The sequence below is a fragment of the Rattus rattus genome, chromosome 12 (genome assembly GCF_011064425.1).
Source record: "Rattus rattus isolate New Zealand chromosome 12, Rrattus_CSIRO_v1, whole genome shotgun sequence".
NCBI classification, from domain to species: Eukaryota; Metazoa; Chordata; class Mammalia; order Rodentia; family Muridae; genus Rattus; species Rattus rattus.
Window position 1 is genome coordinate 42,453,222 of NC_046165.1, and position 288,358 is coordinate 42,741,579.

Here is a 288,358-nt window from a genome sequence, read left to right on the forward strand (position 1 = left end):
GTAATCATACAAGTCTGTGGAAAGATTACAGAACACAGTGAAGAACTTCTTATAGAAATTTGAAAATAGGTCCACAGTAGTGAATAGTTATTAAGGGGTTCCTCGATGAAAATCCAACTTTTGGAAAGAGAGCAGTTTCTCCTTTGCATTGATCCAAACAGAAGATCCAAACAGAGGAGGATGAACTAAGGATATCTAATGTTTTCTCATTGTACACAAGATTAATGCCAATAGAGCATTGTGCTTCAGGCAGAAGTAGGGTATGGTGCAAAAATACTAGAATATAGAAGGAATTATTTATCAATTGAATTATATTGTGAAAGTGATTTAAATCGTAAGAGAAACAAAGAATAAATATCCAATGGTGTGTGGGGAATGGAGAAGTTAACCACTGTAGTAGAAATTTAATTATATTTAATTAATTTAATTAATTTAAACTCTATATTCTCAGAATCCAGAGCATTCTAAATATACACTTAAGGAAAAAAATATGTAATCCCAGTAGCAAGTTGCCACTAGAGATATTCCATGTACATTTTAATTTAAGCATACATAAGTGAGAGGCTATGTAGACAACTTAAGTGTCCAGCAATTTGTGCATACATGAAGAAGGATTAGAAGTCCTTGGGTTTACATCTTCATATTGCACAGGATCTACCTTCCTTGTTCTTTTGCTCATTAGTCATTCACTCAAAAAGTAGCAGAGGTCCAGGTATACTGATGGGAATTTGTGTAGAAGTTTCTAGACACTTATCTGCTGTAAGAACTACTAGTGTTGTCATCTTTTCTAGATATATACCTAAAGGAATCAAATAAACATTAATAGAGATTCCTGAAAACTGAGGCTTATTCCAGAACAAATCCCAGTAGGCAAATTTTGAGAGCACCCGAATACCCATCAGTATACCATATGTGTGTGTGTGTGTGTGTGTATGCGTATATTTACAAATGCCTATTATGATAGTTATTAGCAAATGGAAAGAGTTAGAAATGATTGTATTAAGTTCAGTATATCAGTTAATGGTTGATAGTTTAATGATTGAGAAGATTGGCTCTTGATTCTCACTCAGCACCTTCTGGTGACTCCAAGCCATTTGTAGCTCTAGTTTCATTGGTTCTGGTTCCTTCATGGACACTTGATACATGTGTTGAACTGAAACAATATAGGTTAAAACACACAAACACAAAATACAAAACAAATATAAAATTAAAGTAATAAAGAAGTAAAAAGAATACGCGGGTATCATATTACTTCACATACATAAGATCCACAGAGGAGGGCAAAAAAGGCATACAGGAAAGCAGATGGTTGATCATAAGACAAAAGGAAAGGATCCTGACAAGTGATTAGGTACATAAGAAAGCATGGTAACAGTCAGTATGATTAACAGCCATCATGTGCAATTCTGTATAACAGACTTATGTGGATTATTTCAAGCAATTTAGAGAAAGTTTAGGAAAATAAAGATACACCAGTGAGATACAGAAAATCTGACAGGCACCTCTGACCCAATTAATTTGCAGGGAGATTTACACAATATACATCTTTGACCTTATGACTCTGTAAATAAAAAGACAGTCTTATTAGAAGGGTCAGCTCAAAACCACATTGATGTCAGGAACTTTGTGTGCTTATGAATCTGTTAAGAAATGTATAGAGTTTTGTGTACATGTGCTGTGTCATCCATACTCACAATTGGAGATTAAAATTGAAATACACCCACATGCATTTGTTCACTAATTAAAAATAATAATTTACTTATTATGGCATAAATGCATACTTCAAAAAAACTGTTTGCAAACAAAAGTAATCAGAATAGCTGTCTTAAAATGTTGGTAATATTTTACTTCATTATTATATCTGCTTTTGCATGCAGTCTGTTGACAAGTGCCATTTGGAAATTGGTAACTGTAAGAAGCGATGTTGGAGCTCATATCAGAGGGAGGGAGATGTCTGCCAGGGGATTTGCATGGACACTTCACACATTCACATTTCATACATTTACTATAAAATGTGTTGCATTTGAAAGATATTGAGGATAATAAGGGGTGTTTGTGGGGAATGTTAAAACTTAAACATAGTGTTGCAGTGTTAATAAATTCCTTGATTTATCTAGCTAAAACTAGTTCAACAAAATGCAAAAAAGTATTTTGTCGATTTTTTTTCCCTGTCTTCCAACATTATTATTTTTCTTTTCATTAGTTGCTGATTAAGAAGTCTAACAAGTACTAAGATATTGGTAGTAGTAAATAAATATTTCACATTAAACAAATATTTTTCACTAAAGCTACCTTACATTGTTGTGGAGGGTAAGCACCTACACATTAACTACATAGTATATGTAAATGATATACTGACATCCAAAGAGAAAGGTATATTGATCAATAATATACTATGCTTCACCATTTTCTTGTCTAATGAGATGTTAGTAATTAATATTGGCATTTGATTTTATTATTGCCCTTGTTACTTTTTGTGAATTTGTAACCAGAGGCATCCAGGAATAAGCACCCTCAACTGACAAAGTACCTCAAGGAGATTGAGCTGTAGTCTTATGTCTTGAGAAGTTTCCTTTGTTAATAAGGATATGTGAAAATCCAGACCATTATAGGTGATGCTGACCAGTTTCTTGAGAGCAAGCAAGTAAGCTTTCTTCCATAGCCCCTACTTCAGTTTTTTGGCTCCAGGTTCTTTCTTGGGTTTCTGCTTTTATGTCTGTGATGATGGAATGCAACCTGTAAGATGAAATAAACTATTTTCATTGCAACTTATTTTCTGTTAGACTGTTTATCACAGAAATGGCAAACAAACTAGGACAGTTATAAAAACTGATTTTTCTTTGCATTATCTGATATTAATTTGTATGCATGTCATTATGTAAATCCTTTTATTTACTTCCATTTTAACAAATAATTTATGCATAATATTGCTGTGCATAAGAAATGTTTAAAGACAACTCTATCATAAATGCTATCATTCTTTTTAAAAGCAATATATATGGAAAAGATAATGATACTTTCAGCCTGTATTGTCCAACAGAATTGAATCGTAACATGAGCTATATATAAAAATCAAAATATATTCCAAGAGGCCCAAGAAGCAACTAATTGATACAGATGCATATACTTACCCCCAACCAATGGACTGAAGTCAGGGACCCCTGTGGTTGAATTGGGGAAAGGCTAGAAGAAGCTGAGGAGGAGGGTGACAAGCAATCTTAACTAACCTGAACCCCTGAGATCTCTGAAACACTGAGTCACCAACCAGACAGCATACAAGAGCTGGTCCGAGGCCCCAGATACATATACAGCAGAGAACTGCCTGGTCTGGCCTCAGTGGAAGATGTGCCTAACCCTCAAGATACTTGAGTCCACTGGGAGGCATAAAAGACTGGGACATGGGGACATGGGGATATCGTATTGATTGATACCTGGAAGGAGAAATAGGAAGAAAAATTAAAACTGTGGGAGGGCGGCCCTGGAGGAAGGTAAACAGCAACACTAAAAAACAAAAAACAAAAAACAAAACAAAACAAAAACAAAACCAAAAAAACAAAAAACTAAAAGTAATTTAAAAAAATTGAAATATCCTAGAAGCCACAGTGAACAAGGAAAAGGAAACTGAGTATCAGTTATGTTTCTATTGCTGAGATTAAGACCATGAGCAAAAGCAACTTTTGAAGAGAGAGTTTATTTAGCTCACTTATCACCATCGTCTATCACTGAGTGATGTCAGCACAGGAACTCAGAAACCTGGAGAAAGGAACTGAAGCAATTACCTTAGAGCAATGCTGCTTATTGGCTTGTTACACAGGTTTTTGCGCAATGGGTCATCGACATCGTCATTGTAGTCATCATCCTCGTCGTCTTGTTCCCTTCTTCTTCTTCTTCTTCTTCTTCTTCTTCTTCTTCTTCTTCTTCTTCTTCTTCTTCTTCTTCTTCTTCTTCTTCTTCTTCTTCTTCTTCTTCTTCTTCTTCTTCTTCTTCTCCCTCTTCCTCCTCCTCCCCCTCCCCCCTCCCTCTCCTCCTCCCCCTCCTCCTCTCCTCCTCCTCCCCCTTCTCCTCCTCTTCCTCCTCCTCCTCTTCCCCCTCCTCCTCTTCCTCCTCCTCTTCCTCCTCCTCCTCTTCCTCCTCTTCCTCCTCCTCCTCCTCCTCCTCCTCCTCCTCCTCCTCCTCCTCTTCCTCCTCCTCCTCCTCCTCCTCCTCCTCCTCCTCCTCCTCCTCCTCCTCCTCTTCTTCTTCTTCTTCTTCTTCTTCTTCTTTTCTTCCTCTTCTCCATCACCATCATCATCCTCATTCACCCCTCTCCAAGTCACTTCCTCCCCAAATCTTTCCCCTACCTCTCCCTTCTCCTCTGAGAGGGAGGAAACCTTTCGTGGGTATCTCCCTATGCTGGTACATCAAATCTCTGCAGGGCGAAGTGCATCCTCTCCCACTGAGGCACGACAAGGAACAACAGCTAGAGGAACATATCCTACATACAGGCAACAGCTTTCAGAATAGTCCCCACTCTAGTTGTTCTGGACTCACATGTAGATCAACCTGTTACATATGTGGGAAGGTAGTGGCTAGGTCCATCCAATTTATGCTCTTTCACTGATGGTTCAGTTTTTGAAATCCCCATGGGTCCAGGGTTAGTTAACTCTGTTTATCTTCCTTAAAATCTTATCACCTTTAGGGTCCTCAAAACTTTCTTCCTCATAAAATCCTATCACCTTTAGGGTCCTCAAAACTTTCCCATTTCTTCCATGAGAATCCCCAAGCTCCATCAAGTGTTTGGCTGTTCATCTCTGCATCTATCTGAGTTAGCTGCTAGGTGGAGCATCTCAGAGCACTCACATGCTAGACCACTGTCAATAAGAAACACAGAGTACCAGTAATAGTGTTATTAATAGTGCAGGGATTGGTTCTAGCCCATGGGATGGTTCTCTAGTTGGGTCTCTTCTTGCTTGAATGTTCTCTTAGTCTCTGCTCCATCCCTTATCTCTGCATTTCTTGTAGATAGGATACATTTTGGGTAGAAAGTTTTGTGGGGGGTTGGTATCTCTATTGTTCCACTGGGGTTCCTGCCTGGCTACAGGAGGTGGTTTCTTAATGTTCCATATCCATGCTATAAATCACAACTAAGATTGTCCCCATTGATTCTTGGGAACCTTCACCATCCCAGTTCTTTGGTACATGCCCCAAATGCCCTCCATATCCAGACACTCCCTCCACCCAATCTCCAATTCACTGCCAGATGCTGGCTTTCATTCATTCTCATGTATTCTGACCATACCTCCTGTCCCTTTTCACCCCTGATCCTAGAACCTCTTTCTATTTCCCTCCTCATCCCTTCTCCAAACCTCTTCCCTACATACATCTGCCTCCTATGAGTATTTTATTCTTACTTCTGAGTGAAATTGAAGCGGCCTTGCTTGGGCCTTCCTTCTTGAGCTTCGTTGAGTCTGTGGAGTTTAGTATGGGTTTCCTGTATTGTATGGCTAATATCCACTTATAAGTGGGTACATACAATGCATGTACTTTTGGGCTTGGGTTTATCACTCAGGATGATATTCTCAAGACCCATCCACTTGCCTAAAAACTTCATATTTGATAGCTAAATAGTATTCCATTGAATAGATTTACCCAATTTTCTCCATTCATTCTCAAGTTCAAAGACAATAGGTTGGTTCCAGTTTTACGATATTCCAAATAAAGCTGCTATGGACATAGTTGAGCAGGTGTCCTTGTAGAGTAGTAGAACATATTTTGAGTCTATTCCCAGTAGTGATATAGCAGGGTCTAGAGGTAGAACCTATATCCAGTTTTCTGAGAAACTGCCAAATTTATTTCCTGAGTGGGTGCCCAAGTTTGTACTCCCACCAGCATTACAGAATAAGTTATCATTTTTGTCCTTAGCCATTCTGATTCCTATAAGGTGGAAGCTCAGAGCTGTTTTGGTTTGCATTTTCCCTGTAACTAATTTTGAACATTTTTGTAAGTGCTTCTTGGCCACTTGAGATTCCTCTTTTGAGAATGCTCTGTTTAGTACTTTACCCCATTTTTCATTGGTTTATTTAGGATTGTAGTGTTTAACTTCTTCATAAATGTTGGATATTATCCCTCTGTAAAATGCAGGTTTGGTGACGGTCCTTTGCCAATCTGTAGGCTAGAGTTTTATGTTGAAATCTTTGGTCTACCTAGACTTGAGTTTTGTGTAGGGTGATAAAAATCGATTTATTTATTTGCATTCTACATGCAGACATCTAGTTAGACCATCACCATTTTTTAAGATGCTTTCTTTTTTCCATTATACTGTTTTTGATTCTTTATCAAAATCAAAAGTCCATAGTTGTGTCTGTCTATTTCAGGGTTTTCAATTCAATTCAATTGATCAACATGTTTCTGTACCAACACCATGCAGTTGTTATTACTATTTCTCTGTAGTGCAGCTTGAGATCAGGGATGGTAATTTAACAAGTTGTTCATTTATTATTCAGGATTTTTCTCTTTTCTAGCTTTTGTTTGTTTGTTTTTTTATATGAAGTTTAGAGTTGCTCTTTCTTTTTAACAAAGAGCACAGGTAAATTTTATTATTTTAAGTAATAGACATAAGATTTTACTTCCTACTTTTTTTTCAGTAAGCTTAGAAAACAGAATTGCTCTTTCATGGTCTGTAAAGAATGATGTTGGGATTTTGATTGGAATTACATTGAATTGGTTAATTATTTCTGGTAAAATATCTATTTTAATTTTGTTAATCCTACTGATATCTGAACATGAGAAATCTTTCCCTTTTCTGATATCTTCCTCAAATTCTTTCTTCAGTGACTTAAAGTTCTTCATGTAAGTCTTTCACTTGCTTGGTTAGAGTTACACCAAGACATTTTATATTATATTCAACTATTGTAAAGGGTGTTGTCTCCCTAATTTCTTTCTTGACCCATTTATTACTTGTATAAAGGAGAACTGCTGATTTTTTTTAGTTTATTTTGTATCCAGCCACTTTGTTGAAAGTGTTTTGCAGGTATAAATATTCTAAGAATTATGAGGTCTTACTTCAAAAGCACATACTTCACAAAATTTTAAAATTTTAATAAAATGAATGTCTTTCTGGACATATTCCACTTACCAAAGTAAAATCAAGATCAGCTTAACTACTTAAACAGTCTTTCACTAAGGATATAGAAGCAGTCATCAAAAATCTTCCAAACAAAGAAGCATGAGGTCAGGTGGTTTTAATGCAGAATTTTACCAGATGTTCAAAGAAGAATGATTTGTTTTGTTACACAATTCATAACAATCTAATATGGCACCAAACAGTAGAGAGGACCATACTATATTAAATATTAAACAAGAAAATGTCCAATATACTTTCCAGCAACCCAGTATATTGGAGGCATTTCTTAATTAGGTTTCAGTTTTTCAATATTAGTGTTGCTGGTGTCAAGATGACCAAAAAGCTAATCAGTATAAAGAAGTCATTTAATAAAATATTTTAATTGCCTTTATTTATAATACATTTTATTAAATGGGTATAAACATAAAAATGAGCTATTTAAAATTTTCATGGTGATATGTGAGTCATCCTTTTATAACAAATTTTAACTTAATCATGACTGATTTCTCTGGAAATCTTTGCATTGTGCATGGATTTTATATTAGCAAGTCAAATGGATTTGTATGCTGAAGATATTCCACAAATATTTAAACCTTCTCTAGCATCTGAACTGAAAGATTAATTTTATACTCTAAATTTATATTAATTAAATGAAACATCAACTCATAGATTAATTTGTCACCCATGTTAAATATTAACTACATTGGACAGCACAGATCAATGCCACAAGTTTAGTATTATTTATTTATTTAGGAGAATGATTATTTTAATAATTAGTAAATATATTCCAACTTCTCTTAGAAATTAATTCTATTATATCACTTTTGATGATGGTATCTAAAATAATCATTATTAAAAACAATGTTTAATGTTATTTATAACCATTCCTTTAAAAAAGCATAGTTTCTTATGTGAGTTTTAGTGTTTTCTCCATGTTTCAAATAGGAATTTATTAATAGACAGTGGATAAATGATAGTTAGACAGATAGTTGAGACAGGTAGGAAGTAGGTATGTGTTAACATGTAGATACATATACAAGTATATGAGAATGTGATTAAACTAGTACCTAATATGGAATCCATCAACATCATATTGCTATGAAATATTTGAAATGGTCTGACATGTGGCTTGTCACATTTGAACTGACAAGTACTTTACAGCCAAATGCACCTTAAAGCAAGACTTCTTCATTGCATGTTGGATTTATAGTACATTAAAACATGTTTTAATAAAAAGATAATTATTTTTACCTGTTTATATTTGATTTTTTTGCATTTTTATTGGATATATTATGTATTTACACGTAACAACTGAAAATGTTATTGACTGATAACAGTAGATTTATGAGGATGGTATTGCTCAGGACAGAAATTACATTTGTAAGGTCATTGTTCATGATCTCTTTCTCAAATATTCAATTGTCCTTATAGATGAGACATGATTTTATCCTGTAAAGAGAAACAGTGTGTGAATGCTAATGTTAATTATTTATTCTGCCAAATGTAATGCATTTAACATGAATCAAGAGGACACAGAAACATTTTCTTCCCCATGAGTTATTTGGTATGGTTTTACTTTGTATGCTTTTGTATCCACTATGACACAACGTGTTTTCAGTTCATAACACCTGGAATGATGACATATATGAGATCTGTATTTGTAGATTGAGTTTCAATATAATATTATAGAAGTAAGATAGTCTGTTTCTTGTAATAGGGTCCACAAAATAATTTTAAAGATTTCTGGAAATTCTGCCAATGTCACTCAGTCGTATAGTACTTGCTTCCAGGTGTTTGAGCTTGAGTGCTTCATGGTCTCTTTATTTTTGTATGTTTTGCTACTGAATTAGCTACTGTTTTACTGCTGTGAAGAGACAACATGACTAAGACCAACTTTAAAAAAGGAAATGTTTAATTTGGAGAGTGTTTACAGCTTCAGAGGGTTAGTCTGTGTCATCTTGACAGGGAGCATAGCAGCTTATAGGCAATCATGGTGCTGGAGATATAGCATAGAGCTGCGTTATGATCCACATGCATTACTCAGAGGAAGAGAGAGAAAGACTGAACCTTACTGGACTCTTGAAACCTCATACTACCCATTTGGTGACACACCTCCTCCAATAAATCCAAGAGTCTTAATACTTCTTAAAAAGTTCTAGCAAAGGGAAGCATGCATTGATATATAGGGGCATTGTTAAACAGATCATAAAAACTATTATGAGGTGTGTGTGTGTGTGTGTGTGTGTGTGTGTGTGTGTGTGTGTGTGAGAGAGAGAGAGATAAGGCAGAGGATATTGTCTGTGGTTGCAGATTTCAAAAGTAAAACCTAAAATATATTGACAATAATTCAAGAAATTTAATGACTGTGAAAAGAATCCCATTAGACTACTAAAATTGTAGAATATTTGTACACAGTACTAAGTAAGCCTGGTTTAACTCAAGAGAGAGCCAGGTGCTGTCTTTCCCTCCTCCCCAATACTAACCACTAACCACATGATAAGAATCACCTAATAGTGGCATAATTATATTCTTGTCTTTGAAGAGAGTATAGATTTTTTTTTAGTAAAGCAAGGTGGAAGTTGAAATATTACGGTTGCTATTAGTACAGTTTCATAATAAATCATAAAGGAGCAAGGAAGCAAGGAAGGAAAGGGCTACTTAGCTGCCTTCAGGAGAGGAGATCTGGAGAAGTAGAATTAATGCACTGAGTGTTTAAGGAGTCCATGTGTTTTAAGCTTGGTGGGAGAGGCTAGTGAAGAAATTATATCTGAAACTTTCTCATCTTACAGGAGCTAGAGGGTCCTAAGTTTTAATTTCTATAATTATATTTGTTTATCCAAGTCTTCATTTTAGTGATTGCTCCAGGGCTCATTCTATGTTTCCTATGAAAATACTCACAATGCAGTGTACTGATTTAAACAATGTTCCTGCTGTTTTGTAAAGTTTTCTTTCTTTATTTTTTTAATTGGATATGTTTTATTTACATTTCAAATTTATTCCCTTTCCCAGTTTCTCATCCATAAACACCCTATCCCATCCCCTACCCCTTCTTCTATAAGGATGTGCCCCCTTGTCAACTAGCTGCCACTTTCCTGCCTCCCCACCCTGACATTCCCCTACACTGGCAAATGGATGGTACTAGGAAATATCATCCTGAGTAAGGTAATTCAATCACAAAAAATCACACATGGTATGCACTCACTGATAAGTGGATATTAGCCCAAAAGCTCAAATTATGCAAGATAAAATCCACACTCCACATGAAGCTCAAGAAGAAGGATGACCAAAGTGCGGATGCTTCAGTCCTTCTTAAAAGGGGAAACCAAAATATTCATAAGAGGGGATGGAGTCAAAATTTGGAGTAGAGACTGAAGGAATGGTCACTCAGAGCCTGCCCCACTTGAAGATCCAGTCCACATATACATACAGCCACCAAAACTAGACAATATTGATGAAGCCAAGAAGTGCATGCTGACAGGAGCCTGACATAGCTGTCCCTTGAGAGGCTCAGACAGACCGTGACAAATACAGAGGTGAATGTTAGCAGCAAACCATTAAACTGAGAACAGGGTCCCTGTTGGAGGAATTAGAGAAAGGATTAAAGGAGCTAAAGAGACTTGAACCCCAATAGGAAAAACAATGACAACCAACCAGAGCTCCCAGGCTCTAAACCACTACCCAAAGACTACACATGATCTGACCCATGGCTCCAGCTGCTTATGCAAGCAGAGGATGGCCTTGTTGGTCAACAATGGGAGGAGAAGCTCTTGGTCCTACCAAGCTGGATCCTTACCAATCCTACATCTGATAGAGGGCTAATATACAATATATACAAAGAACTCAAGAAGTTAGATTCCAGAGAGCCAAATAACCCTATTAAAAAATGGGCTACACACTAAACAAAGAATTCTAAGCTGAGGAATATCAAATGTCTGAAATTACCTAAAGAAAAGTTTTCTTTCTTTCTACAATAGTTTGTTTTTACTATTCTTGAGTATTAAGATTCAAGTTATAAATATGATTTATGCATATGAACCAATAAAGAATCTAAGCTAATTATAACATACTAAAAAAATTCTATCTGAAACATAAATTATGTGTGAGGATTGCAACCAAGAAAGAACAGTTATCACCTTTAGCCACTATAGAGAATGCTTCATAGTCTATTATTTTAAGTTTCACAACCATCTAAGGGCATAGGTGATAAGATTATGAGATGAAGTCACTATAAAATATGAAACGTGAATGAATGGCTTAATTATCTCATGTTTACATGATAAAATAACAGTATCAAACTCTGAATTGCAAACTCTTATTAATACCTTTCTATTTAATTGCATATTTCTGATATATATGTGTGTGCGTGTGTATGTGTGAGTGTATTTGTGCTTGTGGGTGTTCCTATGTGTCTGCATGTGTACTTGAGAAATGCAACAGAATAATTTAAGTATGGTTATGACTTCAGTGCTTAAAATTTTCTCTCTAACTTCAGTTGATCATTTAACATCTTCTACTATGGTTGATATATACTGGGACTTCAAAACTATTTATATAATTTTAATATGTATTACCACAACATTTTCCATGTCCTTATTCAATATAAGGTATAACTTGAAAGAGGGTAGGGCTGTATAATGCAATATTTCTGTACCCATTTGTAGGTTGTTAAGGGAAAAAATGTGCAAGTGTTGTTGCATCGATCAAATAAAGTATTATTCCATAGGCTAGGAAAGGAATCAAGGACATTGGCATTCTTACTGTTGAGGTATACAATAAGCACAGATGACTTCTACTTGAATGTAGCAGTTAGCTCTTACTGCTCATAGTGTACTGGCTAATAGCAACAATTTAGTCATGCAGAAATCATTTGGAAACAAATAAAAATCAATGTTGAGGGGTTGGGGATTTAGCTCAGTGGTAGAGCGCTTGCCTAGGAAGCGCAAGGCCCTGGGTTCAATCCCCAGCTCCGGAAAAAAAAAAAAAAGAAAAAAGAAGTTATTTATAAAAATCAATGTTGACTGTTCCCACAAACAGCATAAGAAAACACTGTTATTCATGTGAATTTTTGTCACAGCTGATACACATATATAAGATGGCACCATTTCCATTTTAAATCTCTAGCCATTATGATGCAAACTGTGCTCAATTACAGTGTTAGCTCTGTCTAGTAATTTTCAATGCTCCTTGCATAAAAAGACTCTGTGTGACTTCTGACCTCTTGGAGTCATGCTCGCTTATTTTTCAACTTCTTCGTCTTATAAGGTCACAATATATTTCACTTGTATCTTTCTATCTGAGTATTTTAATTAGAAGGCTTGCATTATCTCATTATATATACAGTCAAGCCAAGAGTATCAAAATACATTCCTGGATTTGCCATCACATTCCAGCTGTGTGTACAAGATTTGGCTGCTTGTACTGAATTAACTACTTATGCTTTCCAATGTGGACACAAAAGCAGAAACTAAATATGGCTGTAAATTCACAGTGCCAAAGAAAAAATGTGGTTTTAGGTTGTCCGTGAGCATTAGTTCTAATCTAGTGCAGCACAGTAAGTCAACTTCATTTGAAGGAAGCAATGCCAGGAAGCATTAATTAATTTTAAACTTATACTGTAAAGTAATGACAAATAAACTTCTGGGATCTGGTTCTGGCCTTTACCACACAAAGTTTCCCCATTAACTGAACGTTGCTAAATAGACCACAGCTGTTAGCCAATGCCTTTCCATTTGGCATTTGTTACTCTAGACTCAGAGTATAAAATTGCTAACTTGCCTTCTTAGGTTTTAGCTAGCTCATGCATTCAGATCGACATGATGTGCCCTAAATTTGCTATAGTTTTATATGCTATTTTTCAGTCATACCTGCAAGAAAAACCAGTACTTCCTACAAATGCTAAAATAATAAAAGAGTTTAGAAATATATTGTGCTCAATGCTTCAGATTCAAATGGAAGGATGGAGGAGATATGATAACATTGCTTTTTTTAAATCTCTCTTTAGCCTCTGAAAAATATGTAAGTCAATAAATAAATATACAAAGAATTCGAGAATGTCCTCAAGTAGTACATGAGGATCTGTCTACTTCCTAAACTTTTTTCAACATAGTACTTGAAACATTAGCCAGAGTTACTGGATACTAGATGGAAATTAAGGGATGCAGTTTGGAAAAGCATCCAAATCATTCCTGTTTGCAAGTGATATGATATTATACATTAAGTCCCAAAACTTTAACCAAGTAACTTCTTAAAATAGGAACAATTTCAGCAAAGTATCAGGATATAAAGCATACTAACAAAATTTTCAACTACTTTGAAAAGATGAGTTTGAATACACTTTCATCCATATGAACCTCAAATAAAATGAGAGAGAGAGAGAGAGACAGAGAGAGAGAGACAGAGAGAGAGAGAGAGAGAGAGAGAGACAGAGAGACAGAGAGAGAGACAGAGAGAGAGAGACAGAGAGAGAGAGAGAGAGATCTAGGAGTTAACCTAAAAAGGAAGTGAAGGAGTTCTACAACAGAAACATTAAATCTTGAAGAAGAGACATTGACGAAGACATGATAACAAGGAAAATGCTTGCATGCTCACAGTTTAATACATTTAATAAAATTGAAATTGTGAATTACAACTCTACTGCAAGCAATTCAGATAGTCAGTGTAATCCCATTTAAAATCCAAGCCTAGAAACACAAAAACATCTTAAAATTCATGTTACCCCAAAAAACAAATAAATAAGCAAAAGCAAAGTTGAACAACAGCAACAAACAAAACACATATCTGATCCAACTATGACCAAAAAGGATAGTTCTACAGGCATTAATGTTACAGATTTTGAGAGTTATTACAGACTGATAGTAGTAAAAATACCAATTTTACTGGCATGGCACAAAATGTCAATCAATAAAAATGTAGAAGACTCAAATGTGAGAACACACAATTATCGCTGTTTCACATTTCACAAAAATGCCAAACACACACATGGGAGATGAGACAGCAACTTCAATTCACACATAAAATTAGTTATCTTAACTCAGTAGGACACATAGGATATCAAGATAAACCTTGAGTAATCAGATACATTTTGTGACTTACTATTTTATTTTCCATTATGGGCCTAGGATGTCTCTTGGAAAATTCAAAGAATTATTTATTCTCAACTTTCTTCCCTTTATCCTATGTGCTGAATTTTTAATCTTAGTTCATATTCATCTTTTGATTAAAAGTAATATACTTATGTACAGCTCATTTCTATACATGAAATATTTTTGTTTGGAAATAAAAGATATTACAGTCTTCACATGCATAGACATATGATTATGTTTGTTGAAGAAAATAAATTCAGTCTAGCTATGTGAATACTAACTATTATAGCCATAGGCAAAAATTCTCAGATTAGTGGGAGCTTCAACTTGTAGAATTCCAGTTCATGTAATATATGTATGTGTGAGTATAAATACATATACATATAACAATATACCACATACATGAGCATATATAACATATAAACATATGCCTATACATATACATATGCATATACACACATATATGTGGATACATGTAACAAACACACATTTGTATATATATATACATACATATACATATACACATATAAATATAGTAGAGAGATTATATATACATAAGTATATATGCTGATTGAGACATACTCTCTGTACATATCTCCGACTCTCCTGGGAGGATGCTAAATAGACAATGCACAGATCCATCTTCCGTTACTGAGTGCTGGTTTTAAAGCACTGTCCCACCTACACTTGGGACAGTTTTGTGATATTTTTGATAATCAATTGTCTAGACAACATTGGAATTTTAAGTAAGTTCTTAGAGACAACTCAGTGCAGCAGTTAGTTGAAACATTTTGGAGAGAATCACTTTCTGCACTGCTAAAAATACTTCCTGCTGTTCAAATTATTACATCCATGCAGAATTAAAGCTTACATACATGCCCCTCACTAGAAATTAGTTTTATAATAAAATTTAAACCACGGATGGAATTAAAATAGGCATAGGTTTAACTAATATTTGAACACTCGAAAAGATTAAAGATACAGAAACAGATTTAATGTCAAAACATTTTGCTGACTGACATGGACAGTAAGCAAAGAAAAGAGGCACAATATGAAGATTATACGTGTTAGGGGTGAAGTAAAAGGAAGGGGGCAACAAGAACAAAACCAAAGAGAGAGGCAAAGATAGAGGCAAAGAAATATAGAAAACAGAGACAAAGACAGAAACAGAGAAAGACAGAGAAACAGAGAAATTGACTGTTCTTGGAGGCAAATTAACCTTATAGAGAAGCCACATTTTTATAACAGTCATATGTAAGATTTTGGTGAGTTTGAGCAATAATGAAACATCTTTTTGTCTTAACCCTAATGTGTAAATGTACATTAACATAATTTTGTTAAACTCCAATTGTACTTCAAGAAAAAAAGCAAGTAAGGAAAAAAAAGCCATATCTACCACAGTAAAAGATGCCTATATTTTTCTGTCATGGTATAGGTTTGCTTTAATTTATATAAAGGAATACTGACTAAAATCAAACTACTTGTTATCACAAATTGAGATTAATTTCATAATACATAATGTTTAATTTTCATGAATTATCTTTTTTAATCTTTTATCGTTCAACTTCTATTGTATCCTGTAAATACAGTCCTAACACTGAACTATCGCAGTTTTTTTCATCTTTATTAACATGGGTATTTCTTATTTACATTTCAATTGTTATTCTCTTTCCCGGTTTCCAGGCCAACATCCCCCTAGCCTCTCCCCTTCCCCTTCTCTATGGGTGTTCCCCTCCCCATTCTCCTCTCATTACTGCCCTCCCCCCAACAATCATGTTCACTGGGGGCTCAGTCTTGGCAGGACCAAGGGCTTCCCCTTCCACTGGTGCTCTTACTAGGCTATTCATTGTTACCTATGAGGTTGGAGCCCAGGGTCAGTCCATGTATAGTCTTTGGGTAGTGGCTTAGTCCCTGGAAGCTCTGGTTGCTTGGCATTGTTGTTCATATGGGGTCTCAAGCCCCTTCAAGCTCTTTCAGTCCTTTCTCTGATTCCTTCAACGATGGTCCTGTTCTCAGTTCAGTGGTTTAATGATGGTATTTGCCTATGTATTTGTTATATTCTGGCTGTGTCTCTCAGGAGAGATCTACATCTGGTTCCTGTGGGCCTGAACTTCTTTGCTTCATCCATCTTACCTAGTTTGGTGGCTGTATGTGTATGGGCCACATGTGGGGCAGGCTCTGAATAGGTGTTCCTACTGCCTCTATTCTAAACTTTGCCTCCCTATTCCCTCAATGGAATATTACTCAGCTATCAAAAACAATGACTTTATGAAATTCATCGACAAATGGATAGAACTGGAAAATATCATCCTGAGTGAGGTAACCCAATCACAGAAAAACACACATGGTATGCACTCATTGATAAGTGGATATTAGTTCAAATGCTCGAATTACCCTAGATGCACAGAACACATGAAACTCAAGAAGGATGACCAAAATGCGAATGCTTCACTCCTTCTTTATAAGGGGAACATTTTTACAGATATATAGAACACTGCATAAAAATATTTGGTGTAAATATATCACATTCTCTGTATCCATTCCTCTGTTGAAGGACATCTGGGTTTTTTCCAGCTTCTGACTATAATAAATAAGGTTCTATGAACATAGTAGAGCATGGGTCCATGTTATATGTTGGAGCATCTTTTGGGTAGTACTATATCCAGGAGTTAGCTGAGTCCTCAGGCAATAATATGTCTAATTTTCTGAGGAAATCCCAGACTGATTTCCAGAATGGTTATACCAGTCTGCAATCCCACCAAAAATGGAGGAGTGTTCCTCTTTCCCCACATCATGGCTAACATCTGTTGTCACCTGAGTTTTTGATCTTAGCCATTCTGACTGGTATGAAGTAGAATCTTAGGGTTGTTTTGATTTGCATTTTGCTGATGACTAACTAAGTTGAACATTTCTTTAGGTGCTTCTTGGTCATTCGATATTCCTCAGTTGAGGATTCTTTTGTTTATCTCTGTACCTCATTTTTGTACTACTCAGCTATTAAAAACAATGACTTCATGAAATTCTTAGGCAAATGTGTGGAACTAGAAAATATCCAGTGGGAAAACCTGATCACAAAAGAACATACATTATATGTACTCACTGAAAAGTAGATATTAGCCTAAAAGCTCAGAATACCCAAGGAACAATTTATGGACCATGCGAAGCTTAAGAAGAAGAAAGACAAAAGTGTGGATGCTTCAGTTGTTCTTAGAAAGGGGAACAAAATACGTACAGGAGGAAATACAGAGACAAAAAGCAAAGGCCATCCAGAGACTGCCACATATGGTGATCCATCCCCACATGCAGTCAGCAACACAGTCATTATTGAGAATGCCAAGAGGTGAATTCTCACAGGAGCCTGATATAGCTGCCTGCTGAGAAGCTCTGACAAAGCCTGACAAATGCAGAGGGGGTCGCTTGCTGCCAACTATTGCACTGAGAGCTGCATCACTAATTGAGGAGTTAGATTTTGGGCATCAATGTGAGGAGAGGTCCTTGGTCCTGTGAAGGCTTGATTCCACAGTGTAGGGGATGCCAGGGTGGGGAGGCAGAAAGGAGTCTATAAGCAGGGGGAGAGCACCCTCTTGGAAGCAGGAGGTGGGGGATGGAATGGGAGGGGTTGCCAAAGGGAAACCAGGAAAGGGGGTAATATTTAAGGGTAAATAAAGAAAATATCCAATAAAAGAAAAGAAAAAAAAAGAAAAATATTTGATGGCAGAGAAGTGGACAAGAAGGTGTGCATAAAAGGCACAGTAGTATATTGGTTTAAAATGGAAACTAAGACAAAATTCTTGATTTTTCTCAGAAAATAAATTCTAATAAATCTGCAATATGAAACATGCCACTACTGTATAAGAGTGACATGAATTTGTTTTATTCAACACCTATCTACAACAAAGCTCTATCAGATTTTGTTAGAGTGATTTTCAAAACAACGTTGTAATCTCACAAACAGGGTTATAAATCCATTGCAGATAGAAGTAAGTCTTGCATTCCAATATACTTAAGGTTCTATAAATATTCTTCTTCCATATTTAATACAAAAGTAAAGTTAATAATTTGTAATTACAGAACAAGGAAAGGCATATAATAATTAATGATCTTATATAATATATCTTATTGCTCTAAAATTTAATAAAAACAGAAATATAGTCCAAAATTGTTTTTCTTTTTGTGAAAATTTCATTGCAGAGTTCTCCCTTCTTTAGTATTGATTATAGCAGTTATACTGTGACTTTCAAATTTACCTTTACATTCACCTAGCAGCTAATGCATTTCTTTGATTTCTATGTATTATTTAATAAAATATTTAATGTGAAGTAGTATAATAAATTACATCACTGCAGTTACATAAATGTTAAGATAGAATTAATAAGCCATATGATTAAAGTATGTATAACTTTACAAAATTATGCAAAATTTCTCATTCCTACAACTCATAAATATATGGAAACAAGGAAATATTGCTCTGTTATAAATGAGAAACTATTGTTTTTGTAATGTGCAGGTAAGTAAGTTTATTTTAAGCATTTATCAAGGGAAGATTTTATTTGAAAACTAAAGCTCTCTAATTCGTTATTTTCTATTACAACATCTCTCGCCACTTTATTACAGCCAACTCCTTTCCCCATCACAAATGAGAGAAATTGTTTTGAGACATTGTTTTAATGTTAATTTAACAAATTTTATTAGGTTCATATAATAAGCCAGAGACTGTTGTACATTGGCTATGCAAAGTAGTAAGACACCACTTAGTTGAATTTTAAGAAACACTAAATACTTATAAAATTGCCCTGTGGACAATAATAAAGTGATAATTAAAGTGCTGTGTGAGCAGGAGCAAGCCAGGATTACGCTTGGAACCATCTAGAGAATCTAATCAGAGAAGAGAGGAACAGTTTGGAAATTAAGTTGGAATTGATTAGACATAGAAAAGCACAAATTCTTAATCAAGCAAAGAAGCACAAAGCCTGTGGCTATAAGCAGAACTTGTGTTCTTTAGATGCAGGCTAGTCTTATTTTCTTTTAAAGTGCTCTAAAATTAAAAAGACTAGAACTTTGTGTACTAATTGTATTTACAGCTACAGAAATTATTTATTGTCTAATCTGGAAATCTGACATAAACATAAAATAAATGCAAAAAAGGTGTTTGGGCATTAGACATGTTATGAGAAAGGTTCTCTGGTGTTTGAAAACCAAATCCTCTGTAGTGAGAACAGAAATTACTATAACTTGATGAATAACGTTAGGCTGCACTGTAGAAAAGAGAAACCAGGGAGTTCACTATTCTGTGGGCATGGAAGACGGAAATAAATGCACAGCGAAAAGCAGAGGTGAGGCTTCTTTGGGGAAATATCGTGTAGGTAAGAAAATCCTGAAAACATAAAGAAATTCTTTGATTATTCAATACAAGGGTCACTACATGAAGGGAAAATCAAATCAGTGCTTGTGAAATGGGTGTCAGAATATCTGAAAGCATTTCTAGTCACAATACCTGTCATTTTCACAGGCTTAAGATGAGGAATGCAGATTTTGTGCATTGGGAATGCAAATTCTCATAATTACTGAATAGATGGATCTTCGGCATTATTCTGTTAAAATAGAGGGGACAATATTGAGAGAAAAAATTGTTTGAAGTTTTAAAATGTCATTGAAAGGATTAATTAGATCAATCAAAGAATAGAATACAGAAAGTTAGAAAGATAGTGTGAGAGAGGGGGGGGGGAGTTTGTCTTAAAATAATTACTGGAATAGAATGAGAGATGCACAAATAGACACATAAATAACAAATTTAGAAAACAATTCCCTCAGGCTTTTTACTGTTTCAGCATCAATAAAGATTAGAAACATTTGCATTAACACATCTATTCTCATTCTCATTATCTGTCAGATTCTAAAAGTTAGAAAATTTCCAACCTGAGACATGGAAGCCATATGCTCTACACATCCAAATTATGTACCTAAGGACTGTAAAGAACTATATTGCCTGACTCATTTATAAATAAAACATCAAGTAATGTGAAGTGACACTTACAAACCCCATCCACAACTAAAACATTGATACAAAAATGAATGAATGAGTGAATGGATGGATGAATGAATGAATGAAACTTTTATGAACTATGGAACAATTTCAAAAAAACTTCCTTGAAGGGCTTCTATAAGTCATTAGAGGTCAGTTTAATAATATTCTCATTTGGTAGGATTATTAACTGGTTCTTCTCTAGGGTGTACAACCTGTCTAGCTACTGTTTTTTGTCACAGTAAGAAACCTCATACGGCTTCTTAATTTCATTTCATTTTACATAAGATGGTGATTATCAAGATGTAGCTAGTCAAAATACAGAGACTGAGAGACTACAGAATTCTTAGTCCTAGTACATAGGACTAAAGCCAGAAGCAATGTGAAGTTAGAAAGATAATGTAGGTATAAGGTTACTTTTATGTTTGTTTTGGTAGGTGGCTTTACTTGCTTGAGTTTCTCTTTCACTTTTTTTGTGTTTTTGTTTTTGCTTTTTTTTGTTCTTGCTTTTATTTTTGTTTTGTATTTTTGCTTTGTTGTGAGATGTTTAATATCTTGTCTTTTCTTTGGTGTAGTTCCTTAGTTGTGTTGGAGTTTTCCTTCTAGGATCCTCTGTAAGACTGGATTGGTAGATAGATGCTGTTTGAATTTGGTTTTGTCCTAGAATATTTGTCGTAGAATAACCACAGATTGGTTTCTCCATCTATGTTGATTGAGAGTTTTGCTGCGTATAGAAGCCTGACTGGCATCTGTGTTCTACTGGAGTCTGCATGACCTCTGTCCAGGCTTTTCTGGCTTTCATAGTCTCTTTTGAGAAGTGTGGTGTAATTTTGATAGATCTGCCTTTAAATGTTACTTGGCCCTTTTCCATAGCAGCTTTTAATATTCTTTCTTTCTTCTGTGCCTTTAGTGTTTGAATTATTATGTGATAAGAGGATTTGCTTTTCTGGTCCCTTTTGTCTGTGATCTATAGGCCTCTTATACCTTTATGGCCATCTCTTTCCTTAGGTTGGGGAAGTTTTCTTTTGTGATTTTGTTGAAGATGTTTTCAGGTTCTTTGAGCTGCAAATCTTCACTCTCATCTATTTCAATTATTCTTAGATTTGTTTGTTTTTTTTTTTCATTAAGTTCTGAATTTCCTGGATGGCTTTGGTTAGGAGGTTTTTCTGTTTTGAATTTTGACAATTGTATCAAATCTCTTCTATGGTATATTCTACGCCTTAGATTTTCTCTTCTATCTCTTGTATTCTGTTGGTTATACTTACATCTGTAATTTCTGACCTCTTTCCTAGGTTTTCCATTTCCAGGTTTGCCTCCATTTGTGTTTTCTTTATTGTTTCTACTTACACTTTTAGATCTTAGACTGCTTTATGCAATTCCTTCACCTGATTTATTATGTTTCCTGAATTTCTTTTATGGATTTATTTTTTTTCCTCCTTAAGGGCTTCTACCTGTTTCCTGTATTTTCCTGTATTTCTTTCAGTGAGTTATTTATATCCTCCTTTAAGGACTATTATTTTCACGAGATAAGATGTTAGGTCAGCTTTCTAATTATCAGATGTGTTATTGTATTCATGGATTGGTGTGTTGGGAGAACTGGGTACTGATGATGGCCACATGTATTGGTGTCTGTTGCTTAAAATCTTGCACTTGTCCCTTGTCATATATTTTTCCCTGGTTTTTGCTGGTCTGGGTGACTCTGTCTACAGTCTGCCTTTTTGGCTTGGGTTGTTACTTCAGGTCTCCTGGTAGGCCTGTGGTCCTGCTGTAGCAGACTTCCTGTGGGGCCTACAAACTGAAGGGTCTTCAGAAAGGCTGAGAAGCTGTTGATGTGTTGTCCTGGCTGCAGTCGATCACCTGGGAGGTCTTCAGTCTGTAGGTTTTTTAGAGGAGCTGTACAACTGTTGTCCTGTGTGAAGCTGTTCTCCGGGGCAGTGTGTAGGGGGTGAGGGAGTTGGGGATATGGACTGTGGTTTTCTTTTCACTGTGTGCAGCAGAACTCCAGATTTCAGTCTTTTTGGTCAGTTGCCTTGCATGCCACAGAGCCCCCAGGAGGTCTTCAAACTGTGGTGTTGGTTGCCCAGTTGCCCTGTGTACAAAGAGCTTCCTGGGATGCCTTCACGTTATGGTGTCCTGAGTGCAGAGGATCTCCTCGGATGTCTATCGCTCTGTTGTCAGAAGCCCTGAGTGCAGCAGATCTCCTGGGATGCCTCAGGGTGTGTTGTCAAATGATCTGAGTCTAGGGAATTTTCTGGGATGCCTCAGGATATGGTGTCTTCCAGGGAGAAGACTAGCTAGCAGTTTGTCCCAGCAGAAAGAATTAGGTGGAAGAGGAGTGGTATTTGGCATGTGGGGATTTTTGGGTCCGATGGATCCCCAAAGCCACTGGTCTCCCAGCAGCAGCTGTGTGATTGTGGGAAGTATTTTACCAAATGCTTTGAGTGCAGCATATCTTCTGGGTTTTCTTCAGGATATGGTTTCCTCTGGGAAACAGACTAGCTGGCATTCTGTCCCAGCAGAAAGGACCAGGCAGAAGGGGGTCAACTGATTTCTTATTCAGGTTCATGCAATGCACACACACACACACACACACACACACACACACAAATAATATTAATAACAATAATGATAATAATAATAAATATTTTGAAAAGTAAGTAGTGGATATCATAAAGATAGTGACAATTATTCTCATTTATAAAATATATATGAAATTGTAATCCTTTTAAGGCCAACATAAGGAACATATACTTTGTTCCTTGTAAAATATGCTGAGATATAGTGTAGAATAAAAGATTCAAAAATATTAAAGGAAAACAACCAAAGTGTATTTATGTAAAGTAATCTTAACTATAGAAAAGTCACATAATATATCACTTTAAAACCAACTCTGATATGAAACATATTACATATACAAAAATAACTATTAAAGCAGCACAATATATATAACTAAGTCAACCAAATAAAATTACAAAATAATTCTCATTCTAAGTTAAAATTGTTTTAAAATAAAAACACTAATAGGTACATTTCGCTAAGTAAAACTGTAGATGCCGATTGAGAAAACAATGTAGAATCAAAAAATGATATACCCAAATAATTGGTAACTAATTATCAGTGAGAGAATAAACATTAGATATTCAACATCATAATTTGAAAATGATTGTGATTACAAAATGCTTTAGACAACAGTGACTACTTGCATGCCCTTTTATTAAGGATACTTCTCTGAATAGCAGGGATTCAAGTATGCACATTTTGGTCCTCATTCTTCTTGAGTTTCATATTGTCTATGGATTTTATCTTGGATATTCTGAGTTTTGGGCTAATATCTACTTATCAGTGAATGAATACTATGTATGTTCTTTTGTAAGTGAGTTACATGACTCAGGATGATATTTTCTAGTTCTATCCATTTGCCTAAGAATTCATGAAGTCGGGGTTGGGGATTTAGCTCAGCGGTAGAGCGCTTGCCTAGTAAGCGCAAGGCCCTGGGTTCGGTCCCCAGCTCCGGAAAAAAAAGAAAAAAGGAAAAAAAAACTTTAAAAAAAAAAAAAAAAGAATTCATGAAGTCATTGTTTTTGAAAGCTCTGTAGCACTCCAATGAGTATATGTTCTGTATCCATTCATATTTTGACGAACATCTGGATTTTTTCCACATTCTGACTATTATAAAAAAGGCTGCTATGAACATTGTGGAGCATGTATCCTTGTTATATGTTGGAGCATTTTTTGAGTATATGCCTAAGAGTGCTATAGTTGGGTCCATAGGTAGTACTATGTTGAATTTTCTGAGGAACCACCAGTCTAATTTTCAGAATGGTTGTACCAGCATACAAAATCACCAACAATAGAGAAGTGTTCCTCTTTCTCTATATCCTTGCCAGTATCTGCTGTCACCTGAGTTTTTGATCTTAGCCATTCTGACTGGTGTGAGGTGGAATCTTGGGGTTGTTTTGATTTGCATTTCCCTGATGACTAAGATGTTGAACATTTCTTTATGTGTTTCTCAGCCATTTGGTATTTCTCACTTAAGAACTTTCAAGAGCTCTGTACCCCATTTTTAATAGGGATATTTGATTCTCTGTAGTTTAACTTTATGAATTCTTTGTATAAATTGAATATTAGCCCTCTTATCGGATGTAGGATTGGTAACGATCATTCCCCAATCAGTTAGTTGCCATTTGCCCTATTGATAGTGTCCTTTGCCTTACAGAACCATTGCAATTTTGTTAGGTCGCATGTGTCTATTTTTGATCTAAGAGCGTAAGCCACTGGTGTTCTTTCCAAGAATGTTTTCCTTGTGAATATGTGTCCAAGGATCTTTCACACTTTCTCTTCTATTAGTTTGAGTGTATCTAGTTTTATGTGGAGGTCCTTAAACAACTTGGACTTAAGCTTTGTACAGGGCAATAAGAATGAATCAATTTGCATTCTTCTACATGGAGGCCTCCAGTGGAACCAGAACAATTTGTTGAAAATTCTGTCCTTTTTCCACTGGATGGTTTTAGCTCCTTTGGCACTGATAAAGTGACCATAGGTGTGTGTCTTCATTTCTGGGTCTTCATTTTATTCCATTCATCTTAGGACCTTTCTATGTATCAACACCATGCAGCTTTTTAAAGATTGCTCCATTAAACAGCTTGAGGTCAGGAATGGCAATTCTCCCAGGAGTTCTGTTTTTGTTCAGGGTAGTTTTTGCTATCCTGGGTTTTTTTCCCAAATGAATTTGAATATTGCTACTTCTAACTTTATGAGGAACTGAGTTGGAAATTTGATGGGAATTACATTGAATCTATAGATTGCTCTTGGCAAGATGGCTATTTTTACTATATTTATTCTGCCAATCCAAGAGCATGGGTGGTCTTTCCAACTTCTGAGATCTTTGATTTCTTTCTCCAGAGACTTGAAGTTCTTATCATAAAGATCTTTCACATGCTTGGTTAGAGTCACACAAAGCTATTTTATATAATTTGTGACTATTGTGATAGGTGTTGCTTGCCTATTTTCTTTCTGAGCTTGTTTATCCTTTGAGTAGAGGAAGGCTACTGATTTTCTTGAGTTAATTTTATATCCAGACAATTGCTGAAGTTGTTTATTAGCTGTAGGTATTTTCTGTTGGAATTTTTGGAGTCACTCTATCATATTATCTACAAATATTGATATTTTGACTTCTTCCCCTCAAATTTGTATGCCTTTGATCTCTTTTGTGTCTTTGCTCTGCCTGGGATTTCAAGTACTATTTTGACCATGGAGAATGATGATTTTAATGTGTTCTTGGATACAGATTGCGAGAATTCCAATGAATATTTTTGCATCTATATTCATGAGGAAAATTGGTCTGAAGTTCTCTTTCTTTATAGGGAGTTCATGTAGTTTACTTGTAAGTGTAATTGTGTCTTCAAAGAACAAATTGGTTAGTATTCCTTCTGTTTCTTTTTTGTGGAATGGTTTGAAGAGTATTGGTATTAGGTCTTCATTTAATGCCTGTTAGAATTCTGCCCTAAACCCATCTGATCCTGGGCTTTTTTGTTTGGGAGACTTTGAATGACTGCTTCTATTTCCTTAGGGGTTATGGGACTCTTTAGATGGTTTATCTGAACCTGATTTAACTTCAGTACCTGGTATCTCTCTGGAAAATTGTTCTTTTTTTCCAGCTTTTCCTGTTTGTTGAATATAGGCTTTTGTGGTAGGATCTACTAATTTTTTTTTTAATTTCCCCAGTTTCTGTTGTTATGTCTCCCTCTTTACTTCTGATTTGGTTAATGTGGATATTGTGTCTGGCCCTCCAGTTAGTCTAGCTAAGGACTAGCTAATTTAGCTATTTTGTTGATTTAGTTTTAAAAAAAACAGCTCTTGTTTTGTTGATTGTTTTGTTCTTTTTGTGTCTACTTGGTTGATTTCAGTTCTGAGTTTGATGACTATTCTGCTGTCAACTCCTCTTGGGTGTACTTGAGTCTTTTTTTTTTTTTTTTTTTAGCTTTCAGATATGCTGTCAAGCTCTGACTGCATGCTCTCTCCAGTTTCTTTTTGGAGGTACTCAGAGGTATGAGTTTTTCTCTTAACACTGCTTTCACTGTGTCCCATAAATTTGGGTATGTGTGCCTTCATTTTCATTAAATTCTAAAAAGTCTTTCATTTCTTTATTTCTTCCTTGACCAAGTTATCATTGAGTAGAGGGTTGTTCAGTTTCCATATATATGTGCTTTCTGTTGTTTTTGTTATTTTTGAAGACCAGCTTGTTCTGTGGTGATCTGATAGAATACATGGGGTTATTTCAATCTTCTTGTATCCATTGAGGCCTGTTTTTGACCAATTATATGGTCAAGTTTGGAGAAGATATCATGAGAGGCTGAGAAGAAGGTATATTCTGTTGTTTTAGGATGCAGTGTTCTATAAATATCTGTTAAATCCATTTGGTTCATACCTTCTCTTAGTTTCATTGTTTCTCTGTTTAGTTTCTGTTTTCATGATCTGACCATTGCTGACAGTGGGGTGTTGAAGTTTCCCACAATTATTGTATATGGTACAATGTATGCTTTGAGCTTTAGTAAACTTTCTTTTATGAATATGGTGCCCTTTTTTGGAGTATAGATATTCAGGATTGAGAGTTCATCTTGGCAGATTTTTCCTTTAATGAGTATGAAGTGTCCTTCCTTATGTTTTGATAACTTTTGGTTGAAAGTAGATTTTATTAGATATTAGGTTGGCTGCTTCAGCTTGTTTCTTGGGACCATTTGCTTGGAAAATCATTTTCCCGCCTTTTACTCTGAGGTGGTATCTGTCTTTGTTACTTTAGTGTGTTTCCTGTGTGAAGCAAAATGCTGTTTCCTGTTTACATGTCCTATCTGTTATTCTATGCCTTTTAATTGAAGAATTGAGTCCATTGATGTTAAGAGATATTAAGGAATTTTGATTGTTGTTTCCTGTTATTTTTGTTCTTAGAGGTGGAATTATGTTTGCATGTCTCTCTCCTTTTGGTTTCATTGCAAGGAGAAGACTTTCTTGCTTTTCCTAGGGTGTAGTTTCCCTCCTTGTGTTGTATTTTTCCATCTATTATCTTTTGTAGGACTGGATTTGTAGGAAAGCAGCGTGTAAATTGGATTTTGTCATAGAATATCTTGGTTTCTCCATCTATGCTAATTGAGAGTTTTGCTGGATATAGTAGCTTGGGCTGTCATTTGTGTTCCCTTGGGGTCTGTATGACATCTGCCTAGGATTTTCTGCCTTTCATGGTCTCTGGTGAGAAGTCCAGTGTAATTCTTATAAGTCTGGCTTTATATGTTACTTGACATTTTTCCTAACTGCTTTTAATATCCTTTCTTTGTTTTGGGCATTTGGTGTTTTGACTATTATTTGACTGGAAGAATATCTTTTCTGGTTCAATCTATTTGGAGTTCTGTATGCTTCTTGTATGATTTTGGGCATGTCTTAGGTTATTGAAGTTTTCTTGTACAATTGTGTTGGAGATATTTACTGGCCCTTTAAGCTGGGAATCTTTGCTGTCTTTTATACCTATTATCCTTAGGTTTTTGCTTCTCATTGTGCCCTTGGTTTCCTAGATGCTTTGCCTTAGGAGCTTTTTGCATTTTCTTTGACTATCATGTCAATATTTTCTATAGTATATTTTACCTCCAAGATTCTCTCTTTTATCTCTTTTATTGCTGACTCTTGCATTTTTGGCACCTGATCTCATTCCTAGGGTTTTTATCTTCTGGTTTGTCTCCTTCTATGATTTCTTTATCATTTCTCTTCCCACTTTTAGATCCTGAAAGGTTTTGTTCAATTCCTTCACCTGTTTGGTTTTGTTCTTCTGTAACTCTTTAAGGGACTTTCGTGTTTCCTCTTTAATGGCTTCAACTTGTTTACCCGTGTTCTTTTGTATTATTTAAAGGAAGTTATTTATGTCCTTATTAAAATCTTCTATCATCATGAGATGTGATTTAGATTCTAATCTTGCTCTTCTGTTGGAGAAATGGATTCTGATGATGCCAAGTAACCTTCATTTCTGTTGCTTGTGTTCTTGTGCTTGCCCCTTGACATCTAGTTATCTCTAATGTTATTTTGTCATGCTGTCTGAGACTGGAGCTTGTCCTTCCTGTGGGCCTGTGAACCTGTGATTTTAGGAGTGGAAGCACTCCTGGGAGACTAGCCCTCTCAGGGCAGGATTTGAGTGTGGAGGACTGTGGGAGAGCCTTAGCTCTGGGCACAAATGGAGACCAGAATAATCCTGTCCTAGGCTGCTCTGTGTTTCTTGTGCCCTGTGTGCTCCTGGTAGGTCCCTCCTTGGACTGTTTTTGGTGTGAAAGTGGAGTCTCATTTTTGCACTTAGGATTGAGAGCACTCCTGAGAAACCAGCTCTCTCTTGTCAGAATTTGGGACTGTAGGGCCGTGAGACAGCCCAATCTTTATCATTTTGTGGGTTAACTTACTACTGTATTATTTTGCTCAGATTTTTGTCTATCAAAGTCTGTATAAAATCTTGAAAGATCTAAAAGTACTGCCTTAATAAATTGAACAAAATTTAATTGTTCATAACCCTAGACAGAGAACTCCATTTTTATTAATTATATTTTTCTGTATATTGTAATATACTACCTGCTCTTAACACGAAACATATGCCTTAAAAAAATAAGGGGCATATACTAAATTGAATTAGTCCTTATCAAGTTTGTCATATGCCTTTTCACTTTTAAGCGATTTCTGTTTTCTAAACTCAGGAGGAGAAGGTAACATTCTAATATTTTATACGGCAAATATCATCTCATTATGCTAACAAATGTAACACTTGGAACTATCTTTCAAGCAACCCTTTATTAGTATTCCTTTTGAGATAAATGGCCTGGAATTCTGAGCAGTTATAATATCTGTAGAGAAATAAAATATCAGGGAAACAATATGAGGTTAGAATATGAACTCATGTATACAAGATTCCCTCTTTATTCAAGATCAATGTTTGCAAAACATGGTTTCCTGGGTCATTACTAACTGAGTGATTACAGTGTGTTCCGAGCAGTAAGGGATTATGCTTTCAAATTAATTTAAAAAGGAAGCTGAATAGTCAGTTGTATATTTGCATATTAAAGACTCAGCTTCAACCTGAAGTAAAAAAAGATCTGTTTATACTTGTTTAAATCAACTTTCTACAAAACCTGTTGAGACATAATTTTTATTAGGCATCATTTTGTATACTGTTATTAGTTTTCTATAGTGAGAAATTAGAAGACCATGAAAATTTTTGCATTTCAGTGTACATGACTTGCAAATTCATGTGTACATGCTGTGTATTTAGTATTTTGACTAACAAGATGATTTGGAAGCAGAGACAATATCTTAACTTCTATAATTTTTCAAATGTTTCACCAAAACCTGTATACACGACTTCTTAAGAGAAAAGGTAACAGTGGTATTATAAACCATAAAAAAGCAAACACTGCAAGTAAAGTAAATGAAGTGATCAGTTAAGCTAGATGTCCTTAGGAAGCAAGGTAAGATAGGAAAAAAAAGTGTGTTGGGAAATGTATTGGATTTCATGCTACAGACATAATTTCAATTAAGATATTTGATGGGAAGTGAGAAAATAAAGATAATACATTTGCACAAAGAAGATTACAAATAGCGTCCTCCTTTCAAAATTGAAGATTCCATAAAAACAAAAGGAATGTCAGAGGACAGACAAAGGAAGGTTTACAATATGAAGACAACGTATAAAAGAATGAAAGTCTAGTAAGTGCCAACCATGGCCTGAATGTAATTTGCATATCGATCAGCACATAATAAATATAAATCCTCCTATTATCTTTGCACAATTTAGCAATCAGAAACAAAGACACTAATGCAAATCATTCCTTTGAAGTACACCTCTACTTTGCAGAGCTTTATTAATAGTTTATTAAATCCTTGATAATTTAGGACAGTGCATTTTGATCATATTTATACACTACTCCATAACTCTGTCAGAATTCAATCTCACCTCCTACTAACTCAACTTTGTGTCTTCTCTCTCATTTTCAAAGCCCAAGGAGTATAATTTGTATTGCTCAAATACGCTGGTATTGGGTCATTCACTGGAAAATGTCAATTTATTAAGAGTTACAATTAAAACAAAATCTCCCTGTCCTGTGTTCTATTAAATCCAATAGTTCTTTATCTAATGATGAGACTTCATGCACTTTTACTCCATGCTGGAGTTTTGTCTGGTTTGAAATTTTATAGCTTCTGTATATGCAATTGCAACTACTGTAAGTCATATGTACAACTGCCAGGTTGGGATTGAAAAAGAGTTTGACTGTAATCCCTGATTCCCTCTCACTCTTACATTCTTTCTGAACTCAGTTCTGTGATAATCTATGAGTACTGGAGAAATGGGAACAATATAGATAACTAATTGATGATTAATCTTATTCAAGTAACTTATTCACATACATAATCTACTGTAGGTTGAACGTATTGAAGTAACTTATAGACTTGATTTATTGTGGCTCTCTGTGTGAAGGACCATCTATTTGAAGAAGACTCTTTTCTCATGAGAATTGAGAGAGGCACTATTTTACAATGATCCCATAATGAATATATTTTGTCCAATAATAGCCACCCCAAAGATGCTTTTTCATTTTTATTATTTCTTGGAGAATTACATACAATTTATTTATTTAACTAATTAATTTATTTACATCAAACGTTGCTGCCCCTCACAGAATATGTCTCCCAGAGAACATCTGCCCATCTCCTTTCCCGTTTTCTACTTAGAGGGTATTCTCCTGTCGTGAGTGCCCCCTCACCCTAGTACATCAAGTCTCTTCCAGGGTAGGCACACCCTCTCCCACAAAGGCCAGCCAAGGCAGCCCTGTTGGGGAATGGAAATTCCTTTTGCCTCCTTTGGTCCCTCATTTGCCTCCTACAACTATTTTATCCCCACTTCTAAGTGTGAGTAAAGCATCCTCAACTGGGCCTTCTTTCTTATTTAACTGCTTTGGGTGTGAGGAATGTATCATGGATATTCTGTACTTTATGACTAACATCCACTAATCAATGAGTATATACTATGCTTGTGTTTGGGGCCAGCTTAATCTCATTCAGGATGATATTTTCTAGTTCCATCCATTTTCCTGCAAAATTTATATTAATCATAGTCCCTTACTCCTCCCAGACCTATTCTCCATTCTCTACTTATTCAAAGTTTTGCATATTTTTCATATCAAGTAAAGTTTGTGTTATCCATATATTCTACAATGAAAGGCCTTCACTGAAGGGAAGTCTACCCCAGGAACTATTCTTAAAGAATACTGATTCTTACTGTCCAAATAACCATCAAAAACCAATATCCACTTAGTTGGGAGTGGAATTTCATTCATACTTTCCCTCTCTTGCAAGAATTGTACCTGACCTATACTTGTGAATGGTGTTTATATGTGTTTTTATATCCACTGTTAAAAATTCACAATGAAAACTGTTTTAATGTGTTCAGCAAATACTCTTGTCTTATAGTCATCCCCTTCTCGTATCATCTTCTCTGGCCTTTCTTTTACTTTGACTTCTGGTTTTAGCAAAGAGAATATATTGTAATATAGATATTCTGTTTAAGGTTGAGCTTACACAATCTCTAATTCTCTGCAACAAGAACAACTGTCGGTCTCTGGATTGATTATCATCTATTTAAGATTCAATTCAAAGAAGGTTGGCCAATACTAATCTATGGTAAGTTATTAGGAATTAGTTTATTTATTAATGCTAAATTTATTTACAAAGTAATTGCATTGTGACAATGCCTAGAGGCTGCTCTTTGACTAGCCACAGGTTCTTGGGCTGGTAAAGTGGCCAGGCTAGGGTTTCTAATTGTGAAGTGGTACCTAAGTCACTTAGAATAGAGTGGGTTACTCCACAGGCTACAGTTCTTTGCTAAAAATGTTTATCAGCTGTAGGAATTTTTAGCAGAGTGTTTGGGGTCTTTTATAGATAAGATCCTGTCATCTGAAAAGAACATTAATTCAATTTTTTTCTTTCCTAATAATATACCATTTTATCTTCTTTGCATTACAATCCTAGATTAGCCTTCTATTTCATTAAGTAGGAGGGCAGTGGTATGAATAACAATTGTCTTCCTCCTGATTTTAGTGGAAAGTCTTTGTAATTTTCTTCATTTAGGAAGATACTGCTTGTGGAACAATTTTAAATGAAAATATTTTTCATGCTTTTCCTCCCTCAATTTCTTGCATATCCTCTCCACCATTTCAACTCCATGTCTTTATTTATTAAGAAGCCAAACAGGCATTTTTAAACGTATACAAATATAAATAAAACAACAAGAAAAATACAACTAAACATGTAGGAAAAAATATATACAAGTTCACAAATACACACACATGCACACATACATATATTTGCCCACAGACTACATAAAAACACAAAATTAGTAACCGTATTGAAGAAAAGACTGGTAAATTTTTGGAGAATACCCCGAAAAAAAAAACAATTTTTAACAAAAAGAATTGTCAAAAACACTAATGAATTCATTTTGAGTTGTCTTTCTACTACTGGGTAGGTATAGCATCTACCTTTAATTGGGGTTACATACACCCAATGAGACTCTATTACAGAAAATTCTTTTATCTTTTATTGGAAGTTGACATTTAGCTATAACTTCTGCTTATTGTTTGGGGTTAGTGTCTTTATCACCCTTTCAGTGTAGGGACACCATCTGGTTTGGACTTGTGTTTGGAAGACACTACATGTTTAGTGTTGCCCATTCTTTCTATCTCTTAGTCATTTTGAGCTTTCTTGCCCTCTTCCTTGAGCTCTAAAGAGACAGGTTTGATAAAGACATTCTATTTACAACTGAGATTTTCAAGCTACCTCACTCTCTGCACATTGCCAATTTGTGAGGCTCTACACTAGTTCCCATTTGCCACAGGAGAAAACTTCTCTGACAATGAGTGTGACACTGATATAAATTTAACACAATGGCATTAGGAAACATTTGATTGCTATGTACTTATATAACAAAAGTACATGGTTTTCCCCTAAGTGTGTGATCTATCTAATCTTAGTTTCTCAGCCAAGCAATACATATCAGTTATAGGTTCCATCTCATGGACTGTACTTAAATTCACTCAGAGTATTCTATTAATACCACAATAATTATTTCTCTATTGCACTAGTGTATCATGCAGCCAGGTTGCTGTTGTAGAGAGAAGGTTTTGCAGCTGGGTTAGTGTTTTCTTTATTTTCTGGTCATGCCATAAATACTAGTCAGTAGGAATGAAGGGTCTAGATTGACTTATCCACATTCAATGAGATATTTAAGTGTTTTCTTCAGCAATAGGGCCTGTCCATAAGTTTTTGGAAAACAACCAACACACATTGCAAAAGCCTGAGCTGTTTTGTGATTTAAATGGAGCCTGTTTGGCCAGCAACTCAATGAGATATAATGTGTTTATGGAATTGTTTCATTGATATATGACTTATATATTCCAAGACTATCTAGGAGTCTTATCACATTTGATTGTCCGATGCCTATAAGTAAATCATGAGATGATAATATTGATTCTATCCTTGAGTCTTTTATGTGGTTGAATATGTATTTTGATTTACATATGTTGGATCATCCTTGACCTCTGGGAAAATCAAAACTCATCATGGTGACTAGTATTTGTGATATGTTTTTATTTTTTTCTAAGTACTCTACCTCATGATCCACATTCATCACAGATATTGGCCTATGATTTTCTCATTTTAATCAAGTTTCTGAATGATAGTAATACCAGAGTCATAAAAATGAATGTCTACTTTTTCCACATGTCCAATTATGAAATATTTATTTTTAGTTATATTTTGAAGGTTTGGTAGAATTCTGTGCTCACTCTATACAACCATGTTATTTTCTTTCACTTTTTCTTTTTTGTTGGGGGGTGGTGGTGGAAATATTTAATAACTCTTCTACCTCCATAGAAATAAACAACACAAAGTAAAATAAACCAAACAATCTCTGAATATGCTTTCATTATTTTCTGAAATGTTAAAAAGCCTGAGGAATTTAAAGCAGTTACAGGCTTTATGATAGTTACATTGTTTCTACATAAAACACCAGACATGATAGGACAGAACTTAGTTTAAATTTTTAAAACTCTAGAGCATAATGCCATGCAAAATTTGCTAGACAAGGCCATGAAAATCCAAAGATTCATTCTGGGATTTATAATGATGTAATAATGAATTATAGTCCTAGTTAACAAAATTTCAATGAGAAATTCCGAAGCATGCATTGTCATTAATTGTCTCAGAAGAATTGTTTTGGGCATAAAATGCTTTGGGTATGTCTCTCACAAAACTGTTAAACATAACAGTTTTTCCATGTCAATCATGCAGTGTAAAATCACACAGAAATAAGTAAAAGAAGTTATAGGTACATTTAAAATATTTACTTCACCGTGACTTAACTTTGTTATGCTTTATGTCTAGAAATTCATCCAATTTTTAAAAATCTCTTTTACGATGGAATGTAGGTATATAAGTATATAAAATATTATCTATATTAACACATTCACAACATTGTTAATGTTTTTCTTTAGAGTTCAGTTTTATCCTTATAAAACAATAATTTAAAACAGAGATTATACATACAAAAATACATATATAAATATATAAATATATACATATATATATAAATATATATACATATAAAATCTTATACAATCTCTTGTATTCAGCAGTTTGGTCAAGAATCCTGGGGTATGTTCTATATATTGGCTTTAGGATCCTTTATATGACCTTTGGTAGGAACAATGTGAGTTCCAAAGGGCTAGTAGATTACTTTGTGCAAATATTCAAAACACGAATTCTCCAATAAGCAGCTCTGTCACATATATTTATACCAATACCCAAGTAAGGCTTTAAAAAGAAAGCACTAATTCTTCTATATGATTTACTATTATATACTAAATTAATATTAAATAACATTAATCAGTGAATACTTTAGACATGTTACTCAATTTCACAATAAATATATTAACAATGACATTAATTTCAATGAGCCCTTTATTTTTATATTTTATATCTTTACTCTTTAAATACATGTTATTTCTATATCTTCTCAGCATTTTATAAATTCTCAGCTTTTTTATTCTTGAGATTTATGAGACAGAGAGAGAGAGAGAGAGAGAGAGAGAGAGAGAGAGAGAGAGAGAGAGAGAGAGAGAGAAATATGCCTGTGGAGGCTTTGATCTTATACCACAGGAGGACCTTGGGTATATGTCTCCATTGCTTTCTGTCTTACTACCTAGAAACAGGTCTCTCACTGAAATTGGAGCTCACCATTTTTTGTTTAGTATGGTGCCTATCAAATTACAGAAATCAATCTTCCTGCTTCTGTCCTCACCCTTCGTAATACACCAGGGCTATGGATGTTCATGACCATGCCAAGTGTTTTAGAAGATTGCTAGAAATTTAATGTCAGGTCCATATGATTAAAGAGCAAAGACTCTTATGCACTGAGTCATCTTCCAAGACCTTTCTTATCTTAATAGATTTTAATGTTATTTTCTCATATAGATGACAACTTTTGGAGTTATATTATCTACCTTACTACTCTTTATTGGGAAACAAGTATTCCAATTGCTTTATTTGAAAACTGTCCAGATAATGTATCTTTGGCAGCAGGTTAATGGTTTCATATCTCAGTAAAATATTCTGCTTTTTAACATAAATTGTATTTGTAAATTTTGAAATTCTGGATTTCTATGTCTAATTATAACTTTAAAACAAAATTTCCATGACCAAAAGCATATAATTATGTCCTTTTAAAAATCCAAGCCTAAATTGTTTTTAAACTTTAAAACTTATACTTCATCAGTGTCTCATAATTATCAGCATAACCAGGGCATTACTAATGTGTTTCTTTAAAATATATGTTTTTCTTTATAAAACTAATCAATTTGGTACAGACAGTAAGCCATTTTTCTCTAACACAGAACATTTATCTTAATGATTCTTTTCACCTACTCCCGGAATAGTTGACCTGGTTTTAGTGTTTTATCATACACAGGAATAATCTACAGATCATCTGTTAAATTAATTTTTGTTAATATTGAGAATCTATTTAAAAACCTGTCTTTAAGGAATGGTATTTAAAATTATGTACATTTTAGGATCTTAGAAATTTCTGATATGTCAGAACATTTTTTCAGTGTTCTCACTTTCTTGTTTAGTGTAGCAAGACTCCATAAAATGAATAAGCTGGTAAAGTGTTGATTATATCAAGTTAGAAGAAATAGGTAACACCTCGGGAGACAGCGTCATATTATGAGTCAAAATAAAACAGTTAACAAGTGCACACAAACAAACTATATGTAATGGAACTTCCTAATGGATAAGCAAATAAAACTAAACTAAATATTGATATTTAATTATTTGTGTGTTCACAGTGGAAACCAACCACAAATTGCCATTTATGTAACAGGGTTGCTTTGAATTTGTTCCCAGACCCTCTATTTTGGGGGGTGCATTTACAGTAAAGAATAAAGATCTTTTAATTTGAATACATCTTAATAGCAGTGACCCCCCGCCAAAAAAAGTCCTAGTGGCTATCATGTTGGCACCAATGATAGACTCTTTAGCATATAAAATTTCTTGAAGTCATTCTGTAAAATAGCATTGTTCTTATCTGTGTTAACAAATGGAAATTGAAACCCACTTTTTCCATAGTTATAACCTTAACAGGTGAAATAAGAGAACTTCAATAGCACGGTTAGGAATGTATTTGCTGCAGAACTTGATGTTTGCAGTTAAGTAATTGCATACGGTAAATGTACTTCTTCACAATCAAAATGTAATTTTATATAGCAGCATGAAGGGAAATAGAGAAAAAAGAGAGGCAAAATGATGTGTTGGGATGAGGATTTTATAGTTTTCTTTAAATCTGAAAAAATTCAGATGAGAAATATTAATCAAGGCAACAACTAAACATTAAAAGGCATTTACTTGTATTTATTATGATAAAGTATATTGGCAATTTAAAGAAATACAGTAGAGGACAAGCATAGAAACTAAGATACTACAATAAAGCCACAGTGTAATTCACATGACAATGGATTTCAAAGGTAAAATGTCAAAGTCTACCTGATGGTGCAGTAAATAGTTATGAACAGTTCTTGGATTTCTCTCCCATTATCACTCTTGTCATTGGCAGAATTTTGAAAATGTGTTACAAACTATTTTAGAGTTTCTTTCATATGCAACTTATATGAAGCTTTTAAAGAGAGATATTTTATCTAAATTTAAAGTAGTAGTAAATGCCTGATTGAAATAGTTTAACAAATTGATGTGCTGTTTCTCTCACTCTCAGAATTCCTTTTTTTCCAATATTTATTTATCTATTCACTAACATCCTGATCACAGCCCACCCCCCCTTCTAGTTGTCCCTCACATAGCTCTGCCCATATTCCTTCCCATCTCCTCTGAGAAAGGGGATGCCCTGTCGGTACCCATGCCGTTCTATCATGCACATGAAGTCACTAAAGGACTAGACACAACTCCTCCAAGGGAAGCCAGGTAAGGCATCCATCCCAGTTAGGGGAACAGGATCCACAAGGAGGCTAGAGTCAAGGACAGCCCCTGCTCCACTTGTTGGGGGATGTGCATGAAGTCCCAGAGGTACATCTATTACATATGTGCAGGGGACCTAGGTTCACCAGTATGAGCTCTTTCGTTGGTGATTCAGTTCCTGTGAGCTCCCAAGGGCTTACGTTAGTTGACCCTTTTGGTCTTCTTGTGGTATCCCTATGCGCTTTGGCCCTTCAATCCTTCCCAGCAACTCTTCCTCAAGACTCCCAAGCTCCTCCACAAGACCCTAAGCTTCACCAAATGTTTAGCTGTGGCTCTCTGCACCTGTTGTTTCAGTCAGCCTCTGAGAGAAGCCCCTCAGAGAACAGGTATGCAAGGTTTCTGTCAAATATCATTAATAGTCTAAGAGTGTCTGTTAGAATCACCTTCATAGACTCCCTGGGGTCTGTCCTATCCCAGGTCTCGGGCAAATCCTAGTTGCCAGTAGCTCTTTGTGAAACGTGAAGGCCTCTTAAGATTTCTCCCATCACCTCCCAGACAGTCATATTATTTGGAATCATGGATTTAGCTTCTGCTATTCCTGGGAGATGCAACCTCGCAGCAAATCCCTATTTCTCTAGCTCTTATAATTGATTGTTTATGCCAAATGGTCAGATATGCAAACATACATAACATGTAGCATTGCACTTATTGAGAGTGCTGTATTTAGTGAGATCAATTGATCGATAGGTCAACCTGTCTGTCTGTCTGTCTGTCTGTCTGTCTCTCTCTCTCTCTCTCTCTCTCTCTCTCTCTCTTTCTATTTTTCAGAAGTAATAAAAATGGAGTCCATGAATTTGTAAATGAACAAAGAGGAGAACCTCAAAGTATGTGGAAAGAGGAAATGGAAGGGTATTTTTAATATATAATATAATTTAAGAAAAAGAAAAAAACAAGTGTCACAAACCAAATTGTTACTACACAGGAAATGCACAACATAGAGTTTCTCTCTTTCTATTTCTGATAAGGGACAGATGGAAATAGGTAGTAATATATCTATGGTAAAAATTTTAAGCCATTAAAGCCTGAGACAAAATGTTCTTGGAACACATATCTATTTAAAATCTAAACAATATCTGATGCCACTAAATGTGTTCAGAGAAAATCAAGTTTGCTTTATTCATTTTTGGAACATTTAATATTTCTCTATGATTGACACAGAACGAAATGTTATGTTTAATAAATTTACAGCAGACATGCATGCCCAAGGCAATTCACATGAGACAATTAAGGGCAATACTTGCAAAGGAATTTCTTATTGAAATTTTGTTAAATAGGACTATAATTCATTAAGTGTTATATCATTATAAATCCGAGAATGCCTCTGGGGACTTCCATGGCCTTGCCTAGTAAATTTTGCATGATGCTATGCTCTGGAGTTACATAAAGTTAAACTTACTTCTGTCCTAACATGTTTGGCATTTTCTGTAGAAACAGTATAAAAATAATCCTGTAATTGCTACAAATTCCCCAGGCTTTTTAACATTTCAGAAAAGAAAAATGAAAGCATATTCATGGATTCTTCGCGGTTTTTTTCTTTCTTTTTTTCTTTAACAAAGTCCTATCTGTTAATAAAACTAATATATTTGCAGTAGGAATTTGGGGAAATAAATGCAATCCCATTATTTTAATTATATGTTCTCATATATCTTATCATGCAAATGTATTTCATAGTTGATATCTTACTTAATGTAGCAAATATGAATTTGATATTTATATTAACTCAAGTGAGAAATAATAATAACTTTAAATTTTTATAATAGACTTTCAGTTCTAATTTGAGATTCTCTTTTGCCTTGTTAAAGTGGATATAAATATTTTTGGTTTAGATATCTTTTGGGTAAGCTTAGTTTACCTCAGGCATGTTCTTGGTAGGTCAGCACCAAGATACCTCTTTGGTATCTTAGTGCTTTCCTTACTGTTTGGTTCTGGGAGGAGCTTCGGAGTGGTTATTTATTATTAATAATATTTAATCATTTTATTTATTTACAACCAAAATGTTGCTTCTCTGGTCCCCCCTCACAGAGTTCTTCCTTCTGTCTCCCCTCTCCTTCACCTCTGAGAGTGCTCCCCTCCTAACCCTGGGCCTCAAGTATCTACAGGATTAGGCACATTCTCTCCCACTGAGATCAGGCAAGGCAGCTCTTTGTTAAATATGTGCCGGGGACATGAACCAACCTGTTTATGCTCTTTTGTTGTTTTTTCAGTCTCTGCTCACTAACCTGAATCCCTGAGTGGTTCTTGACATCTTTCTTCTGATAATTAATAAAAATGCAATATGTTTACTCTCAGGTCTTATTTGATAGCAAAGATATTGGCCAATTCTTGGTATCTATAAATTATAGGCATGCCTTTTTAAATGGAAAACAGCATATCACATCTCATACACAATTGAAGATACAAAGATGAGGGAACGACATACAAAGTAGTATTGTATCTTTTTTTTTCTTTTTTTGGTAACATTACGGTTTCTTGTAAGTGATGACCACTTAGAATTTCAGATGAAGTATGTTTTATGTAGGTAAAATCCTTAATATTTTCCCCTTGTTCTGCCACACTGATTAACCAGGTTTTCTGGTATAATACCAAAGTGAGAAGTTGACATTACAGGAGAATAGACATTTTCTGGTGAAATCACCATAGCCATTATGCTTATTATTCTCTGGTATGGATAAGATTGGCCCATTAGGCTCATATATTTGATTGCTTAGTCATAAGTGAGTAGAATTGTCCATTGAAAGAATTATGCTTAATCCTTTTTGAGGTAGATATTTATTCTGGTTGTAGATTGATCTTTCCTGTATGCAATGTTTCTGTCAAAACTATGGATGTACAGAATATCTTATTCACTGTCATGGTGGCCCACAAAGTACTGTCTCTCCAAAGAACTCACTTCACAGCCAACAAAGAGAGATGGTGAGCCCACAATCATTGAATTCATTGGTTTTAATGTTTGCTACCATTCTTCAGTAGCTGTCTAATAAAAGATGGAATGACTTTTGAAGACACAATTACAGTGCCCATTAGGGTGAAGAAGCCTGAAGAGCTGGAGTAGGGTTGTCTGAAGAGTAGTATATGCTTTGAATAAGTATCCAGTATGGAGTAAAGTTTCCCCTGTAGGAAGAATTAACAAGGATCAATGAGATCCAGGAATCTAGGGGTGAAAAAAAGGACTAGTTCTATATACTATGACCTCTAGTGACATACTATGAAAGAATTTACTTCCTGCTCCAGAGATCTCAAACTCTCTTAGCATAGATATTTTGGCTACAGGGATAGAGGTGTTCTTCCAGCAGACAACAAAGGCATTCCATTGATTAGAATGTTTAGACATCCTGCTGGCCATGTTTGGGCTTCTGATACATTTAAACCAACGGGCTAAGATAGACATAGTTTAGGAGAGGTGATTGTTCTAAATTACAAAAGGATTGCTTTCCTAAAATGGAGCTAAGAAAGGTTATTTCTGAAATGTAGGAAATCCTATAGGATCTTCGTGTTACTGAATTCTGTGATAAAGACAATGGGAAACTATAATAACCTAATGAATCCTTCAGGACTCACAGATCCTTCAGGATTGAAGATGTGGATCATACCTCCAAAAAAAAGAGTCAAGACTGGCAGAATTACTTGCTGAGCTAGATTCTTCTATTTCTATAAAGAATCTATAATAAAGGAAGATAATTATAAATACTAGCTAAGGTCACATGACCTGTTATAGAATCAAGAATTATAATTCTCTTGAATATTTCTGTCATATTTTGTTAAGAATCTGTTTATATAGATATTTGTGTTTTTATTTCTTAAATTCTATATCATGTATTATAATATCAATTAAACTAATATTAGTTATTTATATTTAAGTCACAAGATACTAAAATAATATCCCTTTATGGACATTTTTCATATGTTCTAAAATGTATAATGAATTTGCAGTTGTACATGGGACAGTTATATAATGCTGGGCATAACTATGACATATTTATTGTTCTCATTTGGAAAGTAACTGTGGCAAAACATATTATTGTGTGTCAAGTTCACAAGGATAGAGTTGTGATGGCTATTTTAGGCTATGACCTAGAATACACCTGAAATTATTTAAAATCTATATCTATACCTATATCTTTACCTATATAATGGAGAGACACAGATAGATGATAGCTATAACATATAGATGTAGTTATAGATATAGATGTAGATATAGATATAGATATATTTCTATTCCTCTAGAGAACTCTGTTTAATAAAGTATTCCTTGCAATTTTTTTGATTCTTCTAACATTATAATGATTCTTCTTTCTTAGCATTGAAAAATATCACGATTAAAGGAGAAATGTGTGGCCATGAAACCATTATTCCTGACTATACAAAACTTGTATTTGCATTTCTCTAGTTTTGAAATATGTGCTGTCTGGAGAAACATACTTGCAATAAAATCTCCCAATGTTGAAAATGTAATTGCCCCTAATTTTTATATAAATATTATTCCCCATTGGGTCATTGAATGCATTTAATACAGGAAAACATTTAAGGGTAATAATGGTAATGGTGGTACAGTACAATCATTTTGGTAGAAACAAAGAATAATGGTATGTTCAATAAATATGAATACATCAAAAGTATTTAAAATTTCATACGATGCTTACCAAGTGGACCATATATTATAAAGCTTCTCTCAGATTGCAATCTTAAATATATGTCTTAAATACTTTTAGTCACATCTGAGTTGGGTATATCTTTTGCAACATTTCATGTAAGTTCTTCCTCTATATCCATGTTTCATTACCATAAGAGTTGAGATGTGATTTATCTAAGACCTAATTGACAAATTTTGCTTTATGTCTTTCTTTATATATTATGATTTTTATTTGTCTATTAGAGCAATGAGATTCACTGAGAAACTTTGGTCGGAGTAGCTGAGCATTAACTTATGCTGAGCACCAGTATGATAGAAAAACCAAGAACAAAAACAGCAGATTTCAATTCAAGCAGTTGGTGGGGCTGTTATAAATTCTAACTGGAAACAGCCAATGAATTCTCAGATTTCATTGAAAGTTAATTATGATGATGACAGGGAGCAGGTAAAGGCATTGTTAGGCAATATATGAAAAATGTATTTGTGTATTGTTAGTAAGAAAGACTGCTCATCATTTGATAAGAAAGGTTCTCAGTTCTTGCCATCCTATTTAGATAACATAAAAAGGAATTTGATAGTTCAGAAAAGAACCTGCTAAGATAAGATATATTATGAAAATTGTAAGTTTTTGAGAAAATATTCTTCTCATGTGGGAGCCAGATTATGATGAAAGTGTATTTATAAAGTTTGAAAAGGCTACAATGTATAAGCCCTGGGTCTAGTGGAATGGAAAGGAAATATCTGAGAACTAGGAATGAACTAACTAAATGACAAAGAGTGAGAATACTAAAGTCCTCAAATCAATTGTTTCTTCCAGGGAAGCAGGAAAAGTTGGTTTTTCTTTGAGACTACAGTTTCTTCAAATTGGTTTCTGTTTTCTGTAGATGTCCACGTCTTTGAGTATCTAGTTTGGTTACCATAATATCATTTTTACATAGTAAACATAAAAGAAGCTTATATTGTCAAAGCCAATTTAAAAACCACATGGAGGAAGTTGTTATATAAATATATACTAGGAGAGGAGGGTGTTCAAGGAAAGACAGGAAACCTTGGAATGTATTGAAATAATGTTTTATGAGTGTGAGGGCCTGTGAATATTATTCAGTATTCAGGGGTTTAGAATAGGTGTCTAACACTGTGTAAATATTTGTAAAGATGCTTTTCAGAAAACCAAGTGATAGTTACCTACAATTTTATGGACTACATTCCAAGTCTGCATGCACACTTATTGGCAGCGTAAGTGGTATAAAATCTGAGAGTGCTAGCATTTATTTGTCATGCAAGATCCTGAAATACTTAAGTGGACGCTGACTTCCATTACATAGTAAAACAAACAAAACAACAACAATGACAACAAAAAGCACATTGATAAGTGAACTTTGGAAGCTACAATTTTATTTACTAGGAACAGATTTTAAAAATACTTTTAAATTAATTAATTGTGTGGAAAAATATTTGGTATGTATATAAAGCTCTGCCGACTAATAGAAAACGATACTATTTATGTTTGTGTTGCCTGGTTGTTTTACTTTCTAGAATATAAATAATTCCTAATTTCTTTACATACATTTTTATTTTATCAAACAGTGATTTGTTTAGTTTAACAAAAAAAGATACCAGTTCACACGCAAACTGTTAAAGTTATTTTGTGTTTGTTAATATGCTTAAATTTAACGTATAATAGTTATATCCTAAATAGTATATTTGGCTGCCTTATTTTTCTGTAGATTTTTAAAATAATAGTTATTCAAATATAAAATGCTAGTGTTGTTTGTAAATATACGTTCAGAGGTCTGACCAATTGGATAGGAAATTGAGGTGTTCTTCCTAGGGGAAGACCATGTCTCCCATTGCAAGCATTTCCCAGTTATCTGTAGCTCCTTTCACCTTGACCCTTTCCATATTAGCACATCCATTGGTGTCTTTGTCTTTTAAAAGTATCTATTTTATTTTATCTTAACAAGATATGCTATTAGAAAATTCACTTTATAATAAACATAAGTATCTTTATAATAAACATAAGTTAGGGTTTTTAACCTGTGACAAAACAAAAACAAATCCAGTCAGTACAACAAGCAACAGTTTCCTTTTTACCATTTCATACTTAGCCGGTTTATGTTGATTCTGTCCCTCCCTTCCCATCTTCCCTTACAGTCTTCTATTCAAGTTCTGCATGAATCCACATGTTTCAGATCTCCATCTCCACTTTCACATTAGATGTTCTGGTTTACACATCTGCCTGGCTACCTTCAAACCATTTCTTTTACCTTCTCATAGACCCTTTCCTTGTTTTGTCTCTTCTACGCACATGGTCTCCCACTCTTATGAGAGTGTGATATTTGTCATTCTGAGTCTGGGTTGTCTTGCCAAATTTTCCTCTATCCATCTATTTTCTTACAAATTCCACCTTGCTTTACATTGGAATAAAATCCTGATGGGTGCATGCACTTTTTCTTATACATTCCCATTTTGATGGACATCTAGGCTTCTTCTATTTCCTTGCAATAATGAATATGCATAGACAAGAATCTCCATGGTGATGTATATGCCGATGAGTACTTCAGATGTGCAGTGTGAGAGCTCTAAAACTTTTTAGTTAAATTCAGGAGGACTTTTTAAAAAAGTTATGCTTTACAATTTTGCAAAGTGTACGAAAAAGTTTCTTTTTCCCCAATATGCACATGGCATTTCTTACCATTTGTTTAAGACTTTGAATGGAAACAGGTGTGCTGAATTCTTCTGAAAAAATAAGTTTTTTTTCCTATTAATTAATTAATTAATATTTAAACTCCAGATTTTAATCCCTTCCTGGGCCACCCTCTGACGGTTGTTCATCCCATACTCCGTTCCTGTCCCCCCAACCCCTCCCCCATCTCCACAAGGATGTCCGTATCCTACCCACCCCACCGGACCTCTACACCTCCTGGGGCCTCCAGTCTCTTGAGGGTTAGATGAATCTTCTCTGACTGAACCCAGACCTGGGAGTCCTCTGCTGTATATGTGTTGGAAGCAGCTGGTGTATTTTGTCTGATTGATGATCCACTGTCTTAGAGATCTCATGGGTCTAGGTTAATTGAAACTGCTGGTCCTCCTACAGGGTTGCCCTCCTCCTCAGCTTCCACAAGCTTTTCCCTAATCCAACCACAGGGGACAGCAGCTTCTGTTCATTGGTTGAGTGCACATAACTGAATCTAACTCTTTCAGCTGCTTGTTGGGTCTTTTGGAGCTCAGTCATGATAGGTTCCTTTTTGTGAATGCTTTGTACCCGCAGTAATGGGGTCAGGTCTTGGGGCCTCCCCTTGATCTGGAGCCCACTTTGGGTCTGTACCTAGACATTCTTTTCCTCAGGCTCTACTTCCTATCCATCCCTGCATATCTTTCAGACAGGAAGAATTATGGATCAGAGCTTTTACTGTGGGATAGCAACCCCATCCCTCACTTGATGCCCTGTCTTCTGTTGGAGGTGGGTTCAATAAGTTCCCTCTCCTCACTCTAGGGCATTTCATTTAGAGTCCCCCCTTTGAATCCTGAGGATCTCTCACTTCCCAGGTCTCTGGTACATTCAAGAGCATCCTCCCAAATTCCTTCCTGTCAAGGTCACCTGTTTCCAATCTTTCTGCTGTCCTGCAGGGCTTCAGTCCTTTTCCCTCAACCAATATCAGATCATGTCCTCCTCTCCCCATCCCCATCCCCTTACTTCCCCTGTCCCTCCTTTTTCCCGCTTGTGGTTGCTTCCTTCTTCCTCCCTAGTGGGCCTCACTTGGGCCCTTCAAATTGTTGACCTGTATTTTGGGTATTCTGTACTTTTTTTTTCTTTTCAGCTAATATCTACTTATTTGTGAGGACATACTGGGAATGTCCTTTTGGGTCTGAGTTACCTCACACAGGGTGATATTTTCTAGTTCCATCCATTTGCCTGCAAAAGTCAGGATCTACTCATTCTTAATAGGTGAGTAATATCCCATTATGTAATTGTGTAAATAAACCACATTTTCTATATCCCTTCTTCTGTCATGGGACATCTGGGTTGTTTCCAGCTTCTGGCTATCACAAATAAGGCCTCTATGAACATATTGGAACATATCTGCCTCTATGGCTTGGTGAATTTTTTCATTTTCATTTTTTATCAACTTGTTTTGTTTGGCTTTTCTGTAGAATTCTATGGCTTGTAAAAATTGTTTTACATAAGCTCACTTAGTTTTACTATTATTTTTGTGCCTAAACATGCTTACCTCTGGATTCTGACATTTAATAAAAATGTCTTTATTGATTTATTTTAATGCCTTTAAATACCTAGGAAACACAGTCATTTGATTATTAACAACAACAACAAAATTTATTCTTTAATTAAGGTACAGATGATACAACCATTAAAAGAGATATGAAATGAAAAATAAAAGGCCAGTGACTGAATAGACATTTAATTTTATAATTTCCTCTCTTCTACATTAAATATAATTACAGACATATATTTATTACCTAAACAAATGGTCTTAATATATTTTCTGCCAAGCCACTTGCTCATCCTGAACATGTTATTGAGGATAGTAAAAGTTTGTTCTCTTTCTGCAGTGCACGGGATCCAACCGAAGTATTGAACATGCTAGAAAAATGTTCTATCACTAATCCCTGTCTTCAGCAGTTAATTTTACTTTGTATTTGAGTGAAGGCCTCATTAACTTGGGCAAGTTTAATTTGAGTTTATTGTATTCCGTGGAGGTTTATGTAGTAGAGGATAGCCTTGTTGGGCAACAATGGGAAGAGAAGTCCTTGGTTTTGTGAAAGCTAGATGCCCTAGTGTAGAGGAATGCCAGGGCTGGGAGGCAGGAGGGAGTTGGTGGGTGAATGGGGGAGCACCCTCTTAGACGTAGGGAGAGAGGGGATGGGATAGGGGGGCTCCAGAGTGGAAACCCAGAATAGCATTTGAAATGTAAATAAATAAAATATTCAATATAAAAGAGCTATGGAAAATTCTGAAAGAGCTGTGTTTGCTTTCTGTGGATTTTCTGACCAAAATCAGAAATATTGTTAGGAAAAAATTCCTGTGTAGCTGTGTTTGCTCTCCAGAGATGTCCAAACAGATCAGCTCTTACTAGAAAAATTCTAAATAAGAACTGTTACTGCTTTTTGCTAACTCATCTCATGTAGAGAAAAATACCAGTTTTTCATTCACATATCAGTTCAGTTATTTACTTCAGGTTCCCTCTTGATCATCTCAGACCCTCACTAAAATTACCATTCCAATCATACCAGGTCCTTGAACTCAGGAATCTGTCTGCATTTGTATTTGCCTGTCTTTGTGTCTTTCTGACAATCTGGCTCATAATGCAGCTGCCTCTGTTCCTTTAGATCTGTGAAGCCCCTTACACAATGCATATTGAATCCTATATTTTGCATAGTTGAGAAATTATATATTTTTGAACTCATGTTTTTAGAGTTCTTTTCCACAGCCTTAAGGACTGTCCTGAAGGTCCCAGTATTTATGATTTTTCTAAGACATTATTCCCACATTTGTCTCTCATAATCCTGCTGACTCTGATTATCACGGAGTCATTAACATTAGCAGGGAATCCATTCCTTGAAGGAGGAACATAAAGATATTTATATTATTATCCAAAACAAGCCTTAGGCCCACAGAAGCCATCAACTCTTGTGGAGGCATGCCTGCCCTCTTGGCCCTGTTCCAGAGGCAGAAACCATATCATTCTACCCTTACCAAGGCCATGCCAGTCTGGCAACCCACATTCTGTTGGTTTGCGTTTGTTTTTTCCCTGTTTGTTTCCTTTTGCTCTTTGGTTGTTTCTACGTTAATTAATCACTTTTTTTTTTGATTAACCATTCCATTCGTTTCCATCTCAAATGATATCCTACATTCCGGCTGTGCTATTCACCAATCATCCCATAGGTTACCCCTCCATCAGCTGCCTGTCCCACAAACACCTTCACCCCTATCCTTTGCCTTTGCTCCCCCACCTAACCATACTCACCTACCTCACTGATCCCCCTTACTCTGGGGTTTCCCCTCCGGTTACTGTCAGGCAAAGATATATATCTCACGTCTAAAATTGGTCTACTCTCTGTACTCCCTGAGAACTGGGTGGTCAGGCCAGCCTGTGCTGCTGTTCTAATGCATTGTTGCAATCCCTGTCCTCTTCTCCAGTCCTTCTGTCAGCTGCCCCACCAGGTTCCCTGAGCTCAGTCTGATCATTGGCTCCAAGCAAGCACATCTGCATTCTTCAGTTGATGACCGATTTCACTCTTGGATTGCTCTTTGATATCCTAATGTACAAACTCAGTTCAAAATTATAGTTTCCCTACATTTATCATAGAAAATATATATGAGATCAAATCAAATCATTTGCGAAGATTCTCAAGAAATTATGAGCCAATAGTTCTATTTGATGTTAAATAAAGACTCATATAAAATATTTACAATAATAATTATAAAATCAATTAGACACGATACAGCATGTTGGTCAAATTTACAGGTTTTTTTTCTAGAAAATACTATTAAGATCTTTAAAATATAATTTTTAGTTTGTAAAACAATACTATGTGAATATTTGGTTCCTTTTAAATGCACATTTACAGCTGCAATGTGTGTTCCACTTTCAAAATATAATGTGCTAAGATGAAGAATTTTTAAGCTATAGTTATATTTATTTGTGCTCAAACTGAGTATGTGAAGGTTAACCTACTTAAGTAAAATTGTTCAATTTAATACATTGTGACAAGTGTTACATTTAAATAAGTTATTTCCTATAGTTTCAGATTGTAGAAAAATGTGAGCATATTTTATTCTAAAAGGAGACATCATATCATTCATTTTTTATAAAACATATCCAGGCAATAACTACTGATGAAATTTGAAATGTAAATTTTTCCATAATTTTTATTTAAGAAACTTCCATATTTTGCATGTGAATTTATTATTCTCTTTGTAAAAATCAAAAGCACCAATTATCCTGGTTTCTTGGAGAGCAGCACAATACTGAAAAGGAAAAGTCACAACATTTTAGAACTGTTTTTTTCTTTCTGTATTTTTAATCATTCTCAATACTTTAACTTTTATGGACTCTCACTTTTGTGTGTGTTTGATTGACTTATTATTGCAAGACATATTAAATGTAAATCTTTTTCTTTCAAATATAACAAAATTTGTATGTTGTACTAGGGACTCAAATTCTTTTTACCTCACCATGAATATGTAAATCTAGCAGTAAAACATTTATTGACACAGAAGGTTCCTACTGAATTTTAGAAATTTGGTGGCCTGGTGAGCATCTTGTCCTCCTTCATTTTCTTTTAGCCACTTCTTTCAAAACTAGTTAATGCTCTTATTTAGGGTTAAGACCTGGGTTACCATTGAAGGTGATGTTATATAGTATGCTGCTGTCTGTAGTCATGTGGATGTTCCAGGGTCATACATTCGTGAGTCACATTTTGATGAGCGCCTATGAATTGACTGAAGGTCATGATGATGCCCAGTGGTACATGCAGCCACCAAGTGTCATGTTTGAGACTTTCATGATTCTTTTTTAAGTGGGAGCCATGTTGAAATCCATGGCCTTGGTTACCTTTAAAGGCTTTGTGAATATAAACATCGATGTTCAAGGCCATGCTGCTGCTGTGGGCCATGTTGATGTGAGTGACTTGTACTGTTGAAAGCAACTACGTGGAAGGCCATGATCCATGCTCCTGATGATTATAGAGGGCAAGGAAGCTCCTTTTACAGTGTTATTGATTACTGAAGAATCACAGTTGAGAAAGAGGAACAGAGAAGTTTTTGTGACAACCTCTACTCCCAACTAATCCCCCCCTCCCCTGAAAAAAAAAAGTAACAGCCTAACAGCCTGGACAGAAAGTAATTGAAGAGCACTCTTAAGTATTGTGATGTGTTGCTCTCCATAATTTCTGGTTTCTGGTATTAGGGTGGTGTAAGGAAGTGGGAGGAAGATGACTCAATATTCCTTAAGGTGATGACCCCTGACTGTTTGACCATAATGGGCAACACAAATTGGACCTGATATTTTTTATTTCCTCCAACCCCTCTTCCTCTTCTTCTTCTTCTTCTTCCTCTTCCTCTTCCTCTTCTTCTTTTATAAGATAGGGGGAGACCACAAAGGTTTGGGTAGACCTGGGATAACTGGGAAGTGAGTGGATCTATGAGTTTGTGGTTTTGAAATTCTAAAATATTCCATAAAAAGTATCATGGAAAAATACTAGTTATTTGAATAAAACTGTGACTTTGTAGGCTAGTGAGTCAAGAAAAGGCACAGTCACCTCCCTTGTGAGACATAATAAAAACTGAGTGCAGGTTTAATATAGTTTCAGGTTCATCTCCAATAATATGACTTCAATAACCAATTGATTGTTTCTGAGAGTATATAAGCATCATTATATTGACTAAACAGAATATATCTAGAAAAAAATTATACCTCTAAATAAAATTTGAAAAAAGGAATGGTATACCCAATACTTCAGAGAAAGAAAATGGGGGAGTAATGCAATTATATAGTGATGGCAAAAAGTAAAAGAAGTAAAACAACAAATTCATAAAAGTACACTTACTCTGTGCGTTTGCTTTTCTGAGCATACCAACTTTATCAAGAGTAAGCTTTTGTCCTGTCTAGAAACTTGGAGTGCTGGTCTCTGTATTTTCTGCACAGAGTGTTTTCTAACATAATGTTTTGGACTCCAAGTGATAAGACTACAAGAAATCCCTTTTGATTTTTCAGTCATTTACAGTTGGACTTCTTTCAGAAGTGTTAAAAGATAGATGGAGGGGTTGGGGATTTAGCTCAGTGGTAGATCGCTTGCCTAGCAAGCACAAGGCCCTGGGTTTGGTCCCCAGCTCTGAAAAAAAAAAAGAAAAGTAAAAAAAAAAAAGATAAATGGAACCATTTGAAGGAAAATCTGCATAATAGAGCACAAACACAAGTGCATTCTTCCTCTTTCTTTTTCTTTGTTCTTCTGTTTCTGAATGATTTCTTTCTCATGGAGCCTGCAAACTCATTGCACTTGAAGCTTGACCTCATGTTTCTACAACATCCTTTTACCTTAGGAGGAACTTCTAGAACGAAATTTAAAAAAAAAAAATGGATGAAATACTCATTCAGCAAAGGTAACATCCAATTACCTCCCATAATGAATGAAATTTGGTTGGAGAATGAGACATGAATGCAGTCCCCTCTTTCTTCCTATAACTCAATGCTTGTTTTTGCTATTAAAAATATATTAAAAAATAAACAAAGCAACAGGAGAGTACTCATATTATTGTGTCAATGACACCTGGAATACCGAAGGACATATTCCATTGGTGGTCCTTCTGTTTGTTTTAGTTTTATGCCAATATTCATTATGATTTTTCTTCACTCTGTTAACTAAAATGCTCCTATGAAAAGAAAAAAATGCTGGTAGTGGGATATTTATGTGTTTCAAAATGGTCAAACTTTAGAAATGAAAAGGTACATGAATTTGATGTGTGTGTGTGTGTGTGTGTGTGTGCGCGTGATATTCATTGTCTGCAGAATAAATGTTAAATCATTTGCTAGCATAGTAAACTTGAGTTGATCAACAATTCTATTTATCAATGTTCCAAATATATATCATCATACTTTGAGTGAAATAACCACAGCATTTGTGCATATTTTGTCTCCTTAATGATTAACTGCAGTTGGTACTAGTTAAATTGTGCCTGCTTAATGTTCCTGTTTCATAGAAATATGGGTTGAGTGTGTGATGTGTGTGATGTCTGTAGCCACAGGAGATTCATAGGCAACAGGCCTTTCCAAGAGCCAGGAGGTACTTATTAATTTCTGACCATAAGGCCCTCAGTGTGGATTAGCTGTTTAGATTTGCCCTGGCTTCCAAGATGGAGTGGTAAGAGAATGGGCTACCCCTTTTTATGGATAGCCCTCAATTTACCCCCAGCAACATACTAATTGTGATTTGAGATTTATCAATGATTGCATAGTCCCTTAGTTCTGAATCAAAAGAAATACACCAAAATTAATTTGTACAAAGCCTTAACAATTCCTAGAAAGTAAGAATCCTCCCTGAATTTCTGCAAAGACAAGCACAGTAGGTCAGTCCATGAAGAATGCAGTATGTGCCTAACCTTTCAGGGCTCAGACAAATGTACAAACTCTAAACATCAAGCAACTCAGGAATAAGGGCAAACATAAAGCAACCATCAATATAGGGGGTCATAAAATCACCAAACAGTGAGCAGTAATTTTGAAGGGTAGAAAACAATTGTTTTTAAGGAAAATCAATGAGTATAAAGAAAATACTGAGATATGAGTCAGTAATCCGACAAAGAAACTCAGAGGAGAAATGGAAGCAAACTTGAGAGATCAAATTAAATCACTGAGCTGAAAAATACACAAGAAGCAAGATTGAAAGTATTATAGAACACTCAAAAATCAAATAGATTAAACAGAAGAGAAAGTTAATGTGCTTAGAAATAGAAGGTTACTTGAAACTCTGTATACAAAGACAAAAGGAAAAAGGAATACATAATAATAATAAAGAAAGCCTATGGAGTTATTACATCTTACTTAAGAGTTCCTATGAAGGGATAACATGATCCTGGCAACTCTTATAAAGAAAAATACTTACTTTGGGGCTGGCTTAGGGTATCATAGGTTACTTCTATAATCACTTTGGTGAGAATCATGGTAGTGTGCTCATAGGCATGGTGCTAGAGAATGAGGTGAGGATTCTACATCTTGATCTGCAGGAAGCACAAGGACACTATGAATAACACTAGGCATAGCTTGAGCATAGGACACCTGAAAGCCTGCCCTACAGTGACACATTTCCTTGAACAAGGCCATATCTACTCCAACACGATCACATCTCCTAATAATGCCATTCCCATTGGGCCAAGTTTTCAAACACATGCATCTATGGAGGCCATTCCTATTCAAAATTTTACATATTCTGTTCCTTGGCCCCTGTAGTATTCTAGCCATAGTATAGTGCAAAAAGAGACTCAGGCCAATTTCAAAAGTCTCCATAGTCTATAGCATTCACAAATTTGTTTAAAGTTCCAAAACTCAAAATGTCTTCTGAGATTAACTGTAGTCCCTATGAAATCAAAAGCAGTAAGTAGATCATATACTTCCAACATATAGTGCCAAGGATATCCATCACTGTTCTAAAACAGAGCATAGTGAAGAAATTGAGGAACAAAGAAAGACTGAAAACTAGCTGGGTGAACTCAACACTCTGCATTACCATATCTGACGTCAAAGCACGCTTCAAATCTCCAACTCGTTTCAGCTTTGTTGGTTGCAACACACTTCTTTCTCTTGGGCTGGTTTTATTCCCTGTTAGCATATTTTTTGACAGGTAATCAATGGCTCTGACATCTTTAATGGCTTGGAGTCTCCAAAGAAATATAGGCTTCGCCTTCACAGTGTCACATAATCACAGTGTCTTTCTAGGCTTCCATGCAGGAGTACCCCTGAGACACATGGCTTCAGTAGGGAGGAAGTTGAAGAGGAAGATTTCATAACTCCTTTCTTCTATTCTCAACTCTAAAGTCAGCACAAGATGGCCAATGCTGCCAAGTTCCGCTGCTTGTTAGGGATGGAATGTGACCCCTTTTCAATTGCATCTTCTCCACCTTTCTGTTTTCAATAGCTTCCTGCATTCCCTAAGCTTAGTGGTCCTGGATCTGTAGACCTACCTAGGCTTTAACTCAGACATCTACATGCTTCTCTCTCCTGAGAGCTTCTATTAAGGGCATGCATGTACCACGATGCTTAGATATAAGAGTCTCTTTAATTCCTTTTCACAAATTGGAAGCTTAGGTGGCTAGGATCTTGTTCTGAGGTCACCATGTATTTAATTTAACATCTGTTTTTTTGTCTAATCTATTTATCTCATTGAACACATGATATACTTGCATTCATCTTAACACCCCTTTTCTTCTCAAATTGTATATTTCATAACATTTTCATTACTCAGCTTGTTCCTATTCATTATAGATTTTTATAAACATTGGTATTAATAACTGCAGGATCCAGTCCATGCTAGAAATACTAGATAATTTTGCAGTTTTCTCTGCAAATGAAATTAATCCAATACTATTCAATTTGGCCTCAGGTAGGTTTTTTTCCTGTTTGTTTGTTTTGGTTTGGTTTTTGCCAAAATATCATAAGAACTTCTTTTCCTCTGAAATCCTTGCACTCCCACAGTACAAATCACACCCATCACCACAATGGTCCATGTTTCCATTAAGTAGGCCTATTAAACACTACTTAAACCATTCAATGCCCTTTCTAACCCAAAGTCCCAAAGTTCACATTCCTCCAAACAAAATTATTTTCACCAATTCCCTCTTAGTCAAGGTTTCCTTAGATGTGAAGAAACAACATGACCATGGTAATGGAAAAAAACCCTTTAATTTGGGGATGGCTTACAGTATCAGAGCTTTAGTCCATTATCATCATGGTGGGAAGCATGGTGTTGTGCAGTCAGACAAGCTGGACATAACGCTGGAGAAGGACTGGGAAGTCTTCTTCTTGATTTGCAGGCAGCTGGGCATAGTTTGAGCATAGAAGACCTTAAAAACATCCCCTGCAGTGGCATACTTTCTGCAATAAGTCCACAGCTAGTCCAATAAGGTCACATCTCTTACTAATGTTACTCAGTATAGGTCAAGCATTCCAACATGATTTGATGAGAGCCAAAGGGTTTCAAACCACCGCAGTCTGACTTCCACTTTGGAATGTGAAAAAAATGATTTTTTTCTGAAGTGTTTTCATAAGGTTTTCACCCAAGCTCAATAGCAGTAATCTGCATCATTTTGAGGGACCAAGTCATTCTTGAGGAAGTCAACAGCTACCACTTCATTCCTTTCATTAAAAAGTTTATTTTGCATCCTCTGGATTCTGGAAGGACATTATGCTGTATAACGGATAGCTCAAATTAAATAGGTATAAATAAAGAACAGCAAACCAGATCTCCCAGGGACTAAACCACCATCCAAAAAGTACACATAAACAGGTATATGGCTCCAGCTGCATATGTAGCAGAGGTTGGCCTTGTTGGGCACTTATGGGAAGAGAAGCCCTTGGTCCTGCCAAGCCTGGACCCCCCCCCGCAGTGTAGGGGAATGTCAGAGTAGGGAGGTGGGAAAGGGTGAGTGGGTGGGGGAACACCCTCATAGAAGCAGGGGGAGGGGAGGAGGTGAGGAACTATGAATGGGAAACCGGGAAAGGGAATAACATTTGAAATGTAAATAAAAATATATCCAATATGAGATATGTATAAACATAAATGTAAGTACATACATAGATATGAATATAAATATAAATATAAATAATATAAAGTTATAGATATAATGATATAGCTTTATATAGATATGTATATAGTTATAGGTATAAGACAATTATAAATATATAAGTCTTATAAAATAGGTTTTTATAGAATTTTATTTTTATTAATCATTCTATTTTTTTACATTTTAAATGATATCCTCCTTCCTCCTTGAAACCCCTACTCATGTTTGCCTCTGAGAGGGTGCTCCCCCACTCACCCACCCACTCCCACCTCCTTAGAACATTTTCAAATAATCTAACTGCTCCCCCAATTTCCTCCTGTTTTGTACTGCCCTATCATTCTCCTTTTAAATCACACACACACACACACATATATATATATATATATATATATATATATATATATATATATCATGCTGTACCATCCCATAAGGTCTTTCTTCTTCCCCCATACCTATGATCACTTTCTAATTTTCTAAGTTTGACAGATACACAACGTTAAAATAGAAACTTAATTATTTGAATCCGTTGTCCATATATTAACATTAACATTGGCAGTTTTGAGATTCTAAGGGAGGAAGGGTGTAACAACACATAGGTTAAGAGAGCCTTAGCAGATAATCTAGCTTCTTGGAGTATATGGACAGCTCAAATCGAAATCTGTGGGTTATAAGAAAGAAAAGATGAGATAGGACACAGTGGGGCATGAAGAGCTGGGGGAGGCAATGGGCAAGAGTTTGGAGAGGGTGTTGGAGACTTAATATCAATAGGATGCAATGAATGCATGCATGAAATAATCAAAGAACTGATAAAATGTTACACATTTAATGGAAAATAAAAGATAAAAGCTAGAAGAGTAACTCTCTAGAGAAAAAATGTGTGGTGACTGCTTTCATTTGGTATTCAAAGAAAATATGTTCAAAAATTCATAATTCTTATATTTATTTCTCATAGATTTGCACATCAGCTGTGGAACCTACTATTTTATTTACTATATGCGATATTCAATGAGAATTTTCTGTTCTTCAGAATATATAAATTAGAAAGTTGAGTCGTTTTCCAACACCATAGATATCTATGCTCTACACAGTGTTTGTAGTTTACAGTGAGAAGATAGACTGACAGTTTAAGACTCTTCTGCATGATTTCTACCTCTTTCACATATGATTGCAAAGTCTATTGTTACTCTTCACAACCTGACTATGAGACATTATGGCTGAACAATACTTAGCATTTCGTCAAACGAGGAAATTTGATCTGGGGAACAAATAGAAGCTTTTCTACTACAAAGTAAAATTCATAAGACTGAATGGAACTTTTCATGCTTTTGGGTGAGATTAGTAATTATCAATATTACTCAGCTACAAACTCTAACCCTACAATAATAGCATGCATGTTCAATATATTAGCACAATAGTGCAGCAAAAATCGTAGGAGTAACCAATAATATTTTATAGGTTTTAAAGACCACTCCATGAGACAGAATCCATACCTGACACTGCTCAAGTGTCCAAGAATCTGAAGGTAGATAGTTCATTGGTACTAGGAGAAAACGCCTAGTATTTTCTAGCTAAAATAATACAGCAATGAAATGATTTTGGAAAACCGTGTTGCAATATCCATAAAATGGTGTGTCTCTCAGCGCTCATCAGAGAGGCTTCTCTTTTCTTGCAATCAATGGAATTACCACAGAACCCTGAACTGGATGGTGTAAGACAGTGAAAGAATTTGGAGCACTTAGTCATAACTAGGATGTATTTTTTTGCAGAGGAATTTTAATACAGCAACATGAATACTCTAGCAAATGAATGATCCAAAGACTTGGGTCAGTGTGATCCTGCTGGAACCAGAAGCCTTTAATATTTGTGGATGGAATACAGACATGCCCTTACTTAACACCTTTAATACCAAACAATGAAGGTAAAATTAATTTGTAGACGGAAGTAGCCATGTTTGAAAGGGGCCACTCATTACATTTTTCAAACCTCTCTCATCAAGGCTCAGGCATCTATATAAAAGTGGAGGCTGGAAGGTTGTAAGATCAGAGTTTAGGGGTAACCCTAAAGAAACAGTGTCACCCAGACACAACAGGATTCATAAATACTTGAACACACAAAGATTATGACAGTGATCTGCACAATTTGAACAAGACAAAATGGAGTCATAAAGGTGGGGAAGTCGAAAAAAAATTTCAGTCCTAACCAGGAAGTTCTTTAAATGGATAGCTTCTGAAGGAGGGAAAGCCATTTTTTCCAATAGAGCATCCATGGGTTTATCGGTCATATTCTAGGACAAACCCTACACGCAGGAGTAGCTGACCAACTGGAAAAAAAATGAACTTAATTCCTAAAATATTTCTCCTTATTCTTCCACAGATTTCTACAAATTCCAATAGGGAGATCCAATGGAGAACTCCAATTTAGACGTTTTCTCTGTGTAATATCTATCTGTGGTTTTCTGCACCTGATCCCATCTGATCCCTGAGGAAGTCTCTCTGGTAGAAATGGAGGGTACTAGGAGAATATGGCCAATAAATTAAAGAAACCATGGGCTGACCCACGCAAGCAGCAAGCATGAGGCCTTCATGTGTCGTCTGCATTTATGTTATGGCTGTTATCTTGGTGTATATGAGAGACACCCCGAAGTGTGACTGTGTGTACGTTGAGTTTTTTGTCTGCTTTTGCAACTTTTCAGCTTCTATTTTCTTTTTGTCACGTGTGGTTGTTGTCTTTTGGACACCTGCTCTTTTCTGAACGGGAATGAAGGGGAGGGGCACTGGGAAAGAAGGGAAGTGAAAGAAGATGGGAGGAATGGAGAGAGGGGAAACTATGGCTTGTCTTTAGGGTATGAGAGAAAAATCTATTTTCAATTAAAATGAATCGATTTCTTTGTATGCTTTTTGGTTGATATTTTGTACTATTTTTTAAAAAATGTTGTTTGATTTTACTATGGATGTTTTTGATTCTTTTCTTTGTGAAAGAGGTGATGATCATGACATCGCATGAATGAGGAGATGGGGAGGATTTGGGAGAAGTTGGGTGAGGTACAAGAATATAATCAAAATATATCATATGGAAAATATAAATAAAAATAATTTTGGGGGTTGGGGATTTAGCTCAGTGGTAGAGCGCTTGCCTAGCAAGCGCAAGGCCCTGTGTTCTGTCCTCGGCTCTGTATGACTTTATGTTTCTTAGATATTGAAACTTTTTATGATTTGGTATGACAGTGGGACACACTGATGGGACAACTCTAATTGTTGGGTTATTGTTTCAGGCCATTGTGACTCTGTATCCTTTACCTCATTGTCCTTTTCCTACTGTGGTTCATTTTTCACATTAAATAAAAACACTATCAGGAAAACGAAGAGAGTACTGTAATCTTATGACCTCTGTGCTGACAGCTCCATACATTTCAAAGGTAATAAAGACACAAAATCAGGACTATGAAACAACTATTCACATCCAAAGGATGTTTTGTAAACTTATTGCTTGGCTGTGTGGTGCAACTGCCATTGTTTTTGATGGACAAGGACATATATCTGTGATATAAACCCAAGATAGTAATGTACTACACTTCAAAAATCACAGCTACTGTAAGCTACAATTGTTCAGCAAATGTGAGATTATTGGTTTCTGAGGGATTTATTAATTTGATGTACTTTAATCCCGACCCATTGTAAAAGAACAATGTTGTCACTCAGATGATGGGGTCTCGCTTATTTTGTGCAACATTTTTAGTATCTTTTTTTCAGTCATATCTAAAATTCATCTGGCAGTTGGGAAAAGGCCTCTGCTGCACAGCAGTCAGTCACCTACAATGAATGCAGGAACCACATCCAGACTTCAAATGTCACCACATTGCCATCTTACTGTGAATGGCCGAAATTTACTTCCCGTTGTTAGTAGGGCTGAAAATTGCCACAGGTTTCTACAGTTATAATGTATTGTCTAAACCAGAAAACACTTCCCAGATTGAATTGACCTTTTAGAAATAGCACTTTCATCTTTAGGATGCAGGACTGGTGCAATATTTTATTTAAAAAGGTTATTTAGTTATAAAAGTTGGAGAAAGGGTAAAGAATTAGAAACAATTATTTCTATATATAATGTTTTGCTGTCAAAAAAAAAGTAAGACGGTACACAGAACAGTGACCACTGAGTATTTAGCCATTTAAATACTACAGTGAAGACTATTCTGAAAAATACCCACGTTATCTTTACCAATAAGAGTAGTATGAAGAGGAACAAAACCAGTGTATTTTGTACATTTAAATAATGTGTCTCTTTATCATTATACAGAGAGTGGAAAAGTGTCATTTATTGGAATACATAAAGTAAAATGTAAGTCTGTTATTCAAAGAACAGTATATCCTTCTTCTTCTTCTTCTTCTTCTTCTTCTTCTTCTTCTTCTTCTTCTTCTTCTTCTTCTTCTTCTTCTCCTCCTTCTTCTTCTTCTCCTTCTTCCTCTTCCTCCTCCTCCTCCCCCTCCTCCTCCTCTTCCTCCCTCCCTCTCTCTCTCTGTCTCTCGGTGTGTGTGTGTGTGTGTGTGTGTGTGTGTGTGTGTGTGTGTGTGTGTGTGTGTGTGTACATGTGTGTGTGTGTGTTTATGAGAGAGAAAGACTGAAAGAAACAATAATAAAGAAGAACAAAGTCATAGAAATCTTTTTTTTTTCTTCCGGAGCTGGGGACCAAACCCAGGGCCTTGCATTTTCTAGGCAAGCGCTCTACCACTGAGCTAAATCCCCAACCCACAAAGTCATAGAAATCTTAAGAGTGCCTTATATGTATTATATTTTAAGTTTTAAAGAGTAAGTTAAAAATTTTAAGTTTGGTTAACCATGTACATGAATTTGATAAGAATTACTAGTAGTGTGGCTCACAAGCCTAAAATTTGTTCATTTTGTATGTTTATTCTTTGTACATGTCTTCTCTTTTTTATAACTACTCAGTACAATCAATGCTACATGGAATTTAGATTTTACTGAGAGGTAGGTAAAAGAAAATATCAAAAGCACCAGTACACTGCTAAAGAAATATTTTGAAACTGATCAGTAGGAAACTATAAATGTTTGGTGCTACATACACAAATGCAAGGAAAGATGGGGTCAAGAATATTGAACATAGAATATTTGTCATGCCTCACTCTAGTCTGTCTTCAGTACCCATTCCCTAATTTTGGCCATAGTTTGAATGTGAATTTAAAGGTTTTAAAAGGAATTTATCATACAGCTGAGTTTAAAAGGTGTTTCTTATGGCCTACATGGTATCTTCTGCTTTTATTCTTTTTATAAAGTACTATTTTCCCTCTCTTACATGTGTGCTTAAATCAATTTTAAGCATAAGGCTTAGCAAATTACTTCCTAAATGAATAGAATTATACTGTAGAAAATAATTACACATAAAGCAACATTTGAAGAATGGAAGTAAACATCAAATAGACAATTCTTTCATGTCATTAGTCATCCCCATCAACGTGATGTCTTCCAACAAGCATAATCATCTATGCATTTCCCCTTTAGATTCAGCATGACCAGACAAGCCTTGGTAAATCGAAATGAAAATAAACCAGTGATGTTGAAAAACCTAATAGAGAATGCTAAAAAATCTAGAGGAATTTTATTTTAGCAAACCTGAAAAGAACATAAAATTCAGAATGATATGAGACATAACTTTTATTTAACAGAAGCTATTTTATTCTGCATTGTTTGGTGCTACTTACATACAAAACACTACCGTTTGCTTTTAAAGTGCATTTGCTTTGTATGCTGGCTTGGGATTTGATGTTTTAGAAGTGTAGGCAAAAATATCCCTTAACAGTTTAAAGCTACTTAAGAGCAGGGAGCATGTTCTTGGCATCTGTGAAAGTTCAGTTCTCCAAGATGGATGAGTTGTTTATGTACTTCGTCTACTGCATCTTTGATCATTCCTGTGGTCATGGGGTCAAAGTCTCTCTAATGATTCAGCCTGTTATATGTCATTAAATTGTAACTCTAACTGTAGATTTCATAACTGGAGTAAAATAGGGCCTTCACATTAAACTAATACATGTTCCCATGAAACATCCATTATCTATGGCTTCTTCGGAAATACTCTTAATCAAAGCTGTTCCAGAGGAGCTGAGACTTAATGCTTTACTAGAAATATTTAGCAGTTCAAAGACCAACATAGAGCTGTCATAAATTTATTTAGAGGCCACTGATTTGGCGTTGAAGACAAGAAGACACCAATCTTTGTTGCAAATAGTTTCTTAGTCAGTGTGGTATTTCAACTATGTAATGTTCCCACAAGCTCATGTGCTTGAACACTTGGTCCCTAACTGATAGCACTGTAGCAGAAGGTTATTCAACCTTCAGAATGTTCAACCATGCTGGAGGAGGTATATCACTGGTGGTGTGGAAGGAGCTCTGAGCTTTGGTTTGATTGTTTATTCTCTCCCTGCTTCCTGCTTGATTGGTTTCAGTCTTAACGCCACACTTTCTATATCATGAAAGATTGTATCCTATCTGTATGCAAAATAAACAAAAACAAAACAAAAAAACCAACAAATAAAAGAGCAAAACCTTTCTTCCATAAGTTGCTTTGACTAGAATAATCAATTATACAGTAACAGGAAAAAAATACTAATACATTGAGGATACATATAACTTACATATTGACAAATACTTTTGTTATATTTTATGTTCAAATTATTTAAAATTGATAATGTGACACTGGATAAAACCTGCTTTTTCTTTGGGATGGGTGAGGCTCCCAAAAAGTCTAGGGGGGGTGATCCTAGCTGAGACTCCAAGCAACAGAGGACACAGAACCTGAAATAGCCACTTCCTATAGCCAGCCACACTTCTGTTGAGGAGGCAAAGGGCAACAACCCAATCATAAAATCATTGACCTAAAACCTTTCCTGTCTACAAGATGTGCAGAGCTAAAGATGGAACGGAGACTGTGGGAGTGGCCAATCAATAACTGGCCTAATTTGAGACCCACTTCATGGGAGAAAGCCAATCACTGACACTATACTCTGTTATCATTGCAGATAGGAGCCAAGCATAACTGTCTTCTCAGAGGCTTCATCCAGCACATAATGGTAATGGATACAGGTTTACTACCAAAGAAAAAGTGGAGCTTTCAGAGTCTTGTGTCAAAGTTAGGGAAGGATTGAGGAATCCAGAGGGACTAAGGACATCACAAGAAGACCTACAGAGCAAACTAATCTGTGCCCGCAGAGGCTGACAGAGTCTGGACTACGAAAAAAGGGCATGCATGTTCTGGACCTAGGCCCCCTACACATTTGTAGCTGTTGGTCACCTTGGTCTTCATGTAGGTCTCCTAACAATTGAAGTGAAAGCTGTCTTAACATCTGCTGCCTGCCTTTAGATTTTTCTCCCTAGTTTGGCTGCCTGGTTTCATTGGGAGAGGATGCTCTTAGGTTTTTTTTTTTTTTTTTAAATTGATGTGCCAGGATAGGTTGGTACTCATGTCGGGGGCATCTCTTCTCTGAAGAGAGACATCTTAGGGTTTTTACTGATATGAATAAAAACCATGAATAAGGCAATCTTATAAAGGATAACATTTAATTGGGGCTGGCTGACAGGTTAGAGGTTGAGGCCATTATACTGGGAACATGGCAACATCCAGGCAGGTATGGGACTGGAGAAGCTGAAAGTTCTACATCTTGTTCCAACTTCAGCCAGGAGAGGTCTGTCTCCCAAGCAGTTAGGTGGTGGGTCTCAAATCTCACCCCCACAGTGACACACTTCCCCTAACAAGGTCACACTTACTCCAACAAGTCCATACCTGCTAATAGGACCATTCCCTGGGCCAAGCATATTCAATCCACCAAAAGAGGGAAGAAAGCAATGGGGAGAGGGGTATGAAAAACTCAGAGTACAGGAGGGAGAAGGGCTGTGCTGAGTATCAGAAAGTGAATACTTAAATTAAAAATGTTTTCTTATTGGTTGTTTTGGTATTTTGGATGTGAATATTTGACTTCTTTATATATTTATATATTAGCCCTCTATGTAGGGTTAGTGAAGAAATTTTCCCAACTGTAGGTAGCTGTTTTGTCCTTTGTGCAGAAGTTTTGTACAGAAGTTTTCCAGTTCAAGTGGTCTCATTCATAAAAAGTTGATCTTAAAGCATGAACCATTGCTCTTCTGTTAAGTAAATTTCCTCTTGTGCCAACGTGTTCAAGTATATTTTCAACTTTCTCTTCTACTAGATTCAGTGTATCTGGCGTTAGGTTGAGGTCCTTGATCCACTTGGACATAACCAAAGCAATAAATGTGGATCAATTTACATTTTTATACATATAGATATGCAGTAAAACCAGAACAATTGGTTGACAATGCTTTTTTTTTTCCCCACTGTGTGATTTTGCTTGCTTAATCAAAGTGTCCATAGGTGTTTGGGTTTATTGCTGGGTCTTCAATTCTGTTCTACCAATTAACCTGTCTCTGTACAAATAGAATGCAGTTTTAATCACTATTTCTGTGTAATATAGCTTGATGTCAGAAAAGGTGATTCCTTTCAAAGTTATGAATTATACAGAATACTTTTGGCTATCCTGGTCTTTTTCTTTTTCCATATAAAGGTAATAATCTCACTTTTCCTGTCTATGAAGAAGTGTGTTGGAATTTTGAAGGATTGCTTTTGGTAAGATGGCTATTTTAACCATGTTAATCATGCTGATCCATTAGTATGGGCGATCTTTCCATCTTCTGAGGTCTTCTTCAGTTTCTTTCTTCAGGTACTTGAAGTTCTCATCATACATATCTATCACCTGTTTGGCTAGAGTCACACCAAGTTATTTTATATTATTTGTGGTTATTGTAAAGGTCACTGTTGCTCTAATTTATTTCTTACCATATTTTTCATTTTTATGAAGAAAAGCTACTCGATTAAAAAAAAAACAGGATGCAGAGCTGAACAGAGAATTCTCATGAGAGAAATCTCAAGTAGTCAAGAAGTACTTAAAGAAATGTTCAATGTCCTTCGTCAGCAAGGAAAAGCAAATCAAAATGACCCTGAGATATATACCAATCAGAATGGCTAAGATAAAAAAAAATCAAACTACAGAACATGCTGGCAAGTATGTAGAGAAAAGGGAATACTTCTCCATAGCTGGCATGATTACAAACTGGTACAACCATTCTGAAAATCCATCTGGCAGTTCCTCAGAAAATTGGAAACAGTTGTACCTAAAGACCCAGCTATACTGCTTCTGGGCATATACCGAAAAGATGCTCCAGAATATCACAGAGACACATGCTCCACTATGTTCACAGAAGCCTTATTTGTAATAGCCAGAAAATGTAAGCAATTCAGATGTCCCTCAGTGGAAGAATAGATATAGAAAATGTGGTTCATTTACACAATGGAATACTATTCAGCTATTAAAAAGAAGACATCATGAATTTCTCAGGTGAATTGAAAGAATGAAAAAGATCATCCTGAGTGAGGTAACCCAGATCCAAAGGACATGCATGACATATTACACACTGTGGATATTAGTGGGTATTAGTGAATACTAGGCCAAAAGCTCAGAGTCCCTGTGATATATCCCACAGACCCTAAGAAGTTATACAAAAAGAAGGCCCAAGTGAAGATGCTTAAATCCTAGGTAGAAGGGGGAACAAAATAATCATGAGAGGCAGAGGGAGGAAGGATTATGGGTGTGAGAGTGCAAGAGGAAGAAAAAGAGGGGAAGGACCAGGTAAGGAGGGAGATATGAGAGAATCCTAGAGGGCCATGAGAATGAGTGGAAATATACTTGTTTCAGGGTATTGGGGAAGTTCTTTACAAAGTCCCAGAGACCTGTGGTATAGGAAGCTCCCAGGATTCAATGAGGGTAATCTTACTAGAAATGTCCAACAGTGGTGAGATGGAACTTGAATAGACCATTTATAGTAGTTAGATAGGGCACCGAGAGAAGGGATGTGAACATCAACCCACCTTCAATTTTTTTCCTATATAAAAGAAATACAGGAACAAACAGTAAAACAGAGACTAAACAAATGGCAGAGCAGCAAGTGACCAGGCCATCTTTAGATCCATCCTATGAGCAAACACCAAACCATAACACTATTACTGATGCCATATTCCATTTGCAGAGATGAGTCTAGCATGGCTGTCGTTAGAGAGGCTCTACCAGCAACTGACTGAGACAGATGCAGATACTGAGGTTGTGGACCCTTACAGAAGAGAAGAGAAGGATTGAAGAGGATGACAAAACCATAGGAAGACCTACAATATTAACTAACCTCGACCCCTGAGAGATCCAAAAGTCTGAGGAACCAACCAAAGACCATACAGGGGCTGGTCATAGGCCCTGGAACACATGGAGCAGAGGACTGTCTTGTCTGGCTTCAGTGAAAGAGGATGTATCTAATCCTATAGAGCCTTGATTCCCCAGGGAGGGAGGATGCCCAAGGGGTGAGGCTTCCTTTCAGAAACAAAATAGGGTGAGACAGAGGGAAGAACTCTGTGAGTTCTCTGGGGGAAAGAGGTAGCGTTTGGACATAAGGAAATATATTAATGATGATGATGATGATGGTGGTGGTGGTGGTGGTGGTGGTGATGATGATGATGATGATGATGATGATAATAATAATAATAATATAAATTCAAACTAGGGGAAAGTATTTTCTAAAATTGAGAAGGAAATACCATTACTAAATTTTTTTCAGATAAGGTAATTAAATGCAACAAATTTTCACTCCAATGACAAATGGCAATATACTCATTTATAGATTGTTCTCCCTACTTCATCTTGAGTTATAAAGGTATATCCATTGTTTATATGAACATAAAGGAAGAATAAAAATAGGTGCAATCATATTTCATAATAAGGATTTATGTTGACTTTTTGGGGCTCAAATGTTATACTCCATATTTACACTGCCATTGCTTAATGAATTATAAAAAGCAGCAAATGCAACTGACCCATTTTTTTTATGGTCAAGAGGAGCACGATAATGATGAGTCTATTTGAAATAAGATAAATCTACTCAAAAATGCTTGTTAAAAGATTTGTTGGCTTCATTCATGTTTTTGAAAACAGAAACAAAAATAGAAATAAAGACATAAAATTAAAATATCCCAAACATTTTTACACGCTAACCAATCTTTCTAGGTGTATCTAATGAAATTGGCCAGCTAATCTTACTTTCAACAAAGAAAATATTTTAAAGCTTTCTTTGTTACTTCAAAAAGTCATAGACATCCTTTTCTTAATCCCAAATCTATTTGAATCTGTCCAAAAGATTTGAAACATTTTTTATTTTATCATTCTGGAATTATAACCTTAAATAAGTCTGAGAGAGCAAATGACATTCCATATGGAATACTGATAGACTAACACTAGAATATGATGATTTAATTTTATAATCTGAATACAAGGTGAGCCATGTTTACTAAACTTTTGAACATTAGTGTCTCTTTTATGCTCGTGTAAAATCTTAAATCTTTCATTTTCTCCTAAATCAGTAACTGTTTCATGTTCTGCTTCCTTATTAATCCAAAATAAAGGAAGCCGGGCAGTGACTTGTGAAGTGAGCAGTTGCTTATATTTCAGACAATCTTTAGAACCGGGTACCTGACAGGCTTCAACATATTATACTGAGGTGTACTACAATAGACAGGCCATAACAAAACTGTAAGAATGCACAATACAAATAGAACATTATAATTAAACAGAAAATCAAACTGATCATGTACTTCCTTAGATTTGTATTTATGTAGTGTCGGTTTACAAATAGGAAGAATCTTCATTATTGAAATAAAGGATATTATTTCAATTAATTATGTATTATGCAAAGGTATTGCTTTTATTTCCTATTTTATCTACTATATTTGTTTCAGACTATTAATTTGGATAAACTCTTAAAAATAAATTTTGTCATTGACATAATTAATTATTTTTGTGTTTGCTTCTCTTTTTTAAGGAATATTTATAATGATGATCTTATATGTCCATATGCAGGAAATAGCTCGAGAATGAGTGAAATGAAATTTCTACTTGCCTTAGTTTCCTTAGCATCCTCTGCAAGCCTCTTTTCTAAAATACGGAATAAAGGAAATAAGATGACAGTTCCCATTGGAGTGCATCAAAACACACAAGGGCAATAAAAACTCTGATAGCAAAGATGAAGGTTTGTGACCCCAATTGTGGCATCTCAGATTTGTAGAGAGCCACTGGAGAATGGCCTCCTTGGCCTTGCTATTTCTTTCACTAGTCAGTGTACAAGCTGTTTCAGAAACATTTTCAAAGTGAGAAAAATTTCTTTCAAAATCAAGCTCTCGGGATAAATTAAATCTTTTAGCTCAGTGGAACATTTCTACAACATGGAGGGTTAACAGTCCACAGAGCCAAAAATTTTTGAGGCCTCAAAATGTTATAGAAATCCATATTGAATTCATGGGAGTGGGGTATGTTGAAAGATAAACATTAATTTACCACTGAATCATAAAATTGAATGACAAATGTCAAAGGGTAAGGGTGGTCATATTAAAAATAAACTTTCATCCTATATTTATCAGAGTCACTATGTTAGATTTATGTAGATGAGCCCTTTGTGGATCCTTCCTGGCCACACCAATGGGAGAAAGGGTGAAATAAAGTCTTATTGCTGTGAAAACACCCTAAAAAGTGATACTTTTTTTATTTGTTTTAAAGAAAGCTAGGGAAGACCTTTGATGGTAGTATAGTTTGTCTGCACCCAAATTCACGATGTGGCTTAAGGTTGCAGTATGGAAATTTATAAGTTAGATACTAGAAATGGATATTTGAATCATAAAGGCCTCCTGAGTTGATTAATGCTTTTATGTAAGAATTTGTTAGTCACTGCAGGATTTCTCTCTCTGTCTCTTTTCACTTCTGCATGTAATCAATCATTAACATTTCTGAATTATCTGAAAAATGTTGGGTATCTCATCAGAGAACAAAGGCAATAGAATGGGAGTTCTATTTTCTAGCATTCAGAAGAGTGGGATTTAAAGCAAATTCATTTCATGAGAATTTATTCAATCTTGGATGTTCGGTTATAAAGAGAGGACTGAAAGAGTAAGGTTTATAAAGACCTAAGGAATTGAAGAATCTAATTATGGAAGGTGAAGTGATCTTAAAAAGAAGGTGCTATGTGGCAACATTAAAGTGAAATTGGATGCTAAATGTTTTTGCTTGAATTCTATCAAACATCATTTCAAAAAATTGTTCTCCAGAAAACTGGGATCTGTTGTTACAGAGAGTACCTTTGAAATGAAGGGTTCTTGAGAAAGGGAATTGGGTACAATGACAAATATATCATATAACGATCAAGAAATCAAAAGAACAACAGCCTGTGTGGGACCAAGGCTTAGGACCGCCATTACAAATAGGATTGAAATCAAGGGAAAGTTCAGATACGAGACTTGAGAGTCTGGATGAGAAAGCACAGTGGTGAACACTACACCTTGCAAAGATAGCCAATGGTCTTATGATCACAAAGGATGGGTATTTGTGAAAACTTTCGGCATCATTTCACTTTTCTGATTACTAGTTCATACAATGCCCTCTTTTCTAATGGCAAAGTCCTTTATCCACCAAGATCTCGCTTCTACAAATTTCCTGACAATAACACTCTCCATTTTGCTCTCTCCATGGATTTATTTTTGACAAACCTTTTGACTCACCTTGGGTAGAGAAAAGCAGGATGGAGGTGGGAGGAGTTTGAGGCAGATATGACCAAAATATACTCTATAAAATTCTCAAACAATAACAAATATTTATTAACAAGAGAACTTGAGAGGAGACCAGGCAAAAGGATAGACTATATGGACATTTTGCGTATTTTGCTTAATTTTGGCACAAATATACTGTTGAAATATTTCTTAGTTGAATGTGTGAAAGAAAGCAGTACTGAATTTATGTGGAAACAGTGAGTAATCAAAGCTATACACAATATTATCTAGAGTCAGGCATAAAATTTGAGGGATCACATGTGAAGGCAAATGTGTTTGCATTCAATTGATCAGATATTCCCTCTTTATCTTGTAGACATGTGCAGAATGTTTCATCCCTTTTATCCAGTTCCTTTCAATCATCCTAACACTGTACTATGCTAATAAAGTGCCTTCTGTATGGTGACTCCAAGTATGAAATTGTATTCTGTTGATAACTTCAAAACTGTAATTTCTACTCTTATGGATTATAACATAATGTATATAACGTATGTAATCATATATTTTGGAAATAGTTTTGACAAAAATTTAGAGACTCACAAGTTGACAAACATTGGATTAAATATTAAAGTAGCATTAAGTCTCCACAAGCAGATTTTTTGTGAAAAGAAATGCAAACTTTCACAATTTCCCAGAGTTCTTATCATGATTTATTAAACGGTAATAGAACTATCAATCACATGTTTAAAATAAAATATGATAAAATAATCTAATGTTGAGTATATAATCTCATATTAAAAAAATATTACCTGAGGACCCAGCTATACCACTCCTGGGCTACACCCAAAAGATTCTGCAACATATAACAAGGAAACATGCTCCACTATGCTCATAGCAGCCTTATTTTTAACAGCTGGAAAATGGAAAGAACTAAGATATCCTTCAACAGAGAAATGGATACAGAAAATGTGGTACATCTACACAATGGAGTAATAATCAGCTATTAAAAACAATGACTACATGAAATTCCTAGACAAATGGATGGAACTAGAAAATATCCTGAGTGAGGTAATCCAATCACACAAAAACACACACGGTATGCACTCACTGATAAGTGACTATTAGCCAAAAGCCTGGAATACCTAAGAAAATATTCACAGATCATATGAAGCTCAAGAAGAAGGAAAACAAAATGCAGATGCAGAATTTCTTCTTAGAAGGGAGAATAAAATACTCACTAGAGGAAATACAGGGGCAAGGAGTAGAGCAGGGACTGAAGAAAATGGCATCTATAAACTGCCCCACCTGGGGATCCATCCCATATGTAGCCACCAAACCCAGACACTATTGCTGATTCCAAGAAGTTCTTGCTGACAGGAGCCAGATATGGATGTCTCCTGAGAAGCTCTGCCAGAGTCCTAGTGATACAAATGAGGAAGCTTACAGATAACCATTGGGCTGAACAAGGGGAACCCAATGGAGAAGTTAGAGAAAGGAGTGAAATAGCTGAAGGGAGTTTGCAAACACATAGGAAGAACAAAAATATTAACCAACCAGACCACACCAGAGCTCCCAGGAAATAAACCACCAACCAAAGAGTACACATGGAGGGACCAGTGGCTCCAGTCACATATGTAGCTGAGGATAGTATTATCCAGCATGAATAGGAGGAAAAAAACTGTCCTGTGAAGGCTCATTTTTACAATGTAAGAGAATGCCAGGGTGTTAATGTAGGAGTAGATGGGTGGAGTGGGAGCATATGCATAGAAGCAGGGTGAAGGGAGAAGTATGGGACAGAGTTGAAATGGTGATAAAATTTGATTTATAAATACATAAAATATCCAAGAAAAATGAAAAAGGAAAAATTAGCCAAACAAAACATATTATTTTGTAGGCAAAATAACAATTGCCTTACCAATAGAAATCAGGCATGGTATGAGGTAGATCAATGGAATAGAATTGAAGAACCAGAGATAAACCCACACACTGATAGTCACTTGATCTTTGACAAAGGAGCTAAAATTATCCGGTGAAAAAAAGACAGCACTTTCAACAAATGGTGCTGATCAACATGTAGAAGAATGCAAACCAATCTATTCCTATTGCCCTATACAAAGTTCAAGTAGATCAAAGACCTCCATATAAAACCAGAAACACCCAAACTAATAGAAGAAAAGGTGGGGAAGAGCTTCAACACGGGAACTGAGGAAAATTTCCTGAAGATAACACCAATGGCTTATGCTATAAGATCAAGAATGGCATCTCATAAAATTGCAAAGCTTCTGTAAGGCAAAAGACACTGTCATTAGGACAAAATGGCAACCAACGGATTGGAAAAAGATCTTTACCAATCCTACATCAAATAGAGAGCTAATATCCAATATATAGAAAGAACTCAAGAAGTTAGACTGCAGAGAATAAAATAGCACTATTAAATATGGGGTACAGAGCTAAAGAAAGAATTATTAATTGAGGAATCTCAAATGGCCGAGAAGCACATAAAGAAATGTTCAACATCCTTAGTCATCAGGGAAATGCAAATCAAAACAACCCCGAGATTCCATCTCCTACCAGTCAGAATGGCTAAGATCAAAATCTCAGGTGACAGCAGATACTGGTGAGGATGTGGAGAACAAGGAACACTCTTCCATTGTTGGTTGTATTTCAAGCTGGTACAATCACTCTGGAAATCAGTCTGAAGTTTCCTCAGAAAATTGGACATAATTCTACTTGAGTACCCACTCCTAGGCTTATACCAAAATGATGCTCCAACATATAACAATGACACATGTTCCACTATATTCATAGCAGCCTTATTTATAGTAGCCAGAATCTGGAAAGAACCCAGATGTCCTTCAAAATAGGAATGGATACAGAACATGTGGTTCATTTACAAAGTGGAGTACTACACAGCTATTAAAAGCAATGACTTCAAGAAATTCATAGACAAATCGATGGAACTACAAAATATCATCCTCAGTGAGGTAACCAATTACAACAAAAATACATGGTATTCTCTCACTGATAAGTAGATATTAACCTAAAAGCTCGGATTACCCAATGATACATTCACAGACCACATGAAGTTCAAGAAGAAGGGCAACCAAAGTGCCAAAGTGCGGATGTTTCAGTCCTTATTAAAGGTGGAGCAAAAAATATTTATAGGAGGATATATGGAGCCAAAGTTTGGATCAGAGACTGAAGAAATGGCCATTTAGAGCCTACCCCACCAGGGGATCCAGCCCATATGCATAAATCCACAAATCACAGACAATAATTCTGATGCCAAGAAGTGATTGCTGACAGCTGCCTGATGTATCTATTCCCTGAGAGGCTCAGTCAGAACATGACAAATACAGAGGCGAATGTGTGCAGCCAACCTTTCATCTGAGAATGGGGAACCCACTGGATGAGTTAGAGAAAAGATTGAAGGAGCTGAATGGGATTGCAACTCTGTAAGAACAATATCAACCAAACAGGGCTCCAGGGTCTAAACCACCATCCAAAGTGTACACTTGGACAGACCCATGGCTCCAGCTACATGTATAGCAGAGGATGGCCCTGTTGGGAATCAATGGGAGGAGAAGCCCTTGGTCCTACCAAGGTTGGAGCCTCCTGTGTAGGTGAATGTTAGGATGGTGAGGTGGGAATGGTTGGGTGGTTGGGTTGGGGAACACCCTCATAGAAGAAGGGGGAGGGGAGATAGGACAGAAGTTTTATGGACAGGAAACTGGGAAAGGGATAAAATTGAAGTGTAAATAAAAACATATTCAATTTTAAAAGGAAGAAAAGAAAGGAAAAGGGAAGAAAAGAAAAGAAAAGAAAAGAAGAGAAGAGAAGAGAAGAGAAAAGAAAAGAAAAGAAAAGAAAAGAAAAGAAAAGAAAAGAAAAGAAAAGGTGATCATGTTTCCCCTTAATATAGGGAGACTAAAGTGAACATACAACCAAGAATTTGACTCCAGCCTGCCTGGGATATAGTCTGAGACTCTTTCTCCAAGAGTAAGAAATACAACAAGCTGATTTTGTTAACACTACTCACACAATGTTACCTTTCCGTGATCAGAGAGCATATGAATGAAATCTGTGATCCAAAGTCAAATATTTCTGAGACTAAAATTCGTCTGACTCTCTTTTCTTGTATCCTCTTTTGCAGTTTAAAGTTTTTTATTGTTTAATTTCCACTTATTAGTGAGTCTATTCCATGCATGCCCTTTTGAGTCTGAGTTATCTTAGTCAGGATGATATTTTCTAGTTCCATCCATTTGCCTGAAAAACTCATGAAATACTCGTTCTTAATATCTGAATAGTATCCATTGTGTAAATGAACCACATTTTCTGTATCAATTCTTTTGGTGTGGGACATCTGTGTTGTTTCTAGTTTTTGTATATCAAAAAAAAAAAAAGGCTGATATAAACATAGTGGAACATGTGCTCTTGTGGCATAGTGGGACATTATCTGGGTATATGCCCAGGAGTGGTATAGCTCAGTCTTTAGGTAGATATATTTTCAATTTTCTGAGGAACCTCCAGTTTAATTTCCACAGTGCTTGTACCAGCAATGGAAGAGTGTTCTTCTTTCTCTGCATCCTTGCCAGCATGTGCTATGAGGTGAATTTCTGATCTTAGCCATTCTGACTGGTGTGAGGTAGAATCTCAGGGTTGTTTTGATTTGCATTTCCCTGATGACTAAGGACTTTGAACATTTATTTAAGTGCTTCTTTGCCATTCAAGATTCCTTTGTTGTAAATTCTCTGTTTAATTCTGTATCCCATTTTTGATGGGGTTGTTTGGATATCTTGGAGGTTGCCATTGGCCTACAGGATAATTTTAAGCCCCATGTGTAATTTGGATCTTTTACTTCACATCTCCTAGTTGGGTTTTACCATCCTAGCCAGTGAAAGTTGTCAAAATATTTGATACTCTATATTTTATTTACTAAATTGATAACCATGTAGAAGAAACATGACCACAAATCTTGTATGTTTTTATTAAATGGGAGAGAAATACAGAATCAAAATAGTTATCATTTGTTTGAATTACAAGGTAAATGAATGAGTTAACAATTAAGTTTCAACATAAAGGCTATAGAGATTGCTTAGGGGTTAAGAATATTTGCTGCTCTTTCATGGGACCTGAGTTCACTTTCTAGCACCTTTCATAGTGCCACATCTCAGGGATTCATCATCTTATCTGGTCTCAAAGGAACCCTGAACTCTTGTACACAACCCACACAGAGATACACATATACATATTTCAACATGAAAAAAAACTTCAAATAAACCAAGCTTTAATATAAAAACATATGATATACCCATTTTCAGAAAGAAATGATAAATGACAAAAATATAGTGAGTTGGATAGTATGAAAACTATGTGTATGTTATGAACCAATGGACTGGGTGGGGGATAGTGTGATTACAAAATAATAATATATATGTATATGACTGATGCCAAAGCAATGTTAGAAAAATTTGGGCATGGTGATTTATGCTCTTCATCCCAGTATATCTGGTGTAAAGACAGCAAAATAGAGAGCTTAAGGTCAAGCTCTGAAACAGAGAAAGGTTTAGTGTGAAAACAAAACATAAGGAAAATATTTGCTTAAAAATATCAATGTTAGCAATTCATTTCCCTCTCCTCTCTACTTCAAGTATAATATCATGGGATTTGAGGTTGATGCTCATCATAATTTAACTGTCATATATACATACATATATACATATATATATATATATAATTAATTTAGTGAATTTGTACATATCTGAACAAAAATCCAACTAACTATAACTCCCTATTGCATTAGTGTTTCCTTATGTTTCTGGTTTTATCCTTTCCTGCTTGCAGCATGTTACTTACCTGGTTTCTTGTATGAAACTCTGCTGTGAATGCACATCCTCAGTAACCTTGTGCTGATGCTTATATCCTGAGAAATATGACACCTCTCTGTACTCTCAATGAATTATTTTATTCTCCCACCTACTCTGGTCAAGTATTATTGCACCGTGGACCATTTGCATGCTTTTCTCAGCCTTTTATACCTACCATTCTTGAAGTAAAGACATTATTATTATTATTATTATTATTATTATTATTATTATTATTATTATTCAGTTATTCATTTTCCTGCTTCATTCTTGGTAATTCCAATTACTGATACCTGTTTTGAGAAAGTAAACTATTTACATAACTGAAAAAAATCACACTCAAAAACCTGTTGCTGTCAGCTGAAGGTAATGGGAACCTGGCCAAAGGAAGTACACAGGAATGAAAATATGAGAGAAGCAATCAACACCTTCGTTCCAATGTTACCATCTGCTTAGATAAAGGAGGCCAGGGCATATATAAATGTGCCCATTTGCAAAAACATAAGTGTAATTTTGGCATCTCTTCGTGTACCTCAACAGGTTTCTACTTACAACTATAATACAGAAAGTTCCTTCATCTATGTTTCTCAGTGTTGATTGAATATACAGAATAATTCTTGAAGTATTTGCCTGCAGGTGCATGATGCCTTAATACTGAAGACCTTTATTAGAAACTCCTTGAATTTTCTGAGTCAAACTTATCTCAAAAAAGCAAAGAGACAATATGCATTACAAGTACATGGAATTGTCCAATAGTAAACATAATTAGTAAAGGAAAATCTAAAATATGTTTTATTGTGGTTTACACATCATAGCGAAAGGAATTAGCCTCATTCAGGGATAGTGTGGGTTGTTTCGAAGGAAAGGTGCACAGAGGAAATATTAGAAATTACTCTCATTTACGCTTAGTGCCTATTTTCTTTTTAAATCATTAAGATTTTTATAAATGATATACTAAGTTATTAGCATAATACTTTATAATATTTTTCATACATTGTAAAAAAGTTTATCTTAATTTAATAATCTGTTCATAACCTATTGCAACATATGGATGTAGAATTAAGTTCGCTGTTACAACATCTAATTCAATACCCCCAAATTAAATACATGTTTTTGCTCACTCTTTCAGCATTTATCAAAGACAAAAGTATAATAAAGACTCCCTCACTTTGCCAAGCCCACCTCCAAGGAAATTTTGTGATTAGCACTGAATTGATTAAAGTAAATTACAGGGAGAACAGTTTTATTAGTAAGAAACTGCCAAGCATGGGTAAAGGCAGTTTCTAGCTATGATAATTATAAAATTACATGAAAGCATTTATTGAGTTCACAGAAAGTCCTTTATGAAATAGAAGAGGCCAGGGTTGAAATGCAGCCAGATTTGGTAACAGCGTGCAAACAACCTTCAGAGTCAAATACCATTCAGAACTACCTAATCCCATAACTGTACCAAAGCTGACAGGTGCTCACTGCACAGAACATTAATTTAAGAGACTTAGAGGGGATTTTAAAGATAACCTTCTGTGCCCAATATGCCTAGAGCACTGCATCTCTGAATAAAACTGCAGAATTTTCCCTAATGTATAGGACGATGAAGATATAAAATAGAAACAAAAATATAATCTTCAACCCAGAATGATTAAATCATTTTTATTAAGCTTGTTTTAAATTTAAACCTACAATCTGGGGAAAAGAGCAAAAGAAAAAAACAAAAGCACAACAGACATTACAGTGCATCATGACCTGAAAGTATCCTTTATATAAGAGCAAAACCATCATCCTATGAACAACTTATGAGCATCTGGACAAGGACTTTGAGGACAGTGTTAATAGAATCCTCTGTTCTCGCATGATTTTCTAGCAATGAAATCAGTTGTACTTTCTTATCACAAACATCGTAATGTCTTGAAGCCAACTCATTTTTTTTGATACCTCCAACATTGACTTTTTTTTCTTTAAAGGATTGTGTAAATAACAAGTTAAAAAGTTCAAATCTACAAAGCAAAGAAGTGGACAGAAAATCAAGGACACACATAGAAAAGGAGTGCAATGAGGTGAGAGAAGATCAATAATAACTAAATACCTAATAATAAATAACTAAAATGGGAAACACTTGATCTGACAAAGGAACTTGGAAACTGGTATTAATCTTAGTTAAATTTATGAAAGCTTTTAGGTTAAAGGGGAAAATGATTTTATAAAATTCAATTGTCTTTTGTTAGGTATTCTTGGTTATGTGATCTTAAAAAAAATATTAGACTGAGTATTTCCCAAATGACCAAGCAGGCAGTATTGAAGAGTAGAACATTTCTCTACCAAGTTAATAATGTATCAGAAGAACATCTGAAACCAAAACCAAAACCAACCAACTAAATAAAATCATATATCAGAATAATCAAATTGACATTTAAATTGTATCTGTGTTTTTTCTATATTTCTAGGTCTTCCTAGAAATAGGCCCATGTTTAGTTTTTGTCTTTATATACTTCTAAGCCTACCAATTCCTTCAGGTATACATGGATATTTTCATGAGTTTATTTATGCTATTTGACTATATCTTCTGTCTACAGACAGAAATAACAGCTTGTATTGTCATTACATATATATAATATACATACGCAAGTAGACCTGGTTGGGAAAGTTCACAATACCTTCAGATGACCTTCACAAGTAACTTTCTCCAAGCCCAATGAGAATGTTCATCATGAGCATCAACAGTTCTTTTTCTGATAAGATTTTTCTCCATTTTCCATAATTAACTGAACCATTTTTATTTCCTTGGCTCTCTACTGTTTACTTTCTGAATCACATTCAGATGAAATATCCTTTCTCTGCCTTTCTTTACAGAAATACAGAACTATTTAGGTAAGAGCTTTTTCTGACTTCTGATACAATGTCTCCAGAAGTGTTGAGCACCATAACTGATATCATCCATTGGGTTTGACAATTTCTCAGACTTCCTGAGTTGAATCTCTCTTCTTGGACCCTGGATATTATAAATACTTTCTGGGGAATTTCATTCTGATTGACCCACTTTTCTATTTTCTTACAGTATTTCTGCTTTTGCCTTTTACATTCTTGGGATATTTTATTTGTTCTTTAAATTCAAGCCTCTCCAATTTTATCTCCATTGAAGTGCAGAAAGATATTTCTTGGAAAATATATCCAATCTTTATTTTGTTTTGCTCATTTCATCTTAGTGTTCTGAATATTGCATTATAAATTTAATCCACTGTTAAAAAATTGAGTTGGATCAAACCCTAGGTCATTACAATCTGTACAGAGTTAACACTGTTAAAAAATTATGCAGACGCTGTCCAGAGACCACGTGAAACAAAACAGTCACAGCATAGAACTCTGAGCTAAACCAAGGAAACATAAATGCAAAATATGCAGACTTACTTCCAATGGGGAAATTATTTTCTTATCTCCCACAAATCACAGTCACACACAATACTGGCCACCAAAGTCCTCATGATTGATATGTTTAGTGAGATTTTTGTTATGTTTATTCAATTTTTGTAATGTTTTAGTGATGATCAAAACATTGCACTTTCAAAGGAAAACAACATGAAAAGAAAAATACTTTATTATTTTTTAACAAATGAAAAGCCATGCTTTGAAAGCGGTACATATGTTTACAATAGTTGAAACTAACAAAATGCATGTATCATAATTGGTAAATTCTTTAAATAGCTTAAAATGGAGTGTAAATAGATATTACACAGGGGAAAACACTAATTGACTCAACATGCAAAATGCAATTTGGCATCATCACAAAAAAATAGTAAAACAAATTATGATTCCAGGATAAATTCATACTCAGTACATTTCATATGGAGTTTTACCCATCAAATGCTGTCAAAGATATTAAACAACATTACAGCCTCATTAGTCCACTCTAGTAATAGGAATTGTCTCAAAGGAGCCTTTATTATTAGCACCAGGGAAAGCACAGTCCCATGTGATTCACCACAACAAGGAAATAGGAAGATGTCAGATATTAATCAACAGAAGAATAGTTAAATAAGCTGCAATAATATTTCACATGTAAAATATACCACCATGAATTATATGAAACATGGCTGTGTATATCATTATGAATAAATCTAGATTGTATTGTTAAAAACAAATTGCCATAGATAAATATATAGGAATAAAAAGTAAAACATTTTGATGCTTGTGTAACTGTACTGAAACAATAGAATCAAAACAGTATCTCTACTATTTATCAGCACAGTACCTTTTTTTGTAGTTATTCATAGAATGGAGATATGTGGTTTGGTAAACTTATACAACTAACTTTAATTATGCTTATAGTGTAATATTTTTTATTTTGTTCTGTTTTTATGTTTTTGAGACTAAATATAATTATGGGATCATAGTTGGTCTGGAAGTCATGCCAGGTCACATTGGTCATCTTGCTATAGGTTGGCATTTGTCCGTACACCAGAGTCAATAACATTCTGTATCCAAGGAGATTGACAATATTTTATTTAATACTGCTCTATACTTCTTCACATTTACTAATTATTTATTCCCTTTGGAATTAGAAGAAAGGTATTTTTTTGCCTAAAATACAATACAAAGCATGACTGGAATATTTTAAAATAGAAATAAAATCTCTTGTGTGAGAAGCAGAATGATCATACAAAAGTCCAGAGAGGACTGCTCCTCTCACCCTTGGGTAATTATCTGTAGTTCTTTGAGTCTGATTGAGAAGTTCTAGGCTTTCTGAATTTATTGCTGTCTTTGCTCAGCTCGTGTTTGCGTTGTCATATTAATGAAATTCTACACATGCTGCTCCTGACAGTGCTAGAGGACACCATCTCACACCCAACTCATTGATGCTGTAGCACTTACGAGTTTTCTGACAACCTCCCCCTCTTATTCTTGGGCCCTGGCAAGACAGATTGTCTTGTGCATACAAGTAACATATAGACTAAGTACATTATATTAGGGAATATGTATAGACACAGAGTATGTAAACTTTACAGGAAAAGCTAGCAGAGATATATGGGAGGGTTTCAAGGTACAAAAGGAAGTGGAAATGTTAAAATTACCTTCTCAAAACACACACAAGTATATTTTAAAATCCCTTAGTATGGAAATCTTACAAATATGTTGCTTCATAGGGAATGTGAATTTTTCAGTAGGTTAACTTTATTGTTCTAAGGTCATTTGTATGGCCTCAGGACACGAAAATTTGGACAAATATTTGAGTCATAGCAAAACTGAACTAGGGAAAGAATGCATAAAAGGATGCAGGTTTATTTTTTTCTGAACATTCAAAAATAATAGGAACAATGATAGGAATGTAGGTAGGCACTAATCTCTAGGAAAACCAAGAAACCAAATTAAAAGAACATGATAATGACAATAATTTCAGCTTATTGCAGGCAGATCTGTTTTTAGTTTTCAGTATATGGAGCTCTAAAGTGATAAAGTTGAGTTTTCTTTAGGTCACTAGAGATTGGGAAAGCAACAATAGGAAAGATTCTTTTATGCATAAACAGCATATTCTGTTACAATAGCTTTCCTTCACACTGAAATAAACCCCAAGAGAGGTCAAGGAAACCGATAAGAGTTAACGATGGCTTCTGGAACCTTCCATCATAATCATCGCTAGCAGACGCTAGCTTGTAAAAGGCCCTGGGAAATGAAATGAGTGATAACATGAAAACAAGAGTGAGTCACAGAAAGGATGAGAAAGGAAAAGGAAGGTGAGAAGGGATAGAAGACATGGGAGGGAAAGATAAAGGAAGCAGGAGAGAAGGGAAAAGTGAATCCAGACTGCCTAATGACTGAAACCAGGCCGGACTGAAAAGAAATGCTACTTTTGGAAATCATTCATATATCATTGTATGCATTTGTAAAAATGCCAATTACAGTAAGGATAACTATGGTTTACAAATGCAGAACTATAAAAACAAAAGCTTCCCAGAAAAGGAAGCCATCAACAATCCTGAGCAACCATGACATCTATGAACTACACGGACCAACATGGCATAATGACCCAAAAGATTCAGTGTTCGTTCTCATATCCTTGCTGTAACCTGAAGATCAGAAGCTCTCCCAAATGCCTTTTATATTTTTTATGATGATAGTCACAGAGAGGTATATGTCTTATTTCTAAGCAAAGAAATGTCTCTGTTTAAGAGACAGAGACCAATAGAGAAAACTATCTATCGAAATGAAGAGCACAAATTCTTATATCATACTCACTCCTAAATGATCCATTTCCACCAAAAATTCACACAAACTCATGAAACGTCATGAAATAGGAGGTAAAACAAGGGGCCATGATGTCTACTGTAAGACTGTGTCTACTAGAAATGTCATGGATTCTATACCTATGGAGTCTAAGCAACACGGCTGCCTAAACAAAGCCAATGTAAGAAAGAAACAAATAGACATGCTGACATAAAGAAGTCTCCTGGAGTCCCAACTGTAGATATGAACTGTAGGAAACTAAAGAATGAGAATAGGAGGAGACAAGCATCTCTACAGAAGTGTTCCCTGGCTGGTTTTCAATATCAACTGGTCAAGTCTGAAATCAGATGCATGTATACTTGCATATATACATGCATAATTACACACACATACACACATACATAAAAACATACATACATACACACACTTACCATATACATACATGCAATTAAATAACAAGAGGCCATGAAATTGAGCAGTGAGTACATGAAGGAACTTGAATAGAAGAAGGGAAAATAAAAAAAAAACACATGTAATTATATTTTTATTTCAAAATTCAAAATAAGTTGTAAAGAGGTAGAACATAGCAAGAATATAAAGTCAAAATATAAGTAGATAACGGGGATTGATTTCCTGTTTTACTGTGATTCGGAATGCATTTACACTTTTAAATTTAAGCAAAAGCATTTGTTTTAATGAAATCTGAATGGAAACAGTTTATTTCGAATAATCTAACAAAAGTACTCCAAGAAAGTTTTTGAGCTGGAATGGTATCAGTCTGTTCCCCAAGACTGCAACTGAGTATAAAAGAAGAGTACACAAACAAAGTAACACTATGGACTCTGGCAGAAAAATAAATAGCTCTAGATGACCAAACTCTAAGTTGGAGCCAACCAATTGCAGGCTCTAAGGTAGACAAATATCATGGTCTTCTTTGTAGGTCATATCCCTCTGGAATAAAATGATAAGTTCACCTCAAAGATACAGGTGCAGAAATTTAATAATAAATACAGAAATGCATGTTTCTTGCCTTTGCATCTAAAGAAGTTTGTAAATAGCTATAAACTTTAACAAAAATAGAGTTGATCCAGATTCAACATGCAGCTGAGGATTCATGAAAGTTCATGTGCTCTGTGTTCGTTCGCTTCTTGTAAATTTGTTTTTATTTCATTGTGTATACTTGACCAAAGGCTCATGAATTTTAAGAGCTGGGAGGCTCAAGTAAATAGTGAGGAGTAAATAAAGACGTCTCTAATACTGGAAAGGTGATGGAGTGGATTTGCACCCCAACACAGAAAGAAGAGAGAAAGTGTGTTTTTAACAAACAGGACCTTCACACCACCAAACTCTGTACAAATGTCCGCTACAAGTGAAAATAAAGATAGATTTATTTTGCACTGTGCTGTTTGTCCATGTCCATAGTACTACCATGCTGAGAAATCTTAACATGAGATCCAGATGATCATTAGGTGTAGGGTTTTGCCATAATCACGTTTTTCTTTAGAATCATTTTGTCAAATATTAAAAATTGTGCTTTCATATTTTTCTTCATTTACTGAAAATGTACCTAATAGCTATCTTTACTTAATTCTTGAGTTGAACACAATTACTTGTTTATACCATGCCTGATCTATGACTACTGGTATGAATATCTTCATGAATGGGGAGGGGCTCAGTTGGCAACACGTGTTCTGTGCAAGTTCAAGAACCAGATTTCAGATAGCAACAATTTTGAGTGTATATAGATATTCAACTTCTTGCACAGACACAGATACTTATACATTCATCCAAGTGCACATCCACAGAAGCATACATGCATTCATCATATAACCAACTATACACACACACACACACACACACACACACACACACACACACACACACACACACACACCTGTGTGTGATAAGAATCTTGGTGTATGGGTAGAGAAATATTGATGGATTCAGAAGTGAAGAGGGACAAATTAAAGAGGTGGGCATGTGCAGTACATCGCTGATGTAATCCACAGGTTTTTTTTTCTTCATATTACTTTTTGTTTTGTGACAGTGGCCAATTAATTTATGGCATCCATCATATGTGGCAGATGTTTGAAAACTGAGCACTACCCCAGGCCCAAACCTTACTTTAAAATTTTCTTTTGAGACAACATCTCATTCAGTTACCCAGGATAGCCCGTCACTAGAAATCCTGTAGCCTCAACAGCCCGGGTAGCTAGGATTACATGCCTATGCCACAAGACACAGGGATAGATATTTGTTTTTCCAAGTTTCTTGTTTAAATATATCACTTTGTTACAACAATATCCAAAGAGCTGCATCTGTTAAAGACCATGAGTAAACAGATGGTACCCTAAAACAGTAATTAAGGAGAGTTTAGGAAAGAGATTTTACACATAAGTACATAGGTTAAGTAAAAAACATAGCCAGAATTTTCAGGAAATAGCAGCTACACAAAGTCCTAGCCCCTAATCAGCTGTAGTTGACCTTTGAGCTCAACCAGTAGTCAAAGCCATGAGGACGTATGTGAAAAAATGCAATAGATAACATCAAGGAACAAAATAGCAAGGAGAAGGGTGAGAGTAGATCAGGAAGGAAGCTCACGACATGTCACACAGTTTTACCCTTTGGTCACTGTGGATCCATTTTTATTTCTGTGCACCTACTGCAGCATGAAGATGGTCTTCAGTTTGTCATATTTCGATTTACAATTTTCAGCTTACTACGTGAAAGCGATGCACCTTCAGTAGAAACAATATATTGGATTTTGAATTTCATCTTTGCCCAGGATGGTGACAATGTGGTAGTCAGCACATTCAAGAAATAACAGCTACATGAAGCTGTTATCAGTCCTAACGCTGATCAGTCTCTGATGGTGGACAGTCCCGAGAGAACCATCCTAACAAGCCATAATAGTCTGCACCATGAAATATCAACGTCTGAACCGATATTTCAATACAAGTGCTGAGCATATTTTCAACTTAAATTGTTCAGTTTGCAGTTATCCAGTTGAGAAGTAACCTTTCCATGAGCCAAAAGCACCTGAAATTTTTCCTCTACAAAAGAAAAATTATGATTTTGTTTTGTAAAAAGAAACATAACAGGAATATCCGAAAACAAATAGATGTGGAAAACCCAAACAGCAAGAGCTCTTTGATTCTCATATTGTTTTGCTTTGCTTATTAATCGATTTCCAGAGTCTATAGAGTCAGACTGAGGATAGAAAGTTTGGATGTTATATTTTTGTTGCCTAGACGCAAAACCTCTGCTAATTTTAGTGACATGAAGCACTGGAGGTATTTCCTTGCAGATAACAAGCATCTCCTGATCATGAAGTGGCTGGCACTGGACTGTCACATGGAACTTGTCTCATGGTACCCATACCTCTTGGAAACTTCCAGAAGCATAACCCTTAAAGCTTTTGTAAACTCTGGGCTTGAAGTAGAAAGTACTTATATGCATACTCCTTATGCAGAAACATTGTGAGAGTATCTTCCCTTCATATCTGCGCTAGATTTCACGTCAAGTGAAATATACTGCTTTCATCAAAAAGGGGCCTCATATTTTTATATAAGTACATGCTGCCAGAAGTCAGCTTCTGCTTTATGCCCGCTTCTGTTTTTTTGTTTTTTTTTTTGTTTTTTTATTAAAGCCCTCACTCTGCTTGATATCTTGTTTTCACTCTTCTAAAAAAACAATAGCAGCAACAAAACCCAAGAACCTCCTAAATCAATCTCATGCAAGTTGTCTGCAAGCTAAGGTCACCACCGTAGTTTGTGAAATAAAAGTCAACTCATTCATTCACAGTAATTACTTCCTGCTCTACCTAGAGAAATGATCCATATAGATTGAGGATGAAGAACTACTTCACAAAGAGGATTTTGGTAATTTCTTTATGTTCTGAAGTTCCATACTAGAGAATTTTGATAAAGCACTGAAGGAGATTATTTAAAGTGTAAGACTTTTAGCAGAGGTTTGATTCACACAAGATATTTAATACTAATTAGAGCAATGTGATTGGCAGTGCTAAGATTTTGTGATGTCTATTTTTATATGCCAAAGCTTAGATATAAATGACTGGATATTCAGTGAGGAGAAATAGGGGTTATACTGTGAAAATTCACTTCACAAATTTGAATATTTATCTTATTGGAGGACTCCATGGAGATTCCAAGTTTAACTCAACATATGGTCTGTAAAATTAAAATTAAATTTATTTGTATAAATTTGACACAATAGGAGTTAAGCTGAAATGAAGGATACAAGCATATGGTGGGTTTATCACTAATTGAGAGCCTTATAGTATGGGAAATAAGGAAATGAAAGATTTGCTAGTTTTTCCTTCATTTTCATGACTATATATAACAGCACATACTGAAGTTCATTATTGGTTGTTATTCTAAACTGTGGGTAAAAAGATTTTCCTAAGTAATGCAACTAGAGGAAATATTCTGAATTCTGCTTTTAAAAAGAAAATGTTTGTTTATGTATTATATTTGCATATGTGTAGACATATGTATACACAGAGAGATACATATGTAGACACACAGATACATACATACCAATGCACCATACGCTCCCACCCCCAAATTACTGCTATTCAAATATGTATTTCCATTTTTCCCTGTGGAAGTTTTACAAGGGAAGTGGTCCATAACTATCTTCTCCAGTGACTGCACTAAACTGTCCCTTAATACTTCTATTCAATATGATGTCAAAGAAGATATTCCTTGTATTTTAAATGAATCTTTCTTGAGAAGAATATTGTATTACCCCTCTCTTTTCCCTGCTTTAAACATAGCATGACACTTGGTTTCTTAAAACTCTAAGTGAATGAATGAAAACTTTTAATGTCCACTGGAAAATGAAGCCTCTCCAATGAGTCAGTTTCAGATGGCGAGATCTTCATTTCACATGATGTGAACATATGTCACATAGGAGAAGCATTTCAGAATCGGAACTGGGTTTTCCACAGTAGAGGTCAGATGGGGAACAGTCGAGATCCACTTGAGACAGGTCTGCCTTTGGGTTCCATCCTTTTATACCATTTCCGAAATCAAAGACTGACTGCTTTTCTTTCCTGTTTTATACGTAATCGACAAGATCCTTTCCAATCATTAGTGCACAATTACCTTTTAGCTTTACTTAATATACTGTGAAAGCACAGCATGAATTTTCTACATGTTTTTAAGAGTGCTGCATGTTTTACTATAAAACACAAGACTACTCTTACTTTTTATATGTGATTTGTATCATTTTTACTAAAATTACTATAATATACTTATAAATACTTATACATATTTAATAGTTTATATTCCTTAAGAAAGAATTCCAAAATGCGTTTCACTGCATTAAAAATCTAAGTTACTGTTTTTTCAAGATACAAGAACACCTGTTTAATGTCTGTCTGTCTTGCATTATGTCTTTTTTTTTTTTTTTTTATGGAAGGGGCGGCAAGAGAAACCTTTTTTTTTTTAATTTTTTCCTTTTCTTTTTTTTTTTTTTTACACTCCAGAGTTTATTCACCTCCCAGTCCACTCTATGACTGTTCCATATCCCACAAGGACGACCCCACCACTCACCCCACCAGACCTCTAAACTCCCTGAGGTTTCCAGTCTCTTGAGGGTTAGGTGCATCTTCTCTGACTGAATCCAGATCCGGCAGTTCTCTGCTGTATATGTGTTGGGGTCCTCATATCAGCTGATATACTCTGCCTGCTTGTTCATCTCAGCTTGTCTGAGAGATCCCAGGGGAAGTTAATTGAGACTGCTGGTCCTCCTACAGGGTTGTCCTTCTACTCAGCTTCCTCCAGATTTTACGGAATTCAACAACAAGTTTAAGCAGCTTCTGTTTAATGGTTGGGTGCTAATATCTGCATCTGACTCTTTCAGCTGCTTGTTGCGTCTTTCGGAGGGCAGTCATGATAGGTCCCTTTCTGTAAGCTCTCCATAGCCTCAGTAATAGTATCAGACCTTGGGACCTCCCTTTGAGCTGGATCCCACTTTGGACCTATCACTGATCCGTCTTTTCCTCAAGCTTTCTCCATTTCCATCCCTGCCATTCTTTCAGACAGGAAGAAATATATGTCAGGTGGGATAGTAATTCCATCCCTCCCTTGAAGCCCTGTCTTCTGCTGGAGGTGTGCTCTACACGTTCACTCTCCCACTGTAGGGCATTGTGTCTGGGGTCCCTCCTTTGTGAGTCCCGAGATCTCTCACTTCCCAGGTCTCTCATCCTCCGAACCTCCTACCTCTCGAGGTTTCCTGCTCCCATTCTTTCTGCTGGTTATCAGGTCTCCAGACCTTTTCCCGCACCCAATACCAGATCATGTTCCCTCTCCCACCACCCCATCCCCTTTCTCTCTCAGGTCCCTACCTCTCTCCCCTCTGGTGGTTTCTTTCTTCTCCCTCCCTAGTGGGACTGAGGTGTCCTTACTTGGGCCCTTCAGCTTGTTGACCTTTCTAAGTTCTGTGGACTGTATCTTGGCTATTCTGTACTTTTTTTTTTAATCCACTTATTAGTGAGTATAGACAGACCTATATGTTTGTGACCTCACTCTTTGAATGGCATTTTTGGACTCTAATCCCTATAAACCTCCTCTTTTAATGCCCGAACTGCATTTTCATACAATTTACTGAGATATTTCAATTAGTCCAATCTAGAATTACCTTTCATCTTTTAATGTGAAATACACACAGATTCTTAAAATAAGGTTTTGATATCTTGGTGCGGGGAATTTACCCAATCTTTGCTATACCATATACGAATTCTTAACCACTAACAACTAGTTTCTGGCCACTCTAAGCCATTTAGATTTCTGTTTAAAAATATCTTAAAGAAGTTTTCTTTGTTCCTGCATAATGAATCACCAAACTTTTATCTGCATGTCTCTGCTATGTGTACCCAACTACAAGTTAATAATAGTGCAATTTAAGTCAGAAGCATGCTGTATTTAAATTTCTCATGTCCTAGTTTTTATATACTTTTTGTGTACATACAAATGTGTATGAAGGACTATTCAGCTATTAAAAACAATGACTTCATGAAATTTGCAGGCAAATGGATACGATCTTCTTTATTCTTGAGTTTCATGTGGACTGTGAATTGTGTCTTCTATAATCCAAGCTTTTGACCTAATGAGTACATATCATGTGTATTCTTTTGTGACTGGGTTACCTCACTCAGGATGATATTTTCAAGTTCTATCCATTTGCCTGCAATTTTCATGAAGTCATTGTTTTTAATAGCTGAATAGTCTTTCATACACATTTGTATGTACACAAAAAGTATATAAAAACTAGGATATGAGAAATTTAAATACAGCATGTTTCTGAGTTAAATTGCACTATTATTAACTTGTAGTTGGGTACACATAGCAGAGACATGCAGATAAAAGTTTGGTGATTCATTATGCAGGAACAAAGAAAACTTCTTTAAGATATTTTTAAACAGAAATCTAAATGGCTTAGAGTGGCCAGAAACTAGTTGTTAGTGGTTAAGAATTCGTATACGGTATAGCAAAGATTGGGTAAATTCCCCCCACCAAGAAATTTGCAGGCAAATGGATAGAACTTGAAAATATCATCCTGAGTGAGGTAACCCAGTCACAAAAGAATACACATGGTATGCACTCATTAGGTCAAAAGCTTGGATTATAGAAGACACAATTCACAGTCCACCTGAAACTCAAGAATAAAGAAGATCGTACCAAATGTGGATGCTACAGTACTACTGAGTAGGAGGAAGAGAATAATCCCTGGGAAGTAGAGGGAGAGAGGCATCTGAGAGGGAGAGAAGAGTGGAAGGAAAAGGGTGGCAGTTCAGATACAGGAGGAGACGGAGAAGTACAGGAGGTCAGGATTTTGAAATGATGTGTGCAGCAATGGAGAAGGTTAGCCACTAGAATGTCCCATAAGCCAGGGACCCAAGAGGTTCCCAGAACCCAACAGGGAGGGCATTAGCTGAAATACCCAACAAAAGGGAGATAGAACCTGTAGAAATCATATCCACTGGATAGGCAAAGATCCAGTTGAGAGATGGTGCCATCCACCCACCTCAAAAATATTAATCCAGAATTTCTCCTGTCAAAAGGAAATGCACGGACAAAGAGTGGAGCAGAAACTGAAGGAAAGACCATCCATATACTGCCACACCTAAAGATCCATTCCATCTGGAGACACCAAACCCAGACAGTATTGCTGATGCCAAGAGGTGCTTACTGACAGGAGCCCAGTATATCTGTCCTGTGAGAGGCTCTGTCAGAGCTGAACCAATACACATGTGGATATACACAGCCAAACATTGGACTCAAGAGTACAGGGACCCCAATAGCGAAGTTAGGGAAAGGACTGTAGGAGCTGAAGGAGTTTGCAACCTCATAGGAAGAACGACATCAACTAACCAGATCCTCCAAAACTCCCATGGACTAAACCACCAAAAAGAGTACACATTTGAAGACCCATGGCTTCAGCTGGATTTGTTGCAGAGGATGGCCTTGTTGGAGATCAATGGAAGGAGAGGCCCTTGGACCTGTGGAGGCTCAAGGCCCGAGTATAAAGAACTGCTAGGACAATGAAGTGGGAGTGGGTGGAAGGGTGGGGGAGCACCTTCATAGAGGCAAGAATAGGGCTAGGGGATAGGGGATTTGTGGAGAGGAAACTCTGAAGGAGGATAATATTGGAAATGTAAATAAATAAAATGACCAATACAAAAAATGAAAAAAAGATTAGTAATACAGTTTTATTTTAAATAAACACAAACTAGAAAGCTGTAGGGGTTGGATTCCTAGGCTAGGAAATAAAATAACCCTCTGGTTTTTTTTTTTCAATAATATGACAGACTCAGAGGAGAGTGAGGTATTCTAATGTCCTTTGTGTTTTGGACTCTTTATTCGAGATTTACCCACACTCTTCTGCCACTGAGGCCAGACCAGGACGTTCTCTTATGTATGTGTCATGGCCTCCTACTAGCTGGTGTATGCTGCCTGGTTGATGTGGCTCAGTGTCTAAGAGATCTCAGGGGTCCAGGTTAATTGTGAGTGCTGGTCTTCCTATAGGGTCTCTGTACTCCCCAGCTTCTTCCAGCTTTTCACTAGTTCAATCATAGAGGGCCCCTGACCTAGGTCCAATGGTTGGGTATATGTATCTTCCTCTGTCTCACTCAGCTGCTTGTTGGGCCTCTCATAGGACAGCCATGCTAGGTTCCTGTCTGTAAGCACACCACAGCATCAGTAATAGTGTCAGGCCTTGAGGCCTCACCTTGAGATGGATCCCAATTTAGGCTGGTCCTTGGACTAACTTTCCCTCAGTCTCTTCTCCATTTTTGTCTCTGCAGTTCTTTAAGACAGGAACAACTCTGGGTCATAGTTTTGACTGTGGGATGACAATCTCATCCCTCTACTTGATTCTCTATCTTTCTACTGGAGTCCCTCTCCCCACTGTAGGCCATTTCATCTAAGGTTCCTCCCTTGAGTCCTCCCTTGAGTCCTGAGAGTCTACCACCTTCCAGGTCCATAGTACTTTCTAGAGGGTCCCCCACCTCCCACCTCCAGAAATTGCATATTTCTATTTATTCTGCTGGCTCTCAGGGCTTCTCTCCTATCTCCCCCCTACCCTATACCTGATCACCTTCCCCTTTTCATTTCCCCCTTCACTCTCCCTCCTAATTCCCTCGCTCTTTCTCACATGATTGTTTTCTTTTACCTCCCAAGAGGGATTGAAGCATCCTCACTTGGGCCCGTTTACTTGTTAACATTCTTTAGTTCTGTGGATTGTATCCCAAATATTCTGTACATTTTTGGCTAATAACCACTCATTAGTGGGTACATACCATGCATGTCCTTTTGGGTCTGAGTTGCCTCACTCAGGATGATATTTTCTAGTTCCATTCATTTGCCTCCAAAACTCATGATGTGCTTGTTCTTTTTTTTTTTCTTTTACATTTCAAATATTATTCCCTTTCTTGGTTTCCCCTCCAGAAAACCCTTATCCCATCCCCCTTTCCCCTGCTTCTATGAGAGTATTCCCCCACCCACCCACCCTTTCCTGTGTCTCCTCCCTGATAATCCCCTATACTGGGGATATGAGCCTTGGTAGGACCAAGGGCTTCCTGTGACATTGGTGGCCAACAAGGCCATCCTCTGCTACATATGCAGCTCGAGCCATGGGTCTGTCCATGTGTACTCTTTGGATGGTGATTTAGTCCCTGGGAGCTTTGGAGGGTCTGGTTGGTTGATATTGTTCTTTCTATGAGGTTGCAAACCCCTTCAGTTCTTCAATTCTTTCTCTAACTTCTCCATTGGCAAATCCGTTCTCCTTTCAATGGTTGGCTGAGAGCATCTGCATCTGTATTAGTTATGCTCTGGCTGAGCCTCTCAGGAGACAGTTATATCAGGCTCCTGTCTGCATGTGCTTCTTGGCATCGGCAATATTGTCTGAGTTTGGTGGCTGTATTTGGACTGGATCCCCTGTTTCATAATTGCTGAATACTCCATTGTGTAAATGAACCTTTTCTTTCTCCATTCTTCCATTGTGGGACATCTGGGTGCTTTCCAGCTTCTTTCCTTTTGTTATTTTAATACACAGTCAGGGCCCATTGTTCTGAAAGCTTAGATGTAGATAATTCACCTTCTCATATAAAATAGGTACTAAGCAAAATCTAGTCCCGATGGGGTGATAGGGTATATCTATAGCATCGGCCCTCAGGAAATTAAGACAAGAGGATCGCAAGTTTCAATACCAATCTGTGCTGAATCATGAGAGCTTATTGCTTAAAAAAAAGATTTGTAACACTTTGATGCTCAATGGTCTGCTTCCTCTGGCGGTTTCCTTGGTTTCTCTTCTTTCATTCCTGGAGAGTATACAATGACGTCCCATAAGTGGTTTTGATAGAGCAATGCAAAGTCTACCTCACTTTTGGCACATTGTCATGGTCTCTCAATATTTGTGGTCCATGTTCTTTCAGTCTTTATTTTAGTACCCTACTTTCATTATGGTCCTACCAGTGCTGGAGTGCTTTTTGGGCATTTCTTTTTTTTTGTTAAATTTCTGCTGCTGAAATGAAGAATTTCCTGTTTACAGTGGAAATTGCTCTTGGCATTTCAGACATAGTAACAAGAAAGCAGAATATCTCTTCAAGTTGCCGTTATATTGGAAACAATCACATAATGAAGTTTTTTTGTAATATATGACATATTTCCATGCAAGCACACCAAATAGTCAAAAGCTAAGGAATCGGAAAAGGATCTCCAAAATTTAAAAATGTATTCCTGAAATCCTCACTCCTTAAATAGGGCTTCAAGGATTTCTTTTAACAATTGCTATGAAAATAATGAAAATGTTTTTTGGTGGGTAGTTTGTTTGCTAAATATTTGGAAGCAATTCAAGTGCACAATATATAAATGAAGGGAAACCAAAGAATATTTAGTAGAAAAAAGATTCAATAATCCTTAAATCTAATCATAGTATAAAATAAGGGGAACTAGTAATATGAATTTACATACATTTAAAAATATTAAACTAATGATGATAAGTTATTAAAACTGGGGTGAAATCAATTTTATTGACCTGATGATTTTATCCCTGATTTTGAAGCTATAGAAAAATGTGACTTGTGAGGTGAATTTTCATGTCTTATTCTGAAAGACACTTGAGGCTCTGAGGTTTATTACACAGAGGGACACGGACACTTAAAGACAGAAGTAAAGCTCACATTTTTGTTGAAGAAAAATTAATTTTGTTATAGATATTTGTTTTTCTCATCTAATATGTGTTGATCTAACTGTCCAACAGGATTTTTACATAAACAATATACCCAAGAGTCACTATTCCCTCATAGCAAAGATGAACAGCATTTGGACAGGAATGTGAGAGTTGTTTCAGTGCTCAGGACACAGGCATTTCACAGGCCTTTTGTGCTGGGTGTTGAGTCTCCATCTGTCAGGACCCTGATTGTTTCAATGGTGTATGCTGCACTGTTGCACGCTTAATTTAGCCAGAACCCTAGATCAGCCTTATACTGCGGAGAATAGCAAGATGGCATTTGATCATTTCACTTGACATCTCAGTGGGATTCCTATTCTAGGATTTCTTTTAGAAACTGATTAAATATATTTTTTCTCAAAATGCTAGGGAAGAAAAATTAAATCAAACATTAAATGATCTTTATAGTAGAGGAGAAATTTTACTTTTCTTCTTTTCTACTGAAAATAGATTCTTCTCTCATATAATACACTCCAACCACAGTTTCCCCACCTTCCATACATCCCAGCTTCACCTCGTTCTCCCTTCTCTCCCAGATCTACTTCACCTCCATTTTCCTTCAGCCACAAACAGGTTTTTTCTTTTCCATATGTATAGTACTACACACATACAGATTTACATATGATTTTCAAGTGGTATGTACGTGTGGGTATATGTGTTGTATGTCTAAGTATATATGCCTGTTTCCATGACTGTGATGAATATGGAAAGATTATGAGCATGCACGTACATGCCTATCCATATGGAGATATGGCATTGCTATCAGGAGATTATACATCATTCTTCACTTTATTCATTGATGCAGGTCTCTCAGTTAACTGACAGTTCAACACCATTCTAGCTAGTTTCCTCCAGGGATCTGCTGCCTCTGCTTGCTGAGTGATAGATTGCAGGCTGACTGCTGTACCCACATGTCATTTATGTGGGTTTTCGGGATATAAATTCTAGGACAAGAACTTTAATTACTAAGCTGTTTTATGAGATTTGAGACATCTGGAGTAATCAAATTTCATGAATAAGTTAGAAACCTAAATGCTTCTACGATACAATATAACTTGGATTTCTGTAAGGTCTCTCATTCGTTATAATATACCTGCCAAGCTCAGTTTCGACTGCTTTCATTGCATTGAGCACTTGCCTGTAATTAACAAAGACTTATTTCTTGGTCTATGTAAACATGTTCAGGATTATTATTAAAATGCATATGGCAGAAATATTGAATCTAGTTAACTATCATCTAGGAGTACATTTAAAAGAATAACCATTTTACATATATTCAGTTTTTGGAACATAGGGTTACAGACATTCCAAGGAGTTAAAGCAGAAGCACTATTTTTTGTCAGTTTTATTATAGAACTGACTCTTACTGTTGCAACAAAACAGAAGCTGTATCATGGATTCTTCAACTTAACTACTGATGCCTGGAGTCGAGTACTGCTACTTGCACAAAATGCAAAGCTACATTATATCATGGTTTAATATTTGAATTATCTCTTACATAATATGTGGAGGATGTTAGTATACCTACAAATTGTAGATCTTAGTTACATAAATAAGCACAAAGGACAACAGTACAGATTCATTTTAAGTAACAAGTAAACCTGAATACATAGTCCTCAAATAACACCTTCCTTATACTCTAATTCATGACAATCATAAAGTCTTGTTCAATACTCAATGAAATGTGTTTGGTATATGCATTTGCAATAATATTTTCTTGGAAAATTTTTACCTATGTTTATATAAGAATGCATAACTTCTATACATAATTTATAAAATAAATGACTATTTACAAACTTTTTTTAAATGTGTAACATTTTTAGATTCCACTATCTGAATTCTAATCACTAGTATAAACATGTGAAAGCATTCTACCCTTTTATGGTACATTAAGCATTTTTAATTTAAATTTAACAGTTTTCAATTAATTTAGCTTCAGCATCTTTGCAAAGCTTTAATCTCTTTAGAATTAAACCATTCACACTATGTTATATTTGTTTCAAAATCTAAGAAACATAAAATTTCATAGCATAGCATAATATGTATTTTATGTATTTTATTGTTTATTTATATTGTTTGATATAACTATAAATAAATTAAACCAAAATGAATAAAATGATTTTATAACTTCACAATCATGAATAAATGTGTACTTTAATTTTTCCTTATTTTATACAAATATCACCTAATAATTTGGTTAAGTAAAAAAATTCACACTATGATTTTAATCACAATGTTCAATCAGTTGAAGGTGTTTACAGAGCTCAAATGTAAAGCAGTTTGCTATACCTTATTAAACTCATTTACTTTACATTGTGTTTTTTGTTTTGAAAAGCGTTGTTTACACCTGCTTTTCTACAACATCCTTTTTCCATTTTCACACATATTTCCTGTTTATCTGAGTTTCTTTTACTGCTGGACTGAATGATCTTCCTTTAAACTTTTTACTTAAGTATTCTTGCTTTGCACAGTCACAGGTTTCACTATGTCATGTCTATGTCTGCATGTCGTAAGATCTTACTGCAGTCTTTCCTGTCATGTCCTCCATTGTATAGTGTCACCTATTCTGATAGTTTGCTTCCCACATACTCAACTTTCTGTGCACATATTTGGTTTTGTGTGGTCTATCTTCCTAACATCAGAATAAAATAAAAAATTTTAAAAAAGTGCAAATATGCTTTATTGATTGTCTTTTTTTCTGTCAGACAATATTTCAATATTTTATTTATATGCTCAATCACATGCATATGACTGAGTGGATAAGAGCACTGCTCTTGCAGATGTCCTGAGTTTGATCCCCAGCAGATGTCCTGAGTTTGATCCCCAGCAATCACACAGTGGCTCACAACCATCTGTAATGTGCTCCCATGCCCTTTACTGGCATGCAGGTGTACATGCACATAGAGCACTCATTAACATAAAATTAATAAATAAATCTTTAAAAAAGAAAAAAAAAGGTTGTGGGTATGAGAATAAGTAAAAGAAGGGAGCACTAGAAGGGTTGGAGGAAGGCATAAAATTATATAATTTTATTTTAATTAAATTAAAATAACATGATACTTAAAGTAACTTAACAATGTTAAAATGACAATGAATGTTAAGTTTGTTAAAATTGAATTATAGGTTTTAAAATATACCTATAAAATTAATTCTGTTTTTTTAATTTTATTCATTACATTTTATTAAAACTAGTTTTTTCATAATATATTTTCTGATTGCAGTTTCTAGTTTCCCATTCCCCAACTCCATACCCAGCAACATCTATGCCTTTTCCTTCTTTCTTTCTTTAAGAAAACATGCATAGTAATAATGATGATGATGATAATGATGAAGAAAAGGAAGAAAAAACATATCAGAAAAAGACAAAACATAAACAAATCTCACTATATAACATGCACTGTCCCCAATTTTCCATCCTATTCATTTTGCTTACAGACTACTGGGACTAATTGCATGTACTTATGTGCCTGGCTCTTCTGGATAAAATTTGTTCAATAATATTGAGGCAAATCACAATTTTATACACTACCCCAAAGTTTGTGATGGTCACTTGTGAGCAGTGTTATAAATATGATGATAATAATGTGATAAATGAACAAACTGTGTGTTAATCTCTACAATTATAAGAGCCACTTTGCTTAGTAACTAAAAGTTATTATTGGTTATGAAAAAAATGCATCTAAAGACCTTGAATGGACATACAGACTATTAAAAAATTAAAATTTCCTGGCCAGGTATATTAATATGTTTGACATATTTAAATAAACTCTACATACTGTTTCATATAAGAGAAATGTAGAGAAATACTTCATTTTTTTCTTTAATTGGATTTTTTTATTTACATTTCAAACGTTATTCCCTTTCCCAGTTTCCTGGACATAAACCCCCTATCCAATCCCCCTCCCATTCTTCTCTAAGGACGTTCCCCTCCCAATCCATTCCCCCTTACCAGTCTCCCCGCCCGACATTCCCCTACACTGGTAGGGCCAGCCTTGGCAGGAGCAAGGGCTTCTCCTTCCACTGGTGTCCAACAAGGATATCCTCTGCTTTATATGCAGCTGGAGCCATGGGTCTGTCCACGTATAGTCTTTGGGTCATGGATTAGTTCCTGGGAGTTCTGGTTGGTGGGCACTGTTTGTTCTTATGGGGTTGCAAGCCCTTGCAGTTCTTTCAATCCTTTCTCTAATTCCTCAAAGGGGATCCCATTCTCAGTTCAATAGTTTGCTACTAGCATTTGCCTCTGTATTTCACATGCTCTAGCTGTGTCTCTTAGGAGACATCTATATCCAGCTCCTGTCAGCATGCACTTCTTAGATTCATCAATCTTATCTAGTTTTGGTGGCTGTATATATATGGGCTATATACCCATGTGGGGGTAGGCTTTGAATGGAATGGCCGTTCCTTCAGTCTCTGCTCCAAAATTTGCCTCCATATCCCCTTCTGTGAATATTTTTGTTACCCGTTTTAAAAAGGAGTGAAGCATCAACACTTTGGTCATCCTTCTTGAGCTTCATGTGTTCTGTGGATTGTATCTTGGGTAATTCGAGTCTTTGGGCAAATATCCACTTAACAATGAGTGTATACCATGTGTGTTTTTCTGTGATTGGGTTGCCTCACTCAGGATGTTATTTTTTAGTTCAATCCATTTGCCTATGACTTTCATGAAGTCATTGTTTTTGATAGCTGAGTAGTACTCCTTTGTGTAGATGTACCACATTTTCTGTATCCATTCCTCTGTTGAAGGGCATCTGGGTTCTTTCCAGCTTCTGGCTATTATAAATAAGGCTGCTGTGAACATAGTGGAGCATGTGTCTTTGTTGTATGTTGGAGCATCTTTTCTATTTATGCCCAGGAGAGGTTTAGCTGGGTCCTCCGGTAGTACAATGTCAAAATTTCTACGGAACATTCAGACTTATTTTCAGAGTGGTTGTAGCAGTTTGCAGTTCTACCAACAATGGAGGAGTGTTCTTATTTCTTCACATGCTGGTCAGCTTCTGTTATCATCTGAGTTTTTTATCTTAACCATTCTGACTGGTATGAGGTGGAGTCTCAGGGTTGTTTTCATTGCATTTCCCTGATGACTACGGATGTTGAACACTTCTTTAGGTACTTTCTCAGCCATTCAGCTATATGAATATGTGTTAGAATGTAGTACAGAAAATAACCAAAATCATCAGCCTGAAGAATTTGTGAAAGCCAAGGAATAGGTAATTTCTAAGATCACATGTGGAGAGTCAGACTAAGCTAATATTGAAATATCAGGTCCCCAGGCTAGAGAGATGAGTTCAGTTTTCCTGGTATGTTTTCTTTGGCAATTGGTTGTAACAGCCATAGTACAACAACAGTATTGGTACAAGTAGTGGTTCTAGAAGATTGTAACATTAAGGACAAAGATTCTAGGCTGTTTACTGATTTTCTTTGTTTTTTTTTCCTGAGATCAAGAAATTCAATTCAATCTAATTAAAAATGAAGGCTCTCACAAATCCTTGAAGTACCAGAGTGGGGGTTGGACTACTACCTGTTCAGAGAAGTAGGGGAGTAAGAGGGGGAAAGATTGTGGGAGAAGTTGACTGGGAGGGGTGCACTGAGAGGGATGTAATATGAATTTAGTATTAAAAATAGTCAATTAAATAAATTAAATTAAAAGAATGAAGGCACAATAGAACTTAAGTTTAACAGTAAACAGAAAATAGTATATATTGAGATGCTACTAAGAGTGTGGGATTCTTTTTGGTCACTTCTTTATAAAGTGTCTCTGTATGTCTATCAATACATATTTAGTGTAGATATATATAGAGAGATAAATAGATATACACAATTGTGTGCATGTGTTTTTAACTGGATAGCCAGGTAAACCATAACTCAGAAGACTTTAAACTTATGGACAGATTGAAAATTTTAAATATAAAGCAATGAAAGTCTATGCTCAAGCCCTGAATTAATTTCCTGGAAGCATTTATACCTTCTTTGATACTTTAAAAGTGGGGACTGAAAGAGAAACTTAGTTATCCTATAAGTGAGTAGAACACAGAACAAATTGAACTTTCAAATAGCAGCACACAACATCCTTAGTTAAAGGGAGTGCATTGACTAGGAAGTGTTGGGAACCTGAAAATCATTCATGTAACACCGGAAGAGATTGTGATGAAGAGGGAGAAGTCAGCTTCTGAGATTCTACTCAATCTTCTTCACTAGTTGCCACTCCTCGTACTTAGAACTGACAGGGTTATCCTGCACTGCCTGAATAAATTGTGGCAATTTTGCTGGAGGTAGTTGGCTTTCAAGACAGCAATCTTTCTTGTCAACACCTCTTTGAACAAAGTCAAATGTGAAGTCTATGAGGAGATATATTACAAGCTAAAAGCCCTGAATGATAGTTTTTCCACTTTAAATAGTCTGAAATCCTGAGAATATGTGAATATGAATATTAAGTATAAAGGATGGTGGTTAAATGAATGGAAAATTGGATGAGGCTGAGTTTGTTGATACAGGAAAAGAAACCATAGATTCTAGACTGACATTTTTTACTCTCAAAAGATCAATTGAGTGTTCAAAATGTGGACAATAAATTGCTCCTAGTAAATAAAACGTAAATGTAAAAAATTAATGCATTTTACAGAAAGACAAAATATAAAATTGAATTCACAATTGAAAATAGAAGATTAATTCGTTGTAATGGCTGCTGTATAATATAACAGAGTCAAACACTTCCAGGGCCTGCCTCAAAACCAGGAAATTGTCAGAGGCTTGTTGATTATAGATTTCCTACAGTGAAAGAGAAGGATAGTCTATAAAATATACTTTATCTGTATAATTCAAAATTTCAGTATTAGAGAATACACATCTCTCTGGTATCAAGAAAACAGAGATCTGATTCTTTCATCAATACCAAGACCATAAGTAGTATTTAGATTCACATCTTGAGAGAAGACCATGCAAAATCCCTTTATGAAAGGATCTAGTTATACTCCAAATATGTATACTATTGATGGTCATCACATCTCTATGGTTAGTATCAATGGAACTATAACTTAATGGAAGAAAATATTCAAAATAGCATAGATTTCTGAACATTGACATTCAATGTCAACTCACTCGAAATGTCAGTATATTTATCACTAAGTATCAAGACTTTTTTTTTCAGAGCTGAGGACCGAACCCAGGGCCTTGCGCTTGCTAGGCAAGCACTCTACTACTGAGCTATATCCCCAACCCCATATCAAGACTTTTTAAGGTCAGTAGTAAAACAAAGTTTTAGGTCAGATACAATCAAAGTGGCTAGGTGAGTTGCTGAACCATGCATGCAGTTTCCTCAATTTCTGAAATGTATAATAGGAACAATGTACACACTGGGTCCTACAAATGTTCAGTGAAGGTCATAGAAATAGGATGGACTACTAAGAAAATGCGAGAAATGTTTTTATTTGAGAAAAAAATAACTAATCAACAGCATATTACATTTTGGTTGTATCTCAGACTTTATGGTAAACAGCATACAAATCTTGGAAACCCACTGTAGCAGTAAATAATAAAAAAATGAATACACCAACCCATGCTATTGCTAGCCAGCACTAGTGGGCCACATGGCATCTGTGTGGTATTTTCATCTCAATCAGCAAAACATCTGCACCTGATTCACTAAGTTCCCAATTTTCATCCCATGCTGCCCCCGGCTACTCTCTGGACCCTGTGGTGATCTTGTCACCGTGGTTTGGCTAGCCCCCTCAGTGACTACCATTCCAGTTACCATAGCACAGATAGCCGCCATGCCAGCCCCATTCAGCCATTCACCCCTGTGGCTATTATCACAATGTCAAGTATCCCTGAAAAATCAAAACTCTAGAGGATTGTAACTTATCAATCAGATTTATATCAGTAAATTCTCATCGCACACATCACACACACAATAAACTCAGAGCCAATTGATATTGATATAAATTGCCCACCTGGATAAGATGAATCGTCCTATAATAATCCGTCCCTTATATGATATTCATAGCTACCTGTGGCTAAATAAAGTCACATAGATCTGGGTCATTCATCTTTGTTCTTCTTCTTTCCTCCTCCTCTCCTCTTCCTCCTCCTCCTCCTCCTCTCCTTCTCTTCCTCCTTCTCCTCCTCTCCTTCTCTTCCTCCTCTCCTCCTCTTCCTCCTCGCCTCTCTCTCTCTCTCTCTCTCTTACTTTTTTCTCTCTCACCTTTCCAAAACTCTGTGCCAGCCCTACTCTCTTACTACCAAATCTCAGGCCTTGCCTTATCTTGTGCCTGCCCTCACCCGCATACAGAAAGCAATCCACAGTCCATGACTCTCTCAGTCATCAAAGGTCAACTGAAAACCTCCACTTCTCCCTCCATTCGCCAAGCCTAAGCCCCAGTTTCATGTTAGCTCACTTAAAAAAAAAACTATGAAAATAAATGGTAGGAGTAAATGAATAATATTTCAAGACATAAAAGTGAAAAATAGCATCAACGGAGAGAACCCAAACTCAGAAAATGCTAGAAAAGAAAAAAGAAACTCAAACAGGATTCTCAAAGAAAATGTTCTCAAATATAAGATAGATGGACAGAAGAGAATCACAGGCAGTAAAGACACAATAGCAAAGTAATATGTTGGTCAAAGAAAATGTAAAATTCTTGACATAGAATATGCAAAAAGTTGGGACACTATAAAATACAAAATTTAATTACAGTAGTAGTAGAGGAAGAAGAAAACCAGCTTAAAGGCAGAGTAAATATTTTCTACGAAATTATAGGAGACAAATTTTCTAACTTCAATAAGGAGATATGTATTAAGAAACATATTGAAGAACAAGTAAACCAAAATAGAAAATAAATTCCCTTGACCTATAAAACTCAAATGTATAGAAAAAATAACTTTAAAAGCTGCAAATGAAAAAGCATATAAAGTTGAATATGCTAGATTAACACCTGATTACTCAAGGGAGACTCTAATAAAATAGGTCATAGGCAAATGTTCTACAAACTCTGTAAGAGACCTCAGATGCCAATCCAGACTGCTTTACCTATAAAATATTTGAATCATCATAAATGGAGAAAATAAGACATTCTGTGAAAAAAATAATTTTAAGAAGTATCACTCTATAAAACCATAAGATGGAAAACATAAGAGGTTAAACAAACCCACAAAAACACAAGGGATAAATAATTCAGGCCAGAAAAATCAAGAGTATCAAAACACATTCAAACACACACACACACACACACACACACACACACACACACACACAAACACACTCACTCACTCACATACACCATCACCACTACCACCATCATGGCCACCTCCAGCAGCAATAACAGCAACAGCAACTGAAATAAACAAGCAATGCCCATTGCATCTCATATCATCAAAGGTCTCAATTCTCCAATAAAATGACAGTCTAACAAAATGGATGCAAAAACTGGCACCATCATTCTGTTGTATTCAAGGAATATACTTACCATCAATGATAGACATTATCTCTGAATAAAATACATGGAAAAAATATTCTAAGCAAGTTGGCCTAAGAAGAAAGTTGATGTAGCCATTTCAATATCTGATAAAAGAGACTTCATATCAAAACTAATCGGAAAAAAAAGGAGCACACCAAATACTCATAACAAAAAAATCCACCAAGAAGACATTGCAGTTCTTAATTGCTATGCATCGAAAGTGTCTTACTCAGGGTTTTTATTCTGCACAAATATGACCACAAAGCAATTTGAGGAGGAAAGGATTTATTCAGCTTACATTTCCACAATACTGTTCATCACCAAAGGAAGTCAAGTCTGGAATTCAAGCAGGTCAGGAATCAGTAGCTGATGCAGAAGCCACAGAGGGATGGTTCTTATTGGCTTGCTTCCCCTGGCTTACTCAGCTTGCATTCCTATAGAACCCAAGACTACCAGCCCAGGGATGGCACCACACACAATGGGCCTGGCCACCTTTGATCACTAATTGAGAAAATGCCTTACAGCTGAATCTCATGGAGGCATTTCCTCACCAGAGGCTTCTTTCTCTGTGATAACTCCAGCTTGTGTCAGGTGGACACACAAAACAGATCCAAGAGAGGACATGTAATGTTTGGGGAAAGTATAAGTAGAACCCACAGACAGTGCTGTAATGGTTGCATAGCTAGCTGTGCAACATTTTGTTGGTCTCATGTCTTCTATGAGAGAGGCACAGCAGAGAACTTCTCTTGGCACTCTTGCTGGTTCTGGTCACTCCCACTAACTCATGCTCATTTGGCAGGGGCCTGGTGTGGAGAGCCACAATAACATTCGCCAACACAAGATGGCGCTGGCTTCCACTGTGTCCCACGTGGAAAGCTGGGATAGCTTTTGCCATTACAAGATGGCGCTGGCCTCCTCTGCGCCAGCCCGACTTCCTTTCAGGAAGTTAACTGTGTGTGCATGTGCAAGAGTGTCTTCGTGCCAGGTCTTTGCCCACTCCGGGGCGTGCCTATGAGATCATGGGTAAGCGACCAATCAGGTGTGGGTGCGCCGCGCGAGGGTGTATATAAGCTGTGCCATGCTGGCTCCCCGGGTCCCCTCTCTTTAAGATACAATAAACGTTTTGCTGCAGAAGGATTCATGTGTCCACGCGTGTTCTTGCTGGCGAGACGATAGCGCAGGACAGCCTGGCTGTTTCTGCTGCCTTGTGTCGCCCTTCCTGACTCAGGCTTGATGATACTTTCATAAGTGGACTATCAGTGTCCTGTCAAAAGAGAACTACTTCTAAACAGGTCTACATACCCATTGTACTACTATCCATATTTTTCCCCCTGTCTTTGGATGGTGGTCTAGAAGAGGGGGAGGGTAAACATGTTTGAGAATCCTTATTAAAGCAGGTTTTGAAAGAAATTTGAGCCTACAGTTCCCACCTGAGTAAGCTTGAGGACAGACATACAATATCTTCCTATCTCATTGAGGCATACAAATCTCATTCATGCAGGCAGAAACAGATTCATCCACTTCTAAATAACAATGCCTTCCTTGGTATACAGACACACAGAAACAAGAGTCACCACTGATTTTATTCTGGCACACAGTCCAGTTGTAGTCAGGGCAGGAAGTACACTCACTGTCATCTGTCTCACAAAATTCTCAAGAATTATCAGCTGGGCAGATACAGACAGATTGCTCAGAGTCTTCACAGCAGGTATGCCCATATTGGCAAGCACTCCCTCCAGAGGAATTAATGGCAGTTCTACAGGGCAAGCTCCTGTACCTTGGACAAGGGCACAAGAAATCCATTTCACCTCGGTTATTCATACAAATAGCAATTCCTTGACAAGGACAAGAGAAGTAATGGTCTTTTAAATGTTCCCAGTCCTTGTCCAAATCATTGGCCAATTCCAAGCAATGACTGTCGTTTTGTGGAAAACCCTTATGCTTAGAATTTTGCTGGCAAGAGTTTCTGAGATACCTGTTATAGATTTTATCACAAAATGAATCCTGGCACATCAAGTCACTGCAAACTAGGTACATTCTTTCCTATGGAGGCCATTCAATATAACCCATTAGGGAAACAGGCTCCATAGGCAGGAAACAGAGTCAGGATAATCCCTGACTCTAGTTTTTGGGGGAGCTTCTGAAAACCATGTTGCACATGAGCTACATAAGTGCTTGGGTCCTACGTCCAGTTTTTGAATGCTCTTTGGTTGGTGATTCAGTCTTTGCATTTTCCCCAAGCATTCAGGTTAGTTGACTCTGTTGGTCTTCCTATGGAATCACTATCCCTCCAGGTCAGGGTGAGACAGTACTCAGGAATAACCTCCCCTTCTAAAACATGTAAAGGAGCAGTGGGAGAAGGGGCTGTGTGAGGGGGCCTTGGAGGAGACAGGTAGCAGCTACAATAGGGATGTAAAGTGAATACATACAAATATTAATGAAAACACACAAATAAAAATAAAATAAACAAAAAAATCAAAAACAGAACCAGATGGAGGATACCAACAATTCCCTGTAAATCAACATGATTAAGGTACATATGAACTTGAAGAGAATGAGGTGCATAAACAGGGCATACACAGTTCTGTACCATATGGGGCCCTAAGCTGAAAGGAAAAGTGGACACATGTCCTAAATCATACCCAGAAGAAATCTCCAGTTGATAAGCACTTGCATATGAAACTTTAGCTTCTTCTGAGTGACTCTTACTGGGAAAGAGTACACAACCAGAAATACATTGGCAACAGAAAGCAAATTCTGCAGCATATTGGAGCGTTTTTGTCTTACCATGTCATGTCCGGACTTTTCCTTTCTTTTTTTTTTAATTCACTTTTAAAGAGCAGATGAAAAATCAGAGACACCACACACCACTATTAGGAGTCACAGAAGAACAGCAATCTCCAATACCATAACTTATATACAGGGCACCTAGCTCAGAACCCTACAGGCGTCAGTCTTTAGGAGCCCTAGTGAGCCCCGATTAGTTGATTCTGTGGGGTGTGTTCTCAAAATGTCCATGACCTATCTGGCTTCTCCAGTCCTTCCCATTTCCTTGCAAGGGGTTCTTGAAGATCTGCCTAATGTGTGTGTGTGTGTGTGTGTGTGTGTGTGTGTGTGTGTGTGTGTGTGTGTGGTGGGGGGGATTATGCCTCTAGTGCCATGAGTTGCTGGGTGAAACTTCTCTGGTGACAATTAGGCAGTACACTGATCAAGGAATAGAGCAGAATATCACTAGAAATTATTTCATTGACTTTTAAAAAACCTATTGATTGATTGATTGTTTGATTGATTGATTGTTAGTAATGTTTGTCTCCATCCTAGGCCTCTTGAATATTCAACCCCTGGTTCTTGGCCATTCAGGCTGGGACAGACATGGACTCTCTCATGGCTAGTCTTTGGTTGGCTACTCATACAAGTTCTGCGCTACCATTGCCCCAGCATACCTTACAGGCAGGACAAATTGGAATTCAAAAGTTGTATGGCTAGTTTGATGTCCTAATCCTACCAATGAAAACCTTGTCTAGTTACCCAGGAGGGCTGGTTCATACTTTATATCTTCTATTACTAGGACTCTTTGCTTGGGTTACCTTTGTAGTTTCCAGGGAGTTTCTACTTCACAAGGTTTCAAAATTGCTCCCCAAATCTCTCCAATTCCAATTGTCCTTCCTAATACTTTCTCTTTCCATTCCCCACCACCTTATCCCCCTCTGTTTCAATTCCCACCAGCTGCCAGTGCGTATGTAAAATCTATTCAATTCCCTCTTCTGAGTGAGGTCCCAGAGTATCCTTTGAGCTGTCCTTATTTCTTAACCTATCTGGGTCTGTTGATTGCAGCATGATCAGCCTGTCTAATCTGCTAATATGTGCTGATACATGAGCACATACCATGTGTTTGCCTTTCTGGGTCATGGTTACTTCACTGAGGAAAAAAAAATTTTGGGGGGGGTGGTCATCCATTTGCCTGGAGATTTAATGATGTAACATTTTAACAACTGAATAAAACTACCCCATGTAAAGGAACCAAATTCTCTTTATCCACTCTTTGGTTGAGAAACATCTAGGTTTTACATTGTATGCAGCTGTTGTGAAGGGTGTTGTTTTCCTGATTTCTTTCTCAGCCCATTTGTCATTTGTGTACAGGAGGATTCTGACTTCCTTGAGAAAAGAATTAAAAAATCACTAGAGACTTCGCCATTCCTCTCTATTGTTGTGCCTTCTCTTGCAGCAATATTGATAATTCATAAATGTACTTCAGGTTTAACTTTTTATAGCTTTAATAGACTTCAGGGAACATTTTGTCTTTGACCTTTATAATCTCTTGGATTTATGCTTCAGTAGGGCTTCTCAGCCCCAAGGTAATTTTCCATATTCTCTTTGTTGACTTGCCCAAACTGCCAATTTCCCCACATTTGGAACAGTCTTCCTTTGCTCAATGTTGAGGTTTTGGTACTGGCTCTAAGGAAATGTAGTACAGCCTAGAATCTCGTCCTGATAATGTAAATCTGAAGAAGCAGTTGTGAGCATCATAGTGCATTTTTAAATGATTTATTACAAATAGCCTCAGTCTCTGAGGATTCCTGTTATCTTAGTTCTTCATTTCTGGGTTTTGACGTTTATTTCATTGAATATTTTCATTTAGAAGGATCCATGCTAGAAATTTTACTCTTACTTTTTCTTTGGAAATGCAACTATGGACTTTTTATTTCATTGAAAATATACTTATTTCTCACTTTTAAATTGTTTTATTTTCCTGTTGCTGCTCACAAATTTTCCTGTTACCAATAATGTATATTCCTCCACAAACACACAAATTATTCAAAAAAGGAAGAGCTCTGGAAGCCAAGTTGGTCACCTCAATTTCTAAGTTTTTAAAATAGGATTTTATATTTGTTTTCCCCAAACCATATTAATTCCACACTGCATTTATCCTACCAAAGTACCAACCTAATAGCCATTACATATATGCAGAGGTCCTGGTGCAGACTCATGCAGGTCCCATGCATGCCATTTCAGTCTTTTTGTGCCCATGTGAGTGAACTTTGCTTAGTTGACTTGGTGGATCATGTTCTTCTGCTGGACTTTATTCCTTATGATTTCTACAATCTTTTCTTCCTTATCTTATGTGGGGTTCCCAAGTGTCTAAGGGAAGGGACCTGATAGGGTCTCTTTCTCCATGTAATGTCTGGTTATTCCTATCTCCTGGCAGAGGAAGATGTTGCAATGATGAGTGGACAAGGAACCAACCTATGAGTATAGCAGAATACCAGCAGGAAACATTTTATTTATTATTTATTTATTGATTGATTATTTATTTATTTCAGTCATGTGTTTTGTTCTACACTAGATTGCTGGTCTATCCAATCTCTGGTTTCTGGATATTAAGCAGTGTCAGACATGAGCTCCTTATGGTGGAGAGAGCCTCGAGTTAGATCAGACACTGATTAGCTTTTCTCATAAGCTTTACACCACCATTGCCCCTGCATATCTTGTAGGACAGAGTATAGATAGGTCAAGCTTTTGCGGCTGTGTAGGTGTCTGGATTTCTCTTTCCATAGCCTTAATAGAATCTTCTCAAGGCAAAGAGACTAAATATAGAGGTGAAGGCTCCAGGCCTCCAGCAGTTTCATCTCTCTCCCACTCAACATTCAATGAGATGAGTGAATATTTTTCTCAACAGTGGGGTTCTGCTGTTAATTTTCAGGTGGCTACCTTCCGTCCTAACATCAGCCTGGGTTGATTAGGGTTATCTACAGGACCTCCTTGATCAATAACTAAACCAAATGTAACTTAGTCCCACCACTTGGAGCCTTGTGTGGCTCCAAATTAGCCAGTTCAGACTTTATGTCCTTTGTTACTAGGAATACTCTCTAGAGTCACCCTCATAGATTCCAGGAAACATCATCCACTGTACTAGGTTTCAACACTGGACCTTATGGACCCCAAATTTCATCTGTCTCATCCCATACTCTCCCCTCAACATTCTTCCCCTCCTCCTGATGACTCTCATGCTCTCATCCCAGCCCCACCTCCCCAATTCCTCCAGAAGAATCTATTCTATTTTCCATTTGAGGGAGATCCATGCTTCTTTTTCAGAACTCTCCATTTTACCTAAAAACTGTGGGTCTGTGTATTATAGTTCAAGTATCATTTCCTTAATAGCTAATATCCACTTATAAATTAGTATATGTGATATTTATCTCTCTTGGTCTGACCTCACATCAGGATGATTTTTTTTCTAGTCACATTCATTTGGTGGCAAATTTAATACTGATATTTTTCTTTGTACCTGCTAAATATTACTCCATCATGTACATGGACCAAGATTACCTTATTCATTTTTTGGTTGAGAAGTAACTAGGTTGTTTTCAGTTCCTAGCTATTATTAAAGAAGCTGCAATGAACATAGTTAAGCAACTGTCCTTGGAGAATCATGAAGTGACCTTTGGGTATATGCACAGGAGTGGTATAACTGGGTTTAGAAGTGGATCGATTTCCAGTTTTCTGATGAACTGACATATTGGTTTCCCATAGTAACTGTATATGTTTATTCTCCCACAAACAATGGAGGAGTGTTCCCCTTGCTCCAAATCCTTTGATAATAAACAGATATGAAAATCCGTTAAATTTATTAATGTTTTGTTACTGAAATATAACAATTTCCTCAAAAGTTTTAAACAACTTAAATATATTTACATTGATAAATATACTCTATAGATATACCTGAAATATATTAAAACTATTAAGTTATCAAACCAGTCTACAGTTAGTGTTTTCAAAGCGTCTTCTAAATACATGTTATGTAACAGAAAAAGTTTCAATTTTTATATGTCACCAGAATGCTATAATTTTTTCATGTTTTAGAAATAAATCACTTTTTAAATTTAATTCATTGAAGAACATATTCATGAAATCTACATTTTAAAGATAAACATCACTTCTCAAAGATGTATCATCATTATTATTTGAAAATTTATTGTGAACTTGTTCAAGGAATTTATTTAACCATTTCTGTTGGTCATACTATTGGCAATAAATAAAGAGAAAGTACTTTTTTCCCTTCCTGTCTACCTACTTAGCTTCCTACTTTCTGTCCTTTCCTTGTTCCATTTTTCTCTCTTTTTTTCCTTCACATCCCTCCCTTCTTTCTCTCCTTTTTTCCTTTTCTCTCTTAACTTTTGCTTCCCATTCTCCATATTTATTAGGCATCCACACATCTAAGGCAAGGTCATGACTGAATTATAAACGTGATGTTTCACAAAACTAGTTCATACAAAACTTTGAATATTACTTTAGAAAATACTCTGAAAATATAGCTCCAGAAGGTAAAACAGTGTTAAAAAAAGCTGGGACTGAGAGTATCTTCACAGAGAACTGAATTGAAACTGAGATGAAATGTTAGGAGTTAACTAGATGCAGTTTAATGGGAAGGAAGAGTTTTTCAATATCAGAAATACAAAGTGACAATTTACTCTGGCAGGAAATCATGCCAGTCATGATATTTAAAGAAGTCCAGATGGAAGGCAAATATATTAGGAGCATGGTGATATAGACAGGCAGGGATAGACCATGTGAGGAATTTTTCTGTGTGTGCTTAGAGTATTGTTTTTAATGCTGATATCATTGAAGAATCACACTAACAAAATAGTATGGCAAATAAGTATTCTAACACGACTTCATGCTTGACCTATATATTAAAAAAAGGAAACATCTATTTTATCAAAATGTCAATGTACATTCCAAAGGGTACCTAATGAAGAAAGTCCAATAAATTTGCTAATAACATGACTTGAACAGCTTAAACTAAAAAGCAGCAGCTTTAGTTATTCAGAGAATGGTTTTCTATACCTGCACCATATAAAATTAGGAATCCCTCAGAAGATGTAAGAACAAAAGCATCTGATTTGATGGTATTTAGAAATCACATATATTACAAAGCCCAAGTTCAAGTGGATCAAGAACCTCAACATTCAAAAAAAAATCACATATATAGTCACGAATTTAAATATACCATTAAGAGTAGAAAAATCTAGATTGTTCAATTTATAAGATAAAGTTAACAGCACAACACAACAGACCCAACACAAAAGTGAAGGGTGAATGTGAACTAGAAGTCTTGCATTAGTGCTTGAAGGAGGGGCATGAGGGTCACTTGATGTGTAAGTAAGAAACAAGGAAGAGATAAGGCTCTGGGGAAGAATAGAAAGAGGATTTGACTTTAGATCTTGACTAGCTAGTTAGTGAGAGTTTTAAGAGACTCAAGGGACAAGATCAAAAGAACCATGGAAACGTAATTCTGAGGCTAATGGAAGAAAGTTCAACAGAAGATAAAAGTTGAAGGTTTTTTTTTTAAACTTATATATAGCATTTATAGTTGAGAGATGCTGCAAGAGTCAGATGGTCAGGAGACAGAACTCAGAGGTCTGGGAGTTGACAATTATTCTGTAAATGGGACAGTGAATAATAAAATAAATGAGGATGTTTCAAAGACCAGAAGACAACTTCAAAGAATGAATGGTGTAGTCAACCCTGCCAAATTCACCTGAGATGTCAAAAGACTCGTTAAGTATTCCAAGCCTTTTTTAATCAAATGGGAACATATCATGGTCTAGGTTCAGGGAGTCAAACTGTTTATGGAAGAATGTGGAGCAAGAGTAGATACTATTTTAGAGAGGTATGATTAAAATACTATAAATAGAAATAGGGTATATAGAAGATTAATCAAACAAAGCATATTATTATTTGATTTATTTGTGTGTTATATTTACTTACATGTGCTGTAAAATTGTCTATCGTACTGAAAATAAAATAACTTCTACCTTAGACAGTCTTTGTTATACCTCTAAAGAGTTAGTATTTTAAGTATACATTATTGTGCTTAGCTTGAAATACAGCTATTTCATAATGGTTCAAATACATGAACATTTACTATTGTTCCCACATTTGTGGAAATCATTGACATTACATGTTGATTTTGCTGGGGAGAAAATTATAGTCCCTATAAAAGCACAAAAATTTTATTAAATCCTTCCCTGCACTGCTCCTAAATCACTGCATGTATCTGAGCCACACAAGTCTAATGAATATTATTCTTTTTTGATATATATGCATGCATTTTAATTAGTTGCTTTTCCAAAGGATATGTGATTTATTAAATTATTTTCGATGACTATGTTGATTTTTATTGTGCTCATTAAGTACTTTGTCATCTTTAATGCTGTGGTTTGTTTCTTAAGGCAATGATCAGTATGGTGATTTTATCATGGCTATCATGTTAGTCCAAATTTTTGTCATATGCAATTTATTAGAGTTGATGTTATAGATACTACTGTAATATCTGTGGATGCTTGTATGTTCACAGATGGTCTTCTTGAATCATAGAAAAATTCAATTCTTCAGACCAAATATTGTGGATGTGCATATGATTATCATCTTTCCTGGTTCCCATCAGTATTCAGGGTTTAACTCTGTTTTAATTGATGTTCATATTCATTGATTCTTTTTGATAATCATATGGAAAATAAAATAATTTTAGATTATTATAATATCTCCCATTCTCATTTGCATTTTCATCGCCTCCTTTTTCATATTCATACTTATAATTAAATAAAATTACATGTTGTGAATATGTAAATTATACAATCAATAATGAATAAAGGAAACTAATCATAAATAATTACTTCCATCTATTACTGGCTATATCATGTTCTGTCTAATGTTAAACACAGCTTACCACACAGAATATTTTTTTAAATCACAGAGTAGCCAGCCAAGTAAATTACTTTCCAAACTTTAAAAAGATATCACTCTCAATTCAGATACCTCCTCATGATGTGAAAACTTGGTTTGACCCTCCCTTCTTTTACAGTCACTATAACAGTTACACCTACATACACAATTATTACTATGTATGTTATCGACTTCCCTTACTCACTTTATAATGCTCTCAAGCAAACTTCGTGACTGCCAACTACTTATAGTTCTCTTTGGAGACTTGAGACGTTTCTATTTTAGTTGCAGCACATATGCCCTTGGGTAATACTATGTGTTCAACTTACATAAGTCAAGATAATTCTGGGATATAGGTGAACATTACAGTTTCTAATGTCTTTCCTACTTTGAGGCTAATGCTTTTCAAACGTTTTTAGCCACTATGTAAACTGACAGTTGCCCTGAGGGTTTTCTTCTTTGAGAAGCCTTGACTAGAGGCAGTATTGTATTTGTGTAGCCTCAGAAATAAATCTGTAAAATGATTAGATTTAAATTCCTATATCTTCTACTCAAATAGGAAGAAGAGACTCCTGACACACTGCTGTGAATAGTGCTGAGCTTTTAGTTCTAGATATTTGGGGAAATATAGGACTATTTGCGATCATATCAGTTTAGATACAAAAAAATGGGCTTTATAAGTGAATTCAAAGAAGGCACTAGTCATTAGGTATACTAAATAGGTGAATTTTAATAGAAGAAGGAGAAGGAGAAGGAGAAGGAGAAGGAGAAGGAGAAGGAGAAGGAGAAGGAGAAGAAGAAGAAGAAGAAGAAGAAGAAGAAGAAGAAGAAGAAGAAGAAGAAGAAGAAGAAGAAGAAGAAGAAGAAGAAGAAGAAGAAGAAGAAGAAGAAGAAGGTGTACAAGGGAGGCTAGAGGGAAACTGTACAACAATCTGCTGTGAACACCCAGGGACTATACCACCATCCAACGAGTACACGTGGAGCAACCCGCATATGAAGCAGAGGGTGGCCTTGATGGGCATCAATGGGAGGAGAAGCCCTTGGTCCTGTGAAGGTTGCATGCTCCAGGGTAGGGGAATGCTAAGACAGGGAGGCCGGAGGTAGTGGGTGTGTGGCTGCGGAAGCACTCGGATGGAGGCAGGGGGTGGGAGATGGGATGGGGAGGTTTCAGGAAGGGAAAGCAGGAAAGTGGATAACATTTGATCTATAAATATTGAAAATATCCAATAAAAAAAGAAAAAAAGATTTAAAAAAAGAAGTTGCACTGAGCATGAGAAAACAAATATGACAGAATATTTGTAAACTCAGTATTGCTTTGTCATATTTTTGGTATTATTCATCTAGTTTTACTTGAGAGACAAAGAAGGGTTTCTAATTTACATGTGTAAATACATTGTAGTTTGCTTGAGGCCATAGTTTTTAATACCCTATTTTAGCTTCCTCTCTCTCTCACTCCTTGTTATTTCCCTCTCCTCAATTGTTAGTCTATTTCCTGATATTCACAATGTTTATTTTCCCCTAAGTTACCTTTGCAGGGGTTTTGGAGTGCATGAGAGCATGTGTCTTGGCTTAGATACCTTAGCTCAGAGAAAGGGTCCTGGAGACTTAGGGAAACCGTGAAGCTCTGATCCAGCAGTTCCCATGTTTGCTCCTTCACAATTGCAGTGCATCAGAAGTGGGAGGGGTTGGAGGTGGAGCAAGACTCATTGACATTACAAAGTGGCTTAATAGAAGGGGACCTGTAAACCAGCCTTGCCTTAATGGGCCCCTTTTATGGCTAGCAATTTAACCTGATTGGCTAGTTCTCTTTGTAAAATACAGACCTAACTAAGAGACTGCAGCTTTGGAGGAATCTGGTTGGGTATGAAAAAAACGACAGAACACAGGCTCAGAAGGCCTACCCCTTGCAGCTCAAAATTCAATGAAGAAGAATGAGCAAATAACGAGAGCAAGGGTCTGTGGGCAGTCACCACTAAAACAAAAGAAGTAGTCAGTAGCATTATGTATGTCAAGTCCTTAAGATTGCACATCTGAGCTCTACATGGAATGAACTTTATAAAATGGAACTATGGTCCGTAGGTCCAGCTCAGTGTAGAGTCAGGGCTTCTAAGATACGCTTAAAACTTTAGAGCTATTTTCAGGGTTTTGTTTTTGGTGGGTGTAGGTGGGGGTGAGTCTAGTCTCTGTATTCACTTTTCTCTGTTTACGTTTATCAAAAAAACTTTCTATTAGTTTGCAAGTGTTTTCGTCCTGCGCAATTAGTTTAAAGCTACTTCTCCCAAAGAACTTACCCAAAATGTACAGCTGGATTATAGCTTTTGTCTTTTCCAAGAGAGACTATGGAAAGGAAGGGATGAAGGAAGGAAGGAAGGAAGGAAGGAAGGAAGGAAGGAAGGAAGGAAGAAAGGAAGGAAGGAAGGAAGGGAGGAATGAAGGGAGGGGAAAAGGAAGATAGGAAGGAAGGGAAAACAGAAAGAAAGGAAGGAAAATATAAAAAGGAAGGAAGTAAGGAAGTGAAGGAGGACCTTACTCCTATCACTAACAATATCCGTGCCACTAGAGAAAATATACCATTTCTTTCTGTATGCTTGGCTTATTTAACTCAATATTATTCTCAATTCCATAATCATTTTTACTCACACCAAGAGTAAATGTGATCTCTTCCTTCTGCCCTAGTCCTGAATCATCACCAATTTGACTGTTAACTGTTTTCAGTTCTGTGCAATACCCATTCTGATAGTATCTCATGGTAGAATCAAGGCAATGTAGAGTTTCAGTATAGTATTGATTTGTATCACTGAGGGCTAAGGAGACTGAGCATCTAGATCCTTGTGTCTTTGTTGGCTACTGGTACATATTTGGCTGTGGTTGTTTCAGTTTGTTTTTAAAAAACAACATGACTTCTCAGGTGATTTCTGTATTTATTTGTAGTTTGGAACTAAGTAGTTACTGGGTTATTGTAGGTATTACACATCTATGTACAAACTGTGTAGTGGCCAAAGGTCTGTATCAGGATGTATTTTTAAATTGCTTCTCCACATTGTTTATTAAGGAACGTTCAGTTTTATCTGATTGACTTGTGGATACAACATATCCACATTATTCTGCACCCTAGTCTGAAGTTACAGACATGTGGTACTTTATTGAACTTTTTTGTAGATACTTAGGATCCAAATTCAGTTCCTCAGGAGTTTGACGCAAATATTTCCCCTCTGAGCCATTTATCCCACTCTAATTATGAGTGTCTTTTGACTGTCTGAAGACATTGCTCAGATACTTTGGATAAATATTATGTTGGATTTAAGGGATATCCATTTTGTAGAGCCCTGCCTTCATTCTGTTGAAAATTAACTTAACCATGAAGCTTAAAAACTAAGATTTATTTTTATTGTTTTTTAATTAGACATAGGTGTAAGTACCTATATGTGACTATGTGGATATGAGTCCAGATGCCTGTAGAGGTCAAAGACATTGAATTCGTTAGAAATGGAATAACAGTGGGTGACAAAACACCTGAAATGAGACTATGGATCAATATTTGGTCCTGGAGCAACAGCAAGCAATGGTCTTAAATACTAGACCTTCTCCCTAGCACTGTGTGGAAACATTTTATTAGGACTCAATGCTAATGACAACTCTTACATTTATTCCCTAGATTCTCTGTGTATAATTGGTGAAATTATTGCCAGTGCAATATCTGCAACATTTCCTTATAGTATTTTCACTTTTCTATGTCTTATAAAAAGGTCATGATACAACTTCAATTCTTTTATATATGAAACAAAAGATGGGAATATAGTTTCAAATGTTTACCTGTGTGTGGTAGTTTGAATGGAATTGGCCCTCATAGGCTCATAAGAAATGGCACTATTAGGAGGTGAGGACTTGTTAGAGTAGGTGTGGCATTATCGGAGGTAATATGTCTCAGTTCACTCCCTTTTGCCTGCTGAGCAAGATATAGAAGTTTCAGCTTCTTCTCCAGCATCATGGCTGCCTATATACCTCAATATCCTGCCTTCCCTATAAATGACTACACTTCTGTATGTGTAAGCCAGCACCAATTGCATGCTCTCCTTTATAAGAATTTTCATTGTTATCTTCATGGCAATAAAACCCCAAACTAAGCTATATATATAAACCCCAAACTAAGCTATATGAATATATATATATATTCATTTTATTTTCAGTTGTTCTTTTCTTTTTCATTGTTCTACTTCCAAATATCAGCCAGTGTGTCTCTACTATCGCCTTATAATGTGTTTAAAAATATTGAAATTCATCGATCTTGGCTCTTATTGCTCAACACAGGGAGAATGAAAATTATCAAAATGGCTCTTTTTAAAAATCAATACAATTCACATCAAAATACCAATGTCAGAGGTGGAGAGCTGTCTCAGAAGTTAAAAGCACTTATTCCTCTGCTAAAATACCAGAGTTCAGTTCTTAACACCTAAAAAGCATAGTCACAAATGTTTGTAGTTTCAGTATGAAGTGATCCAATGTGCCTTCTAGCTTCTTAGGAACATATAAAACACACACACACACACACACACACACACACACACACACACACACACACACACATTGTGTTCACACACCAAAATTTTAAAAATAAATGCTTTCGTATTTCTAGTTCACAAAACTAGAAAAATAATCTTAAAACTCATATAGTCATGTAGAAGAGGATAAATAACCAAAATTATCAATATTTTCAATTGATATTTAGAACAAACAGCTTTAAAGGGAGCATCGTTGAAGTGCTTAGTATAACTTATTTGTGGATTTAGAAAATATAGCAAGTGTTGTATATATTCTTTATACTATGAAGTTGTTAATTTAAGTGCAAAACCTATTGAAACACAAACAGAATGATTAGGTGTTAACAATTAGATATTCATTGATTAAAATATGATTGATTTTATTTGGATAGAATAAAATAATATTTGTGCAGATTTACATTCTAAATTTTGAATTTTTAAGGATATAAAAACATAATAAAGAAATATAAGTGAACTTAAAGATTTCATACAGTTTTACAAAATCTAAGGTTTTATATTGTCAAAGGAAGCAGGACAGTGTGGTTCCAGGGGAAAAAAGCACTTACATGCTAAGAAAAATGGCTTCTTTTATCAAGTGATATGAGGCTCAGAAATATTAGAAAGCATTTTATTTCTATGTGTCAAAGATTAACCAATGACATTGTATTCGTGAATATGGTGGCAATATCAGTTTACTGATAAAGTCACTGCAGTTGGCATTTATTGCCATGAACTATAGTCCCCCATTCTATCACTCAGAGTATATCATGCTGTTCCAACAAATACAGTCTGTGAACTCTCCAATGAACAGCCTGAATGCCCTTAAAGGAAACATTACTTGCCTCTGAAGGTTCCCTTGCAATTTTGGAGATTTGATAAACCTCGGTAAAGCCTATATCAGATACTAAATTAATTGTGAAATGGAGAATGAAGAGTATTTTCTCGCATAAGAAACAGCTGTGTGTTTTACTAATAGAGTAGTATTCTTGCATATCAGTAAAATATTCTCCACTGAATTATCTTTCAGATGATGTATTTTTAATATGTTCTTTGCAATAAATGATTCAGAGAAAGATGTAAGTAAAAAAGTCTTAAACATCTCCAATCTCCTAGTCCACTTCTTCAAGGAAACATATTATAGTATATTGAGTATATCTCCCAATATTTTCGGTGTCCTTGAAAATACATATCTATATCTTGTTTTTAAAAATGTCATTATGGGGCAACAGTTCTGTTATATGCTCTTTTATAAAAATGTACATATAAATCAACTTTTTACCTGTATGAATATATAATATAATTTCCATATATTACATGATTCATTTCACCAGATTGTTTATGAGTATTGAATAGCTATTGTTTATTATATCAGAAAATCTGCAAGAAATATCACTAAATACATGTCTTCATAAGTTAAATTATTTCTTTTACTTTTTTTAAGTTGGACAACATTTAATTGGGACTGGCTTACAAGTTCAGAGGTTCAGTCCATTATCATCAAGGCAGGAACATGGCAGCATCCAGGCAGGCATGGTACAGGAGGAGCTGAGAGTTCTACATCTTCACCCAAAAGAAGCCAGGAACAGCTAAATTCTTTCTTATAATATATATTTTGCCATGTAAATTTTACAATTGTAATTTGATGCACATTTCTTCTTGTTTAAACAGATTTATTTGTATTACATATGTTTTATTAGAACATTCAATAAAAATTGTGTGCTCCATTTGATCAATATCAGCAGTATTGAATGTTTTTATCATGATTTTTATTTTATGAAATCATTAATGAGCACTCTTTATCATCATTAAGTTTTTTCATATTGATAACTTGGCTGAATATATTTTCATACACTTATTTTAAATAGAATTTAGAAATATCTTTACTTTAATATTCATCTCATAGTATTTTCTATGTTTCTATTTGGTAATCATTTTCTATTGTACATTAATGATATGTTTTGGTATACTTTGTTAATGAGTGATTTCCTATGTGTGTATCTTTGGATCATATAAGTACAATGCCCATGAATGTCAAAAGAGGACATTGGATTCCCTGGACTGGATTTCCAGAGGGTAGTTAGTCATGTCTGTTAATTGGAATTGCAACTGGGTTCTGTGTAAGAGCAGTCTGTACACTTAAACAAGAAGCTATATTCACCATATTGCACTTTTGTATGACATATATATATATGGTATATCTGTATACATGTGTATATGTATGTATGTATATTTGACATACACATAAATATATATTTGTATAACAAAATATTACAATACAAATATCTAAATAAATTATGTAATATATAGATAAATAATATATATATAATATGCCCTGTTATTTTGATTTTCTTTCTTTTTTTCATTCTTCTCTTATAGAATACATCATGGCTGTAGCCTCCCTTCCTGCTCTCCAGCTATTCTCCCTCTAACTTCCTGTCTTCCCAGGATGAACTGCTTCTCCCTTTCCATTCATAAAAGAGAAGTCCTTCCAGTGATACTCCATATAACAGAATGTAATAAGATTAGTCATAAACTCTCATATCAAAGCTGATCAATTTAAACTAATATCAGGAAATAGGTCTCACGAGATTGCACAGGAGTCATACCCATCCTCACTCTGATTCTTAGGAGGTCAACCGATACCACAAGCTAAAAACTACAATATGTATGCACAGAGCTTGGGGTAGATCCATGCGGGTTGATACTTTAGTCTCTGTGAGCTTGTATGATCCCTTCTTATTTGACTCTGTGGTCTGTTTTCTTCTGTCCTTAACCCACCTGGCTCCTACAATCCTTCTTCCTCTTCTTCTGTGGAGTTCCCTGAGCTCAGCTTAAAGTTCAGCTGTGGAACTCAGCATATGTTCCCATCAATTGAGTTTTTACACACTATTCCTATGAGCATATCAGAATATCAATCAGAATTATTTTATTGAATTTTTTTTTGTTTGTTTGGTTGGTTGGTTTGGTTTGGTTGGTTTGTGTCAGTTTTGTTCGGTTCTACCCTAGGTCTCTGAACCATCTAGTTTTCTGATCCTGGTCATCTCAGCAGTGATGAACATGGGCTCTGTGGATTGCCTTGTATCCACCCTTTACTTAGCAACTAAGATTTTCCAAAACCAATGTACCTAAGAAGTAATCTGGTATAGACATCCTAATATCTAACAAGATATACTTCAAAGCAAAATAAATCAAAAGAAGTAGAGGACACTTCATACACATCAAAGAAAAAAAAAAACCATAACAACATAATGTGTCAGTTCTTAATATCTATGCCCTGAATGCAAGGACACATGCATTTGTTTAAAAAAAAAAGAATTACTAAACCTAAAAGCACACAGTTAGCCCTACACATTAATAGGAGAAGACGTCAAATACCCCACTCTCACCCAATGGACAGGTCGTCAAGACAAAAAACTGAAGAGAAAAACACTCGAGGTAACAGATGTTATAAACCAAATACAGCTATCAAATATCTACAGAATATTTCACCCAAACACAAAAGAATAAATATTCTTCACAGCACCTCAGGAAACTTTCTCCAATATTGACCACATACTGGGTCGCAAAGAAAACCTCAACAGATACAGGAAAATTAAAATAACTCCTGCATCCTATCAGGCCCTTGGGATTAAAGCTAGACTTCAACAGCGCAAACAACAGAAATCACATAATCTCTATGAAACTTTACAATTTTTTCTTAATATTTCTCCCATTAGAAATATTTTTGCCTATAACGTATTATAGGTTTTTATTTTGTGTTTACATCTTTCAGTGCACAACAGATCTTCTGAAACTCCTATTTAATGTGGAGTTTTATCTTTTGATTAACTTTTGATTATTGTTTGAAATGGTATCATCAGATGAATTCTGTTCTGAGACACAGGCAATGATATACACATAATAATTAACTCTGTTCTGTCACTATTTTCAATGTTTAATGCCAAGAGTTAAAATTAATTGTAATAATTGTATCCTGAGAGTAGATCAACACATCTTAGTAAGTACTATTACTACTACCATAAGACACTTCTTTGCATTCTGTTGTAATCCTTCTTGTAATCCTTACATCTACACTCTATTCATAAATAAGTTCTCTGTAATAATTAACCTACTGTAGTGCTGATATTATTTTATTATTTTTTGGTCACTTGTAGGTCTCAAAAAAGTTGCACATTTACATGCATGAGCGTTTGTATGTGTATTTGCTCGAAGATGTCCCTGAGGTTTTATACATCTTTTCTTTTGAACAGTCATAGATTCTGACAATGTGAAGGGTTATGCCTTACTCAGACTTTTATCAGAAAACCCTGTGTGCTGTTTTTCTGTAATGCTGTAAATATCTCCTGGCTACAGTAGCACAGGTGATTTTCAGGAGCCAGTTTAAGCATTCCCTGTAAAAAACAGTAAAAGCCCAGTGTTAAAAGTTAGGATTGTGATTGATTCCTCCTGGATCAGACCAAGCCAAACTTCATTTTTGTTTGTTAATTCAAGTGATACTGAGAACTGAAGAATATATTAATAGATATTTCAATAGTAAACAGCTGCTTTACTGGCCTCATCTACACTATATTTGGTTTTTGCTAGGCAAGATAACACCTAAAATATGAGAGAATAAAATAGCTTCTGACCTAAGGCTCCCTCAGAACACTAGTTCATGTTTGGTATCAATTGTTTGTCTTTCTATAGCAATAGTCATGTTATTAGTTAAGTTACACTTTCCTGGAAAATTATGGTTGCAATTTTCACATTATCATTTGTGCCAGTTCTGCTTTCTTTCTTTTAGGTATTCTTCTCCTCAATTAAAATGTGTGACTGAGACAACTTTTTCAAGTAGATTATATTATAATATGAAGTTAAATAAGAATGACTGAAAAAGACTGACCGCTACCCAAAATAAATTTGATTGGTATCAAAATGTCCAGAAATTGGTACTATGTGCACAGAGGGCTTCCAAAATACAGCAAATCAAGAAAAGGATGATAACATTCACATAAATAAAATAATATCAATAATCATCAAATTGGAAATGTTAGATGATATGTAGGCAGCCATGTTTCCTGTGTTTGCAAACATTCTTAAGGATAAGAAAAACAGTGAAGAACCTTTACAAGAAAGCACTGATGTAATGTGAATGGGGGAATAATTCACATAAATCTCCTTTAAATCAGAATTGACATAGGGGAAGATGGATAAAGAAATTCAGGAAAATATATAAAATACAGAGTCATGTGTAGTGAAGGTGAAAATTCTTAGAAGTTAAGTTGAAACTTTTAATTTATTGAATAAAAGAGCCAAGTACACAAATATGCAAATCTGAATACTCATAGGTAATATTTTAAAAATACATATAACACCCTTGGACAAGAAGGGCACTAGATACCATTATTTTCACTATATTTTGTAATTGGAAGGTAAGGGTTGTAAATTCTGGCATTTTCATTAATATTTAGCAATATGAATGCATAGTACAAGTATTAGCCAAATAAAAAGAAATTTATGAACCAGGTATCAATAAACAGCAATATTAAATTCTGTATTTATTAATATAAATAGTTAAAACAGTTATATTGTTCAGCATAAAATTAGTATTCAAGAATTGAATAATTATAAAAAGATGTGAAAATATTTAATATTTATTTTATGTGCCCCTGTGTAGGGTGTGTGTGTGTGTGTGTGTGTGTGTGTGTGTGTGTGTGTGTGTATGTGTCTGTGTATGTGTGTGTGTGTGTGTGTGTGTGTGTGCTTATTAGCACATGCATGAGTGACCACCCATTTCTGACTGCCTTTGCCCACATCCCTGGCCCAAGAGGAAACTGTATAGGGCCTCTGGGCACAGAAAGATAGGGGCAGGCAAGCTGCAGGAGCCTTGTGGTCCAGACTGGGCCTGGATCTGAAGGAACCCGGTCAAACAGCTCCCTGCACCCAAATCCCATGGAAGGGAGAGCTAGACCTTCAGAGGGTCAGACATGGCGAGGAAACCAGAGAAGAATACTCTCTGCCCACATTTCTGACTCTGAGGAAAACACCTAGCACCATCTGGGCCCCCTGTGCACAGGGATCCAGGAGAAGGAGGGGCAGGCCCTTCTGGCTGCTGCCCTCAGGGAGACCTGAAACCTAGACCTGAGGAGTGACTTCAGGCCTGAGACTAGAGGTAAGACCAACTTTTCTGCTCCAAGTGACCTGCCTGTTGGACTCGGGACACATACCCACAGGAACAACTGAAAGCCAGTGGACAGGAAGGACTACATACTTGAAAGCAGAACACTGTTCCCATAACAGGCTGAAAGAAAACAGGAAAACTCATCTACAGCACTCCTGACACACTGTCAGAAATAGCAGAACAAGATAACACCAGAGACAAGCAGAGGCAAGCGCTGGAACCCAAGGAACAGAAACAAAGACTACATGGCATCATCAGAGCCCAATTCTCCCACCAAAGCAAACACTGAATATCCAAACACACCAGAAAAGCAAGATCTAAATTTAAAATCACATTTGGTCATGATGAAGGAGGACCTTAAGAAAGACATAAAGAACTCCCTTAGAGAAATGCAGGAAAACACAAGTAAACAAGTAGAAGCCCTAAGAGAAGAAACACAAATATCCCTGAAAGAATTACAGGAAAACACTATCAAACAGGTGAAGGAAATGAAAATGGAAATAGAAACAATAAAGAAAGCACAAAGGGAGACAACCCTGGATATACAAAACCAAAGGAAGAGACAAGGAGCCGTAGATACAAGCATCACCAACAGAATACAAGAGATAGAAGAGAGAATCTCAGGAGCAGATTCCATAGAAATCATCGACACAACTGTCAAAGATAATGTAAAACAGAAAAAGCTACTAGTCCAAAACGTATAGGAAATCCAAGACACAATGAGAAGATCAAACTTAAGGATAACAGATATAGAAGAGTGTAAAGACTCCAAACTCAAATGATCAGTAAATATCTTCAACAATATCATAGTAGAAAACTTCCCTAACCTAAAGAAAGAGATGCCCATGAACATGCAAGAAGCCTACACAACTCCAAATAGATTGGACCAGAAAAGAAACTCCTACTGTCGCATAGTAGTCAAAAGAACAAATGCACAAACAAAGAAAGAATATGAAAAGCAGTAAGGGAAAAGGTCAAGTAACATGTAAAGGCAGACTTATCAGAATTACACCAGATTTCTCACCAGAGACCATGAAAGCCAGAAGTTCCTGGACAGATGTCATACAGGCCCTAAGAGAAGACAAAGGCCAGCCCAGGTTACTGTATCCAGCAAAACTCTCAATTAACATAGATGGAGAAACCAAAATACTTCACGACAAAACCAAATTTACACAATATCTTTCTACAATCCAGCCCTACGAAGGATAATAAATGGTAAAGCCCAACACAAGGAGGCAAGCTACACCCTAGAAAAAGCAAGAAACTAATTGTTTCACAAGAAAACAAAGAGAAGACAAGCACACAAATATAATCTCACGTGCAAACATGAATATAACTGGAAGCAACAATCACTATTCCTTAATATCTCTCAACATCAATGGACTCAATTCCCCAATAAAAAGACACAGATTAACAAACCAAATACGCAATGAGGACCCTGCATTTTGCTGCCTGCAGGAAACACACCTTAGAGACAAAGACAGACACTACCTCAGAGAAAGAGGCTGGAAAAAACTTTCCAAGGAAATGGTCTGAAGAAGCTAGCTGAAGTAGCCATTCTCTAATATCGAAAAAAATCAATTTTCAACCAACAGTAATCAAAAAAGATAAAGAAAGATACTTCATATTCATCAAAGGAAAAATCCACCAAGATGAACTCTCAATCCTAAATATCTATGCTCCAAATTCAAGGGCACCTACATACATAAAAGAAACCTTATTAAAGCTCAAAGCACACATTGGACCTCACATAATAATAGTAGGAGATTTCAACACCCTACTCTCATCAATGAACAGATCATGGAAACAGAAATTAAACAGAGACATAGACAGACTAAGAGAAGTCATGAACCAATTGGACTTAACAGATATTTATAGAACATTCTATCCTAAAGCAAAAGGATATATCTTCTTTTCAGCTCCTCATGGTATTTTCTCAAAAATTGACCATATAATTGGTCAAATAACAGGCATCAACAGGTACAGAAAGATAGAAATAATCCCATGCATGCTATCAGACCACCACTGCCTAAAGCTGGTCTTCAATAACAATAAGGAAAGAATACCTACATATACCTGGAAGTTGAACAATGCACTACTCAATGATAACCTGGTCAAGGAAGAAATAAAGAAAGAAATTAAAGACTACTTAGAATTTAATGAAAATGAAGGGACAACATACCCAAACTTATGGGACACAATGAGAGCTGCGCTAAGAGGAAATCTCATAGCTCTGAGTGCCTGCAGAAAGAAATAGGAGAGAGCATATATCAGCTTGACAGCACACCTAAAAATTCTAGAACAAAAAGAAGCAAATACACCCAGGAGGAGTAGAAGGCAGGAAATAATCAAACTCAGAGCTGAAATCAACCAAGTAGAAACAAAAAGGATTATACAAAGAATCAACAGAACCAAAAGCTGGTTCTTTGGGAAAATCAAGAAGATAGATAAACCCTTAGCCAGACTAACGAGAGGACACAGATAGTGTGTCCAAATTAACAAAATCAGAATTGAAAAGGGAGACTTAACAAGAGAATGATAGGAAATTCAAAAAAATCATCATATCCTACTACAAAAGCCTATATTCAACAGAACTTGAAAATCTAGAGGAAATGGACAATTTCCTAGACAGATAACAGGTACCAAAATTAATTCAGGAACAGATAAACCATTTAAACAACCCCATAACTCCTAAAGAAATAGAAGCAGTCATTAAAAGTCCCCTAACCAAACATAGCTCAGGTCAAGTTGGGTTCAGTGCAGAATTCTATCAGACCTTCATAGAAGACCTCATATCAATACTATACAAACTATTCCACAAATTTGAAACAGATAGAGTGCTACTGAATTCCTTCTATGAAGCCACAATTACTCTTATACCTTTGTGTGGATCTTAAACCACACAAAGATCCAAAAAGAAAGAAAATTTCAGACCAATTTCCCTTAGGAATATCGACACACAAATACTCAAAAGAATTCTTGCATACCAAATCCAAGAATACATAAAAACAATAATACACCATGGTCAAGTAGGCTTCATTCCAGGGATGCAGGGATGGTTTAATATACAGAAAACCATCAATGTAATCCACTATATAACCAAACTGAAAGATGAAACCACATGATCATTTCACTAGATGCTGTGAAAGCATTTGAAAAAAAATTAACACCCCTTCATGATGAAAGTCCTGTAAAGAACAGGAATTTAATCCCCATACTTAAACATAATAAAAGCCATATACAGCAAACTGGAAACTAATATTGAAATAAATGGAGAGAAATTTGAAGCAATCCCACTAAGATCAGGGACTAGACAAGGCTGGAAATCAGTCTGGAGGTTCCTCAGAAAATTGGACATTGAACAACCTGAGGACCCAGCTATACCTCTCTTGGGCATATACCCAAAAGATGCTCCAATAAATAACAAGGACACATGCTCCACTATGTTCATATCAGCCTTATTTATAAAAGCCATAAGCTGGAAAGAACCCAGATGCCCTTCAACAGAGAATTGGATACAGAAAATGTGGTACATCTACACAATGGAATACTACTCAGCTATTGAAACAATGACTTTATGAAATTCATAGGCAAATGGATGGAACTGGAAAACATCATCCTGAGTGAGGTAACCCAATCACACAAAAACACACATTGTATGCAATCATTGATAAGTGGATATTAGCCCAAATGCTCGAATTAAACAAGATGGACAGAACACATGAAACTAAAGAAGGATGACCAAAATGTGGCTGCTGCACTCTTTCTTAAAAAGGGAATAAGAAACCCTTGGGAGGGGATACGGAGGCAAAGTTTAGAACAGAGACTGAAGGAATGCCCTTTCAGAGCCTGCCCCATGGGCCCATATGTATACAGCCACCAAACTAGATAAGATGGGTGAAGCAAAGAAGTGCAGACTGACAGGAACCGTATATAGATCTCTCCTGAGAGACACAGTCAGAATACAGCAAATACATAGGCGAATGTCAGCAGCAAACCACTGAACTGAGAATGTGACCCCCGGTTGAAGGAATCAGATAAAGGACTGAAAGAACTTGAAGGGGCTTGAGACCCCATATGAACAACAATGACAAGCAACCAGAGCTTCCAGGGACTAAGCCACTACCCAAAGACTATACACAGACTGACCCTGGGCTCCAACCTCATAGGTAGCAATGAATATCCTAGTAAGATCACCAGTGGAAGGGGAAGCCTTTGGTCCTGCCAAGACTGAAACTCCAATGAACGGGATTGTTGGGGGGAGGGCGGTAATGGGGGCAGAATGAGGAGGGGAACACCCATATAGAAGGGGAAGCAGAAGGGTTAGGGGATCTGAGCCTGGAATCTGGGTAAGGGAATAACAATTGAAATGTAAATAAGAAATACCCAATTTAATAAAGATGGAAAAAAGGAAAAAAAAGTTTGTAAATAAATATGACATTCAGTTTTCAAAAATGCTGCTGCTGTAAAGTTTGAAAAGTCAACAATTAATATTTAAATTTATAAATTTATATTCATAGTATAAACAGAATTTTCCAGATCAACATACTGAATAACTTCAACCGATGGATAACAACACAGAACAGCTAAGAAGATATATAAAGAGTTTATTAGACTTACGTTATAAAACAGTAGGTGCTTGAGAGACAGATTTCTTCAGAGAATAATGCTAATTTAAGGAGTCTCATAAATATTTGTGGAAAGATTAGGCAGTGCACCAGATAAATTATAAAATCTCGCCTGTGATTTATATATGGGAAACATATAACATTGCTCAAGAACAAAAAGCAGAATGGCTCTTTTTTTTTCTTTTCCTTTTTTTAAATATTTGCTGCCCCTAAACTTCCTGAAAAGTTGTTTTTTTCTGTTCTAGTCACAACAAAGTGATGGGTTTTTCCTGTACTTTAAAAGGAAGATGCTAAATTGTGGCTAAAAATGACTTACAGAGACACACAACACTCATTTATGACCTTATTTGCAAATTAGGAAACGTTCTTGGCATAACTTCATTATAAACTCCTTCATCCAGTCCACACTATTAGCACATGCCTATTCCTTGGCTTCCATTTGTGTCCATCCTAGGCACATGGCCAGGATAATTTAACCTCCATAACGCTTAAGGATTTGTGACTCTTCTCAATTCCACATTATATTTTTAAAGATGTTTGTTTCAAGATTGAAAATGTTGACAAAACATGTGGAAATCTTGATTTTTTCCCCTAAGAATAGATAGGAAACACCGCAGGATAAAATGGGAATATTTCATTAATTCACCTAGATTAATGTGTTTTATAATGTGGAAATATTTATAAATGGCAACAGTTTGAATTTTGGCAATATATGGAAAAAGTCAGGGAATTTATGATGTGCAATCATTGATAAAATATGATGCACATCTAAAATGATGAATGCTGAAGTCAGTATGAAATCCCCTGCCCCATCAAACACAAACAGAAAATGGGGTCTAAGCTTTCTTTCCCTGTGCAACTCTTTATTGATATATCCTTGTTTGTAAGTGAGTTAGAATAGTCAGAAATATATTGATCACACTTAAACAGTATTTATCATGTGTGACATGTTATAGTTTTCAAATTCATTATACATTATTTTCTCTGTTTCTAATACTTTAAGAAAGCAGAGAGTGGGAAGTAAAAATGTTTAAGTAAAAGATTTACTGACAATGGAAAAAACATAGGCTGATCTAATGTAAAATCACAGATTGAACACTACACAAGTGTGTTAAATATTTAGTGAATGTGACATAATTCTAAAATGAGCATATTAAGGAAATTGAAAGCATGGAACATTATTTTGAATCTTCTGCTGATTTTCTACCGTTTGTAAGATGCTTTATTGTGGAACTTATGGTCTTGGTTCTTCCTCCCACGTACTTTGAGAAATGAATCCCTGACTCAAAATATAATTACAAATACCTTGGCCATATAACTAGGCTCTCCTCTGACTAAAATAATAACCTATGAAAACCCATTTATTTTAACCAACATTTTGGCATGTGACTGGTTACCTGTGCTCAAACCATGCATCTGTCTTATTACATCTACCTAGAGAAGATTTCAAAGCCTGGCTCTATACCAGAATCCTTTATACCTCCCGGATGTCCCGCCCCTATTTCCTACTTAATTGATAGTCCATATACTTTTTAACTGACAGGTGATACATCCATACAATACACAAGATATTCTCTCCACACCTTATTCACTTACAAGCTCCAAATCCCATCAGGTCACAGTGATCTAACATGGGCTTAGATGTAATGTCTAATTTGTAATTATATAATTTGCTTTTCCATAAAATATAAAACTTAGACAACCCTGCTTGAAATGTCTATGACTTTCACACTCACAGTCTATGAATACGAAACACCTTTCAACTACTCTCAGTAGCGTTAAAACAGCCCTGGACTATTTCTCTAATTTATTCCATAGGTCATTTCAGGTAAATTGTCCACAAAATGTAACAGGCAAAGCCCCTGAATACACAGCAACACCCCTTGACAAATTCCTTGGTGTTAGGAAACCCATCAATCAGTGAGTTTTATACTTGTTCTCAACTGTAGACAAGAGAGGAGGGTAACCCTGTAAGAAGACCAACAATCTAAATTAACCTGGACCCCGAGATCTTTCAGACACTAGGTCACCAGCCAGACAGCATACAGCAGCTGAGATGAGGCCCCCAACACATATACAACAGAGGATTATCATGTCTGGGTTCAGTCAGAGAAGATGCATCTAATCCTCAAGGACCTGGAGGCTACAGGAAGTTTAGAGGTCTGGTGGGGGTAGGTGGGTTGGGGACATCCTTGTGGAGACTGGAGGCAACAGGGAGGATGTATGAGATATAGATTAGGTAGACGGTGGACCGGGTGGGGAATAGAATCTGGGGTGTAAAATAAAAAAATAAAATAAAATAAAGAGTGGTTCCTGATTGGCTCCTGCGGTGGATCCCAGGTCAGTGATAAAGGAAGCTAAAGCATAACTGCTATCCTCAGGATCCATCCTAACTCAACATTCCTACAACTTTTTTTTAAAAAAGATTTTTTTTAAAAATTTATTATATGTAAGTATACTGTAACTGTCTTCAGGTACACTAGAAGAAAGCATCAGATCTCATTATAAATGGTTGTGAGCCACCATGAGCTTGCTGGGATTTGAGGACCTCTGGAAGAGCAGTCAGTGCTCTTAACCACTGAGCCATCTCTCCAGCCATCCTACAACTTTTAGTGAATCATTTATTTTAAAAAACAGACAAGTTTGTTCCATAACAGGGTGCTGTACTAATTAGAACCTTCAGTAAATTCTGTTCTCTATTCATTAACAAACTGGCCAAAAAGAATCATATGCATCTACCTTGTCCTGTAATATGATTTTTTTCAAGCTGTGTCTATTAAGGAAAAAAGTATATAACATGATTTCTTCGTGTTATATTAAGGAAGGCACCTTAATATAAAAGAGACCATCCTAGAGGCTAAATGCAAGCTTTCTTCCATTAACTCACAGATTTATTTTTTTCTGCTGCTTCCTTAATATGACTGATGGAATCTCCTTACATAGAATCTCAGTCACTATTTCTGCAACTGCTTTTTACTTCAAGAACAGATAGTCTTCCTAGCTTCAGGATTTTTTAAGCAAATTTCTTTCAAAATGTGTACTTGGGTAACATTGAAGACAAACAGCAACTTTAAAATTATTCCAATTGATTTTTAATTTTGCAAGTGCTCCTAAATGAGAAGAAAGCAACTCACTCTGCTGTCTGTGTTTAGAATATGTTCTAATAGGAAACATAATTTAGAATAAAATTCTCAGATACGCGGAAGATCATAGCAGAGGAATCACAGAGCAAATTGTTCTAATGAGTAAAACACACAGACAGAAGTGTTACTCTACAAAGTGAAAATCCAACTAATATGTCTGGGTCTAGGTGAAAATTCTATGGGAGTGCTGCCTTCAATTCTTTATATCCATGTAACAGACAAAATGCATTGTAGAGATTTGAATAAGAAAAAGAAACAAAACTCACCAACTTTCTTGAACACTGGAACTGATAATCTCCATAAGAATGCAATTCCAGGAGCATCACCTACCTGTGCCTGTTCTTGGAAAGTATCCCCATGAAAAGACAAAGTACAAACGATACTTCATTTCATAAATAAATGACATCAAAAGGGTCCCTGAAATCTGCCTCTGCAACCCATCCAGTCTTAGTATCAAAAAGCCCTTTCACTTCTAATGCTTAATAAAACGTTGCTTGCGTTTAAACATTTAAGAATTGCTCACTTCTGACAAGTTTCTCTACTTAATTACTTGACTATGCTTAGAACAATCATAGAATTCTCAGAAGCTGCCATTAAAAAATACTCTTTAAAATGTAAGGGATATTCCATTCATTTTGATAGTGTATATGTTTATTTTGGAGGGATTTTCTTAATTATCAACACTACATAGACTAAAACATGTGTCCTATATGGAATACTAGAATTTAGAATGTCTATGGCAATCTCAATACTGGCCAACAGGGAGCAGGTAAGTTGTACCAGTTTCATGGCTTCTACTCAGAAATAGCTCCGACTTGGTGGACAGTGGTCACTATTTCTCAGTTATAAAATCACTTTTGATGTCATTTAAGGTATAAAATTGGTTCTAAGTGAGAAACCAGAGCCTGAAGAAAAGACTTATGAACTGTAATTTGAGTCAAAATTCTCCTCTCAAAATAAAATGTGTGTCCTTTATCAATGCTCATGTTCTACTGATTTTGAGATCCTAAGTTGTGAGCTTAGGATCTTCCCTTGCTCCTTGCCAGACAAACGGTTTATAAGTTAGAGCAGAAAACTTCAGTAACATTGCTAGAGATTGTGGCAGTGTGTCTCCACAGGTATTAGTTAATTCCTACTAAAGGACTGCTGCTAAGGCACAAGCAGATGACCCTCATCTGCTTTGGGAGAAAAGGGGAGAAAAGATGCTAATGACCCTCTGCCAATATATGGTCCTCTAATCCAGTATTTTTCACATGTCCTATTGCTGCAATCCTTTAATATATTTCCTCATGTTATGTTGACCTCCACCGATAAATTTATTTTCTTGCATCTTTATGACTATAATTATGCTACTGTTAGGAAATGTAATGTAAATATTTTATATGCAGAATAACTAATATGCTAGCCCTGTCAAAGGGTTGTTCTGCCTGGAAAGAGGTTATGATTCACAGACTGAGATGAACTGCTTTAATCCTATAGGACAATAGGAAAATACACCAGTAGAAGTAAGCAAAATAGGCATTATTTACTCTCCTTCCTTCTTCCTTTCTTCCTTCCTTCTGTCCTTCCTTCCTCATTTCTTCTTCCCTCCTTTCTCTTCATTCTCATCTCCAATGTCTCCTTGGAAATATAGATATATTAAATTATAATTATATACAAAATATTCCCAAGTGTCAGTTTTATTTCCCACAAGCCATGTAATAAAGATGAAAAATACTATGTTTTCTCCATTAGTTGATTGAATATCCGCGTGATTTTAAAGTGTTTCCAAATTTTCTCTCCTATTTTCCTAATTTAAAATGATCTGGTTAGTTATATATTGTATATGTTACAGATCTGGACTATGTTGCTCTTCCATTATGTTAAATTCTAAATTCCCTAAAACGAGAAAAGATTTTAATAAATCCACAAGTACAGTAAAATTCTGTAAGGAGAACCTATATAAAGCTTCTGTAGCAACTCAGGAACATTATGTCACTGCTATTACACAGTTCATTCTACATCCACTTTGTTTCCAATTTCAAAAGGAAATCTTGAGTCTAAATAAGGAAATCATCCCCATTCTTCTGCTAAAATTTAAGGATACATATTTTAGCATATTCTTTTAACTCTGCCATGATGAAACAAGGTGTAGTTGTAGTCAAAATACAAATGAGCATTCTTTTTGATTATAGAGTGACCTGTTGTTGTTTGTCATTGAAACTTTTTTCAAATTCATACATTATTGATGGGTTTTCCTTTGCTTCAAGAGCTAGAGCACATATTTAAAGGAAAATAAAGTATGTACTCTAAGTAGAAGAATAAACCATTCATTACTTTATATCACTTATAATCATTTGATAGCTACTTATTTTTTAAACTGAACCTGGAGAAAAATTTTGAACCAGAGAACATCCCATATTTGTCTGTTTCCTACCTTTCTCTGTCTCCATCCTTTTCTTCGAATTTCTGTTTTTTGGGTGATTGTTTGTATGTTTGTTTATAAAGTGGTGTCCCAAAGAAGCTTACAAGTTATTCCTAGAACTCACATCCATGCATCCAGAAAAACCTGCAGAAATCACAAATTGTTGCACTGTCATAATATAAACATAGAAACTACTTGGTTACTTGCAATATGAATTATTTATGATTCATAGTTTTTATATAAAATACAATAAAAATCTGTGAGAACATATAGTTTTGAAGTTGTTATTGTTTTGACCTATACTGAGAAAACTAGTCTTAATCAAACAAATTGCACAATGCTGACCTGTTTTCAGTACTGTCTTGACTCTTCTAGCTAAAGTTCCAGATCCTTTTCAGGCCCAAAGTTGCATAGGCCATTTAACCTTCATGCTGTGACACTGGTTCTAAAATGTCAAATCCTGTTTGTTTGAGGTTTTCTCTCTAGCAGTGAATTCTTCACTGCAGATATGATTTAAGTGGATAACCTTCGATTAAGCTATCTTTCTCTACTGCTCTCACTCCTACACTGGCAGCAATATAAAATTTCACAAGCAATCCTTCCCATGCATGTGATAAGAGAGTCTGTAAAGATTAGCTCTCCCCAGGTACTCAAAGGATTATACTACCTTTAAAAGACACTAAAAGTGCACTTCAAAATGTTACCTTAGAAAAAGTAGTCTTGATATAGAAAAGACACAAACACAGCCTCCTATAAGGAGAAGACACTGAGGATGAAACACATGGCATTTAGAAAAAGAACACCAAACACTCTGAAATCAAATCTAATGGCGCTGATTCTGATAATAGCTTAGTGTATATAGTATCACCTGTCCACATTTAATATGATCTTTTATAGAATATTAACCTATTTAAGAGTAATATTACCTTCTTGTTAAATATGGTCATTAGTCCTTTGTAAGAATAAATCTGATTATCTGAGTCATTAAATAGACATTGTCACAATGTTACAGAACACCAAAGATTTTATGTTCCTTGTTTGTATGCTGTGCTGGCTTGAGAAAAATAAGTTTATCTTAGGCAGCTAATAGGAGGATTTGTTTCATATTCTTTTTTGTATGGTTTTATTTGATGTGTATGTGAGCAGTCAACCTTATGTTCAATACAAACATTTATTACCATTCAAATGCACTAATAGTTTCTTATCTTCCTGTTTAGATACATTAAGATACCACGAATATCATCCAGTGTTATCAATGTCACTTAACACAAATACCATTTTTTTTCAACAGGCTTAATGCAATGGATATCGAAACCTCCCCAGTGCAGATGTTGTTTCTGAACAGCAGTCTGGGCATTTTGTAGTTAGAAATTTGAAGGAAGACTTGGATAGAGCCTTGCCATTTAAGGTAACCACCTTATTGACTCTCATTCTCCTCCTTCTAAAGAGATTAACTGTATTTTCCGGATACATGTACACATGTTTTCTGGGTCTTTTAACTGATAGGTAGCAAGAGAAGGGAGTAAGATAATAGAGGAGAGACATATTACAGTATTTACTTCAATGAGCTTAATACTTTAGAATTGTCTTAGATTTATGAAAAAAATGCACAAAAATTAAAGTTAAAATTGACCTCCCACATCTACACAGCCTCTCCTACCAGAATTTATTTCTCACCTTAATATGTCTCAATCTATGTCAATACATCATTACTCTAGTTTGGGCTAGCATCCACATATGATCGAGTCATCACTATGGCTTTCTGCCAAGCAAGTAACTTCCCTAGAAGTCCATATTGGCTCCTTAACACATACCTTTCTCTGTTAACTACAGATAACCTTGAAATCTCAGTGCTTGTGTAGGTATATCTGCTCCAGAATGTTGTAATGATGGAATCAGATAGCATACAGCAAATGCATGAGGGTTTCCAGTGCAGTGCATATATTTCCTCCATGACTTCTTGTTGTTTGATAGCTCACTTCCTTTGAGTACTGAATAATAAACCCACATTATATATTCACTTCTACTGGAGGACATTTTAGATGGGCAATCCTGAATACATTTGCAATGATGTCTATGAGCAGATTTGTGTGTTTTTGCCATTGGGGTAGATTATAAGGACTAAAATTGCTGTGTTGTACAGCAGAGTTTAATGCAGTCTATTTCACATTTTTGTCTGAGAACTTTACAAAACAATATCTGCTGTTAATAATTAGTCCCTTAGTCCCTTCCCAGCCTAGAGAGACTTAAAGTTCTTTCCTCTTCAGCCAAGATTACAACATTACATTAAAGTTATGAATATTTATATTTAAGAAATGATACAAATAAGCCAATGAGGAATTTGAAAGAAAATTCAAAATTTTCCCTAATGCAAAGAATGTGTTAATATTTATTTAAATAATCCCAACCTTCATTCCTTAAAATAGAAATCTTTACAGTGTGTAAAATGTATAGATAATCTACTTGTAAATACAAATCTTGGAGTCTGTAGGCAAACTCTCCAAAACTTGTACAATTTCTTTTCAGCCCTATGCTTCTGCCTGTATCCATCAGGTGATCATCTGTGATCAAGATGCTCAGACATTGTGCTCTTTATCCTCCAACAGGTTCACGTAGACAACCATGCAGTTCAAACTTTCAGACTTCTGCTCCACCAGATGCTGAAAAACTACACATAGCTTTTTTGTTTGTTTGGTTTTTTTTTTTTTTCGTTTTTTTAGGAAGCCATATTTTATGAGAAGGATTAACAATTTGACTTTGAGTCCTGTAGATCAGTATTTCTAAACCTTCCCAATGCTATTAGGAAGTTCCTTCTGGCATGGTGACCCCCAACTGTAAAATACTTTTGTTACTATTTCATAGCTATAATTGTGCTACTTCATATATAGTTAATTCTTAACTGTAATGTGTATTAATCACAATGTAAATATATGTTTTCAGCTGGTCTTAGGTGATCCTTGTGAATGGTGTGTTGTCTTTAAACCTCCAAATGGGTCACAACCCAAGTATTGAGTAATACTTTTGTAGATGAGGTTCTGGAGAACACATTTCTTAAGAGAAAAGTAGACTATGTATTTCAACAGTGTTTAACTAAATGGAAACATTGAAAAAAACTGGGGGTAAAAAGAACAAAGGGAGCTATAGTGAGGATATGGCACTGTTAATAAATTTCTGAAAATCAAAGTACTTCAGAGTCAAACTAAGGACTTAGTAGTATAGTATAGTACAAAATTATAAGAATAAAACTTTGAAAAATAATTAAAACAATAATTAAAAATGCTCACAGAGAATCAGAGAAACCACTTATATCTGGACTGTCTCCTATATTTTTTTTTTAGTTTGCTGATAATTTAAATTCTTGTTATATTTGATTCTTCATTTACAACCAAGCATAGACGCAAGCTAGATGAACAGGTATTGGATCTTATATTTAAAGCACATTTTTTTGTAAGAAACATGGCTGACAATCAATATTTTGTCTGATTACCACAAAAAATATAGGCAGGATATTTGTCATATTTTCTGATCCTTAGTTTCCTAATGTGTATATTTTACTTTTAACCCTATTGGAGTCAAATTTGAGGAGCAATGTTATTTAGTATTTAAGGAATGCTTACAAAAAGAAACATATAAAGCCTCATAAAGGGCAAATGAAATTAATGATTACCCAGATGACAAGAAAACTAGCACAAATAAATTATTGGGAACTAGGAGTCAGCACATTACATATAATTAGCAACTGTTGTATGCAATTAGGAAAGAAAGCCCCGATTGGTAAACAGGTCCATGTGAAACAGCATAATTAAGCCTAGCTATGAACATTACAAACGATTAAACGTTCCTTCTGATGCTCAGATCAATTATTGTTTCATGAATTTATTTGAGGTCATGCCATGAAGAAGTAGAGTACCTAGCCTTGATCGAAGGAGAACCCAAATCTGTATTCTGATATCATAGTACAGACTCCTTCAATGACACCATGATTTTATGCAGACATTGCCTAATATTAGCTCATAAAAAGCTGGCAACTTCCTTGACTTATGTTACTCCTCAGAAATTTTGGTTTATTGTGACAGCTGGCTCAATATCCATGTGCAGGGAAGAGCTGAACACTGATTTCCCTCAACTAACCATAAATGCAAGCAGCAATAAAACAGTAATTTATAACAGAAAGATTTATCAGGTTTTTCTTCTAGATGATTTTTCATGTGGAGAATAAAATGATTTTACCCGGTCTGTGTTACTAAGATGCTTGCTGTTTAGTGAATAAATATTATTCTTTATCTGTCTCCTAAGGTCATATGAATCCTCCACTTAAAAAAAATAAATAAGAGAATCTCTGTTATGTAACACGGAAAGATGATATAAAACCCCAAATCATAATATAAACCACTTTAAAGATTGCTATTCTGTTGGATTGACCAAAATGGCAGGAATGATTTTAGGGATGATAACGAGAAAATATATAATAAATCTATCTGTAACTAGGAACTCTTCAGTAAATATTAAACAGTGTAGCAATTTGGTATAAGGTAATATAGGCTTTTTTTTACAAGAAATTTTGTGTTCCCAAAACAATGTATTGTTAGGGCTCTTTAGAAAACCTGTGTTACATGGAGTGTCTAAACATTGTCAAGAGAAACAAATTGCGTTCTATTTATTGAATCAAGTTGTTCTATGCTTCTATTCTTTTATGTGGATTTGTAGGTTATATGTATGCATGTTTTGTGCTTAGACATGCAATATGTGTGTGTGTGTGTGTGTGTGTGTGTGTGTGTGTGTGTGTGTGTGTGTGTGTGCATTCATGGGTGTGCACAAGCATAGATCCCAGAGGTTATACAGATGCTATTTTTACTCAGGTACCATTACTTTTCGTATGAAATAGGGCCTTAAAGACTTGTGGCTTGCCCAGAGTACACATTGCAAGTTCCAGAAATTGTTCATGATACCTTCATGGACATATGACTATCCTTTTAATCCAAATGATCTAAATGTGTAGCTAAAAAAAACCTTGCATAAGTCTAAAGATTTGAACCGAATCTTTAGAACTCAGGTTAAAACAAATTGATACAAGTAAACTGCTCATAGTTATACTGAAGAATACCACAATGAAAAGGCAGATAATACATGCTTATCTAATCATTCACCATATAAAATAAATACTAACCATACTTGCTATAATATGCTATATTAGCAGTGTACACTAATTAGCAAACCAAATTTACATCATCAGGAAATTTTTGCTTAGAGATGATGAGGTTATAAACAAAGGCATAAGTAAATCAAGTAATAGAAGTTCTTACCTGAATTTGAATGGGGACTAAATGAGTGCTAAAACGGAAGATCCAGGAACTGCTGACTATCCCATTTAGATGTTCAGAAGTATCTCAGTCAATGAGCTCTATGCTGTGAGAGTTGGAGGAGCCATCATGTCGTATGCATGATTATGAACCAACAGGAATGATACGTCAATGTCATGGATCTGCTGGAAGCACGGCATAGTGGATCATGTTAGTACAGTTATTGAGTGCAGCAGAAGATGAAGAACACCTAAGGAAGAATAATATCTTCCACAATTCTCTATGCTGTTATTTAGTTATATTCACACAACAATAATGCTGTGAACAAATTATAATAGATTAGCATCTAACATTCTCTCGTTAGCTTCCCTAGAAAGAGTGACATTAGGAGTTATAAAGAATACAATTATAGTGGTGCTTGCAAGAGGATACAGAAGAGTCAATAGTTCCAGGGGAACCCAGGATACAGAGTAATCCATGAACAGCCTGAACACTTGCAAGACCCTAGAGCTGTGGGTGGAGCTGAGTGGGTAAAGATTTGCCTAATTCTTTGCTTAAGTCACCAGATGTAGCACATAGTTCATCATTGTCTCCATAAAGACAAAATATGCTGCCATTGTTTATAGTTCAGGTAAAGGGGTATAGGAAACTGACATAAATTATTGCTATGATAATTGAATAAATATGGAGTGATGACCTGGGTTTTGGAAAAGGGAAGCAAATCTAAATCTTGGTTTCTAATTCAGAAAATTGTAAAACTATGGCAGCACTGCTATGCATAGAAACACTGGAGTGAAGACTTAAATTTCAGAGGCAAAGCAAAATGCAGTATTGAGGCATTGATAAGACAATAAAATAAGAAATAGCAAGTGAACAACTGAATATGTACTTTTAGGGGATGGCATTAGCAAGAGTGTTTCAGAAATCCTAGTATTTAGGTATTCTTGATTTCATGAGAACAAATTAAATGTTCTGGAGAAGTAGTTCTTAATCTTCGCAGCATTATGACTCCTTAATACAGTTATTCATGTTGTAGTGATCCCAATCATAATATTATTTCATTGCTGTTTCATATTATAATTTTGCTACTTTGTTTATCATAAGGTAAATATATGATTTGCAGGATATTTAATATGTGACTCTGTGAAGTGGTCATTCTACTCACAGAAGGGTTGTTGCCCACAAGTTGAGTACTACTGGTCTATAGAAAGTCTATAAAGTATTACTTGCACATCCATGTTTATTGATACTTTATTCACAATATCTAAAATGCAGAATAAACCTATGTGTCCATCAGTTAATAAATATGTAATGAAACATGTACAAAATGGAATATCAACTCTCTGTAAAAAAAAAAAAAGAGTCGACATCATGAAATTTCTGTGTCAACCTACAGAGCTTCAAAATTTTTACTAAGTGAAATCAGACAGACCCGAAGACAGATTCTTGTTGTCTCTCATATAAAAGCCCTAACTTCAAATCTTTTGTCTATTTAACACTGAGTAATATAGAAGCCAGGAAATTAGAAGTAGGGTGTTGTTTGAAGGGATGAAGTTAGAAAGTAGGATCTTAGCATACAGGTGAGCTGGAGGTAGGGAAAGTCCAGAAAGGCTTGTATGTGCTGGTGTACAATGAGAGTAGGTGGCAGTCTATGGAAAGAAAGAGAGAATGGTGATACAATTTGGGAGTCTATAATCTTGTAATCTAGATTCAAAATAAATTATAAGTAAGGATAGAATAGACGGTGACTGAAAAGAGTAAGTAGAGAAAAGTGGGAGCTAAACATTGAAGCTGAGATGGGAATGGGACAGGGTGGGGAGGAGGGACGAAGGTAGATTATCCTAAAATAAAGACATGCGGAACCCTCATAAAATTAAACTATTTAATGCCAATTAAAAACGTTTTTAGAAAAACAAAGGAGTTTGAAGAGAAGTACTTTTCATACTGAATGATGCTTTTACCAGAACAACTGGGTAACTAAAGGAGAATGTTAGCTCCAAACACACGTACTTCTATGTGAGTTATTAGTCAGAAAGGCCCCAGGGGCTCCCATCACAATACAGGCTTTTGTCATTGCAAACTTACGTAGAAAACGTTTATTGTTGAAAACACTACACGACATAGTTTCATTAAACAAAACTCAGTATTCAACTGAACAGGATACTCCCTGCTGGCCAACTTTCAAAGTGCTGGGAGGTGCTGAGGGATAACAGTTTATATCTGGGACTGAATTATGCATACTACAGCACTAACCTGGCAGGCGAGATGGGCCAACCAATTTACTAGTAGCAAAATGTTTTTAAGGTAAATAACTAATTGCGTTTTTAAATAGATTGAAGGCCTGCACCACAGGAGGGATCCCAGGTTTGTTATGTCAACATAATCAATTTGACAGCCAGGGCAATTGACATAGGCCATAGGAGAGAAATGAATACTACCATTTTTCTCAATGGTAATATTGTCAATCTGTCCTCTAAATGTTTATGTTTATATCCTTAGATGAATGCTATTCTTAGTCTTGGTCAGAGAAGCTTCTTATTGCAGATGGTAGTGATTAAGGAAGACATTTTCCTCCGAAACTAGGTGAATGTGAGTGCTCAGCCGAATACACCTCTCCCTTTCTCCAGGTACAGAGAACACTGGAAGAAGAGCAAAAGAACTTACGGGCAAAAATGTCGGGAAGAAGAGCTATAAGATGGAAGCCTGCTCAACACAGCTGTTCCTTGCATTAACTCATAGCAGCTGTGGTTACATATGTGTGACCTAGAGTAGATCAAACTACTTATAGATTCCAGCCTGAATAAGGAAGGGTCTCCATCCCTAGATTGAAATCAACTGGAAGTTGACAGCTGACCTTGTGCGAGGTAACTGTTTTCATGTAGCCTGTGGTCACTGGGAGGTAGAACCAGTGTTCCAGCGGATGTGTACATGGGTAGGACTGTTAGAGTCAGTGACCTTTAAAATAAATAGACAAAAATCCTAAAAGAAGGAAAATGAGGTACTGTTCTGGCAGGAAGTTGGAATAGGAATGAAGACTGAGTCTGATCAAGACGCACTGAATATGAACGTGGAATTTTTAAAGATAAATTTTAAAAGAGTTTTAAAAGGAGTGCTTTGGCTATGATTTTGTCAACTTGACAAGAGCTAAGACTGTCTGGGAGGAAGGAATGGCAATAGAGGAAATGCCTTTATCAGATTGGGACGTTTGTAAAATGGAGACCAATTATGTTGAAAGGGCAGAGAACAATGTGGGTAATATTTACCCCAAGCAGATGGCACTAGAGTATTTAAGAAAGGTAGCTGATTTAAATCTGTCGAGAAAGCCAGTGTACAGTGTTCCCCTAATTTCAGTCAGTTCCTGACTCCTGGCTCCTGCTCTGCTTGTGTTCCTACCTTGGCTTCAGTCTGTGCTACTCTGTGATCAGGATTAAGGGTGGAGAAACTTCCCTTCGGTCATGGTCTTTAAAGCAGCAGAAGTCAATGTCGAGCAACTTGCATATCATGTGCGGAAAAAGTATGAATAGAGAACCGGGACACCAATCTGCCTGCATGTCACCATGCTTCCCTAAACCTCTGAATTATAAACTAGAACCAATGAAATTATTTCTTTGTAAAAGCGCCCTGTCTTCACAGCCATAAAACCCTAACTTAGACAGCAAGAAAGCTATCAAACACCTTGGTGGGTGTACAGAAAATGCTTATCTATCATGTTTTCTTTCTAGATTGATAACAGTAGAACATGAACATGAACAAAGAATATACAGATATTACTGAAACCTAAGAAGAATAGAGTAGTCTAATAAGACTAAAGAACATAAGACTTTAAGCAGACATTCATTTCATTTCCTCTCTAAATTAAATCATAGTTGATTACATCCCATGGACTTTGTTTCAATTTAACAACATTAATCACATGAAGACAGTGAACTGAGTAGAGAAACAACTTCTTATTCAGAGAAAATATTTAACATTTTTATCTATAAACTGACTCATATATTCAGTATATACAGCATAGGTTTATATGCTACACATGTATATATATATATATACATATATATATAGAAAGAGAGAGAGAGAATTATACTCACACATCACATTTATCTGCATATATATCTATAGAGAAAACAAATGGACATTTAATTTCAATAAGAAACTCCAAACTTTAAAAATTAATAACATTTTTAATAAAGATTAAATTTATATAAATGAGTAGTCAGACTATGTAAACTATACAAAATAAGTAATCCCTACAGGTATATAAATTAAATACACAAAAAGTGCTCATGTAATAGTAGTAAAAAGACAGCTCAAAAGATTGATAATAGCAAATGTTGACAAGGAAGTGGTGAGTTGAATTCATCATATATTGCTGTAGGAAAGACAAAATCAAATAGTCACCTTGGAAAACTATTTGATAAATTGTTTAAAAGTAAGCACTCATTTATAACATGACCCAGGAATTTCTCTTATTTATCAAAAAGAAAGAGCATGTGTGCATAAAAAGATTTACTGAATAGAGTTTGCATGGGCTTTTGTGATAGCCTCCAGATGGACAAAATTCCAATGCCTGCCCTCTGCAGAGTGGATTAAAGGAATTGCCATGGTAATACAATGGGATCTACTCAGTAAGAAAGAGAAAAATTGGTCTATACCTACTACAATATGGATGAGTCTCAAAAATGATTACATAAAGAAAAATTCTATTCACAGGAAATTCTTTAGAATGTAACAACAAGACATTTGAAGCAACGTTTTAAAGTGTTGAAGGCAGTATAGAATATTACTCAGTTTTGTTTCACAACTGTGTGAAATTAATCCAACTATATCAAGCTACACAACTAAAAGAATAAGCTTTATTACTGTAAAGTAGTTCAGTAGATGTGTGATCTAATGCTTATTTGCTGTAAGATGATGAGACAGCCCGACTGGCCATTTTCCAGGCTCTCTGTGTGCTCTCTGGGTTATTCCACCCTCTTCATATTCACCATCCTTACTTGCTGGGTAAAAGGTAAATTTTCTCTTAGTTTCTATTTTCGCCTGTGAATGATAAGGAAGGTACTGGCAGATGGTGAGGCCTCCTAAAGATCCCACCTTCTCATCTCATACTGGCTTAAACTTTGGCATTTACTTACTAGCAATAAAGAAACAGAAATACTACCTCCAGTTGAACACAATTCATCTGAATCTCGGGTACTTTTATTTATAAAGTGTGTGGAAGAGTTTGAATAGCATTTTATAAAATTCTACTGGCTTAATGAGTGTATTTGCACACACACATGTATATATATATATATATGTATATGTATTATCTGCCTATAATTATTCTCTCCATCTTTCCTCAATATATTCAAAACTGTGTGGCTTAACTTGAGGAATAACATACAAATATTTGATTCATGATATTTTTATGAGACTATATTTTTAAATGTTTAATTCAGACAAATTTTAAATATTATCCCATTCTAATTGTTATGGAATACTCAAAGATCACATTTCATTTCCGAGATAAATTCTCATTTTAATATGTCTTAGCTTGTGTATATGTTTATAAACTGGCAGTACTATTTGAGATATCAAATTGCACACACTACATCTTGTAAACTAGGTAGAAAATAGCATGACATTTGTGATGTATTTGATTCAATACTCAATATTAAGATATACATATGGTGACTGCTGTTATATAGTAGATAGTATTTAAATTTCATTTAAATAGCTTCAGGAAAATAATGGTAGAGTATATAGGTAAATATTTTTATTGACATTTCTCTTTTAATATACAAAAATAGCATTATTGTTGAAATTAACCTACAAAGTAAAGTGGACATAAAGTATCCGGAGCAATTAAAATGTCTAAGAATCAAAGAATGTGTTTGCTGTAAAAGTCAGCCATTTCTCTAGATGAAGATACTATGTCTCTGTTTTGTTTTCACTTGTTTCTGTATCAATCTTTTACTTCCCCATCTCCATCTTCTAGTGCTATTCTCCTGGTAATCATGTCTTCCATATGTATAGATTTCAAACATGAACACTGTGTATCTCATTTCCATCCCAAGGAGTCATTCCTACAACCTTCTTTAGATTACCAAGTTACCCATGTCATCATGTGCCCAATATATATTCACACGTGAAAAGAGAATACATTTGCTGAATTCAATTCCAGGTCTCTCCTCACATTAGTATTCATAGAAGCACTTATTGTATCTAGAATATTCCTGGGGTGCAGAAATGTTTGTAAAATTTAAAATAATGAAGGAATTTGGTTGAAAAAACTTAGAAAAGACTAGACACTCACACAAGTGGACATCACTGATAACTTTGGGCAATGTGAAATTTTGTAAAGATCTTTCCCAGAACAAAGTCAATTGGCTGCAGGCACTGGATAGGGATGTTCAATTTCATTTTTCTTAGAGTAAAGGGCACATTTCTATCTTTCACACAAATTGGTGCAATTACTGGAACGAGATAGAATTATCCGGCTTGCTATTGTATGTGCTCAGTTTCCCAGAATATGGAAGATACCTTCAGGGATTTATTAACAACTTCCTACAGTCAGACTATTTTAAAGTTGTGAATGCCCTGGACACTGAAATTTCAAAGTATAAAAGAGTTTTATTTCCAGAAGTTTTTGCATAGTACTCTTATAATTGTGCTGGGAATAATATAAATTTTAACCCGTAAGTGTTCACTGGTTTCTTTTCCTTGCCTCGAGACCTATAACGAATATGCTGGCATAATCTGATTTCTCTTCAAATACTCACCCAAGCACACAGGTATAATGTATTGTAAGTAGTGGGACTGGGGAAATAGTAGTTAAAAAGGTGAAAGCGCAAATGGATTTTATATCCTTATGGTCAGAATATAAGTGTCAGAGAACAAATAGAAAAGAAATGAGAGAGAGTGAGTAGAAATAAATGTACAAAAATAGGCAGTATTACAGGCTTGAGGATGGCAATTAGAAGGAGGTTTTGTGTTCTCTGCACACTGTCTAAGTTCTGAGTCTGTAGCAATGGGAAAGATGGTAAAATGTACTGTATAGCAATGGGTACACCCTGCTGTCCAGATTTTTTTTAAGTATATTTTTCTATTCTTTTCTCATACATTAGATCTCAATAGCAGTTTCCACCCCCTCCACTCCTCCCACTCTCCCCTGCTCACCTTTCCTTTCCTAGATCTTCTCCCATTCAACCTCCCCTCAAAAAAGAGCGAGCCTTCCAGGGATAGCAAACAAACAGGGCATAGAAAGCTACAATAAGACAAGGCACATACCATCACATAAACGTTGGGCAAGGCAACTCAGTAGGAAGAGAAAGACCCCTTAAGTAGGCAAGAGTCAGAATAGCCCCTGCTAGGGCTGTGGGAAACCCCACAGGAAAACCAAGCTACTCAGCCATAACATATATGCAGAGGACCCTGGGCAGACCCCTACAGGCTTCCGGATCGCTGTCATCCTCCATGAGTCCTGATCTGTGGGACAAGTTTGTAGTGTTCCTGGCTTCTCTGCTTCTTCTATCTTTCATACACTCTCCTCCCTCCACGAGTTTATGTTCTGTAGAATTCTCCATCTGCAAGATGCTGCATCTTCTTCCACTAGTTGCTGGATATAGTATGTCTAGTCTCTGATGAAGGTTCTTCTAAGGTATTATAGCTGCCTCCTTTTGCTTCTGTGGACTCTTGCTGAATTGTCAGGACCTTTATATTTTTGTTTTTCTTGATTGAACTGCTGCTACTGATTCATGGTTGATGTTTACAGATGGGGCTGTCCTGCCACTACTGATTCGTCTTTGAAGTTTTGTACTTACGATAAAGATTATTGGAATCACCTCAAAAAACTATTTCTGAAGAGATCTACAATTTCTGTTTCCTATTAACTTTTACTTTCCTCTATCTCTGGTAATAGTGCTGGTAAAGGAGGTTGAATCATTTACGAACCCTAATTAAAGTATATTTTGAAAAAATCTAAGCCTAAATATTAAAGCTGGAAAAATATCAACCCTATATGCTATTTTGTCTATTTCCCTATCGATAACCACATGATATCCCCTATTCCAATAGGGCAGCCTTTTCAGTCATGGTTGCATACACCACCTACCCTATGGTAGCTTCTTACTTTCCTTGTGTCCTTTCATTCCTCACCTTGGTCCCTACCTGAGACCCCAAGCCGTTAAACTTTATTCTTCCCCCTCTGTTTTGTGCAGCCCAGGCTATAGGAATCTTTTTAACCTATCTGGGATAACTTGGGGACAGGCAAGGTTTACACAACAAAATCTAGTATGCATGAGTATCTCTTTTACTTGGAACAATCAGATCTTGGGGTACAGAATTTAGCATTTGAATATATAGTAGCACCAGACCAATACATATACCACTATCTTTTGTGTCCAAATATCTGTGTCCTTGTGTTATCATCTACTTCTAGCTGTTACAATATTTCTACCTCTTCTTTAATGGAGACACCTCAGCATTTGTGATAGTGTTATGTTATAAATATGTTTGTATATGTGTATGTATGTATGTATATAAGTATATACACATATATACTTATATACATACACATATATACATACACACACACACACATATATATATATATATATATATATATATATATATATATATATTTGTCCTGTCCTGTTATGGACCTACTCTCCACACATTCTCTTGTTCTTTCACATAAACTATTTGCAGAGTTTTGGGTTAATTTTAATCTGTTGTAAGAAAAGGCTTTTTTGATAGGGTTGAGAAATACAGTGAACTATAAGAATTATTTAGTATTATGACAATTTAGTAGAAGAATAAAGTAGTAGAAGAAGTAATAAATTATCTGCACCACACCTTGTCTCATGCTGTATGCCTTTTTAACAGTGCCAGTTTTGAGGTTTATCTCATGGGCTTATTTATTCCTAGACCTAATCAGTTAAGTGATTAGTTTCTTTCAGGATATTCATGTCACATTTTAATCATGATTAATTTAAATAGTAAATATGAAATTTGCAAAAATATAATACTTTAAATATATATATTTAAAATGCTGTTTATTATATCCCTGCATAATTATTTTCTCAAAATTGTATTTATTAACAGATAAAGAAAACATGTCTTTCATCATGTACTGAAACATACATGCCTTTGTTTTATAATTAGAATAATAGAATGTGTGGTCCACAAATAAAAATTGGCTATCTTGTCTCACAAACTAGATACAAGTTTTAAAGTCTTTGTCCACAAATGTACAAATGACTAATATTAACCATAATTCACATGTTTAGATTATTATTCTGTTATTAGTTATTTTAGGATTAAGTCTAGAACACAGTTTATAAAACATCCTTAAATGTGATGAGTCTTTCTGGTAGAATCTCATATTTTGTCTGGGCTTCCCCTCAATGCAATCAAGCAAAGATTCCTTCTACTCATACATACACAGAGAACCATTTTATTATGAACAAAATTACAGATTTACTCAACCAGACCATATTTTTCTTTATACACAGAAAATAATCAAATGCTTTGCAGATTGTAAACTTTTGATGAAAAATTAGGACATATTTAAAATATATTCCATTTCTCAACTTCCAAATTTAATTAGTTAAAAAAATATCTGGTCAGTTTCTTTTCTCCATCATCTTACAAAACACATTCTGCATCTTTATTACTGCTGTGAGTGTGTCAGAATTTATGCCATTGTTATTCTCAATTACTAGATATCTAATTAGATGGTCTACATTTTTCTAGTCAGTCATCCACAGTTCTCCTTTTAGAATGTTAGCAGTATCATTCTAGATTACAAATGTTTTTACATTCATACCCTATATATCCCTAAATACTTTCATTTTAGTAAGTGTATTAAGTATAAGATCATCATCTCCATTGTCAATAAAGCATTAAGACAGATAACCTTCTCAACATTCATGTAAACTAGTAATTCAGGATATTCTTTTAAACACTTCCCATTCTGTACAGTGATGGTATTTTTCCAGTCACCATGTTTGTGTTCCTGATTTAAGAAAGTAATAGTTAAAGGAAATTAAGCATCATCTTTCAAAGTTTTGACCTGTTGCTTACACAAACATTTTGTCTTCATTTCCCATTCACCAGAAACTATTTATGCTCCAGCTCTCTTGTCATTGTTAGAAATTGAGAGTTCTGTTTCTGCATGACAATATCACCCATGTTTGAGATTTTGAGTATATGCTTCCCTCTTCTTATGTACAGCTTAATTTTTCTCAGTCACACAGCAACTCTTGAAACACATGGCACTATCCATTCAGTTCCTATCCCTTTCCAGCTTTGGCCAAAATTTCCGGAGGAGAATGATCTACTGCATCAGATGTGTTTTGCTAGCATGTAGAGCCTTGTACATTAAAACCTGTACACAATTGTTGCCTGTAAATTCACTTCAAATTAAGTGGTTGCTGTGAATTCTACACTCACCTTAATTTTCCTGTAGCATTTGCTTCAATATATTTGGAGAAAATTGTGAGGAATTATTCCTTTTCAACTACTATGCCTTTCAACTATAATTCCTGCTCCTAGAAGACAACCACTTTGCTTTGGAATCATGATTCCAACATTTGGTGCTTTGTCCTATAGAGAAAATTTCCTAGAATCCTTTTCCATGGCATCATCAGTACTTGACAATGAAAAGTAGGCTCTATTAAAAGTTGTCCGAGATTTATACAATTATAATTTAACTGTCTCAATTTCCCTTTGTCTTTTGAAATGTATTAAGCTTTAATCAGTGATAATTTTCTTCCTTTGACCACAATTATCAACTCGGATTTTATGAGGCATGACTCCTGCTACTCCCTTGTTTAACTCTTTAAAGCCAAGCACTTCATTTGCATATGTATGAAAGACACTTTGGTTGATAATATCCCTTAAAACAATCATAGGCTAACAAAAACATAGTATCAAGTACCAGAAAGTTCCATGATTAGTGAAGGTAATCCACATAACTCCCAAAACAATGTAGCAGTTGGTTGCCTCTCAGGGGTTGAAGGTAGGTTTCTAGGGCTGGATGCTCCACACCTTTAAGATACAGACTCAGATGTTTGAATTAGATCTAACATGAAAGCCTCTTTTTTGGAATCTAGCATCTATGGTACCAGAAAGTACTATAGAAACTGCCAAGAGAGGTGATCAGTTAAACAATCCTGGCTAGTTGAAACACTTTTGAACAACAATGTATAGCATGACGAGCTATCTGTAAGATTTGGACATCAGACCTACTCGACAGGAGAGAAACCACGTCAGTGCTGACAGGCAAGCTGGCTTCCCAGGGTGATTGAGGGCTAGGTCACAAATATGTATTTATTATCACTACTTTCTCAGCCCAGCATAATTCCTTGCTACATTATCTTATCCTTAAATCCACATAGAAGTTTAACTATCACTCTTCATCAAAGAAGTCTCTCTTTACAATGGGGGACCATGAAAGAAAAGTACATCTGGACAAAATGTAAAGATCAATTGATGGTGGACAGCTTTTCCTAAACGAATGTATGTATCACTGTCCTGCATCTACAGCTCAGGAAAAATAGCAGAAGACAAAGAAGAAAGAATGTGAGTCCCAGAATAGGACAATATGTATACATTTTATGTTCCCACAAAAGGTTGCTCAAACAAAAGTGGGAAATTGGCCATGTCAATGGACACATTAACTTGCAAGTTGGAAATTTTCATGGAGTCCCACTGGTAGATAAATGCTAAAGGCAATTAAAGACTACAAGAATAAGGAAAATCTACTTCTACCATGGGTAAGCACCTGCTTTGGTTGTTCAATGTAGACTATTTTGCACTAAGAGGATATATATCAATCATTCGATGATAGTCATACATTCAAAGAGAAAGAGTCCATCAGTTTGAGAGAAGGAGGGAATGGAAGGGTCTGGAGGAAGAAATCTTGGGAAAGGCTAGAGAGAAGAAGGGGATGGGGCAAAGTGGTTTAATTAAATTGAGTGGGGTACAGAGATAAACAGATAATTCTCTACTGAGGAATCAAGCATGGCTGAGATGCACCTAAAGAAATGTTCAGCATCCTTAGTTATAAGGGAAATGCAAATGAAAACAACCCTCAGATTCCACCTGACCCCAGTCAAAATGGCTAAGATCAAAAACTCAGGTGACAGCAGATGCTGGCAAGGATGTAGAGAAAGAGGAACACTTCTCCATTGTTGGTAGGATTTCAGACTGGTACAACCACTGTGGAATACAGTCTGGGGGTTCCTCAGAAAATTTGACATAGTAGTATCTGAATACCCAGCTATACTTCTCCTGAGCATATACCCACAAGATGCCCCAACATATAACAAGGACACATGCTCCACTATGTTCATAGCAGCCTGATTTATAATAGCCAGAAGCTGGAATGAACCCAGATGTCCTTCAACAGAGGAATGGATACAGAAAATGTGGTACATCTACACAATGGGGTACTACTCAGTATTAAATAAAGGCAACGGCTTCATGAAATTTATACGCAAGGGGATGGAACTAGAAAATATCATCCTGAGTGAGGTAACACAACCACAGAAAAACACACCTGGTATTCACTCAATGATAAGTGGAAATTAGCCCAAGTACTCAGATTACTGATGATACAATTCACAGACCACATGAAGCTCAAAAAGTTGAAAGACCAAAGTGTGGAGGATATGTCAGTCCTTCTTAGAAGGGGAAACAAAATACTCACATGTGGAAATATGGAGACAGAATGTGGAGCAGAGAATGAAGGAAAGGCCATCCATAGACTTCCACACCTCAGAATTCATCCCATATACAGACACCAAATACAAACAGTATTGGGGATGCCAAGAAGTGCTTGCTGACAGGAGTCTGATGTAGTTGTCTCCTGAGAGGCTCTGCCAGAGCCTGACAAATACAGAGGCGGATGCTCTCAACCAACCATTGTTCAAAGCATGGGGTCCCCAATGAAGGAATTAGAGAAAGGACTGAAGGAGTTGAAGGGGGATGCAACCCCATAGGAAAAAAAAATTCAGCCAACCAGAGTTCCTGGGGATTAAACCACCAAAGGAAGAGTACACATGCAGCAACCCATGTCTCCAGCCTCATATGTAGCAGAGGATGCCCTTGTTGGACATCAGTGGGAGGAGAGCCCCTTGGTCCTGTGAAGGCTTGATGCCCAAGTGTAGGAGAACGCAAAGGCCATGAGATGGGAGTAGGTAGGTGGGTGGGAGAGCACCCTCATATAAACAGGGGATAGGGTATGGGATAGGGGCTTTCAGGAGGAAAAACCTGGAAAGGGGATAACATTTGAAATGTAAATAAATAAAATATTCATTCCAAAAACAAGTAGAAGTAGTTGGTTATCCCCACACATAGGTGAATCTCAGTCCATTTACACGTTTGCTCTGCAGAAAGAGCCTTCTGTGGAAGAATTTGTGCCCTTGTCATTTCTAGTTGAAATGATTTAATCATTTCTACATTCAGATATTTAACAAATATTTCTAAGAACTTAAGGACAAAAAGCATAATTTTATTATTTCAGCAATTTTAATAAGAGAAGACTGGTCACTTTAGCAATCAACCACTGCCTCACAGAAAGCAGCAGGTGGGCAACTTACTTATTGTTTGTCCTTAAATAATGAAGGTAGGGAGTGCTTAATCCTACAGATGGGTTTTGATGCTTTCTTTAGGAATCATTTTATCTCACTTCTTAGAACAAAGAGCAAAAAAGCAACACGGGTCATTTTTTTCTAATTAATTTTCATTTTACATGAGCATTTCTATGTATTTAAATGGGAATTATTTTTAAAAGCAGGTAATAGAAAAAGCATTCCTCCTGCTTTCCACTCTATTCCACCAAATTTGTTCTGTCTCTCGATTCTTTTCTTCCCAGCTCTTTTAAAACTGGGTGGAAAAGGCTTTATTATCCTATTAATTTACAAACATCTGTACTTATAACCACCCATAATGCTTACATATTACCTATTCTCTTATGTTCCTTCAACTCATTTTCTGGCAGCTAATTACTCATCTGGCTTAACTTATTTCCTTACTTTGATTAATAATACCTTCTTATGCCTTCCTAAGTCAGCAAGGAAAGAAGTTTTAGTGTTTTATTTTTTGGAATCACTACTTTTATATTTCCCTTTACTTGTGTTTTGCATAGGACTTTTCAAGGCATCTCTCCACTTGAACTTCACATTCAGGTTGTTTGGAAACTCAAAGCTATTTGGCTATAATTTAGAAAAGCTCTACACATACTCCATACTAGACTTGATCAAGGGCTTTCTTTCTCAGTCTTACAAATGCTGAGATCAAAGGTATGTGCTGTAAACAAAGCTCTAATGGATCTTTATTATTCTTATTGGTTATACATTGTTATTTACAAAGCCAATGACAAAATGCTTATGGAATTTATAGTATTAAAATATTTTGATATTTATTTGGATATGAAAATGAGACGAAGTTTGTGTTGATAACACTTCTAATATTATCTTTGTTAAATTGTGATATCACTTTTGCATGTAAAATACAAATATTTCCCTGGGGATCAGAAGTTTCAAAATCATGTTAAAAACTCAATACATTTCACAAGTATTATATTTGCACCTTGCTACTGAGGTTGCGACCATGTCTGGATAACTGCTCTTAGCATGGCTACCTTCCCTGCCTAATATGAGGTGCCTGCCCTGCCCCTCTTTCTTTTTGCCTACATGCTAAACGGTGCCATTACAAAGACAGACTAATCACCAGACCAAATTGTCACTCTTTCCAATCACAATCCCTCCACCAAAGTAGAGAAGGAGATAGAGAGAAAGAAAGGGGGGGAGGGAGGAAGAGTGAAAGCGAGAGCAAGAGCCAGAGAGAGAGAGAGAGAGAGAGAGAGAGAGAGAGAGAGAGAGAGAGAGAGAGAGAGAGAGAGAGAGCTTCCTGTTTCTCTTTCCTGTGACCAACATAGCTGGACCAAGGAAATGGAGGAAGAACACCATAAGCCACTGGCCTCCTCCTCCTAGAGGAGAGGGCGACAGTTGGTCCCTCAGCTGTATAGCCTCCCCTTCTGCAAGCTCTGTCCTATGACATTCTCAGATGATGACCACCCCAGCATTACTGGATCCTCGCAAAGTCAAATACCCATTTAAATTAGTTTTTATTCATCTATCTTTCTGTCTGTCCATCTATCTATCTATCTATCTATCTATCTATCTATCTATCTATCTATCTATCTCTCTATCTATCTCTCTATCTATATATCTATTTTCCACAGCCCAGACTGCAATATGTTGTAGCCAAGCACTCTGCAGGCTTTAGACCTGACAAGTCCTGATTCTCTGCCCCTCAGGGCTGAAAACCACCAATCGCCTACAGCTGCTTCCACTTTCTTTTACTTTTCAGGAGTCAAAGAAACATAGACTTGCACCACTCCTGTTGTCACCTGCTAGGCTTTGGCGGCACCTGGCAGGCATGCAGACATGCATGTTGGTGGCCTGAATGGGAAGCTGGTGGGAGTGGCATAGACGCCTCCACCAGGCCAGGCCTCTAAATGGAAAGGACCAAAAAGACCCTCCAGATCCTTGGTCAAGCCAGAAGCACACTGCCATGTTGAATCCTTAGGTTGAACTAGCTAGCACAGAGCTGCTAAACCTGGACTACGGGCATGCTGGGCAGAGGTTTGCTCATGTGCTGTGAGACGGCATGGCTAGGATGACACAGCCCACCCAAACTTCAAATGTTTATTCTTTTTTTTCTAAATTTTAAACGCGGGCTTTTTTTCCTAATAGTAAAAACAACTAAAAGAATGTCCATGCTCTTAACCCAATATCGTTTACAGGTTCCAAACAATGACAATACTGACATTCCTAAAATTAATTTGTTTTGTAAATTTAAAAATTCCTTTCAGTTTCAGAGATTCATTGTGGATCTACCTACCACAGGTCAAACTGGGTACATTAACAACTTCTATTTAATCTTCAGTTAGGAAAATTAAATAAGAACATCTACTTAAGCCAGTTTATTTTCACGGACAAGCTGTTACTGCCTATTGCAGATATATAATTAACATGGTGCTTCCATTTTCAGCCACCTTAAATAGATGAGATAAATGATCTTCAACCCTTCCCTTTGATTTTCATACTGTAAAACAGGTGAGTTCCTATTTAAAGAATGCCAGAACAGGATTAGGATTACTCTAACACCTTCCCCTTTGCCTCTCTCCTATGTCTATGCCAACAGACCACTAACGTGCTGCCAATCAAATTATTATAGGCTTACCATGTGCATTACGCCCTTGCTTCTTTTATTGTAAAGAAAAAATAAATACATACCCACTGCTCAGATATCCTTATGTGAGGGTTCTGCACCTCTGTTGTGACTAGTTCACAGGGTTATCTCAATGAGGAAAGGAAGCTGCTGCTGCTGCTGCAGGCCAGAGAGAGAGAGAGAGAGAGAGAGAGAGAGAGAGAGAGAGAGAGAGAGAGAGAGAGAGAGAGAGAAGAGAGAGAGAGAGAGAGAAGAGAGAGAGAGAGAGAGAGAGAGAGAGAGAGAGAGAGAGAGAGAGAGAGAGAAAACGAGAACTGAGATGTTCCTTCCCTTCTTGGAAGGAATAGAACCAGCAATCTCTCTTGGGTCTGCTGGGTTCATGACAGCTTCCTTGTCCAGACACACCATTTGGACAATGACTTCCAGGGTAAGCTTGACTAGATGATGGCTTTCACTATGAAGTCTCAAGTCCCTTCAATGATAGATTAAAGTCCCTAGAGGGGTTGCTCTCCAAGGGGAGAGAGATCTAGACTTAAGGACTGCTGAACAAGAAGTGATTTGCATTATGTTCTGGTAGAAATGCTGTTTTTATGTTAATAAACCTAGGCATGTGGGAAAAGAAATAAGAATGCTCCAAGATCTCTGCTGGTGTCTCCAAGAATTCAGTGCACCCAACACACCAACCCCTTGGTATTCAAACCATCTTGTTGCTTGGTTTCTACCCCTCCTTGGCTCCATACTGACCATCATAAGCCCTGCTCCTACTGGTAGCCTGCCTTGTCCAATTTTTAAAACAGCAGATACGTAGCCTTATAAAATCTCTGCCAATTGGCTTCCGGTTCAATACCAAAGCATTCCTGACATAGAGCCTGTGGACCTTTGATGACACCTCTCCATTAAAAGGTAAAGCAGGCGGAGATGTTTGGATGAGGTAGATCATTTCTAACTAGAGATGTAAGTCCTACAGTTCTTGTTAATGTCCTTCCACATATCAATGATATGATCTTCACAGAGTCATAGAACTTCTACTATCTTCTACACTTTATTTTACCTCTCGAATCATTCTTTACATTTTGCTCTTTGGAAATCAGCTGAAAACCTGTCTAAGTTCATAGAATCCAGGCTTCATTATTTTACATTATGACTGGCATTTTTCTATTCCTTTAATTTTCTTTCCAGGTTCGTATTTGATTCCATTTCTCAGACAATTAAACTTTCCCTAAATGCTTTTTGCTGAATGCTTCACATGGATGGTTCAATCTGCCTCACTTCTGCTCATTACAAACTTGATCCTGACAAGCATATTCTCATTAACTTGTGTGTCCCCATTACCTTTGGGACCTTGTGTTGGAAGGTTGCAGTGGCTTCATTTTGGAATTCTCCTTTACAATATTTCTTATGTAATGCTTTACTTCTGCCCCTCTTTGAAAGTTCGAATGCCAGTTCTCTCAAAATTAGCTGTGTGGGCCTTGCATCACTTGGGTGTGACTGAATTTCATCTCATATCATTGTGCTAAGCAAATGAACTAGACTCAGATGAGTATTTAATGTTTCACAATAATCGCTAATCAATTATGTAATAAGTAAATATGTTATTTAAATGTTTATTTAGTGGACAAAGGTATGGAATCAAGGAGGGAATATAAGCAAAACATGATGATTAAGAGGATGAGTTTTTTAAATGACAGTTATTTGAATAAGTCCATTCACTCCCACCCTGTCTACCTCATCCTACTTGTTCATGTTATGTTAATTTGTAAATTCTAAATGCGAAAAATATAATTGATAGATATGGTAATCTATGAGGTTCTTATTTCTCTATTTTATCTTATATTTATGTTCTGAGTGCGAACTGGCCTCATTTAATTTGTATAATATAATGTCTTTTATATTTGTGATTTATAGCTATTATAGATATATTTATATTATGATTCTTTGCATTTAATATTGATCTTCAATAATAAACTGGGACCATACTTTAAAGAAATACGTTTAGTAAGTTGATTTTAACCTATTCCCACATTTTCCTAAATAAAAAAATAGAATATCACGTTTAATTCAAGAGCTTTCTTTTGAATCTTGTTTCTTTTGAAACATTGAGTCTTTTGTTTTATTAAATGGTTGTTGTTATTTTCATTTACTACAGTGGCAGGCACTCATACCTGGAGATTGAAGGGTGAAAAGGTTGTTCACCATCTGGTAAGGTGAGTTAAACATGTAATTATTCATGCTTGTAAAAGCAGAACTGTTCTATGAGACATCTTAGGAACAACATCTGTCTCAGAGCTATGAGGTCAGGCAAGGGTGAGACTGAACATGATGTCTAAGTTGACATATCAGTCATGTGTAAAAATTCACCAGGTTAATTTCTGGAGGAACAAAGGTCCTGACTAAAAGGAGAGGGATATGAGCATGAATACCAAGAGACAGAAGTTTGTTTTGATTCATGGGCACTCCGATTAGAGATGAAGTGGGTTAAAACAACGCCTAAAATCACTAGGAATTCAAATTTTATTTCTATGAAATTAAAGTAAATGTATTTACATAGTTATTAGGTAATGGACTATTTGTTTGAACTGAAATATGTGGGTTAAATTGAAGAAATTATTAGTAAAGTTAAGAAGTGGGAGAAGGGAATTGATGTATCAAAGGTAACACCATATCCCGGTATCAAAATAGCCTGGAAGTGTTAGGGATAGAATTACTCAGAATATCTCCATTTTCACAAGACAGAATCAGAAAATGGAGTAAAAAAGACAGTACTTTTTATTGTTTTCTGTTTGCATTTATCTTCGAGCTGAAAGTTTAACCAATCTCTACCTATTGTATTTCGCTGGCAGCTAACAAAGAATACTTTCACAAGCTTAATGGAATTTTTAGAGATCCATAGCAGAAATGATTAATTCTCTTGACTTCATTATTGACACAGCAAATGTAAATGTGGTGGTGATATGACATCAGATATGCACTTGTCATACTGTTCCATGTGTGTTTTTGTAGAGGATGTTTCATTGAATACATGAGTCAATGAAACCTGCAGTAGTGAAATATGATGCATAGGTTGTAAACCTAAAAGCTAGCAACATTTAATGTATTTGGTGTATCCAGACTTCACCCTGTGACAGTATGTAGCATTCAAAATCCTTTTTTATTAACTTCTATTTACTGTATTTTTACTTGACAAAACATTTACAAAGCAAATATGTACTTCTGAGCAATAAAGAGTAAAAAAATATTGTGTCAGGAGAGCAGAATAAATAGTATTTAAAATAAATACAGTAAATATGTTCGGTTAAAACACCATTGTGATAAACAATGTGTACATATGGGTACACATATGTGTACACAGTCCCAAACACTGACTTCGAGTATATCTAAGGAGCTAATAAGCATTTTTTTCTTCCATCAACAAGCAAAAGAAAGAGTTAATGTTTAATAACTCTATACATTCAAAACATACATAATTTTGAGAGAATTTATGATATGTTTTATATCACCAATTGTTACTGGACAAAACTGAGGTTTATGTTAGGCTGACATCTTAGAGTGATGTAGTTGACAAGTTCCAAATTCTCAATACCCGCCCAGATACCAGTCAGTCAATACGTAGCTATGATGTGGCTTAGGATCAGGTCCACTTGCCTCTATCACTAATTCAAGTGTTTACTGTCCTTTGATGTCCTAGACTTTAACACATTAACTGAGCCAAATAAAGTTTATAAAGAAAAATTTAATGAATTTTTATTTGATATTTTGTAATGTCCATCAAGTTCTATGTTTCATTATTTGCATATTCTCTATCCATTTATTCAATATTTAATAAAAGTAATATTGGCCATATTAAGAGCATTTTATTTATATTCAATATTTTATATGGAAAGAATGAAATTCATTATTCCAGAAGGAAACTCTAAGTCTGATTTAATGCTAATTAACAATGTGAGAGAAGAATAAAATGTTAACATAGGAGGGTGTGTTTTAATAGCACTGTTCATGTAGAAATGCTTTTGGAGTCAAAGAAAAAATAAGATAACTTTTTTGAATCAGGTACGGTAGGATAACATTTTGTTTTTCCCTCAATCATTAAGCAAATTTAATTTAAAAATTGAATTTTCCTACAAAAATAAGGGGCTCGAGACCCATATGTACAACAATGCCAAGCAACCAGAGCTTCCAGGGACTAAGCCACTACCTAAAGACTATACATGGACTGACCCTGGACTCTGACCTCATAGGTAGCAATGAATATCCTAGTAAGAGCACCAGTGGAAGGGGAAGCCCTGGGTCCTACTAAGACTGAACCCCAGTGAACTAGATTGTTGGGGGGAGGGCGGCAATGGGGGGAGGATGTGGAGGGGAAAAGCCATAAAGAAGGGGAGGGGGAGGGATTAGGGGGATGTTTGCCCAGAAACGGGAAAGGGAATAACACTGGAAATGTAAATAAGAAATACTCAAGTTAATAAAAAAAATGATTAAAAAAATAATAGTTGAGCCTCTCAGGTTTTTATATATTAACCATAAATACATTAACAAAAGAGAGTAACCTGAAGAGGGGGCTAAACAGCAAATTCATTTGCTATAATTCTATAAAACTTTGGTTTAGGTCCTAGCATCCATATCACATGGTTCACAATAACCTGTAATCCAGACATCTTCTCACCTCCAAAAACATACAAGTGTTGACAATCAGGCAGATAAGCATACACACACTTTTAAAAAAAATAAATCTTAAAAGAAATCATAGTAGACAAGTAACTGAGATGACTGCTAGATGGATTCTTTATCACTATATAACACATTTACATTTAACAGACTATCTGCCTAAGATACTTTTTTCCCAAATAGTAACTTTATTGATTACTTGGGAATTTTACATAATGAACCGCAATCATACTCAATTCTCAGTTCCTCTTAGGTCTTTTCCTACCACCTTTGTCAACTTCCATCCCTTCTCTCCAAAGAAGAAGAACACAAAAAGAAAATTTCCATTTTATATTGCCAATTGAACTCACTGGAGCATGGTCAAACTCTTGATGGTTAGCCCCTTGAAGAAAACCGAGTTCTTCCCCTCCCACATCTCTGCCAGAAGTCATCAATTGTGAAGAGCTATACTTCCGCACCCTTATCATGATTTTTAAGAGTTAAAGAGTTGTTAAAGAGTTGTTACTTAAGAGTTGTTACTATTTGGGGTCAGGGGAGTTGAGTGTCGTGGTGGGATGGGTTATCACAGAAGCCTTCTATATCCCTCTTTCTCAACTGTAACTCTGTTTTCATCAATACCATGAAAAACGTATCTTCCTTGCCCTTTATTTTCAGCCAAAACACATTTTTGGAGATAGGATGGACCATGCATTTCCACATAGTCTCCTAGGTCAGTACATGCCACAGACGCCAGCATGGTCTTTGGTATCAGTAAAGACAGTGAACATCAACATGTCTCTCAGTTGTAGCACAGGCTAAGACATAAACACAGCCTCAGGGGCAACAGAGACCATGGATAACAATATGGTCCTTAGAGGCAGTGCTGCCCTTAGACTCAGGTGACAGTGCAGATGATTCACATCAACTTAGCCCATCGACATCAACATAGCTTCCGTCAGCAACACCAACTACAGGTTCCTTCATGGCCTTTGTTGGTGACTCAGTTCATGGACAGCAACACCAGAGGCTGCTGTAGGACTTCAGATTTCCACAGGAACTTCTGGCTTCAACAAGGCCTGCAGCAGCAGACGACAGAAAACAAAGTGGCTTCCAGCTGTAGGATGGACCATAGATGTCTTTCAGGGAGGTCCAATCCAGAAAATGAATTGTTCCTCTCAGATATCCTGTTGTTGTTTAGAAGCAGCTGGGCAGTGTGTTCCAGGGCTTTGTCTATGCAAACTCCTGGCTGCTGCACACCACCCTGTTGGCCCTTATTAAGGAAGGACAAGCTCGAGCCTTCTTTCCCGCCCACCCCGGCCTGCCATCAAACACTCATAGCTCTGTTCCTCTGTATCTCCTGCCTCTCCATTGAATATTCACTCATGGGTAGTGACATTGGAAACTGCAGGGTGCCACAGAGTATAATTTTTGCTCAAACCGTTTTACATGCAAATATCCATTGAAACGAGTCATTGGTCTAGTTCAAGGTTTTTGATTTCTCAAGAACCGTAAATAGTGAACCACTGCTGAAACGCATCTTAGATACTCTACTCTTGCTCAGAGTCAGAGAGATGCGGTGGCTAGGCAGGATGTCCGAGGGCAAGTTCTGTGAGCTCTCTTGGCTGCCACACACCTCCCCCACCCTTAATGTCTGTCAGCCTGATGCTTGCCGGACTGCATATTTGTGCTTGTAGTATGCGCTCAGTGATGCTGCCCTGTGCTCTCTGTCTCCCAGCAGGACAAGTAACACAGGCTGCAGCTGGTTACTCCATGCTGGTAATAGCCACCAGACCTGGGGCTGTCCATATTCAGTAATGACTTGTTTCTCAGGGAACTTCAGTTCACTGCACATCTCCAGGTCATCAGTGCCAGCAGCCCCACAGTTCATCTGGCAAGACCCTTGTGTTTGCAGCCTGCTGGCTAAGAAGGCTACAGCAAAGGGTATAAATTCATCATTATCTAAAACGTACAGTTCCGTTCTACCATCTTTCTCCCCAAATTTTGTCAGTCCACTTTTTAAAAGCACTTGCCATAGACATGCCTGTTGTTGTTATTGTTGTTGCTGTTGTCGTTATCATCTTCTTAGTAGTCATAGATCAAAACAGCAGTTATTGATCTAGAGCTATTTTTAAGAGCTCTGTAGACTCCTTTCTTGACACCATTAGGAGCTTCCATGGGTCTCCCAGATTCCTCAGAGCTTAGCAGTGGACACAGGGCAGACGCCGCCATCTTTGTTTTTCCCTAATATTTTTTATATTAAATTTTTTGTCTACAGCCATATCCTGAGTGTGCTCAATCTCATCTTCCCCATGTTTTCTATACTTCCGACTCCACACAGAGAGCTGGGGGCCCCTTCCACTATAGCAAAAAGTGGGTACAATGACAAACTTACCCTACGTGAATAGCGAGAGGGTGGGTAATGGGAACAACATGACAAAGGATCTGTATGCGGGACTTCTATATATGGAAGTATTATTTCATCTAGTCATTTGCCTGTAGTGTTTCCTTTAATCCCACATACCTTGATGAAGTTTGATAGTTAGTACTTATCTGCCATAGTGTTGATATTAGTATGACTACAGTTCAGCTCAATAATTACACAATTATAGTCTATATGTAACTTAAGTTTGCATGCACTTTTTGCTCTTTTTATTTTATTTTTAAACAGGATATTATCATTTTCCTCAGACTGTCCTGTGGCATTAAATGATCATGCTGCCTCTGAATCAAGAATGCTGTCTGTAATCACAAAAGTCTCTAAAGCTCCCACATAATTAAGCAGTTTATCAACATGTATAAAACCTCTTAGATGACAGGAACCACCTTGGAAGAAGGAATACAAAATCTTAGTTTAGCTAGGAAACAAAGGACAGAATTAACATTTGATCCAAGTTCTGTCTTTTTTCTAAACCAAGTACTTCCCCTACTCTGCTGATAAATTTAATACCCAATTAAAAGATGGCACAGGCATTCCTCCTAAAGCACTCATGAGCCCTAACGTAACAATAAGGAGCATATTTCATTAACAGATAATAGCATCTGTTTTGATCCAGTTAATGATATTGGTATATATTTTTTCTATTTGTAATTTTGTGTTGGTGCATGTGAATGCAGCTGTCTTTGAAGGGTAGACGATTGTGTGAAGCACTCTGGTGCTGGGGTTGAACGATTACCCACCTAATGGGAGTGCTGGGAACTGAAATAACAGTTCCATGCAAGAACAGTATGTGATGCTAAGTTTTGAACCTTCCCTTAACCTCGGTTAATTTTTCGAGAGAAATATTGGGGAATTTTGAGCAGAAAATGCATGATAATACTTATTTTCATCCATACTATAAACACCAGGCAAGAACACGGATAAAGTGGTACAATATTGAGAAGTTGTTTTAATACATTCAGATTTTAAATTATATGTTTGGGACATTATATAGGAGGTGACGACTTTTAAAATTAAAGGTCTTATGTATTCTTTGCAGATTATATTTCATGGGCTAATGATTTCATATTGTAACAAACTCAAGATATTTTTTATCTAACCCAAAACACGTGAATTCCTACTGTTACCTTTTCCATTTATTTATATTTAACTCTGTTTTTCTGAACATGTGCTGGCATTTTGGCACAAGCATGGCTACCTGCAGTATGAATATTTTTGTTTCTTTGAACTTGAATTGACACCAGAAGTTTAGTTGAAGCTGCATATTATATTTTAAACATTCATTCACTGATCTACTTAGATCTCTTTCAGACAACACAGAGATTATATGCTTCAATGTAGGGTGCCAATTATCCTCATTTAATAAATGCTATCAACTTGTTGAGCTGAACATAACTTGTGTCAGAGGGCATCTGGATTGGTCAAGATTCGTGTACTATATTTAACAATTACTGAACAGGCATTTAACAAATGTTAAAATAATTCCAACTCTGGCAGTTTATTAAGACAAGGTATTTCCAATGTGTTGAAGAACTTAGTACTTTCTTGGGATCACACTCTCCTTCTTCACATAGAAAACGGAGTTTAACTTTCACTCTCCTCTTTTTCACTAGAAATGTAATACTTTAGTGACTCTGTGTGGATATGATTCTGATGGACAATGCAGAGGAAAAGATTGAAAAGTCTCTATGATTCCATTAACATTAACATTCATATGAATTTAGTTATCCCTTTGATGGTATAAAATAGAGAGAAATTATGATGTCCGTTGATATGAGATAGTTAGACCTGGCTTTTTAAAATGATCTATCACAGTATATGTATTATGATAAGAAGAATTCCAATATTTATGTAGTTTTCTGTTTAGCTAAATTCACAAATATCTATGTAGATATAATCTTGTACTTAGAAAAGTAAATATTATATATTTTTAATTTTGTTTCTCATGAAAATGTAATTTGTCAAAATTATAAATCTGTTACATGATTTGGATTTTTATCAAAAAAATTAACATTAATTATGATTCAAAACCATTCCAGAAAGTGAGTTGTTCTGTTCACAAATTGTCTTGAAATTGAAATGGTTTTGGTGTCATTATTGAATTAGTTTTACGTAGGAGAAGAGAGGCTCTCCAAAATTATGTATATATATATTTTTAGTAGAAATCTATGCAGGTAAGTTCTTTGTGTTTTTCTTATAATGGAACTAAGGACTTCATGTGTACTATCTACTGAATCATCTAGATTATTTGTATGTGATTGAAGACATATTCCTACATAAGCATTCTGAATCAATGGCTAAAGTCATATATATGTATCATATACGTATACATATATATAGAGAGAGTAAAATTAGTATAAACATTATTATATCCTTATTCTTTTATAAAACATGTTTCTGCTCTAAACGGACATTAATTATTTTAAAATCAAAGAGAGCAATAAATAGTATTATCAACGGTAGCTTTGTAGTTAATTTCAGGAACATTTAAAATTGTTATAGAAACCTGATATTTAGATTCACCCTGAACACATTTACTGAGCAGATGGCACGATGAATCTGTTACTATTTCTCATGCTGAATTGCCCTGAATTTGAAGAAATAATATGTTTTAAAGAAATACACAGATCTTTCAAGAAAATGTTTTTTTATATTCAAAAGCTGTCATTGAATATGAAGAATACTTTATTAGTCTATCCTGTATAATGTAAATACATTTTAATTAAAATTTTTAAAAAAGGGTTTAAACTTATGGTATCTGTCGCTTTATTGTGACATAGCTTGCTAAATAACTAATAAAGGACAGTCGCAATGGAATTCTTACTCTGACATGGAATTTTAGTAATATGATGATGAACCTCTGACCACAAAGAAAACACAAACATACAAACAATTTCTGATATCTAGAAGGTCTGTGATTTCTACTCAATGAAATGGTCTTTCTTTGTGTAATTTTCTTAAATCCTCAGTTAAACTCCACAGAAAACTGATGGTACACTTGAGATTGAGAGTAAATTAGCTAGCATTCTTACTTCTAAGGATTTATTCAGACTGTTGCAATATTTTTTGTTCGTCAAAAATGTTCAATGCAAAGTGTATTTTTGAGGTGGTTCCTAAAATAAATGTTGAGAAATATGCGTAAAAATATGACAAAATAATACATAGTATATAAATACTGAATCACATATGAAGACTGGAAATTTTCTTTTTAGAAAATTTAAAATTGAATATTCAAGTAGTTTTAAACCTCTGGAACTTTTGTATCTCTAAAATACACATATGTTTAGGACAAAATAGTTGAATGCAAATGACAAAAAACATTGACTAAACTTGTATGGAGATAATAATATGAATAGGCAAAATACCAAAATCATATGTCAGGGAATTAGCACATGTGTTGTTTACTTATATATATTTGTAAAACGTAGAATTCCTATGGCTTGTTAAAATAGCCAAACATGAAGAGTACATGTGTGGAAAATGAGCTTGGGTAAGAGATCATATGTCCCCGTTCATATAGACAGCATTTAGTGGACTCAGTATGTTTGAAACCTCTCATTAATGTAGGACAGAATTTGGTGATGCTGGTGCATTGGAGAGGGCAGGAGAAAAAGAAATAGTAAGTAGAGATGGGGGTCATTGTATCCAGCAGGGTTAACAGAGTAATGATTCTTGTGAGGCAAGAAGGAAACCCAATTCAACACAACTCTGTACCCTATGTTGGTTCAAACTTCTAGAGTATGACCTTGGGTAGATTATGCAATGAATATTTAAGTACAGTAACATTTTTGGAAATTTTTTTTCTGTGTAACACAATCTCCTGTGCACATGGAGGTATAAATATATAGAAACCGTTCTCAAGGTACCTGTCACTCCATCCGTGAAGATTAGTTTTAGAAACATGCCATGTATATTACCTTGAGGACCTAGGTTAGGAAAAACAGGTTATATAGCTTTAACATTGAAGATCCCATCCTGTGTGTTTCCTGTCATGATTCCTGTCTTGCTTTGTGAGAACAAGGCCCATTGTGCTCACAGCAAGTCTATTTAATTAATGTTCATTATGTGCATATATGAAATTTTCAAGTAACAATAATAACACACACAAAACTAGAAAGTGAGTAAATGTAAAAGAACGGAAAAAGCATGAATGAGTCATTGGGCTTTGTCTTCGTGTTCCATTGCTGTGAAGAGACACAATGATCATGTCAATGCTTTAAAAAGGAAACATTTAATTGGGGCTGGTTTACAACTACAGAAACTTCGTTCTGTTATCATGGCAGGTGGAGCATTTTGGCACACAGGTAGATCTGGTAAAAGGAAAGTTGGCTGAGAGAATTATGTCCTGATCATTAGACAGTTGTCAGAAAAGGTCACTACAGAAGGTTTTTGAAATCTCAAGCACACCTTCAATGACACACCTCCTATTCCTTTCAAACTCTTCACATGTAAATATATGAGCCTAGGGAATACATCCTAATGTTCTCATTCAAACAACCAAAGGCATAGTATTATTTGTGTGTGTGTGTGTGTGTGTGTGTGTGTGTGTGTTTGCGTGCGTGCGCGCACACGGGCGTGCATGTGTACATGTACAAGAAAGGGAAAATCAAACTTCCTACATTATTGTATAGTATTGCTCCCAAGGGTCCCCACCTTGTTCACATTCTTCACATAGGACAAATCACATTTTCATGACATGAATGGTAATGAGAGCTCCAGGCACCTCAGTTAAAATATTCTAAATTAAAATCTCAGGAAAGGAACTCATTTCCTGTTTTCCTGTAACTAGACCAACTCTCTTCTATATTCCTCATTGACACTTCACGGTTTAGTTTAATATGTATAAAACTTTGCTTTCCTCTAACATCCCTGAAGAGCTGTTAAAGAGAAGCAGGGATAAAATTACAAGCAAGTTATAGAATCTCAGTCCCAACGTGTTTGAAGAAAGAGTGGTAAGAGTGCAGAAAGCTAAGGAAAGGCAGGGATACAGAAAAAGCACTAGACATAGCTAATGATGTAGTTCTCAGTCTTTGTTAAATGAGCATGCTTATTATCAAATAACGAAAAACAAGAGGAAAAATCGTTAGTCATTAAGTCATTTGAAAGAAGAATTTATACAGAAACCCATATTTTTCAGTTTCAAAATGCTTCATGTTTTTTTCCTGGCATTTTTTCTATGAAAAATAATGATGCATCTAAACCTGCCAGGTTATCAGAGTGCAAATGAGATGTTGTATTATCGTGTAGTGCTAGCAAAATCACAGGAAGTATCCACAAAGTACCAAAATAATTCCTTGCTTGTACAAGGGTAGTCATTCACAATAGCCGCAGAAATATTCTGTTCTTATATTTTTAAACTGTAGAAAATAAAATCTTTTAAATTAAAATCTATGCATTCTGAATTGTGTATACTGTCTAAATGAGAAAGAGTAAACTCTCTATTTTCCTTTGTCAGGGGTAACCCCTTACAGGAGTAGTATGCACATTCATGTTATTGGTTAAATAAATATTCATAGTTTAGTTTTCAATATTGAAGAAAATAAAAACAAATCTTGAAATTTACATTATATGTCTTATAGGTGGAGGAATAATGTAATTTTAGATGAGTGACTAAGTGAAAAACCTTTGGATATATTTAACCATATAGGATGTTAAAAATGTGACTTTATGTTGGTTTTGAGAAGATCATGTTTCAGAGTCTTTAGGTGTCTCCTAGAAGTATGTGGCTTAAATACAACACATCAAAAGATTCATGATTTTTTTCTTTCATATAAGAAATCTGACTATCATAGGAAGAAAGTACCACACTACTATAATGAAGTCACTGGACCAAAGCTCTTATCTGATAGACTATCTGAAGTTTAGCTCCAACATTTTGCTAAGCTCTATATATTGAACTGATATTTATGTAGAAGATTTTATTTAAAATTCTCAATTTTCTTTTCAAGTGGGAGCACGGATTTTCATCTTGAAGATTAAAGTCATGGAATCTCAAAATATAATACCTAACAAACATCTAGAAGAAAATACTGAAAGTAAGTTAGCTAAAAATATATTGAAGTAACCTAGACATGGATGGAGGTAATGTACTTCATTGAAATGTTTTATTGCTGAATTAGATAATGTCACAATCACAACTTAAATTTCCAAATAGTTAAATGTTAATCTTTTAACTTTGTATACTTAGAGGGTATTCATAACATTTCTATCTTCTCCTTTAATCCTATCTTCTTTCCATACCACTAATTCACTTTTGGTGTAATTTTTGGGGGGCATTTAAAGATACTTTTATTAATTTAAGGCTTTTTTTTTTGGACATTGAGATATAAAAGTTCCTGGTAATATCCCATTCAACTTGGATGGTGATGAGCATGACTTCTACCTGGAATTCCTTCCAATTGCAACTAAATAGACACTGGGCAATGAAAATGCCCTAACCTTATCTACAGACAAAATCATATCTAGAAAGGACAAATAGATGCAGGGAAGTCAACTACCAAACTCTGCCAAGACAGGTAAGCAAGTCTTTCAGAATTCACAAAAGGTATGTCAGATAGTCTGGTTTTGCTGTATTTTATTACTATCTTTGTTACACACACACACACACACACACACACACACACACATATGTATATGTATATGTATATGTATATGTATATGTATATGTATATGTATATGTATATGTATATGTATATGTATATGTATATGTATATGTATATGTATATGTACATACATTCAAATAAATATATAACCACACACTATATTTTTAAATGTCATATTTCTAGAATTGTACTTTCAGGTACAGCATATCTGGACCATCCTTTAAGGATTTAGCAGGCTGAAATAGATTTGGAAGTTGTACAAGTAAGGTGTTCCAAAGCTCATTCTAGTTGTTGATAGAATTAATTTCCTTGCAGCTGTTCTAGGAGACCGGTTTTACTCTGATAATAGAGAGACTGGTTGTGATTCTCTGACACATGGAATTCTTCAACTACAACAGGGCAGCTAACTTTCAGGATACAAGTAGGGTGTCTGAAACTAGGTGTTAAATGGGTATCTTGTGTATTTTTTTAAAAAGGATTACAGATGTAACATTCAGTCCTCTTTGTCAAAAAGAAGTTAGTAAAAGGTCACAAATTCTCTCCACTCAAAGGGAAAAGATTACTGAAAGAGATGTAAATCCTCATTTGTCAGTCTGAGCTATCCTTCGCATTCCTTTAAAGGCACAGAACAAGGTAAAGGAAAAACTTGAAAGAAGCACAGCTCTCTTAGCAAGACACATTATTCTCTCCTCCAATTCCCTATTTATCTCCAAACTCCCAGTCATTCCTTTGGCTCCCTAGAAATTACAATAGACAGTAAGTAAAAATTCTTTTCAAAATTATGTGAAATAGACTATTAACCAAAAGCACAACAACAAACATACCAACATAATATATACACATATATGCATACATATTTATGAGATCATTACAAAACATGCTGCCTTTTTCCCTCAAAATTATAATTTGAAAAATAATGCATAAACCCTGCCTGCATTCCTACATGAGTTTGACAGAGTAGTAAGGTAGAAAAAAATTAAAACAAAATTAGAGTTATGCTTTCCAATTCAAGTCAACAAAAATTTTATTTGTGGGAGTTAAAATTATTGAGCTGCAGAATCCACAAAAGGCTGAATTTAGTTGCTAGCACCCATAGTCTGAGGCTGAGTTTGTTGGGAAGATTCCAGGAAGACACAAGAAAATGGCCCAAAGCTCATGGCTCTCACATAACAGTCAAAAATAAACAAGATGAAGGTGAGAGGCAGCGTCCAAAGCTGGTCTCTAATTTCCCATTAGGGCCATAGCAGGTGCAGGTATGTGTGAAAGCGCACACAGGTAATAAAATCATAATTAGGTCTAGTGACCATGGAAGGCCCATTCTGTGATGAATTCTGGGCACTGGGAGGATTAATGTTTTTCTGTAAACTGGGTGAACTTTTGATTCCACATTGAATTTATTCTTCTCTCTTATACCCAGCTGCAATTTCCCTTCCCTGGCCTCCCAAAGTCCCCCAACCCTCTATTCCCTTTCCCCCAAGTCACAACAACTTCTGTCTCCCCTCAGAAAAGAGAATGCCTCCACAGAACATCAGCTAAATAAAACACGACAAGCTACAATAAGACCAGTCACATGTTCTCACATCAAAGCTGGTTCAAGGCAAGCTAGTAGGACTAAAATGTTGCTAACAGCAGGCAAAAAAATCAGACACCTCCAATCCCACTCTTAGGAGTTCTACCAGAACTCCAAGCTACACAATTATCACTAACGGAGAGAACCTAGAACCAAGCCATTCAGACTCCCTGACCTTTGTGAGCCCACTTGAGTCCCCAGGCAATTGATTGTGTGGCCCATGTTCTTCTGTGTCTCTGACCCTTTTGGCTCCTCCATTTCTCTCTCCTTTCTCTGGACTTGATTGGCAAACGTTTTACTTTCTGAGCCATCTCCCAGTCACTCTCACTCAGGTTTCAGGGATGAGCTTGTAGTGAGGCCTCGGAGATCTAGTTATGTTTTAAGTTTAAATTATTGAGCTTAAGATATCTCTAAAACAAACATTCCTCTAATTTATATGCCCCACTTTCCCCCAAACTGATAACTTCTTATGATTATGAAGACCCGTGTTCATATAAAATAATAAGCGACATTTTTTTAATTTCAATAAACAAGGTTGGTTGCCCCAACAGAACAGGAGATGCTTGATCACACGGAGTTATGTAGACAGGAAGTAGTACATCAGAATGAGTGCAGCCATTCTCTGGAAATCTCCAGTATGGACCATGCCAGTGTCCATCATCCTGGCTAGCATTTAATAAATCTTACTTCACACTTGACCAACAAAATTTATTGAGCTTTAATGTAGGTTAATATTGTTATGCAGGTGAAGGCAGACTCAAGATAAAATGAGGCCTATCATTAGACAAGAAGGAAGGGAGGGGGAACAGATATTTTAAAAGGGAGGGAGAAGCAAAAAGGAGAGGAACAACATGGAGGCAGACTTATATGATCCTTGCCATGCATTCCTGCTTAGATACAGGTTGTTATGAGTATTTCTTAATGGATGGATTTCTATAGGTCAATTTATCTTATCTAGGTGGATAGTTAATATCTTTATCAATTAGTTGTGAGTTTATTGAGTGGAAGTACTGTGCACTGAGAATTTTACATAAAAATCTGATTGATACTGTAAAGTTTATTGAGTCCTGATTTCACCAGGTAGTTGGGAATTTATACTTCGACTACCAGGAGGCAGTTGTTGAGAGTGTGAGCAGAGTCTAGGTCAGAGCGCCACAGTAAGCCAGCTCATGCTGGACTTCTAGAGCCCTGATTTTACCAGGTACCTGGAACCAGAAAGTTCTCAGCTAGCAGAGAAATACTAACCAGAGATAAATTATGGTTAATTCTACATGGCCCCAAGGGTGCCAGAATTAACTCCAGGGACCAGAGTGGCAAGATGTCTCACTGGAATGGCCTGCAGACCACCTAGTTCAGAGCATACTTGGGGGCAGCTTGGAGCCACTGAGATAAGATATCTCACAGTGCCATGTGAGGGTTAACCTTTACTGTAACACTGTAAGTGTTTCAGCCACCTGTTCAGTTTTATCTTATGTCATGGTAAAGAAGATGGAATGCCCTATCATTAAGTTTGGCTTTAAACACACTGGCATTTATCCTGATGAAGAACTTGTAGTAATCCCTTTAATTGTTTTGAAACTCATATTCTGTCAATACAATGAACAACTGTATGCAGTACAATGCTTAACTTAAGATTAAATAAGTTGTATTACTATAAGATTTATTTTCCTTATTATAGTTTTTATTTGAATATAATAAAAGGCAAAATGTCATTGGCACTGATTATCTTTCAACTTAAATTTTCAAATATTGTATAGGAATAAAGATTAATACAGAGCCTATATCCTGGATTAGCAAAAGTCTGCTGAAAATAGCATCCCAATTAAATTTAATGCATGTGTCCACAGAACATGGATAGGTCAGAAAAATGATGTGTCTTTACAATGAACATCTAGTAACATGTAGTTGTTAATTTTGTACACAGAGTTGATAATATTCAGAAATAGTAAACAATGTGTTTCCATGCTTGCACTTTTTGTTCACATGAGAATAAAAATTCTCATTATGTCATAAAATTAGAAGAATAATATCATTTAAGTTTGACATTTTTGATGTCTAATGCTATATCAATTGTACTATATGGACGATTCTTGTATTCATATTTGAAATGCACAAAATATTGTTTATAATTGTTATAAAGCCAGCATCTGCTGTCACCTGAGTTTTTTATCTTAGTCATTCTGACTGGTGTGAGTTGGAATCTCAGGGTTGTTTTGATTTGCATTTCACTGATGACTAAGGATGTTGAACATTTCTTTACATGCTTTTTTGGCCATTCAATAATCCTCAGCTGAGAATGTTTTGTTTAGCTCTGTACCCCATTTCTTAATAGGTTTATTTGGCTCTCTGGAGTCTAACTTCTTGAGGAACACTCCTCCATTTTTGGTGGGATTGCAAACTGGTACAACCACTCTGGAAATCAGTCTGGGGGTTCCTCAGAAAATTGGACATTCCACTACCTGAGGATCTAGGTAGTGAAGTTATACCTCTCTTGGGCATATACCCTAAGGATGCTCCAATGTACAACAAAGACACATGCTGCACTATGTTCATAACAGCCTTATTTCTCATAGCCAGAAGCTGAAAAGAACCCAGATGCCCTTCAACAGAAGAATGGATTTAAAAAAATGTGGTACTTCTACACAATGGAGTACTACTCAGCTGTCAAAAACGACTTCATGAAAGTCATAGGCAAATGGAATGAACTAGAAAACATCATCCTGAGTGAGGTTACACAATCACAGAAAAACACACTTGGTATGCACTCACTGATAAGTTGATATTAGTCCAAATGTTCAAATTACCGAAGATGCAATCCACAGACCACAGGAAGCTCAAGAAGAAGGATGACCAAAATGCGGATGCTTCCACTTCTTAAAATGGGAAAAATATCCATAGGAGGAGAAGAGAATGAGTCAGGTCCCTTTTGACTCAAGGCAGATAGGAAACCTGGTCATTCCACCCCCCCAAAAAAAAATTGCACTGGGGGAGGAGTCTGAAATAGAGGGAAGGAAAGGAATGAGGGAAGCTAGTTTCTGGTTCTGTGTCTTACATATCATGGCCTTCAGGAAACTGCTACTTTCTGAAAAAAAATAATTGTTATAAAGCAAATAAATTAATATATTTTCAGTATATGTATTTCTTTATATGCCCGATCCTTCTATTTGCTCATTTTTTAAATTATTTGAACTTTTATAGGTATTAACACCAATCTCAAAGTTTTGGCTAACTCAACTTCCCTCCAGCTTAATCTTTTATAGCCCCCATTTTTTTCCCTTAGTCTTCTGATAATTTTTCTGCCATTAAACATTTGGAAGAGTTTCTGAAAATAAAATCTAAAGAGCTCTGGTTTAATGTAATGGAAATTTTCTTTGAGTATGATACCTCATCCCTATTAAATCCCTTAAAACTCGTTTGCTGTTTTCTGTCAACTGTGTTTTGCCTGAAAGGAAGAAAGTAATTACTATGAACAGGATTAGATTAGTTTTGGAAATGTTTTCATGGAACCCCTGTAAGCATTTTAGTTGACTTTGAAACTAAAGCTAAAATAAATGAGCTTTATTTTCCCTCTTGATTTTGTAGTTCTCTTGCTCCCAGATAGTTTTGACACAGGGACCGCTGTTGCTTACAAGGATATTGGATTTCACTGGGCACCAGATTATAACATTCTTTCTGAACCACGTTACCCTCATGGATGATTTGCACTACTGTAAAATCATTAAGGGTATTCATTAAACATGTCACTCTTTTGCAGAGGATCGATATTTCTAAAATAAAAGGCGCAGTTGTTTACATTTAATTTCAGTCATGTTTTCTTTCAGGCTTTTTGTATTTGGTTTTTAATATGCTAGAGTAGCTTGTTGTATAATGAGATAGCAGTGTGTGTGATGAGTTACTGTTTACTGTTTTTCCTGCCAATGAACCATATAAAGACAAGGCCTGTTAATACAAGTGCATACAGGAGATGTTTCTTCACCTCGGGCAGGGCCTATTTGAGCAGAGGAAGGAAAGTATTTTGCCTTCTGTTTAGTCTCCAATCAGATTATTGTGGTTCCTTTCTTGCTTTCTAGAAGACTGGATCTGCTATGCCTGCTGATTCTTCCTCTGAAAGTTCACTTATGTTTTGTACATCCAGCAACTTAGAGTCACTAGGCAGAAAATATTTAGTTTTTATGTTAAGTCAAAAAATGTGGAAGCAATCTTAAAACAGCTTAACCCAATCCACCATGAACTGAGTTTACCCTATGTTAGAGCAGCCTAGGGTTTTAAGTTGCACAGCTTATCCTAGTCACTAACCATTTCATAGCTTTCCCTTTGCCTTTTCAAAACAGTGTAGTTTGTCTTTGATTTGATAACCGTGGAGTATGAATGCTTTAAATAATCTATTAGAAATCATGTCAAATGACTAGATCTCAAAAAGCATGAATATGCTCAATTTTTCTTACCAATTAATATTATATACTCATCACCCTATCTGAATTAAATGGATATTTTTTGTTCAATTTAAATCTATAATACAGTAACCACAGGAAATTTATGGAGCCAGAAGCTCCCATGAGTTACTGTTGCATGTATTTAGCATCTGATAAAAGGGCAAAAAAACAGGTAGGTGATTGTTATTTTAGGGTATGCAAAAATATGTATGTGGGAAAATAGCACCTTTTAATTTCCAATATTTTGATGTTTGTAAATATCATACCATATTAAGTATAGATACAATTTGAGAAATAGAAAAGAGGGCTGGGAAATAGATCTATTGGTAAAATCTTTACTACTCAAGCTTAAAGACCTAATTTCAAAATCCTACAATGTAATGATCCAAGTCTTCCGGACACACAATTGAAATTCTAGTGCTATGGAGACAGGCAAAAGAAGAACCTTACGACTTCCTGGTCAGCCAACCTAGCCTAATCTACCCCCAGGTTCAGTCAACAGACCTTTTCTCAAATCATACAATGAAGAAACTCAAGGAGGATATCTAAGATTAATCTATGTCCTCCATTAATTGAAACATTCACCAACGCACGCAGGGTGTGGGGAGAGGGCGTCAGTCCTAGATGTACTCAACCTGTACAGGTAGAATTATTTAGAAGATTGTATCAACTAGAGGCTAATAGATGTCAATTTACATTACCGTAATTGTGTTATTAGCATAAATATATTTGCAAATACAAATATCCAAGTTGCATTCTCAATCCAATGCCACTAGAGGTACATTTTCTATAGTAGAGTGATTTCATTGTTTAAAATTCCCAGTGAAATACTTTGAAATGAGAAGAAGTTTAGTTAACTTAATTCTAAAACAAACATGTGCAGCAGACGCAACTCTCCCCGCCTTTTCCCCCTAGACTTTTACACACGAAAGGAGGAATAGTGACGATGGAAGAATAGATAGAAGCCTTGTTTCTTTTGTAGTTATGCAATTTAATAGGCAGCTATCAATTGAATAAACAACTTTGAGATTTTTTTAAGTCTGACAGTTGTTCATCTCTGAGTTAACAAAAATCTATTGCAACAAAGAAAAAAGTGGTGAAAATTAAAAAATGTGGTAATGTGAAAGTGTAAAAGGTCTCAAGGAGGATACCTAACATCAACCTCTGGCCTCCACATGAATGAGTGCATATAAAGATAACAATATACACACGTGTACACACACACACACACATAGGGTGGGACTATTACTAATCTTATTAATGCCATGCAGAACCCTTGCCAGACAAATGATGCCAAATTATCTTGTGATATGATAATTATCTTCTAGAAATATAAATATATTATTTGATCTCCTGAAATAATACATTTATTGTAGACTATTCACAAAGACCGGACAAAGATAACAAATACCTCCTTGTTAATATTTGTCACAGAATATTTCTGACAGGCATTTTTTACAAAACTATGTTTACACAGAATTTGGCAAAGATGCAGGAACTTTATTTTCAAAGATAAAAATAAGTAAGAAAATTCCTTTTTCTTCAATTAAAATTATTGTTAATAAGTTTCAAAATATGAAAAGAAATGCCAAAATTTAACATATCAACCTAGTTTTAGTTATAATAAAATGACCATGTTTTCACTGCCTTAATGGGTTACTGGTAGACCCTGTGCGAACTCCCCACTCTTACTCTGCTTAATGTAAAAAAAAGTTTTAAACTTATTCCTAATGACTGATCTTTAATATTTGTATATTTGTGCATATTTCAATCCTTATCAGGAATGCTTTTTTTCTTTTTGCAATAGATTATGACTAACTCTAAGATGAAAGATGGCCACCTTACACAAGTCAGATATTATAGTGTGTTCAGTCCCAATCAGTTATTTATACTACACTGCTCTGCCCAGTTCTCAGGAATCATAGAGGAGAAGAGGACAGAAAGAGTTTATGAGCCAGAGGCGATGGATGAAAACAAGAGAACAATGTTTTCGCAACACATCAGACAGGCTGGAATTACAAACTAATAGCAGTGTAACAGCATAAACAAGCACCTTAAGCTCAATCTAGCTGAACTCTGACATGGAAAGAGTAAGGCTCAGCCAAGGCAGAGAACCTAATGACAACTGATAGCCAATGAGAAAGGAAGAATTTGCTTTTTGTAAGTGTGTGACCTCTGGTAAGTAGATCATATCCAATGGACGGCCACATGCACACCCAACGGTACCAAGGTAGCACAAATTTAACTTCATGGTTTTACCTTAATTTGTTTTGTTTAAAGAGAAACTAGTGTTTGATGGATAAGAAAGGCATATTGGATCTTGAAGGAGATGAGAATTTTGAATTTGATCAAATTAAGTTCTATGAAATTCTCAAGGAACTACTTAAAAATTGAGAAAAATTATGTAGACAAACAACATTAGAATTTTGCTTTTTTTCTTAGAGATAAACAATCCTGCTCTCTCTCTGTATCTCTCTGCCTCCATCTCTGTCCCTGTTTCTCTGTCTCTCTCTGTATCTACCTATCTCTCTATCTATTTCTATCTATCTATCTATCTATCTGTCTGTCTGTCTGTCTGTCTGTCTGTCTGTCTGTCTGTCTGTCTGTCTGTCTATCATCTATCTCTCCTTTCCTCATCTCTCCTTCTTTCTTTTATTAAAATAATTTTTCATATAAAATATCCTGATTATGATTTTTCCCTGTCTCTATTCCCCCCAGTTCCTCTGCATCTCCCCTTCCATCCAAATATAACCCATTTCTGTCTCTCATTAGAATAAAAACAGGTTTCTAAGGTTAATCATATCATATAAATATAATATAAAAGATATAATATAAAAGATAAGACAAAAACACACTAGAAAATGTCAAAAGAATCAGAAGTAAAGGAGAACAAAAAATGGCACAAGATATAGATGTAGATACATAATCTCCCTTGTTTTCACTCTTAGGAATCCCATTAAAACACTAAAGTGGAAGGCATAATATATTTGGAAAAGACCTGGGGAGGGAGAGGAGAGACAGAGACAGAGAGACAGCAAGAGTCAGGAAGACAGTGAGAGACAGACAGCGAGAACCAGAAAGAGAAGAAAAATGATAAATGTAAAATAAAAATATGAAATTAAAAAAAGAAAGGGAAACGCCCTCACACAACAATGTTTTGAGATAAGAAACTCCAAATATTGCAGAGTTTGTTCTGTTCGTCTTCTAGTTCTGGGTTTACCAAATACCCTTAAGAAAGTGTGTTTCTCCAGTGAGACTCCCTTGGAGAAAAGGAATTTTTCATTTAGAAGTAGCCTGTAAGGAGACATAGGTTTTTCTAGGTTAAGGATTGAGTCATATGTCTACTTCTCCTTTACCCTAAGGGCCCCATCTGGTGCAGCCTCTGCAGGTCCAGTGGCTGCTGCCTCAGTCCCTGTGATTTCATATATGCACCAATTCTCTTGATCACTTTGACTTAGAGGGTCTTATTTTCTTGGTGTCCTTAATCAACTCTTTTATTTGCTCTCTGCCTCCTCTTCATGCGGTGCCTGGAGCGCTGAGGGTAAAGACTTGATGGAGATATCCAATTTAGGGAGGGCCTAGAGTTTCGAGTTCTCCTACTCACTGCATACATAATGTCTGACTGTGGGTCTCCTACCACACCACCTGTGCCTGTCTTCCTTCCTTCCTTCCTTCCTTCCTTCCTTCCTTCCTTCCTTCCTTCCTTCCTTCCTTCCTTCTTTACTTTCTTTGTTTCTTTCACCTCTATGTTCCTTTCCACACAATCTCTTGTTAATATCTTAGCCTGGTCTACAATTCATTACCCTCCATCTTCAACCTTCCAAATGCTATAATTATTAGTCTGGGAAGCCACCCTATTTACAAGAAATCCCACTTTTACCTTGAATCTGGTGAATACAATGCCATTTCCTTGAATAAATTATACAACTATGTTATAAAAGCACAGTAGAGTGCAGTAGAATGGAACGTATCATTTCCTGATACCCTGGTGTAACTATTGCAACAGCTTCCTAATAAAATTAAAATATTCTGGACAATTTTGACATTGTGCAGACATGAAAGAAAGGATGATGGGACATTAACTTTCAACAGCACACCATTTTTAAAAGATAAAAAGAAATGCTTTTTCTTTGTCTTTTAAATTCACTTAGGCAATTTTTAATTGCTGAATATGATATAAACACTTTTCCATAATTATTAGTTTTGACAATGCACAAACTTATGAGACTGATACGATCAAACAGTCTTGCCCCCCTCTTTCTTCCCAGCATCAGATAGATAACAGCGTTGCGTGCTTATTTCCATTTCATGTGCAGACTCACAGCATGTTTTAACATAAATTCAACTATGCACCTGTGTTTTCCACTATTATACAGTTTTGATTTGTTGCAGTCGCTGTGTATTTTAATGTCTTTCTCACCTCAAAACTTTGAATTTCATAGTGTGTTTTTCTATCTGATTATCTCATACTATAATTGATAATTAACTGTTGTATATTAAAATAAACAAATGGGTCCTTGGATGAATATACAAACATCTAACTTACATAACATAGCAAAATTTCCTCATATGGCTTTTTCAAGACGTCCCATAAATGTCTATGTAGCTTTTTTAACAGCTACATATATTCAGTGAAACAGAGCCAAATAGACTTGAGCCAACACTTAAGTTTTCACCTAAATGTGAACATTTACATGTTCTAATTGTATATAAGAAAGTTACTATACATTTATCAGATATGGCTATTTTCTTAGTCAATGTTTTATTGCTATGAGGAGGCACTGTGACCATGGATTGAGTATTTGATGACTGTGTTCCCATTTTTAGATAATTTTGTATAATTTTGATGACTTTTCACTAGAAGTGGATATTGATATTATATAAGCTCATCCTGTTTCCAGTTTATTCTCCTTGGTTTATGCTTTCCTTTGATAAAACGATCTCCTAGTTTTTTGTTCCCACTTTCATGCCTTGAAATGATGAATATTTATTCCTCAGAAACCATAAGCCTAAACAAGTTCTTTTTGGTGTCCAAAGTTTACTGTGGTCATAGGTTTTATTATAACAACAGCAATACAACTAGTAATTAATACAGACATTATCAGTAAAAAAACTAAAAACAGCCTTTTTGAGGAGTTTTGACTGTTGAATTGAGCCTATTTCAAAATTTAAATCATTTTCAAAATAGATAATTCTCTTGTTTTAAATCTTAGACATGTAACCTTCTACATATTCATGGAGCTCATATATACCAATTTTTATCCTCAGTAAATATTGTTTTCAGATGCTCTGTTCCCCTTTTTCTTTAATCAAATTATAGTATAGTGACTTAGAAAATGAAGTTTTCTAGCTGTTGCAAGTGCTGAAACAAATATATCATTTAATTGAAAGTATTTCAGGAGTAATTGTGAAAAATATCCCTCAAGTTGAAATCATATTTCTATAAGAAATGTCAGGGAAATGGAAATGAAAAAGACTCTGGGATTCCATCTTGTACCTTTTAGAATGGCAAAGATCAATAATCAAAGCTATAGCTCATGGTGGTGAGCATGCAGAGCAAAGGGAATACTCCTCGTTTGCTGGTGGAACTTCAAACTTTTATAGCCACTTTGGAAATCAATTTGGTAGTTTCTCAAAAAGCTGGGAAGTGGCACACCTCAATAACCTGACATACTACTCAGGGGCATAGCCAAATGATGCTCCGTAGTACTGTAAAGACATTTGCTTTACTATGTTCATAGAAGATTTACTCATAATAGCTAGAACTATAAATAACCTAGATATCCCTTAACTAAAGACTAGATAAAGAAAATGTGGTATATTTATAAGATGATTATTTGGCAGTTAAAATCAATGATATCATGAAATGTGCAAGCAAGTGGTTGGAACTAGAAAAGATCTTTGTGAATGATGCAACCCAGATCCAGAGAGACAAATATGTTATGTACTCACTTTTAAGTGGAAATTGGCTGTAAAGTAAAGGATTTGCTTGCTACAATCCATAAACCCAAAGAAGCTAAATAAAAAGGAGTGCTCAAGGAGAGATGAATGAGTCTCACTAAGAATGGGAAATAGAATTGCTATCCTGGTGCATAAGTGGGAGGGGACTAGACATGGTTTGGGAGAAAGAATGGAAACTGGAGAAATCATGTGGGCTGAGATCAGAGGGAGAGACAATTGGGATAGTGGTGTATATCTGGGAAAATCTAAAAATACAGGGTGATGTAAACTCTGGGGAATGTATGACAGTAAATCTATTTAAAACTCCTAGTAATGGAAAATTATCGGGCCCGATCCTGCAATCTCCTATAGCCAGGAAAGAATTACAATGGAGGGATTGGAAAAACACATCAGCCACAAAAATTTTTGAGCCACAATTCATTATGCCTACAAGGTGGGTTGGCGTAAAGATGTCACAGAACTTGAGTGAGGGGCCAAACAATGACTGTTCCAAGTTCAGATACAAGCCAGGGATATATGCTTATGACTGACACTGCTAATGGCACAGCTAGTGACAGCCTGCTATGCTTGTCTATAGGACTCTAGCATAATCATCATCAGAGAGGCTTCACCAGCAACTGAAGGAAACAGATGCAGAGACACACAACCAATCATTAGGTGGAGCTTGGAGAAATTGAAGAAATAAAAAGGAAGGATTACAGGAACTAGATGAAACAAGGACACCCCAGAATCAACTAAGAGGCTCACAGAAACTGAACTGCTATCCAGAGAGCATGCATGGGACTGACCTAGGACTTCTGCACATATGTTAAATGTGTGCTTCATTTGGGACTCCAAACAGTGAGAGCAGGATTTCTCTCTCTCTCTCTCTCTGACTCTGTTGCCTGTCTTTTAGATTCTTTCTTCCTACTGGGTTACCTCACCTATCTAGCCTTAATAGGAGAGAATGAGCTTAGTCTTATTGTAAATTGATACCCAGGGAAGGCTTTTTTGTTTCTGAAGAGACACAGAGAAGAGGAGAATATATTGGAGGGTAATGTGGAGAGACTACAAGATGCGAAGGGGGAGAAGTGGTTGTCATGAGGTAAAATAAATAAGGAAGGAAAGAAAGTGAGGAAGTAAGGAGGGAAGGAAGGAAAGGAAGGGAAGAAAGAAAGCGAGGAAGTAAGGAGGAAAGACTATACATGGACTGACCCTGGACTCTGACCTCATAGGTAGCAATGAATAGCCTAGTAAGAGCACCAGTGGAAGGGGAAGCCCTTGGTCCTGACAAGACTGAACCCCCAGTAAATGTGCTTGTTGTGGGGAGGGTGGTAATGGGGGGAGGATGGAGAGGGGAAGCCCATATAGAAGGGAAGGGAGAGGTGTTAAGGGATGTTGGCCCTTAAACCAGGAAGGGGAATAACAATCAAAATGTAAATAAGAACTACTCAAGTTAATAAAGATAAAAGAAGAAGAAGAAGAAGAAGAAGAAGAAGAAGAAGAAGAAGAAGAAGAGGAAGGAGGAGGAGGAGGAGGAGGAGGAGGAGGAGGAGGAGGAGGAGGAGGAGGAGGAGGAGGAGGAGGAGGAGGAGGAGGAGGAGGAGGAGGAGGAGGAAGAAGAAGAAGAAGAAGAAGAAGAAGAAGAAGAAGAAGAAGAAGAAGAAGAAGAAGAAGAAGAAGAAGAAGAAGGGAGACCACAGAAACAAACTAAGGAAAGAATTTTTTTTCTTTCTCTTTTTTTAATTGGATATTTTCTTTACTTACATTTCAAATGTTGTCCCATTTCCAGATTTCCCCTCTGGAATCCCCCCATCCCTTTCCTCCTCCCCCTGCCACTGAGTGTTCCCCATCCACCCACCCACCCCGTCCCATCTATCTTCCTGCCCTGGCATTTCCCTACATGGGGCCTTGAGCCTTCACAGGACCAAGGGGCTGTCCTCTCATTGACATGTGATAAGACCCTCCTCTGCTACATATGTGGCTCAGTGGCTAAGAACACTGACTGCTCTTCCAGAAGTTCTGGGTTCAATTCCCAGCCACCACATGCTTGCTCACTACCATCTGAATGGAATCCAATGCCCTCTTCCGGTCTGTCTGAAGAGAGAGATAATGTCCTCACATGCATAAAACAGAATATTTTATGGGAAGAAGCCATCTGAGTGGCCACTAATCTGTTCCAAAGCCACATTGGAAAGCCCACACCTCCCCAGGAGCAGAGAACAGTCTTATCAGTCTTGTCTTCTCTCAGGCTTGGATACCATAAGAAATGCAAGCTGGGAAAACAAAGATGTGTGGCAGAGATGTGATGCGCAGATTCAAGTACTGTGAACTGAGTGATTCCAGACATACGGGAGAGTAGTGCTGGCCCCAAAGGCATGGCAAAAGGTTGATACTAGGATAGAAGCAGAAAAGTAACATGTTTTTTGCCGTATAGCCTGAAAAAATATATGGATGACAGTATCCCAGAGCCACCTAAGTGAGCAATAAAAGGACAATGTAAGACCTGGCGGAGTCTTCCAGATGGAGAAAATTGTTCTCAAATGAGTCTTTGGGACATTGGGAAAAATAAAAACCAAACAAACAAACACAGTGGCTGGCATCTGGATGGGAGAAGAGACTGCTGGGAAGTGAATACAAATGTGGCTGCAGGATCACGCCATGCAGAGCCTCAGATCTCTGCATAGAGAGCAACTGAGACAAGGTTGCAGTTGGGGTGTGTGTGTATGTGTGTGTGTGTATGTGTGTGTGTATGTGTGTGTGTGTGTGTGTGTGTGTGAGTGTGTCTCTGTGTCTGTGTTTCTCAGATGGTGAAACTCCTGTAGAAAGCTAAATCTGAATTGAATCACCAGCAACAGATGAGACATAACCAATTAAGAAACTGTTATAACAGTCTTGTGAACAGACACAAGGACCAAACCCTTATAAGGGTAACATTTAATTTGAGTAGGTGGCTTACAGTTTCAGAAGTTCTGTCCATTATAATCAGGGCAGGAGCATAGCAGCATCCAGGCAGGCAGGGTGTAGAACTAGCTTAGAGCTCTGCAAAGTCATCTGAAAGCCAGTAAGAGAAGACTGGCTTCCGGGAAGCTAGGGCAAGGGGTCTTAAAGCCCATGCCCACAGTGACACACCTTTACAATGAAGGTCATACCTAGTCCAGCAAGGCCACACTTCCTAAGAGTGCTACTCTCTGGCCCAAGCACATTCAAACTACCACACTCATTCATTTGGATATCTGAGACCCACAGCCCTTCCTTATCTGGACAGTTACAAACACTAACTTTCAGGATGAAAAAACTATGTTGGTCAAAACTGGGGAGAAACAATGGCAGTTTAATAGTTTCTATTTCATATTATATTTATTTACATGTATATCTTTAATTTTACACTTTTTATTGCAATTTCTTTTCCATCTTTATTAACTTGAGTATTTCTTATTTACATTTCGATTGTTATTCCCCTTCCCGGTTTCCGGGCCAACATCCCCTGAACCCCTCCTCCTCCCCTTCTATATGGGCTTCCCCTCCCCATCCTCCCCCATTACCGCCCTCCCCCCAACAATCATGTTCACTGGGGGTTCAGTCTTGGCAGGACCAAGGGCTTCCCCTTCCACTGGTGCTCTTACTAGGATATTCATTGCTACCTATGAGGTCAGAGTCCAGGGTCAGTCCATGTATAGTCTTTAGGTAGTGGCTTAGTCCCTGGAAGCTCTGGTTGCTTGGCATTGTTGTTCATATGGGGTCTCAAGCCCCTTCAAGTTATTCCAGTCCTTTCTCTGATTTCTTCAATAGGGGTCCCGTTCTCAGTTCAGTGGTTTGCTGCTGGCATTCGCCTCTGTATTTGCTGTATTCTGGCTGTGTCTCTCAGGAGAGATCTACATCCGGCTCCTCTTTGCTTCTTCCATCTTACCTATTTGGTGGTTATATATGTATCGGCCACATGTGGGGCAGGCTCTGAATGGGTGTTCCTTCTGCCTCTGTTCTAAACTTTGCCTCCCTATTCCTTCCCAAGGGTATTCTTGTTCTCCTTTTAAAGAAGGAGTGAAGCATTCGCATTTTGGTCATCCTTCTTGAGTTTTATGTGTTCTGTTTTAAGTTGTTTTGTTTTATTTTACCATTCATGAATAGAAAATTATTACACTTTATTTGCTTGTACCTGTTCCATAATATTTTCTCTATTATTTCTCCTAATTGTTATCTGTGCAACTTCATTCTTTCACATAGTACTCTAAATTTTCTGTTTTTCTTATTCTTTCATCTTTTTAATTGTTAATTGTTAACACTTTCAGCTACATTAACTATAATTTCTCAGCAATAGCTTAATGTCTCTGTTTCTAAACAAAATCAGGGATATGAATGAAGCCAACCTTTTTTACTGTGTGATATTTGCACGATCAGCAGGATTGAGATGAAATCATTGCCTTACTTATTTCCGGCAAATGCTTTATTAATATTAGGGTGTACCACATACGTCAACAAAAACCAACTAAGGTAATTTATACCCATCTGACCATGAATTTATGCATGAATACACATCTTGTTCACACACAAAATACTGTTTATATTTAAAAACGTACACTCTGATTATGACTTGAAAAGTTACATTTGTATTACAAAGCTTTGTAAGGTTTTTCTTGCAAGTTCTTGCAAATTATAAAAGTTATGAGAATATAGCCTTTCCTAGCAATGACATGTTCTTGATATTTTCAGTAAATAATTTTCTTCTAAATTTCCCTTCATAAATCATCAATAATTTCTGAAGCCTACTCATTGATTTATGTATGCCAGCATGAGTAATTATAGTATTACACAGGAAAATTGACAGCAGTATGCACAGGTGGTATTTAGCTATAAATCCATTGTTTCATAATTAAAATATTTACTATTTCAATGTCATTTAAGGACATTTTATGCTGAAGACAGACATTAATGACATTTACTACTAAACAGTATACTTCTAAAGCAAGCTTGGAGTGATTTGCAGCTTTTAATCTTTGACCAGTTTTCTTAAATGAGCAAGTGCTGTGTCCCTCCAACATGATCTTTACATATAAATCAATCTTTTCAATAAACCTCTCAAATACTTACCTCAAGAAGGTGAACTTGCAAAGACACTCATGCTTGGACATGAGTACAGGGAGTTTTCCAGATTTTTTTTTTTTTAAATCTTACGTTATTTCAGAACTCTAGCTGAAACTTCACTTTGGATACAATCTTGTGAAATATTTGATTCTCTCTGGGTCCAATTACCTTCAATTTTTTAATTTAATTTGTAACTCCTAAGAATACAACCTTAGATTTTTCTGCCTTCCTATAGTAACAAGACTGTTAATGAACAGATTCAAAAATTTAAAAGTCAAGATTTTATGCCCAGTATTTGAGGAACACTTTAAAATATGTTTATCTACTTGTATTCCTCAAATTTCTTCTGCAATTCTCTGAACAGAAGACATTTTTAACCATCTCTGCTTCAAATACCACCCCTTGATAATTCCTCAAATACCATGCCAAGCTTAAACATGTTCTTTCTTCACTGGATTCATCAAATGCTTTGGAATTTATCTGGAATTCTGCAGATAATTGAAATATGGATAGACCTAAGTGAACACACATAGTATTCCAAATATCTAAGGATTTCAATTTCACTACTACTAATATTATTATTCCACCAAATACAGGAAACTCATGTAGACAAGCCCACATGTAAGGGTCCACTCAATACCAAAATAAAACCTAACTGTCCCATGATTCTTTTGTTCTCTTATAACTCATTTAGAATAATCCTCAGCTTCCCTAAAGCACTTGGAAGATAATTCAAATAAGATAGCGAAAGAGGAAGGTCTACTCCTTACAGAACTTGTGGCCTTTTATTGTTTTCAAATCATTTAGAAAAACAAAACTAAACCAACAACCAAAAATTCAGACAAACAAACAAACAAAAAAAAAGGTGTTGTGTCATACAGACCTGCTCTTATTCAAAGGGAAACAGAGGAAGAATAAATCTGATAGAGAGGGGAAGTGGAGAGACCTGGGAGGTAGCAGATAGAGGGAAAACTTTCTTCAGGATTTATTGTATAAAGAATCTATTTTCAACAAAACAAAACAAAAAATCCAAAAAAAAACCCTATTCTTTTTTATTTTAAAATATATCAAGCATCATTTTGGTATTTACTAGTTCCTTATTATCTTACATGCACTAAATGGCAATACTTGGAATTTGGTTAATGGAAAACGCTATTTTAGAATATTGACACAGAAAGTATTTACTTAGGCTGTTACCTCATCATGTCATCATGCAACTATAGGAAATGTTATGGAAAAGTTTCACATATAAAGAAAATTATGAGCATGATAGAATGGTAGGAAGTGAGATAGGAGATGGATACTCATTTTACAAGGGGTTAAAGAAAGTACAGAGCCACACAGCTAGATGAGTTAAATTTGTGTAGTATTCTCATCCAGAGTGCTTCAACAATATTATATTATCATGATACAGGTAGATTACATTTCCAAATCTTGAAGAAACTTCCGTAATGATGTCCATAGCAATGTCAATCATTTATATTAATACCAGCAGTTTAATGGCCAATCCACCATCAAAACTTACTTGAAATTTTTAAACTAATGATCTCTTTTAAGGTGATACAGTATTATAATGTGGTTTTTATTTAAATTTTATTGGCTGGTCATTGGTGCTTCTTCTCAGAGTTATCTATTCATGTCTTGTCCATGCATTTGTTGGATCATTTTTTATTTGGGTATTATTGGGTAGTTTTATACAAGCAAAAATACCCAGATCACACTTGATTATTCTATGTTATATTCTGTTTGAATAATAGCATTTTATTGTACATTATTTTTTAAATTTAATTTGTTTTTACTTAACCTTCCATTCTGCCCGCTTCCCTCCTCCAGGTCACTCTCCTTCAATAATCCTTCCCCTATCCTCCTCCCTTTCTTTTTTGATGGGGGGAGGCCCTTGGCTGTCCCCCAACCATGTCACTGCAAGTCTTTGTGAAACTTGGCACTTCCTCTCCCACTGGGGCCAGACAAGGCAGGCCAGCTAGAAGAACATATCACCTGTACAGGCAATAGCCTTTGGGTTAGCTCTCATTAAAGTAGTTTAGGACCTAAATGAAGACCAAGCTCAACATCTGCTACAGCTATTAAAGACAAAGATATCAGGAATGTTGCAGGCAAATGGATGGAACTTGGGAATAGTATCATTAATTAGTTAACCCAGTCCCAAACTGACATGAATGATATGTACTCACTTATCAGGTACCATGTTATACTCCCCAGACCCAAAGAAGCTAAGCAAGAAGGAAGGCACAAGCTGGGATGTTTGAATCTCACTTAGAATGGGGAATATAATAGTCATAAGAGGCAGGTGGAGGGAAGGAAATGAGAGGGGGAGGGTATGGGGTATTCAAGATCACATGTGAAGGAGGACAGGAGAGATGGATAGATGGCCATGAAAATGAATGGGAATCTATAGATGACAGGGGTGACAAGGTGGAGGCGCATCTGGAGGATAAGACAGAGACCCGGGATAAGGGAGGTTCCAAAGAATCAATGGGGGCTTCCTTAGCTGTAGCTCACTACATTGGGCATAGGAAACCTGAAGAGGTCACCTCCTGTAACCAGGTGGGAACTCCAATGGAGCAACAGAGGCACCAACACACCCACAAAACTTTCAACCCAAAATTTAATGTACATTTTAGCTGCTTTGTATTTGGTGGTGTAGTTGTATAGGCTTAAGTTTGGTTTTATGTCCAAATACTTTAGCATATATGTTTTTATGTAGTATTGTTTCTTGTGCTTCAATATGGACGTTCAGAATTGAGTTTTTTTTTTTTTTTAATCTCAGTTTAAGAATATCATTTGTGTACTAATTTGATGCCTTTTTCTGTGAGAAATACCTTACTCAAAAGCAACTTGGGAGAGAAAAGAGTTTATTTTTATTACAAGTTACAATCAGCACTGAGGGAAAACAAGGTCAGAACTCTAGCACGAGTCTGAAGTAGAAACATGGAGAACTGCATCTTCCTTGATTGCTTCTTATACATCCTTAACTATCTTGGTAATACAGCCCAGAACCCCCACACATACTTAGGGATGGTACCACCCACATCCTAAATCATTGAGCAATCACAAAAGTTGCACCATGGATGTACTCACATTCCAGCCTGAAACAGTTCTTCAAATGAAGTTGTTTTTCCCAATAGTGTTAAGTTGACAGAATTTATCTGGCTTTCAGTAGGGAATCATTTTTATAATATCCTATAGTATTCTGTCGCCTCATGTATTTGAAAGTTCTCTCTGTTTAATAATTCCTTCTTCAGTTTCAATGTTCAATGTGTAACTTTTAGTGCAGAGATCTATTACTTTCTTAGTTAAATTTATATTCACATTGATTTTGAAGTTGCCTCAACTGGAGTTGTTTTTCTGATTAATTCAGCATAATAACTGGCTCATACAAAAGACTCTAAGCTTTCATATGTTGATGTCTATCAAGCTAATTTGCTGAAAGTGTTCATCAGATCTAAGCCCTGATCTTTCTAGTATAGACTTCGGGGCCTTTTTAAGTCTAAACTCATGGCATCTGTGTGAACCCAACTTGACTTCTTTTTTATATCTTATTATTTTATGAGATTATGGTTCTGGCTGAATATCTTCAGATATGAAGTCATATGTTGCCAAATTATTCACAAAACAGAGATGCCCATCATCAGAATTCAAAACAGAAATGTAATATCAAGGTTTGATTTAGATATAAAGGAAACAATACTTTGACTTGCAAAAAAGACATGTTGGAGATGATTTAGTTAATCAAAATACATAAAAACAAATACTTTGGGATTTTCCTCATGAAGTGTGTGTGTGTGTGTGTGTGTGTGTGTGTGTGTGTGTGTGTGTGTGTGTGTTATAAACGCATGAGGGTAGAATAGAAGAGGACATGTTTAGGTGAGGAAAAAAAAGAAAAAAGCCTGGAGTAGAGACAAAAGCTGGTAATAGGAAGTGAGTTTGTTCAAGGTTTATAATGCATATTAGACCATGCATTAAAAATAAAAAATAAATTGAGTAAAACTAATTTAAATAACACATTTAATTAGCATATATAATCAACTATCATTTCAATATGCAAAAAATTAGCATTGATTTATGTAGTTGTTTAATACTTTAAAAATAAAATCAGTTAATGACAGTCCTCCTGCAAATTATTTAGCCTGAAACAGGCCCTAAAGCTCAGGGAGCATGTGGGAAAAGGGAAATGGAAGGCCAGGAGGTACACATGGACAGAGAGTAGTTCAGTTTGTACCGCCTTCTTGAAAGGACCAGCCAATGCGATAGTGAACAGACAGCTGCTTTGGCTCTCATCATAGGAAAGAAATAATGATGTAGCAAAAGAAAGAAGAGAGAGGCATGAGAGTAGTGAAGGACTAGTTGGAAAGAAAACAATGGGAGTTGTGGGAGTGGGATGGCTATGGTGATGGAGTTGATGGGGAGTGTACTTACAGTGTGTTTTATAAAATTGGGATATGTCACATTAAACAAAATTAAAAATGGGAACTGTTACTACTGTTAGCATGGATAAAAGTTTATCTTCAATCTAACATTCATGAAGATAAATTGAGGCTGTGAGAAGGGGAGGGAGTGAAGAACTTGGGGGAGGGGGACCAGGAAAGGAGGAAACTTTTGGAATGTAAATAAATAAAATAATTTAATACAGAATAAAATAATGAAATGGAGGAAAAATAAGAAAAAATACTGGTGTGATAACATGTCCCAAGTTGCAATTGCAATGTAAGGTTCTCTCTCTCTCTCTCTCTCTCTCTCTCTCTCTCTCTCTCTCTCTCTCTCTCTCTCTCTGTCTCATTTGTCTTTTTTATTTTCAAGACAGAGTCTCCCTGTGTATCCCTAACTGTCCTGAAATTCAAATTATAGAGGAGATAAGATTCTTCGTCAGAGACCCAGCCTGTCTCTGCCCACCACCTGAATAATTCTTCTTCTTCTTCTTCTTCTTCTTCTTCTTCTTCTTCTTCTTCTTCTTCTTCTTCTTCTTCTTCTTCTTCTTCTTCTTCTTCTTCTTCTTCTTCCTCTTCTTTCCTCCTCCTCCTCCTCCTCCTCCACCTCCTCCTCCTCCTCCTCTTCTTCTCCTTCTCCTTCTCCTTCTCCTTCTCCTTCTCCTTCTCCTTCTCCTTCTCCTTCTCCTTCTCCTTCTCCTTCTCCTTCTCCTTCTCCTTCTCCTTCTCCTTCTCCTTCTCCTTCTCCTTCTCCTTCTCCTTCTCCTTCTCCTTCTCCTTCTCCTTCTCCTTCTTCTTCTTCTTCTTCTTCTTCTTCTTCTTCTCTTTTTTTCAAAGCACAGGAATGGTATGCCAAATGTGGACATTCAGTTAACGAATGATATTCCACAATAGACTTACTTCATTCAAAGCTATTTTAAAGCCAAGAAGAACAGCAAGTTTTAAAAGTATTCTGTAGGACACAAAAGGGGATTCAAGTGTTGTGAATTGTAGCAAGACAGATAATCCAACTCCAGTTCATATATATACGGGGGCAATAGGTTGGGCTTTTGGCTTAATGTCTATAGGTGTTACTTAAATAAAGCTTATAAAAAACAACTATTAATCATTCAACCTGCTGCTCTTTTAGAGGATGCGAAGTTTCCTAGCACCAATATTTGCTTATTCACAACCACCTGAAATTCCAACATCCAGGAGATGACCCTTTTGGCCTACACTGATACTATTCACATGTAAACACACACACACACACACACACACACACACACACACACACACTCACACACAAACAGAGGAATACTAAAATAAAATATTAAAATATGTATTTAAGTAAATAAGCAAATTGACACAATATTTATAAAGTAGAAACATTGTAATTCTAAAGAAATTATTTATCCAGAAGCATAGAAGGTTAATATTCAAAATATATAAGAACTCAAGAAACTAACCTTCAAAAAAATTAAACAACCTAATAAAATATTGGGGTATACAGCTAAACAGAATTCACTGCAGAGGAATCTCAAATGACTGAGAATCATTTAAGGAAATGTTCAAAGTTCTTATTCATCAGAGAAATGCAAATCAAAATAACTGTGAGATCCCACTTACACCAATCATAAAGGCTAAGATTAAAAAAAAAAAAAAACCTCAGGTGACAGCACATGTTGGTGAGAATGTGGAGAAAGAGGAACACTCTTCCACTGCTGCTGGGATTGCAAACTAGTACAACCACTCTGGAAATCAATCTGGAGTTTCCTCAGAAAATCGGAAATAGATCTACCTGAAGACCCAGCTATACCAAAGGATGCCCCACCATGCCACGGGGGTACACCTTCCAATCTGTTCATAGCAGCCTTGAAAACCAGCAGAAGGAATGGAAATATTTAACCTTTGGAGTGGACTCTAGAAAGTACCAGAGACCTGGGAGGTGAAAGACTCTCCGGACGGTAAGAGGCAGACCTTTGATGAAATGTCCAGCAGTAAGGAGAGGGAACTCATAGAGTCCACCTCCAGTAGAAAGACAGGGCATTAGGTGGAAGGATGGGGTTGCCATCCCACCATCAAAAACGCTGACCCTTTTCTGTCTAAAAGAACTGCAGAGACAAAAATACAGAAGATACTAAGGGAAAAGAAGTCCAGTGATGGACACAACTTGGGATTCATCTAAAGGGGAGGCTCCAAGGCCTGACACTATTACTGACGGTATAATGTGCTTACAGGCAGAAAACTAGCATGGCTGTCCTCTTAGAAGCCCAAACAAGCAGGTGACTGAGACAAATGTAGAAACTTACATTTTACCATTGAGGAAAGGCTGGAAGAAGTAGAGAAGGAAGGCACCCTGCAGAAAGATCAGTAGTCTCAAGTAACCTCGACTCCCGAGATCTGTCAGACACTGAGCCATCAACCAGGCAGTATACACTAGCCGGTCGGAGGCAACAGGCTCACATGTATCAGAGGACTGCCTGTTCTGGCCTCAGTGGGAGATGCGCCTAATTAGAATCTTTAGGCACCAGGACTTAGGGATATCTGGTTGGGCAGAGGGAGGGGCATCCTCTTAGAGACAGAGGGGAGGAGGAATGAGATGAGGAACTATGGGAGGAGGAACAGGGAGTGCGGTAATGGCTGAAATTTAAAAAACTAAAAGTAATTAAAAAACATTAATAATTTAACTTAAATTAAATTTAACTTAAATGTCAATTTTATATATGTCCATGTAAGATAGAACAAACTTGTCTTGTATTGAAAAAATAAGCCAAAAGTTATTTTATCTTAAATTGTCCTAAAATTTTCCCAATGTTATATCTTATTGTGGAAAAGAAATAATCTTTTCTATTAACGTCTAGAACTACACCCCTAATAATGTAAAAATCACACTATCAGGCTAGGGCTCCTTTTACGTTGGAGCCAGTGTAAGGATTTTGTCACATTCCTTCGCCGAGGTTCTTTTACGGCTCTCTGAAATTATTCCTATTCCTCTCTAAAGGTAAGAATTTTAAGACTGAGAATAAATTAAATAATTCATTCAGGGTTTCAACTTAACATGTGTCAAAATTCATGATTGTGAAACTTCTACTGAATGCATTAATTCTTGGAGTTTCAAAAACTGCTTTTTGAATAGTTCATGGCTTCTTAGAACGAGACAGTGTAAAATTCATCACAGGGAAATATATTCGCAGAATATAATACATAACAGCGTTACTCATCAGGGCAATGGTAACGGGGTGTTCTGGCTTCACAGTTGGCTTTTCAGTATATTTACCTTGTGTGCTTTCCTCTGTTGGGGTGAGGAAATGAATATCAGCAATTATATGAGTGTAAATTACTTATATTTTTCAATCTCTGCCAGATGATGCCATCATGAGAATTGTCATAATTGTTAATGTAATAGAGCTTATTTCATCTGTTTTCATAAAAATGGATCTATAAATAAGGCCTAAGAATCACCATCCCTGATCTCAAGCAGTATTAGTGATAAAAACTGTATGGTATTGGGACAGAGACAGGCGGGTAGATCAATGAATGGGATTGAAGACCACACACAATATCAGAAAAATGTTCATTTCTGATATCACTGCAGAAAAAGACCTGTTTGAGATGTAGCTTTCCACAAATAGTTTCATTAGTTTTTGAATTTTAATAACATCATATTAGTGTTATGTATCATGGTATAAAATATTTTATTCATGAATGGCATCAAAACCAGAATATTATTTGTTTAGAACTTGATTTTCTTTTTGTGTGTATATTTGATTGATTAATTATTAAGTTGCTAGGTTTGATTTTCCAGAGCATAGTTTTTCTGTTTAGTTCTGGCTAATATAAAAGTAACTCCATAGAGCAAGCTTGCCTTTGCCTCAGAATGGTAGAAAGTTAAAGGTTTGTGCCAAAATCTGGCTCCTAATTTCAGTATTTTTACTGCTTATTTTTATTTTCAGTCATCAATTTCCAAGATTCCAGTTAAAATGATTAAACAACGATCTTGGGGACCTAAATGAACTTAGGTTGAGAATGGATTAATCAGTGTTTGACACGGTTTGATCTTGATGCATGTGAAACTATTGCTCGTACTTTAGTACTCCAGTGTACTCATGAATTAAACAAGCAGTTCACCGTGATCGATGGAAAAACAATGAACAGGAAAATCAGAAATCCAATTTATTTCAATTCTGTCATCTGGCTATAAATAATTTTATAAACACAAGCTTTACTTCATCTACCTGCATCTTACTACAGTAATATTTTATTTTTCCGCTTACTCACAGTCATAGATGTATGTTCCAGGGGTAGTTTTAGACTTAATTTTCTTTATACTGTTATATGTTCTACTTCATTACTTCTGAGAATAAATTACTTCTGTGAAATTGAAAGAATTCAAAGTCCCATTCTGAGTATTAAGTACTTTGCCATCGTCTATGTCCCTGTGTCAAGTGCTCTTCTGTAGTGTATGTCCATATCAGGTATGCTGCATTAATGTACGCCCCTGTGAGTATCCGGTGCACTGCTTTAGTCTATGTCCTTGTGAATATCCAGTACTTTCTGTAGTGTATGTCCGTATGAGTATCAGGTGTGCTGCTTTACTGTAAGTCCATGTGAATATCTGGTACACTGCTGTAGTATATGGCCTAATGATATGGTGGTTGTTTTCTGTCCCCCCCCCTTTTATTACATAATCATTTAAAGCCACAGATTTTTCCATTAACACTTGTTCAGACACATAATATAAACAGATTTATATTACTTTAATAATGATCACCATTAAAATACTGTCAAATTCTACTTCATCTTTTATCTATAGGCAAATAATATCTAAAAAGATAAAAGCTATCATTTTTGTTTTTGTTTTTGTTTTTTCCATCTTTTTTAAATTGGGTATTTCTTTTTCAAATTTTTATTAGATATATTTCTTTACTTACATTTCAAATGTTATTCCCTTTCCTGGTTTCCTGTCCATAAGCCCCCATCCCTTCCCCTCCCCCTCCCCCATATGGGTATTCCTCCCATACATATCCCCTTACTGCCCTCCCCATATTCCCCTGAACTGGGAATCCAACCTTAGCAGGACAAAGGGCTTTCCCTTCCACTGGTGCCCCAACAAGGCTATTCTCTGCTACATATGCAGTTGGAGTCCATGAGTCCTGGGTCAGTCCATGTATAGTCTTTCGGTAGTGGTTTAGTTCCTGGAAACAGGTTGGTTGGCATTGTTGTTCTTATGGGGTTGCAAGCTCCTTCAACTCTTTCAATCCTTCCTCTAATTGCCCCCAAGGGGGTCCTGTTCTCAGTTCAGTGGTTCGCTGCTAGCATTGACCTCTGTATTGGACATGCTCTGAATGTATCTCTCAGGAGAGATCTATATCCGGTCCCTTTCAGCATGCATTTTTTAGCTTCATCAATCTTAATCTAGTTTTGGTGGCTGTATATATATGGGCCACATGTGGGGCAGGCTCTGAATGGCTGTTCCTTGAATCGCTGCTCTAAACTTTCCTTCCATATCCCCGCCTATGGATATTTTCCCCTTCTAAGAAGAAGTGGGAACATCGGCATTTTGGCCATCCTTCTTCTTGAGCGTCTTGTGGTTTGCAGATTGCAGCTTGGGTAATTCGAGCTTTTTGGCTAATATCCACTTATCAATGAGTGCATTGATAAAAGCTATCTTAATGTCTTCCTCTCTTTATTGCTTCTATTTCCATTTTTAATTCCTTTACCTCTTTGATTGTGTTTTCCTGGAATTCTTTCAGGGATTTTAGTGATTCCTCCCTATAGGCTTCTACTTGTTTATTTATGTTTTCCTGCATTTCTCTAAGGGAGTTCTTTATATCTTTCTTGAAGTCCTCCATCATCATGATCAAATGTGATTTTAAATCTAGATCTTGCTTTTCTGGTGTGTTTGGATATTCCGTGTTTGCTTTGTGGGAGAATTGGGCTCCGATGACGTCATGTGTCTTGGTTTCTGTTGCTTGGGTTCCTGTGCTTGCCTCTTGCCATCAGGTTGTCTCTGGTGTTACCTTGTTCTGCTATTTCTGACAGTGGCTAGATCGTCCTATAGGCCTGTGTGTCAGGAGTGCTGTAGACCTGTTTTCCTGTTTTCTTTCAGCCAGTTATGGGAACAGAGTGTTCTGCTTTCCGGCGTGTAGTCTTTCCTGTCTACTGGTCTTCAGCTGTTCCTGTGGGCCTGTGTCCTGAGTCCACCAGGCAGGTTGCTTGGAGCAGAAAAGTTGGTCTTACCTGTGGTCCCGCAGCTGAACTTGTTCCTAAGGGGCTGCTTTTGAGCACTCTGTGAGGGTGACAACCAGGAGGTCCTGCATTACCTTTTCCCGGCGCCCCTGTGCACTAAGGTCCCAGATGGCGTTAGGTGTTTTCCTCTGGAGTCAGAAATGTGGGCAGAGTGTAGTCTCTTCTGGCTTCCCAGGCGTGTTTGCCCCTCTGAAGGTTTAGCTCTCTCTTCCACAGGATATAGTTGCAGGGAGTTTTTGATTGGGTCCCTTCAGATCCGGGTGGTGTCTGGACTGCAGTGGACCTGCTGCTTGGGTGCCCCTATCTTCTGGTTCCCAGAGGCCCTATGGACTTTCCTCTTGGGCCAGGGATGTGGACAGGGGTGGGCAGTATTTGTGGTCTCTCCTGCTCTGCAGTCTCAGGAGTGCCCACCTGTCTGGGTGGTGAGCTCTCTCTCCCAAGGGATGTCTTTAGAAAGACATCTGTCTGTTCTGATTGTTTATTCTCACTGTCATATTTAAACCATTCTTGATTAACATATTTCACATGCTGCATATTTAATCCAAATACTGAAAATAGCATTTCACTAGTGGATTAGTTTGGAAAATGTACATTCATATACTCATGACCACTGCCAAAATTATTTCACGACTCTTTCAGGATAATTTACATAGCTTAGGTAACTCCAAAACTTTTGTTGGGTTCTAGCCATTGGATTATATTGAATATTTTATGACCACCACAAAGCCATGTATATGCTATAAAGTGTTGAGTAAAAGTTCTAGAAAATGTAATTCAAATGCAGAAAATGAGAGTCTGTTTTGATCATCCATGGCTTAATTTTTCTACACAATTCTATCTGTTTTTAGAGATGCTAAAGTTTTCTATTATAGCTGCAAAATTACCCATTTCTCTTTAAAAATTAAGTATATTGCTCCTTGCATATTAAGATTTTTAAAAATACAAACTCTTAAACAAATATAACTTCACAATGCATTCATATTGTAGGTGATATAAAGTTCCAAATTTCATAAACAACCATCTTTTACATGAAGTCTCATTTGTTTGACATTAATATAGCCACTCTAAGGCTCTTATTTATTGTTTGATAGTATCTACTTTTTTTAGTTTCAAATAATTTCTGTCATTGTATTTTAAATACATTTTTGCAGATAATATTTTTAATTTTATCTTTTCCATCAATATCTGCTTTTGAATATAGTGTTCAGTTCATCTGCCTTGAACTAAGTTATTGATATTATTTGAATCATATTTAACATTTTATTATCCTTCTCTTTTTATTTGTTTTGCATATTTGTTTTCCTTATTTGCTACTTTTGAAGACTTTTTTAATCAGTGCAGTTTGAAAACTAATCTTTATTTATGCATTTAAAGTAAAATTTAATAGTCATTTGAGGAATATAATGAGTGTTTACATTTTTATAGAAAAGTCTAGCTAATATTATAGTCAGTTACATTAATTACAATAAATGTGAAATAATGTAGTTGTCTTATAATTTACCTGTGTTATGCATTAATGGTAAACTTCATGCATGTAATTTCCAAAGATTTGACATTTCTATTTTATTATGATTTGATATCATTTCCTAATAAACTAATTAAATTTTTGCAATATACCAAAAATGCAAATATAGATTTTATATGATATTACACCAGGATTTTATTTAGCCATCAGTTTTGAAAAGATACATCATGTTGAAAGCAGATTTATTTCCCAATTTGGTATTATTTTTCACCATACTGAAAATTCAAGTATTAAATATATCTGTAGAGGTCAAGAAATTTTAATGGACTTTAAAAAGGAGATTTCAGCAGAGAGCAGTTAGTCTCTACTGGTTTAAATGGTTAGGAGAAATTGTAGAAATGAAGGGTTCAGGGTGAAAGAGAATGGGGAAGGGTAGAAGAGTGAGTGTGGTGAGTGAGGAATAACATTACGGACCTCAGGACATCACAGAAAGATCTACTGGCCTACATTGTAGGGTTTCTGCTGTTGGAGCAGTTTGCCAGTGAGTTCCCGTAGATTAACCTCCAAACATTCCAGGCTCTTGCCTTCATTTGGCAACCTTCATAATTTGATCACCAGGCAGACCTGATGTACTTCAATTGTAGAGCTTAAAGAAATAGTGCTTGGAACTGGTTTGAATGTTTAAATCCTACTCACTGTATGTTCAATTGTTCTGTGGTACTTTGCAGCTTGGTAAAGTGCAGTAAAATTCATCTAAATCCATCTAAAGTCTCATGTGTAGCATGAGCTCCAATACTGACTAGTCTGACAGAAAAGGACCACTGATGTGCAAGTGGCAATATTGAAGTAAACTACTCCTTTCTTGTTAGATTTAGATCCTACCCCATAAACTGAAGCTCATAGCTGACAGTATCATCCGGGCAAGAAGCTATGGCTAGACAGGTTATAGACTTTATACAATACTTTACTAAATGGAAATAGAATCAAACTCACCCATAGTTGTATATGTCTATTCACAAATCAATGCATTTTTTAGCTCTCAACTAAGAATCTTCTACTTAAAATGAATGGAGATTGACAGAGCCACAAACAATGGTCCCAGCTACCATGAATAAGACACTGCAGATTTCTCAGTCCTAAATGGAATACATGTACAACAGCCCCTCCTTCCAAGGCACAAGCATCTTTGCAGAGTAAGGGATAGAAAGAGTATAGAATTAAGGCAAGAATGCTATATGTTTGATCATTGTAATTTGTGACTTCTGCTGTGATTCTGGTTTTATCTGTTAAGTTGCTATGATCACTTACTTTTGAAAGCTATGAGCCATAATTTTGTCAAATATGTCTTTACCTCTGCTTGGAATGTCAGGGCTTTGGATTACTACTGAGTGTTGATACTGATGTGTTTTCCTCTGCTATGCAGACTCCTCTTCCTGTTAGCTTCTTTTATGAAAAGAGATTTCCCATTTAAATTTTTTTCCAATCTGGATTAGTAAATGAGATGTATGATTGATAGTAATCTTTCCTCTACTTTATAAACACTTAAATTGATTCTGAAATTTGCTCTTAATCTCATCTGCAAAGTTTTCATAAAAATATATGTATATTTTCAGGTTTATATTGTGCACTTTACTTAATTTAAAAATGTTTTGTTTTTCTCCTCTGATTTTGTATTCATGATTAGTGTATATTTTTAAATCTTTTCAAACAAAATTTGTAATCAAATTTTTCAAAATTAGAATCATTAGAGTATATGAACATCTAGATTGTCTATCTACTGTTATTTGTATTATGTATAGGTAACACTTTCCAGTTTAATATTGTTTTGTTTTGAATATCACAAAAATCAACTGTTAATACTAATTTTCTTTTTTTTAAATTTGATAAATTCTTGTTTCTAAAAGTGAATTTGATTAAAGCTGACATGTAAAAGAAACAAGGGATTAGAACAACTACTTACCTCAGTAATAGCCATACACCTAGAAATTGGTATTGGAAAGATTTCAATTGTCTATGACCAAAGATTCCTAAAGATTAGATGTTTAATGTCCTAAATATTTTCTCAATCCAAGTGATCATCACAATTTAATATCCAAGTAGATGATACAAATAAACTCTAAATGAAATAAAAAAGATAAGATTGCTAGAGATAATCATTAAATAAACATCTGATCCTTTGGAAGTGAAAGTGTCATAATGAACAGAAAGGAAGTTTTTATAGAATAGATTCATTATAAATTACATAAACAAAGCAGATGAAGACGGTAGCTGAAGTGTTTGTCCTGCCTTCACTGTGATATCGTTAAATGTGTTGTAATGGACAACCTTAAAAAGAGGCTGTATTAGGGTTCTCTAAAGGAAGAAAAGTGGAAGAGTTAACTGTGTAGAACAATTTATTAGGTTCTATTATGTCAAAGACCTGTGTAGTCCAACACTTGCTGTCTAAGTGCTATAGGAACTGAGAAGTTGGCAGGTGATCAGACCAATAGGCCAGATTCCTCAGTAGTACCAATATGGTTTGGGAGTCCTAGAAAGATGCTGACCTCCAGTCTGTTTTGTATGCTGAAAAAGCTGAGTTCTGATGCTACGAGAATCACAGCAACAATAACATAGACATCTACCAATAAAAAACAAAACCAGGCAAACAAAGCAGCACCATTTTTTTCTTAGTTTTTTTTTTTTTATATCTAAGCCAGCAAATGAATATGCTACCTATATTCAGAGACTGTGTTCTCTCCAAAGTTTAAACTTCCTCAATGTCCTTTCACAGGTACACCTGGAGAAATATCTTTCAGTCAGGATTCTACAACCTCATTCCACTAACTGAGTAACATTATTCAAAAAGCCAGTAGTCTTGACATGTGTCATTTTTAACTTGAGGCAGGAACATTTGACAGCAGATCAGGCACTTGTAAGATTATATGAACAACCTGATTTGAATTGATATTTTGAGAAACTAAACACTTCTATATCCCTGCAAAGAGTTCATAAGGACCATATAAAACATAAAATACTTGCTATGTTTTGGGAAATAATTAACCCTCGAATATAAAAATCCATTAAATAGTCTTTCTCTGTTCCCTAGAATAGTGGTTCTCAACATTCTTAATACGGTTTCTTTTAAATATAGTTCCTCATTGTGTCGTGACTCCTAAGTATAACATCATTTCATTGCTACTTCGTAACTGTAATTTCGCTACTCTTATGAATGATAATGTAAATATCTGTAGATATGCAGGATATCTTATACTTAACCGGCAAAGGAATTATGAACCACAAGTTGAGAAAAATGCCCTAGAACAAACATTAAAATCAGTATATCAGATAATTTCGATTTTTATAATTGCCTTAGAAATAAAAGAGCTTCACTGAATGACCATTCTTATATCACTGAATGATCAAAACTTATATCATTCTGTTTTAAAGAAGAAAATAAATTATAAATAATTCTAAATAATAAACAAGTATTTGCCCTAATTTAATGAAGGTTTGATGAAGGACATAGTGCCATTACTATAAAAAATTGTAAAATATGTTATCACTCACTTATTGCCTTGATATAGATTAAAAATATCTCATTAGATATTTGCACTCAGGCGATTTTAATTTCTAATCACTCAATGTAGTATAGTATTAGAAATTTAGGTGAACAGAACAGTCTAATGGCATCAGTTGTATCATAGATCTTGAACAGGGCAAAAGGTAGTTTTGTTAAGTCATGTGTTTATATATATGACTTTGTTGTACAAGTTTTGCATATATATAGTATATAAGATCATTTTTTCTGTAACATAATCAAATGGAACTCATCTCATCATGTTTTTCTGGATATTAGATTAGCCAAAATAGTACAGTATTAAAGCTTAATGTTCTAACAATAGCATGTTATAGTGTTTTATTTTTATACATTTATCCTTTGTTAGTATGTAGCATATATATCATATTTAGCAAACACAAATTTTAATATATGCCAAATGTCTGTTAGTGTTATACTGCTCTTATCTTGAGGAGTTCACCTGCTGTGGTGTTAGCAGGCTGATTTTGACCTCATTTATCAATAAGGAAAATAGACCATAAACGTGATAATAAAAAATGTCAAAGATATACCTGTGTTTATTTACCTGAGGAATGTTTTAATTGAAAAAGTGTTGTAGATAACACTTCAATAATTTGCACTTTAACACTAGCATTTGAGAGACAAAAAACAGGTAGATCTCTGTGCTTTCAAGGCCAGCTTCATCTAAGTATTAATATTCATCACAGGCAGGGCTACATAGTGAATCTCTTTCAAGAAGAAGGAGGAGGAAGAGAAGAAAAATAACAACAAGAACAAGAACAAGGAAAAGAGGAGGATAAGGAATGAAAAAAGTACAGAAAGAGAAGAACAAGGAGAAAAGAAGAATAGGAGGAGGAGGGGGACAAGGAGAAAGGAGGAAGGAGGAGGAGGAGGGAGGGAGGGAGAAGAGGGAAAGGAAGGGACCTGAAGAGAAAAATGTGCCCGTTGTCCTTGCTAGTCTTCTCTGTCAAATTGATACACCCATAAAGGGGGAACTTCAGTTTAGGAATTGATTCAACAGATTATTCTCTGTGCACAATCATGGGACAATTTATTTTAATTTTGAAATGATAGAGGAGAGTTTGTCGTAACATGTTTTTTCCATCTCTAGGGAGGTGGACCTGCATTGTGAAAGACTGGTAGTTGAGGAGAAACAGGACAGGCGTGCCAGGAAGCAGAGTTCCTCTTAAACTTTGCTTCAGGACTCTCCTCTGAGTTCATTTTGTAAATTTGTCTTGAGTTCTTGATTTGGTTTCCAGTGAATGATGGACTGTATGTTTCAAACCAAATAATTGCTTTCATTTCCATATTTTTTGTTAGTGTTTACTATATCAACAGAAGTCAAACTGGGACGAGTTCTATCCAGGGAAATAAATATTACTGAAAGACATTCTCAAGACATTCTCACTTACTTTTATACCTGTAGAACAAAAGAACTCTCTCTCTCTCTCCTTCTCTCTCTCTCTCTCTGGATAATCAAAGTGTTTTAAAGTTCAAACAAGAACAGTTTATCTCCACCCCTCCCCAGTTTATCTTCTTATACTCTCTCTGAAAATTATACTTGTCAATGATGAATGAAAAAGTATGGATTTTGTAACATTGTTTTACAAGTTCTACATGTATTAAAAACCCCCTTTAGAGAGTGCCTTGATGATACCAATCTACACACTCTGGGACTTGTTCAGTTCCAGAGGAGTCCATTTTCCTGAGTTGTCTAATTGACGCATTTTGTAATCTTGTCAAACTTCTCCAACAACTACAAAAGAAGCACTCTTTTTAGTCAAAAGAATCTCAAGAATAAGTTCAACAATTTGTGCAAAAATAACTTCCTTCCTTATCCATATTTATCACCTGCCATTTGTGCATTTTGTCACTCTGAAGCCTTTTGATAGCATGCTATCATTTATCATTTACTACCTCTGTTATCTCTTTTGCTATTGACAGGACACCCAGTGAATCAAAGAAGCACATGCTCCGCACAGCTCCATGGGAAATGTACCAAATAGCACTCTCCAGATAGCCATTTCTTCCCAAATATATTGATTTCCATCTCTGAACTTTATGCAAGTGCCCCATGATAATAGTGACATATACTGATCTCCTAAATCCTAAGAGTTGGCACAGGCTACCAGGAAAGATGAGTGACCTGTGACCTGACTGATTCCAACTGCATGAATACTACTGCTACTATTTATTCTATGGTGTCACATATTTATACTTTAAGACTCCTGTGTTATAGAAAATTATGCAAAATATCATAAAGTTCATAGTGGGGCGTCTCAGGTGGACCTCTGCTGAATGGTAGCCTTCACACTGATCACAATATTAAAACAGACAATAATGCCACATCTAAAATACATATATATATATATATATATATATATATATATATATATATATATTAACTGAGCTATGTGGAAAACCAGATAAAATAAAAAATGTGTAGAGATATCAGAGACATGACACCGATACTTCTAAGGAAATGTATGAAATAATGGGCACAGGAAAGATTGCCAGGTGAAGGACAATTTGAGGAGCACATATCCTTCCATGACTGTGACCCAAAGCAGCAATGGCCTGAAATGGTTTCAGGCATTTTTTTTAAAGGTAAAAGAATTAATGAATGATGTAAAGGAAAAAAAAAAAAACTAAAGACTTTCTTACCATCACTTCCGTGTTGAGATGTGCCTTTTGTCCACTGAACCTGAATAGGATGGCCAGCTTCACCTTCCTGTCAGTGAATCTGTAGAGTTATTTTAGAAGGAAACATCATTAGAAGCAATTTAACCATTATCACAAACATATGCAAGTAATAAGAAAATATGAAAGTAATAAGAAGCAAATATCTGTAGTAAATGGAATCATGCTGTATGTTTAACAATTTTCCTACTTATACATTTTGTATTAGTTTATAAAACTAATTAGTGGTTTTGAATGATATATTTTCAATTTAAAACTGTCTGCATATGAGGTGAATTATCAGTAAAGGTTAACGAAAGAGCAAGTGGTCAGTACTATTATGAATGCTTTCAGAATAAAATTAAATATAAATGAAGCTTGGAATTATCAGTGATTGTAGTGCAAATAGTTTTGAAATATTTTCCGGTTTACTTAATTGTGGAAAAAAATGCTAGGATGGGAACATTCAATAATACATAACCAGATCAGAAAGACTTTGTTGAACAGTAACAATGCATGTGCTTACTGCATTTTATTTTAAAGGTCACACCTTCTGCATTCGGTATACACTATACCTAGCAACATTTTACAAAGAGGAAAAAGTGAGGTTACAAAGCATGCTGTAATGTCCCTAGCTTACACTTAGCCTTTTAAGTATTAGACATGTTATTGGAAACAAGTGGTACTATCCCACATACCAAAGTTTTAGGAAATGTAACACTTTATACACAAAACTCAATGCTGATTCACTGTATAAATATAAAAGTAATGATTCAACAGGATGAAAGATGATCACAGATGAAAAGTGAGTCTAGACAAAAAAAAAGTTCTACAAAAGAAGTTAAAGCGCTCTTGAAAAGACTAACTTGAGCATATACCCAAACGATGCTTCACTATAGCAGAAGGACACCTGCTCCATTGTACTCATAGCAGAGTTATTTGCAATAACCAGAAGCTAGAAATAGAAGCCCAGAATCCCCTAAACAGAAGGCAGGATAAAGAAAATGTGGTTCATTTACACAATGGACTACTATTCAGCTATTAAAATGAAGGCATCGTGAATTTTGCAGGATAGAACTAGAAAATATCATCCTGAGCGAGGTAACTCAGACCCAAGAGGACATGAATGATATGCAGTCACTTATGAGTAAATATTAGCCAAAACGTACAGGATACCTAGAGCACAACCCGCAGATCTTAAGACGTATAATAGCAGGAAGGGCAAGTGAGGATACTTCTCTCTCACTTAGAAGGAGGAAGAAAATAATCACAGGAGGCAGAGGGAGGGAGGGACGTAGGTGGAAGAGGGACAGGAGAGAGGGAGGGGACAGGGGCAACAAGATCAGGTATTGAGGGGAGAGAAACCCATAAGACCAGGAGAATGAATGGAAATAAATACCCTCGGAGGTGAGAGATGGGGGGACCCTCTAGAAATTACCAGAGACCTGAGAGGCGAGAGACCCCTAGGATGCAATAGGAGTGACCATAACCAAAATGCCCAACACTTGGGAGAGGAAACTCGAAGAGTCAACCTCCAGTAGATATACATGGCCTCAAATGCAGGGGGTGGGTTACTAACCTACAGTCAAAATTTCTGACCCAGAATTTTCTTGAATAAAAGAACTACAGGGATAAAAAAATGGAGAAGAGGAGACTGTAGGAAAGATGGTCAATTGACCTGCCCAACTTTGGATCCATCTCCTGGAGGAGGGTGCAGGCACCAAGATCTGGCACTGTTACTCATGCAATGATATATTTACAGACAGGAGCCTGGCATGGCTGTCCTCTGAGAGGCACTACCAGCAGACTCAAATACTTACACCCAATCACTGGACTGAATTGGGGACCCCTATGGTTGAATTAGGTGAAGGACCAAAGAAGGTGACAGGAAAGCTCACCCTATAGATAGACCAACAGCCTTAACTAACCTAAACCCTAGGGAACTCCCATAGATTGAGCCACTAACCAGGCAGCATACTCTACACAGGCAGGTTAAAGGCCCCTGACACATATATAGCAGAGGTCTGTCTGCTCTGGCCTCCGTGGGAGAAGATAGCCTTAATCCTTGAGAGACTGGAGTTACTAGGAGGCCTGGTGAAAGGGGAGCACCCTCCCAGAGGCAAAGGGAAGGAGAAATGGGTTGAGGAACTGTAGGAGGGGGAAACAGGAGGGGAGGGCAGTGATTGGAATGTAAATAAAAAAAATAACTTAAAAAAAAAAGTAAAAAAAAAAACCCAACCAAACAAAGAAGCAAAGAAACTACAATGAACTAATTTGTGCCCTTTGCATAGCTCTTGGTTGTTTACCAAAGGACTCTTTATCCTACTACATAAATACACGCACATCCACATTCCTTGCTGATTAATCCACAATTGCAAAAAGATGTAATAAACCAAGATGTCTCTCTGCTGGTGAATGAATAAAACTGTGATTCATACACACACACACACACACACACACACACACACACACACACACACACACACACACACACACACACACAAAGTAGTTACAGTGCTCCAGAAAGACTAATTTGATAGGGGGAACGTTATAACTTGGAGAACACAAGGCAATAAAAATACATCCTCTACCTTGTGGCACATTCCACAGGAACTCGGTACCAGATAATGCTTGAGTTTGCCATTAGCTTGGTGTGTTGGCACTGAACACTCCTGAACTAAGCAGAGGAGCCAATATTGAGATATTTAAAATCCATGCAACTATAAGGCTTGTTACCAGAAAACTCAAAATTAAAACTGATCATAGTCAGATATTCAGCCTCTATGAATTTCATATAGTCTCAAATAATATTAACTTATAGATACCATGACATTAAAAAAGCTAGCCAAGTGCATTTGACAATTGCTTAATGTATAGTGCTGTACATTATTGAGAATAATATCATAGCAAACAAAAAATCCTGTAACAAAGTTATCCAATATCCTACTTAGAGAATTTTATCTAATTATGGCCTGTTAAATACTATATTCAATATATGTAGTAAATATCTGACCTTTTCTCAAATCTAGTATTAGATAAATATTATTAGAAAAAATATCACGATAGTTTTAACACATAGTAGCAAATGTAATAATGATAAATTTGAATTAATGATATTAGGAATGGATTATAACAAACATATAACTGTTCACACAACATAATAATACAATTTTAATATTCCTCCATAAAAAGAAATATATGCTTTTTATTTTACTGATTTAAAATGGGTCCCAAATAATATTCCAATAATTTTATAAAAACAAATATTTATACAATTAATAATGAAAATTTTCAAACTTACAAAATAAAACAAATCGATGTAAGGATTTACACTGTTTTCAATAAATTAATAGAAAAAACATCAATTAATAAGGTCATAATTATCTTTCAATTGATTTGTCTCAGTTACAAGATTGTAACTCATTATAATTACTCATTATACAAAACAACAAACATTATAAATAGAATTTCAATAAAATCCTTTTATCTATACTTGTGTGTATTATGTCATTATGTATAAATTTTTATTTTTATTTATTTATTCTTATCCTAAGTATTATGTTATAAATATAAGTGTCATAGAGATGCTAGAAAAGATTTGGAGTAATAAGCAACTATAAAATTATAATGCATCAACATTTTTAACTCACTATTAATTTTCTGCTAACAGATTGATGCCTTATTGGTCAAGTTATTAAATGTGGGATTGTATCAATGATGATGATGATGACACACAGTCACATAGACTTACATTGATCTGCTTGCTTCTTTATCTAGTGTCTCCTGAAACATTAAAATTGCAAATGGCAGATTCTTGTGTCATCTTGTTTTAGATAGTATATCTAGTAAGATATTCTGGAAATAGAGGACTAGAATAGATCAGCCACTCTGATTTTCTTTCCCTGGTTTTAACACCAGCAGTAGAGATTGAAGTTGAAGGACTGGTGACCAGTACAGAGTTGGCCTTCTCTACAGAAGCAATGAAGAGATGCCTTGAGAATGGCAGTAATGAAGACATTAGCAACTTGTTGGTGTGCATATCATGCTGGGAAAATTCAAGGACACTTTCAATGTTCTAATAGTCAAGTAAAATCACTTTAGTTTCATTGCTTCTTTACTTTACCAGAAATTTATAAGCATTTTCTCAAATAAATTTTATATATTTTCCCTTTCAATCCTGAGGAAACATCGATTGACCCAAATATGATATAATAATAAGGATAAAAAAGAGAAAGGAAGGATAAGAGAAGAGAGAGAGAAAGAGAAAGAGTAAGAGAAGGAGGGAGGGAGGGAGACAGAGAATAAAGTACTTGGCATGTCACTGTGGCAGCTCGTCATCCTCTCATTCAGGACCACTACACCCTACTGGAGGCTTTATAATACAATCCTCAAAAGAATGTAAATTTAAAGGGGCATTCTGTGATGAGAGGGAAAGAACCAGCTAAAAAATATCATTGAAAACTAGGTTATTTCAAAGAATTGGACTGAAATTCAAGTTTGTCTAAATATCAGAACAAAAATTCTGCTCTCTTGCTGCTCTCTTTGGTGAAAAACTGTTTTGAAAAAGGTGAACTTTAGTGCCAAAGCTCAGAATACCCAAGAAACAATTCACAGACCACATGAAGTTCAAGAAGAATGAAGACCAAATTATGGATGCTTCAGTCCTTCTTAGAAAGGAAAACAGCATACTCACAGGAGGAAATATGGAGACTGATGGAAAGTCTATCCAAAGAGTGCACCACCTTGGGATCCATTCCATATAGTCACCAAACCCAGACAATATTGGGGATGCCAAGAAGTGCTTGCTAACAGGAGCCTGATACAGCTGTCTCCTGAGAGTCTCTTCCAGAGCCTGACAAATACAGAGGCAGATGCTCAGAGCCAAACATTGGACTAAGCACAAGATACCCAATGAAGCAATTAGAGAGATGACTAAAGGAGCTGAAGGGATTTTCAATCCCATAAGAAGAACAAAAATATCAACCAACCAGACCCTCCAGATTACTAAACCAAAGAGTACACATGGAGGGACCTATGGCTCCATTGGCATATGTAGCAGGGGATGGCCTTGTTCCTGTGAAGACTGGATGCCCCAGTGTAGGGGAATACCAGGGTTGGGAGACAGGAGGGAGTGGGTCGGTGGATGGGGGACCACCATCATAGAAGAAGGGGCAGGGGTTTGGGGAAGGGGATAGGGGTTTTCTGGGGGGAAACCAGGAAAGGGGACAATATTTGAAATGTAAATAAGGAAAATACCTAATAAAAAAAAAGAAAATTCAATATAACCATGTATTTTATACCTTCTGCTTTCTACCTTGCTCTTTCTCAAATTCATAGCTTCTTTTTCCCATTAAATGTTGTTACCAAAAGTTCCTATAACAGTGGTTCTCTATCTGTAAACAGGTTGCAAAATCCTTTGGGGAAAAGGACATGAAGGAGCAACAAAAACATTTTTACAGTTAGGGGGGCACTACAATATAAGGCAATGAATTAAAGTATGGTAGCATTAAGATGGTGTTTTTAATAAAATCTCAGTCTATTTAGGCCAGTCAGGCTCAAATTTGTGATGCTCTACTGTTTCAGTGATGCCTTTATGCACTTTGTAAAGATTGTCTCTATATTTTCCCAATCATATCTGAATCAGAGATCTGATTACAGGCCAGCCTTTGGCATTGTTAAGTATCACCTGTTTCACTGTTTTATGACTACTCCTTCTCTGACCTTCTGATTGGTTCTGCTACCCTATAGCATAGGCTGGAATTGGATTCAGCCAGCTAAACACCAAGGAAGAAGCAGGGCAAAAAAGAAGAAGAGATAAGTAACCAGCCATGAGGCAGAACTTAGATTAGCTTTAATAGGATAATTGAGTTATGAACTAGTGGTAAACAATTCTAGCTATAAGGCCAAAGCTTATAGATAAATACAATCTCTGTGTCATCGATATGGGACTGGGGCAGGCATAGAAAGACCCATAATTATACTCTATACCTGTCACTGAGGTATGGAGATTATAAGCTGGTGCTTAGTACAACATTACACCTGGCTCACAATTGTATTTTAAACATCACATGTCCTTTTATAAATATATTTATAATTATAGTAGAATTACATAATTTTCCCAAACCCCTTTCTCCCTCTAGTCCATAATGGCTATTTTTTCTACATCCTTTCTTTCCTGTGCTACAAATCTCAAGTTGATACCCTCCTTTAAGGTGACAATTATTGTATGTGTGTATTGTGTGTATGTGTGTCATTGGTGGTGGTATCTACATGATTTCAAGGCTGACCACTCTGTATTGGACAACCAATGAAGAGAATCTCCCCTGGGAGAGTTACTTTACCTTCTCCACTTACTAGGTTCTTGTGGTTATTTGCCTAAAGGTGGAATTCAGAAAAAAAAATTGCCACTTGTACATTAACTTGTCTATTAAGGTTGGTACCGTTGTAGTCTTGTTTATGCAGCCACTTCTAGGAAACTATGGTTAACAGGAGAAAGTTTGGTATTCTGTTTTTTATTAATTTCCAGCACCCTCTTCCTCATTTTTCCCTGAATTATAGATGTCAGAGTTATGAAGTAGATGCATTTGTTGGCATGGTCTCCCAACAATCTGATGACCTCAGCATTAACCCAGTTGTTGTGTCTTGTTCTGGTTTCCTTCTGCTGAAAAAAAGAGAGTTTTGATGAGGGGTTGTAGCTAAATGTATCTGCAAGCTTACTGAATTAATTTTTCTTTGCAGAAGAATAGAATTTCATTGTGTATATGCAAGCCATCTTAATTATGATTTGGCCCAATGGATTCAACCCCATTCTCCACAGGTCCTTGCTCAGCAATGCTCAATATTGCCTTATTCATAATAACCAAGAAATGGAAACAATGTAAATGTCCTTCAACAGATGAACATACTATCTTTCAATATTTTAATTCTAGCTTAGTTTTAATCTGTGTTTTCAAGGAGACATCCAAAGGATAGAAATTTGAGTGTATTAAAAATGTGAACTTTCTGGCTTTTCTCAATTTATTGAATCATAAACTCTAAAGTAGTAGCCATAATAATTTGCATTTAAAACAAAGTTTTAGAAGTGAAACCAAATCTAGTAACTAAATATGCTATTATTGACCGTATGGAAGATTTTTTAATGACCCCATACTAAACACAATTTACACAGTACCATGATTTTTCTTGGGAAAAATACTTTACCTTATTGGAGACAAAGAAGAGTTAAACCTGAAAAATATATCTGAGAACATACATCAAAATGTCATCCTACTCGATTCTTGTTTGGTTTACTGTGGACATTTTTGAAGCAAGTGAAATTGTGTCACCAAACAGAAGAACTGGCAAGGTCAAACTAGATTAAAAAATCCCGGTAAACATCATAATTTAGAATGGCATGCATTAGACCCAGTTCCTGGCCAGACTAACTGTCCTGGAACACGTGACTACAACATTCTACTCAGAAGACATTGACAACCAATCACATAGTATAAAAACCTAGAATTCTTCATGCTAACGAAGTACCTAGATAGATCCTTTAGCAACTGTGCTTCCATTTCTCAGCATCCTTTCATGCAAAAGGTATATAATCTCTGGTTCACCTTGATAATGGTGTATGCATCCTTGTCAACCATAAATAGAACAGTTTGGGTAAACAAGGACTGTTTCTTTCATCATGGATCTCCACAGGCAAGACTCTTGTCATAGAGAGCCATACCTAAGTCTCCCTTAGAAGGCTCCTCTTCCAGCCCCTCTGTACTTTAACACTCACTCGGAGAAGCCAGATTCTGCTCCAACCTAGGCTCAGGACAAGTTTGAGGGAACCATGGTCTGCCCAACTTCTCATTGTCCCAAGCAGTGTCTGGGTACACAACCGTTTAAGAATCATAAAATCTATCCCAGCTCTGCTGTTTCTCAACCAGAGAAAAATGGGCTGAGAGCCCCTATCATATTGACCGTGCTCTGCCTTCCATGACTGCTATTCCACAAGCCCTTTAGTCCCCAGGAGCAAGGCAGACATGCAGCCTGTTGTCTCTGCATTTTGCCTCACCTGCCATAGGTCTTCTGATACCACAGTGGAGAGGCAGAAATGCAGACTGACACACATTTAAGGAGCATATCCTTGTTCTATCACAGGTATATTCTATCATGGTCATTCCGTGACTTCCTTATGCACTGCTAAAGAACTGTAGAGAACTGCCTTGTCCCAGTGTCTCTTGAATATGTCCTTCATGCTCGAACTGTGTCTTTTCCGTTTCCGGAAACCAATCCTGAGCCTCTGATAGACTTTATCTATCTTATTTATCACTCTTAAATTCATTTCCTTCATTTTATTTCTGTGCCTTTTTTTGTTTGTTTTCTTTTCTATTTGGTCAAATATTTTATCAAAAAAATTAGTTATCTTTAAAAATTGAATACTGACTAGAAGTTTTATTTTTTTATAGTTTAGACCACAACTTGCCTTTCAGAGGTTATGAACTCTGATATGCTCCTTCTTATTAATACTCATTCTGCTGGAATGATCCTGTAGAGAGTACATAACAATATATGTATTCATCAATTTTTAAATGAAATAAAATTAAAACATTATTGATTCACAGTTAAGATAAATTATCACTTTGGTCATATGAAATAAATATGTCAGAAAGGGGTAAACTAAGAAAAGTAATCAACTCTTCTCTTCCTGGAAATATATTGAAGGTATCCCTGAGAAGAATATATTCGGGGAAATGGCGAATGAGACTTTGAGGCATGGCAAATTATGAGAAGTTGGGGATTTTTGCAAAAAAAAAAAAGTTAAAACCCTTTTTTATATTTTTTACTACCCAGGTATTTTCCTATAAAAATCTGTAATATATAAAGTAATCCTTTCAATTGAATATAGCTACAAAATAAAAAGCCCATGAAAACAAAAATTGAAATAAAGGATATTGATTTATACCCTTTATTGATTTTAAAAAAATTCTCACCATCACAGAAAAATGCAGAACTTTACAGTGAAAAACAAATAGTTGTTAAGGACTTAGGCCTCAGTAAAACTGCCTTCAGTATAAGTGAAGGCAGAGCTCGCTGCATTGTGGTGAGAACTGAGCTCATCAGTCCAGTGATGGCTTAGAACTGACTCTCAGGGAGGAGACATCAAACTTCACACAGCCTTTCCTGCAGAGCAGATTGTGAAAGACCCATGGACTGACTCTGCTGGAAGCTGCTCAGTGTGCTTTCTGGCCCAAGGTAGCATAAGACTTACAACAAAGGCAGATGGAATGGGATTGACATTTTCAAATAAACAGTAAAAGTCCACCATAAAAAGTTGGCATAAATGAAGAAAGTCTACTAAGTCCTGTGTGAATGCCATGAACACAATGCAGCAAACCAATGTTGAAATAAACTAAAGTATGTATATATATACATATATAGATATATATTATGCAAAAATACAATTATATGGTGCTATTAATGGTTTTGAAGCACTTCATCACAATTGGTTAACATCTTCTAATTTTCAATAGCATAGTTTAATTAAAAATGGGATGATTCATAATCAATGGTTTCAAAATAATGAAATAAAAAATAGGATAATTTTTGTCTATTTTCCATTTCACAGGAAAAATTAGCAACAGAATAATTGTATAAAATAAATTGATTAAATATATTTTACTCAAGATTAATATTTTTCATAACTATTTTAGAGTTGTAAATTTCATTTCATAATGTAGTATATAGTGATGTGCTAATAATATTCCAATTTAAACCTTGCAATCCTGTCAAACATTACCTCCAATAATATAATTATGACAGAGAGACTGAAAACAATGATTATTTAGATTTTGTATATTTCAGTGGCCTGAGTAAAACAAGATGTGGAGTGGGACTCACCGACCAATAATAATAAACATTTGTACATACATAGTCTTGTTGAAGCATAGAATTAATTAGATGACTATGTGATATTTATGAGATATTAAGCAAAACAATCATCATTGAAAAATCTTCTGAAAGTGTACAAGTTGATTTCAAATCATTGTTGGTGGGATTGCAGACTGGTAAAACCATTCTGGAAATCAGTCTGGAGGTTTCTCAGAAAATTGGACATTGAACTACCTGAGGATTCAGCTATACCTCTCTTGGGCATATATCCAAAGATGCCCCAACATATAAAAAAGACACGTGCTCCACTATGTTCATAGCAGCCTTATTTATAATAGCCAGAAGCTGGAAAGAACCCAGATGCCCTTCAACAGAGGAATGGATACAGAAAATGTGGTACATCTACACAATGGAATATTACTCAGTTATCAAAATCAATACCTTTATGAAATTCATAGGCAAATGGTTGGAACTGGAAAATATCATCCTGAGTGAGGTAAACCAATCACAGAAAAACACACATGGTATGCACTCGTTGATAAGTGGCCATTAGCCCAAAAGCTTGAATTACCCTAGATGCCTAAAACAAATGAAACTCAAGACGGATGATCAAAATGTGAATGCTTCACTCCTTCTTTAAAAGGGGAACAAGAATACCCTTAGGAGGTGCTAGTGAGGCAAAGATTAAAACAGAGACAGAAGGAACACCCATTCAGAGCCTGCCCCACATGTGGCCCATACATATACAGCCACCCAATTAAACAAGATGGATGAAGCAAAGAAGTGCAGGCTGACAGGAGCCGGATGTAGATCTCTCCTGAGAGACACAGCCAGAATACAGCAAATACAGAGGCGAATGCCAGCAGCAAACCACTGAACTGAGAATAGGACCCCCGTTGAAGGAATCAGAGCAAGAACTGGAAGAGCTTGAAGGCGTTCGAGACCCCATATGAACAACAACGCCAAGCAACCAGAGCTTCCAGGGACTAAGCCACTACCTAAAGACTATACATGGACTGACCCTGGACTCTGACCTCATAGGTAGCAATGAATATCCTAGTAAGAGCACCAGTGGAAGGGGAAACCCTGGGTCCTGCTAAGACTGAACCTCCAGTGAACGTGATTGTTGGGGGGAGGGCAGCAATGGGGGGAGGGTGGGGAGGGGAACACCCATAAAGAAGGGGAAGGGGAGAGGCTAGGGGGATGTTGGCCCGGAAACCGGGAAAAGGAATAACACTCGAAATGTAAATAAGAAATACTCAAGTTAATAAAAAAAAATTAAAAAAAAATTTAGCTCAGGAATTACAATCAGATATAGTTGGTTTCGCCACAAGTGTCAAAACATGAAACAAACAGCCATTTTTGGAGGTTAGGGCATGGTAGGGACTGAATGTCAGAAGAGTGAGATAATATACTGAAACCCTGTGGAATGAAGATGTATATAGTTGTACAGGAGAATATGTATGTTTTTGATGACAAATGGTATGTTTGTGTGTGTGTGTGTGTGTGTGTGTGTGTGTGTGTGTGTGTGTGTGTAAACTATTAAGCATTCAATAGGCAGAGGAAAGTCTGTAAAACCATAGAGGTTAGGTACAGAGAAAGGAAGGATAGATCTCCATAGAAAGGAGAAATAGAATAAATATTTATAGATTGACTAGGATTGAGGCTAGAACTTGTGGATCAAGATAAAGGAGGACTAGAGGGAATGCAGGGAGGGAGGGAGGGAGGAAGAGCTAAAACTATGGGCCATCTGAAGAGTTGTATGTAAACTAATACAGTAGAAGTTTTCTAAAATATGCACTTATGTGAAGACAAACTAATTGAGTTGCCCAAGGATGGAGATAGCCAATCTCATTTGGATATCTCTAATCACCTAACGAAGACTCCGGTTCTGGGAATGTCTTCCATTGAATTGAGTTGTTGGCCAATGGGACCTCAAGGAAATCCCCAAGTAACACAGGCAACTGCCAATGTTATGAGATGTTCTCTGCAAAAAGATAGTAAGTGTCTTTTTCCAGAAAAACACCAACAACCGAACTTCTTGAAGAAGGAAAAGTTAAAATATAACATACCTTGAACCTTCATCTCTACTGACGAGAAAGCTAAACACATATCCATCTACAAACTCTTTGCTCTACAATGATGATGAACAACATGTAAGATGTCATAGTGAAATAGAGTCGCACAGTTTGTAGGACTAAACAACCAATAGCTCCTTGAATTTAAGATCCATTCCATGAGACAGAACCCATCTCCAACATAGTCTCAGTGGCCAAGAACCTGAAGCTAAGGACCTAGGGGTGAACAAATGTCCTGTTCTGCTTAAGGACCACAGCAACAAAATGACTCCTGTTATACTCATGGCTCAGTGGCTTGCTCAGCCATCATGAGAGAAGCCTCTTACTGCAGAGATGGGAGCAAACTCAGAGACCCGCAGTCAGAGTGGGAGTGAAGACTAAGGGCAAGGTCTTGGAACATTCAATAGTAAAAGTGAACTCTCCATCAATACCCTTTCTCCATGGCTTGGAGAACTTTAAGAGGAAAAGGCAGCAAAAATGGCAAGAGACAGAGAATAGAGAATATCAAGGAATGAAAACTTTCTAAACCCAGCAGAACCAAAGATCATATGAACTCACATATGACATATCACATATGTCTGTGATAGAATGTGTAGGGCCTATACTGGTTTGTGTCTGATTGTATCCCAGTGCTTACAGTAGGAGACACAAGGACATAGCCCTAACCCAAAAAATATCTTCAGTTGTTAACCACACATCAATTAAAAACTAAGTTTCACTAATGGAGACTCACTGGGTATACAAACCCTCTTAAGGCAAGGCCTCATGCCTAGGAGTGGAAGGCCAACACAAGATAAAATCAATGATATTTTTGTAATTTATTTGGCCAATGATTGTCAGGCATTTATCTTCTTCTTACCCTACACAGTGATTGCATTAAAATACAAAAGCAGAATTTGTAATTTATAAAGTCAACTCTGTTAGACAATTACTTTCATATGGTTCTTGTACTTTTCTTTGGCTCTCGTTTTTTCTATTCATTTGTTTGTTTTGTTCCATTCAGGATTGTTTTATTTTTACTGTATCTTCTTTTCATAGTTTTCTTTACATGTCTACTAATGGGAGAGCATAAAAGAATATAGATTTGGATGGACAAGGACTTGGAGAGAATTTGTAAGGTGATTAAGGAGGTGAATTCATACTCAGAATGTACTTTATGAAGAAAATCTATTAAAGAAAGAAAGAACAAAGACAATGTTGACAAATGATTTTTCAACAGAAGCAAAGGAAGTAACAACACAGTGGAAAATTTTGCCATACAGTAATAATCAGTCAACCTGATCCAGAGTGTGTGGTGTGCACTGGAAGGAGCTGGAGGATAGAATGGAAATCAGTGTGCATCTCTGCTGACAAGTCCCAGGTGGAGGGCACGGAGAGTGGGAGTGACCATAGCTGCTATTCCTACCAGATGGGATATAGAGATTAAAGTGGACACCTCATCTAGCCAGGCAGAACTTCCAGACAAGACAGGGATACATCAATCTACCTATCAAGCTTTCAATCCATAATTTGTCTTGCTTATAAGATCTACACAGATACAGGTGCAGCAGAGACTGAGGGAACCAATGACTACCCCAACTTGAGAACCACCCTATGTGATATTATTAATGAGACTCTGCTATACTTGCAAGTAGAAACCAACATAACTGTCTTTGCAGAGGCTTCATTCTGCAGCAGATAGAGGTAGATGGAGAAAAACACAGCCAGACATCAGGCAGACCTCAGGGAGTCTACTGGAAGGATGAGAGTGGGTAGAAGTGGTCAAATTGTAGGGCTCAAGGAAACTATAAGAAGCCCTACAGAATCAACCACACTGGGATCACCACCAACCAGGGAGAATTCTGGAGCTGGACCTAGACCTCCTACACGTGTAGCAAAAATGCAGCTTAGTCTTCACAATAAGAAGAGGAGGGATTGTCTCAGTGTCTACTCTCTGAAATTGGATCCCCATTCCCAAGCTTGAACTTCCTGGTTGGACCACAGTGGGAAAAGATGTGCCTAATCCTATAAAAATAGGTGTCCCAGGGTGGGATGGTAGCCAAGGGCAGTTCCCTTCTCTGAGGAGAAAAGGATGTAGGGGTTGTGAAGAGAGATTTGTAAAGGTGGGACTGGGAGGAGAGGTGGGACGGTTCTGTGATGGGGTTGTAAGTGAATACAAAATAAGTTATTGAAAAAAAAAGAAGGAACAGCCAACTAAGCACCTCATATCAATGGTAGATGTATTTCAAATGTAGATGAAAGAGACAGTAGATATCACTCAAAGGATGAATGTTAGTCCAATGTGTGCAATGTCCTGGTTTAAACCTATCTTTTTAATCTTATTTTTATTGAATATTTTATGTATTTACATTTTAAATGTTATCACCCTTTTCCCATTCCTCCCTCTCCTATAATCCCTCCTCTTTCTATGAACATGTTCCCACTCCCACCCACCCACTCCCACTCAACACGCTAGCATTTCCCCGCACTGGGGAAATGCGCTTTCACAGGATGAAGGGCTTCTTCTATTGAGAATCACAAACATTGGTAATAAGTGTAGTCACAGCTCATCCACTGTGAGTTATTGTGTAATAATAAAGAAGTTCCTTTAAAATATCAAAATATCATGCATTTAATTCTGGAAAATATATATAAATCTATAACGTAAGAAATAAAATGTATAAACATTTAAAATTGTGCATATATTTATGTATGTATGTATATATATATGTGTGTGTGTATATGTAAGGTTTATGACTTGGAGTAAGCAAAATAAAAAATTAACTGTTTTATTTTTCTTTTTAGATTTCATATTGGATATTTTTTATTTACATTACAAATGTTATCCCCTTTCCCAGTTTCCCATCCATAAACCCCCCATCCCATCCCCTCCCCCTGGTTCTATGAGGTTGTTTCCCCATCCACCCACACCTTTCTATCTCCCTGTCCTGGCATTCCCCTACATTGGGGCATCCAGCCAGGCTTGGCAGGATGCAAGACCCTTCAACTCCTTCAATCCTTTCTCTAACTCCTCCACTAGGGAACCCTATCTCAGTAAAATAGTTGGCTGCCAGCATCCACCTATGCATTTGGCAGAGTACCTCAAGAGACAGCTATATCAGACACTCTTGGCATCAGAATATTGTCTGGGTTTGGTGGCCATATGTATATGGGCTGGATCCCCATGTGGGACAGTCTCTGGATGGCCATTCCTTCAGACTCTGCTCCAAACTTTGTGTCTATATTTCCCCCTATAAATATTTTTGTTCCCCCTTCTAATAAGGACTGAAGCATCCACACTTTGAGCTTCATGTGGTCTGTGGATTGTATCTTGGGTATTCGAGTTATCGGAGCTTTTGCGATAATATCCACTTATCAGTGAGTGTGTCACATGTGTGTTCTTTTGTGTTTGTGGTAACTCACTCAGGATATTTTGTAGTTCTACCCACTTGCCTAAGAATTTCATGAAGTTGTTTTGAATAGCTGAGTAGTACTCCATTGTGCAAATGTAGCACATTTTCTGTATCCATTCCTCTGAAGGACCTCTGGCTTCTTTCCAGCTTCTGGCTATTATAATTAAGACTGCTATGAACAAAGTGGAACATGTGTCCTTGTTATATGCTGGATCATCTCTTGAGTATATTTCCAGGAGTGGTATAGCTGGGTCCTCAGGCAGTTCAAAGTCCAATTTTCTTAGGAACCTCCAGACTGATTTCCAAAGTGGTTGTACCAGCTTGCAATCCCAACAACAATGGAGGAGTGTTGTTCTTTCACCTCATCCTCGCCAGCATCTGTTGTCACCTGAGTGTTTTTATCATAGCCATTCTGACTGGTGTAAGGTGTAATCTTGGAATTACCTGTTATATTATTACGTTAATTTTGAAAGTTAAATATTAGCTGGATAATAGGTGATGCATTGGGATCCTTCTCTAGAACACAAAATGATCTCTCTCTCTCTCTCTCTCTCTCTCTCTCTCTTTCTCTCTCTCTCTCTCTCTCTCTCTTTCTCTCTCTCTCTCTCTCATACACACACACATACACAATATTGATGGAAACATTGGAAATATGAAAATGCTTGGTTAAATTTGGTAGACTAGTTTGGCTAAGAGATGTTCTAGCATTTGCGGCAAAGAATGTCAATAATAGATAAGTGGAAAATATTGTCAATGAATCATAGGCCACAGCTGTCTAGGCAGTTCATCTTCATTGTATATTTTTCTGATTTTTGCAAAATCAGACTTACTATTGATATATGTTATTTTACATTATTAACTCTACAAGGAAAGAATTGTACAAAAGGAGGAATGGAAACACGATTTTAGTAAGAAAATATACAGTTCCTTATATCATAGGGATTAGTAATGGGAGATTTCCTTTAATATACCACATACAGGGTGAAACTTAGAGCAATAGGGAAGGAACCTAATAACAATAACAGTTAGATAGACTGATAAAGTTTGGGGCTGTTTTCTTTATAGTGGAGTTCTATGACATTCATCCTGTTAGTAGCCAAAAGTTCAGTGTTAAGAAAAATGGATACATCTCTCTCTCTCTCTCTCTCTCTCTCTCTCTCTCTCTCTCTCTCTCTCTCTCTCTCTCTCTCCATCCATCCCCCTCCCCCCTCCATCTACCCCTCCCTCTCCCTCTCCCCCTTTCTCTCAGAAAACACACATCCCCCCACACACACTCCTCCAATGCAGGTGGAATGAAAGGTAGATAATTTGGATATCAAACAATATCTTTCAGTTGAGAACTGATGATCTATAGTTTGGCTAATCATTTCTGAGGTAGAGAAGAAATATGTGGAGTCTCTTTTCTGCTCATGAGTAAACAAGGACATCTTCGAGGCTTATTAAATTGTACAGAAGAATGACTATATATAGTAAGATGTTTTACAGAACACAAGATTATATAGAAATTGTTAGCTTTCAATATTTTTCAAGAGTGCAAGGTTTAGTTAAAATTCAAAACAGACAGTATATCCAGAATTTGTGTATGTGCATATAAATTGCTATTTTTATCTGAGTAATAAGATTCTTGATATTAAATGTATACTTTACTCTTTCTTGCTTCTGTAAACATCTTGGAATTGTATATCTATGAAAATAGAAAAAGTAATGTGTGAGCACAATATCTACGTGTACTTCATAAAACAAATACAAACAAATATATTATTTATTAATGTTATATATGCCTTCAAAATCATTGATATGCCCAAGGGAAGATATTTCATTCTCTGACATTTCCCAAATTTAACATGCATGAAATGGAGAGATTCTCATGATTTACTACTCGGTACATCCCCAATCTTTATCATGAAATCTGTGAGAGATGCAATTTAAGGTGAATTCATAAACTGGCCAATTTCATTTTTCCCGGCACAGCTCAGACCACTGCCTAGGAAATATATAGTTTGGTAGAGAATGATAAAAAAAATCTGAATTACTGAATAAAATTGCAGGCAAAAGTTATTAAAATGTAACCCATATGGCTTTTTAATCTTGAATAATCGGCGCCTTTTCCATGCAGCTATCTGTAACTTGGAAGTGCGTATAATTTGTTCTTTGGCACTAACTTAGTTTACTGAAGAACTTTGCTAGTGGCCATGTACATCTTTTGGCACATCTGACAAAACCAAGGGCTGAGTGTGGAGAACCAGTTTGAACGTAGCAAAATGTTCTTGGGTCGCTTTTGCTCTTCTGGAAGAGTTCACTAACAGATGGCGGCTTGTCACTGCTAATGGAGTGTTAGCCTGAAAAACTTCAAGGATCCATGCGGAGTGTGACACCCTTCCCTTCCTCCTTTCAAGCCACCTCACAGAAATAGCTGATAATGACCTTTTTTTCTTTTCACAGATGATTGTACCTTATGTCGGCTGTTTCCTTCCAAGCCACATCATAGATGTTCTCATCCAAATATGACAAAAGACTTTTCATTGTTTGACAGCTAATCTGTATACTAAATACTTGCAGCATTGGGCTGCAGTAGAACGGATAGGATGGTCAGACATTTTCAGTCCTGAGGTCTAGCCCTAGCTCTGCAATTCTTGGGCCAGAAAATGCTCCAGCTGTGGGTCTCTTTGTTCTCATTGAACATGAGCAAATTGTTTTAGCAAACAATGGACCCATCTACTATAATATATCAGAGTCCAATTATTTTTGTAAACATGAAGAAAGTATCATTTTTTACTTAGCCAGTAAGACCATCTTTGGGTTATTTAATCTGACTAAAATTTCATCTTCAAATAAAAGGCGCCAATTTGGTTTCTAAACTAAATGTATGTCAGAAATCAACATCATGATCAACTCCTCTCTATGTATTTGATAACCTGCAATTCATATAGTTTATTCAGTTTTTATAGTTCAAATGACAATAGAATTTGTAAATCACTACCCCAAACCATTGAATACAGAGAGGTAAATATAGACTAAACCTCAAGTCAGGTAAATCCGTTTCCTGATTTATTTACATATTAAGTCAGATGTATTGATGATACTTCTAAATATAATACTATATGATACCTATTCTGATGGTCTGAATGAGAACTATCTCCCAGAGGCTCTGAATTTGAACTCTTAGTTCCCGCTATTTAGAGTGTTTGAGGAGGTCTACTTGGTACAACCTTGCTGGAGGACGTATGTCACTGAGAACAGGCGTTGAGATTAAAAGTCACTTTTCCTTGGTTTTATTGTTTTCTGCCACATGCTTGTAGTTCCCTCCTGCTTTGTACATGCCTTCTGCTTACTGAAAAGCTTTCCCGCCATGGAGGACTCCCATCTTTCCAGAACTGAAAGCCAAAATCAACCCTGTCTTCCAAGAGTTGTTATAGTCAGGGTGTTCCATCCAGCAACAGAAAACTAATACATTTGGTGATTATATGATGTTGAGGATTTTAAGATAATTTTAGATTTGATGGTACCTACATCTCACTCATATTATCACAAAATAAATGAAGTTAAAATTTTGTTTAAGACACAGAGATAAGGGGGGTTGGGGATTTAGCTCAGTGGTAGAGCGCTTGCCTAGCAAGCGCAAGACCCTGAGTTCAGTCCCCAGCTCAGGAAAAAAAAAAAAAAAAGACATAGAGGTAAGGAGTGGTAGGTATGGGTCATTAGCAGACAGAGGTAAAATGACGGTAGTGCATATGACCTCAGTAGTGAAAGGCTCCTACAGTATATACTTTTGAATGAATGGGCATATGTATATATACTCCCACTTTTACTATGACAGGATAAATAATTTTCATGGTTTTTAGATGGTATCTTTTATGAATATTGTCACAGACAGATTAAAGATAGCATCTAAACAAATACACAGGAATATCTCTGAAATGATAATTAAATTAAAATGAATCTAAGAATATTACTAAGAATTTTTCAGGTATATTCATATATGTTTTCATAATTACTTCTTTTGTGATTTATTCCTTTATTCAGATAGTGAATTTAAATATTTTCTTCGTTTCTGTAAGTTGCAGGGGTTCCTCAACCAATTCCTCTCATCATACCCTTACCTAATTTTAGCATTTTAAAGTACATTAGTAATATTTCTGTTCATCAATGATATGAAAATCTAGTCAAAATCACTCTGATTTTGTGTCATTTCATTGAGGCTGATCATTTTGAACTTGGCTCTAAATTAGTAGCTTATCAAAAATTTCATTTAATCTGTAAAACACTTACTCTTCTATTGTAATTAATTATAAAACTTTAAATTCTTGGATTATAATTTTATATTCAATGTAACTAATGGGATTATATTTTGTATTATTCCTTTTGTAGTAAACATTAAAGAAAAACATTAATCCTATTGGCCATGTATTAATAATAAGCTGAGTAAAACAAGCAGCAATTACAATTCTTACCAATTCCTCCCTACAATCACTTCAGTATCACTTAGCCCCTTCACACCCAGGGACTCTCTCTATCCATAGTTGTGTGTGTGTGTGTGTGTGTGTGTGTGTGTGTGTGTATTTGTGATTGTGTGTATACATAAATACAACCTGTTAAGCTTGTAATATACTAATTGTATGCTTGTTTCCAAGGCTGACTATTGGGTATTAGACAAATAATTGATGTGCTCTTCCCTGAGGCAGAATAGTTCCCATGCTCTCCCCATTACTTCATGGTCAGTAGTTATTTATCTATTGTTGAGTTCCCATCCATCTTGGCATGTTTATCAATACTATCTTCCTTAGGTCATAATAAAGCATCCATGTTGGTGAGGTTTTATGTGTGTACTGTTTGACATTCCTTGTAGCCACAATCTCACAAAAATATTGTTTTCCTGAGTCTTAGAATGTTTCTGTGCATTTCTCTTCCATGAGCCTAAAACCTTGGTGCAGATTTTGTTGTAGGCTTGTAAGCTGGAATTGAGTTCTAAAACTTTACATTTTGACCATTCCTGATTTTTCTGTAGTGGTCTTAATCTTTTGTAAAGAGTGGGTTCCTTGATGAATTTTAAGGACTGAACTTACTTATAGGGAGGAGGAACAATATTTAGAATGCTCTCAGGATTTATTATGGTTTAGTAAGTGGATTCTGAGGGTATCATTGTGGCATGCCTCATTTAGCAGGTTAGGCATTTAGACTGAGGACCTAGACCTACTCACCATAGGTAAATCATGCCTAGTGCTGATGGTCAATCCAGCATATAGGGCTAGACGTATCATGGACTGTGTTTTAAGAATTCTCTTTTAAAACCTGGTAAAGAGGGAATGAATTTTACTTCAGAATATATTCACAAATAATATAAAATGGCAATAGAATAGTTTAAAATTTAGTCTATTTCAAATTAAAACAAGACTTAGTATCATCATAGCAAAGTCATAATTCTGAAACACTTAGTTAAGAATCAAAGAGAACAAAGCAAAAGTATCTCTTATTCAGGATAGATTTTGTATCCTGCTATTCATTTTGCTTATTTGCCTTCCTGTTATAATCAAAACTAACCCTTGCATTCTGACAAGTCAAAGTATACCAGACTGCTCTAGGTCATACATAGGTTGATAGGCTTCAATTATATTGCCATATGGCAGCATATTTGGTTGTGAAAATTATGAAAACCAATTTATGAATATTGATTTAATTGAGATCAATTATATTATTTTAACATCTCAGATAAGGAAAGATATGTGTTATTCTTCTTACCCTGAGGAGTAGAATCATTCAATAATTGTAGTAACTGGATAAATGACTCATCAATAAGTGCACATTACTTTATATGTATACTTTATGTGTTTATCTAAAGAAACTGTGTTAAAATGAACACTAACATTTCATAATTAGTGAATTCAGAGAGTATACTAAGAACAAACCAAAGATTTAGATAACATTTGAAAGGGATTGCTACAGATAATCGTATATTTGACAAGAATTGTATTCTTTAAGCAAACTTATGATGAATCATTGTTTTGATTAAGTAAAATGGATAAGAAAATTCCATATGGAACACAGTGAACTCATTTCCTAAGTTTGGGTACTGTCGTTTGTAAAAGGGATAAAGCTATCTGAGTATAAACATTCACCATTGATTTCTCTCTGACTGCAGATGTGATGTGGTCATGTGATTCAAAAGTCTACCCTTAGGCTTTCACAGTCATGCTGGGCTATACCCTTCAACTTAAGCCAAAAATTACTCTTCTTTCATAAACTTACTTTTATCCGTTTTCACTGAAACAGAAACTAATAGAAGTATTTTCAGAAGTAAGAGTATTTATTTATTAGTCACTTTATTAATTTATTTATTTTTGAAAAGGAAACAAAGATTTGACATGGAAAACTGTTTGGTATTATATTGAGTTGGATTGCAGTGTGCGTGAATTGTGGGAATACAGGTAGAGAGTAAAACATTAAGTGTAATCAGTAAGATCTGAGACTATCATATTTATTAAAAGTAAACCACAAGCGCCTTTGTATCACTTAGAATTATTGAGGGTTATCAAGTGGACAGAGAAAGATATTTTCAGGGACCCTGGAATTTAAATATGTAAGAGAATGCAAAAGATCCACATGAGGATCTTCCTGGTGGCTTAGGGTACTAAACTTTATTGCCTTTCGCCTGTCTGGAGATAACAGAACTTAGGTTCTGTGGTCTTGGACTCCAAGATTGCTCAGAGAAAGAAAAAAAATAAGCTTATTTTTACTTCTAAGTAAAATATACTTACAATGTTAATGTGAGTATACTAACATAATACTGAGACCGTGTTTTTGTATCTGTATGTATTTTAGTTTAGTGTTGCTCTGATATAAGTAAGGCAACTTGCTAAAGGAGAACAAGATTTTATTGTAATTCTATCAGTACATCAGAGCTGGGAGGGCAAACGGCTCAGTCCATTGGTCAGGAAAATGGAAAAAGACTTTCAAATTAGGTCCAACCTCATATGTTTCAATATGTTAGTAGGATAAACATATAATGAGGATATGAAAGGATTACTATATTCACTATCTTAGGGATGTTATGAAACCATTATTGCTGGAAAATATATAGAGGTTTCAAGGGTAATATTTCTTCTTAAAGTAGAATGAATTAAAAACAAGGCCAAATTTGAATTTTCTACTTATTTCTATATATTTTCTGTTTGTTCCTAATTTTTAACAGCAAAGGACTTTGTTCTTTATTTATTATACAGCACAGAAACAACGTATGGGAAAAGAATTGGAAATCTTCTGTTTTTATCAATGTTACTGAAGCTTATAGAATTTACTTTAGTGAACCCTACTGATCCAGTTTAGGATTGCAAAATACAGACAGATGTTATCACCTTATATGCACTCGTTGATTAAAACATTCATTGTTGATACTTGTTTTCTTTGAGTTTGCTTTTAGATACGTGTGTGCTTTCAGTAAATGACTAGCACAACATACATTATTCTGAATTAGATATTGGAGGGGCACATAATATAATTAATGCTATATGATTAGCTTGTTTTATAAAAAGCTGATTACACAGGAAGCTCACGGCATAGTAAGGTTATTGACCATACTTTCTGAAAGGCAGGTTAAACTTAAACAGGCTAAATACATAGGAATGGAACAGACTGAGTACATAGTTTCAAATGATCTTAAGATATATTAGCATAGTTGTAAGGGTAGGTAAAAGTTCACTTCCTGAATGTCACAGGCAGTTTCAGAAAAGCTATTCTCACAAAAATACACACCTTTATAATATATTCCAGCAGTGGGTTTCAACCTTTCAAATGTTATGACTATTTATATAATTCCTCGTGTTATGGTGACCCCCAACCATGAAATTATTTCTGTTGCTACTTTATTAATGTAACTTTGCTACTGTAATGAATCATAATGTAAATATCTGTTTTTCAATGGTCTCAAAGCGGTCACACGCCACAGGTTGAGAAACTGCTGCCCTAGACAGCTGTTGACAATCAAGATTAGCAATCACATATGCATAAAACTGGTTTTGTTCTATATTAGCAACCAGTGGAATAGTATCCACAAAATCCTTAAGGATTTTACTTTTTAAAAATTTAAGGTATATAGCACTTAATAAAACACTTGTCCTTGTTTCATTTCAATATTATAAATAGTTATGTTACTCTGCTCATTTTACTAAGTATTAAATAGTTCTTTAATGGCTTAAAAGAATTGTTCAAGACAACCTATGTAATATATAAAAGAGACAGAGCTCATTACCTATCTTGCTGTGGGCACAAACGAATATCAGAATCAACTCATAGAAGATGAAATTTTATTTTGCTCACAATAGAGAGGGCACCTGCCAATGTGGTGGAGGAACCATGGGGTTCGGTATGGGAGAAACTTCACAGTCCATGTGATGGAAGTTTTTGAACAACTTGCTTATATCACCTTAGGGTAAAATCACAACAAGAAAACAATGTAGGCAGAACCACTACTCTAGCATAAAGTTCAAAGACAATCCTACAATAATAATTTGCACTGCAGGACCTATATCCCTAAGTACACCGTCTTCCCCAGATGAACCACAAACCCTTTGAGAGGCATTTCCCACTTGAACCTTAGTGTGCATGAAGATTGTATGACATACTATATTATCCCTATCTCCAGTGATTGAGTGACTATATTTTCCTTTATTGAATATTATTTGGAGTATGTTTTTAGCATACAATTTAAATCATTTAACCAACACCCATGGATATCTTCCAAAGAAAAGGGGGCAAAAGAATTTTGATTAAAACCAAGGGAACACTTCCATTAAAAATCAATGGAAGAACAATATGGGAATAGTAGCTGCCTTACATCTATATTAATTACTCTCAATTTAAAGAAGGTAAACATTATTTTTACACTGCTTATTACAAATCACTTTGACATAATAATTCTGATCATGCTTTTCTCTCCTTTAACTTCATTGTCTACCAAAATTCATGCTCTTTCTTTCTCTCTTTCTTTAGAAAACAAACAGGCAAACAAAAAGCGGGCCAAAACAAACAAACAAACAAAATCAACAAACTTACACAGAGACACACTTACATATGCACAGGCATTTGAGTAAAAAGCCACAGAAAACAAAAAGATATTTCATGAGAGAACCAAACAATACATTTCCACTGACCCAAGCCTGCAGAGGACATTAGAAAGAAAATAACACATTAAGGTTACCCACACTCAAGAAAATACAACAAATAAATAATTTTACATCTTTAAAACCAATAGAGGGGGCTGGAGAGATGGCTCAGTGGTTAAGAGCACTGACTTCTCTTCCAGACGTCCTGAGTTCAAAAATCTTCTGGTGTGTCTGAAGACAAGGACATATCTAAGTACAGTGTAGTTACATAAAACCAATAGAAAGGAAAAACACATACAATACACACACACACACACACACACACACACACACACACACACACACACACACGCTACCATCACCCACATGAAAATAACAGTAACAATCATTGGTCAGTAATACCTCTCAACACTAATGGACTATATTTCCCAAACAAAAGACACAAGCTGACAAAATGGATGTGAAAACAATATTCATCTTTCTGCTGCATATGAGAACACACCTTAGCAATAAAGATAGATATGACCACAGAATAAAGGGCTGGAAAAAAGTTTTCCATGAAAGCAAACAGATTTAAGAAACTAGCTGGAGTAGTCATTTTAATACCTAATAAAATATACTTTCAACCAAAAGTAACTAAAAGAGATGGGGGACAATATTTCATATTCATCAAAGGAAAAAGTAAACACTGATACCTCAATTCTGAATATCTATGCCCAAAGTACAGTACAACCACATTTGTAAACAAGAAATTATTAAAACTTAATCATGCAATGAACTTCACACATGAAGAGTGGGAGACATCATCATCCCACTCTCAACCATGGGCAGGAAATCAAGACAGAAACTAAACAGGAAAATAATGAAGCTAACAGAAATAGTGATTTAAATGGACCTAAGAGATATCTGTAGAACATTTCATCCAAACAGAGAATGATATTCTGTCTTAAAAGTACTCCTCAAACCTTCTACAAAATTGAACTTACACATGGTCAAAAAGCAAGCCTCAACAGATACAAGAAGGCTGAAAACATGCTTTGCATCTTATCAGATCACAATAGATTAAAGCTAGATTTCAGCAACAACAGAAAGAACAGAAAGGCTACCAACTCATGAAAACTATACAACTCTTTACTGGGTTAGAGAAGAAATAAAGTTAAAAAAAACTTTCTCGAATTCAGTGGAAATGAGGGCACAACATACTAAAATATATGGGACACTATGAAATCAGTGCTAAAAGCAAAGTTTACAGCACTAAGCACCCTTATAATGAAATTAGAAAGCTCTCATACTAACAAATTAAAAGTACAGCTAAAGGCTATATAAGGAAGAGAAGCAAACACACCCAGAAGGAGTACAGAGCAAGAAATAATCATACTCAGGTCTGAAAGCAATCAATTAGAAGCAAGAAGAACAATACAAGGAATCATGAAGCTGAGAGCTTGTTCTTGAGAAAATAAAATATATAGAGAAATTCTTAGCCAAGCTAACTGAAAGGCAAAGAAACAGTATCCAAATGAACAAAATCAGAAATGAAAAGGGAGATATAACAACAGTCACTGAAAAAATTTTAAAAAAATCATTTGTTCTTATTTCAAAGGCAAGTACTCCATAAGATTGGAAAATCTAAATGAAGTAAATGATTTTTCTACACAGATATAAATTACCAAAGCTAAATGAAGACAAGGTAAACAATCTGAATAGTCTTATCACTCCCAAGAAATAGAAGTAGTCATATAAAGTCACACAACAACAACAATGGCAATGACAACAAGAACAATAAGTACAACAACAAAACAAAAACAACAACAGTGACAACAACAACAGCAAAGCCAATGGCCAGATGGTTTTCATGCTGAATTCTACCACACTATCAACTCCAGTCAAATTATTTCACAATATAGAAACAAAATTAATATTGCCAAATTCATTCTGTGATACTAACATCACCCTGAAACCTAAACCACATAATGACTCTATAAAGAAAGAAAATTTCAGATCAGTTTCTCTAATGTACATTGATACAAAAATACTAAATAAAATACTCCCAAACCAAATCCAAGAACAAATCAAAGGCATTACTTACCAAGGTCAAGTAGGCTTCATCCCAGGATACAGAGGTGGTAAAATATGTGAAAATCCAGCAACATAATCCATCATATAATCAATCTGAAAAAAATCCACAATATCACCACTAGATGCTAAAGGACAAATTCAGTGTACCTTTTTTGGTAAAGGTATTGGGCAAAGCAAAAATACAAGGTACATACTTAAACACAATAAAGGCAATATATTATAAGCCAATAGCACCATCAAATTAAATAGAGAGAATTTAAAACATTTTCACTCAAATCAGAGATAAGACAAGGCTGTTCACTCTCCCCCTATTTCTTAAGAGTTCTTAAAATTTTAGCTAGAACAATGACAACTAAAGAGATTAAGTGGATACAAATTATTAAGAAAGATGCCAAAGTATTGTTATTTGCAAATGATAGGATAGTATACATAAGTGACCACAAAACACCTATCAGATAGCTCCTACATCTAAAAAATACATTCAGCAAAGTGGCTGGAAACAAGATTAACTCAGAGATATCAGTAACATTCCTCTACATAAACAAGCTGAGAAAGAAGTTAGGGACACCATATTCTTCAGAATAGCCACAAATAATCTAACACACCTTGATGTAATTCTTTTTTTTTTAAATCTTTATTAACTTCAGTATTTCTTATTTACATTTCGATTGTTATTCCCCTTCCCGGTTTCCAGGCCAACATCCCCCTAATTCCTCCCCCTCCACTTCTATATGGGTGTTCTCCTCCCCATCCTCCCCACATTACCGCCCTCCCCCCAACAATCACGTTCACTGGGGGTTCAGTCTTGGCAGAACCAAGGGCTTCCCCTTCCACTGGTGCTCTTACTAGGCTATTCATTGCTACCTATGAGGTTGGAGCCCAGGGTCAGTCCATGCATAGTCTTTGGGTAGTGGCTTAGTCCCTGGAAGCTCTGGTTGCTTGGCATTGTTTTTCATATGGGGTCTAGAGCCCCTTCAAGCTCTTCCAGTTCTTTCTCTGATTCCTTCAACGGGCGTCCCTTTCTCAGTTCACTGGTTTGCTGCTGGCATACACCTATGTATTTGTTGTATTCTGGCTGTGTCTCTCAGGAGCGATCTACACTTCTGCACTTCTTTGCTTCATCCATCTTATCTAATTGGGTGGCTGTATATGTATGGGCCACAGGTGGGGCAGGCTCTGAATGGGTGTTCCTTCTGCCTCTGTTCTAAACTTTGCCTCCCTATTCCATGCCAAGGGTATTTTTGTTCCCCTTTTAAAGAAGGAGTGAAGCATCCGCATTTTGGTCATCCTTCTTGAGTTTCATGTGTTCTGTTCATCTAGGGTAATTCAAGCATTTGGGCTAATAGCCACTTATCAATGAGGGCATACCATGTGTGTTTTTCTGTGATTGGGTTACCTCACTCAGGATGATATTTTCCAGTTCAATCCATTTGCCTATGAATTTCATAAAGTCATTGTTTTTGATAGCTGAATAATATTCCATTTTGTACCACACTTTCTGTATCCATTCCTCTGTTGAAGGGCATCTGGGTTCTTTCCAGCTTCTGGGTATTATAAATAAGGCTGCTATGAACATAGTGGAGCATGTGTCTTTTTTATATGTTGGGGCATATTTTGGGTATATGCCCAAGAGAGGTATAGCTGGATCCTCAGGCAGTTCAATGTCCAATTTTCTGAGGAACCTCCAGACTGATTTCCAGAATGGTTGTACCAGTCTGCAATCCCACCAATAATGGAGGAGTGTTCCTCTTTCTCTGCATCCTCACCAGCATTGCTGTCACCTGAGTTTTTGATCTTAGCCATTCTCATTGGTGTGAGGTGAAATCACAGGGTTGTTTTGATTTGCATTTCCCTTATGACTAAAGATTTTGAACATTTCTTTAGGTATTTCTCAGCCATTCGGCATTCCTCAGCTGCGAATTCTTTGTTTAGCTCTGAACCACATTTTTAATAGGGTTATTTGTCTCCCTGAGGTTTAACTTCTTGAGTTCTTTGTATATTTTGGATATAAGCCCTCTGTCTGTTTTAGGATTGGTAAAGATCTTTTCCCAATCTGTTGGTTGCTGTTTTGTCCTAACAACAGTGTCCTTTGCCTTACAGGAGCTTTACAGTTTTATGAGATCCCATTTGTTGATTCTTGATCTTAGAGGATAAGCCATTGGTGTTTTGTTCAGGAAATTTTCTCCAGTGCCCATGTGTTCAAGATGCTTCCCCACTTTTTCTTCTATTATTTTGAGTGTTTCTGTTTTGATGTGGAGGTTCTTGAAACACTTGGACTTAAGCTTTGTACAGTGTGATAAACATAGATTGATCTGCATTCTTCTACATGTTGACCTCCAGTTGAACCAGCACCATTTGCTTAAAAGGTTATCTTTTACTAGGATATTCAATGCTACCTATGAGATCAGAGTCCAGGGTCAGTCCATGTATAGTCTTTAGGTAGTGGCTTAGTCCCTGGAAGCTCTGGTTGCTTGGCATTGTTGTTCATATGGGGTCTAGAGCCACACCCATAAAGAAGGGGAGCGGGAGGGATTAGGGGGATGTTGGCCCATAAACCGGGAAAGGGGATAACACTTGAAATGTAAATAAGAAATACTCAAGTTAAAAAAAATAAAATAAAATAAAATAAGGCTATCTTTTTCCTTTGGATGGTTTTTGGCTCCTTTGTCAAAAATCAAGTGACCATAGGTGTGTGGGTTCATTTCTGGGTCTTCAATTCTATTCCATTGGTCTATCTGTCTGTCTCTGTACCAATACCATGCAGTTTTTATCACTATTGCTCTGTAATACTACTTGAGGTTCAGGGATAGTGATTCCCCCAGAAGTCCTTTTATTGTTGAGGATAGTTTTAGCTATCTTGGGTTATTTGGTTATTCCAGATGAATTTGCAAATTGTTCTGTCTAACTCTCTAAAGATTTGGATTGATATTTTGATGGGGATTGCATTGAATCTATAGATCATTTTTGGTAAAATGGCCATTTTTACTGTATTAATCCTGCCAATCCATGAGCATGGGAGATCTTTCCATCTTCTGAGGTCTTCTTCAATTTCTTTCTTCAGAGGCTTGAAGTTCTTATTGTACAGATCTTTTACTTGCTTGATGTAATTCTAATCAAATGAGTGAAAGATCTGTATGACAAGAATTTCAAGACTCTGAAGAAAAAAATCAGAAGAAGTTATAAGAAGATGGAAAGGTCTCTCATGCACATGAATTGGGAGGATTAAAATAGTGAAAATGGACATCTTACCAACACCGTCTCCAGATTCAAGGCAATCCCATCAAAATTCCAACACAATTTTTCACTCATGTTAAAAAACAATTCTCAACTTCATATGGAGAAACAAAAACTCAGAATAGATAAAAACAATCCTGAACAACAAAAGAATTTTGGGAAGTATCACTATCAGTGACTTCAAGTAGGACTACAGCAGCATAGTCATAAAAGCTGCATGATATTGGTATTAAAACAGGAAATTGAGTCAAAGATAAAGAAATAAATCCACATCCCTAAGGATACTTAAACTTTGACAGACTGCAAATAGACCCATATTTACCACCTAGCACAAAAAAAAAAAAGCAAATAGATTAAATGTTAAACCAGAGAAGCTAAATGTAGTAAAACAGAAAGTATGGAATAGTGTTGAACTTGTCAGTACATTAGACTACTTCCTTAACAGAACACAAATGACTCAGGCACTAACATCAAGAATTAAACACTGCTGTTGGAGACAGTGATTCACCAGGGGTTGATAAAGTATCCAAAGATGGCTGGGTGTGAACTTGCTTTAAAAACCATTAATTGGGTACCTTATGGGAAGAACATACCCCCAAAGAGGAGATGGTTGCAAAGTCCCTAAAGTCCTGGAGTCCACACTAATCTGTTTGAGAAACTACCAGCAATTAATTGGGCTTACTACAAGGCAAATGTGGCCAAGACCAGCATGGTGGATGATTTGAAAAGAAGCATAATGCCACAGAGATCCCTGAGCCTGACGATAAACACACAGCCCTGCTGGATGAGTGAAAAGAAGGAGGATGTGAAGAACTGTGTTGAGTTTGTGTATGGATCTCAGGTCAGGATCCAGGAATATGAGAAGCAACTGGAGAAAATGAGCATAATCCCCTTTGACCAGATGAGCATTGATGACTTGAAGGAGATTTTCTAGAAATCAAGGTAGATAAGAAGATGTATCTGTATTGGACCCATTAACCCACTGAGAATTTGTGAAACAGTCCAGGAGGATGACATGAAATAAAACATTTACATAGTGAAAAGAAGAAGTAATAAATAGGATCTTATGAAATTAAAAAGATTCTGTGAGTCACAGGGCATTGTCATTAGGACAAAATGGTAGCCTAGTGACTGGGCAAAGATCTTCACCAACCTACATCTCACAAAGGGCTAATATCGAAATATATAATGAACACAAGAGATTAAACTAAATGACACAATTAACAAGCAGGGTACAGAGCTAAGCAGAAAATCTCAACAGAGGAATCTCAAATAGACAAGAAGCACCTAAAGAAGTGTTGAATATCCTTAGTTATTTATTAGAGAAATACAAATCAAAACAACTCTGGGATTCCACCTTACACTAATCAGATTGGCTAAGATCAAAACATCAAAGGGCAGCACACGCTGGCAAGAATGTAGAGCAAGGGGAACACTCCTCGACTGATGGTGGGAGTGCATACTTGAAAACCACTCTGGAAATAAATTTGGACATTTCTCAGAATATTTGAAATAGATCTACAGCAAGACCCAGCTATACCATTCCTGGGCATATCCCCAAAAGATATCCCATCATCCCCAAAAGACATTCGTTCTACTATGTTCATTGCAGCTTTATTTGTGAAAGCCAGAAACTGGAAACAACCTCGACGTCCCTCAACTGAAAAAATGGATGAAAAAATGTATCTTTACACAGCAAAATACTACTCATTCCTTAAAAACAAAGATATTATTACATTTGCAGGCAAATTAACAGAACTAATAAATATCATCTTGAATGATTTAACCCAGACCCAAGAGGACATGCATGGCATGGACTCACACAAGGATATTAGCCATAAACTATAGGATAACTATGCTATAATCAACAGATCCAAAGAAACCAAATATCAAGGTTTAAAGGGAGGAAGGTTGAATCTTTCTCAGAAGGGGAAAGATTGAGAGACAGGAAGAAAACAGAGCTCTATAGGAAGACCAACAGCATCAACTAACCTAGGCCCTTGGGGGCTCCAAGAGACTGATTCACCAACTAGGACCTCTGTAGATATGAGAGGCTTTATCCCCAACAGAAGGAGCAGGGGCTCTCTACTAATCTGTTGCCTGCCTGCCTGCCTGCCGGCCGGCCTGCCTACCTGAATGCCTATTCATTCCCCTAAATGGACTGTAGTGTCTGGCCTTAGTGAGAAAGGATATGCCTAGTCCTGCAGTGACCTGATATTCTGATGGGGACTGAAGGAAGCTTCATACCTAGAAGAGGTCTCCTTCTAAAAGGAGAAGGGGGGAAATAGGGGGTTCACTGTAAGGTAGTTCCAGGAGAGGGGGAGCTGATATTGGGCTGTAAAATGAAGAAATAAAAGTTAAAATATTGCATAAAATGAAAAAGGTAATCTGAAAGCATAGCGAGTTACTTATGTAGATTATAATAGCTTATATTTTTGACTCAAAGTGTTTATGAATCCTTCATCAATATTAAAAGTCACTAGAAATGACTTTCTCACTTACCTCCCCTTGCACATTAACTATTGACCGATACTTGTACTCTAATGACAGTCGATTGGATTCTCATGCACTGTGATAATATCAATAAAACCTTCCAATTATATCCTGAAATAAGCTCTACAGATGCTATTTTGAGTCATCACATTAGGTGATGTTTACATATTTTTCTGTCCCATGCAGGTTGCAAAGCTGAGACACAGGACTTAAAGGTTGAAAATTTCTTCAAATATGTCTTCATCGGTCTAGAGTTCAGATTTGTCTTCTTCATTTACTTCCATACTACAATTAGTAGCATGAAGTCTGTAAAAGTTGCATATCTAATTAAGCAGAACACTAAAAGTTACAAACTAGAGGCATGTGGATGATTCTCAATCACACACACACACACACACACATATACCATATCTCTGTAGATATATACATGTATATATGCACAAGTTTATATATGTATAATATATATAAATGTGTACATATGTGTGTATAAATGTATATGTCTATAAATGTGAATATACATGCATAATATACATACATAAATGTTTATAAACATATATGTGTACATTTACAGGATAAAACACTAAAAATAAAGAATGACATTTTCATTCAGAAAACTGTGTCATTTCGGGTGCATCATTTAATATGCTCCTGAAACATGTTATTTAAAAAGTATTAAAATATTAAGAGTTGTTGCTGAAACCAATTAATGCTACACAAATCAACTCTGGTGGTCACAGCAGTGCTCCTAGCTACCTTCCCCAACATTCTGGGTTTCTAAATGAAGTCCAAAATGTGGATGCTTCAATCCTTCTTAGAAGGTGGAACAAAATACTCACAGGAGGACAGGGTGCAAGGGACTTGAGCGAAATAGAAGAGAGTGAGGGGAAAAATGAGGGGTAGGATCAGGTATGAGAGGAGACAGGGATGATATACAGAGAGTCGGGTATTTGAACAGAGGTGTGTAGCAATAGGTAATAGGGAACTGGGACTAGCCACCAGCAAGTCCCAGATGCCAGGAAAACAAGAGGCTCCCAGGACCCAATGGGAATGGGATTAGCTAAAATGTCCACCAAAGGAGAGGGAGAACCTGTAGGGACCATATCTACAGGTAAGGAAGGACACAGTTGGGGGAAGGGGCCACACAATCGTCTCCAAATTTTTAAACCAGAATGGCTCCTGTCTAAAAGGAAAATAGGGACAAACTATGGAGCAGAGACTGAAGGAAAGGCCATGCAGAGATTGCTCCACATGGGGATCGATCCCATATACAGATACCAAACCCGGACACTATTTTGAGGATGCCAAGAAGTGCTTGCTGACAGGAGCCTGTTATAGCTGTCTCCTGAGGGGTTCTGCTAAAGCTTGACAAATACAGAATCAGAGACTCACAGTCAAACATTGAACTGAACATGGGGTCCACAATGGAGGAATTAGAGAAAGGCCTGAAGGAGCTGAAGGGGTTTGCAACCCCATAGGAAGAACAACAATATTGATCAATCAGACTTCCCAGAGCTGCCAGGGAGTAAACCACAAACCAAAGGGTACACATGGAGGAACCCATGACTCCAGCCGCATGTGTAGCAGAGGATGGTACAGTCTGGCATCAATCAGAGAGGGCTCTGGTCCTGTGAAGGCTCGGTTCCCCAGTGTAGGAGGATGCCAGAGTGATGAGGTAGGAATGGGTGGGTGTCATCCTAACAGAAGAAGCAGGGAAGGAGAATTAAATGTGGGGTTTCCAGAGAGGAGACCAGGAAAGCAGATAACATTTGGAATGTAAATATGTAACATATCCAATGGGGGAATAAAGGAAAGAATAAAGTTTGCTACTGAAAATTTTAACACACACACACACACACACACACACACACACACACACACACACAGCTTTTGTATTTTAATATGCCTTAAATATTTCAGTGGTTGCCCCACTTCCTAATTTGTACATGTCTAAGGGGTTGCCCTTAAACATTCCCAACTTATTACTTACTAAAATCTAAATTTCATCTTCGATGCCCTAGAGTCCGATTTGAAGCCCTCTTGGGCTAAGATCCCTGAAGTCTGTGCTCTCTGCCCTCTGAACCTCTCAGGAATGATGTCTCCTCTCCTCTCTAGGCATGGCGGCTCTCCTTCCTCCTGCTCTTCCTCTGTCCCTTGTCTGGGAATCCTAAAAGTCGTGCCTCTGTCTCCCTGCCCTGTCATTAGCTGCTGGCAACTTCATTTACCATTAAAACCAACTGGGGGCAGGGTCCCTCAGTCTTACATGTGGGACCCTGAGAACAGTTTTTCTGACAAACCTAGTTAGCGTGAGAACATAAGGAGCTACAGACTACCAAAAGCTGTTAAGTTAATAATATTTATTATTATTATTTGAAGAACACAGCCAATGACAAAATATAAATTAAGTTTTGTCTTTCTTTCCTATATTTACTATCAAATTGAATTAGCAATCTTGAATTGTGAGCGTAGATATTGTTACATGTTCTACCAGCTTTTTCAGAAAGCTTTTTTCAGAGTCTTAACCAACTGTGAAATCTATTTTATGGTTTATTTATGTGTTGGCTTTATTTGCTTGCCTTCTTAAAACTAAAGTCTGGGCAACTACTCCAACTCTGCATGTTAGGATTTATTACTATAGATGTTTTTTATGTAAAGTGAATTAATAACAAGTTTCATTTTAGAAGTCAGAAGAATTATAAGCATTTTAAAAATAGCATTCTCCTTTAGTCTTTTTTTAAAGTTTATAACTTTCATTTTTTATTTTAACTCCTTCCTTCCTTCCTTCCTTCCTTCCTTCCTTCCTTCCTTCCTTTCTTTCTTTCTTTCTTTCTTTCTTCCTTTCTTTCTTTCTTTCTTTCTTTCTTTTTATATTCCAGATTTTATTCCCCTCCCAGTGCAACCCTGAGGGTTCCACATCCCATAACCCCCACCCCAGGCACTCCTCCCCTCCTAGTCTCCACAAGGATGTCCACGCCCACCCACCTTACCAGACCTCTAAATTTCCTGGGCCTCCTGTCTCTTGCGTGTTAGGTGCATCTTCTCTGACTGAACCCAATCCCGCGACTCCTCTGTTGCATGTGTTGGAGACCTCATCTCCCCTGGTGTATGTATGCTGCCTGGTTGGTGATCCAGTGTCTGAGAGATCTCGGGATCCAGGTTAATTGAGACTGCTGGTCCTCCTGCAGTTGCCCTCCTGCTTAGCTTCCTCCAGGTTTTCTTTAATTCAATCAGAGGGGTCAGCAGCTTCTGATCATTGGTTGGTGCACAGATCTGCATCTGACTCAGCTGCTTGTCGAATCTTTTGGAGAGCAGTCATGAGAGGTCCCTTTTTGTGAATGTCCCACGGCTTCAGAAATTGTGTCAGGTCTTGGGGCCTCCACTTGAGCTGGAGCCCACTTTGGGACTGTCGCTGGACCTTCCTTTCCTCAGGCTCTTCTCCATTTCCATCCCTCCTTTAGTCTTCTAAAATTGATTTGCTAACTTTTATTTTAGGTATGTATGACTTATAGTACTTGAATGCTTACCTGCTTTTTTTTTTTTTTTTTTTTTTTTTTTTACATCATCTTTCCATGTATTTCAAAGTTGGCATTTGGAATGCTACTTGCAAATACTATCAGAAACTCAGAAACATAGAACTATAAATACTTTTATGAAACTTAAGGCAAAATAATGAAATCAATTTAGCTTTTAGGAAAAAAATTAGGAATCAAAGTGTCATTAAAACTCTGCTCTATTTTTTGAAATAATTTTGTGCCTTGTTACTTTTATCTAGAATACCTGTGTTTTGCATCTAAGAAAAATCCAGGGCTCTCACAAATGACTCAGACAAATAAAGATAAGTTCAGAATAACATATAATTACCTCTTACTGCTTTGATAACCTGGTTTACAAACTTGTTATCTCAACAAATTACACACACAGCAAATTTACTACCCATGCTATAATTTTCATAAAGTATGGACTAGTCAGACAATAGAATGTTCATTGCCCACATCTTTTTCTCTAGGATAATTCTTAAATTAAAAGGAAATTCTAGATTTTAACTGGAAGGATCGATCAGTGGTTAAGGGAATCTACTGCTCTTTCAAAAGACCCAAGTTCAGTTCTCTACACCCACACAGGTGGCTCATAAACATCTATGACTCTATCTGTAGGGGACGTGATGCTCTCTTTTGGTTCCAATGGTCACAGGCATACATGTGGCAGATACTATGTCTCTCATGTATATATACTTATATAAAATAAGATAAATCCTTCAAAAATGATTACTCTTTGATATACTTCTCACTATAATGATATTTATTAGCCTAAAATGTAATAATCCAAAACTTTTCATGTAACTAAATTTGTAAACTATATACTCCTTAAATCATCATTAAATTTTTATCAGTAGCATTTTTCCTTTTCTTTATCTTCCAATAATATGCATGCCAGTTTACAGACATACATCTCATTTTCACTTGAAATTTGGACTTAGTCTGATCCTTTTAAATATCTTTTTGAAAACCTTTTATAAGAATCATTTCTTTTTGTCCCCTCTAAGACATCAGGTTTATCAAAAAGTCATTGCTAAGAGATATAGAGTGAAATCAGCCCAAAATATTCCCTTGCTATAATTATTCTATTTCAAAGAATGTTCTGATGTATAGGATCCCTGATAGAAGTATGTGATACTTTTCCCTGGGGGTGTTTCCATTTTGATAATGAGAGATAATTTCCAAATGGTAACAAGTTGCAAAATAGAAATGTTTGTGTTTCCAGTATGAACACCCATATAGAATAATTTAACTTACCTTTGTGCCTTTGGAAACGTCTTGAAAAAAATGTGTCTGTGATAAAATTTCATCACCACTCTCTCTTGACTTCTCTGTGCTATAAAACATAAACATTCTCAGGAGCTTTCCTCTTTGATTTTATTTTCTTCTTACAAAATCTATGCATCCTTATTTGTTTACTAATATAAATTACTAAGCCCATAGATTCTTATTGGATTAATATCCTTAATGATACAGATGTGGATGCTTGCAGCTAACCATCAGACTGAGCAGGGGCAACCCTAATGGAAGAATTAGAGAAAGGACTGTGGAAGCCGAACGGTATTGCAACCCCATAGGAAGAACAACAATATCAACCAATCAGATACCCCAAAGATTCCAGGGACTAAATCACCAAACACAGGTACACCTGGAGGAACCCATGGCTCCAGGCACAAATGTAGCAGAGGATGGCCTTAAGGCATCAATGGGAAGAAATGCCCTTGGTACTCTGAAGCCTGGATGCCCCAGAGTAAGGGAATGCCAGAATGGTGAGGTGGGAGTGGGTAGGTGGGAGGGGAAGCATCCTCACATAAGCAGGGATGGCAGAATGGGAGATAAGAGGACCAGGAAAGGGAATAACATTTGAAATGTAAATACATAAAATGTCCAACAAGAAAAAAATTCTCTTGCCTATCCCTCTGGATATCTCTCTCAGATGAGATAGAAAGAAGTTACAAATGAGATGATAGACTAAGTAGCCATGAAGGTCTAAGATTTTTCTAAGATTTTGTAAACACACACACACACACACACACACACACACACTTACAGCATCAACTGTACCACAACTCTAGAAAATACTTGATACTATAAAACCACCAAGCATATAGTAAATTAAACATCAAGCGCCCTGTTGTTCGTTCCTGACCTTTGGTTGTTACTCATCTTCTCATGCTTTCTTATGTAGCATTGTCTTCATTGCTATTATAGTGTTAAGTTGTGTTATGATCACCTGTTTGATATATCTTTCAACACCCTGCTTAATTCAGGGGCCGATTCTACCTCAAAATGCCTACAATCTTTTCCGTATGACATGGTATATTAAACGTACATAGAAATGTCAAAAAATAAGAAATGTATCGAAATAATAAGGTGAGGCAGAAACGACAAAGTAAGAAATTATTATTCCGGCTAAGATCAAAAACTCAGGTGACAGCAAATGCTGGCGAGGATGTGGAGAAAGGGGAACACTCCTCCATTGTTGGTGGGGTTGCAGACTGCTGCAACCATTCTGGAAATCAGTCTGGAGGTTCCTCAGAAAATTGGACATTGAACTGCCTGAGGATCCAGCTATACCTCTCCTGGGCATATACCCAAAAGATGCCAACATATAAAAAAGACACGTGCTCCACTATGTTCATCGCAGCCTTATTTATAATAGCCAGAAGCTGGAAAGAACCCAGATGCCCTTCAACAGAGGAATGGATACAGAAAATGTGGTACATCTACACAATGGAATATTACTCAGCTATCAAAAACAATGACTTTGTGAAATTCGTAGGCAAATGGTTGGAACTGGAAACTATCATCCTGAGTGAGCTAACCCAATCACAGAAAGACATACAGGGTATGTACTCATTGATAAGTGGCTATTAGCCCAAATGCTTGAATTACCCTAGATGCCTAGAACAAATGAAACTCAAGACGGATGATCAAAATGTGAATGCAGATCGCTCATGAGAGACACAGCCAGAATACAGCAAATACAGAGGCGTATGCCAGCAGGAAACCACTGAACTGAGAACAGGACCCCTGTTGAACAATCAGAGAAAGAACTGGAAGAGCTTGAAGGAGCTCGAGACCCCATATGTACAGCAATGCCAACCAACCAGAGTTTCCAGGGACTAAGCCACTACCCAAAGACTATACATGGACTGACCCTGGACTCTGACCTCGTAGGGTTGCAATGAATATCCTAGTAAGAGCACCAGTGGAAGGGGAAGCCCTGGGTCCTGCTAAGACTGAACCCCTAGTGAACTAGACTGTTGGGGAGAGGGCAGCAATGGGGGAGGGGTGGGAGGAACACCCATAAGGAAGGGGAGGGGGAGGGGGATGTTTGCCAGGAAACCGGGAAAGGGAATAACATTCGAAATGTATATAAGAAATACTCAAGTTAATAAAAAAAAAAAAGAAATTATTATTCCAGAGACTAGAATTATTATTATGTATACAAAATGATTGAATAGATGAAATGTGAGCTCAAGAGAGTTAGATAAGCTCGGGAATCGAATGGAATAAGTATGTGTGTGTGTGGGGGGGTGTTCTATCTATTGTCACATAACAGCACCCCCAAACCTAGCCTGTCTGCAAAATGGCAGTTTACATATGTAATCGAGTTTTTATTCCTTAAATCTGGAACTGAATAAATAAGTTTCTTTTACCTCCTTCTGCCTCGCATTTGTTTGTCAGAAGCTGTTAACCAAACAAAAACTCCTCTGGAAACCATGTACAATACAATAGAGAAGTAAGAGGAAGTAATGTAATTGTCTACCACTAAAAAAAGTAAAAACCATGCAGAGTGCGATTTGGAGTAAATTGATTTGAAGAGGAAAAATGTTCTTGTTTCAATTTATAGGCACATATTCAATGTTTTGACAACTGGGTATAGAAAGAAGAAGGTAGTCAATCAGCTGCATACATCTTACATTTTTCAGATTTCTAGTCACATGAGGATTGGATATTAAGAAGTTACTAATGAGATGACACACTATCCCTAAAGTTAGAAGATTTTGTAGAAATTTGCGTGCGCTCACACACACACACACACACACACACACACACACACACACACACAGAGTTACAGCATGAACTGTACCACCACTCTAGAAAATACTTGATGCCTCACAGCAATGAAGTTGTGTGAATTAATAGTGAATGAAAAAGCAAAGAGCGTAAACATTCTGGGAGAAATTGGTATAATAGTATCTTAGCCTTTTCTCATTCATTCTCTTTTTCTTTCTAACTCTAGACTTGGGGACTGTAGCCCAAGTTTCCAGTGTGTTGAACATTCAAAGGGGAGCATAGTATATATCTTCCCAAACTATTTGTCACTGTTCAGAATGTGTGAGAGGTGTCTAAAGTAGTTATATAATAAATATGACACCATTTTTTAAATTAGAATTTACCCAGGGTGGTACAGATTCTAGAGCATGGTGTTCTTCTCAACACCAAAAGACAAGAAAACAATCCTCTTTGCCATGGAACACATGAGAGGAAACATGAGGGTACAGTACGTATGCTTAAAATCACACAGTGGTTAAAGAGAAGATAGCTAGGAAGATGAAGGCTTTGAAAACCAATTGCCTAAAGAGGAATTTGCAAAGCAGAACATGTTACAAGGCAAAAATATGTTCAGAAAACATCAGAGATAATACAGCCTTGATCTCAACCACGTTAAAGCAAGTAATTAGGCAAATGTTCATACAAGTGCCCAAATGTGTTACATAATCTTTTTGGAGCATATCACATGGCCCTCTGTAAAGACAGAAGGAATGTTCCTCACTGTTTTTCAATACTTTAAGAAAATATGTGTCTAGTGATTAGCAAGTTAAAAGTAGTGAGGCACTTAGGAGGCCAGAAACAGTAATGAACAAAGGCTTTAAAAAGTTAGTGTGGATGTATTAAATAACAGTCAACAGAAACCAAAATGAATTCAGGAAGCAAAAGTTTTACTTCCAAATTATAATAATTGTTATAGTAACTTAAATATATTACCTATTTTATTAAGTATATATTATAAGTTTATGTTAAGTATTATATGTATTAAGAACTATACTGAATGACATTTTTGCATTATGCAAATTTATAGGCATATATAAAACCAAGAATTTCATATTCTTAGGAACCAAAAAATTTTAAATCATCTTTCTTCTAAGGAGGATAGGAGTTGTGTTTATAATAAATTGACAGCTGTAAAAAATGTTTTAAGAAACAAAGAAAAGAAAGGAGGAGAATGATGCCCGGTAGATATTACTAAAGTAATAACACTTATAGGAATCAAAAAAAAAATTCTCTGAGTTAAAAGTACAGTTACTGAATTAAAAAAAAAAAACGAAGCAGATTTTTTTCCAATAGATTTGAAGGAACAGAAGCAAAATTCCTGAAGTTAAAATACCAGTAGAAGAATCCCCAGTGAACTAGATTGTTGGGGGGAGAGCAGCAATGGGGGTAGGATGGGGAGGGGAACACCCATAAGGAAGGGTAGGGGGAGGGATTAGGGGGATGTTTGCCCGGAAACCGGGAAAGGGAATAACACTCGAAATGTATATAAGAAATACTCAAGTTAAAAAAAAAAATACCAGTAGAAGCACCAGGGAAAAAGACAACCAAAAGGGCCTAGGAGAACTATGGAACAGTGCCAAGTGTGTATAACCAGGAATAGGCATCCACAGTGGAGAGAGCAGAAACAAACAATCATGAGAATTTTTTCAAAAGGACATAAAATTTCTTAAAATAAAGCACATTGTGTTCTAAAAAAGCATAAAATCTTTAAAAGGTATAATCACAGAAATTAGTTGACACATTATGGTTAAATTGTTAATAAATAAAACATAATAATATTAAAGGCAGCAAGATTGAAAACAGGAGGCAAAGAAACATTACTGTGTATTAATTACCTAATAGTCGTAATTCAAATAGGATTCTGGCAAGCTTAAAGTATTTGTTACAATCTAGTGATAACTGCTCAGATAATAACTAAAAATATACACATAATAAGCAAATGGGAAGACATATTATACAATAAAATTTATCACACATAAAAGGTAGCAGTACTGTAGAATTTGGTTACCAAAACAGAAAAAAATAGCCCTATAACAAAAAATATTCTATGTCTTAAGTTATTTTATTATATTATTTTAACTGACAATGTTATAAATTATAATTTATATAAGTTGTATAGTTTAATCACTGTTTTCCCTATGGGTACAGCAGATGGTTGTTTGAAGATATTTTTTGCTATGACCCTTTAGCTGAACAATCATGTTTGGTGGGGTTACAAAATGTAAAAGGACACGACAAAGAAGACCTATAAAGTCAACTAAAGTGGGCTCGTGGGGCTCACAGACACTGAACCACCAACCAAAGACCATGCAGGAGCTGGACCTAGATGTGCAAATTTGTTTTCATGTGAAGTCCCCTAATAATAAGAGAAGCAGATATCTCTGACTTGGTTGCCCACTGTTTCCCTGTCCCCTAACTGGACTACTTAGTCAGTGTGAGAGGATGAGCTTAGGCCTTCTGGGACTGGACGTTCCAGGAGGAGGTGGTACCCCAGGGGAGCTACCCCTTCTCTAGGGTAGAAAGAGAAAGAATGGAGGAAGCATTTGTATGGGAGGCCAAAATATAAAACCAAGTTTGTAAAGTGAGTGAATGAATGAATGAATGAATGAATGAATGAATGAATGCATAAGTAAATAAATAAATCAATGAATGAATCAGTTTCCTCCTGGGTCTGCTATGGTCATTGCACCTTTGATCCTACACAGGCTAAAGTGACAACTAGTAGGATAACTCAAGGCTGGATGAATCATTACTTAATCATTGATTGGGGCGGTTGTCTCACTAGTCCCTTGCTTGCTGTACGATTATTGCCTGGTGGATTATGGGTAAGGGATCACTGTTGTCAGCTAAATACACAGGTGATCCCAAAATGCTTCAAAGACTGTGTATTCTGATCATACACACAATGGCTCAAAATTGAAAAATTAAATTGGAACATGTAAAGAAGAAGAAATACACTGGGGTAGGAGTGGGAGTAGAAAGAGTGAGAATTGTTTTATAATCTCAAACAAATGTTTAAAAAGAGTACCAAGAATGTGAAATTGCCAATTTACTAAAAAAAAAATATGGTCTAAGAAAAAAATTAAAGACAAAAAAAAGGCTTAAAATCAAAACTGGTATTTTTTTCCCCAAATCAGTCAACATTTTCATACATTTGCACTTGTGGCAAATGGTGTGCTGATACCCTTTCCAGACATGGGGTGACTTCATACACCACCTGCTGTTAATAGTTCACATCTGTCCCTTCTCTGAAGAACCATGATTTGATGTGGAAAGGTATTAGCTGGCCAGGAATTTCTTGGATAGATGCCTCTTCCCCCAGCACAGAGGTCTGAAATCAATTACTAACAGTGAAGGACAACTCTCCTCTCTCCTGCAGAACAAGCTATGCAGCCTCATTTACACCACAGACCTTTATCTGGGACTAATGAGCTACCTGAAGTCATTGCTCGAACTTGGACTCTTTACCTGCCCTCGTTTCTCCACATCTTTGAAGTTCTCAGCCTCCTTTGTCCCGAGTATATTCCTACTTTTAGGGAGATTTTGAGGGATGAAAACTTTCAATAATGTAGAGGTGAGTAACGGCAGACAAGTTAAAGATTCAAAGAGCTCAGTCCGCACAATTACGTCACCTCTTTTACAATTTCCAAAAATAACAATGCCCTATTAAAAGCGTCCCATGGGTCACTGGAGGCAAATAAGAAAAAGGACTGCATGTAGGAAGATGTGCTAACTGTAAAAGCATCTAGATTAGAGAACAATCTCCAAATGGCCAAGTGGAACATGGCACAATTAAGACTAATTTAGGTTTCTTGTCTTGGTTGAAAGGAAAAGATTTCAAATTAACCTATATGATGTCTAGTATTATTTTAAAATGCATGTGACATTACCCTTTGAGCGCAGAGCTACATGATTAGCTCTTTCAAGTAACAAAACCACGGAAACCTCTGCCACTCCCCTCTACTAATTTCTTTTTCCATTTTGTACAACAACAGTTTTAGCCTTGTTATATCTTTTTAAAGCAACATTACCTTCCTATTGTTATTTCTGTACCAGGAGTTGTGTTTAAAACATTCATCGACAAAATGAATTGACTTGGATAAAACTTGATTAGGGATTCTGCAAAATGAGTGATACTGGCCTCTGAGTTTCAACAATTAGGCTGCAACATAACCAGGCTCCCACAGTATACATTCTAGGGAAATGAACTCAGTTGCTGAAAAAGAAAGAAGAAATCCTTACAGAAACGGATGGAGGCCTCATAGTATTTTTTTTCCAAAAATGTAGACACAATTTTTCTGTTAATTTGTTCCTAGCATTTGATAAAATGAAGTCCCTGTCTTGGCCCAATCCTTTCTCTTTCCCAAACCTAATCTCTCCTCCAAGGCAAGTTTTTCTTAGTAAAAACAAAACAACAAAACAAAACAACAAAACAAAACAACAACAAAACAAAAATAAAACAAAAATGAAGTTGGGCTTTCTATGGTAAACTGAATGCTGGCTACCACAGTGGATTTCCTGACAAGATCTTATCTTGACGCTGTATACATTGTGGACAAAGGGAAGTAGACTGCCATTTTGATGCCTTTAGACATAGCGTAAGTCTTTTCTATCTGGATTTATCCAGCTGTGCTCGTGACCGTGTTATTTTGAATGCGCTTGTGAAATAGTCTTCCCTTCCAGCTTAAGAGATTTCACATTAACACGCTGCTCATTTGTGCAAATGTTTCTCTAGCAAGTTCCACTCAGCATATTCATTCTGGTCTATGAGAGATGAGTATCAGGAGAGAAAGCCAAGACTATTAGCTAAGACAAATGGGTTGCACATGTGAAACAAGTATCTTGTAAGGCTGAAGCATTTGCATTACCTTGAGTTTAAGGCTAGCCTAGGCTACAGGGTGAGACTCTCAAATAAAACAGAACAAACGAGCAAACGAGCAATATAAACTTGTAATATTTTCCACATTTCACAGCAGGCATTAGGTTTTGCATATCTTGTCCATCAACTTCATCATGGCAGAAGTGATACCTTGATTGCATGTTTATGTTGACAGCAAGGAAACCCTGCTCTTTTATTGAATAGGATAAGGACAAGCTTCGTGCGCCAGTATGAGGGGTTTAAGGCATTTTGCATTCTGAATTGACACTTGAGTTTAGAGGCTTTAAGATTTCAAAGATATTACTGTAAGGCTAAGTTTATGGGTTGAGCACTGGGCACTTCCCTGTGTGAATTATAGTTGATTGCCTAACCTTGCGCTGTGACTGGTGAAGCCTTGCCGAAGTGCTGTAATTCTCATGCTCGACAGGAGGCTCGGTGTTATCCAAATCCCAATGGTACTCAACTGAATTGATGAAATGACCGGGAAGGCCTAATTAAAGCTGTTCAGCTCAAATGTATTGATGTATTACATCTATTACGGCTTGGTTCAATAGGTCCACCCTGTGGATGCTGCCACAGCCTGTAAAGCAAACTAAACAGACTGAATAAATAATGCTGTGAGGAGAGGAAAAAGCAATAGAATCAAAGCAACTAAGCACAGAAGGCAACAGTGCGACCTGTGAACTTCGGATCATATAATCTCCCGCAAATTCCTTTAATCTTTATTACTTTTACATTTGAGACACAGAAAGAATAGATTTGCAACTAGTATAATATTTCAGTGAATTCCGAGAGCTGATAAGTCATCCTCTCCCTTAGTAATGATTGTGATGGCAAAGCAATTCGTACAATCCATTGTGGGTTTGCTTGATGTTTACTCTAAGTTCTTTGTCAGGACTTGGAGTTTGGATTCGCTTCTCACCCAATTCCTCCTTGAAACATAAACTCTGTCACCTTCCACTACTCTTCCTCTTTTAAGCCATGTGTTACTATGTAAATGTGTTATTTAAATTTGCTGGATTTTAATGATGTCAGATTGTCGCACTTTGTGTATTATCCTGGATAGTAAATTCATCACTCACACAGATATGTTAGAGATTAACCTTTGTTCCAACAAGGAACTGTGCTACATGTCAGTCACCTGTTTCATTCAAATTTTTATCATTAAGGTATGGGAGAGAATATTACACTATTGTTATAGTAACAACTTGTGGATTCTAAAAGAAATGAAAATTATATTTTAAAATATGTGGCCTTAAATTTTTCAAAGGTATTTTTGTGGGACAATGAAATGTCAAAAATATAGGAAATGACATCTTCTAAATTTACTTTTTCATCTAAATTCACACTGAATTTTGAATATGTTTTTCTTGAATATGTGCTTGAATGTTTAAAAGTTAGCTCCCCGGTGTGTTAAACTTAGTTTATAAGTTTCACTCCTTCTGCGTCTGCTTCAAATCTGCTGTTTCTCCAAATTTTCAAACTCATAAAATGCTGTCTAATTTTTTCCATTTCATTTCGGTAAAAAGAGTTAAGGTAGGTATTGATATGCATCTTTCCTTCTTATATCTCCTTCAAATATGCAACTAAACCTTGTTGATTTCACCATATTAGATATTTATCGTAAATATTCTAAATGTTCCATACCACACTCACTTTTTGTGGTTGAAACTATGACTGATTTTCTGTTGGGTTCCTAATGTATTCTTCTGGACATCTTCTATAACTCCATTTTTGTAGATTGATTTACTCAGTGCTTTTAGTGTGCATTATTATTAGAAACTTTGCACAGTTAAACTTCAGTCTTCTCTAAGGAGTAAATATGACGAATAGCCCTGAAAACAAACCTATAATTAATACTATATAGACCCAGACTGCTATACTTAGTAGCATATATGACTGTTCTTGTACATATATAAGTGTAACAACATCTAATAATAAAAAAGGCTATGAATTTGGAAGAGTCAGGAGTATCTGAGTCTGGTTGGAATAAAGAAAAGATTAAAAGATGTCATATTATAATTTCAAAATTAATAAAATTTAAAAAGTATATCTGTCAGATTCTGTTGTGTTTATATCTATTGTACCCCCTTTATTTAATTCATAAAGCAGGTTTGCAAGGCTAAAGTTAATAAATATGTCTATTCACTCTTCTGTGTCATTTTTGAAAACTGGTCATAGATATGGACATCTGAATTTCTCCCTGCCAAATTTGGAACTCACCTGCCTTTTCTTTCTACGATTGAAATTTTCATGGAGTGGCAGGCAAAAGTGGTTGGCTTTCAGATCCTGTACGTATATAGATGTTAGTATCGTCACACCAGTTTGATATGCCAGAGAAAAGTGTGATGGTCAGATTCTTTGAAATAAAACACCGAGTATGGATCACACAATAGCTTTGATGAGAGTCTTGGACATTTCCCTAATTTGTTCTTGTTCTACCAAAGTAATCATCACTCTCAAGGTCATTCCTCACCCACTTGCCAGAATCACCATCTTCAGCTCTTTCATTAATTTCATAAGCATCAATTTTTTAATAGAGATTAAATTGATATCTTTACAGTAGTATTTTCAATAGTATTCTTTAACACTTATGATCTTAGAAAGGGTAACTGTTATCCATAGGTTTTAGTGCCATCACCAATAAAATAAAGGTTTTACTACAATATTTTCATTATAAAATGCTTTATGATATATGAAAACTATTTAAAAATATTGATGAATATATAATAAATAACAAATGATTTATACATTATTAGCCTTTTTCCTCTGTAATAATCTTCCAGTTTAAGTCAAAAGGCTAGTCACGCTAATTATAGTTATAGACTATGTATGTATTTTTTGTAAGCTTCTTGTAACATTTTAATCTACTTTTCTCTTAATTAGAAAAATATAAATCAAAATTTATTAGAACACATGCTTATTTTAAATTCCTTAGTATTTCCTATAGCATCTGAGGGCAGAGACTTGCTACTTAGTTATTCTTTTTGTGGTTTACACTGTCTGGTCCATGCCTATTTTTATCCCAATTGACAATGTTATACATCTCACTCTGCCAATGTTGTCAATTACTTTTTTATATATAATTTTATTCCTTTTCTTCCATATTCTCTCCCCCTCCCCTGCTTCTGTGAGTATGCTCTTGTTCCCACCCACCCACTCCAACCTCAATGCCCTGGCATTCCCCTCCATTGGGGAAACAAGCCTTTACAGGACCAATGACTTTTTCTCCCATTGGTGCTGGGAAATGCCATCCTCTGCCACATAAGTGGCTGGAGTCATGGATCCTTCCATGTATACTCATTGGCTGGTGATTTTGTTCCTGAAAACTCTGGGGGGGGGGTTGTTTGATTGATATTGTTGTTCTCCCTATGGTGTTGCAAACCTCTTCAGCTCCTTCAGTCTTTCCTCTAACTCCTTCATTGGGGTCCCCTTGTTCAGTCCAAGGATTAGCTGCAAGTATCCTCATTTGTATCAATAGGGCTCTGGCAGGGCCTTTCTCTTCACTACAGTTTCTAGCCAGCTGTTGCCTAGCAGATCCCTCACTCTAACGTAACCTCCTTGACTAAATCAGATCCCATCCTTATCCTTGGCCATATACGTAATTCCCTTCAAGGAAAGGTCCCTGCCCCTACCCTGGTCTATAAAGGACATAGCCATAACTCACCACACTTTGCCCATCATTATATACAGCAGCATTATAGCAATAACTTTTAGCTAAGTTCCAACCTAAGTAGAAATTACATGCAAGCATGATTTATGCTCTCTGTTTCCCCAATAAACTCTCAATGTCCACTCGACAATAAGGAAAATTGTAGCTACATGACAAATATGATTTAAGTGTATGATACATGGGATAAAGCTGTACTAAATTTAATAGGGTTTGGTCCTAATTGGATCTCGCTGGAGTATTTATAATGCTGTCTTTCATTTTCTGCCCACCCACTTTGTCATTCCTAAAATGTGTTATTCACTTCATAAGAGCAACTAATCCCTCTAAACAAAATCACACTTGCTAAAGCCCATTAATGTCTTGCCATAGTATGGGGGTTAAATTCTAAACTATGCTTACATTTATCAAATATCTATCAATCAAACTTCTGTGCAGAGTTCTGTGTTAACTTGTTCAGTATTTTATCAGTGCATCTCCAGGGCATGCTGACCAACTTCCCTCAAGTCTTCCTCTTCTTGATACTCAGCAGTAAACAAAACGAGCTCTTTCCATCCAACACAAAGTCAGTACACTGTTATAAAAAGTCATAAAAAGAGGTGCACAGCTATCCATAAGAATTACGCATCCTGGGTGTATTACCTAAACAAAACAATATTTCAAATACTTATCATTAAAGATGATTTCCAATTATCTACTAATATAATGCTAGTGCATTTTATTAAATGTTAGCCAGTTAATTTGAATTCTGATTATATTATTACATAATTTTATTACTATAAAAGATGTGGGTTTTTTTTTTAATCTCATTACCTACTAAAAATTTCTACTACATCTTCATCACCAATTGGAACGATTCTAACTGCAAGGTGCAGATTCTGAAATCTTTAATTATTACTATAACAAATTCTTTTAATTGATTCCCTATGCCAAGTCAGTTTTTCCTTTCTTGTTTTAGTCATGCGCAGGAGTCCTGTATTTCTTTTGTTCCATTGTTTTATACCTATGTGCAATTTGATATGCCGTTAGAGCTTTCTGCGGTTTTTTTTTGTTTGTTTGTTTTTCTTTTTAAATTAATGCTGATAGTGAATCTAGCATTTGCTTCATTACCTACTTTCACTTCTTAATTTTCACAGAACTCTCTTCCCTGATGCCAATAAAGTGATCAGGTCTCTTTCCTGGCCACTTAAGCCCATAAGTCACTTTGCTATTTTTCTCTCATTTTTAAGTAGGATCCACCATTTCTCATTTCCAAAATGCACTCAACCAAGTTACTTATGGTTACTTTTGGAACTTGCTCTATTAACCTTCTCAGATCTCATTTGCATTTTTAATGTCTTTTCCAACTTTTTCTAACAGTTTAAGGTCACCAGTTTTGTTATGTAATTTCTACTTCATTTTGATAAGGTAGTTTTCCAATTTCTTTCATGAAAAGTTTACTGATAGGATTCTTTTAAAATATATGAGAAGTATACGTTTAATATTTTTTATTGAATACTTTTTATTTACATTTCAGATGTTATCCCTTGTCCCAGTTTTCCATCCATAAATCCCCTATCCCATTGCCCCATCCTCTGCTTCTATGAGGGTGTTCCCTACCCACCCACCCCTTTTTGCCTCCCTGCCTTGACATTCCCCTACACTGGGGTTTTGAGCCTTGGCAGGACCAAGGGCTTCTTCTTTCATTGGTGCCCAACAAGGCCATCCTCTGCTACATATGCAGCTGGAGCTATGGGTCTGTACATGTGTACTATTTACATGGTAGTTTAGTCGCTGGGAGCTCTGGTTGGTTGGTATTGTTGTTCTTATGAGATTGCAAACTCCTTCAGCTCGTTCAATTCTCTCTAACTCCTACAATTGGGTCCCGTTCTTAGTTCAATGGTTGGCTGTGAGCATTAGCCTCTATATTTGTCATGTTCCGGCTGAGCCCTGGAGAGAGGTTTGAGACAGACCAGTCACATAGCTCCTTCTCCACAGGTGAGGACATGACCACAGATTACGTAGACTCAGGACAGATCAGTCACAGAGGACAATGCCAGAGACCCTTACTCCCCAGGTGAGGATGTGATCACAGGTTATGTGGGCTCAAGAAAGATCATAAAAGAGGACCATGACCATGAAGATGTAGATTTTCCCAAGCTCTCAGGCCAAACCAATAAGAAGCACCTGCTGTCAGACCTATGCAAAAACTGTTATTAAAGAATCGTGTTCAGGCTGAAAGGTGTGCAGTGCAGGAATTATTCCATCATCTGAGAACTTCTGTCATTATAGCTGTAACACTGACATTTGGTGAAGAGATCTGCTCTCCCTGAAATCGCCACCAGAAGCTGTCCTGCACCTCTCAAAGGCTAGTCAGTCTCCTGCTGGCTCAGCCTGGCTGGGCAACCAAAGCAGCAAAGGTGGAAAGAAGAAGGATTGGCAGCAGAAGTGACAAAAGCTGTACCCCTACCTGCCTGAGTTCTCTCTCCCTTCCCCTTAACCCATACACCTAGCCAGTGAGAGGTCTCTGTGAGGAGCCCCAGGTACCAGAGCCCCACACTCTATACTTTCTCATCTCCTATAAAGATCATTTAGTTCCACTAACCTCTAAATTTCAAGTCCTGTCCATCTCTAATATGATTCTTGTCCAAATAAAATTACCTATTCTTTACATTTCATATATCAGAATCACGTGTGTATTATTAACTTTCTTTACTACTTTAAGTGTCTCTCTATCTTGTAACTCATCTCCATACCTATTTCTATGTCTGAGAATATTCCAGTGTAGGTTTAAACTATATTTCATTTAAAATGGATCTTTTTGTGAACATTTGCATCATGAATTTTTGGCAATTGTTCTAATGCTGTAATGAACGTTCCTGCAAATCTTTGTGTGTTAATACTTGTTTTCTGTTCTTCACCTACTTATCTAGGAAATGCTGCTGTTTCCTGTAGTAAAATTTAACTTTCTAAGGTTATCCAAATTATAGCTGCAACATTTATGTTTCAATAAACAACATACCAGGGCTGTAGTTTCTTCATACTTGCCAACACTTATTTCCCATGCAAATTATAGTGCTCAGTGAAGTGGCATTTAATCATTATTTGGGTTTAAAATGGCTAGTGATTTATTTTGATAACAAATTTTCATGTGCTATTAACTATTATTATTATTATGGAGGAATTGTTATTTCTGTTAAATTATAAGTCACATTAATATATTCTGGCCATAGAACACTTAAGGAGTACAGTATAAACAATTATTTTCTCCTATCTCAATGTTTTTTCATTATACTGAAGGTGTTCTTTGACATATAAAATACTTTTTTCATTAAGTTGTCTAATTCATTCTATTTCCTTTTGCTTTAGTGCTCACGTTCTTAATGTAAGAAATCACGGCCAAATTCAACATTATGAAGATGTATGTACTATTTTTCAGTTGCAGATCTTACAGTTATGTTTTAATTAATATGCACCAAATTTTAAGTGGCATGAAAAGCTTCCCGCCTTTGTGTTTTGCCTGTAGAAATGAAAAATTCCTAGTGCATTTTGTTAAAAAGACAAGAATTTTGTTGTTTTATTGTTTTTTATTGTTTTATTGTAATCGCCTAGAATCCTGTGAGCGCACTTATAAGATTTATTTCTGAACTCAATTGTATTCCATATACATGTTATACAATGTTAGTATACATACATAGTTAATTTTTGAATAAATAATCATGAGTCTTCAAACAACTTTAGGCTAAGAGGAATGGGACGTGAATGTTATTGTTGCATGGAATTTCCAAATAACAAATACATTATGGTGCAGAAAATAAGAAATTTTAACAAGTATTCTAAATCTGTCCACTCAGTCTCTGTTTCTCTTAATCAATTCAAGACTTTTTTCCAATTTTCAAAACATTATTCAGCATCGAACTGAATTTGCAGAATACTACAATAATAGTTGTATATGGATAAATATGGATAAATGAGACTTTCTCTGTGTGAGTGCATATATTATTTAGTGTGATAATCTCTGCCTATCAGTGCAACACGTACTCTGTTTAAGGCACTGGTGGCCAAGACTATGAGACCATCTTCTGGCTCTGCATTTTCTCATTACTTTCTTCTTTAAGTTTGCTTGGGTATTAGAATGACTAGTATCAACTTCCTGCTTAGCACCAAACCCTAAAACACTTCTTATCTCAACCTAAAGAAACCATCAAACTCTGACTACTCTGCCAAGCCTAACTGAACCACCAATCATGGTTCAGTTAGGCTTTCCTCAGCCTGGCACATGCTAAGGGAATCTATGAAGACAGATCTTCAGTGGAGCTCGTATCCTCATCATATGGGCCTCTAACCCATGCCATGAGAAAGCATCATTCATTTAGGTTCTCTGATTGAATTCCTTCCTCCAAAGTCCTCATTTGCTTCTGACCTTTTTTTCCTAAAATGGACTGTGATCTGGACATATAAGACCAATAAAGGTTTTACTACTACAAATTTATTTAGGTCAGTACTTTATTCCAGCAACAGAGAAGCTGACTAGAACAAATTTTCTATGTCAAGTTTCATCAGAACTATTCATCAAGCTACAATCACCTGAAAGGAAGGAAACTCAATTGAGAGAATGCTACCATAAGATCTATCTGTAAGGCATTGTTTGAATAGTGATGGGGGTGGGGCAGCCCATTTTAGATAGTGCCATCCCATGGTCAGTGGTCCAAGTTTATATATGAAATCAGGCTGAACAAGATGTGGAAGGACACACTATCTATTAAGCAACATCCCTCCATGGCCTCAGCATCAGATCTTACTGCCAGGTTCCTGCCATGTTTGAGTTCCTATACTGGCTTCCTTCATTGGGGGATTAAAATGTGGAAGTGTTAAGTCAAATAAACCCTTTCTTCCCCAATTATCTTTTGATCATGGTAGTTCATTGCAGCAACAGAAACCCTGACTAAGATTCAATGTAAAGAGAAACTTCTCTGGTTCAGGCCAAGAGTAGCCTTTAAGGCAGTTTAGGACTTTTCCATTCAGTTCAATGACAAAATTTAATCCTCACCTAAGGCCTCACAAAGCTTCAGCTATGGGCTTCTGACTGGGTGTCCAGTGGTAGACATGAACTCCTCTTGTGAACTGAACTTAAGTTCAGAAACAAAAATTAGTGAGAATTACAGATTCTGTGAATGTCCTGTATTCACACATATTTAGGCTCTTTTCCTATTAATATCCCCATGAGAGTAGAACATAAAACTATATTAGTATACAATTTTCTCCTAGGACACATAGTTCATATTAAGGTTCACAATTGCTGCATAGCCAATGTGTTCCTACAAGTGTACAATGACTTATATCCAACCTTCCAATATCATACAAAAGTAATTTTCTAGACCTAAATATATTCTGTGTCTTGTCTACATCAATTTACTCTCTCAACTTCTCAAATCTACAAAATATCTTACATTCTCAATACTCTTGTATTTTCCACAATACAATGTAATCAGAAACAGTGCTTTTTACATTAATTACTTTTACTAATTAATAAATTAATAATTAATTAATTATTACTAATTAATAATTTGGACAATTTTTACCATATTGTCCAAATTTACCATAAGATAATAGCTTTAATGAAATTGAAATCTATGAGAATATCTAAAGTCATGGCATGATTTTACTAAATATAAATATTTGTTACCACAGAGATATTCTATTTTGAGTATTTATTAAACTATCTAATATTTTCATAAAATGGAAATGTAGCTTTGTCATGTAAATTCTTACATATATGTGGTTGTATTTTAAAATTTCCAGTAGCATTTTGTTTACTCATGCAACCAATCTGTTTCTTGTATAGGAAGTTAAGCTTGTAGAAAAATCTCCATAATATATTTAACCCACAACTACTTGTAGCATTTTACTTTTTATAGACTAATGTATATTCAAAGGATTAATTAATTTAGGTAAATTTGATTTGTTTCTTGAGTATGGGTTAAAGATGAATCCATGCACCTGATAAAAAGACAACATTACAGTACAATATGAGTCTCAATCTATAACCCAAGTAGGAACTCCTAGGTTGAACAGTAGCTACAAAATCATTCAGAAATATGTATGATGGAAAATAATGAAAAGTTTGGAAAAACCAACATATTGAAACATGTCATCAGTAGATTTTACAATTGGTAAATTTTATCTAATGAAACATGTTAAAAGAGTAAATTCATCATGAAATTATTCCTACATACACATATTTTTTTAATTTAAATTTCTTTACTTTTCCTTGTGTATAGGTTATACTGCAAAGGTGCATTCGTGAATGTCAGACATCAATCTTGAGCTGTCTGTTCTGATCTTTCACCTTTACGTGTGATGTGGAGTTTGAACTTAACTCAGCAAGCTTTCTAAACAAGCACCTCTATCCACAAAGACATATTATCAGCTCCTCAAATATGCTTAATATTTAATCAAATAATAGATTAAATAAAATCATTGGTTTATGCCAAAAATTATCTAAAAGAGAATATGGCAAAACAAATCATAAATACTAAAAGTTTAAACACCAGGGAAAGAAACACAAATGAATAATTAAATGTGTCCTCAGGCACTGCTTCTGAGCAAGGCACAAACTAAAAGAATGAATGCGAGAAACACTAAACCACATACTGAGATCACTATGGAAACCAGTATGGCATGAAGTTTTTCATATTGTTTGTTTTTAGGATTCCATTTTATTTACATGTGAAGATGTGTGAATATGCACACATGTATACAAGTGCTCACAGAGACCAGAAGAGGATGCCAGTTATCATGGACCTGTAGTTACAAGTAGCTGTGAGAATCCTGATGTATATGCTGTGAAATACATCAGTCCTTTGGAAGATCAATACATAATCATAAGTGTTGTGCCATCATTCCAGGTTCTCTGTTATGTTTGACAATATTTTGCTCAAAGTTTTGAGAATTCCATACAATGCATTTTCATTATATTTATATACCACCCCAGTCCCTTCCACTTTCTACCCTCATCTCTGTACACACCCAACTTCAAACTTTCTACTTTTGTTTGTTAACCCATCACGTCTAATTTGTCTTCCTGAAATACTCATGGTAAGGCCAACAATGGAATTAGATCAACCTACCAGTGTCAGACCATTTTAACAAAAAAAAGAACTGACTTTCTTCCTCGTTGAAACTATCAAATGTCATTAGCCCCTCACCTGTTGGTAGATGTTGCACCCGTCTTCTTTTGTCATGCTGGGACTTTTGCCTGGGTAGCGCTTCTGTAAGCATTGTGCAGAGTACCATAATTGCTTTGGGTTTCTATGCATATCTGCTTTGATGTCAAGAAAACAGTATTGCTTTGATGTTATTGAGCAAGCTTTTTTATATTTTCCTGTCCCATTTTCCTTGAAGGTCTTTGAGATGTGGAGGAGAAGTTATGGAAGGTATGGAAATTAGGCTTGAATATTCCATGGTTCTCAAATTGACCAGTTGTGCGTCTGTGTGGTAATTGTCATCTACTTCAAAAAAAATGTTTCACTAAGGAGGGCTGACCAAGCACTGACCATGCACTGATTATAGCAGTAAGTTGCAGAGCCATTTTAATTCTGTGTTCACTAAGTAGAGTAATATTAGGCTTTCCTCAACGGCAGATGGCCTACCTAGCCACAGGATCTTGGCTACATTACAAATGTCAAACATAGGTTCTAAAACATGAAGTAGGCCCCTTCAATTCAATAACAAGTGTTTTGTTATATCCATAACTATTATATACATAACAAAATATAACTATTTTGTTATATTCATGCTACTATTGTATCAGTGCAGTCCTTTTTTTTAAGTAATGTGAAAATAACTGAAAACAATCTCAGAACATTCTAAGAGAGATGTAGTGAGAACTATGATTAAACCACATTAAATGGTCTGAGAGGAGGCCAAATATAATCCTCAATTTATATCACACTAGAAAACATACATTTAACTTTTTATATTGAAATAATGGTAACATTCATTAAAACACACACAATAATACCACAGAAAATAAAAAGTACGGGAAAAATGAACTTTATTTTGTAATATGGGAGGGAGCAGTAAAAATGCAAACAGGATTGCAGAGATGTTTTTGAATGTAGATTACCTGTTTGTAAGCTCAAGGACCTGATCCAGATGCCAAGTTGCCATAGAAAAGTTTTGAGTCTTCAATCCCTGTTGAGGTAACCTCTCCAACCCAAATAAGCCCATGCAAAGAAAACTCGATTAATATGAATAGAAGCTGTGTACCTAGATTGGGCAGATCTACCACTGCACTACTCTATTCCCCAGCCCTTATCGTTTGTGGTTTCTCCAGGCCATGTGCTTCTGTGCCATTTTCCTTCCACTTCCCCTTCTCTCTCTTCCTTTCTTCTCCCTAAAACTTTTCAGCTCCACTCTCCCTTCCACTGCACAATCACCAGCTCTAGTTTTTATTTTACACATTAAAATGTGAAGAAGGTTCTAATACAGTCACCTGAGTAGTGATTCACTCCTCATCCTAGGCAGCCCTCTCCGGGGGGGAAGTGGAATTAGCATCAAAATACAAACAGCACCAGGGCACAAATCCCTCACTGTGCCAAGAGTCAGGTAGAGAAAGATTCAAGAGTTCCTTTATCTAGGCAAGGTGATGTTCTCAGCAATGGTTGACAGACACAATCTCCAAAGACAATGGGGAGACTAAGGAGGAAACCTTTCCTCCACATGTATATACATAGTATACATGTATACATATACATAAATGTCTATACATGGTTTTATGTGCTGGCTCATTTATTTATTGATTTCAATACATGGAAAAACATTGATATATACACATACATTTTCAAAAAGAAACGTAATGATGACAAAACACAAAAAGATAAAATATATTAAAAGGTAGATAAATTACACCAAGTTTCTAAATAGACCCTGAATGTGTTGACAGTGTCATTTTTTCTTATTCCTTAGATTCCTTACGGAAGGAAAATTCATTAATGTTATACTTCTGGCAAATATATCCTTTATAATTCAACATTGGAACCCAGTTTTTCTATAAGGATTTGTACTACTGAAGGTATACAACAGTGTGATCTGAGCAGAAAAGTCTACTGCTACCAAGAACCACTAGATTATCAAGTTTAAATAAACTCCATTCACTGAATCTAAAACAAAAAACAAAAACAAAAACAAAATGAACAAATGAATCCCCGATATGAAGGACTCCATGATGACCACATTGTTTTGTAATATGTATATTAGGAAAAAACTTTATATGAAGTTCTATGCAATTGGGAGAGGTTGACATTTATGGGATGAGATGTGTATCCTGGGGAGTTTATGACTCTTTCAAAAGCTATTTATTTTCTAATACACAAAGAAGCTATTTTGTCTTTTAAATACCACATTATATTTTAAGAAATGTGTATGGTTCATCATAAAAAATAAAAGAAGTGTGATTAACTTAAATAGTAATAGCAGTTTACCAAAAGAAAAGAAAATGTAAGCTTCTGTAATTTAGCATTTCTGCAAGGGAACATATGGTCAAGTTTATTGGAAATTAAAAGGGAACCATCTAAATTTGGTTGCACATTATGAGGAATTTTACATTATACTTATTAGTTGGCTGAATTCACTTCATGTCAACTCTAATTCATCCTGCACAGGTCACCTTGCCAAATGCATGTGTTTTAATTGTGCCCATATTTCATAATGGAAATCGAACAGGTGCTGAAATACGGGGGTCTCATACATGTTACTCGGATAGATGCATCTGTATGTTTTTGATTCTGTTTTTGCTTATTCCACATTCTCTTTATCTCCTTTGAAATAAGGAACATAAATGTGGACTGCTTCTGAATGTACTTTGGGTAAATCATATTTTAAGTTATCAAAAAAGCAATTGCATACACCGGGAGTGTAGCCTTGCATTTAATAGTGAGAAACCTTTAGCGAGACACTGATAGTAGATATGGCAGCTGAATGATGTATTTCTGGAAATAGGGAGATGTCCTAGAAGTAACTTGTGGCTGTTCCTAAAGATTTATTAAAACTAAGCTGACACTTCATCACTGATAGAGGTAATTTCAAAGCTCTTGAAATTCTACTGACCCTAAGATAATGAAACCACCACCTTATACACATTTGTATTCTGCGGCATGTGTTGTGGTTAGTGGCACAGAATTTGAAATGCTATCATTATCTTCCCAAACAATTCGCAAAAGAAACTGAGGGCAAATGCATGGACTCAGAGATATCACAAAGAAAGTTACATACAGTGCTGAGCATGGATGAGTGGTTGTACACAAAACAAATAATAATGATCAGAGATTATTAGCCAGTTAATAAATCATGAGGCTTGGGGATGCCAGAAACCTTACAAGCAACATGGTTTGTTTTTTTTTTTTTAATTTCCTTTATCATGTGTTGCAGAAAGGGATTTACATTATATTGTAAAACAGCTTGAGTCTAGTGCCTGAAAAGGGTACCACAAATGGTGTGTGTGTGGGGGGGGGGTGTTTGTGGTGTGTGTTTGTGGTGTGTGTGTGTGTGTGTGTGTGTGTGTGTGTGTGGGGTGTGTGTGTGTGTGTGTGTGGTGTGTGTGTGTGTGTGTGTTTGTGGTGTGTGTGTGTGTGTTTGTTGTGTGTGTGTGTGTGGTGTGTGTGTGTGGTATGTATTTGTGGTGTGCGTGTGTGTGTGTGTGTGTGTTCAGCAGAGAATCGTGGACTCCGTAAATGAAAGATCTTCTTATTACTTAACTAATATTTGAACTATGTTTCAAGAGTGCATGGCAAACTCTTTGCTAAGCATTAAATTTAGGCTCATTCAAAATGAGGATTGCTTATGAATGGAAAAGTCACCTTATATTGAAATTTAATGGAAGTATTAATGAAAATCTATGAGGATGATGAACATTCAAGTGCCTCCAGAAATTCTGCAATAAACTATGATTTATCAAAATTATATTCCTGGGAGTAGTTCACTTCATTTTTCCATTATTTGCCTTCAAGTAGTATATTCACTAGACCTGGAGGAAAAGATAAGCAATCAGATAAAATAAGGGATAAATGGAGAGTTTAAGAAGGGGATGGATATATAAATATTGTAAATTTTATGCACACATGTTAAAAGATAGAAGATGAAAAAGGAAGAGAGCAAGAGCTCTTAGAATATTACTTACTCTTTGTCAGCTTTATCACTACACTATGAAAGAAAATTACATTTCTCTGGCCACAGACTTCACTCTTCATGGAGAGAGAATACTCAAAATACCTTTTCCCTAATCAAATTTGCTTTTCATCATCCAAATCCATCTTTTCAGTTAGCAGTTTATTTCTCAAATTCTCATACTCAAAAGCTACCTCAACTAACTTCACGATGCTTCCTGATGGCTGACCACCACCGTTCTTTCCTTAGTAGAAATGGTCTTTCACTAGTCCTTCAGAGTGACTTTACCCATTTATCACATGACTCCATTGTGCTTCACATTTCCTACTCTGTGATTTATTTCAGTTATCCTTGAATTGTTAGATATTTCCATGTTAAAAGTCTTGCTTTGAACAAATTTTCTTTGACCACCTTTTTCTTTTCATCATCATCATCATCATCATCATCATCATCATCATCATCATCATCATCATCATCATCATCATCATCTCTTGTAGTTATCCCCCTCCTGGTCCATCCTTGGACTACTCCTCATCCTCCTCCACTGTCTTCAAGAAGATGCCCCTGGCCAACAGGCTACCCTACTTCCTGGGGCCTCAAATCTCTTGAAAGTTAGTTGCATCTTCCCTACTGAGGCCAGACCAAGAAGTCTTCTGCTATATATGTGTCCAGGCATCCTGTCAGCTGGTGTATGTTGCCTTGTTGGTGTCCCAGTAGTCTGAAAGATCTCGGGGTCCAGTTCAGTTGAGATTGTTGGTCTTCCTATGGGGTTACCCTCCTCCTCCTCTCCCAGTTTTTCCTTAATTCAACCAAAGGGGTTAGTAATTTCTGTCCATTGGTAGGTGGTAAGTATCTACATCTGACATTTTCAGTTCTGGTAAAGCCTTTGTGTTTTGCTTTGTTTTGTTTTGTTTTCAAAGAATTTCCTCCCATCTTGACAAATACCTTATTTACTTAAATTTATTTTCATTAATGGTTCCTTTTCAATGTATACTTCTTCTAATCTTTCCTCTTTTTCTTCTTTAAAGCTATGTCATTCATTTGCTTTCAGATATTTCACAGCTCTCTCAAAACTCTGTATGTTATTTTAGGTGTCAGTACTGTTGATATTCTGACTGGACAATTTTTTGTTATGTCTTCCAAGTACTGTAGTACGGTAGTTAGCAGTCATTGGCCCATTCATGGCTTTTTCTTTTTAGATGCCAATAGCAGACTTCCACATCATGTTTTTACTTTTGAGGTCACAAATTATCACAGAAACTAACATGTCATTGATCGTGTGCACTCTTCTTCCTTTCATAAACAAGGTATCACTGTCTTCCTGCTCCTTCTACTCATTCCCTGTCCACTGTTTATATTGTCCTCTTTATTCACTTCAATGCTAATGTTCTTTATATTATGCTCTTGTAAGCTGATATTGTTTATATTTTCTATATTCTTGCATTTCAAGCACAAATTGCATGTTAAGATGCTTACAATTTCCAGTACACCTAACATAAAAACACATAACATAGAAGAACCTCTCTCAGGTGAATTTAATTTATTCTCTTAATTTATTAAAATTATCTTATCCTTTCTCACATTTACCTCTTCCAACTGCATGTTCTCTAATAATCTTGAGTAAAACAACATTTTTTCTCTATTGCTAAGTAAGAAATATGGGCAGTATTTTTGGAGGTTTCTCTCTCCAACCCAGCCATAATGTAATCAGTATTTTTATTTATTGTCTCACTTTGAAAAGCATAATTTCTAACTCAAATTCCTGAAACATTTTTATGCTTGCCTCTTGATTGATATGTTTTTACCCTTCAGTAATAATGAGTTCTCATGGTCAACTCCTTTGACATTTGAGTTGTATCAGCAGTCAAATGCACTTGCTGCCAATGCTAAAACACAGAATCACACACAGTGGAAAGAGAGAAATGAATCCTGGGACTTCCACATGCGTTTGTTGAATATGCATGCATGTGATACATGTACAAATAGAATTTAATAAATTTAAAAAAAAAACAAAATTAAAGAACCTTGATATTATATGCAAAATATCTTCACTCTATATTCATCCTGTCGTGTTCTGGGAAATCATAAATATGATTCACTCCTATTGATTGTACTATTACTTGAACTATAATTGCTCTCCTCCTTGCCTCTTCCCCACCTTTAGTCCTTTATCTTTTCCTCTCCTTTCTTCAGCCTCAAATCTACTTTCCCATCATATATATTTATGGGTTTGTGCAACTATTCGAAACCTAGCATCCATAAATGAGAGCAAATGTGTGCTGTCTTTCTGGGTCTAGTTTATTTCACTTAATATAATCTCCAGTCACATTCATTTTCTAGCAAGCAGCATAATTCCATTCTTTATGGCTGAATAAAACTCCATTTGTATATATGCCACATTTTGTTTATCAGTTCATCCGTTGATGGGCACCTAGGCTGATTCCATTCCCAAACTATTGTTAGTGTTGCAATAAACATCATTGTGCAAATGTATCTTGTGAAGTGAGAATCTGTCAGGTACAGACCCAGGAGTAACATGGACGAGCCATATGCTACTTCTTGTCTCAGTTGTCTGGTATCCGTTAATATTGATCTCCAGAGTGGCAGCGGGAGTTTATTTTCCTACGAGCCGTGTGCTAGTCTTCCTTTTCCCCTATAATCTTGCCAGCATTCGTCGCTCCTTGTTGTCTTAATGATAGTTCTTTAAACTGGGATAGCTCACTGCTGCTTTAATTTGCATTTCATGGATTCCTAAGGATCGGGAGTATGTTCTTGGATGATTATTGGACATTTGTGGCTCATCTGTTTACAAGTTTCTGCTCATTTCATTAGTTTGCTGAGTTAGATATGGAGAATCTCAGATTTTGGATGCAGGAATTTGTAGCTTTAACCATCTCCTAGAACACTATGTCATTATATCCTACAGATTCTACGATGTCGCGGCTTCACTTTCCTTTGATTCTAAGGATACTTTACTTTCTATCTGATTCATTTGAACTGTTTATCATCCAACAGTTTGTACCTTCTTTCTAGGAGTATTTACTATTATGTTTTTAGTTGATCTTATTACTAGTTTTATTCTACTGAGATTAGGAAAAATATAATCCTACTTTGGGCCTGTTGATGGACCTCCTTTCCCTCAGGCTCCTCTCCATTTCGATCCCTGCAGTTCTCTCAGACAGGAACAATTATGCCCTCACTTGATGCTCTGTCTTTCTGCTAGAGGTAGCTCTACATGTTTCCACTTCCCACTATAGGCCTTTCATCTAAAGTGCTTCGCTTTGTGTTGTGAGAGTCTCTCACCTCCCAGGTCTCTGGTACATTCTGGAAGGTCCCCTACCTCCTACCTCCTGAGGTTGCCTGTTTCCATTCTTTCTGCTGGGCCTCATACTGAGACTATGGAGTGCTCACAAAAAGGGTCCTGTCATGACTGCCTTCTGAAAGACCCAATAGGCAGCTGGAAGTGTCAGACGCAGATATTTACACCCAACCAATGTACAGAAATCCTGTTGTTGAATTATGAAAAAGCTGGAAGAAGCTGAGGAGGAGGGCGACACTGGAGGAGGAGCAGCAATTAACCTGGACACACCCTCCAATATTGTAAATAGCAGTATTTTCCATTCCCTTTTGTCTTCTTACCAATCCCCCCCATATAAAACTCCATGTTCTCTTTCAAATTCTTTCCATCTTTCTTCATTTTTCTTGCATGTGTTACCTGCAGTCTGTTTGTTTCTTGTATTAATTTGCCTGCACATCATTCTCAAATCTAAAGCTAAGGCAGGCAACATTGTGGGAAGAGAAAGACTGTAAGAGCTGGAAGTTCAGGGTTTGTTGTTGTTGTTGTTGTTGTTGTTGTTGTTGTTGTTGTTGTTGTTTTTCTTGAGACTTTGTTTCCTTGTAATGTCAGGAGCTACACCCATATAATTTCACCAATATGACTGTCCAGACATGAGCTGGTTGAGGATGATACCAAGAGACATGCATAAGTGGGTAAAGAATAGTTCACTAAGCCTTAACCCTACACCAAGAACTACAGGCAATCAAGGATTTCTGAAGTGGGAGGAATGTTATTCACCATTGAAACAGACACCGATTGGTAACCAATACTAATTAACCCTAAAAGCATGCATAAAACTTGTTCCTTTATATCATTGTATGTTTTATGGAATAGATTTATTATTTTGAGTACCCAGAGTTTATTCCCCAGAAATTCTAAAAGTCTATGAGGGGGTATGATTAATCATCTTCTCTCATATATATTGCACATGTTAAAATTCTCATTTATGTAAAGTAATTTTTCATTGTTTATAGCACATTGTTTAAATTTTTTAAAATAAAGGCTAGAGGGAGGTTTTCCACTTATTCCTCAACAAAATACTAAACATTACATAGACACCCACTGCCATATTTTTGGGGTTTTTTGCTCTAATCTGACACCATGACCAAGGCAACACTTAAACAAACAAAACGATATAATTTGGTCTGACTTAGTGTTCAGAAGTTCAGTCCATTATCATCATGGCAGGAAACATGGCATCCTGCCTGCAACATGGTGCTGGAGAAAGAGCTTAGGATTCCACAACTTGATCCAAAAGCATCCATAAGAAGCCTAATTTCACACTAGGAGGAGCTTGAGCATAGAAAAGCTAAAAGCACAACCCCATTTCCTCCAAGGCCTCACCTACTCCAGTAAGGTCACATGTTCTAATACTGAGACTTCCTGTGGGAAAAGCATCCAATCACATGAATCTATGAGTGGAAAACTCCACATCGATTCATCCAACACGTTCCACTTTCTTGCCCCTATAGGACCAAGGCCATAACATAAAGCAAAATGTTTCAAAGGTATTCATATCTGTCACAGTTTCAACAAAGTTTAAAGGTCCAAAGTTTCTTCTGAGACTCATGTAATCTCGGAACTGTGATTCCCTATAAAACCAAAGTAAAAAAGTAGATCTCATGTTTCCAATATATCATGGCACAGGATATATATTAACATTCAAAACATTATAATTAGATTATACTGGACCAAAGCAAGACCAAAACACAGCTGGACAAACTCTAGCACCTACATCTCCATGTCTGATATCCGTCTCCTTTTGGTTTTTTTGAGTGCAATACAATTCTTCCTTTTGCACTGGCCTACACTGTTAGCCACTTTTTTAAAGCAGGTATCTCACAGCTCTGGCATCTCTAACATCTTAGGATTTCCAAGGCAAATTCAACTTCACAGCTTCTTGTTCCAATGTCTGGGATCCATCTATGATTTTTAGGCACCTCCAAAGTGCTTGAGTCACATCTCCAGTTCTGCCTTATTAGCACTCTAGGCTCTGGGTGACACCATGCCACTGCTGCTGTTCTTGGTCATCCCATGGTATGAGCATGTCTAATATTCTAGGGTCATACGCTTCAATTAAGCTTCACTTTCACCAATAGCTTCTTATAGACTCTCATTCTGGTGCCAATTCTCATCTTCAACTACCACTGAGGCTGTACCTTCATCAATGGTCTTTCCTGGCCTCTCACACTTCCAAGCCTCACCTGCTCTTTATGACCCCTTCATACATTTAAAACCATTGCCACGTGGGTAATCCTTAGACTTATCAAGTCTAGCTGCCAACAGTCTATCTCTGGAACACTGCCTCATTGTCTTCTCAGAAACACTTCTCAGATTTCACCAGTGATATTGGTCTCTTCTTAATCACAGCTAAATTTTTAGGTCTAACTAGCCAGCATCAGTTGTCCCATAACACATTTACCCTTGACTCTAGAGCCAGAGCCATACGGTAGAGGGTGCCTATTTCTGTTGCTTACTGTGGCCAAAGTTGTTCTATCACAACTTTATCAAATTTTGGTTTCAACGGTTTCCATAACAGCCTACATTTGGCTCTCTTGGACCTTGCTCTGTAAACTGACCTTGAACTCTGATATCTGCAAGATTCTATCTCCTGTTTACACAAATGTAAAAACAGTAAGTTTCATTGGGTGGAATCTTGCCCCAAGGCCAACATTTTTTCAATATCATTTAATAATCTTAAACATGCAATTTAGCTCCATCCTAATTCCTTGTGCTCCTTTAATATTTGAACCATACATTTTTGTTTCTTTCCTTTCTAAGCTTGTTACACTTGATAAAAATGTTCTTGCTTAGAGTGAAAAACATGATAGAGTCACTAGGCATTCTGTTTATTTCCTTTGTCAATGCAATTAATCTAAATCAATCTTCACTTTAGCCACAGGTAAACTCTTGGGACAAAGACAAAAAGGAGCCATATTCTTCACCAAATATCAAAAAAAAAAAAATTCTCTAGGTAACATACTAAAACTCTCCACTAAAACATCTTGAGCCAAGCCCCTCAGGACAACTGTCCTCAGCGTTCCTGCTAAATTGGCCAATTAAGCTGTCTTGAACTTTAATATATCAATCCAAAGTACCAAAATCAACATTCTTCCAAATAAAAGCATGGCCAGGCCTATCAGAGTAATAGCCAAGTCCTTGGTAACAACTTCTGTCTTAGTTTGTATTTTATTTCTGTGAAAAGACACTAAGGCAACTCTTATAGAATAAAACATTTCAATGAGGCTGGCTTACAGTTTCAGGGGTCCAGTCCATTATCATCATGGAAGGCCTTATGGCAGCATCCGGAAAGACATTGTGCTGCGGAAGAGATAAGAGTTGTATATCTTGATCTGAATGTATCCAGAAAGAGAATCTAATTCCACCCTGGGTGGATATTGAGCATAGGAAATCTCTATATCCACCACCACAGTGACTTAGCTTCTGCAACAAATTCACACCTGCTGTAATAAGGCCATAATTCCTAATAGTGCCAAGCATTGTGGGCCAAGCATTCAATCTTATAAATATGTGGGAGCCAAATTATTTTTAAAAATCCTCCACATGAAATATTTTACCATTTTGTCATAGGCAAGGGCTCAGAGAAGATAACATCTGTTAGTGACAATGCTACGACTTCTTTGGGATTAGAATAAGAAACGTCAGGTTTCATGCATGCTGATATATTACTGAATAATTAATTTATTTCTTCCAATTGTGATGTAACAAGGATGGAAGTATACTAACTGTAGAAAACAGTTCAGTATAGGTAATAGATTTTTTTTAAAACGGATTATTTAACAATAATTTTAGTAACATCTGCCAAGATGACAGCTTCAAGGAAACAAACTGAGGGAAGAGAAATTGGAATAGAAATATTATAGACAATTCACTGGTAGCAGATAAATAAAGCTTTAATAACATAAATATATGGCCTAGAAAGGATTTTATCCTCAACAGAAAAAAGAAAAAAATCAATTGTTTTTGAACACAGATTCAATTCTAAAAGAATTTCAGATATAAAAACCATGGTCAGAATAGTCAGACACTTCTGCAGAAAATTTTGTTATGGAAAGACTGAGATTTTTAGTTGAGCTTTAAGATTCTCAGATACATATGAACTTTTTAGGCAATTGAGCAGAAATCCTACACCAGACTCTCATTCCACATGCAAAAAGTGTGTGACCTGAATTAAGGTCCTTAAGCACTCCATCTCATTGCTTCATCTGTAAAATGAGGATAAACTTTTACGATAATATCACTTCTTAGCAATCTAATTAATATTTTCCCATTGTTAACTAACAATGAAATGTCCAACTTTTATCACGATGAAATATGAGTAGAAAGATAATGCAAAATAAATTCCAAATTACATCTTTATCAAATTAAAAACTATGCTAAAATCTTTTCTGGTAATTTATTATTGCTAATGCTTAGATACAGATAAAACATTGTCATTAGAATTCAGAAGTCGAGGATATGAAAAACTAAAATAAATTTAACCAGTTGTTGGAATTGAAAATTGTGAAGAATCTATACATTTTAAGTGTTGTAAAATAATACAAAAATGCTCTTAAACAAATGATGACATGGTTACAAACTTATGTGATTATCTTGAGATAAGTTTCTGTGAAAAATTGATAGGCAAATATTAATCTTGATCATGAGAAGATGAAGATTATTTCTTGATAAATGTCTTCAGCTTATCTAGAATATTTCACATGTTTCATGTATGATGTAGAAAGGTAAACTATTTGATGTAATAAAATATTGCAGTAGAGATATTGCAAACATTTGTTTCATAAGCATGGGTTACTGTCCAGTAGAGTTGCAATAAAGACCTTCAGAAATTTCATACTGTAGTTGTAGTAACATAATAAAGACATAGCTATATTTATTATAGTGTTAATAAATGTAGCAAATACTTTCATAGAATTGTGTGGAATAATTAATAGACAACATCTGAAATTTCAGTCAACATTTCTTCCAGCCATGTTTTCAGATGGGCATGGTCTTTGATTTTTGTTTTTGGTTTATTTTGGACATGGAAAATCGACTCTTAGAGAGATGGGCACTCTTTAGTCAAACATCATTAATCAATCATCACTCATTTCCTCTGGTGAAGCAGTTGCCTTTGTATCTCTATGTCCTTATAAATAAGCCATTGTATGTGCTTCCATAAATAATCCCAATAAACACATTGTTGCATTAAAGTGAATATGCATGAAATCCTTTCTTGTTTGTGCTATCTAACAATTGAGTTTATACAGGGCAAACTCATGGCTCTCTCACATTTTGCATACTACATCATTCTTGTGGCAATAATATGAGGTCTTCTAGAGATAATACAACATATACACAACTGAGACAGAGTCATCTGTCTAGAAGAAGCTTGACTGATTAAGACAGGAATAGCAATGGGAAATGGAAATGTGAGAAGTTTTCCTACATTTAAACATTTGATTTAGGAAAAAAAACTGTAAGATGATAATGAAATGAAAGTTTGACATTTCATGCTATAAAGAGTGGCTGAAAAAAAGAGGTACCAATAATCCCTACGCTAAAGAGATTTTTCTAATATGAGAAGGTAAGTGTTAAAGATAGAAAAGCATGACATAGAAAAGGTATATTTCATATCCAGTTCAGCAAGTAATATAGGATGGGTTTCATCTAATATTTAAGAAAGAAGTCAGGCTAAGGATTTATATATCTTGCTAATTTTCTCAAAGAACCAGCTCCTGGTATTGTGGATTCTTTGTATAGATCTTTATGTTTCTACTTGGTTGATTTCGGCCAGGAGTTTATTTCTTACCATCAATTCCTCATGGATGTATTTGCTTCTTTTTGTTTTAGAGGTATTAGGTGTGCTATCAAGCTGCTAGTGTATGCTCTCTCTGCTTTCTTTTTAGAGGCACTCAGAGCTATGAGTTTTCCCCCTTAGCACTGCTTTCATCATTTCCCATAAGTTTGAGTGTCTTATGCCTTCATTTTCATTAAATTCTAAAAGTCTTCAATTTCTTTCTTTCTTTCTTCCTTTACCAAGTTATCATTGAGTAGAGCATTGTTCAGCTTCCTTGTGTATGTGGGCTTTCTGTCATTTTTCTTGTTATTGAAAACCAGTCTTAGTCCATGGTGATTTGATAGGATGGATAGGATTATTTCTATCTTCTTGTATCTGTTGAGACATGTTTTGTGACAGATTATATGGACAATTTTGGGGAAGCTGTCACGAGGTGCTGAGAAGAAAGTATATTCTTTTGTTTTAGGATGAAATTTCTATGTTAAATCCATTTGGTTCATAACTTCTATTAGTTTCTCTGTGTCTTTGTTTAGTTTCCATAATCTTTCTATCAATGAGAGTGGGCTGTTAAATTCTCCCACTATTATAGCGTGAGTTGCAATGTGTGTTTTCAGCTTTAGTAAGTTTTATTTTATGAATGCAGGTGCCCTTGCATTTGGATCATAGATATAGACAATTGAGAGTTCATCTTGACAGATTTTTACTTTGATGAGTATGAAGAGTCCTTCCTTATCTTTTTTGATAACTTTTGGTTGAAAGTCAATTTTATTCGATATTAGAATGCTTACTGAACCTTATTTCTTGGGACCATTTGCTTGGAAAGTTGGTTTCCAGCCTTTTACTCTGAGGTAGTTTTTGTTTTGTCATTGAGGTGTGTTTATAGTAAACAGCAAAATGCTGGGTTCTATTTATATATCCAGTCTGTTAGTCTATGTCTTTTTAGGGGAGACAGGATTGAGCCCATTGATGTTGAAAGATATTGGGGGTCAAAGACTGTTGTTTCTTGTTATTTTTGTTGTTAGAGGTGGAATTATGTTTGCATGTCTCTCTTCTTTTGGTTTCATTTCAAGGATATTATTTTCTTGCTTTGTCTAGGGCGTAGTTAAACATAGGGCACAGAGAGAGTATATGATTTAACAAAATCAGAAATGAAAAGGGCTACATAACATCAGAAATTGAGGAACATCAAAAAAGCATGAGATCCAACTACAAAAACCTATACTCAACAAAACTGGAAAATATGGAGGAAATGGAAATTTTTCTAGACAGATACCAGGTAACAAAGTTAAATCAGGATCAGATAAACCATCAAAACAGTCCCATAACTCCTAAAAATTTAGAAGCAACCATTAAAAGTTTCCCAACCAAAGAAAACCCAGGGCCAGATGGGTTTAGTGCTGAATTTTATCTGACCTTGATAGAAGATCTAATACCAATATTGCCCATACAATTCGACAAAGTAGAAACAGAAGGAACACTATGCAATTCCTTCTATGAAGCTACAATTACACTTAAGCCTAACCACACAAAGACTCAACAAAGAAAGAGAACTTCAGACAAATTTCCATTATGAACATCAATGCAAAATACTCAGTAAAATTCTTGAAACCCAAGCCAAAGAAGACATCAAAATGATCATCCATCATCAGGTAGGCTTCAATCCAGGGATGAATGGATAGTTCAACATACAGATATCCATCAATGTAATCGACTATATTAAAAAACTCAAAGGGAAAAAATATGATCATCTCAATACATGCTTAGAAAGCATTTGACAAAATTCAACACCCTTTCATGTTAAAAGTCTTTGAAAAATCAGGAATTCAAGGCCCAAACTTAAACATAGCAAAATCAATATACAGCAAACCAGTAGCTAACATCAAACTTGAAGCAATTCCACTAAAATCAGGGACTGGACAAGGCTGCCCACTTGCTTCTTACTTATTCAGTAGAGTACTTGAAGTTCTAGCCAGAGGAATTAGACAACAAAAGTAGGTCAAAGGATACAAATTGGAAAGAAGAATTCAGAATATCACTATTTTCAGATGATAAAATAGTGTACTTAAATAACTTCAAAAACTCCACCGGAGAACTACTAAGGCTGATAAACAACTTCAGCAAAGTGTCTGGGTATGAAATTAACTCCAACGAAACAGTAGCCTTCCTCTACTCAAAGGATAGATAAGTTAAGATAGTAATTAGGTGAAATGACACCCTTGACAATAGTCACAAATAATATAGAATACCTCCGTCTGACTCTAACCAAGCAAGTGAAAAGTCTGTGTGATAACAACTTCAAGTATCTGAAGAAAGAAATTGAAGAAGATCCCAGAAGATGGAAAGATCTCCCATGCTCATAGATTGGCAGGATTAATATATTAAAAATGGCCATTTTGCCAAAAGCAATCTAGAGATTCAATGAAATCCCCACCAAAATTCTAACTAAATTCTTCATAGAGATAGAAAGATCAATTTGCAAATTTATTTTGGAATATCCCATCCAGGAGAGTGAAAACTATCCAAAACAATAAAATAACTTCTAGGGGAATCACTGTTACTGACCACAAGCTGTTTTACAAAGCAATGGTGATAGTATGGTATTGGTACAGACACAAGCAGGAATATCAATGAAATAGAATAGAAAACCCAGAAATGAACCCACAAACCTATGGTCACTTGATCTTTGACAAAGGAGCTAAAACTACCCAGTGGGAAAAAAAAACATTTTCAGCAAATGGTGGTGGTTCATCTGAAGATCAGTTTGTAGAAGAATGCAATTCACCCCTTTCTTATTTCCCTGTACAAAGCAAAAGTCCAAGTGGATCAAGCACCTCTCCCTAAAACCCGATATACTCCCACAAATAAAATAAAAAGTATAGAAGAGCCTGGAACACATGGGCACAGGGGAAATTTTCCTGAACATAACACCAGTGGCATATGCTTTAAGATTAAGAATCAACAAATGGGACTTCATAAAATTGCAGTTTCTGTAAAGCAAGGGACACTATCATTAGGACAAAATGGCAACCAACAGATTGGGAAAAGATCTTCACCAATCCTAGATCTGATAGAGGGCTATTATTCAATATATACAAAGAACTCAAGAAGTTAGACTCCAGAGAAACAAATAACCCTATTAGAAAATGAAATACAGAGCTAAACAATGAATCCTGAACTAGGGAATACCAAATGGTTGAGAAGCACCTAAAGAAATTTTCAATATCCTTAGTCATCAGGGAAATGCAAATCAAACTACCCTGAGATTCAACCTCATAACACTCAGAATGACTAAGATCAAAACTTAGGTGAAAACATATGGTCCGAGGTTGTTGAGAAAGAGGAACTCTCCTCCATTGTTGGGGGGAATGAAAGTTGGTTCAACTGCTCTGGAAATCAGTCTGAAGGTTCTCACAAAATTGGACATAGTACTACATGAAGATCCCGCTATACCACTCCTGGGCATAGAGCCAAAAAAACTCTCCAACATATAACAAGGACACATGCTTCACTATGTTCATAACAATCTTATTTATAATAGCCAGAACCTGTAAAGAACCCATATGTTTGTCAATAGAAGAATGGACACAGAAAATGTGGTAAATTTATTTACACAATGGAGTTCTAGTCACCTATTAAAAGTAATGACTTCATGAAATGCATAGGCAATTGGATGGAATTAGAAATATATCATCATGAGTGAGGTAACCCAATCACAAAAACCACACACATAGTATGCATTCACTTATAAGTGGATATAAGTCCAAAAGCTCAGATTACCCAAGATTCAATCCAAAGACCACATCAAGCTCAAGAAGAAGGATGACCAAATTGTGGATGCTATAGTCCTTCTTAGAAGGAGGGATAAAAATGTTCATAGGAGGAAATATGGAGACAAAGTTTCAAGCAGAGACTGAAGGAATGGCCATTCAGAGTCTGCACCTCCTGGTTATCCAACCCATACACATACAGCCACCAAACCCAGACAATATTGCTGATACCAAGAAGTGTGTGCTGATAGGAGCCTGATGTAGCTGTCTCCTGAGAGGTTCAGCCAAAGCATGTTAAATATAGAGGTGAATACTAGCAAATCATTGAACTGAGAACTGGGGGAGGGAGGCATAGGAGGCTTATTGACAAGAAACCAGGAAAAGAAACATTTGAAATGCAAATAAAGAAATATATCCAATAAAAATTTTCATAATGGCTCACATCTGCATTTCAATCCTGTAGATTGTTCCTAAATGTTATACATAATAAAAACTCTGATTCCATATTGATAAACCAGGCAAATATTGTAGATTCCATTTTAAATAAAATTCGTGTAAACTGTTATATTGAATAAGAAAGTAACTGAATATACAGATCTGTATTTTATTTTAGCTTGTCTATAATTATATATTTAATTTTGTAGATGCTACAAAACTGTGTTCTACTTCTAACATGTTAGATGACAAATTTTCAAACCTATTATCTATTTAGTCTTAATAACCAATAAATTCAACTTATTATAGTATTTATAGGCCTATACTCAGAGAATACATTTATATTAATTCCCAAACTGGCTCAATTTTATATCAACTCAAGTTTTCGTTAATGCAGTGTTTTATCACTGAATATTATTTATATTTTTATGTAAAGAATAGGTCTATGTTTTACTTTGTGCCTTCATTATCAAAAGTCAAGTGTCCATAGGAGTGTGGGTATATTACAGGGCCATAATTGATTCCGTTGATCAATCTGTCTGTTTCTATAGCAGTACCATGCAGTTTTCATTAATATTGCTTTGTATTGCAGCTTGAGATCAGGGATGGGAAGAAGTAATTTTATTATTCAATATTGTTTTAGCTATCCTGCATTTTAGTTTTTTTTTTTTTTTGTCATTGTTGTTTGTTTCTTTAAGGAAGTTGAGAATTGTTCTTTCAAGGTCTGTAAAGATTGTGCTGAAATATTGATTAGAACTGCATTGAATCATAGATGGCTTTTGTGAAAAAGCCATTTTGACTTTGTTAATTCTGCTGACCCATGAGCATTGGAGATCTTTTCATCTTAAGATATTTTCTTCAGTTTCTTTCTTCAGAGACTTGAAGCTCTTGTCCTACAGGTCTTTCACTTGTTTGGTTAGAGTTACACCACAATATTTTATATTGTTTATGACTATTTTAAAGGGTATTGTTTCCCTAATTTCTTGCTTAGGTAGACCTTATACACATGTATGCCAAATGAACTAACTGATCTTTATCTGGGTCCTCTAACAAGTGGATAAGGAGATGTCTCAGTCCCTGGACCCTGCCACTGGATCCCCTTCCCCATGCATGGAATGTCTGGTTGAGCCTCAGTGGAGGAGGATGGACCTAGCCCTACTGGGACTATTTGTGCCAGAGTGGAGTTGTATACAAGGGAAGCACAAACTATCCAATGAGAAGTGGAGGAGGTTATTGTGGGGAGGGATTTGTCAAGGTGGAATTTCTAAGTGAGGGGTAGAATCTGATCAGGATATAAAGTGAATAAAACATGTTTGAAATAAAAAGAATACCTGTTATTTAAAAGTATAATACATTTCTAGGAAATAACATTAATCCTATAAATTTTATCATTAAAATAATACTTGGTAATAAAAAGAAAGCATAATAAAATTACACTTTGCCTTTGATTTTCTAATTTATGTCAATAAATTTTATATAGAGAGATACATTTCTAAAAATAAGTTAAGAAAGTGGGCTGTTTTTGATTTATCACATTTTAAATGTTAGGATATATTCTTTAGAAAGTAAGATAAAATAAGTCCTTCTGAATAAAGTAACACCTTTTGTAATGGTAAAAATCTTCCTATGAAATTATCAGGTGTGAGTTGAGAATATATATTAATCAAACATACAGAAACAGCACAGATAGACTCAAAGCAGACGTAGCATTAAGTGTTTCATGGAAGAAAATCATAATGAGTGTCAACAATGTGACAGCAGAAATTTAAAGATTCAAGCAAGAAACAGACAAGCTGAATATTAAAGTACAAGGGTACAAGGGTATTGTTTGATTTTATGCCACTTCAATTATCCAGTCCACTGTGTTCGTAAAATGCCAACTGTGTAGCAAGGATGCACTTCTTTCCAGCAGTCACACAGGAAGTGTTTCTGAAGTAACTAGAAGTCATTAAAGCACTCAAAACTTTGATTTCTCACGAAAATAAATGTATAATTTTGAATTAAAATTAGAGATAAGAGAACGATAAAACAATACTTTCATAAGAAACTTATGCCAGTTAAAATATTGTATTTCAAATTTAACTTCTACAAAAACAGCATTAGAGGAACAAATATTTCAAATTGCATGATAAAAACACTTTGGGCAAGGTTTTGTTTTGGTATTCTGTTATATAACCCCGATCAATTTACTTTACCAAATGTACTACTTTTTATCTTTTTTTCTTTCCTTGGTACTCTGTAGGTTGAGGAAACTATGTAAAAGATGGGTGTGCTACATTCTTTATGCTTCCATATGTAGAGTAAGAAAAACTGAACAAATCTCATACTATGGCACAGTCAATCTTAGAACTCACTAAACGTTCCACAAGTCCTAAAGTAGAAAAAAAAAATAAGATCCAACACATAAGAAAACAAGATAAAAACAGGGATTCCTAACAGTGAATGTTTGGAAAAGTCGATGTATCCTCAATCCTGCAGAAGAACTGTAGGCAAGTGAGTAAAACTGGAGACAGAGTGGGAAGAGTACACAAATGTTTGTCCCATAGGAACTGAAGAACCCTGAAAACAGAGATATAGGGAACATTATATTGACTGAATAGGAATCCATGACCTTGAAGGAGAGCAGAGACAAGTGTGTGAGAGGGAGTGTTTGAGGGAGGAAACAGAAAGAAGAAATCTTGTAACTATTATATATTTAAAATAATATCAAATAATTTAAGTAAAAGTAAAACAAAAGTAGTGCTTTTAGCTGAAGTACTAATTTGAAAGAGTTTTTCTAATTAAAATGTTCTGTGATAGGAATTAGGAGCAGTATCAGATTTAGTAATATTATTCTGTTTGGCAGCATTAGATAAAATCAAGATGTTTTCTATCCAGTGATTTTTTTAAATGAATTTTATGCAAGTTTTCTAATTTTCCTTATTTTAGAGTAAATTTCATTTTCCCTATGAAAATGAAAATGAAATTATTGATTGTAAAAATCAAATATGTTATAATTTTTCAGGAGAGTTTGATACTCAGAAATGATTCATATGTTTTTATAACTATTTTTAAATATTTATTTTCCAACTCCAAAATTTTCACACAGGCAAGTCCTAAAATTTTTCTTTTTTTTTTCTTTTAGCATATTAATGAATTCTCTCAGTATTGGTTTTTTACTCATTTTTGACAAGACCTGCTTCTTCGAAAATTGAAGCAAAAACAGAATTAACATGTTTAGTATAAAATAAAAGTAATATAAATACAAAGTTTCAGCTAATAATTAATCTACTCATATGCCTGTCAAAGAAAGTGATTAGACTGGCATGCTTCTATTCTAGGGAAAAATGAAAATGTTTTCACTGTTGAAGAATAAATTTTAAGACTATCATTCTAAACTAAAAGCACAGATTATTCAAAACTAATTTAATGAGCAACATTTTATGCATAAAATGCATAAGATTGGAATGTATTATTTAAAATCTATAACATGATTAAATACTCAAGTGCTATTTAAAAGGAAATGTGGAAAATGAAGCTCGTGTCTTAAAATCTAATACCACGTTGTTTTGCAGTGCACTAGGTGAGTTTATGCCACTCCAATTATCCTGAGTATTATTTCACAACATGCAGTATACTACTTTGTACTTGAAAAGCACTTTGCAATCATTTGTTAATGAAAAGTATTTATGAAAGCTACTTTTTCTTTCATCTGTCATGTTGAGCATGAAAGCTTGAAATTTAACATGAAACAAACATCCTATCCTCTAGAACAACAAAAAAGGACCCTAAAAGCAATGCTGATAGAATCATACCCTTCGCTAAAGCATACAGAGCTTATCAAGTAAATCAGTTCAACATGGAACATTCAACCAAATCTCTGTGTATGCCAGAAAAATGAAGTGAGTTTAAAGCAGCAAATGTTTTAGTTATGGAAAGACAGATGATCAATTCACAGCAAAACTTGAATGTAACATAGGGAATAATTCCAATAATTTGATGGGAAAATGGATACTGAAATGGACTCTTTTGTCTGGAAAAAATAATAGTATCTATTGCTTTATATAAATATAGTATATGTGTATATAATATGAATAAATTATTTTTGAGAACTAGAATAATTACATTTTCCTTTTCCCTTTCTTCCTCCAAACCCTCACATATAACATTCCCTTCTTTTTGCAAATTTATGACCACTATTTTGATTAATTGTCGTTATATACTTGCATGTACAAATATGTCCCTATATATTATTAAATACACAAAGACAAACTGTTCATTGTATATGGTGCTACTCGTTTGTGTATTTCATGGCTGACTCTTTGAAAGTGAACCACTTCTTTCAAAACACATGTTATGGTTAACATAAACAAATGTGTATTTTAAATAATCTAAAGTGGGGAGAATTACAGGCATAGGGCAGAGAAAAAAGAAAGTAGATGACACAAATAAATATGTGTAAGGGAGGGAAAAGTCGCGTCTTGGTGGAGATGGAGATGATGGAGGCAAATGAGTCACAGTTTCCTGAATAAGTGATTTGTCCGTTGACAGGTTGATCCAGAAGTATAGTGAAAATATAGGAAGAGGATATAAGCCAGGAGTTCTCAAACTGTGAGTCATGACCCATTTGGATAGAATGACCCCTTCATGTTAGAAACATATACAACATGAGGAAATGAATTAAAGGCTCACAGATTTGGAAAGGCTGAGAACCACTGATCTCAACAAATTGAATTAATTAAGAATTAATGCTGAAGCAAAAAGACAAAGATGACTTGCATAAAGTAGAGCAGATTGTAGAAGCAACACAGTAGCATCAAAGTAATAATAGAGCAGATCTTAAACAACAACAAATGCTTGTCAAATATGGCCCCAAAATTTGCACTATACATTCAAGAAACATAATTATTAAAGTAAGGTGTAGCTGAATCATTATTATAAATGCTCCAAAACTTAATGTCGAAAACATTAAACTGTCTAAAATCTTTGTTTTCTAGGACCTCTTTACACGTTATTCACTCTGAACACATAAGAACTAAAAGATTTTTAAATTATTCACAGAGATTTTAAAGATAGTTTTTAAAAATATATGTGATTTCTGTCTTTTTCCATAAACATAGTTTAAATTGGCTACATGTTCCTTTCCAAAGGGAGAAGATATTTTGACTGGCTTATTTCCATCCCCAAGTGCTATTAATGCAATAGGGCATAGGGGAGAGAAATTACTTTGTATGTCCCACATTCTTGTCTACAATTTTGTGGCGCTAAATATTTTTTCAATTGATTTTCAATTAAGTGATGCCCAAGCATATACCATTTAATAGTGCCAACATGAAAATTAAGAGAAGATTATAAAAGAGAAGATAGAGAAAGAGAGCACTGGAGGGAATGAATCAATAATAAAATGTGATCCTAAAGCTTTGCTTTATTTCTAATGACCTGTATTGTATATTGGGTACCATTACTGCCATACATTGTTTGTTGATATCTTCTAATTTGTTTGGCTGTGGAGAAATCTGTCTGTTGCTATGCTGGAAGGTTCTTCCCTGCTGGATACATCACTTAGTATTGGCAGCTGCAAATTGAGGTGCTAGGAGAGTGAAACCATGAACAGACTTATGCAGATGTGAACCCAGTAAGCTATTCAAACGGATCACGCAGACAATAGATGCCCATTGCAGCAAGAGTGGAATTAACATTGTGTGAGTATTCAGTCACTTCTGATTTAAGGCACTCCATAGAGGAATTGCACACCAGTATTGCAAATTTTGCCAAGCACCCATGGCTGGGGAGCTCACAAGCCTGAGAAGGTGACACACCATTATATTGCTAAATGGGCACAGGATAAATTAAGTAAGTATCTCTAAGACCACAGATTACTCAGGCTTTTGCTCTTCACCAATGTAACTGGAGTTAATACCGAGTAGCATAACTGGCCAAAGTACAAAGAAGAAGTCTTGGAAGTAGAACTCAACTATAAATGGGACGTCTATGCTACAGCTCCTTTCCCCCAAGACTCAAAAACCCAGTGTCTCTCCTAGATTTCTTTATGTTACCGGGAGAAAAGCATCATGACGAAGGCAACCTGAGGAAAGAAAGGCTTTATTTCATCTTACAACTCTGAGATCACAGTCTGTCATGGAGAGGTGGGAGAGCAGGAATTCAATTCAAGAATTCTCTCCATATGTATCTTTAAAATTCTCACATAGCAACTCATTACACACAATACTCCCTGGGATTTCCAGTCCAAAGATAATACCTCTGTTTTCTTTCACAAAACATTCTTAGGTATAAAGGTAACATAGTCACAGCAATACCCTATGTCCCTGAAAACCACTTCTTTTTACCATCTTCAACACTCAGCCAAGAAATATCAAACCTCTTGACCTCCTACTCAGTAGCCCATATCTTTGCAAATCCTTCAGCCAATCAATTAAACATACTCTTAGCAGCACTTTAAACTACATAGGCATCAATATTAAAGTAAGAATCTGCATAATCAGGCCATATCAATAAATTTAGCCACATCAATTCTGTACGGCTTCCACACTTTCTTATATCTTTAGAATCTATCGCTGCACATTCCTTGGATAAGTGCTCAAATGAATTAAAAACCCCATTATGTTATCTATGGGAGTTCACCCCTTCTCATGGACTTTGGTTTCTACCTGACCTTAGGGATCTGCTTAAATTTGAATGTATGTGTGAGTCTACAGTGTAGGTGATGTAATTGTTTCTTCTAGATGTGACAGGAATGTTGCACTCATGAACTCAACAGCAGCTACATTTGCTGGCAAAACACATGCATCAAACCAGTCCAATCAACTATCTAGTGTGGATGTGGGAGGGAGCACAGGAATCTCCCCTTCCTTATCTAGTAGCTATTGATAGTTGATGAATGCTAAGGAAAGAAAGAGAATTTTCTTTGGGGGTAATTCCGATGTAAGTTAACAATACCCTCATGGCTGTTTAATTTGACTCTGTGGGCTATTGAAAATATGATATGATGTTGGAGGGGCTATGGATGTGCAGTGGACTTAAGAACTAGAGGGGGAGTATATATGACCACAATACATAAATGTCTCAAAGAATCAAAGAATGAATAAAATATTATAATAAAATATGTTTTAATGGCATTACTTTTCATATCTATATATATGAAAAATTATATATATATGGCATACACACACATATGCTTTTCCATAAGTATATTTCTTTTAATCTACAAAATTTGGTCACGCTTTTATTTAACTGTGATATCTAGTATTGGTTTTCCACTTGACAAAAACTAGAGTCACCTGGAGAGAACCTTCATTCAGGAATTAACTCCTTCAGAGTTTTCTGAGGGTATGTTTGTGAAGAACTGCCTTGATAGGTAGTTGATGTCGGAGGTCTAGACCACTGTGTCCAGCACTTCTTCTAGGAACCGGGAAGAAGCTAGCTAAGGAGCTAGTAAGCGACATTCCTCTATGGTTTCCTCTTAAAATCTGAACCTTGCTGCAGTTACTGCTGTGCATAGGTTTCATCACAACTTGAGTTCATTCTCTATTTCCCTCAAGGATGGGCAATAAGCTGGCAGAGTTCTTCCCCATCTTGATTTTGATCACAGTATTTATCACAGTAACAGAGCAATCTAGAACATTCCCCAAACAAATGAGTTTATTAAATCATTAGTTGTTTAAAGTTCACACTCTATTCATTCTTCAACTCTTTTCAATGTAAGACCATGAATTTCTCTTTATTATAATCATTATTGTCCTTATAGATGCCATGTTAGACATTCTTCCACACTTACTTATTTGAGAAATCCACCTCTTCTAATATAGGTTTGTTTTTCTAATTTTATTTAATCCTTGTTTTTACACTCTAGATTTTATCTCCCATCGTGGTCAACACTTTGACTGTTCTATATCCCATACCTCCCACCTCCATCTCCTTGAGGATGTCCCCACCCCCACTGCAGCCGCGACCCCACCAAATCTTCCTGCTTCTTGGGGCCTCAAGTCTCTTGAGGGTTAGCTGTATCTTCTCTGAACTCAAACCTGGCAGTCCTCTGCTGTATATGTGTTGGAGGCCTTTTATCAGCCGCTGTATGCTGCCTGGTTGATGGTCCAGTGACTGAGAGATCTCCAGGGTCCAGGTTAATTGAGATGGCTGATCCTCCTGTAGGGTAGCCCTCCTCCTCAGCTTCTTCCTTTTTTCCCCTAATTCAACTACAGGGGTCAGCAGTTCCGTCCATTGATTGGGTGTAAATATCTGCATCTGACTCTTTCAGCTGCTTGTTGGGTCTTTAGCAGGGCAGTCACGCTAGCCTCGTATTTGTAAGTACACCACAGCCTCTGTAATAGTGTCAGTCCTTGTGGTCTCCCCTTGAGCTGGAGCACAATGTTGGCCTGTTGTTGGACCTCCTTTTCCTCAGGCTCCTCTCCACTTTTGTCTTTGCAGTACTTTCAGAGTGGAACAATTCTGGGTCCAAGTTTTTGACTATGGGATGGCAACCCCATCTCTCACTTGGTACCCTGTCTTTCTTCTGGAGGTGAGGTGTACAAGTTCTCTCTCCTCACTATGGGCATTTCATCTAAGACCCATTGAGTGCTGAGAGTCTCCTCCCTGATCTCTGGCACATTCTAGAGGGCTCCCCATTCCTCCTACCTTTAGAGGTTGTCCGTTTCCATAGTTTCTGTTGGCCCTCAGGGCTTCAGTCCTTTTCCCCCACCTAAAACCTGGTCATTTTCCTCTCTTCCCCTCCCTGTCTACTTTCCCACCGAGGATCCCCCCTCTATACCCCCTCCTGTGTTTGCTTTCCTCTCCCTCCCAAGTGGAACTGAGGCATCCTCACTTGGGCCCTTCAGCTTGTTAAATTTTTTTGAGTTCTGTGCATTGTATCCTGGGTAATCTGTACTTTTGGGGGGCTAATATCCACTTATTACTGAGTACATACCATGCATGTCTTTTTGGGTCTGAGTTACCTCACTCAGGATGATATTTTCTAGTTCCGACCACTTGCATGCAAAACTTGGGATATCCACTTTCTTAATAGCTGAGTACTATTCCATTGTGTAAATGAACCACATTTTCTATATTTATTCCTTTGTTATGGCACCGCTGGGTTGTTTCCAGCTTCTGGCTAACAAGTCTGCTATGAACATATTAGAACAGGTTCCCCTGTGGCCTGGTGGGACGTCTTTTGGGTATATGCCCAAGACTCATATACCTGGATCTTCAAGTAGATCTATTTCCAGTTTTCTGAAAAATCTCCAGATTGATTTCCAGAGTGGTTGTGCCAGCTTGCAATCCCATCAGCAATGAAGGAGTATTCTCTTTCTCCACATCCTTGCCGACATGTGCTGCCACCTGAGGTGTTGATCTTAGTCCTTCATCTGATTGGTGTAAAGTGAAACCTCAGTGGCCTTTTGAATTTTATTTTCCTGAACACTAAATAATTTGAACATTTTGTTTGTTCTTTGATTTTCTTTATTTTTTGTTTTTGTTCTGTTTTGTTTTCTTTATTGGATATTTTTTATTTACATTTCAAATGTTTTTCCCTTTCCCATTTTCCCATGCATAAGTGCCCCATCCCATTCCCCTCCCCTTCTTCTATACGGGTGTTCTCTTCCCCATCCATCCCCACTACCCATGCACCCACCAACATTCCTCTACAGAGAGTGAGTGGCAGCTTGGCAGGACCAAGGGCTTCTTCTTCTTCCACTGATGTCCAATAAGGCCCTCTTCTGCTACATATGCAGCTGGAGACATGGGTCAGACCATGTATAGTCTTTGGATAGTGGTTTAGTCCCTGGGAGGTCTGGTTGGTTGGCATTGTTGTTCTTATGGTGTTGCAAGCCCCTTCAGCTCTTTCAATCCTTTCTGTAATTTCTCCAACAGGGATCCCATTCTCAGTTCAATGTTTTGCTGCTAGTCTGTATTTGACATGCTTCGGCTGTGCCTCTCAGGAGACATCTATATCCAGTTCCTGTCAGCATGCACTTCTTAGCTTCATCAATCTTATCTAGTTTTGGTGACTGTATATATATGGGCTGTATACCCATGTGGGGCAGGCTCTGAATGGCCATTCCTTCAGTCTCTGCTCCAAACTTTGTCTCCATATCCCCTCCTATGAATACTTTTTGTTCCCCCTTTTAAGGAGGACTGAAGAATCTGTTCTTTGGTCATCCTTCTTCTTGAACTTCATGTGGTCTGTGAATTGTATCTTGGATATTTCAAGCTTTTAAGCTAATATCCACTTATCAGTGAGTGCATGCCATGTGTGTTTTTCTGTGATTGTGTTACTTTGTAAGGATATTTTCTAGTTCCTTCCATTTGCCTATGAATATCATGAAGTCATTGTTTTTGATAGCTGAGTAGTACTCCATTGTGTAGATGTACCACATTTTTAAATCCATTCCTCTGTTGAAGGGCATCTGGTTTTTCTTCCCAGTTTCTGGATACTATAAATAAGGCTGCTATGAACATAGTGGAACATGTGTCTTTGTTGTATGTTGAAGCATCATTTGCATACATGCCCATGAGTGGTATAGCTGGGTCCTCAGGTAGTGCAATGTCTAATTTTCTGAGGATCTTCCAGACTAATATACAGAGTGGGTTGTACCAGCTTGCAATCCCACCAGTATTGGAGGAGTGTTCCTTTTCCTCTACTTCCTCACCAGCATCTGTTGTCACCTGAGGTTTTGACCTTAGTCATTCTGATTGGCATGATGTGGAATCTTAGAGTTGTTTTGATTTGCATTTCCCTGATGACTAAGGATGTTGAACATTTCTTTAAATGCTTCTCAGCCATTTGAGATTTCTCTGTTGTGAATTCTCTGTTTAACTCTCTGTCCATTTTTTTGATCAGGTTGTTTATTACAAGGTTTTTATGTACCAAAACCATGTTATCTCTCTTAAACAACTGGTTTACTCACAACATTTATTTTCTTGGAATAAATTATTAGTTGGTATATCTTCATCTAATTCGGCAATTTTAGCATGTGTAGTGATCCCTTTGGCCAACATCTATTTCCAAAAATACTTAGGTTACAATTCATAACAGTAACAAAATTTTAGTTTTAAAGTAGAAACAATAATAATTTTATGGTTGGGGACACTATAGTATCAGAACTTATTTTAAAGTATGATAGCATTAGGAAGGCTGACAGATATTAAGAACATCAAGCTTTATTTTGCTTACATCTATGGTGATAGTACTTATGCATTTAGAAAATACTTTTGTCTAAGCAGTTCTCACCCAGTATGTTCAATAGAATAAGAAATAGTCATTGTACAGAATGATGAGGAAAAAAAAACCTATGGATTCAGAGAGATAGAAAACACACAGCTGTTGGGGATTTAGCTCAATGTAGAGCACTTGCTCAGTGTTTAAGGCACTGGGTTCGGTCCCAGTTCGAAAAAAAAAAAAAAAAAAAACAAGAAAACAAACAAAACAAAACAAAATAAAAAAACGAAACACACAGTTATTTGGTTTCTGAGCAAATACTGAGGGTCAACTATATTTCTCCCTCCCCAATCAGTCATAAGCTTTATCATGTTTTATTGAAAATTTATTTTATGTAATATATTCTAATTATGTTTTCTACTACCTCAACTCCTTCCAGAGGTGAAGACACACACATACATTTTTTTCACACAC

General features: G+C 36.1%; 1 pseudogene; it reads left to right on the plus strand.

The window, feature by feature from the left end:
• The first annotated feature begins 234,143 nt into the window (after positions 1–234,143).
• Positions 234,144–234,607, plus strand: LOC116913370 (annotated as a pseudogene).
• Positions 234,608–288,358: the final 53,751 nt, after the last annotated feature.